The 288358-nt window shown below is 39.2% G+C and overlaps 2 protein-coding genes across 7 annotated transcripts; both read left to right on the top strand.

Annotated features, from left to right (window-relative positions):
• The first annotated feature begins 50938 nt into the window (after positions 1–50938).
• On the top strand, positions 50939–209933 carry PLEKHA5 (pleckstrin homology domain containing A5). 5 transcript variants are annotated; one of them, XM_083859606.1, is made up of 28 exons: positions 50939–51029; positions 51180–51256; positions 54060–54117; positions 143779–143862; positions 144799–144919; positions 151057–151161; positions 154624–154696; positions 158228–158328; positions 159248–159363; positions 164292–164759; positions 169538–169997; positions 174120–174203; positions 176855–176974; positions 188715–188777; positions 189355–189435; positions 189570–189719; positions 191091–191192; positions 192107–192218; positions 192478–192524; positions 193305–193493; positions 194021–194138; positions 196453–196568; positions 197825–198034; positions 200553–200711; positions 201904–202025; positions 202792–202937; positions 204062–204166; positions 207003–209933. In XM_083859606.1, exons 1-27 carry the CDS (start codon positions 50941–50943, stop codon positions 204154–204156), a joined length of 3666 nt encoding a protein of 1221 aa, XP_083715732.1. In that variant the 5' UTR covers positions 50939–50940; the 3' UTR covers positions 204157–204166; positions 207003–209933. The 5 variants fall into 5 exon arrangements, with proteins under 5 accessions (XP_083715732.1, XP_083715730.1, XP_083715728.1 ...); XM_083859604.1 differs by lacking the exons at positions 176855–176974; positions 193305–193493 and adding an exon at positions 177701–177754; XM_083859602.1 differs by lacking the exon at positions 193305–193493.
• A 14923-nt stretch (positions 209934–224856) lies between these two features.
• Positions 224857–267837, top strand: AEBP2 (AE binding protein 2; the record flags this gene model as incomplete). 2 transcript variants are annotated; one of them, XM_083859766.1, is made up of 9 exons in its annotated part: positions 224857–225518; positions 242729–242936; positions 245952–246059; positions 253880–254066; positions 258935–259059; positions 261712–261779; positions 263972–264085; positions 264343–264409; positions 265685–267837. In XM_083859766.1, 8 exons carry the CDS (start codon positions 224857–224859, stop codon positions 264395–264397), a joined length of 1527 nt encoding a protein of 508 aa, XP_083715892.1. In that variant the 3' UTR covers positions 264398–264409; positions 265685–267837. The 2 variants fall into 2 exon arrangements, with proteins under 2 accessions (XP_083715892.1, XP_083715893.1); XM_083859767.1 differs by lacking the exon at positions 264343–264409 and having other exon boundaries at positions 225369–225518.
• Positions 267838–288358: the final 20521 nt, after the last annotated feature.

Here is a 288358-nt window from a genome sequence, read left to right as displayed (position 1 = left end):
ATCACCCAGGAAATTCTCTGTTGTTTAACAATTAACCAAGCTCCAGCAATAAACATTTAGGACCTTTGAACTGATATTTGCCTCTGAGCTTTTAAAATTTTACATCTGTATAACAAATAAGTTAGCTACTACAAAATTCACACTTCTTGCAGATATCTAGGGGAAAAGTGAAAAAATTGCTTTCTTTCACAGGTGTTGCAAACCAACCAAGGTACTGCTTAGCCTTTAAGGACTTGCCACTCTAAATCTACTCTAAAAATGAAATAATGTTTTATTCAAAATGAAGGATTTATCAACAAACACATTGGAAATTTACTGAAAGCTTCCAACTGTGGCAACTTGGCAAAGCAACACATTTTGGCATTTTATTCTCTCTGTACATATGTTTCACTCACTTAAATGTCATTGAGAATTAGGATGCACATTCATCAAGAGAGTCTACCACTTTAGGACCAGATTTGTCATCCTTTATCTAACATGCAGTCTCCCTGAAGTTGGTGGGTGTAATCCTGATTCTGAAGTAGTTAAGAGCAGTCAGGAAGCACACATCTTCAGAAGGAGCTGTGGGCTTGTATCACACACTGCTTCCCAAGGAAAGTGTTGAAGGGCAGTAATCTGATCCTGTGGCTCCATCTTGATTTCTGGAGTTTATTTACCCAAATTCCTTGGGAGTTTCACTTGGACAGTCCTGTCTCTCTTTCCTTTGTTCCTTCAGCCTGAGGAGTTTATGCTGTAACCTCTGAGAACTCACTGATTTTTGGGGCTTATTTTCCATTATGAGAGGTAAAAAATTAAAACCACAGGCTTTTTTTGCCTTTTTTTATTTTTATTTTTTTTTCATTTCCTGAAAAATTTATAGCATTTTAATTAACCCTGAACCAGAAATCTTACAATTGTGCATGTGTTTTGCTCTCAAAAAACAAAAGCAATTTTGTCTTTGGCGTAAGAATTAAAACACTAAAATAATCATGGTATTTATCTGCTTAAGAAAGAATTTTGCTAACTTTTTTCATGACTAGGGATACTTCAGCTCTCCATATTTGAATAGGTGAGTTTGTTTTAAGGCAGGCAGTATAAAACAGGTTCTCCACTTGATGCCAGCTCTGTTAGCACACATTACCCAGCAGCACACAGACTTTGCTCTACCCAGTCCTTTAAGCCATATGAGACAGGGATACAGTGTGAGAGATCCTTTTAGGAACTATTTAAATAAAAAAATAGGATATTTTATTTCTTTTACTGGTGAAAAAAAAAATAAATCTGTGTATGACTCATATAGATATTGGGCCCTCTTCTTTGTTGCTGCCAATGAAGGGGAATGTAACATGCTGTTTAAAACTCTCTTAGAAAAACTTGGTATTCCAGCCAAAAAGCATCAGTTTTTATTTGACAGTCTCCTTTGCATCTTTATAATGAAAAGTTCTTATAAATCTATCCTAGCATTTTTTATTATGGCAGATAACTCAAGGGTATAAAACAGAGTTAACAAGATATTTTAGAGGCACACTTTTTAATGCGATGAAATACTCCAAATTTTTTTTCAGTGTGATCTATTCATTCGTTTTATTACAGACAGTTAATAAATGCTTTATTTTCCCTACTCTGTTGAAAAGAGATAATTGGAAATGATGTCACCTTTGGATCATCAAGAAGCAGGAAATTAACAGTTACTAATGCATGAAGCTGTCAGGGGAGGGTTAGGTTGGATATTGGGAAAAGGCTTTTCACCCAGAAGGTGGCTGGGCACTGGAACAGGCTCCACAGGGAAGTGGTCACAGCATCAAACCTGACAGAGCTCAAGAAGTGTTTGGACAACGCTCTCAGGCTCATGGTGAGATTCTTGGCATGTCCTGGATACAGCCAGGAGTTGGATACAATGATCTTTGTGCATCCATTCCAAGTGAGGATCTTCTGTGATTCTGTGATACTATAAATGAAATCATATTAAGTCAGTGGACCTGTAAGCTGACCTAGCTGCCAGAAAATATGGAGTGCCTTTTTTTATTTCTGGTACTTCCAGGGTAAGTAGGCATAGGAAACAAAGATGCTAGGAATCCAGCTGATTTTGATATTGCAATGTCCACATTGCATAAGGGTAGCCTGAACACTGGGATTTCACTTTGTTCCTTAACCCCAGAGTGAGGAAGTCTGGTAAGAACCAAGAGGAGGGACTCCAAATAGTGACTCCATGGGAGCTCAGCTTTCCACAAAAATGTGTGGAAAAATATTCCCACAGTGATAAATTGGTATATGTTGATTTCCAAAATGATAATGTTGAGGGAACTTTTTCTGAACTGGCAGAAACCACTCTGACTTTAAGCTCCTTGTCCTTCAGATGATACTGTAAGGTAGTATGTGACCTTTTAGGATATTTATGATGTGAACTGAACTGCCTTTAAAATTATAATCCTTCAACTGTCAGTACATCCTTGCAAAGTTCAATAGATTCATAAATAATGGAAGTTAATATTCTACTACAAGACTTATGTAAATTATAAAGGCAGATATATATCGGCTGGAAATAAAAACACAATACTTCTTTCCATTAGTATTACTTCAGGTTCAGATGGGAAAATATTCCAAGAGTCATAGTCAGAATAAAATTTGTACTCCTGATTCTAGTAGCTTATCTTTTTCTTTCAAGAGGGTTCATTCCTGCATTTTCCAGTGTGCTGATTTAGTCCTTTTGGCACTTACCCAAATTCAAAAGTAAAATAAAGCCTTGATGCTGCAGTAACATTTCCAGCCTCCTCTTTATCTCCATTGTATTGCAAATATTTATCCTTTGCTCTCATGCAGCCTCCCACTCAGAATAGTCTGCCGATCTTTTTAAAAGCTTAGGTCAGGAGATTCTTCTCAGCACACCAAAGCTTTCTTGGAAACATAGGAAAGGTCACAGAACAATAAGAGTAGCATCAACATTTTGGCTACAGGCCTTCATACCTAAATGGTTATGACTTCTACTGGCATAATCATTGGTTCAGTAATAAATGCTTATGATGAGGGCTGTAATTTAACTTTCCAAAACCAGCAGTGATTTTCCTAGGGGAGCATTGTCTTGCAACGGATGCAAATACTATTTTTACATGAATTAGGAAGCATTTTTTAACAGGCTGGTTTTATCCTTTCCAGAGCTAGGAGCTGAGGTCCACTAAGATTAAGAATCCCAGTTAAATATAAAGGACTTAAATAAAGGACTTGGTTATGCAGAAATAAAGCTCTGTAACTCCTAAGCACCTCACCTTCCTAAATTGTATTACACACACTAGTTGCCAGTGTGCAGCATGGAAAACATGAGGTATTTCATAATAGCATTTAGAACAACTAGCATGCAAAAAATCAGCAGCTTTTTGAAAACCAACGCATTTGAAAAGCCACAAGGTAGTTCCAGGCAGCAGGAAAACAGCACATCAGTCTGGCCCCTGGGAGGTGCTGGGAAATAGACTCCTGCTTTCAACAACTACCTTTTGTTGTAGGTTTTTTTGAAATATTGACTGAAGGGAAGGGGCAATTTCAGCCCACTTTTCATGGTCATACTTGGTGCATTTTCAAGGGAAGCTTCACCCCACAACGTCTCATCTGCAGCTCAAAGAAAGAGAGAGAAGAGGGAGGCAGTTTTCTCTGTCAGCAGATTCCTTCCTATGAGAGAAGACTAAGGCAGAGAGAAAACACTATTATCAGAGGTGTCTGGTGCACCTGGTGCAGCAAACACCTTCTTCCTTCAGCTTTGGTTCACGTTCTCTGCTGCAAGAGAACAGGGTGTTGACCAGGCAGAAGTGGACAAGTTGTGCTAATCCATCCCCAGCCTTGCCCACAACACCCACTCCTCCTTCCCTTTACTCAAGAGGGAGCAGGATTTATCTGGGATTTACCCTACACATGGGGGTTTTAGCTTTTCATCCTAAACCCCCCACCATTGATTTTTTTTTTTCCTAAGCATGGAGTATTCTGAGCATCATCCAAAAGCTTCTTATGCACAATGACTTCATTGCACTGCTACATCCCAGGCACTGCCTAAATCAGACAGTTGGAAAAAGCAATTATTTCCCATGCTAGACTCAACCAATTCAGAAACTTCTTTAGGCTTTAAATATTCAGTTTTATCCACAGTAAAAATCTCCTCTCCTTTTGACCACTCACACTACTGAGACAGAGGCAAGGTTTCCTGTTAGAAGATTTTCAGGAATCCCCAGAGCTTCTTACTCTCCAAAGTTTAACTAGTGAATAATAAACCTGGTTAATCCTGTAATATTTTACAATACAACAGCAAAACTATCGAGTTTGTGCTTTTCTGCAGGGGATATCCATCTCAGTCTCATGGCTCACATTTGAGAAGACTTATTATTCAAAGAAGTATATATTAAAAAAACCCTGTCATGTTAATTATATATCCATAAGGAACATAAGAAAAAAAAATGTGAGGAATACAAAATATTATGAATTTTTATTCCAAGTAGAACAGAATGCTTTCCTTTGTTATTAATAAAGTTTTTGCTTCTTCATTTAAATATCTTTCACTGCTTCAAATTTGCTCAGGGCAGCAAAGCAGAAAAGCTCTTTGGTGCAACCAAAATTTTAAAAATCTGTTGGCCTTCCATTAATGCAAAATTATTAGGTGTATTTCTTATTAGCACATTTTGTAAGAACTGTGCTTTCTCTTTTCCATCTTTTCTGTCTTCTAGCAATTCAGACAGAAACATCTATTTTCACTCCAATTTTTGAGTATTTCTGACACATTTCTTGCTCCCTCCCTCTGAAAATCCAGCCTTATGGACACGTCTGCATTGCTGTGGCTAATGCTCCAGAAATGCTGTCAAAGCCAAAATTGGTACCTGTCTAGAGGGGATGAGCAGCAAAGTACCCCCAGGGCTAGCTCTGGAGAGGTTTCCCTAAAATTATCAGGGAAAGCCTTGGCATATGGAGGACTCTTCAGCAATATCCAAAACAAAAAGCAGTCACATGCAGTGTGAAAGGGTTTGGGACCTCAGGCTGTCCCACCTACCCTCTGAACTCTGGTTTCTCTTTGTAAAAGAGCCCTAATGGCACCTGCCAAAAAGACAGATAAGATTCCTGAGTTCTGGGAAAGGCAAATTTCAAGGCAAGCCTCCCACAAATCACTTTGGATGAGTACAGACCCAGGCAATGTCACAAGTTCAAGCCATTCCACAATTCAGCCAGTGAATTCATGGCACAATTTTTCTGTACACTTTGTATAATGCTGGCAGCCTCCATTGAGTGTTGGGGGAGTTAATGATTGTAATGGTCTGGGGAGTTTTAGAAGCTTAAAAAGCTTTTGGGAAGGGAAGGGGAAAGTGAACTTTCTCTTCTCTTTGCAGAAGGAACTTTAAGTCTTCACTCCCTATTTGAAGGGTGTCTGGATGGATGCATCTCTTGAAGCAGATGTACTGGAACTAACACGTAATGACTGACTGACATTAAACCCATGACTCTTCAGTGTTAGTTAGCGTAGATTGCCTAAACCTTTGATTTCACCTAACTCCAGGCATAATTCCACTAATTCTGCAAGCTTTTGTTTTGCTTTTAACAATTATTAGTGATTTTTTATCTGTCCTTCCAATATATCCACAGAGTGCTGTATTTACAAGTTCATTGTATGACAGAAAGATTTATTAGTCTGTCTCATCTCAGAATTCCAGTGACCTCTTGATGTTTTTTGTTGGTTTTTTTTTTTCTTTTCAGCTTCATTGTTTCATTATCATAAATTTTTATATTTGGTTCACCCAACTCTTGGCACCTACAGCTTAAACTCAAGCAGAGACATTCTGGAAAGATCAGTAGTGTGAACAACTTAAAACATGTGAGCTTCTAAGGCGTTAAATCAAAATCTTACATACATTGTACTTATTTTTCAAACCTAAACAGCATGAGAATTTGTTAGTTTCTTAGGTTTTGGCTAGGATATCTTTAGGCATACATGAAGGACAAAAAATAACAAAATATTAAAAATAAGATTAAATGCACATGGAAAGTTTTCTCAATTTTTTGAACAATTCTATACTTGCTGGCAGCTGAAATAAGGCAGAGTGATTCCTACCATTTGGTGCTATGCTTTAGTACAAGAGGGAGAGCCCATTTCTTTTATTCTTCATTAAATTCATTCTGCATCAAACAGCAGAATTGCTGTCTTGAAGTGGCACTGAACACATCGTACACACAGACCCTGCCCTGCATGGCCCTAATGACTCCATGATAACTGACTTGTGTTTCATATATTTTTCTGTGAACTAATCCAAGGGGAGAAGATTTATATGGTCACTGTCCCAACCATTTCAGCTCCAGAATACATATCAGTTCATAGGTGGCAGTTATACAGGCTTAGATGCACAGCTTTTCATCTTTGCTATTTGTAATCCCACATGGCATATCAAAAACTTCTTTGCAAAGTGAAATATCAGGTTCAAAAGTTGCTTTGATGTGAAGACACAAAAGCCCTGATTCTTCTTTTGGACTAAAGTAAGTCTGTTGAAGACTGTGTTGGAATTCTAAAAAATAAACTCAGTTTTAATTTCACACCTTTTTTCTACCAATTTAGTTTTACTTAGTGTCACAGTTTAAAATACACTCTTAAACAAACAGTAGAAACAATCAAAGAAACAACTGCCACAGTACTTCCCTCAAGAAATTACTTCCGTCTAGAAATAACTCTATTAGTTTGCATTAATTTGCTTCAATTATTTAGCTTTAAACCTACATATTTAAATATAATTATCTGCTGAAAACTTGACAGACTAATCAACATTAGTCACCAAGAGCTGCTTTTTGCCTTTTTTTTTTTTTTTTTCCAATGAATAGGTTTACAGAAATTGTTATTTCAAGAGAAGGCAAAGATGACTAAATGAATTTCAATCACTTCACATTAGGGAGAAATTCTTCACCCTGCACAAACAAACGTAAAAAGGTAACTGTTTAGTTTCTCTGCAGGTTGGCAGAGAAAAAGAGTTGGAGGGAGGGTCTGTTCCTCCTGTTCTACATGGTCACGCAAGGCTGGAGTGCTGAATGGGCAAAGTGGTTTCACAGCAGTGCTCCCAGGCCTTGACCTGCTCATTGCTCCTCATTTCCCTGTCACCTCTGGAAGCAGCAGAGACTCTGCACCAGGGCCACCAGCCACCACTTCACAGGCACAGCTCCCACCTCAGGAGCCTTCAGTGACCGCCAAAGCAGCTCCAGGGCTGCCCTAATGCCTTTCCTTCAAAAAACAAGAGTTTTCTGTGCTTTACACTGTGAAGGTTCTGGCTTCTTTTTCTCTGCCAAGGTCAGGATTAATACACAGGAAACGTAGGTTTATGTTCGGAGTTGGATGTTTGTTATTTTTTACTCACAAGCCATGAGCTCTAACTAGTGAATTAGTGAAAATGAGGTAAAATGAAGTAGCTCTAACTCTTTCCAAGGTTATTTAAGTGATAATTACCCAATAAGGAGATGACACCCATATTATTTATATTTCTGACCCAATAATGACCACCCAAGGCCCACAATGCAGACCCTTTTCACCAATTGCAGAAAACCACTCAAACTCATGAAGAAGAAAGAAGAGGGAAAGAAGAGGGAAAGAAAGACAACACCTTAAGTCCTCCATATTCTTTCACATATACTACTATATACTAAAATCCCCAAATCTCAGTTTCCAGAATTCCAACACTAAATGGGCAAAGTGGTTTCACAGCAGTGCTCCCAGGCCTTGACCTGCCCATTGCTCCTCATTTCCCTGTCACCCCTGGAAGCAGCAGAGACTCTGCACCAGGGCCACCAGCCACCACTTCACAGGCACAGCTCCCACCTCAGGAGCCTTCAGTGACTGCCAAAACAGCTCCAGGGCTGCCCTAACACCCTTCCTTTTAAAAACAAGACTTTTCTGTGCTCTAAGCTGCCCTCGCTATGATTTTCCCGCTCAACACATTTGCCTCACTGCCTGATCCCCCCAAGTGACTCTCCCACCTAGAAGAAAATGTGGTTTTGCAATTAGAAGGAAACAAAATGATAGCAAGGAAAGAAAAGCAGGCAGAAACTCTAAAAAAAAAAAAAGTTATAGAAAGAAGCAGAACCCCTTTCATTAGAGTGTAAGAACCACGCATGCAAATTAAACTTCTCAGCACGTGTATATCCACAGGCACCATCTGGGGACACTGCCTTGCTAATAATTTGTAAATGAAAGGAGATAATTCTACACAAAGACTGGAGAATACACACTGGGGGTGGAGAGGGGTGTGGGAGTTATTGGTGAGTATGTAACCAATTCTTTCGGATCTTCCATTTGACTCAGAAAGACAGAGATCATTCAGGATACTCCTCCAGGGACCCATAGAGCTGAGAACCTGCTCTATAAAATTAGGGGATTTTCCAACTGCGCCCCTTTAAGCAAAACCAAAAAAGCAATAAAATTTATTTATTAGAAAGACAAGTTACAAGCATATGCAGAAGGAAACAAGCTGTTACAAAGCTTGAGCACCAGCTTTCTTCTTTGCTGACCAAGTACCACCCACATCCTGCGAACCACAGATATTCTGAATGACTGAAAACTCCAGTCAAAGCCAATCTGGGAGTCCTGTCTGGAGTGTGTTCAGAAATCCAAAGTTTCCTCTCAGGATGCCTATACATTTAAATGAATACAACGTTGTTATTTTCATTTCAAGTTGAAATTTGGTTTGGGGGTTTTTTTTGTGGTGTTTTGTTTTGCGTTGTTTTGTTATGTTATGGAGTTTTTTGTTGTTGTTTTTGGGTTTGGGGTTGTTTTTTCCTCTCCATTCCAAAACGGAATAGGACACTATTGTTTTTGTAAAATCATCAGCAAACCAGAATAGGCTGTGAAAAAAACCCAGAGAGAGTCTTCAATTTCAGTAATTTAGTACCATCCACATACATCATAAGATGTAACTGTTAAAGTTGCCGTGCAACGCGTCTTCAAACAAAGGGATGTTTTGGAGTAACTGAAAATGCTGTTTGCTTTTAGTTTAATAAAAACCAAAAGTAAGGGAGGGTAAGAGTTCTAACTGAAGTCTCAGCGTGTATTTCCCAAACTGTTAAGAAACAAAAGCAAATCTGAGCTCAAAATCACTGCTATTTACATGCCTATACACTCTAAAAACCAAAGAAAATACAGCAAATAAAAAAAATAATCATGATAGCTACAAGCAGCTCAAATTTAAACCCCAGTGTGCCACTGGCAGCACCTGGATTGTACAATAGGCTTATCTTGTTCAGCATTTCTATTTTTGCAATTGGGACCCAGCATCTTAACACCCACCTGTGCAAGAATGTTTGAGCCATGTATTTAAATGACACACTGCAAAGAGTGTTTGAAAACTGGAAGACAGATCATTAGCAGACCACAGCATAATCTAATTCTCGGTACCATTATCAACACCATCCTCCAAAATGTCTACACACAGTAAAAATTCCTGTATGACTGCTATGTGGAAAAGATGTTGTGGCTGTGAAAAATGAGTAAACATTTTTATGGATACCAGTAATGTTGCATCCCCAGTGTCTGGTACATGGTAAGCAGCAACCTGTCTTAGGAAATAACCATTATAAAGGGTCATTATGTAATTAAGGCTAAATTGAGATCAAATGGTTGGTAGCTTTTCACTTTTTTCTTTTTGCTGAGCTATATGAGAGCTTATAAATATTCAGTCTTGATAAAATACCTGAATGAAAGAGATAGCTCAGAGTGTGCTACCTCCTTGATAACAAAAAAGTCTCGTTATGACATGCCTGAACATTTTGTTTTGCTGACAACTCAGAGTATCTATTGCAAAATCCAGACAGAACAGGAATAAATTGCATGAATACTTACAATAAAATTAATTGAATTTTCTATGTGTCTCAGAAAACCACTCATTGTAGCTGTCAAGCTGAGCAGGACAGTGCATGGTTCCAGTGGCTAAGTAGCAAGACGTGTTTTTCTTTGACACAAAATAAAACTGGACTATTTTAAATGTCTGTATTTCTCTGAAGATAAGTACCTGAATTGCAGTCCAGCAGTGCTCTAGGAGAATAAACTGCAGTGTTTCACAAACAAGTTCAGCCTTCATTGACTAGCAATAGAGTTACATCAATAGGCAGGTTGCCCAGACTAGTTAGACTCGTTATGTTGACACAGCCTATTACTTTCTGCTGAGGGAAATTCACTCTTTCAGATGGCCAAGTAGACAATTTTCAGATGGCCAAGAAAACAATTTAGCACCAAGTCCATCAGCCTGAAATGTGACTTATTTTCTGGTCACAAAAAATGACAGTATATTTAACTGGAAAGCAAAAGAAGTTTTAGTGTAGGGAGCTTTTCCCACATCTGGACAGGTGTTTAAAAATGATGTAAGAGCCACCAGTAGCTCATGTTAGTACATCAGTTAACTTTATTACCTCCATCTTGCATTTGAGGCTTTCAGGGGAGAAGAAAGACTTGGTTATAATTCCTGGGCTGGAAAATTTACTGTGATTAAAGTTATTTTTTTTAATGATAAATCATCAAAATTCTGCCCACCCCCAATATTAATGTTTTGTTGGATGAAGTCCCTTGGTACTCCTATAATTTGACCACTGTATTTGACTTGACTAGAGAAGACCCTGCATTGAAAGGTCTATAATCTTGTGCTGTATCAAATTACTTTTATCTGCAAAATTAGTGTACAGGGAGATTTCAGCGTGTCTAGTGAATCGATCAGATTATTTTCTTCTGGATGCTATCTACAGTGAGTAGATATAAAAACTTCCTCTAAACTCTACTAAACATGCTCATCAGGCCTGTTTTTTTGCTCTCTGAAATGCCTAAGACATTTGCAATGCAGCCAGCCATCAAAGCTGTAGCCTTGTGAACAGCAGAAATAAAAAATGACAGGGGACATCATATGGGAAACTGCTTGATTCTGGAAAGAGTGAATGGAAAACAGAAGAGGGAAAATGTATTTAAACTTAATTAAAAATCATTTGCACTTCTAAGCCAAGAATTTGAAAGTCAATTCATCTGTCATTCACCTGCAAATCTTGGGGTTCTTTTTTCTTCTGAACTAGTAGATAACATTTTACTTTCAGAAAGCACTGAAAAATGGAGACATTAAAGCATAACCTGACAGAAATGAGTCAGTAGTTACACAATTACATTTGACCACCCGTGGCAATGTGACAGAAGTGAAATAAAAGAGAAAAAGAAATTACCTGGAGAAGCAGAACACTGTCTTTCAAAACATCTGAACATGTTAAAGGTTCTAAATTATACAGGGCTGTGCACCCTTAAAGCTCATGCCAGGCTTCAGTCTGGCACAAGGATGTCTCATGTCACATGTTTTCTTTGTAAAAATATTGCGGCACAGCCACAGCCACAGTCCCTGCAGTGATCCTGTGCCACCAGTGCTGCACGTACCAATAAACCAGATAAAAGGCCATGCCCAGGTGGGGGCAGGAAGCAGCCATGAGTTCAGCAAGCCAAAAAAAGAAAGGAGCTAAAGTTTTTCAGCTTTCCGTCTCCCGGGCTCCTCAGTAACATCCCTCGTGTGCCCCAATGATGTTGGCAGAGAGGAAACCTCTGCTCAGTACCCAGAGGGCTGCTGAGCCTTCTCCCAGGAGCTGCCAGGAATAGCCACGTTTACAGCAGAAGTTCAAACTCCAAAGATATTCCAGCAGGAAGGAAGCCTGTCAGGTTGGACAGTGTCTGGGTAGGGCTAGCAGAGATCCTGAAGCTCCAGTTTGAAAGGCTGCTGAGCCCCTCAGTTATTCTGGCTAACAGACACCGGGCAATCACAAAGGTATCAGGCTATCAAGAGAACCTGGGGCTGCACTTCTGCTTGCTCTGCTTGTTTACCTACTTTCAGCAGTCTGGATACCCTGGCATGAAATCTTGCTCAATAAATGCAAACGTGTGTGTTTGCAGGGTTGTGAGGGAGGAGTCACTCTGACCTACTACCTTTACCTCGTATTTTGAGTGCAAAGGGCAGTGAGGTGAAATGGGCAAACCCAGGTTGCTCCACCTCCATGAGGGAAGCAGATCCCAATAAAGCCAACTATGCAGAGACTTTTGAAGGCTCTGTGTTTGCAGAAATACCATAGACATGGAAGTATCTCTGCCAAAATGCTCAGGGCCAATGTGAGAGCTGGCACACACCAACATTGGGTGTTGGGGATATTTCCTCTCTAGCAAACAGAAGCTGCAGCAACAAGCAGAGGTGCTCCTTACTGCTCTGCCTTTGAGCAAGTCCAAACAAAACCCCCAATTCATCAAACAGAGTGAAGAAAGTGAAACCAAACCGTAGTTTGAAGCTTCTCCAGTGAAATACTTGTTATTTTCACCGTATTTTTGTTACATCATAGGAATCTAACTGATGTGTAACTCACATAAGCACAGGGACCAACAGCAGCTTCCCAGAGCTGTTTGCTGAGGGTTGGTGTCACAGTGTTGGACATGAACACCTGGGTGAGATCTCCAGTTTTCCAGGGAAGCAAGAGCTCATTAACCCTAATTAAAAGCCTGGGAGGGGCTAGATGCCAGTGGCAAAGCTGGTGACAGCCCCACGTGGGTTTATAGAAGCAGACTGCTCTATTTTGCACACAATGGTTCACTGTGCAGTGAGCTATGGGAACACAAGATGGGGTCAAAACAAGGAGGCCCAGCCAAGAGACAGAGTTTATTTTTTTCCTTAGTGGTATTTTACTTTTCAGCATCAGGCATGAGCAGCTGAGTGGTGCAAGGAGCTGTCAGAGCTCACCTGCAGCAGCCACAGCTGGGGATGTTGCACTTCTTTGTGGCCAACACTAACAATGGATAATGGAAAAAACGTTATCCATGAGGAAACAACAGCAGTAGAAGATGTTCCATGATTAAAATAAATGTCATGATAGTTTGAAGTGGACAGCTAGGAGATTAAGGAAAACGCAGAAATACCCAAAAGTGTCCAATAGGACTTGCAATTCGACTGCAAACTGTAAGAACAAGAATCCTTTGGCTTATTTACTAGGATAAAGTTTTCCAAATTGTTTTGGTGTTTGTTTTCCTATTCAGTGTGGAATAAGAGCCTTAAATTATAATAGTAAACCTTTTAAAGGCCTCAAAAGCACAGGGATTCCACAGTGCACCAAGGGCAAAATGCATCTGCCAAACTTTCTATTTTTACATATTTTAAGCTATTTTAATACTCCTTCACTTGGGAAAGAAAACAAAGTCCCTTTTACTGTTAATAATATACTATTCTGCTCTTTTGATCCTTATGATTTGCTTTCTAATTACTTAAATGTCATGCATGCCTAATAAATTGGATAAAGAGTATTGATTACGCCTCTGGTTTTTGTAGTTAAAGCATAGAGCCAATTAATCTGCATTGTATATTTAGGAAGATAATCAGTTATTAAAACTGAAAGGAGGCAGGCAAAATTAAGCTGAAGACTATTTCAGCAGATGAGTCCCTATCTAGTGTATATTCACAGGATATTCCCAGGGTTGTGTTTCACAATAGCGAGCACTGGAAATCATTGGAGACCTTGAGGATGTGCTGGGTTCACGTTTTACCTGATCTTGCAAATGGGGCTTGCTTTATCAAGCTTTGTAGGGATTTTACCAATTATTAAAAAAAAAAAAAAAATTAAAAAAAATAAACACCAAAAAAAACCAGACAAAAAAAACCCCATTGAACAAGCCCCAAAACAATGAAAAGACTCAACACTTGGAGCCATTGATATGAAAGTACATATATATAAGTAATTTTCTCTCAAACACAGTCTGAGATAGAACAAGGGAGAGATTAGGAAATGCTGTACCACAGCCTTTGGTCTCTAAATACCCCCTGACTGTGACAATGTGCAAAGAGAGGGGGTTGCCCCAGTGGGTTCAGCTGCTCCAGGGAGGGCAGAGGCCAGGGACAATGTCCCAGCCAGGTCTCCTCCTCACCCTGGGGCAAAGGTGCTGCTGGTGGTTGGAGAGCAGGGCTTGGAACCCTTCAGGATCTGGAGTTGATGCCTTATGTTTGAGCTTTCATGTATTTCAGATACTGGGCTGCCCTGGGGTGCAGTTCTGAGCCTCACAATTTCACTCAGCTCTCTTCACAGAATAGGGAGAAAAACAAATCCTTTTCCTGCTGAAAATCAAGGACAGCTTTCAGGCCCAAAAGCACAAACAAAGGTGGGGTGGAGAGTGGAACAAGAAGGATGGGACCTCACAACCTGAAGCTGGAATTGGACAATTAAACTCCAAGACCTCATGACTGGTCAGCCATTTTGTGACCATTTTGGGTCCACCTTGTGTGTAGCCCTGGTCAGGCCCTGTCCTGCCCAAGGTGTATCCTGGAGGCCTTTCAGTAAATCCCTACTTTATTCTCCAGCTCTGTCCAGTCTCTGTTTCAGGTCAGCCTTCCCAAGGCATCAGCCATGCTGCTGGAAGCTGGAGACAGAGGGAATTAGAAGGGAATGGGCCCAGGGTGCTCCTGCAAGGACAGAGCAGAGCCTGTGAACTCCGCACTGAACGAGGCCAATGCTTCCCTATCCCAGGGACGGGGGCAGCGAAGATAAACATATTAAAGATGCTCACTTACTGCAGCGCTGCCGGCTACAAAAGCCAGCGTTGGCTGCACAGATTAAAGTGCCAAAAAGCCCTTCAGCAATGATTAGTCTGTGGCTGCACCGACTGCTGCCTCAGCTGTGATCGCAGTCACCTCCCTCCAGCCGCGCACCGCCCCTCGCCGGCTCTTCAGCTGCTCCTCACATTCTGCTTTTGCTGTTGCTTTGGAGGGGTTTGACCGTGAGCTCTCCAGAGTGTTGGTACAGCAGACACCCAACAGGGCCCCCATCCCTGGCTCAGACCTCCAGGTGCTGGGAGAGAGCAAACCCCACCGGGGATTGCATCCTTGTTGGGGGTTCGAGCCTCTCGCTGGAGAAAATGTGATGGCAGGCAAAGAATGTGTCCTGGGTTGCAGTGTAGGATGTACACAAAGTATTTATTCTATCACCATCTTCATGAACTGTTAAACCAGGTGGGGCAGTGTTTTCCCAAGCCCCTCCTTTGGGCTCTTCTGCTCATGGCCCATCAATGCCTGGCCCATGAGTCACAGGTAACTCCCTCCAGGGGTTATCTCTGTTTAATGGGCCATCAAGGACCCACTTCACAACTCCTCATCCCATTGTGAGATGCTCTGCCCAGGGGAGGAGCCAAGCATTCCCACCTGGATATAATCTGGGATTTGGGACAGGACAAGCAGCACTTACCCACTGGATTCTCAGAGGAGCAGAGCTACCAGACCTTTCTACAGGATCACTGCTTCAGGAAGAGCACCTCATCTGGACTGCTTCCACCATCCTGCTCAGGTTGTATTCTGACTCTGTCAGTGATCCTTTGTGTTATTGCATTTGTTTTATTTTATTTTTACCTTTTTACCTTTCTTTTTATTAAATTATATCTCTGACTTGGAGCCTCTCATTCATTTTGCTTTCAAACCACAACAGAATGGCAAAGGATTGGGCATGTTTTCTGCTTCAGCTTTTTTTTTTTACTTTTCTTTTCTTTTTTTTTCTTTTTTCCTTTTTTTTCTTCCTTTTTTTTTCCTTTTTTTTTTTTTCACTTTTTTTTCCCCTTAATAGCAGCGTTTTGCTGCTTTGTCATTTGCACCGCTGCGTTTTTTGTTTTCTTCTCACTCCAGGGTTTCGTGATTCTCTAAGATATTTCTCTTTTTCTGAAGGAAAATCTTTAATCTTGATAAGAAAAAAAGTTATAATTTCAAGTATAATTTAAAGTGAGTATTCTGAGAGAGAAGTAGCGCTTTTAACTTTCAGCCTGGGTCAGTTAGGAGAACATGCAACAAAATATTTACATTTTTCTCATCTTTAATATATACAATGATTCTGAGAGAAATCATCCTTCTGGTCTTAAGGATTTCTAAAATGCTGTGAGGCACTAGAAAAGGATTTTTTTTCCTCCAGACTAGTTTAAAAACGGTAATATTTTTTCTCCAGTTAAGGGACTATGTCTAGAATCCTTTTAAATATTAGCAAATTTTACAGGCCAGAAGTATTGCATTTTCTAATTGAAAGCAAATGAAAAACAGCGGAAAAGGTCATTTTTTTTTCTTCCAGTTTTATTTAAGCAAATAGGTAAAAGGGAAAAGGGAAGCTGAAACTGTGAATTATTTTTTTTATCAAATTTACTTTTCAGTTTCCAGACTCAAACATCAGTGCAGAGCAAGTTCTGCACCCATTAATATGAAATGCTATGTGAGGGATTCAATTTCCCTCGGGAGGAACTAAATCCTGGGGAGAAGGGAATGGGGAAGGAAAGGGAAGATCCCAGCCACATTCATCCAAGAACTACTCTATCATTTATTTCTGGGCTTAGTCTTTTTCTAACTCGCCCAAAATAACTTGGGTTTAATCAGTGTTGCAGTCACATTTCCATTGTAAATATGAATGGGAATGCTGAAGGGTAGGAGTCAGAGAGGCCTGAAGGGTTGTGCCTCGGGCTTAGGCATCAGAACAGCTGGAGCCCATTCCTGCCTCTCCTGCCTGCTCTGTGTGTGGAGTACACCCAAGCTGTTTCATCTCCTCATGCTTTTTACCATCTCTTTTTCTCTAGAGCCTGAGTCTGCAAAAAAGCCATAGAGAAGACTGGTAAGATTGGCATCTTCATTGAAACCTCTCTCCAGGGGATATTTTCTCTCTCCATGGTTGTCCACACCTCCGACTTTACCATGAATGTCACTGAACTTCTCTCCCCTAAAATTAATACTTAAAGACAAAATTGAAGCGTTCAAAACTGATGCTTCAAAAACTCTGCTTCATTTCATTAATGCTCCCTGCGCCCCTTCTACTTCAATTAGGAATTTTGTCATATATGCTAAAGTTCATTAATTATCATATTTCAGGGTCTTGGCAGGCAGTTTAAAAATAATCCCATTGCCTTTGGAGCTTTGATTTCAGAGGATTCATTCAGTGTGCTCTGAGGCTGTTGTGTAACTACCATGCTTGTTTGTCTGACAACAACAAGTTTAGATCAGATTTTTTTTTCTTCGTTCTTTTTGCTTAAATGCATTTTCATTGTCACTCTGCTGTGAAGCCACACAGACATAGATAAAAACACTGCCAGTTGCAAAATCCAGATGTCATGGAAACTTAAGTAGCCATTTAAGTTGCTTTGTAACAAACACACAGACATTCAAATCAAGATACTGAAATTTATTATTCTGTTGTTCACCCAACTGATGTATTGAAGACATTTAGAAGGAAAAAAAATCATGCTTTCTACACACATAAGCACAATGAAAAAAAATTGGAGGAAAAGAAACATAGCAAATACAACAAAAGATGAATTTTACTCTTTTGAGAATAAACAATTACAGAAAATTCCAGATTTCTCCTAAAAAAACACAGCTGACATTCCTATAACAGTGTTATGTAGTGGATTACAGCTCCCATTACCAGTCTGGCTGGATTTTGACATTATTAATTTCTATCTATAGATCGCAGATAATACATTATAAGAAGGAAATCTAACAAAGGGGGTCATGATATATAGGATTATGAAGAGAAGGAGGAAAGCATAGGTAAAAGTAGGAGGTGAAAGCAAAACCAAATTGCAAAACTGCTTGTTGTTGTTGTTGCTGTTGTTGCTGTTGTTGCTGGGCTTTCTTTATGTTTGGTTTGGAGGTTGGTTTTTTGTTTGGTTGGTTGGTTTTGTTTTTGTTTTTGTTTAAAAATGGAATACAGATATTTTGTCCAAGTTCAGTACACAGAGATCCCCACGAGAACCGTTGTTGCTCTCCTGCCAGAATATCAGATATCTCTCTGCAGCTCTTCTTCCTCCTCCCCGTCAGCCCCTGTGATCTATGATTCATCCTCCAGGGACAAACTGTGGGAAGAGTAGAGCAAGTCTTGGTAACTAAACTGCACCAGAGAAGAGATGCCAAGTCAGCAATCCATCGAGGAAAAACACCTTCAGCTCACTCACACAGCCCTAAACAAAGAGTATTTCCAGAAGGTGGGGAGATACAGGAGGTGTTCTGCCTTCCAGCAAATCTCCAGGATACCTGGCAGGCAGAGAAGGAGCCCTGGCTTTTCAGAGCTTGTGACACAGCTCTGCCCTTGGCCTCTCTCTGCAAAGACTTAAGAGGATTTCTGAAAATTTTCCTTCCCATGTTCCTTATCAAAAAAGTCACAATCTGGCCATTAAATCAAAACTTAAGTCACACATTTCCTCCCATCAAGACTTCTAAGCTGTCTTTATTCCTCCATAGCCAAACAAGAGTGTGATGAATGGAGATACTGTGGCATGGGAATAGAGAGCCTGGAATCTGTCTGATGTTAGGCAGATATGAGAATCTAGTGTCCTTTTGGAAGTACCACCCTTGCTTATCCCACAGGATTAACAGAATCATCTGTGGGGGAAAGGGCTGCTCCACTTAATTCACTGAGGCTCTGGAATGCAAAACTTCACAAATAAAAAAAATCCCATAAACCAGGATGAATTCAATTATCGTGAACTCAGGAAAAGTCCATTTTGAAGAGCATGTCATAGGAGTATATTTAACCTACCACATCCTTATCTGGAACAGGTCTTGGGTTAATAGAAGTAGGCTGAGTGCCTGGCTCGTGATACTACATTACAGTGCATATTTCACTCCAAAGAATTGAAAATTACTTTACAAATGATACACACAGCCTGCCTAACCACTTTAGAGCAATTGCTGATAGGGACAAGCTCAACCAACAGAAAGAGCTGTCAGAGGACATGCAGCTGGTGGAAAACTGAAGTTGTGTCTGAAGTGACCAAGCTATGCCACTAAAAAATAATTATGACTGCATGGTGTGATCCACTAAACAATGTAGAGGTGACCAGAGAAAATTATGGTAGAAATTTTGTAAGTTCCTTCTGTATATAGCTAGGCAGGAGACATCTCTACCCCAAAATTACTACCAGTGCATTACTTGGTTTCCAAGGTCTCATCTGAGTAAGAGATTCACTATCTGTATTCCAGAATAGTGAAAGGCTCAGTGGATCTCACAAGACTGAAAGCATTTGGGCATTTAAACGTGATGCTTAAAAGACTAAACCACCTCTCTGGGAACTGAGTTAATGTTTCAATTCTCATTCACTTTAAAAACGTCTTACTGGCATGACAAGCTAGAGGCACGTTGCCAGAGCCTGAGGAAGGTGTTCCAAGGGTTTGTCAGGGGTGGATAATGCACTACACTGCTGGTTTTTCATGTTTCAGCGCCACAAGGAAGCACTCTGTTGTTCCAAAGCTGCTCCCAGAGCCACTGGAGACCAGAGAAGCAGTTCCCCAGCTCTCGGTGTGTGATGGATGCTCTGAGGTGGCTGGGAGGTGGCTGCAGTGAGATACAGGACCCCTGAGGCTGAGAAAAATGGAAAGTAAAGCTGAGGAATTCAGGAAACAGGATATCCATTCTGGAGCTGTAAAAGACTATGAAGGAGAAACTGCCTTGGATTAAATCAGCTACTGGTTTTCTGAAGGGGAAGAAACAACAGAGAGACTGAAGCACTGTTGTAATAGTAGAGATTTCTCTGAAATCCATCTGTTGCTGCTCAGGGGTAAAACCAGAGAATGCTGCATTCTCTGAGGGCAAACCAGGTTCTTTTCTGAGAGAAGGAGGAAAGGGGTGGCTGGATTTCAAAGGGGTGTTGGTTTTTTTTCCTACTGAACAAAATGTGTGATGGTTCTTGTGTCTCACCTACTCTTGCTGGCCAAAGGGGTTTGTTCCTCCAAATGAGGAGTGCAGGACTGGAACGTGGATATTGCTCTCCAATGCCTGCAGCCACCACACATTTTCTGAAAATACCAATTACAACTCCCTAGTTAAAATTAGATATATGCTAATTTGTCCTTTAAAAATTAGCAACTCCATGCAAATTGAAAACAGATGTCTGCGTCTTCAGTCAGTGCTAGTTAGTTTATGCACTTAGTCTTCACACAACCTGTTTTACCATCTCCCCAGAGCCACAACCTCCCTAAAGCACAGCTCCAGCACTGATCACAGGGCAGGAAGTCCTAGTGCCTTACACACACCTCTTCTCTACTAGACACCTCTGGAGCTTGCTAGTGATCATTTCTGGCATTTTATTATTGTTTTCTTTAGTGAGGTGCCAAATTCTGACGATTTGAAATTCTGGGCCTGAAGCCAATCCTCTGGGCTTTTTGAAATTTGCTTGTAACCAGTGTAAACCTCAGGCCACTACTATGGACAGGTGACAGATTCTCCCCCTTGGCTGGAAGCAGCTCTCAGTGTGTGTGTTGTTGGTTTACAGAGCATGCATGTAAATGGGGCTGCTGGCAGTGAGGATAAGCACTGGCACTGCTGAAAGATGCTTGATGGTGTGGGGTCAGTGATGCAGGCAGGGCCAACTTTTTCTGAGTTATTTTATCACTGAAAGTCCACAGCCCAAACACTTTTAATTCTTTTTTTTTTAAAGTGCTATATTGGTTTTAAGTAACACGTTTGAAATGGCTTAACAAAGATCCTTGCTGAACAGTATCCGCAGTGCTGCTTCATTACCATCCATAACACCCCAGTGAATCACAGTACCTGCAGAAAAATGACAACAATTCTCCTTTGTAGAGTGTCTACTGCAAAGGGGGAAAAATAAGCTTAGTGGAAATATAAATAATAGATTCTAATAGTCACAGCTGTTCATAAATAAGAAGATCTACACAAACACAGTCTAGTGGAACAGGCACATTTCTCTCCAAGAATGACTTGCTGCATGATTTTGAAGGAAACACTTTGTCACTTTTTGGCTCAGTTTCCAAATATGAAATATAAACTGATATGATTCCTACCACTCAATGTAAACAAAATGCTTTGAGAACATGAATACAAATCGATGTATAAATGTTAATATATTATTTTTCTAGCTAAATTCGTATTCTGCAAATGCAAACAGAGAATGAAGATGGATTTTTGGTTTTTTTTGCACATCTGTGCCACTAGTGGAAGTTTTGCAAGCCAGATTAGGTCCTTGGGGACATAAGTGCATTCCTACTGCTCACAGTGTGTTTGTACAGTTGCAAAGTGGCTTAAACTACTAAGAAATTCAGCTCATGGGTGTACAAAAAATAACAGCCGTCATCTTGCCCTGTTAGATGCACGGCTTCTTCAGAGCTAAGCAGAGGGAAAATTGCACCCAAAATACGAGAAATCAGGAGATAAATGATTCATAAAACACAGAAAGAGTTTACAGCCTTATAGGGATGGGGAGAGACCAGCTCTGCCTGGAGAAGCTATTGGCTTCCACCAGCAGGATATTTCTGCTAATTCTGCTTGTTAAGAAATTGCTCTCAAAATAGCAAGAGGCTTCACTTAATTAAATGTTAGCAGGTCCCTGCATAATTTATATTTCATTTTGGTCAAAAGTCATCTGAGAGCCCCAGAATCCTGTGGCAGGGCTTCATGCTAAATTCTCCCTTCATTGCTGTGGCTGCAGCTCCACTGAGGTCTACAGAATACCAGGTGATGATTAGGTCCTGTTAAATCCATTTAACATAGAAGATGAAACATTGGAAAGCTGAATACCTTGCCCAAGGTCGGTGACACAACGGGGACCTGAATTACCAGAAAATGACAAGTTCTATTTGCTTGCTGAATTCACTGGACTCATTGAAATTTTAATTTCTGCTCTGCTGACTCATGGTGGCCACATAGGTGTGGCTGCAGTACAGGGCATAAAAGTCTTTCTAGGGAACGCTGCTGAATCACAGCTTCTTGTCTGGGCCTATTCTGTGTGTAAATTCAAAAAGGATTGCCAGGTCTGGCCCTGCAGATAGCAGCTGTTCAAACTGAAATATGATGCTGCTCCTGCTGCCATCAAGCACTGCAGTTTTGCTATTAGTTAATAAACAGATATTCTCCTTCTAAGGTTAACCACAAAAATTTCTTTCACCTAAAGAACAATTCTTTTCAATAAAGACAGAAAAACAAAGTTAGAGGTGTATATTTACACACAATCTATTAAAACAAATAATTTGAAGGTTTAAATGCACTTTTTAATTTTGAAGTGTACAGCTTTTAAAATATTTTTAGAGTCTCTATGACTCAGGAGAAAAGTAACAGCATCTGTGTACTTTTTTTTTTTTTTTTTTTTTTTTTTTTTTTTTTTTTTTTTTTTTTTAATATTTCCTAGAATTCCCATCCAGCCTGGGGTCATTCTCCTGCCAAGAATTAGACAGCAAAGGACTTGGCATCAGCTCTCACTAAGACTTTTACACATGCCTATACCCAATGACTAATCCTATCAAAGCTAGCAGGAATTCTCATACTGTCAAAATTTAAGCATATGTTAAACCTCTAAAAGATCAGGAACTGCATCAGCCCTGGTTACTGCTGATTAAATACAGGAAAAACAAAAGTAGAAGTAGTAGTAGAAGTAATCAGGCAATTTAAAAACAACTTTGTGACAGAAATCAGATTATATTTTTGTAGTGCTGTATTCCCTTAGAAATACCTATTCCATCTATAAATGAGTGAAACATTTTGTCAATAAACAAAGGATCCATTCACACCCATGCTGATAAGAGATGTATAAGAATGTTACACCAGTTACATGATTTTCTATCTACACTTCAAAAATACTTGAGCTTTTTGTCACAGCACTGACATTAAATGTTCAAATTAAGACAAAGAGCTTTAAGACCTAATTTTCTTTTCCTTTAAAGAAAGCCTATTGGCAAACATTTTAGAAGGCTTATGGAAATTTCTTCCTTGAAATTTCTATTCAATCTTATCAGCATTTTGGATAGAGATTTCCTACTAAAGGTTTCGAATATGGGATAGACAACAGCTGAGTTGTACAGGTACAGCTGAGGCTGGACCTCTTTTTTCTGCAAGATAGATTTGATCAGATTAGAATGAATCTGTGCCCTCTGGGGAACTTCCGTAATTTTTACTTTTGGACTTATGCCTTTCAAACATAGTGCAGGGAAGTTGATGAGGTCAATATTGATGAGGCCAATATTGATGAGGTCAATATTGCAACCTCTGTGAAAACACGAGGGCATTTGGTTTGATACCACTACTTTAGAGAGCAATATGTCTCTGAAAAGGCCTGACTTGGGCCCCAAGAGGAGTCTTCACTAAAGGGGTTGCCACACTTTCTCCTAGGTATGATAATTTCCTGTAGAAAGGATCTGCTCATCCTGCAGAGGGAGGAAGAAGCGAGTGTCTGTTTTCAGGATTGCAGAGCAGCAGCCTTTCCCACATGAACCTCACCTCACTCAAGAGCAAAATGGCATTTCCTACAAACTCGCTAAAGGTCATTCTTTGCAAAGCTGCATTCTTTTCAAAGATGACCTAAACATGAAAAAAAAAAAAAATCAAAACACTTACTGAAAGGGTGAGCATCACAACAAAACTCAAATATGAAAATATACTTAAAGGGTTGGCAGTTTTAATTTTTTTTTTTCATTTCTGTGGTTACATAGCATTTTGGTAGCAAATGCAGTCATGAGAACAGAACAGCCCTTCACTAAATGTCAGAGTAAACACTTTTTGTAACCTCAAAGAAAAGTCTTTATACTAATAATACACTCACAAAATTCAACACTATCAGATTAAAAAAAAAATAAAACAAAACAAAAACCATAAGAACTTTCTATTTTTATATTTCATGAATCAGAAAGGTCACAAGCCCATTTTAAAAAAAAAACTGCCTTGCAGGCATGAAGGGTAAAATGTTGAAGATGAGATGTATTTTATCAGAAAATATTGTACACTGCATGTCACAGGAATGTATTCTTAACATAATAAAGCAAATCCAGGAGAGATTTACTACCTGTCCTTACCCTCTTACTTCACCATTGTATGTTCACTCATCCATTTCTTACTGGGCAATTTTAAAAGCATCTCTCTGTCACTCCCATGCTATTCTCCTGCTCTTCCATGCTGAGCTGATCCATTTACTGAACTTGAAGGAGCAGAACTGCCTCCCCTAAGTTACTGAGTACATGTACCAGTGCCAGCAGGAGACAGGCAGAGAGGAACAGTAGGATTTTAAAGACGGACGGGAAGAGGTCTGGAGGTAGTAAAGGGCTGAAAGGAGAATGTTTGACAAGCTTCTGACACCCACTAAATTTAAAAGAAAGTTAATAAATAGAGGGTAAAAAGGGAAAAAAGCATTTGTGGGTAGGGAAGATCATTGGGCAGACATTAAGGTTTGAACATGGTAGTGCCAAGTAGAAAAAGGAACTGGAGACAACAGGCATGAGTGGAGATCTAAGGAGAAATACAAAGAGTGAAGTTGAAGTATTAATAGCTGTGCCTTAAGGCCAAATCTTACAGACTATTTAGAGTTTGGTTTTTTAATTTATAATTGCTTAACATTGATGTAACTCTATTGACTTTACTATAGCAACTTTCATCATTTGACTGATTGTTTTTGGTGTGGTTTTTTTGTTTGGTTGGTTGGTTGGTTGGTTTTTTTTAATAAAGGAAATCATTCCTATTTCAAAATATCAGATTTACTGATACTCTGAATTCATGAACAGGAAGTCAGGAAGTGAAAAAGAGCATTTATTGGGAAAAAATATTTAGGACAAAAGGTATTGAATTTATTTATTTTGACTGCTCTGTCTACAGAGAGAGACAGAGAGAGAGATGGTTGAATCTCTTCATGTTTTCTTATAAGTTTCATACACTTTTCTCAACATTAGTGGGACAGGGATAGCTGAGGATATCAATTCCTGTTCATATGTGGACAGAGAAGGTAAGCTCTAACTCCCTCTTAATTATGATGACTGAGTTTCAGCAGAGTAAAATTTCAATGGCTCTACTGGATCAAGGAGGTGATCTGACTTCAGTTATTACAAAGCAGGAGATTGTAGCCTATCAAATATAAAAAAAGTGGAAAATTACCAGCCTAATAAGTAGCCAAGCAACAGAACCAGACATTATTGCTATGCAAACTTCAGCTTTAATAATCTCTGGCTTCTATTCTAAGTTTACAGAGCTAAGGTGACATTATCCCAGGCTTTTGACAGGAAAGGTCCTGCATCACTATCATCTTTTGTGACTTTGATGCCAGTCAGCAGCTTTCTCACCAGGGCTCCACCAGACCCCCTTAGTCTTTCCTTTCTTAGCCGCCTAACAAGAGCTGAGCTCATTTAACATCTGTCACAAACACCAGGCTTACACTCCTTAGTGCAGTGGAAACAGACCCAAGTTAGCTTCCTTACAGGGCAAATTATTCTGTGCAGATGCTGCTCCGGGCACCCCACCCGATCTGATAGAAGCATCTCGAGCATCTCAGCTTGGTACTGCACGGTGTGCTGGAGACACATTATCACTTGCTTAACAGCTTCTGCCACTTCCATTAGCCTAAAATGGGGTTGTTTTGCTTCCTTACAGGAGTGCTACAGGCATACAAAGTCAGGCAAACTACTGGAGTGCTCAGCGTGGGGAGGGGAGCCATGCAAAACTCCACCACATCCCTCTGTGGGTGGTGCAGGCTGAGGCAGCCTCTCCTGAGGGTTCCTCTGGCCTCCCCAAGCCCTGCCTGCCTTCCTCCCTTCCTTCCAAGCACCAGCCAAGCCCTGGATCCAGCACAGGGAACCAGAGGAAAACGGATTACTCCCCATCCCCAGCCAGATTAGCAGCCACTGGAGCATGGAGTTTTAGAGGAATATGTTAAGTGAGAAAAGAGAGAAGTTACAAGGTGGCAAGAGGGCAAGAATAGAGAAGAGCTTAATTAAATTAACTGAGGGAATATTTACACTTCCCGTTTCTGAGATTCGCAATTCTGTAGAATAATCTCCCAGAGGAAGTAATGAAAACCTCATCACTGAGGCATTTTAAATGAGTTGGAACAGCTCTACAGTGAACACTGTGGGGGCTATGGATTGGCTTATGGTTCCTCTCTCTCTCTTTATAACTAATGAAGCACACTCCCCTTGAATCTCCAAAGCATGAACTATGGAATAATCCATATTAACCCATGGATGTATTTAACTTTTAAAACCTGGATAGATACTTATCCAAATAAATTGATAAGATTACCAACAGGATTAAAGGACTGTTGTTTGTCATTCTTCTGTTTCTTGCAATCACACAATACCAATGGCAATTTAAAACTTACTCCTAAAAGTATTTCTGTGGATTCCCTGTGGCCACATGTATCTAATGTTTCCCTATAACTTCACAGAGTGCTAAATATTTCTTGCCTTGTCAAATCCTAGGACACTTCAGATAAAACAAGACCTTTATGGGTCAAGATGCTTTGTATTCTCTTATTGGGCATCCTAGCACAGGCATTTCTAGGTTAAGAACTGAATATTTTGGAGGATTTGAGTTGGCACTGCACAGCCCCAGGGACAGAGCCCATCCTGTGTGTATATACACCAAAGGCAGGCTCTGCAGAGGTAATGAGGACAGCCAATTCAGAGGTCAACATTTCCATTTAATAATTACCTAAATTGCCTCTAGTACTTGGTGCTGCTGCTGTGAAGTAGCTTTTTCAAGAGTTTGTTCTCCCATCTGTGGAGCAGCTGAGATGAGTAACAAGGTCTAAATACGTAGGCTTTGCTTAGTACACAAGCTTACTCACCTCAGACTAGTTAATTCTGCTGCTTCTGTGCAGAATTAATTCACTTCCCTTTATTCCTAAGTATATTGGTTCTTTAGCAGAAAAAGGATAAAAATTGGAATTAGAAAAAAAAGGTGTAAAAGATTTCACTACGAGCAAGACAGGAGTTACTGGACCCACTGAAGTTTTTTCTACTATTTCTATCAGAGACAATATTATGCCTCACTTTCTATTGGAAAATTATGTTTAAAGTTTCCATGAAAAACATCTGCTGCATTCCACCCCAGCACTGGCAGTCGTTCAGCAATAGATTAAATCACTTGTTCCATATATGCCAGTAAATTTAGTCTCCCTTCTGCTAAAGTTGTTATTGACCATGGGCTCATTTTGTAAAAGTCAATTTCTAACTTTTTTCAATTTGACTACTCTTTACAAGTAAATAGTTTGTTTTCTTTCTCTATCAATTGCACCTTGAATGTGAAGGCTGCTTTCAGAACTTTGGAAAATCAGGCCACAAGACTTTCCCAAACATAACATCTATTTTAATCTTGTGATGATGATGCAGACAGCATTGTTCAGAACTTTCTGTTTTATCACAAAGGTCTCATTATAATATGGGCAAAGGTAATCAGGATCCCAGCTGACTATATTTGTTTTATATTTTCTATTTTGAACTATAAGGACAGCCCATTAAATCAGGGTTTCGATACAACAGGCACCAGCCATTCCCCAAGCAATGTGGCACATTTGTGCAGGTCACAAAGCAGTGATGTTTCACATATTTGAATGCTTTGGATAAAAGTGACTTAGTTATCTTAAAATTAAATATTCATTTTGGAAGCAGGTTTCATTACTGCCCTGTTGCACTAAGAGAAACTGAGTGTTAAAGACCTCTGGCAAAGATGACATTGCTGAATGTCTTTAGAAACAGAACAACCCCCCCCCCCCCCCCCCGAGGTATGTGGTTTCCTTCCTCTAGCCACAAGAAAAGGGATTACAGGGGGAATTCAAGAAGTCAAGCACCTAAATCTTGATGGCGTTGTCTGCACTGTAGGGTACTTATGCTTCATGGCATGTTTCACACACCTGCTCCACCAGTGGCCTTGAGCTTTTCCAGTATTTAAAAGCACATTAAGTTCTTAAAGGAGAAATTAATTGATTCACTTCATGTTTTGATGGCGTCAGGATTCTGAATTTCCTACGATTTGTTGGTTTTCCTGCTGGCACATTTTGAACTTCCAAGACACACAGTAGCTTTTGAAAATGCTTCTAATGCCCACTTCTGCTCTGTGCAATAACTACCATTGTTGCACAAAGACCTGCCTTTATTTTAGTGTAGAAAAATCAGCTGCAGAACATTACATGGATCATAACTCACAAATTATTAGCATCTCTAGGCAAATTTTGCATTTGCCAATTTTTACACTGCAGAAATTGCCCCTTAGATGTACTTTACAGGCCTCCTACTGGTACTTAAAGATTCTCATGTTTGAGAAACAGAATGATTACTTCTTTCTTATGATAATTCATAGTTTTATAGATTTTTATACATAATAGAAATACTAATCTGTAAAGGTTGCAATCATTTTCTTGTATCCAATTTGAGCCGAGGACTGTGAAATAAAATATATATTTACAACCTTTATTACAGCAAAACCTTGTCTAAACTTCAAGAAATAGGCTATCTACATCTATTATAGATTGAAAAAAACAGTGTGAATGAGGCCAAATAGTGTCTTTCTAAAACTACTAGGAAGCTTCCTAAGACTCATCAACAAATGTGTCCTATGAATAATGTCATGGATGAAAAGAAAGTAACCAGACTTGGATATGCTATGGATGGAAAAGGGACCTGACTGAAAGTACAAACCTCATGCCTTTCTTTTGCTTCTGATGAAAACAGTAGCTGAGTAAAGTTTAAAAAAAAATTTTAAAAAAATCCCAAAAAACCCTCAAAAAAACCCAAAAAACAAACCAACAAAACAAGAAAAGAAAAAGTCTCATTAGAACCAAACTTCCTCAGCCCAGAGTCCAAGGGCTTTCAGTCCCCGAAAATGAAAGTAATGAAAATCAGGATGTGAACACTCACTGTGTCAGGCTTTGGGGAAATAATAGCTGTGTTTCAAATTAGTAGAGAGTGCACAGCAGCAGCCCACATAGCTCTGCCCTCATGATAGAGAATTCAAAACACAATTCCAGCAGCAGTGCTGTGTGCAGGCTTCACAAATATTTGATTCTATCTCCTCTAAGAGCCTAACAAAATCTAAATGAATATTTGGGAAGATGACTAATAGCTCGCCATGAATATTCCAAACAGGCTGTCCCAGGTATTTGTGTGTAAATGCACTCAGATGAACCTGCTCGTTTGTGTGTGTCTGTACATCCAGAGCAAGACATTTTCATCCCTTTGATTTGTTTCATAATGATCATACAGACCTGGGTGCAGGACAAACACAAATTAAAATTACTTGCTACATGAGAAGAAGCAATTAATTTACAGTATAGAGCATTAATACCTACTAGAACGTTATACTTTTAGAGTAATTTGTTCCCTTCAGATTTTTTTCAATTAGCTCTTTATCAAGATTAACCCATCACACTGGTTTTTCTACCATTTGCTTGAATTTAAGCTCACATTCCTCATTAAGCATCTGGCAGACAGTTTGAGGCCTTAGAACATGCCAGCCTTGGATATATCATTCTCTTCACCCCACGAGAGCAGAGGTAGCTGAAGGATCACAAAAACAGCTCCTGTGGAAAAAGCTTTTAAATTTTATTAACCAGGGCCCTGAACCAGGAATCGTTACTATAACAATGCAAAGTGGAGGTAAAATATCACCTCTTCAGGGTGACAGTATTTTACAACCATCTCATAGTCAGGCAAACGATTGCATATGTGAGAGGCAATAATGAATTAATGGACCAGCCACATTGTAGCATCAAGGCTAAAAATACAGATTCATTTAGGACTCACTAGAGTGCTAATGCAATATTTTGAACTACGCAGAGACTCTTTTCCCTGGAAAAGTTCTTCCTTGTATTCACATCACTCTTACAACTACCAATGAACTCGCATATGCCTTCAGATGGATGTGAAAAATGTTGTAATACACAAAATTTGTAGTTGCTACAAGGATGTATTAGTTGCTGGTGGGGTGAGAAGGCAAGACTCCAACGAGATGACAATCTTTCAAATAAAAGGTTAAATTACCATTCATTAGGCTGCAGAAAAGGTAGGGATTTGATGGGAATCTTTCCTGAGTGACTGCTAATCTTTTTGTTCCTCACGCAGATCCTCTGTTGCCTATTGTCATGGTAACAGGCAGCTCTACTCTGCTCCCTTCTGCCTTTTCCCAGCCTGTGGACACCCATGCGCTTCTCCCCAGGTGTAATCCCGTCATTCTTCCAGTCTCATCCTCAAAGTTCTGTACCTTGTCACTTGATAATCCACTCCTTTCTCAGGGAGGGACCTTTCTTTGTCCTCAGGGACAGGACACAGCGATGCAGGCTGGTTTTTATTGTCCTGCATTTATTGTGGAAGGCTCATGCCCCAGCTCTGTTCATGCTCCACCTCTCTGTCTGTACAGGTGCAATTGGATCACATTGCTTGGCTCCCAAAACTCAGGCCAGCACTGGAGGATGCTTCATGGGATGCAGGCATACACGTGCAAATCAACACGTTATTACAATGAAAAATATTTCTTTTAGCTGGAATAATAGTGTAGAGACCCAAGCACTTGTCCCAGGAACCAGCCTGATTGCAGCTGCCAGCTCCCCCGTGCTGTACCTTTTGCTGTTTGCCTGGCTTGGTACCTCAAAGGCCCCTCTTGTATTCAGACAAAAAAGACAATTTGCTGCTGCCTAGATGCGTAATTCTGCTAACTAGACAGACCTCTCAGAGTGAAATATTTATCCTGCTCATCATGCAAACACGCCACACGAGTGACAGCCTTTTCCAAACTATTACAAATCACCCAGGATCACCCCCACACTTGTCACACGTACTGCTCTCCACATGGAAACACACACTGGCAGCTCTTTCAAGCAGTTCAGTGAAGGGAAAGCAGACCACACCAAGCCCAAGGGCTGCTCTAACCCACCTCAGCTGGCAGTGCTCCCACAGGGAAAGTCCTCCAGCTGTGCAGAGGAGCATGTGGAGCTCCAGGAGCAAGCCCCAGACCTCCTCCTTTGGGAGCCAGGAGGGAAAACAGTGCAGGACACAGTGATGGAAATGCTGTGGCTGATGAAACCCACTACCCACAAAGACAATCATCACTTAGAGCCAGGTACTGTTTTAGCTCCCTTGGATGAGTTACACAGCATAAAGTCAAGGGTATCATAGAATAGTTTGGGCTGGAAGGGACCTTTAAGAGTCATCTTGTCTAACCCTGTGCAAAGAGCAGGGACCTCAACTCCATCAGGTTGTTGAGAGCCCCATTCCACCTGACCTTGAATGTTGCCAGGGATGGGGTATCCACCACCTCCTCTGGCAAAAAAAAACTTGAACATAACATCCGCTGAAAATCTTTGCCCTCAGTTCCAGACCTTTCTTTAAGGTCTTGCAATTTATTTCATTGGTCTGCCCGTGTAAAAAAGAATGTAAATTTCTGATGGTAGAAAGTACAGCAGAAAAAGAAACAAAACAAAACAAAAGTTATTTCAGACCCTCCTTGCTTTTCATTAAAGAATGAAAACTATTTGTTTTCCTTTTCTGGCCACCTTTGTAATGATCAGGCCAGTGCAGCCAAGAAATATCTCTTGGCTCATTCAGTTAGCATTATTAGAAAATTTAGCTTACCTTGGTTTTTTACCTAGGGCTAATCTGAATAAAATTTAGGTTAAAACCTGGATGGAGCCTCATGATTCTGGGTGCAAACAAATTGACTGAATGATTGCATGAATACATATTTAGTGCTACAGTCAGTATTTCTCATAGTTAATAATAGTGTTGTGCCTTTACTTAAAGCTGTTCCTTTTGAGGCTCCCAAAGGACTTAGTATTTGCAATAGTTCTACGGTGTTATTATTAATTATTATTGTGTTTACAGAAACAATTTGAGATAAATAACTGAACTTTTTCAAAGCCATGCAACACAATCTAAATCCGTCTATTTCCCCTCAAAAATATAAGGTCAGCAGTGACCTTGTTTTCACCTCTTCATGATCTTGACACTTTGGCCTTTCAGTTGTTATGGCCCATATAATTTGTCCATCATTACTAATAGCAGTAGGAATACAAAAGAGCAAGGGAGGCTCAAAGGACTTGTTGCCCATAGATAGATAAAAATAGAGAAGGCCACTGGTGCAGCAGAACATCAAAGTCCCAACCATGATAATCCTGCAGAGCAATTGTAAGTGACATTGGGCTTTAGATGCTGAATAGATAACACAGTACTAAAAAAAATTCTATGGACAGATTTTGCTTTGCTTATATTTTCTGCTATAATCTTCCCCTTCTCTCATTTTTGTAGTTTGTCTACCCATGTCCCTTATGTGCTTATGCACAGAGCCTTTCTCAACACACAAAGGATCTATTAAATCTTCTTTGAAGAAGGTAAACATGCATGAGAAAAGATGCTGGCATTATTCTGCACTGTCTCACCCAGTGCTCTGAATGCAAGTACAAAACACAAACAGCAGTGAATGACAGCTAGGGACTGCTTTTCCATATGAGACAGAGCCCATGTTTACCCCAAAGCATTTGTATCTCCAGCACAGCACAGTTTCTGTGTTTATTGCAGCAACTGGCTCATATATGAAAAGCCTGTTGGGGATACTGGAGATGCAGTGACAGCCAATGCCCCCAGAAGCAGGCAGACAGCACAGTCCTAAAATAAAAGACTGATAAGAAAACATCTTAGAATGTCAAGAGTGAGAAACCTAGACTGCTGAGGTAGTACAGAAGAAAAGAGAGGTGTATAGAAACAGAGAAGAAGAAATACCAATGCACTAGCCAACACAGAGTTTACTGGAAAAAAATATTCAGCAAGGTAAATAGAAAATGGGGAATTTCTCCCTTCCTAAATACAGCTGTATAGGAGAGAGGTCTGTGCCACACACCCCTCTTATTTTCACTGAGGATTCACAGAGAGTCACAAACAGGCAACCCTGTTATGTGTGATCTTTAATAAACTCACTCACATAAACATGTGCACTAAAGCAGAGGAATGATTGTAGCTTGTTCCCTGATAAAGCAGGAAGGTTTAGGACCCACAGTCTGCAGTCAATTTCCAGACTCTGCAAAGGTGAAGTGAGACCTGAATATTTTTTCTCATTCCTAAATTATTACTGGCTCAAATGTCCTGAATACAGATTAGAAGAATTACCTGATTGTATTAACCTAGGGAAAGAGTTGAATAAAAAACCATGATCATATTTCAATAAAATAGTCTCCATTAGAGAGCAAAATCTCTCTCCATCTCCCTCTCACTCCTGTATTTATATGCAGCATGCAATGCCTTTTATAACCCATTTTTGGGGTACTTGAATAAAACTGAATATTGTCTACTCAGTCTGAAAGATGATAAAGTCACCTAGGACTTGTCTCCTAGGACAGCAATAAACCAACCCTCCTGCCAGTCACAGACACATAACATGCCTGCATTTAATGTTTGCCTCGTTCCATTTGAAATGTTAATCATCCCTATGTAAATTCTGGCACACTGAAACTCAGTTCATATTAACTTCAGGTTACCTGATTTAGATACACTAAAGGACAACCATTTATCAGCTGCTTTTTAAAGATCAAAGAAGCCTGCCCCTAAAATATGCCCCATAACATGCAAATGAGTCTTAATGTCTCTAATTAGATTATAACTTGAGGGTGCTTTTGGCTGTTGAAATAAAGTGTTACTGTGTCACAGGCTTAATACACTCCAAGGATCTGATCTTCTCAGCAAGTCCCAGCCACATTTCTTACCCCAGTCTATGACGTGCCTCCCCTCACTGGTTTTGCCATAAAAAAAAAAATTCAAATCTGCTTTTTTGACACCTCCTCTTCAGCTCTGACAGTGATAGCATTGTGGAAACACTCAGACTCCCCCACGAGGGGTTTCTGTGGCTCCTCTGGGCAACGTGTTCAGCAGCAACTGTGCACAACAGGGTTTAGAGGCTCCACGTCCCTGCTGATGAGTAAGAAATTAATTCACACTTCAAGCTTATTCTCCACTGCTTTTACAGGGAGATAATTATGTCATGGTGCTTATCTGTCTTTAAAATCCCAGTGGTGGGAAACTCTTATACTTCCTCTGAGAGGTAGCAGAGGGAGGTCAGCACTACATCATCACTCAAAGTGACTCCACCTGCTATGCTGCACAGGAAAACAAGAATTTGCTGTCTCCACGAAGACTTAAAGTGGGAAAGCAAAAATACAGGGTAGTCATCACGTAGGAAAACACTCCGTTTAACTGGGAAAGAAAAGCTTTAGTCACCTGACATAAATATATGTATTTAAAAATAAAAGGTGTGGTTGGTGACTGGACCAGCACTTCCATTTCCAGAGGGAGTGCTGCAAACTCAAACAGAAGCTACTTGGTAAACAGGAGATGAGAACAGCAAATGTGAAGAGATGGCTGAATGTTTGTAACCTAGTGCAGCCCTTCCTCAGGCTCGTGAATCATTTCTTAACTGATCCTGATTTCTTTAAGTACACTTGTTGATATGCTACAGGCTATATCAGTGAAGCAACATTGCCAAGAAGCAAATATCATCATGAGTTATGTGCACAAGAAATGGAAAATCTGACCCATCTCTCTCTCTGCTGTCTTATTGTATCAAAATATTATACTGTGAGGTTGCTGGGGCTCTTGTCTGTATGTTTCTCTATTTTTGATAGTGGTTTTATAAATTGTGGTCTCTTAAATTATTCTCCTGTAAGAACTGGAGCTTTTATTTGGGCCTCTTTAAGTTAATATTAAAATCAATAAGAATGTTTTTCAGCTCATTTGCTCATTTGCTAGAATTAATTTAATCCATTTGGATTTTCTGGAAACAGAGAAGTTTATGCATAAGGCAACCTTTTTTTTTTTTTTTTTTTTTTTTTTTTTTTACAACTGGTTGGCACAAGAGCAGAGAGAAAGGTTTTGTGTAAGATAAGTGAATATATTTTCAAGAATATTTGACCCTTGTCCACAGGTACTTGGACAACAAACAGTGAGGCTGGACATATAATGAAATTAATGGGGAATTCCTGTTTTTCACCATGTTTAAAAATCAGTTGTTCATTAAAATAAAATAAGTGAAAATTCCAAGATCAGCTTTTATGCTCCAAGTGGTTGTTTCACTCTGTATTTTTCTAAAACCATTGTTCAGCACAGATTTCTAGGAGGGAAAAGATGCACCAAATGGCTTTGAGGACTTCTGCTGGCAGCCTGCAAGTTTCACACCCAAATCTGTGATGTGCAAATGCCAACATTCTTGAGTAATCACCGGAGCAACGTGAAACACAGATGTGTGGTGGAGGATTTGACCACTGGATTTTTGCAATGGTTTAATGAGATGAGTTAGTGGAGTTCAAAGGTGACAGGCCCAGGGCAGGGAGAAGGGTCCTCAGATGGGGCTCAGCTGGACACACTCAGTCTGTGGGGACAAGGACTGGGGCACTGATGAGCTTCAAGAACACTGTTCTGGAGAAGGTAATGAAAGGGGATGTCAGCAGAGTCCCTAAACAAAACAAAAGTTGCAAGTTTAGGAATTAGAGAGAAGCCAAAGGCTGTGGCTGAGGCTCCCTGGAGAAACTCTGAGCTTCCTTCAGGAGGAGCTGGCAGAGAATTAGAGAAGCTGAAGTCTTTCAGCAAAGGTGACCTCACATTTGAGCTGGACTGGTCAGAAGAATCTGGCTCATACCAGACCTAACAAAGCAGAGCTTCCCCAAAGGAAACTTTTTTTCCATATGAGTCACGCTTTTGCAAGAGCTGGGAACCTCACAGTGTCAAGGAATGGGAAAGCAGATGGATGAGGCTGTGCCTGAGCCCCACATACAGATATCTAAATTTAAAGAGAAACACCCCCTAAAAAAGTCACAAGCTTATGGTAATAACAATATGGATTTACATGTAAAAAATTCTAGGTCGTTCTTCTCCAAGAGCAAATCTCCCACTGAAGGAACTCTGCATGCTCCTCACCCCTAAATTACACTGAAAATGCAGTTGAGTCATGGCAGGTGCAGTCAGCATTACGGGATCTACAGGTCTAATCCACTTTCTTGCAACATGAGTGGCACTGCACTTACCCTGAGTACTGTAAGTTAGTGCAGGTGCATTTTAGACCAAGCATTTTAACTTCTGGTCCTCCTAAGCTTAGTCACACTCATGTCATGATGAAAAACTACAGTGGAAGAGGAGAGCTGAGCTTAATATATAAGAAAAATGGGACATAATAGGGGTTTTTCTGGGGTTTTTCTTTTTTTTTTTTTCTTTTGCTCTTCTACTGAAACAGATCTACTGTGTAATTTTGTTATGAATAACCTCCCATGACTCTATTTAACCAGCACAGTTTGCTCTAAAAAGCTACACATGTGCTTCTAACACTATGTTAAAACAATGTTGGATCAGATGTAGCTGAAACTGAAAAAAGTTGGTTTTTTTTGTTGGTTTTTTTTTTGTTTTGTTTTTTTTTTTTTTTTTCTGGCATGTCAGAACACAGAACACTGGGTTTTTTATTCTGAGGATAAATTGATTTTTGGTTCTAGTGGGGTAAATATTACGGAATTTATTTTTATCCTAGCAACATGCACAGTCTCTAATGATACTGGACACCCACTGATCCCAACATGGTTAGAATTTGGGTCCATTTATGGTGATACATGATAAAGCTGAAGCATTTGGGGTTTGTTTTCTAGATGTTCAGTAAGTCATTTCCAACTGCATTTGTTTGAGCTAAACAGAAAAGCGTATTTTCAACAGGAGTGAATTTATTAGCCACATTTTTTTCTCATTTATGTCTTGAAACATGAGTGTTTGTAGTCCACAGGAGCCTGAGGCTTTACTTGTGAATAAATTATTTGTAATATCCTGATTTATTGTGGTGTTTTGGGGCCATTTCTTTCTGCCTGAGTGGCACCAGTTAGGGTCAATAGCATCTGCCCAAGGTAGATTTCACTTCTGGTCACTTGGCCCTATAAAATACAACATGCAGCTCTGAAAATATCAGACAGACCTTTAATTTTAATTCTGAAGACAGACCTTTAATTTTATGCTTGCATCAAGCAGGAAACATTAGACATAATGCATGAATATCAGAATGCTATGCTTTTTTCCACAGAAAGCTGATCTAAATGAGTTTAAAGTCTCTTAAATTGTCCTGTGTTAGTCATCCAGAAACAGTGATTGAAAATTCATTACATTTTCCTGGGTTAGAAGATATTTATTTGGACACATAAGTGATTTGGCACAGTCTTAGAAAACTGACCTAAAATGTCAGGTGAAAAATCCCTGATGTAGACTCCACTTCGTCCAATTTGGTCACCAACAGGTGATTCGGGAGTTAGCAGCTTTCTCAGTGGAGACCTAGAGACCTGGAACTGAAAAGCAAAAAGAAATAAAATACATTCCAATTGGCTAAAGGCTCCATGTAATTTAGGGAAGTGGTTAGTCTGCTTTAGCTTTGATCTGCTTGTAATTGTTCTCTATCACACATGTGCTCCTGGGACCTTCTGGTTCCTGGCAAGCCTGAAAATCAGGCAATTTATTTTGGTAACTAGGTATGGACACAGGAGCCCAGCTTCAGATATCTATTTTCCTTGCTGATAAATCACTGCTGGGCAGCATCCTGCCAGCAGCACAAATGCCATACTGAAAATTAAGAGCTTTTAGCCAAATCAGGGCTTCACTAATATCATGTGTTGCAATATTGATTTCAATTTTTTTATGGATGAGATACTTTCAGCATTATTCCCTGCTTTGGATATTAAGAGAAGGAAAGAACTACAACATTTCCATTTCAGAAAAACAGCTTCGTGGCCTACTCATTGCTGAAATACTTTAAGAGACTCTGCAGGGTGGGAAAAGAGGTGTTTTTTTGTCTTTAGCTTGTATTTTACAGCTGTGTGACAGAGTCTGAGTCTCCTAAGTCTGTGTGGTCAAGGCCATCCACCTGGCTCCTGTATTTTGTCCTGTGTTTGTTTATACCTGCATCCCTTGTGGAAATCATAAAGCACTGACTGAGATTGTAAAAACATGCTGCTCTTTCAGGAACACTTGGCATGGCAAAGAGGAGGAGAACCAACCTGGCTGGGGCTCACTCCCCCAGCTCCACCCAGCTTTGTGCATGCTTCCAGCCGGCTTCTTCACCCTGCATCCCTGACCGCTGCCAGTCAGCCTGCTGGTGCTCACACTGCTGTGGCTGTAAGGTCAGCAAAGGCCTTGGGTTTTGTTTGCTGGGCTTTTTTTTTTTTTCCCATGATTTGAGCTCTTTCCTGTTGTGTTATTGCGTAACTGGAGCTCTGGACAAAACACGTGTCCCAGTGCCTGCGCTCCCCGGGAAGCGCTCGGCTCGGAAAAGTTGCCAAGTTGGAGTAACAGCATTCTAGTACTCTGGACAAAAATTTGTTTAATAATTTTGGATTCCACCCTGCCACTAAATGCATCAAGAGTCTTTTTTTTTTTCTTTTTTTTTCTTTTTTTTTCTTTTTTTTTTTTTTTTCCCCACGACAGAAACGAACCATACTGAATACTCAGCAAGCTGTTCAGAAGTTTGTGTCATCAGCAAGACTTTCATTTCCACTGGGACATAATGCTGGGTTGGGTTTGTTTGTGTGTTTGCAGTGCTTGAAATACGTGACAGGCTTCTGGTTTTCCTCTTCATTTGCTGTTACTTCTTAAACACAGTTGTTAAATGTTACAAAGACGCCCTGTTTTCTTCAGTTGCTGAGGCACACGGTGAATAGATCTTTTCGGTGAACAAATTATGCGTTACCTTCATTTGAGATTCCCCACAGATTTTGGCACAGAGAGACTGTTGCAAATAAACAAAACAAAAATGTTTAAAAAAACCAACTCTGCTTATAAGTTATACATCTCAAGGATTGACAGACTTCTCATTTCCTCTTCAGATTTTCTAGTTTTTGTGCTTCCAAGCAAGGCAAGGTTTTCTTGTTAGACCTACATGTGGTGCAGATTTTGTTCAGCTTTTTGTTCCCTGTCAGCTCCACCAGTTAGATATTATGCTGGTAGCCTGGTCCTCACAAGGCTGACTCTTTCTGAAGAAATATTTAAGGGATGTGACTGTAAACACCAGGGCTGTAGTCAGCACTGATGCTTTTGAGGAAGGCATTCGCCAGAAGTTTCTTGTGTCACTTTTTTTCTGATGGGTTTTGGCTTTGGGTAACAAATAACCTGACAGATAGATGACAGGATGAATGAAGCAAATGTCATTCCAAAAACATACCTGTGTTCTGTGATGCCTAAGGAAGGAGCTGGGTTTTTACTTAGGAAGTATTTATGCAGTATTTCCTTTCTTGGAAAGACTACAGTGCCTTGATAGTGAAAAGCAATGAAGAACTGTGACACCAAAGGAAGTGGAGAATTATCTCAATCTTATTTTGTTCCTTTTTTTCTAATCCTGGCTATACCTGTGAAATCCATTTATTTATAGATTCCCCTCTATCACCAGCGTAACCAAGCTCTCTTTCTACATCAAACTCTTTCATTTCTGGCAATCACAGTAAAAGTAGCTGATAATTTCTCATATTTTTCTTGGAACATTTTCCTTCCTTTCTCTAGTTTCCCTAGGAACTGGCTATAACCACTTACATATGCAGTATAGTAGTATAGCATATGTCCAAAACTTAATCAGGTCTCCTTCAGGTCTGCAACTGAATAGGCTTGGCTTGGGTTTTTTGGGCTGGTTTGGGGACTTTTTTGTTTGTTTTGAGGGTTGGGGGTTTTTATTATCTTTTTTTTTCTGTCATTGTTGGTTGGCTGGTAGTTTCTTGGGGTTTTTTTTTCTGCGACAACTGCTCCAAACCCAATTTTATATTTTTTCCACTTATATTTTTTTCTTCAGAATTGTGGTTTTAGCAGTTCCCTAGGAACTGCCAATCAGCATCTAGCATAGCTTTACTGGGTGAACACGGGTTTATATTTACTGAGTGAATAGTCTTTTCAGACATATAACAGACACATTTGCAACCTTTCGGAGCAACTGTTCCTTGCACAACCATTCCAGAACCAATATGAATTTTCACCCATTTAGACTTACCTTTACTGCAATATGGTGATGTCTATCCCATTATGTTGTCTCCTGTGGGAATGTGGAAGCATCTCCTGATCTCAGTCCCCTTTGGGTGGTTTCTAGGATTTTTAGCTTTTTTTTTTAGCTATTTTTTAGTATGTGTCTCCAATGTGGTTGCACACAGTTGCCTGCCTTTCTTGCTTTTCTTTCTTCCTTCCTTCCTTCCTTCCTTCCTTCCTTCCTTCCTTCCTTCCTTCCTTCCTTCCTTCCTTCCTTCCTTCCTTCCTTCCTTCCTTCCTTCCTTCCTTCCTTTCCTTCCTTCCTTCCTTCCTTTCCTTCCTTCCTTCCTTCCTTCCCTTCCTTCCTTCCTTCCTTCCTTCCTTCCTTCCTTCCTTCCTTCCTTCCTTCCTTCCTTCCTTCCTTCCTTCCTTCCTTCCTTCCTTCCTTCTCATTTGTGCTGGATGTAGCCTATAACCCCAGCCTCTTCTACAGTTCTTTGTTTCTTCTCTTTTATAAAGGTATTGTGCTGTGAGCATTTCTACTGCACTACAATTCCATTGGAAATCTGACTTTCTCATTTCTTTCGCTTTTATTTTTTACCTCATAGTGTTACTGGAAATGTTGCATCTTCTGCTGGTCATACAAAGAGCACTGCTGGTTTACATGATCTGTTCACTAGTGGTCAACAACATGGAAGAAATTGTTCCCTGGGATAGCTGGACTGGTAAAACATTTCCTTTCACAATCACATCAACAGCACTGAACAGCTCTTGTTAAAAAAAATCCTTTCTTTTGCTTGTTTTTCTGTTGCAACAGGCAGTCTTTGTCAGTGGTGCTAGACACAAACTCTGCCTATCACCAGGAAGAAATCAAGCACATCCTTTTCTCTGCAAACCTTCTCCTTTCCTCACACTAATGAAGGGACACCCCGATGGTAACGATTGCATTGTCCCATCTCCTACCACACACATTATGGGGCATTTATCTGATGAGTCCTGTGGCTCCCTTGCAGGCAGGTTAGCACACCCAGGAGGGTTTGCACAACTCCTCTGGCAGGGTGGCCTTGTGGCAGGGAGCTCCTCTGCTGCAGCTTGTCGTGAAGCACCAGCAGCCTTTGGGCCTCTGGCGTGCTGCTGCTCCAGTCCTGTTTCTGATTGAGCAGGGTTGCATCATTTGTCAGAGCTTTTGCAATCCCCTCTGCTGCTGTCTTTGTTACAGGCTCTGTTTAAAAGCCCTTCCCCCTGCTCTTGCTGAGGAATTCTGGTTTTCTTTTACTGTCCTTTCCAAAGATTCGGGATTACTTAATTTCTTTGTGTTTCAGAGTGCTCCTGGTTTTCTTTCAAGCTTTTCCCAGCAGCCTGATCTCACAGGGATTTTCTTATACTCATCCTAGTATGACAATAGTATCCTTTTAGTTTTGTTTCATGATGTTTTAAGAATAATGGCCAAGCTTGGAGAAGTTAACCTCTTCAACTTGCAAGTCTGACACATACCTCCTTGGCCTCTCTAAAACCTGAAAAATTAAAGAAGCCAAATGTTTAATGTTCTCAGTAGCTTGGTTGATGAAATTAACATGAGCATGCTGAAATGTCATGAAGAAAGCAACACCAACAGGGCTTATCTGGAGAAACAAAGCAGCTGATCTAGCAGAGGAGCACAGATTTCAGTGCAGAAAATGAAATCATCAGCTCTGGGAAGCAAAAATGAAAAGGCAGGAGCCAGGAGTTGTAACGGAAGGCTGAGTACAAGAGAGAGAAGAATGGTGTCACATGGACATTAAACATAGAAAATGAGTGGGCAGGGAGAAAAAAAAAAAAGAAGTGATAGTCAGAACAGACTGGAGGGAGGGAAGCCTCGTTATTCACAGCACGAATCTGGGTCCTCTGGAGACCAGCTGGAGGAGCAGAGATCTGCAGAAATTATCACAAGGGAGGACAGGTGCACAGCCAGCCTTGGAGAGAAGATGCAGCCTTTGGGGGAAGCCAGGCACAGGGGACAGGTCATTTTTACCAGCTGCTGTCCTCTGGAGAAGTAGCTGAAGTGTCAAGAGGGTGGCTGAGTCAAAGGGGAAAGGCAAAGACAATGAGGAGGAGTTAGGGCTCAAGGCAGAATGGGGAGCAGCCATTTCAGAGGAAGACAAAAAGGAAGTTGAGAAAGGAAGGCAAAGTGAGAAAGGAAAACCTGGTGGGAGCAGCAGAGCAAGGCAGAAAGAATCAGAAAATCATACAATTGTTTAGATTGGGAAAGACAAGATATTCTACAGATGCAGAAATCTGTATTAAAAAAAAAATTTGAGAAGAAAATTCCTCAATACAGAAAATGTACTTTCAGACAAATAAAAGTCTAAGGATAAAAGGGAACTACTACAAATCCAGCTGGCTTAACCTTTGCTACAAGCTGGGACAAATGGAAATAGCTGGGGAAAAAAAGAGATGCATTAACAGCAATATTTAACCAGGGAGTTACAGCCTCTGTGTGATGTGTGAACCACTAAGTGTTTAATGAAAGATAACCTTGTTTTCAGCTAATACAATCCTGCCACACAGGGCTCCTGCCTCCCTTGGAGAAGAGAAATCCACAAAAATAAAAATGAAGGTTGGAAACCATTTGAATGACAATAGGATATGAGAAAATAGGAAGGATGACAGAACTATACGAACATAAAACCAAGCACAGATGAGCAACTGAGATTATGGCAAGACAAATGACAGTTGGTTTCTGGCTATAACAAAGTGACCCATTGCCTTAGAGGCTGGAACACTCCCCAGTTCAGCAACTGCTGTCAGTGATACTCAGTGACAGAAACTGGCTCAGTGGAACATTTTTAGTTTCTCCTTCACAAATTCCTTCCCCTCTTGTATCTTTATTATTTCTCTCTATATAGGCATGTGCTCCTTTTTTTTTTGTATGAGAATGCCTTTTTTATCACTAATCTGGCATTTTCTTTGATGCAATTTAACATGCAGCAGAATACAAACAAAAGATGACATGGAGAAAAAAAAAAGACCAGAAGGACTGGTAAAGGGAGAACACTGTGGAGTCGAAACTAAAAAAGTTCAAAGCATATTAAATTCTCCTGAAATGGAGGATATGGTTGAAGTAGGTTCAATAAAATAACACAATTTTTCTTTAAAAAGGAGACAGGGCTGATGAAAAGAAAGATGAATTAAGGTAACTCTGAGTACTGCAGGACTAGAAGCACCAGATTGCAAATGAGAAATCCTGTGCTATAGAGATTTGAGAAAATACTGCGCTCTTGGAAAGACTGAAATATTTGAAACATGGCCACTATATAACTGAAACCAAGAGGAAATCTTTCCAGATATTTATCACGTTTGAAAGTACTGTTGATCGTGTAATTTTCAAAATCAATTCTGAGATGAGAATACTACAGGGACCAAGAGACCCTCAGAAAGAGGTTGCTAGAAGTACACAGTTTTAGCTTGCTAGACTCTGAGATGTGGCTGCAGAATAGAGGAGATAGATCTGTTTACAAGTTTTGAAAATGAAACCAGCTGATGGTACAGAGCCTATCACAAAATGAAGAAGCAGAACAGGTCTGAATAGTCAGAGGTGAAGTTTAGAAACTGCAACCAACCAGCGTGAAGTTTCATGAAGCAATGGAAGAAACTGACTGGAAGAAAATGCACAGTTAAATTCATAAGAATAAAAACATCTTGTAAAAGCTTCCCATGGGTGACTAGAGTTGTCTTTAAAAGAAATACTCTGTATGGGAGGTTCTTTGTGGGGACTGCCCAAATGGCAGCAGTTTCAGGTGGGATTTGTCTCCTCTGACTACAGCAGTTTACAATAAAGGTCTCTCATTGTAAAAGAAGGAATCCCACCACTGTTAACAGAGCCAGTGCAGCCAGAACAGCTCAAGGTGTGATTCAAGGGAGTGGATACAGATCCCTACATCAGAATAAGAACTGCTCTATAGTCTATATTAACTATATTGACTATATTGACCAGCCCACTGCTGCTGTAAAAAGAATCCTTGGAAAACACCTTTCTTCTGTCAGGAAAATCCAGCCCCAGTACCTGAAATACAATCAGTTTGAGCTGGACACAATTTTGCAAGCCAAGTTTCAGTGCCATATTTTTTTCAGTTAAATAACTATTCAGCACGAGTAGGTAAAACCCATGTCATGCAGTGAACAAAATATTCTTACTGTGAGTAAAATGTAAATCAGATGTAAAGGAAACAAATGTGAAAGAACAAAACTCTGGCTTACCTCCCATTGGGAGAGCTGAAACTTTGGAAGAACAGCAGCTCATGAAGATAAAATGAAAGAGATGTGCACAGAAAAGCTGAAGTACACAAAAAAATACAACAAAATAAGAGCAGAACTTCTAGTAAATAGATCAGGCCAGAAAGAACCTGCTGAGATGATAAAGGTGAGTGCTGTTAACAACAAAACAAGCCTTGAAACAGATACCAGCCCATATCTAAATATAGCCAAGGAAATTTTAGATCAACAAGTTAAGATATGGCTTGGATTTGCTTATGATGCAGGGAAAATTACAGGCTAAAAATAGATTACTTTTCTTGTTGTTCTGCTGTAGCACTATTAAAGAACATCACTGGTAATCTTATGTCTAGCCCATAAAGACTGACACACGTATTACACCAACTGTGGTAATTACAGAAAATGGCTCATGATTTGATTAAGATGTTAAATGGCTTGCAAAAATAGTATCACTTAAAGCACTTCATGGCCAAGGTGTCCACAACATAATGATTTTATGGAAAATGTCATCCAGATTGTAACAAGGGTGCCTACTTAAATCTCAGGGGTGAAACGCAGTAGTATTTCACTCTACTCTGCAGAAAGACTGCCAGTTGCTGAAAATTTAATGGGAAGAGCTTAAAATTTACTGTATAGTTGGTATTAAACATAAGCATACTGCAAATTCTTCCTAGCCCCACTGAAAAAAACAAAAACAAAAAACAAGGGAGGGGAAATGAATGCACATGAGGAAAGGTATGGGAAAAGACCACATAAAAGACCACATAAATAAAGCCCTTGCAGCCACGAGGCCCTGTGTATCTCACATAATGCAAACCACAGGTGAAGCTCTTCCAGATATTCCACACGAAGCTCATTCTTATTTGTTCAAGCAATTACCGAACAAACAAAGGCAATTCTCAGGAGAAACTCAGTTCATCTTCTGCTTCTTCCAGAACAGAGAAAGCTTCTTCATCTCCTACAGTTTGAAACAGAGCAAGTTTTTGTGCAACTGGACAGCAACAGTGAAGATAACTGTGTGAAGAAAAGCAGATGCTGAAGTCTACCAGACACTGAAGAGATCTGTGAGACAGAGAAGCCAGATGAGAGAGAGACAGGGAATTTATTTTTGATTTACTGTATATTATTTCCTTCTAGATGATTCAAATGAGAGGGTTAAATAACCTGGCTTAAGTTGAATGTAGCTGGCAATGGCCAGTGAGAGGAAAAGTAGGATATCAAGGTCACTCTGTTTCTCTCACAAATTCTTTCCTTCTTAACACTATTTTAAATTAATCCTGGCAATAAACATTTTAAAATGTCCTTTTTAATGCTGTGTGAAAGTCGCAGGCAACCATTGTTATGGTAGGCTCGAGGGCTTCCTAAGCAAGAAGGCTGTGAAATGCAGTGAAAAGGAAGAAAAGAAGGTTCCAGAAAAGCAGCTGTTCATCTTGAAAAGTAGCATCTTCAATCATTTTTGAGACACTGAATATCATAGGATGAGTAAAAGGAACCTGAAGGTCTCAGATATGGCATCCATAATTTCAGGCTGGAAGACTCATCCTGTAACCTCATCATGGGATCATACATGGCATGGACCATGCAGTGATTGAGTCTCTGAAAAGAGGCTTGCAACACAAAAAGTATTCTCTGTTCAAAATTGCACTGAATGGGCAAGATAATTCTGGCAAGATGATGCTAGTTCAGAGAATAATAAGCCCTTTTGCTTTTCTGGTGTTGTCTGCCAGCGAAAGACAAATCTCCCACTTTGGCTTTGGAGTTTGTTTTGTATTAGTCTGACTGGATGCTTCAAAGAAAATGGCCTCGTATTAGGATTCACTGCCATGAAGGAAACAAAAATTCTACACAGCACAACTAGACCTGGAAATCATTAATTGTAGATTTTAAAAAAAAATAGTTTTTTAATGAGAAGAACTGGTTTTCCTGTCAAGCAGAGATTGCAAAACTCATTAAGCTGTAAGATACCACTCTGTCTCTACTGCCTGAGTTTGCAGCACAGCCTTTGGCTGTGCATCTCAGTGTCTGAGGATATCTGGTGCTGATGGCAGGCAGGCTAATGACCCACAGCTTTTTCAGTCACATTGATGCTTTCTTTACATTAACACAGAAGAGGACTCCTGTGCCACTGGTACCAATGACCTCCAGGAAAACCCCCAGCCTCCAGAGCTACCAGACAGGAGCCCTGGACAGCAGTCAGGCTCTTTATTTGGAGCAAAGGAGAGGTTCCATTCTACCAACAGAGCAGAGGCTGTGCTCAACAGCTTTTTTTCCTCTCTCTTATTTCCTGTGACCTAGGCTAATTGCTTCTTTCATCTGCACAGAGATATCCTGACTCCAGAGAACATCAATTAGTGGATTTGTTGATTTTTTTCCCCCCTCCTCATCATTGAGGAATGTAGGCTAAAGGAGTGGTTCTTCTCTTCTCACCCCATGTGTTAGATCTAGTTATCAAGTGACCTCAGGACATGTTAGATCAGCTTATTGATCTGATAGGAAACTAATTATTTGAGAGGATTTGTGATTTATTTTCTATCAGATCAGCAAAATGATGCAATTCACCTTCATGGACTGAAGTATTGGTACAAAGGCTTGAAAAACTAATGTTTAGGGATTGGGTAAAAAGGAACCCACCCTTCAGAAGCAGCTCCCTCGTGAGAATGTGTAATATAAAACTGCACCTCCAGCAATGGTCTTTCCTCACATTTAAAGGATTATATTGTCTCACTAGTTAAACCACATAAAAAATGTAAAGTCACAGACTCCATGAAATAACCTCATCCAATCTGATTCATGTTGACAGAACATACAGATTCAATCATGATGAACACAACTCTGCAGAGAGGTTTGAGGTAACGTGTCTGCACCTGGGATGGGGCAGCCCTGGCTGTATGGACAGACTGGGGTCTGGAATGCTGGCGAGCAGGGCCATGGAAAGGGACCTGGGGGGTGCTGGTTGGGGGCAAGTTGGACATGAGGCAACACCTGGCAGCCAGGAGGGATATCCCTGTCCTGGGGACATCAGGCACAGCATCAGCTGGGCAAGGGAGGGGATTGTCCTGCTCTGCTCTGCTCTGGGGCAGCCTCACCTCCAGTGCTGGGGGCAGTTCTGGGTGCCACAACATAAAAAAGACATTAAGCTGCTAGAGTGTCCAAAGGAGGCCATGGGAATGGTGAAGGGTCTTGAGGGGAAGCTGTGTGAGGAGTGGCTGAGGGCACTGGGTCTGTTTAGCCTGGAGGAGACTGAGGGGAGACCTCACTGCAGTCAAAACATCCTTGTGAGGGGAAGAGAAGGGACAGGCATTAATCTCTTCACTCTCATGACCAGTGGCAGGACCCAAGGTTTAGGCTGGATATGAGGAAAAGGTGTTCCACCCTCCCAGAGGCTGGTTTGGGCACTGGAACAGGCTGCCCAGGGAAGTGGTCACAGCACCAAGCCTGACAGAGTTTAAGAAAGGTTTGGAAAACTCCCTCAGGCACATGCTGTGACTCTGCAGGGCCGGGAGTTGGACTTTGATGACCCTTGTGCGTCTCTTGCAGCTTAGGATGTTCTGTGATTCCCTGACTGCAGTCCACTCCCTGCTTCAGAGGCTTTGTTAGAATGCTCAGGTCTGACTTTATGCTCAGGGTCTGGCCCTTTTTACTCAGCTCATTACGTTTGCTGTCACCTCATACCTGTTGGGAGAGGTGTGGATGGAATTCTCTGAGTCTTATTCAATGAATGTTCTCTCAACTCAGTTTTTAATTAATCTCATTTAAAAGGGATTCACTGTTTTGTGGGCAGGGTTCCTTTGCCCCAGGAATTTTAAGCATTTTGATTATGAATACATTATTGAGCCAAAATTATTTTCTTAAAACATCAATAGTCTTACTTCTCCCTTAGTACTCCCTGGCCCTGAGGGAGTTGCTAGGAAAGGTTCTGTCATGTGGAGGTGGAAGAGCAAGGGAAGAAGCTTGGGTCAGTAGGGAGAAACACAGGAAAAATCTCAGTGGAGCTGGGTGTTTGCTTCATCCCAAGCTCCCAGTGGTGGGGGGCCAGTGTCTCACAGATGAACATCCTGCTCCACATCCTCTTCCCATCACTGACAGGAGCAGCAGATAAATAAGGTCATATATGCAAAGAGCAGAGAACAGCTGTGCCAATGGTGGTCACCACTCCAACAGTCTGCCTTCAACTCTTCTGGGAAGAAAAAAAAAAATGTAATAAATCATTGGCCAGATGGGAGCATTCTGATGGATTTCTCTGAGCTTTATAAATCATGCTGACCAGTTTCACATTTGGAATCATTAGTTCATTTTTATAGTAAAAAGAATGATGGGAAAGGTATGATATGTAGTGTCTTGAATTATGCATGCGGTTTTTATGGTGATATAAACTCCTTTCAAAGAAGAATTTTACTCCCCTTAATGATAAACCTTTTTTTTTCAAATGTTGTTCCTGAGTCCCTCTTTTGAGAGCATTCATGCACTTATCTGACTGTAGAAAATAGGTACCATTACTGAACCTTGCAAAAAACTCCATGTGAGATTTGTTTTGATCAAACTTTTAGACCAACTTTCAAGCAAAGTTTCAACTGTGGAACCTACAGCAGCCTTCAGAGAGAAAAACTGCCAGCACCAGCCTGCTCAAATGATGCAGATGTCGTTTCCCTCATACCTTTTGTTCCACAAAATGGTAAAACTTTGGGGCCTCAGAAATCACTGGGAGTTTAGGGTGCATAGCACCTGGCAGGATGAGCATCTGCAAATATTTTTTATTTGATGGCTACTTAACATAAAATACCTGAGTCCCTGCACCGAGTGTGCCTGGGTGAAGTAGAACCAAGGTCTTCCACCACTCCCTGGCTGAGCTTCCTATTCATGAGAGCAGCAAGTCATGCCACCACCCTATAGCCCAATAATTATATTTTCAAAATAATGTGAGGGGGAGGAGGAGCACCTTCAGTATCCTCATAGAATAGTCTCAGCTTCAGAGCAGCTTATAGCTTGGAGCAAAAGCATTTTCCTGGGAATGGAATGGCATGGTTTTGAATGTCCTACATCCTTGAGGCTGAACATGTTCCCTGTAGTGCTCATGGTGGTGACTCTGCTGCCAGCCTGTTTGCTGTGACTTATTCAGAAACAAAACTTGTAAATCTTTCTTAGGTGTGGCCTGAACATGGCCAATTTATCCAGCCTCTGTGGCATTTGGGGCAATAATGCCTTGCCTGAGAATTCAGCCAGGTTTGGGCATATTTTTATGGTTTTACCCAGATGGCAGCAATTCTAAGCACAAGCAAAGCAGAAAGAGGCTGCAAAGCAAGGGACTGGCAGAACTCAGTTGCCTAAGGATGCCACTTGGCAAAGCACATGCTGGGACTGGGCAGGATTTATGCACCTAAGTTCTACCTAAACACCTAATTTATGGATCTAGGCCAGTGTAAGTCTAGCTGTGCTGCCTGCACTTCTCTGCTAGGGAGAAGAATTGATTCTGCACAGTGGAAGGTATCCACTGCTCTGGGGATTAAGAGCACTTGCTCTATGCTTCACTTAGGCTGAGTGGGGAGATATTAGGACATGACCACTACCACCTCAGGAGCCCAAAATGTACGTGATTTCCCCCCTGCTGTTGCCAGGCAGCTTTCCATAGCCCTTCACCAGAAGAGCCATTACTCACTTTACTCATCATCTAAGGGCTCTTGCTCTTAGGAGCGAAGGGAACTGTTTATAGAATAACTTGTGTTTTCCCCAGAGCGTTGTTCCTCTGGTAGTCAATAAATCTCAGGTGCTGTCAGTGCTGAGTGGAAATGAAAGGTATTGCTGGACAGGGAGGAATTCTTATCTTGCATCCAGTTACTTAAAGATAACTCCAGACCTTCTCACATTCACTGCTCTTCGTGTCTGGAATATCTCGTGTGCGACAACAGGGATTTAAAGTTTTGACCACATGGCACGATGGGGACCAAACCACAGAACAGCTTGCCTGTCCGATTTTATTTTTCCTAAGGTATTCAGAATGGGAGAGGGGACAAAGCTTCCTGGGCAAAACACTGTGAGGCGTGAATTACAAATGTTTTGTGGATGCAGGAATGCTGCGAGACTTCCCAGCCTCGGTGCTTACTCAGAAAAGTGGCTTTGCAAGGCAAGGTTCGCTTAGAAATACCGTGGCCACGGCACAGCTTTAGTAATTTACATTTGTCATGTGTAACTTCAGCCGAAGGGGTGTATGGCTATGGATAAACGCACACGCAATGGGATTAAACAGGTGAATTATAGTACACACACTGGCACAGAGTCATCTCTGCAGCCTGGATCTTACCTGAATCACTGCCACCTCCCTGAGACACCGAGAACACCCGCCCTGCCACATCCCAGGGCCCTTTTGGAAGAGCGGCACAAAGCACAGACAGCACGATTTGCACGAAGTAAAAACATACCATCTCTTTACACTTTGGGGACTGAGCCTTTACGTAAGAAATTCCCAAAACGCCTGAGGCGGAGGGTGTGAGGAGAGCGCGTTCACCGGGGGAGGAAATGGGACAAAACTTTCAATTTCCTTTGTCCTTACGGACCCCACGTGGGGCTGCCGGCGGCGGGGCCGGGTCCCGAACGGGCCGGGCCCGGCGCTCTGGGCTGGGAGCCGCGGTCCGGCCGGGCGCCCTCCCTCACGCCGGCCGCGCCTCCCTCACTCCGCCCGCCCCGCCCGCCGCCGGCCCGCGCCTCCACAGCTCGGATCCCGCCCCGACTCCCCGCGGGCCGGCCCCGGCTCTCCCTCCATCCCCGCGGGTCCCTCCCCGCCCGCCGGAACCCGCCCCCGCCCGGCCTGCGCGCCCCCGCGGCCTGCGCGCCCCCGCGGCGGGCGGGGCGGGGCGGGCGCTGCTCCCTCCCCTCCCCTCCCCTCCCTCCCCTCCCTCCTCTCCCTCCCCAAGGTGTTGGCGGCGGCGGGGACGCGCTCGCTGCTCGTGCCCGCGCCGCCCCCCCTCCCCGCCCGCCCGCGCTCCCCTCGGCTCTCCCCGGCTGCGGCGGCTCGGCCATGGCGGAGCTGAGCGCGGAGCGGCTGCGGGCGCTGCCCGGCAGCTGGAGTTACGGGATCAGCCAGGGCGGCCGCGTCTTCTTCATCAAGTGAGCGCGGGGCCGGCCCGGAGGGGAGCGGGGCCGGGCCGGGAGGGGCGTGCGGGGAAGGGAAGGGAAGGGAAGGGGAGGAAAGGGGGGGGGAGCAGGGGGCGGCGGGGCTGCGCCTGCCTGACTCGGTCCGTGTGTCCGTCCCCGCAGCGAGGAGGCGAAGAGCACGACCTGGCTGCACCCGCTCACCGGCGAGGCCGTGATCACCGGGCACCGCCGCAGCGCAGGTAGGACCCTGCCCGGACCCTGCCCGCAGCCCCCGGCCCTGCCCTGCCCCGGCCGGGCTCAGCCCGGGCCCCCCGGGACAACTCCTGGTGCCGCTGTCCCCGCACTCGGCGCGGTTGTTCCCCCCGGGGGGAGCCCTGCGTGTCCAGCCCGCCCGCCAGTTTCCTCAGCGCCTTCCCCCTGCCCCAGAGCTGTGCCTGTGTAATGTATCTGTCTCTGCTCTCCCTGCCTCGCCTCGGCTCACCCCTGCCAGGCTGTATAGTTACCATTAGAGACCGCCTCGTTCCTCTCCCGCTCATTGCTACCCCGGTTATCCACCTGCACAGCATCCTTCTTCGGTTCAGCACAAAATCGCTTACGGTATTTCTATTTCCAGCGGTACTTAGATTTAACCACGACAGGGGTACTAGAAATGTAGAGGCTCATTTCGCTAGTGTCACCTAGAAACCCTTTTTCTCCCTGGCGCTTCCATCGAGGCTGAGAGTCTGTGTGGTTTCCAAGTGACTGAGAGAGGTGGAGTAGGTAGGAGGGAAAGGGACTTGAAACATTAGAAATAACTTGGAGGGAGGAGGGTGAAATCGAGTCCTTGCTCCTGCTGTTTGTTCCACTCTGGAGAAGTAGCAGCAGGAGGTGCTGGAGGAGGAGGATTTGCAGCAGACACTCTGGAGACCCGGAGCCAAACTCTTGACTGCTGGAATTGCACACAGGCTGCTTGTGCCGCTGGGAGGTGGTGGAGTGTAGTAATACGTGCAGTTGTTTCCATGTGTATCATCACTTGGATAATCGCGGGGAAATAATCTGCAAGGGAATTGCTCTGTGTCAGATTGTTTGCTTTTTGTGTTGGTTAATACTTGTGCATTAAGGAATCAGAATCAGCCTTTTAGAAAACTGTGGGCAGTCTTTTTTTTTTTTTTTTTTTTTTTTTTTTTTTTTTTTTTTTTTTTTTTTTTTTGTTGGGAATAGTTTAAAAACCACAGGTCTCTGGCTATTAGAACTCTGCAGTTTGATTTACAGGGAAGGTTCTGAAGGTTCTGTTGTTTGTAAGAAGTCATTTAATGCTGGGAAATGGAACTACTGATTGCTATGAGGCTGCTCTTGCTCCTGCTCTCAGTGCCCAGATTGAGAAAGTGGCCTTCATCCACAGCAATATGCATGGGGGCAGATGTGTGTGAAGTGCTTTTCTTCTCCAGCACTGGTATTAGCTGAGTATTAATTCTTTTTTTAAACTATTCCCACTGTCTCTCTTGACTGATGATTATTTCCCAGTAATTTTCCAAGTGTCTCATTTCTTTCTGCTGTTAAGTGCCTCCTAAAGGAAATGCAGTTTGCTTTTGAGTGTCTGGAGTATTGTGTGTAGCAGAGCAGAGTTATCATCAGGTAAATTAAACTTGTTTCTGGACACAAGACTGAGGCATGGCCTTGGATACATTGATCATAATTCATCAATCAGATACCAAAGTCTTTAAAAGCCAAATCTGATCCTGTAGTTTTCCTCATTCATGCATATGTTAATGAATCTCTTCATACACAGATATAGCCAGACAGAATTGGTCTGGGCTTTATCTCTTCTTTTCCTCTGACCATTATTTTGGAACGTAGTCAAAATATGTCTTCTCTTAAGGAACAGTTTTTGCGTGAATGGCACTTCTCTTGCAGATGTATATTATTGCAAAGCTCTCTGTTAAATAATTCTGAGAGGCATGTTCTAGATGGTGAGGAAAGCTTTGTCCTCCATTGTGAATTGAAGTGCTTTTTATTCTTTGAGCTATTCAGCACTGGAAGAGTATTTTTTGCAAAGTTCGTATAGCAGCCATAAATGCTTCTGCTGGAGAGACTTCCTGTTTGCTGTACTTTGCCCCGTGCTGTTATCAAAAGACACCTTGGTTTTTGTTCTGCAGAAGACAGGAGTGAAGGAAAAAGCAGCCAGAGCAAATAAGTAATGAGCGGGATAAAAACCACCACGCAACCCAGACTGATGTTTTTTTTTTTCCTTTAGGAAATGCATTCTTGCTTTTACAATTCAATGAGAGAGTGCTAGGTATCAGTCATTATTTTTATTGTCAGAGGTAATTTTTTAAGGGTAGCAGTGTATCTAGAGGTGCATGGAGGTGCCCAACATCTCCAGAGCTCTTCCATCACACCAGCAAACTGTTACTTGGGAAATTTTGACCATTAGTGGTATGGGGTTCTTTGTATCTGGACTCCTGACTCTTAAAGAGTGGTAACAGAAAGGAAGAGATGTACCCACATCCTCCACTAGATTTACATGGAAAATGGTTTTCATGTAAAATGCAGCAGAGTTGTAAACACTGCAGGAACACTTGTTAGTCACAACAGTGGTGGAATTATGCTAATACAATGCTAATGCTCTGTGGTGTAGTTGATACCGTGCCTCTTAAGGAGCTTGTGACTTGCATGTAGCTCAGTTAGATGGATTTTTGTTTAGGTCTCTGCCTGCCAGGTAATCTGATGCTGCTAAAGTTCAAGGCAGGGAGATCTGGAGATGACCCCAAGTTGCTGGGCAGAGGAAGGAACTCTGGAAAGGGCAACACTTAAACCATCCTTGTTATTATTTGAGAATGAGAAACCCCAATCAGCTTTTCAGGCATGTGGCTTCTCTTGGCTTTCAGAATTCACACTTAGGCAGTCTTGTGAGTCAATTCTGAAATACTTGTTTCTGGGACTAAAGGTTTCCACATGTGGGATCAGACACAGTGTTTTAACTACCTTAGTGTCAGGGAGTAGACCAGTATGGCTAGCATCATTTCAAAAGGTAATTGGAATGTTTTGCTGTTTGTTTTCCAGACTTACCCACAGGTTGGGAGGAAGCGTACACTTTTGAAGGTGCAAGATATTATGTAAAGTAAGTTGAATGTTTGTCACAATGCTATAATTTTCAATTAGTTTGTCTAAATGTCACTGTAATTTTGGATGCGTTTCAAACTGAGCTTAAATGTTGTGCTATAAATCCAGAAGGAGCATTTAAATTTGTCATAGGGTATGTAGTCCTTTGTTTACTGAATTCTGCACAGCTAGAACAATTTCTTGACTTTTTGTGTTTATTAAAGCTGTCTGAGGATGCAGATTCAAATGCAGTTTCTGCTGTGGATGTAACCATCCAGCCAAGAATACCTTGAATTTGTCTGTTTGCTTGACATTTGTGTGTGTACCCTCTTGTGCCATAAATGCTTTCACAAAAGCAAGATCTTATTTCATCACTGGGGGAAGAGCCTTGATTTCAGCCCTGTTCTCTAATGGTGTTGTTTAAAGCTGCACTGAAGGTTTAATTTGGCCCTTTGCTTTGCAGACCTCCTGCTTCTGCTTCTAGCATTGATTTCCTTTTTTTTTTTTTTTTTTGTTCTGGTTTTAGTATTTTTTGAGGAGCATGTTCACTGTGGTAGCCTTGCTGTGTGTATCGTCTTTTTGGATGAGAGACACAAAAGTCAAGCTCTTGTGTAGGAGTCCAGAGAGTGTATTGGTTGGATCTGTACAAACTTCTTGCAAGCTTTTCCTCTCTAGATAGTTAGACAGTCCTTATTCCTTTTCTGGAATTTTTTTATGTGGCACCTAGGTATATTTGGTTAGTGTGCTTCTTTTTCGTCTATTTAACAATTCACAGGCTTTTCACTGTTCATTCAGGAGATTTTGCTCACTGCACTGTGTGTTTGGTTTGCTGTCTTTAAATTAATCATGTCATTAGTGGGATAACATTCATGACTGAAGGTTACAGATAGAGTTTATAGGCTGCAGGTAGGTTTTTTCTGTGTTGTAGTGATGAGCACAAGGTTGCTGCTCTGTGTAAGATGCATTGTAGACAATGTGAGGTGGATGTTCTTTGTGTTTTTTGTGGTTCATTTTATACGAGTGCATTTGATTTGGTCCTAAGCAAAATTTAAAAACATACTGAAGCATAATGCTCCCAAAAATGTGATTAGAATAGGCACTGTGGTGTCCAGGAGGGCAGATTGTTTGTTGATAAAGCAACATGTTTGTTTTGCTGTTCTGTTCTGCCTTCTTGCAATTTACATTGCAGGAGTGTTGTGTAGCAAGTGACAAGAAATACACCAGACTGAGGACAGGGGCCCATTAAGAATTTCACCTTTGCAGTTCTGTGCAGATTGTCAAACGAAGACGAGTAAGAATTAAAGAAAGCTGTGTTTGTGTGTGTATACAATATGAAAAAAATTCTAGACTTTGAGATGGAACCTTTTCTTATAGAATAAACCTGTGAACAGTGGCCAGCTGTAGTAACTGGGAAATAGCAACTTGAGTTTTCCTGGAATAACCTAGTGTGTGAACAGCTATTGTAGAGCAACTGATGCTCTTCTGGACAGACTTACTGAGTGCCAGGTTGTTTGTGTACCCGTGTCCTTCCAAGATCTTGTGTTCAAGGTGTTACCCTAACTGTGAGGATGTACACGGAGCTGATTGTTTCGCTGATAGCCAACACAAAATAGCTCCGTTTGTTGTTTGAAAGTTGTGTGCTGGCTTTGAAAACGTGTTGCACAAACACTCCTCTGTGATTTGATAGATGTAGGAGGATGGCAGGGATGGTGCTGTCAGGCCTGCTGAAAGGTTCACGTGGTCTGACCAGTTTGGCATCCTGAGTTAAATGCTGGTTTGTTGTGTAGCGTCTCAGGCTGAATTTGAATTCCTGCCCAGTGATAGCTTCTCCTTTTAAAGCTGTCTCACATTCAGCCGTGCTGGTGCTAGAGAGGATGTGAGAGCTAACATAGACAGGGTGACAACGTTATAATCACTGTCTTCTAATCCTAGGCAGTGTAACTCCGGGTGATGTGTTGATTATAATAATTCTGGTTGTCTGAATTTTAACTACTGTGGGGTTTCTGCATGAGGGGCAAACAGCACGGGCTGTTGTGACCTTCTGCTATGCAAACACCCCCGCATGTAGATTTCTAACCATAACCTGCTCATTTGTGTGAATATTTGCTGAATATTAGTGTTTGTTATGTCAATTACAGCGTAATAGAACTAGTTAAAACTAAAAATATTGAAAGCTTGTTTGTGGTTAGGTCTGAAAGATATGTATTGTTTTATGTTCCATATGAGTTGCAAGGAAATGAATGTTCATGTCATGCTTTTGGTGCTTCAGCCACTGAAACCTGTCTGTTGGATTCCTGCAATGTGTCCAGTCAGAGTTAGACAAGGATAAGTCAAGTTTCCTGATCACATAAATAATTTGACCTAACTTCTGAGGCACAGCTTCAAATATGTGGGTTGAATAGAAATGTTTAACAACCTTCCTTTATGGTAAGATCTTATGCTAGACTGTGTTTGAAAATAAAAACCTTTTGAAAATTATTCTTCTGGTTCTTTAATAATAGGTCTTCAGTGTTCCAAGTGGGTGTGTTGCTGAATCTATTACTGTGCTTTTTTTGGCTTTGATGTAGTAAACACTGTATAATCAAATTGGGATAATGTCGAGGAGATAATCGTCAGCTAAATCGTAGCATTCCTTGGACTGGCATTTCAAACAAATGACTCAGGATACAGACTGCATTGAAATGTGATTATTTTTAAAGGACACTGTATGTTTCTTGGGACGTGTGCACTCAGTTTCAGAAAAAGTAAATACCAAACGGTGACTGTTTCACGCTTTTTTTCTCTCTTTCTCATGGCATTGAATTTGTTCTAGTTTTAAGCTGGAAAGATACACTAAAACAGGGACAGATAAGGAGTTGTTCTCTTTGCATACTGTGGTTTTCTTTTGGTGTAGAGTTGTCTTACTAAGTTGGTGCTAGCTAGGACTTTGACCTTTTTTGCATGTTATTTTTTGTGGGGTTTTTTTGAGTAGTAGAATATTTGCTAATGACAGAATCATTTCCCTCCTCACCTCTGATAAACCCAAATGACAAAAGGTGTAGTTTACTAACTGAAGTTGAAAAGTGTGCAGTGCCATGATACCTTGGATATGTTCTCAGCAGAGTGGTTAGATTGTTCAGGGGTTTTGTCTCTTTCAGAGTGAGAAAGTCTGGGTTTGTTTACTTTACCTTAGACCTGTGCACAGACATCCCTCATTGGCACTTGGTGTGAACTCTAGCAGTAAACTTTGCTGAAGTAATGCTTGGTTTGGTATTTATACACCTAAACTTTTACCCAGAATATGGAGCCTTTGAACTGATACATTAAGTTATAACAATTATTATTTTCAGTTAAGTATTGCATCTTCTGTATCATGAAGTAAAACTCCTGAGGCTTGAAAACTTTCTCCAGCAAACTGGATATTTTTTCTTTTGTGCTGCTTAGGGTCCTTCCCCAGGACTGGTTTACTTATGTGAGTGTTTTGTGCACTTGTGAGCTCTGAAAATTTAAGGGCTTTACCCCCAAAACACATGCAAGCTGGATGGTAGTATGGGAAGCTTAAGTTACTTATTTATAAATGCCTAAGGAAAAGGGCCCCACGGGCCAATCCCATATTTCTCAGTAGAGAAGATACACCTGGTCACTCAGGTGTCCCACCTGGTCAGATCATTGAGAATATCCAGCTTGATGTTTTTAGGACTTTGTGATGACTTCATAATCTTTAGGCACCAAAGCACCTATGGTTTGAGTACCATAAAATTCTATAAATGTGTGTGTATGTTTATGCAACTGCATGTGTTTAAGAAACCCTTATTGCTGGTTAAAATGACCCAGTGATCTCAACTCAGGCACTTGCGTGCTTTTCTTGCATTTTTGGTTCTCATTGCAGTAGTTCTGAACACATGTTCAATTTTTTTGTTCTTTTCAAAGAAGGGTTATATTATTTAAATTACTAAATTACCAAGCAAGGTTATTCTAAAGATGATATTTGTGGAATTTTGCATCAGTTGGCTTCTACAAAAGTGCTATGAGGTCAGCTGCTTGGATATTAAAATTTGGTTTTTCTTACCTTTGCTGTTGGGACTGACACTTTTTGGGCAGTACAAAAGCTGACTGCAAAAGTTCTTAAAAACTCAAAGAATTAAGAGGGTTGAATTTTCATTTTTAGGGTTTTCTCTTGAAGTTTACCTTTCTCTGTATTCATCAGAACAGTTTTTGCCTGTTGCTGGCTGAATCAAGGCATTTGCAAACCCTGGCCAAAGCCTAGGTGAGTTCACAGTTGCATCAAATAGAGGTTTTGTGTGCTTTTATAGAGACTTTTTGTCAGTGCAGGTTTGTTTATTGTAGACATGTAGCTGGAAAATTGGGAAGGCAAAGAAAATTTATTAAGTGATTAAAAGGGATAAGATCTCATTCAGCTCTGAGTTTCTATTTACTAAAATAAATCTGTGCTCATTGAGAATTCAGCTTTCGTTTGAACCTTTGTCTTTTATGTGCATTCTAAAGATCCTTCCCAATTCAGCTGAGACTTTCTCCAGAAAAATCAAAGAACAGCCCGCCGTGTTTGCAGAAAAGTCCTTTCTTGAAAGGAAAAAAATGGATTTTGAGAAAAATACAAGCAGGTCAAACTGTTTTTCTCCAACACTAAGAATTGCACTGTCCCTCCTGGAAATTTAGCTTTTCTCCTGTTACCTCTAACCTTTATTTTACTAAAATGAAGAATAAACTTGATTCTTTTTCTTACATGGTGAGACCTGTAGATAAAATAATGGTGTATAGGTGAATTGGGGCTTAGCTACAAGCTGTCCTGTGCCTCTTGTAATGAGCAAAGCTCTTCGGATAAGGAAAACTTTTTTTTGGGAATGCCTGCACATTTATTATCTGTTCTAACATTTGCTTCTTTCTTCCACTGAAATATTCCAAGAACCAAAAATACTGCAGAGCTGGAGCTGGGTGTGGAGGTGGAAGGATTCTAGGCACAGGAAGAAATGGGTGTGGGTCAGAGGAGAGGTGGGACTGCATCCAAAAAGCAGCTCCTTATGGGTTGGATGTGGAAGGACAAGGCAGTATGGAAGTGCTGTACTGCAGGAGAAGGCTGGAAAGGTGGGGGCAGTTGCAGAAGGGGAAGGAGTGGAGAGACAACCAGGCAGAAAGGAGCATAAACAAGTCAGGAAAAGTAGTGGGAGCTGCTTTCCTAGGAGCAAACTTAATGGGATTTCTCCCAGAGGGAAGGGTGGCAAAAGTTCACCCTGCAAAAACAAGTTGTCTGACTCGTGTGCAGGTCTGGAAAGGGCCCATTATCCCTGGCTTAGGAGTCTGTTTGAGAGTTAGTCTGGGAGGTGGAATATCAAATGTAAACGTCAGGAATTGCTGTGTTTCTAAAGGCTCCTTTTGCCTGTGACGTCTGTGGTTAATATTTTGAGCTGTCTCTTTCCTGAAGTGTGTTTCTAAATTGGGCAATACCTTAAATGCTTCAGTTTCACTGAGAAAGACTTGAAAGCATGAGGGAACTTACTGATTTTCTTCTTTTTTTAAAATCATTACCAAGTTTTTCAAGACTTGTAAGAATTAATGAATAATTATTTAAAAATTGAAAAATAGTTACATGAAATATTGAAGTCCATGAGAAGGATATTGAAGACACTCAAACTTTTTTGGCATTTGTTAACAAATTAGTAAATTGGATCCTTGTTTTTTTGAAGTGGAAAGGTCTTTTCCCTAGCTTTGCTCTTTTTTGGTGATTAAGAACTAATAGCAGAAAATGTGGATATACTCTACATTTACTACGGCAAAGTGAATTCTTACATGGTCTTTCATTTCTGGTATTCACCATGTGTAAGGATGGCAAAAAGCGAAAGAAATCACCAATCAAAACTTTCATGCAGGTGGTTGCTGTGATGTTTAATAAATACAGTGGTACTTCCCGCCCCCCCCCCCAAACCCTCCCCTCTTTGCAAAAAAAAGGTAATTGATGTGCCTTCTTAATAATGATTTTGGGGCACATACCTGTATTTCATCTTCCTGTTGAGTCTGGATGCTGCACAGGTTCTTTTTCTTTTCCCACCTTGGTGCCCATATCCTGCAGCACCTGGAACTGAGGGGCACTTCCCAAAACACCTCACCTGGCAGGCAGGTACCTGGTGAATTTTGCCAGCAGAGGAGCCTACTCATTGTAGCTCTACTTGGTAGAACTTTTACAGGTCCAAATTTTACCTTTAGTACCTTTTATGTTCTGCTTTTGCTTTATAGGAGTTGCACCCACTATTTTTTTTTTTTTTTTTTTTTTTTTTTTTCCTCCCTGTGGTCTGACAGAGTTTTGTTGTGCTGATCAAACCCGGTGTCTGTTGTGGTGCTGCGCCAAGCCTGTTTTTCCTGCACATGTTTATGTTACCCCAGCTCTTATTCTAATGAATTACACTTTCATTAAACCTGAGATACAGTGGGGCTGGCAGTGCAGAGCACTCCTCAGTTCTCTTCTGTGAGAGAAGGAGGAGGAGGAGAAGGCTCTTGTGGAGCTTCAGGCAAAGAAATCCTTGCTGGAAGTGAAGCTGCACAGCCCTGACTGCTGGGATTTCTGCCAGCGTGGTGCCTGGATGTGTGTTCTTTTCTGTGTTTCAGTAAGTAAATACCTAAATTTAAACTCTTTCCCCTTCTCTCTCTCTCTCTCTCCCCCTCCCTCCTCCCTTGCCTTCTTCCTTTGGAATGTGTGAGATAACCGTGCCTTTCAGTCCTCTCCTTTGCTCTGGCATTTGGTTGAAGGGAAGGTGATGTTGAGGAGGGAAGAAGCTGCATCAGTGGCCACCATCAGAAGTAGAAATTCAGGGATGGGAACTTGACACCAGAGACACTCCAGTAAAACTCTGCTTCCTTCTGGGTAGGACAGGAAGGTCTGGTTATATAGTTGGTTGTGAAGTTCCATCTTTCTACTCCAGACCTATGAAACTTGAATGCTTGTTTGAAATCTGTGAGGTGGAGGAAAAAAGGCTTTCAAGACAGTGTTTTAAATTCTTATGTGGCCCATGATTGTCTTGAAGGTTTATATAAACAATTAAAAAGACACTTGCATATTCACAAGGCTCCACAAACTTAGTTCTTCGTGGCTCTCTCCACTGTGATTTAGTAAGAACAATTACTTGTGAGGAAAGGTATATTGCCAAGCAACCTAACCTTTAAAATTGGCTCCCTGCTTTTTCTTCTCGCAGAATCTACTATAAATCATGTTTAACAGAAACAAGTGCTTTAAAAATGAATTTTGTGCTTTATTAACTGGAAATGTTTCAGTGTGTGAGAGCAGGCAAGAGAGGTCCTAGTAAGAAAAGGTGTTTGAAAACAAAATGCCTGGTGAGAGTTCCAATTTCAAATGCCATCTTGGCCATCTTTCCATTCCAGTATTTCCTGGAAGCTTTTATCATCTTCACTACTCACTGAGTAAGTAGGATACTGTAATTGCACAAATCCTGCAAAAATACAGCTTTGGATTTTATTCTGATCTGTACTACTAGCAAAATTCTGTCATTTTGGATTTTTTTTTTAATTCCTTATTTTTTATTAAATCCTGCAGATTATACAGCTGCTGACCAATGTCTGTGACATTTGTCATTTTTGAGAATCTATTTTTGAGATGAGTAAAAACATATGATGTATAATCTTTAATTTTTTTCAATGAACTTGGTTTATAAAAAGAACAGAAATCTTTGAAATAAAATTTTATGAGCAACAAGAATAAACACATGGTGCTCTGAAATGCTTACAGTGAAGAAGAAAACCTTTTAATCTGATTTATTTGAATGCCTAAAAGGGTAACTTGGTTTCTTCATGGCTAAGACTGTGAGGTGGAGGGTTTTGTTGTGGATTTTAGGTATTGTTCACACCATTTTGTAGGGTTTCTCTGTATTTTTTTGATGTACAAGGAAAATCCTCTAAATGAATATAAAACTTTTCGGTTGAAATGTTTTATGAGGTTTGATGCAAAGCTTGAAAAAGAAAGTTGCAAACAAAAATACATGTTTGAGCCATCAATGTCGTAACATCAAGTGTTTATTTTAATGATGAATTTTAATCAGAAGAATGTTGCAAGCTAAACTTCATTAGCTATTCATATCACCTGTTGTGATCTGAAATCTCTCTTGTGGTACAAACTCATCTTCTCTGCTTGATGTGGGTATCAGTTGCTTACCTGGTATGAAACACTGAACTATTTTCAGTTGTTAAAGTGAGCAAATGCTACTAATTTATTTTTTTTAAAAAATTTCAATTAATAACATATCAGCTTCTGCTGATTGATCCATCTTCTTTGCTGTATCAACAGAGTTAAAAATAATTTGACTTTTCATTCAGTACATTTTTAACTCGTTTAATTGAAACCTAAAAATATCCCTATTAAAGTGAATTTTGGAGGAGTAGGTCACTAAAGCTACCCTAGGTCGGAAAGGAAGTAATTATTAACATTGTCCTGCAGTGAATTGGAAGAGTTTGGGGGCCTAAATACTTACACTCATCAATGGGGAGTCTTGGGCCATCTGTTTGGGGTTTGTGATGTGTAAAAAGCACAAAGTGGGTTGGGGTTTTTTTTTACACATCCATACCTGGGGGCTGCAGCAGAATGTCCTGATCCCTGAGCCTCGGCTCCTCTGACAACCCCGCAATCAGCAAGAAAGTTCCAATTTCAGATGCCATCTTTGCCATCTTTCCATTCCAGTATTTCCTGAAAGCTTTTATCATCTTCACTACTCACAAAATAAGTAGGATACTGTAATTGCACAAATCCTGCAAAAACACAGCTTTGGATTTTGTTCTGATCTGTACTACTAGCAAAATTCTGTCATTTTGGATTTTTTTTTCATTCCCTATTTTTTTATTAAATCATGCAGATTATGCAGCTGCTGACCAATATCTGTGACATTTATGATTTTTAAGAATCTATTTTTGAGATGAGTAAAAGCATGTGATGTATAATCTTTAAAATTAAAATCAACCCTGCCTTGAACTCCAGTGGGGCTGAGGCTGGAAGGAAGCAGAGTGTGAATTGTGCTAACACTGTGCTGCAAAAGGTGTTTCGTTTCCTTTGTACTGAGCCTTGTATCTCTTTATCTGCAACTCCTGTCTGCCTGACAATTCAATAACTAAATGAAAGGGTTTTTCCCTGTAAACTGAATTTAAACACTTCCTAGGTTTAAACTTTCTCTGTAGTGATTGCCACAAGGTGAGGAGGGTTTAAGGAAAGATTTTTGTTTTTAAGAGCAGATAAACTGACAACAAAACCATTAAATTTGCCTACTTTTCTAGCTGAATATATTGCACAGTACATAGTAAACAGCATAAAAGGTGACATTTTAGAATTATTTAGATGAGTGATGCCTGCTAGTATGGTAAAGTGACTTCTATTTAAATGCAAATTTGATGAAAGGGTATCCTTTGGGTCTTCCTGTTAGCACTAGTGTTTATATCTTACATATATACACATACATCTACAGAACACATTGTTCTTTGTGCCTCTCCTACAGACCACCCACTCCCAAGTTTCTTACCTGGAACATTTGCATTTTGGTTCACTTTCAAAATATAACAAAAATCTGAACCTTTTCCTGAAGTGCTCTTTATTCTTGCATTCTGAGCTACACACTTTGCAGTGTGCTTCAGCATTGAGCTCTGTGGTTTTGATCCAGCTTCAGGTGAGAGTGCCAAACCTGTCTAACAAGAAATTCGGGATTTCTGGTGCCTCTGATTGCTCATTTTTTGCGGTTCAAAACAACAAAAAAGTGCTATCAAATTCAGCAATTCAAATGCCAGTGTTTTATCCTGTTCTTTGGAATCTTTTGTTTGGGTGCCTGCTGCCTCAAAACATTTCTGAGTTAAGATATGTAAGTTCCTTGAAAAATCTTGCTGTTTGGCTGCTGAAAAAGAACTGCAAGTGAGACATAAGAGGAAAACAGTCTGTTGATTCAAGTGGTGATGTCCTATTAGGCTCCAGTGTGTTTCACAGCCCTCCATGATTTAAACAAAGATTGCATCATCAAGCTGAAGAGTCGGAATTATCAGCATCCTGGTTTTAAATAAAAGGGGGAGGAACAGGGGAGGAAGGCTTTTGCTCAGTAATGGAGTTGTTTGTTCTTTCAGACTTTTAGTCATGCTGTTTTGAAGTCATTAGTGCAGTTGGAGACTTCTCAAACTTTTAACCAGGATTGAAGATACCATTACTTTTGTCAAGTATTGCAGTCATTAACTTAGACAAGAGCTCTTGCTTTTATTATTTTCCTTGAAAACTGCCTTGCGCAATTGGAAACAGGGTTTTAAAAGTTCTGGTAACTTAAGACTTTTATTTATTTTCTCAAGGAGGTGAAGAAATGAGTCTGGCACTGTTTCAGAACCTGTATATCTCTCACACTTTCACCAGGCCTAGTATATAGGAGATTGTGTTGCTGGCAGAGCAAATCTGTAAAGAACAAACAGATTTTTTCAGTTGTTTGGAGATGGTTTAAGCACCTCTAAGAAAGATGGGAGCAGAATTTGTGGAAAATTGGCTCTTGTATTCCTATTTCATTTCTTTGCAGCAGTAAGGACCTAAATTCTAATGAATGGAGGTGAATAGGTTTTGGATTTGATTTAACAGCTGAGTTCACCAAGTGTCTATTAGGAGTGTAGAGGGGATGGTCAAAAGCAAAGCTTGTGGAGGATTTTATGGTTTGAGGCTTTTTCTGTCCAAATTTGACATAAATATGCCAAGCACAACAAAAAATCAAACACAGTGCAGATAAAGCTGCAGTTGGCAGCTGTTAATTTGTTTTGATCAGAGGCAAATATTTCAAGTCTTCTGATTAGTTTATTTTCCTTGAGCTGAAGTAATTTGGTTTTTTAGTAGTCCAAAAGCCTCTCTGCACCACTGGTTTGGAAAGAAAAAATAAAATTAGGGATTTATTTATATCAGAAAAACAACTGTCTCCAAGTCTTTGTCTCTTCAGTTTTTCTCTTCTGCTGTTTGACCTTCTCTTTCTCTTCCTTTTTATTTTATTTCTGTATACGTGCCCTTATTGTTCACCCTACTATTTTCACTGTTGCTCTGCTTGCTTCTAGCACTGGTAGCTCAAGTAGTGTTAGACATGATCTTCCCCAGTTGGACTGCATGCCAGATTTTCCTAAGGGGAATGTAAATACTGCGAGGTCAGTGCAGTATCAAATGCCTGCAGCCTGAAATGAACCCAGCAGGATTTTCTGCTATTCAGTCAAAATTAAAACCTGCTCAGGATACACTGCTAAATGCTGAAAAGTCAAGGCTTTGAATTATATATTAAGCTTCACAGATATTATTTTTTCTTTAATTAAGCATACTTTTTTCCCCTAAAGTAAGAGTGTGCACTAGGGACTGCTCACTAGAATTGTGACAATTGACAGATGTGTTTAGAAACCTCTCTCTGTATACTGATGGGTAAGATTTCTTGATTTATTTCTAAAAATGAGGAAGAGGTGTATGTGTGTGCATGCTCACCTGCAACATTTAATACAGTGATACTTAAACATTCAACTAATGTTGAATGTCCTTCACTCCTCCCTTTCTCCCTGAGAGAGAATGGACAGGGGTAAACTCACATGGCAGAATAAAAACAAATTGCTCTTTGTGCCTTCCTCCTGTACTTCGAACAACCTGCTGGTCATTCCTTTGAGGGAGAATTGCTCCCTGTGATTCCTTTAGCTCAGCGATGCTCTTTAATTTGCCACAGGATGGTTGGAATTGTTTGCATCTGTGTGCTGTTAGGGACCGGTGCTTCTCGTTTTACAAGGAGTGGAAGTAGAGATTAACAATGGAACTCGAGGGGTTTTTGCTTTGTGGGGCTGCTGTCATTAGATTGACATTCTTTAGGTCTATTTGTCTTTCAGATCGTTGTCTGTGAAAGGCTGGCTGCTGCTAGTTTGGGGAAGAATCTGTCTAATTGATGAAAGTAGAAGAAAACAACCTCTGAATGTTAATAGACAAGCCAGGGATTGAGGTGTTCTTGGGTATTTTCTGTTGGCCATGCTATGGCAAGACCAATTCTTTCTCCATTTCTCTCCAGGTCTCTAAGATGCCATGGGAATGTCACTGTGAAATGAGCACAGAAAAATATGACTTGTGGTCAGGGAATTTTTGCTTTTTGGTTGTTTTTTTTTTCCAAATCAAAGTTGTTTTATTTTTGTGATGAGATAAATAGTGTTGTGGTCATTAGATAAGTCCCTACTGCTTCACAATGCTTTTGTTATGTTCCTGATAAAGTTTCATGGTTTTGTTTGAGAGACTTCATGATACTCAGATGAAAGAATGTTTGGTTATTGAATGCTACACTTCGATTTTCTCAGTGGATTAAAGTGGGTATTGAAAATAACTGTTAGAGGTATTGATGAAAAACGACAGTGCTGAACAGAGAATAAAACAGATTTTAAAATGAAAGGCATTAGTAGCTGTCATGTAAGCAAAGTAATGTTAAGTTCAAACGAATACATTATGAAATACTCATTCTGAAGCAAAGATGAATGTATTATGGAGTGTTAAACTATCTTTCAAAAATAGCACTCAAATACATTCCTTGAACAGCTTTATTAATGCTGAGTTTTGCGCCATTGGACAGCATGTTTTACTAGAAATAATTTACTTGGGAGAACAACATTTCATACCTTTCATCTCTAAAAATGAAATGCATAAACACCTGTGTGCTAGTAGGCCATTGCTTGAATATTCAAGTAAAAACTCGGGCTGTTGGCTGTGAAGGAGTAGGAGCAGCTCATCTATCAGTCCTGTTCCTTCTTTTAAAATAAAATGAAAAGCTATTTTTGTTACTTAATAAAACAATGTAAGAATGTATGTGTGGTTTTGTTGTTGTTGTTGATATAATAGTAATTCCCAGTCCATTTGAAAATGATGGGAATTTCATCAGGTTTACGAGGAGTCTGGCGTATGACTAGCTGGGATTTGTGAGGCTGACTTAATTTTTGTTTTTTACACCACTTTGCAGCAATGCTGTTGAATTTCTAAAGTCAGGGAATGAGGGTGTTGTAAACACCAATAAGTGCCTCAGTTCAGCATCTGGATTGGCTCTGGTTTGGGTTCTGGAGCTGCCTGAGTGCAGGACACGAGGTTTGCTCAGCTCATCATTGCATCCCTGGTTTGCCTGGTCTAATTCTGTCACCCCAGCATTTATTTTGGGAAAGATCCAATATTGTCAGCTGAGATGTCTACAAGGGAATGTAGGCTTTGTTTGTTTTTTTGTTTTTTTGTTTTTTTTTTTTTTTCCATCAAGTAGAACATTGGTCTTTTTTAGAAGCTGCTTTTGAAGTGTTCAATGATTGCACTCATGAGGAGGGGTGATTAAACGTAGCATCATGAAAACTTGAAAAAAAGTGGTGATGTTTGTTTTTCGTTGCAGTAGGAAAGGATGGTTGCCTTTGCTGTCTTTTGTACAGCTCTGTGCCCTGTAAGACATTGTTTCTTCCCATTGCTGAGTGAAAAACAACTGGTGAAGGCCTCTGAGAACAACAGTGAACACTTTGGGGTGTCACCTCTGCAGTGCTGCCTCTCTGCAAACCACTGGCAGCTCTGACATCTGTATTTAAGCAATTTATCTGCTCCCCTTTCCTGTGGATTAAGCTTTTCCTGGTCAGTGAGAATGGATTCTCAATTTTGGGAATAAGTTCTCATCCAGGAGAAGGAGGCTGCAACACCTCTGCTCCGGGTGCACTTATGAATTGCATCTGTCAGATTTTGTCATCTTAAATAATTGAATCCAAAAGTAGAGGAATTCTTTAGCATCCCTAAAATTATGTGAAGCTTATTGGCAAATACTCTTTCTTCATATACAGTTTTTTAATAACTACTATAAACCTAACTTTTTTTTTTTAGATAGGGGAGATGAAACTGAACACAGATAATTGTTTCAAATCCTGGTCGCACTGTAGACAGTAAAATCTTATATCTGAGCAACCACTGGAATATCATCATGTAAAAATTAAAGTTCCAGGAAATTATGTTGCTGTGGAAAAAATAATTTGCTTTATTCCCACAGGCACTAATTATCAGGGCTCTAAACTGAAACTTGTACTTTTCTGCAAAGGATCCTTGTAAGGAAAACATAATCAAGAGCCACTAAGAATCTCTGGTCTTATTTTTAGAGATAAATTGTGCTATTTCACTGGTTGTTTTCCAAGTTATGTATTGAAATGGTAAAACAAAAAAAAAATTGCTTGACTAAATTCCACATAATGGTACATTCTTAGCACTCAGCACTCAAATAAAGGAGGTGGGAATGGAGAAGAATGTAATTTCATAATACATTTCAGTAATTTAGCAACTTGTGTTTACTATGTTTTTAAATACTTGATTTTTTTTTTAATTTGCATACAAAATCACTGCTTGTGTTTGTTCACTTTTCAAAGCATCTCAGCTTTTCATACTCTTTAGACCATGTTTTGTACTGCACAAAGTACCACGGAAATGTTGGTTCTAGAGTTCTCTGGTGGCGTTGCTTTGAGCTATTTCTGATGGCTGTTCTGGTGATTCTTTGGCCACCAAGAATTATGTAAGACCATTGTTAATTTGTAAGCTATACCTGGATATTTAATAAGTTTATATATATATATTTACTTGCTCAAGGTGTAATAAAGAAGAGTATATAATATTGTGTGTGGAATGATCTTTGAAGCTGGGATTTTGTTTTCAGTAATTTGCTGTGCTCCTCTTCCAGTGTTCCTACTTTATGCTCATATGATTCACCTGCTGGTGTGGTAATGGCCAGGGTAATAATTTAGGGAAAACTGACTCGTGTAAAGCTGAGGAGGTGCCAGTCCCAGAAAAAGATAATGACATAGAATGAGAGCTGATGTGCATCAGTAGCTGTAGGGATGTAAATCTTTTGTGAGTTACAGCAGTAAACAGGGAGCACTCTGGCAAGAGGCAGCATCCCTCTGAAATGGACACATTTCTTCAAAATAAAACTTCTAATGGAGGAAAGACAATATCTACAAGGAAGATTGTTTCTCCAAACGCTTAGGAGCAGGACTGATGAGCAGTTCTGGCAGCTGAGGAGAGAGTGATGAACACCCTACATGAAATTAGGACAGGAATTTCCATACAGGAGCTGTTTGCTTTAAGCTGAGCAGAACAGCAATGTTTTCAAGATATGACCTGTCTTGGCAGTAGATGAACTGAATAGTGTGAATTCATCAAAAGTTTATGTATCTTTGTAACCTGTTTTGAGGCAGCTGAAGTGGTTCATGTTAAATATTTTACATGGCTCAGCTCTCCCTTTTAAAGGATTTTTTTTTTTTAAATCTAACCAGAATTAACCATCTGCTTGTCGGAGATGGTTTTGCCACAAAAACAGATTAAAGGTTTTCTTTGTGTTGTGAGATTAATACGTGGAAGAATATGAAGAATATGAAGAGGCCAACTGAAATATTTTCTTGGTTACCCTGTATAGTACACAGCATTAAAAAATATATATATTATTAGCTCTGTAAGGGCATTGTATAGAGAATTTATTCTTGGAAATGTTTTTTCCTCTTTATATACTTGCTCATTTTGACTACTGACTTGATTTTTTTTTTTCCCTCCCAGGGAGAGGGACTTTTTGAAATTAAAATAATAACCAAAAAAAGCACGTCTGTGTAGTGTTAATAATACTGGTTAAAGGCTTTTCTCTTTTTAGCTGAAATGTAGAATTCATTCTTTAGGTACTGACTCAAACATTGAAATCCCTTTCTTTGCAGATTTTGCCATTTTTTTTCTTTAGAGATTGAATTTAAAAAAATATAACAATCCGTTTCTTATTTTAGATAACTAGGAAGAAAACTGCCCTCTCACTTTAAATGTGTCAAGGTGAATACTGTATTCAGCAGTAACACCAAGTACAGAGGAGTATAAGCTCCATGTTCTTTCAGACTTTCAAAGGTTTTCAAATATATCCCAATTTGTGAATTGTGGTACAGATTTTTGTGAAGTGGGCACTAAAATGAAAATTTGAGTTAAATAACAGCTTGCCTCTTTTTTTTTTTTTTTTTTTTTTTTTGTTCCCTGATGCCATTTGAACCTCAGCAAAGGCAATCTGCAGATAATAGATGCTATTTTATCACTTCAGCTTATGGAGCCACCGGGTCCTAAATTTTAGTGATGACTTTCCAAACTCGGATAAAGTTGGTTGTTTGGGTTTTTTTGGGTTTTTCCCTATTTATGTCTCCTTTTGAGCCAGTATCTTAATTGAATCTTTTATTTTCACTTTGTTAAAGTAAACTTGGAGCAAATGTTGCTTCTCAAATGAATATTCTTTTGGTTTGAGCGAGGAAACTCTGTATGCATTTTAAAAAAACTTTACATGCATCTACATCAATTTGTTGCCTTATTGGTATTTCTAGTGCTTCGAGAGTCCTGAGCTGCGCAGGGGAGTGGGGCTTTTTTATAATTTGATTTAGAAAGTAAGAAGGATATAATTCTTTTTGATTCTTAGGTGTGCTCTTTTTTGTCACAATGCCACTGCTTTTCACTGACCTTTTCATGCAAGGATTTCTGGCTCTTTTAAAAAAGATTTCCTTCTCCTACTTGAAAGGCAGCACTACTTGCTCAAATTCGATTGATATCTTCATGATGCTAAGCTTATGAATTGACAGAATTGCATGCCCTCAGGATAGGGAAAAAATGTAATCTATTGCTATTTGGATTATATTTTATCACTTTCATTTAAGAGAAGCAGCAGAAGCTGTGGCCTTCACCCAGAGTGAAAACAGGCTTCTTAGACTCCAGCTGGAAAAGTCATGTGGCTGTAAAGGCCTGACATCTGAAATAATATTGTTCCAGTTCAGCATGTCTAGAAATACGAGCATAGTTTTATGCTAAAGTAGTACTGGTTTAACAGGAAAATGATATAATAGAACTGGAGACGCAGAGGAGCTTGACAAGGGTGATCAGAGTTGGAAGAGCTTCATTTGAGGAATGTGGAGAGTGCAAGTCTTCAAAGTTAGAAATGGTAGAAAGGCAAGTAAAGAATGTATTTGCTGTATATTCCAAAAAGAGAACTACCAGGAGGAATCACAAACCAAGAAGAGCTGGCCCTTGTGGCTGATGTTCCAAAGGTCTGGAAGAAACTCCTGTCATTCAGGAAAGTGGCTGAAAACATGTGGAAGGTGTAGCTTGGGATGGTGTGGGCTGGAGGTCTGCAGTCCTGGAATCCTGTGCTCACTCCTTGCCTTTGGTATCCCACTTCTGAATCTTGTCATGGCCAGGACAAGACATTCCTGTGCATCCCTGCTGTCCTGAGGGGCTGTCCCAGGTGTTTGCTGCTGATCCCAGCACTGCTGTGTGCACCTAACCCAGGGCAGCAACAGCATTATTCACCAGGGTATAAATATTAATTTACTAGGAGTAAATGAGAGGAATGTTGTTTTAATCATGGTGCTGCAGGTACTTCGGAATGGTCTTGCAGAGTATCTCTGGCTGGTATCTTATCACTGAAGCTTTGATGGGTGCTGTGTGTGCACAAAGCACGGCTGCATGGGAAGACTTAATAGTTTTGCTTGTAGTAATGTTTTGGCTCTGGCTTGTTTTGAAAATAAACTATGTAAACAGGAAAATCTTACTGATCCTCCTACTGAAGCTTTACTACACACAGAGATTTAATGAGAGAAACATAAAAGTTATGAAATCATTAGATACTGTCTGCTGGCTGAATATTGATTCAGACTGGTGTAATTGACTTTTTGCACAAAGGGGTTTGGGTGAGTGAGTTGGAGCCTGGCAAAGAGATTTTAAAGCTGAATTGTTTTTCAGATTATAAATGGATTTGGAGTATTAAACTTGTACCTGCTTTCAGAAATCCTATGAGATCATTTTAGAGGTAGTAGGAGATTAATTTAGATGATAAAGCTTGGGGAGGGTAGAGTATGATGCTTACAACAGTCTAAATGACGAAATATTTACTTACTTGAAAAGAAAACCTCTTTTTTCGTTCTCCCTTTCTTCCCAAAAGATCTGTTTTGTCCAAGCACATGGGCATTTGAAGAATGATTTTTCTTCAACTCTAGACCAGTACTTGGATTATTAGGAAGTAACTGGCTTTTCTGTGTTATTCTCTCAAGAAATAAATTCTTTGGGAAATTTAATAAGTGAGATACAAATGTGGTAGAGGTTTAATCATAATTTAGACATCTCAAAAGTCATTGATTTGGGTTTTCTTTTCCTTTTAACAAGTGAAACTATGAACTATTTGAGTAATGAATCTGGAAGCTTTCTATATACGGATCTCAGTGTTAGTCAACTTTGAAAATGAATTTCTGTTTTCCTAAGATAATAATGTCAGCATATGGAGTTGCATACTCATAAAATCTGAAAGCCAAATGCTTACCTTAGTACTGCTGATAGTAAATCACTGTGGGTTGTATGTACACAACTCCAAAAGGGTTTGGAGGACAAGAACCCTCTGTTGGAAGGTTCTGTGAAGGTGTGGAGTTTTAGGTTCAGTATTATCTCATGGCATAAAACAAACCTGTGGTGTTGTTCCTTTTTTAGATGTTCTAAGGAGTGAAATTACAGATTACTGGTCTGACACAAATGATGGGTTTTGCTGTTAAACTGCATTTATGGGGATAGACTTGTAAACTCTCTCAAAGGATGGGAGTCAGTTCCTAAATTTGCTGAATGTGCCACTGGAATATCTTTAAAATATGAAGAAAATGCTATAAAGAGAATTTAGCTGCTGAAAGCTGCTTAGTGTACCACCAGCTGGATTCCTGCTGTAGGATTTATGTGCTTTTAATGATTTCTCATTTGGGCTGGGAGGAGCAAGATTAGGAATAAGTATCTAATAGCCCTGGAAACCTGGGTTCTCATGTGATCCAGTAAACAAGAGAATACTGAGTAACAAGAATATAAATTTAAATCAAGTTTGTTTGTTTAAGTTGTTCATCACCAGAAATTAGGTTGTGAAGCTTCTAGCAACACTGCCTCATTTGGTGGCTTTTTTTTACATGGTTATCCATTTCTGAAGAGAGAATTAGAAAATAACAAGACTGAAGAATAGTCGAGTGAGTTTCCAAATGCTGATAAAGATCTTGCCATGCTTTCCCAATTTTCAGGCTCTTTAATTTGGACTGGTTTGTGACTAGTCCTTTACCCAAAAAGAAGTCAGTTTAAATCCTGAGGAACAATAGAAGAATTGTTTGGCAGAGAAGTCAGCAACCAGTATCTTGGCACTGCCTTCAGCATTTTAAGCCAGGTTGCTGACAGCCAAAGCACGAACAGAACTTTGAAAAAAAATTAAAAATCTCCAGTCTTCTGAAGCAAGTCTAAATGGAAAATGGAGTCCAGTCTAGAGAGACTACAGCTTTCTGTGCAGTTACTTTAAAATTCTTCTGCAGACAATAATGACGCTTGAAAACTATTTTTACCTAAAAACAGTTTTTGTTTTCTGTGCAAGCTTTTTAGCTCACATAATTACTTGCACCTAATCTAATGTGATGGTGTGTGCACATCAAAAATTATTGGGGTGCAGCTTTCTGATTTTTGTTCTCTACAACAAAACTCTTGGGACCTAATTCTTGCAGAACTCTTTGTAATAGCTGAAGAAATTGGAATACAGGGAGCAACACAAGGAATTTGATATAACTTAGAAGTTATGTCAAAGGCTTCATTTGTCAAAGCAGCATTTGCTCCTTGCCACTGTTTGATGTGTGATTTTTGAGCAGGTTTGAAGCAATGGTGGATTGAGGCTGCTTTAAGTGCTGACAGTATAAAATGTGTGATCAGGATAGGGGAAAGATCACAATGGATCTTCTTCAGGCTCTGTTGTATAATTATGTATTTTAGAGTGGCTTGGGTTGAGAGGGACCTTAAAGATGATAAGGGACACTTTGCTCTATCCCAGGTTGCTCAGAGCCCCATTCAGCCTGGCCTTGAACACTTCCAGGGATGGAGCAGCCACAGCTTCTCTGGACAACCTGTGCCAGGGCCTCACCACCCTCACAGTAAAGAATTTCTTCCCAATATCCAATCTAAGCCTACTCTCTGTCAGTTTGAAGCCATTTCCCTCTTGTCCTGTCCCTCCAGGCCCTTAGAAACAGTCCCTCTCCATCTATCCTGTAGGCTCCCTTCATATACTGGAAGGCCACACTGAGGTCACACCTCAGCCTTCTCTTTTCCAGGCTGAACAATCCCAACTGCAGTCAAAGAATTACACCGAGTGGACCTGGGTTTGCCAAACTCAAAGTTAATGACTCACTCCAAGGAGAAGAGTGTTCAGGGCTATTGTTTTTTTTATTTGCTCATATTTTCATTGTACCTTTGGAACGCTTTGCCAGGATTGGTTCATCTTGGCTTAAATTTCTTGGCTTGAAACTATAAAAGTTATCAGTGCCAGATTCCTTTTCCTGTGGTCATGAAGTCTTTCCTCTCTTACAATAATTCTTGCAATCTTGCAGCCATAGGACGAGTCTCACCAAACTGAAGATGTGTCAGTTGTAGGACTAGTTTACAGCGAGATATGAGCTGATGTGAACCTGTATCACTTTCTAGAGGAGTTGCTGCAAATACCAGCTCCTCAGAGCTCAGGCAGCTTCAGCTATTCAGGGAAAAAGACTTTCATGCTGGCATAAGCTCCATCTGCCTTAAGAGGGTTTGTTAATGCTGAAATGTTTCTCACTAAATATCAGGCTGCCTGATACTGCTGTATGGGGGCAAAAAACCCCTGACATGTAGATTTGCTTGTAGTTTTTATACAGTGTTTTTTTGCGCATACTTAAGTATTGCCAGCTCAGTATTTCCCTGCAGTTCACTTTTGTTTCTATTTATACTTACAGTTTTCTTTGATTAACTAAAACAGTAAGTAGGTGCTATTTCTAGCATAGAAGGCATATTGAAATAAAGATGTGAAGATATTCTTTGAAGTCTGCTTTTAGGGCTGCCTCCAAAATCAGCAGAAACTTTAGAACCCAGCAAAATTGATAATACTGTTTATTGAGTTGAACAACTTTGCCTGTCTTTTCACAGAAGTTTGAAAAGTAATGTTGTTGGGGATAGCTGAAATGGAAGATGAGTCAAATTAAAAAGTCACTGTACTGACAGGAATTAATCAGAACTGTCGAATTAACTGCTCTGGTTTAGCAGTGTGTGTTGAGATCTTAAATAAGTAGAACTCTCTGAAATGAGTGTAAAACCTGTGGATTACACTTGTAGGTTCAAGTCCAAACTCTTGGTAACTTGCAAAAATTACTTTGGGACTGGGGGAGAGCTGCTTCCCTTGCGTGTTGTCTCTTGACTGTCACACGTGTGCACTTGTGTTTGTATGCACATGAAACAAACCTGGATGTTTAGTCTCGTTTTCTGCCAGTTTCAATATCGAAAATTCCGGTCCTCTCTTGGACTTCCAGATCATAGCTGGAGACTTAACTATTGGAGTTAGCATAAGAAAATGAGTGCCCAGCCGACTGAGCAGGTAAAGATTTGTTTTTCAATTAAGGAGGGAAGCACCAAATATAAAATAATGGCAAAAGGAATGTTTACCTTGGCTACAGGTCCCTGGGGGAATTTGGATCTTTAGGTTGTCTTTGACCTATTACTGTAATTGGTTAAAACTAAACAAAACAAAAACCTCAAACAACAAAAGAAGTTGACTTCAGAAGTGATTCAGCAAGCCATTCATCACACTGATAAAATAGAAGACTATTCATTTAGCTGACTTGTTTGTAAGCACTGTTTCTTCTCCATGGATTATTTGATGTGACTGCTGCTTTTAAAGGCTGAGAACATATTCTGCATTTGATCCACCTGTTATCACAGCATAGCAGTAAATATATGGACCTCTATGCCTAGAAATAGAGGGAGTATTTCTGACTGAATGCCCAGAGTCTTGTCAGTTTTGGCGAGATGACTTCAGGAAATGGTTGTGCTTTGAAAAATCCTGTCAGAAACAGTTTGCAGTGCAGAAGCTCTGTTATTGGGAATTGACAGCTGCTGCTGCTGTTGCTGCTAACTCTTCCAGTGCTATTTGACATAGCAGTATCATTTTGTCAGCAATGGCAGGGGCTTTTGATGATAAGGAAATGTAATTATCCTTGAGAGGAGCATAATCTGTGACCTGCTTCATCTCAGCTCTTGACCAGAGAGGCCATGGGGTCTCTGTCTTTGAAGATGGTTGAAACTTGACTGCACAAGGTTCTAATTAACCTGAACTAGGTTTGGGGCTGGAACACGGGGTCAGAATAAATGAGCTCCAGAGGTGTCTCCCAGCCTAAATCATTGGGTGATGTTTTGTCAGTGAAGCAGTGGCTCTTCTGTAAGATGATAATGTGGCAGTATTTTTTTTCCCCATGCAGATCAGCTTGTGGCTGGGATATGGAAGGATGAGCACTGAGCGAAAATGTAACTGCAAACAGATCTCTGTTTGGATTTTTTGATGCTTCTGTGGTTGCCAATACAGCTGTAGGTTACAGAGAGTTGGAAATGTCTCTGAGATTGCAGTTTGTTCAGTAATGATGGAAACCGGGCACCTTTGTGGATCCCGGTACCAATAGGAGGTGATTTTCAGTTTAGTCCACCTGAACTAAAAAATCAAGACATACCCTGAATGCAGACTTTGAAATCTTGGCTGTGAGTATCTGGGAGGGAACCGAAGCTCAGACCGAGGTGATTGACTCAAAATGAGTTCAGAGCTGACTGACGTGATGCAGTCTGGGTTGGGATGGACACTGGAAGCAAGCACCATGCCCAGGCTTCTCACAGAAGCTGCACTTTGACTTTGTTTGCAGTGTTGGAATTTGCTGTGATGTTGCTTAAAGACCCCCCTCATATCCGAGTGGATATGATGAAAGTTCAATATTTGAAATACAGAATAAAAGTTAACGGAAGTGGGTTAAGGCACCAGCTTGTCCTGAATGTGGTGAACTGTGAAGGAGAAAGTTACGGTGCTTTTACTTTTTTAGTGGGTTTTATTATGTTTATGGATTTTTTAAAATTTTTCTTTTGTAGTAAGAATTATTTCTACTTCCTATTAGTTTGTATATTTTGTTTGGAAGTGCTGAGTGCTGCAGTAACTATTAAGGAAAATCTTCTCTATACTATATTGAATTTGAAATTTAGAACTTTTCAATTTATTAGAAAAAAAAAGTTGAAATAAGTCTTCGTAATCAAATTATCTCTTCTTTTAGGACACAGACCTGTCTAGGACAAGGCATTTTTCCTGGCCTTGTGCTTTACTGACATCTCAGGAATAAATAGAACAGTAGAGGGAACTTGGTAGTGTCTTTAAATTGTCTAAAAACAACAGCAGCCAAACAAAACAGTCCAACACTTGTATACCTTCCTGGGAGAGCTTTGTGGTGCATAAATATGCGGCGAGGCTACAGAGCAGTGTTGTAAATTCTCATTTCTGGTTTGATCCAGTAAAATATCAGTTTGTAAGAGAGAGGAAAATCTCTTGATTTTTTTTTTAAACGCTTTCAGTCCCATGGATGATGATGATATAGTGTTTCTCAGTCTGGTTAATACTTTTTTTCCTTGTGGATAGACAGCAGAAGAACTCAAATGTTAAATTTTTTTCTTTTATGCCTTTTTTTTTTTTAACTTGTAATGTGGTTTTGTGCTTTTATATGTGCTTCTCTATGAAGCATTGGATGCTAAATCATTTAAAATTAAATTGGAGGATAATTTGGTGCAACAGCTTTTTTGGGTGTTATCACCCAAAATAAGTTCGATTTGATAAAGCATAAATCAAATAAGTTGTTTGATTTTTTTATTGTTATTGTTGTTCTTGTTTGGTTGTTGTGTTTTCTTTTGAATTCAGTGGCAGTTGAATATTCTACTTATAATTTTATAGGCAAAATGCTTGACGTTTCTGGTTTGCTGTGTGTGTAAAATAAGTTGAATTAAGCAATGCTAATAAGAGCAGGGCTCCAAGCACTTTAACAGTGCAGACGTAAGCTACCATTATATATTTATTAGTTGAGTTGACTATTTGTTGATACAGTACACTCAAGCAAACTGTGTGTTATGAAGTCTCAGGTGTGTGTAAGTCTCTAGGTATTAAACATCTCTCTCCATTGCATGATTGTATTTTTTTATATATATATATTGATTTGATACATAGGTGCATTTTTTTCCCTTCTACTCTTTTGAAAAGACCTAGAAATCTAGAAACCAGTACAGTCTTATTTTTGCGTTTAGTTTTAATTGATATATAGTGTAGCTGTGACTATTACCTGTAAATATGGTAAAAAGAGGCAGAACTTCCATAAATTTGGAGAGCCTGTTGTTAGTACTTGCATCATTGAGGAGTTTTTGGTGGCTTGAGTCTGTTGCAGTGTATGTTCCAAGTAATCCTGGTTTAATTTGTGCTTCAAATCTAATTTAAAAATTTAACAGTTCTGTCTGTTAAGTGGGAATCCAAAATGGGAAGAGAGGAACATGGACTTTTGTAGAAAATGTGTGCTGATGGGCTCATCTTTATTTTTTTTTCATTCTAGAGCATGTTGTGGAAGTTTGATAACAAATGCACTTGTTTGGGGGAGTTTGGGGTTGGTTTTTTTTTTTTTTTTTTTTCATTTAAGCTTTTATAACTACTGCCTTTGTAACTACTGCCAGTACATGAATTTCCTGATCTTATTTCATAGGTACATGTTTCTAGAAGAAATAATTGCGGGGAGAAGCTTTGGGCTTGTGGCTGTGGTCACACACAGACTTGTAACTCAGTTGAGGTCACTTTTTTGGATTGACTGGGTTTATGCTCTCTATGGGAGCATCAATTAATGTAACTTTCCCGTGGCAGATGCAGATCACCTCAGAGAACAACAGCTTTGCCTCTTTACATGGGAGAAAAAGCAGCAAGCATGGGTACAGCTACCCTCATATCCCTTCATTGTCTGTTTTCCTTGTGCACGTTGTCTTGTGCCACTGTATTTAAAACCTCAGTTTGTCTTGTAGCTGTTGTCACCTGGGCAAGGTCACCTGTGTCAGCTTGAGAGCACCATTGAGGCTCTTACTGGAGAAATGTTGACTTAGGTGGTGGTGTCCTCAGCCTTGGTTTTCAGCCCAGGGGAAGCCAAGCTAACAGGCACAGAGCTCAAATGTGACCATGAGGAGATGAATTGCTACATGTTTATAATGGCATTTGTCTGCTCTAAGTAATTTCAAACATGCCTGGTGTGGTTTAGAGCTCAAACATGATTAATCCCTACAAGGTTTTGTGTAAACAGATAGAAGCGTTTATTCTGTGTGGGAAAAATATTATGGAGAACTTCAGAAATTAATTTCTGTGTGATACGCTAGAGAATCCACTACTTAATCAAGAAACCTTTCCTGAGTGAATTTTCCGGAGCACAAAAAGGCTTTCAGACTGTTTGTTTTTCATCTCTGGCATACTTCTGTGCTAGTTCCAGACCAAAGCAGCATTGCTGCATAGTTCTGTGTTCTGTACGAGTATTTCCAGTTTGGTCGCTGTTAGAGATTTCCACTTCCACATCTTTAACATGTCCTAAATTTCTTGACATTCCCTGGTAGAGCAGAGGGAAGGCTGCCTAGCCAGATGCCTTCCAAAGTGTGGTGCTTTCCAGCCTTCAGAAAATAGAGCAAGCATGAACTTTGGGCACCTCCTCGAGCGAATCTGTGTTGATGAGATCATCGCTGCAGTTAATTTTAGTTCATGTGTCTGGAAAAAAATTTGGAAGCAGAGATGGAGAAGTGGTACAGGGAGGAATAGACTGCAGGGAATTCTAACTTTTACAGTGCATGGGGTGCAGCTTTGCTGTTGGTGCAGGCAACCCGATCATGGCAGTAGCTGCTCTGGATAGTGTAGGGGGTAATAAGTTAAAAAAGACACTGGCAGGATTCTATTTGAGTGCCGTGGTTTCGTCTGGACAAGACAAAACTATTTGCAAGAGCAACAACGATACTGTAAGCAGCTCATTTATGGAGCAGGATATTGAGAACCTGTTGAGTCTGCAACTTCTTCACTTGGTCAAACCTGTTTCTTTCAGAAACAGAATGGATGTGAGTCATGGCTGCAGTTGTGTCACCTTATACGAGGAGCTTTGATCTTTTATCTAACTCATGCTAATTTCTTTGGCAGTGGTTTTTGAACTAAAATCAGTGTACATTTGTTGTGGAGTTTAGGGGTGGGTGTTTCTTGTGATGGGTTGTTTTTGAGTATTCAAGTGGTGCTCTTCTATTAGAAATGTTATTTAGGAAGAAAAGTGCAGGAGTTTAGCACAGGGCAAGGAGCCACTAATACTGTGCTTCAAGGCTGTAAATGATGCAGGGCTATTGAGACTTAAATGGGCTCAGGACCTTCCTTCCAGACACAGAGATTGTAAAATGAGATTGCACACACCTGCTCCTGGTGGGAATGCTGTCCCTGTACCAGGGGAGCGATCCAGTGCTGACTGTGTTGCTTTGGGTTTGCTTGCCTAGAGACTACTCTTAGCTCTGCAGCTTGACTGCTGAGGAGGGAGCTGATTGCCAGGAGAGGGGTGCAGAACTCTGAGCCAGAGTCATTTGGGAGTTTAGGACAATTTTGACTTGTAGAAGCAGAAGAGAAACAGAGGTCAGGCTTCTTGTTGAAGTGACCCCCCTGCTAAACTGCAGCCCTCACCTTTTCTCTCGTATGGCTGACACAGGTTAAAATGAAATGGAATAAACACTTGTATTCTAGACTAATAATATGCTTCAAAGCATAAAGCAAGACTTTTCATCTACAGGAGAAGGAGTCCTGTTATTATGTCTGTTGTGGCAAGATGTGAAAGTGCCTAATTTTTTTGAGCTTCAGAGAGCTACCTTGTAATATTGTCCGCTCTATATTTTTTTTTTTGTGGCATCTGGATGTTTAATCACTTTTCCAAATTAAGAAAAGATCCACCAAGTACTTTTCTTAGACGCCTCTCAAAAATGAGCAATCCTGTGTCCAAAACTTCAGTATCTTTCTCATATGGCATCATGAAATAGCAAGTGCCTGTAAAACTTCTTCTGTAAAAAGGTGCTCAGCATGTCTTTTGGTGTCTGTTTGCTCAAACATGAAAACCTCATCTTTGGGATCAAGAAAAGCAGTCAGTTGCTTTTGTGGGAGTCCTTTTACCAGAACCACACTGAATAATGGAGGACATTTATCAGCAAAGTTAATTTATTGCTTTAAGGCCCACAGTATCAGAAGTTACCCAATGAAGCTGTGCTGAACGTGGGCTTGAGTGAGATTTGTATTAAGTTTATTAAATGTGTTACACAACGTTGTCCATGTGATTGTAGCTCTCCTGGGTGGTGGTGCAGGTGATGAACTTGGAGTTTACAACAATTTACAAGCAGTTTAGGGCCTTGTCTTTCAAGTGTAGTTGAACAGGTAATAGCAATAAAATGCTGGCTTAGCCGTTTGTGTTGCTTTGATTTAAACACAGTGTCTCCTAAGCTTTTCACTGTTTTGTTCTACTTCTTGCTTAAAACATGAGTAATGCTGGGGTGGAGGAGCCTTGGCAATTAATTATCCTACCTTGATTATAAATGAACAAGGACTAGCACAGGAGGAAGAAGTAAACATCCTTTTTGTACACCACTGCTTAATTGGAGTGTGTTCTTCCATGCTAAACTATGAACTTTATGGTTGGTGTGGTCAACAAGAAAAACTTGTTTTAGGCCCCAGGGTCAGTACCTGATGACTGCTGTGAAGCTCTTGAGAGTTTTCTTTTCTTTTTTTATATATTTTTCCCTCCCTTTTAAAATCGTTTAGGATTACACAAACTTTAATGCTGGCGTTGACTTTTTTGCTTTGTTGAGAAATAGTGTGTTATGCCAGTGTGAAAGAGTGAAAACTGTTGGACTTCATAAACACAGCTTTGTATAACTGGGATTTATAATTTTCAGACCAAAATATTTAAATAAATTTGGCTTAGGGAGATTAAAGTTTAATCTTTTAGGAAGAAGATTCAACACTAAGATAAAACAAAAATCCCTCAAGGCAGGAAGTAGATTCATGAATGTGAGTGTTTATTTTTAACATGGAAAATGGTGTATCACATTGGTACCTACCAAAAAATAAGTGTAAGTTGGATTAATTGCATGACAGCTCATAAATTAAAATAAACGAAAACAGCAGCAACAAAACTAAGAAAAGGAAAGAGCAAGAGCAGAAGGAATGGCTCAATACAGTGCTAATAAAAGTTTTTCAGTATTAAGGATTTTGAGATTTTGGATTTCCTGCCTGGGCAAGGGGGCAGAGTCAAGCATCTTCCAAGACTTTTGGTGGTCAGGATTCACCAGTAGCAGTGATAGGAACACCAGAACTTCTGAAATAAAGAATCTGTGTGGCTGTCAAAAGTGGTGGGTAGTTCAGGACTATTTCAAGTCATTCTTCTGTGTGAGAAGGTGTTTAAAGTGGCAGATGCATCCTGAAACACTCAGTGCTTTTCTGAAGGGAGTCACCAACCTGAATATGGGAGAAAATGGACCACACTGTGTGTGTTACATAAATAAATGTTTAAAGAACCAATGTAGATGAATAATGATTGGAAACTTGCATGATATGGAAGCTAAGCTGATCCCGTAATGAGCTCCATATATATTTAAGCATTTTACAGTGGTTAAAGAGGTGTCCTTGCTTAGATGTTAAATTTAAGAGGCTGCTTTGCTTCTCCACTTTTACCAAAGGTCTTTTTGTGTCATTCTCTTAGGAGAGACAATACAGCAAGAGATGTTCCTGTTATTTATAGCACATCATAAAGAAAATCTATAGCTAACAGTTCACAAATTTGCATGCATTTTAATGTGTGTTAGTTCTTGAAATCCCAAAATGCGTCTCTGAGCTGTCAGGTTATCCATTTCTAGATATTCTGGGGGGAGAAGATGCATAGAAGTGTATTTGGGAGTCTTCTCCTAACCTCAAGTAACCTAATGTAACTAATACTTCCATTTTTTTCCAAAAGTAGACAGGCATTAATTGTGTATATAATATATGAGAGGATTTTGCTCATTTATATTTTATCTTTAGTAGATTATCAACTGGCATCTTAATCAATTAGTTACAGATCCTTATCAGCCCTTAATTCAAGTAGCTCTTACATGTGAAAATACTGAAGTGTCTCGCTTTTTCCTTCTGAGATGTGTTAGGAACATAATTTTGCTTCTGCAAGAATTTCAAGTGCTAAGAAATATAAAATCCTGGTAATTTTCAGACTGCTAGCTGCAATATGCATGCATGTTATGGATATGATTAACAGCCACCTTCTTATCTTCAAGAGAATCTCTTGGAAGTCTTCTGTCAGTCAAAAAGTAATTTATAAATGAAGCCAGAATACTGAAGGCTGCATTTGAATTTTAGTGCACCTTGGGGGCAAGAGGAAGAGCCCTTTTAATTTAAATCCACATCAAAGAGTTCTTTCACAAACTGTCCGGAGTGAGGATGGTCGCAGCTTGACATTCACACTTGCGACAATGAATAATTCTCTATCCTGATTTCTTATGGAATTAAAGAAAAGAGTAAGATTTAGCATCCTGTGGATTTTTAGCAGCTTTTAAAAGAGAAAAAAAAAAAATCTTGTAAACTTTTTTTTTTTTTTTTTTGATCGTGCAGTCATGGTTTCATCTTAAGAATCCCTTTTAATAAAGACGAGTTTTCAGATTATTGGAATCACTGTCAGCTGATTTGCAGCTTCTCTGACCACTGGGCTATAAAGATGCCCCCTCTGATGGTCTGTTCATGACATGTTATAGGCTTATTATCGTGTTAATAGGCCTGGTTTTAACCTATTAACCTGAAAATATTACATTTTTTTAAAAGCGATCATATTCAACTGAAATGTCTCAAAAACCCCTAAACATCTTGCCACTTGCTTGCCTTAAAACCTTCTGTTTGTTTGGGGGTTTTTTGGTTTTTGGTTTTTTAAATGAAATAATGCGACATTTCCCCAGTCTTCTATAGCCTGGCTGCTGGCCTGTTTAAATTCGGCTTCCTACAGAAGTGAGAATTGGTTATTCCGTGTGGTTGGTTTACCTCTGAGTTTTATTTCGAGAGCAGCAAGAGTGCCGTGCAGGTTTGGCCAGCTCCCTCTGTTGGAAACCGGGGAGATTTCTGTGCTGAGCATCTCTGAGCATCCTTTCTTCCACAGATCCTTCCTGCAGGAAATGTGGGCCATCGAGGCAGAAATAGTAGCTTAAATTTCCCTTTTCCTGTGCTCTTTTTCAGGTGATAACCAATGGAAGTAATTTGTAGCTCCTCAGGAGTATTTGAAAACAAACCCAAACCTGACTGAAATGTGTAGTGTCCTTTGGCACCAAAGGTTTTGTTTTTAAAGTTCTGTTCCTGTTTCTTCTACTTACTTCTGTAATCTATTACTGTAAAATGGGCATGTTGTGGTCTTTTAATTGCTCTCAGGGTTTTAAAGCAGGCTATTTCTTATTTATCAGCAGGAAATGGACAATAGTCAAAATAAGATAATCAGTTTCTGCTGTATTTCCATGCTTGTTTCCCCATCTGTTCAAAAGTTTCTGTGGATTGTGTCTGCTCAGGATTTTAAATGTTTTGTGGCGTGCCTTTTTTCAATTAGAGAATCTTTTAACTGACACTTCTTTCCTTTTACAAAAATCTGACAGTCTTTGGTCTGGTAAGAGTGTCTTCCATGATGTAATGGAAGACTTTGCTGCTGCTTCTTCCTCTTCAGAAATCCTGTTTGGAAATGTCAATTAGGGCAGCAAAGTAAAAATCCTTAATTTTTTAAACATTTACCTTGCAGACTATTAAAAAATGTCATGAAGGCCTACTTATTTTCTTTCTCCTGTTCTAGTGGATCCCAGGGTGCATTGCAGTTACTTAACGATTATATTAAACACTTAATAGCCTTACTTTTTACTTCACTTTACTTATAGTAATCTGTAAATTTTACGCAACCTCTAGCTAAATGTAGTTGCTTTATTTGTATGTGCTTCATTTGGATACTTCATGTAGGAATGGAAAAGCAATCCACTGTCTTTTATTTAAGTGCATAAAGACTGCCAACATTAGTTTTAACTGTAACTTTTGTAGCAAAAGTGACTATTGTGGCACAGTCAGCTGTAAAAATACAGAACATAAATATGAAATAGGCCATTTTTTTCTCATTTCATTATGAAGCAAATTACTGAAATATATAATGCTTCTATGTCCATAGTATAGTCCATGATATCTATGGACTGTTTTCACGAAGCAACCTAACTTTTCTTTAAAGAATTTTACTGCAAGCAAAGGAGTTGTATTTAAATAGAGATGCAAGCAAACTTTGGCTGCTCAGTTCCTTAAAAGGTTGTGATCTGAGCTCCAAGACAATGGCAGAAAGGGCTTGGCTGAGTTACTGGGTAGGAAAAGGGGTCCCTGCAGGTCTGAAATGGGCCCCTGGCACAAGGTACAGCTGTGCCACAGGCAGGTGTTGCTTTGAATTTGCAATGTCTGGATTCTGCTGTAGCAGAACCACTGAACTGAAATGATCTGGACCCTGGACAGAGACTCCCTGGCCAGTTACACATTGCTGGGGAGCTCTTAGGAGCAAGAGGAATACGCAGTTGTGCTTTGCAATGTGTTTCACAGTAGAAAATACTTACTTGAACCTTTTGATTTTGTAAATGAGAAAACTGTTCTGGTTTCAACTTTCTCAATACAGGAACTGGACTGAAGTAAATCCAGAAGGGAAAAAGGTCTACATTATAGACCAAATAATGTGTTTCCACCAGAAATATGCTTGTACTGTGTGCTCAGCAATTACTCCGTGTTTAAGTTTTCCCTGTAAATATTTGGATTCAGTAACTCTCTTCTGATAGGGGCAGTATTCTGATTTCATCAGAAGTCCAAAACATGTGGAAGGTTAAAAATAACAATTCTGCTACAGAAAAAAACCCATCTGTTTTGCTAATGATGTAATTAAGGTGCGTAATTATAAGAACTGAATCTAAGCTGCATTGGGGATATTTTTCTTTTTTTTTTTCTTCACAGGAATTAGAACAGGTCTGAAACTACTTAAATGTCGAGAGTTTGTTAAGAAAGGTACTAACTCATTCAGATCTCTTCTTGCCTAAAGTGTGCAGAAAACTGATCACTATGGATTCTGTAATATCTAAAAACTTGCAATTTTCCCTCTAAATAGGTCCCTTAGTTTATACTTCTGATCTTCAGATGTGTTGCATGTGCAGATTTTAACATTTTAGACTTGGAAAGTAGCTGTAAATGGAAATGTAAAGACAGTTTGCAACCACATGTAGAATGCTTTTTGTAGAATGCTTCTTTTTTTTTTTTTTTAATATTCCTGCCAGGTGTTCCTCTCTACTTTATATCCTCAGTTATCCTACTATGGTTTCCTATTCACATTCAAAGTATTTCTCACATTCCCTACCTCATGTGAGCACATTCACTTCCCTATGACCCACCATGTCTCCATATGAAAAGACTGGCAAAGCAGTAAGCAATTTCTGGGGGTTATCCCATCATCCCTTTCATTATTTCAGTATTTACTCTTGCCAGTAAAACCCTTCTTGTTAACTTATTTCTTGTTTTGTTTGTTGACTAATGGAGAATCACACGTGAAAATGTCATTGTTTGGAGGGCTGGGCTGTCAGTGTGTTTGGGTGTTAAACAACTCTGGTCTGTTATAAATGGAAATTCAAAAGAAGTGATCAACTTAAAATGCATAGCAACTTGTAGTTGCCATGGTGCTTCAACTTGAAGTAATTTTCCTCGATATTAAAATGCTTTTGGGGTATTGCCTTTGCTTTTAAGTAGTCACTATTTAAGAAGGAAATGGCTCCGGGGAGAAGTAATGAGGAATTACTTTGGAATGTTTAATGTGACAACCCGTGAAGAAGTGTCAAAAAAATTCCTCAGTGTTCTAGGACATTTGGGGTCTGGCTGTTTGGCAGTGGAGCCAACTTTTATGAACCAACTTCACAGCACTAAGACTGGTGGGTTAGTGCAGGCTGCCCACCCAGCTGGGGGGGGGCATGAGTCAATTCTTCAAGAAACAACTTGAAGTTGAGTTTGTCAAATTTTGAGTCAGGGATGCGATCAGTCCCCAGAGTGTCCTGTCCCTTTGTGTCAGTCAGTTCATGTGTGCTTGTTCTTCTCCTCCCTTTTATCCACAACCTTCACCTACCTGGAATTCTCACTTCTGCAATAATCAAAAAGGTTGTTGGTCTGGATGTACCACTTTGGAAAGACTTCAAACTTCTCCCAGGGCTGTGATGCCTTGCTTCAGTAATTTTTGGTGCCAGAGCTATTGAAGTGTTAGACTTGGGTCCCCCATGTGGACCTGAGCTGCACTACGGCTCCCTTCCTTCCCAGCCCAACTCCTGGATTTACTCTTGCTTTTTTTCCTGCCTCTCTTTGTTTCAAAGAGCACCTTCCATATGTTCTTCCTGCATGAGACCTTTGACTTTTTAACAAGATAAAAATAATGAAGAATTCTGTCAGTTACTAATCATTTTATCTTGTTCCTGCAAACAAGGAAGGCTTGCAAAAGCCTACAAAGTGGTGCATGACTTTGATACATAAGTAGTAATAATCCCAAACTGGCAGTGTAAAAGCTGTCTGTAAATGAATTTATATGGAATTTCATTTAAAGAGTTCTGATACTGAGCATTTCTCTCTGACTCTTTAGCTTCATTGCATATAAAAATCAGTAAAAGATGTCTCAGGAAATAACTGCAGGAAGCTGCTGGCTTTTCGTCTTTTTTTCCATAAAATACTTTCTATTTTAAAGGCATAGCATTTAATTTTTTTAAAAAAATAAGACTTAAAATCTGCTGTTTTGCTGTAGTCACACAAAGATTGCAGCTGGTGGGATCTTCCTGTACAGTGAACAGGCCAATTAATACAAGTTGCATAATATAAACTTCAGATTGCAGCACTGGCTTCTTTAAAGAGCTTGCATCATGTTTATTCAAATGATCAATTCTGTGTGAACCAAACATGTCAGTTAACTCAACAAGACCACGTTCAGAGTTAATTTGTGCCTCTGTATTTTGACTGCTGCTGTATAGCTCAGAAACTCAAGGTATCTGCAGAAAAACCCCACAGCTTGTAGGTTAGAAGTCTTTAGTTTGGGTTCACTCTGATTCTTAGGGAACCATCAGTAGAGAAGTAAAATAACTTGTTTTTCTAGGAGTAAAAAAAAGGTTGCCTTGGGTGCTTTTTGGATTATTTTGGGTTTTGGTTGGGGTTTTTTTTGGCTTGTAAGCAACAACCATCTTTCTTTTCTAGTCGCTGAAAACATAACAAGCTAAATATAAACAGAACAAACTAAATATAGCATGTAGATGTTTTGAATGCTTTTATTTCAGGCTGAGGCATAACAGGACAGTGATCTTCTTAACACTAAAATATGATCTGTTTAGAGCAGCATTCTGCAACTGTTCAAAGCTACCGAGTGGGCAAAGCTGAAATTCAGATGCAGCTTTATCCCTGCCAGGGCTGTAGGGCAATGGGTGGTTATTTACTCTTGCTAGAAAGCTCTGTGCTTTCCAGTGAGGTTTTGCACAATTTCCTCTCAAAAAAAACCAGGCAATAAACGTTTGCATATTTTACATCTCCATGTTGTGGTGGTTTTGTTTTTGTTTTTGTTTTTTTTTTAAGCTGGGAAATGATTTGGGAAGCAATGAGAAAAGCAGTAGTGAAAACTGCCTTCTAAAGAATGCCTTTGTGACCCTGTCACATCCCTGCAGCGGGTTGTGATGAGAACCAGAGTGTTTACGTTCTGCTTCTCAGCCTAATGCTCCACCAGCTCAGGAGCTCTGTCCTCATTTTTCGGAGTCAGGAATAAATCACATCACTTCAGACAGCAGGTCTCTTTTTGAGACGTGCCTTCAGATTAGTCTTTCTGTCTGTCAGCAGTCAGCACAACTTAAGTTGCTTTTTACTCAATTAAGGTGACGTAACCCAGCAGTGCTGTGGACGTAGCTGAGCACTGTGATAAGTCTGAGGTAATTTGCCTGCCAGCAAATCCTGCTGGAACCTCCACATCAACAACACTCAAGTTGTTATTGTAAATGGGATAGTGTTTTGGGTTAGAATTCCTAAGGGATTTAATCTTGTAGCTTCAGGCACCTCAGAAATTATTTCAAAAGGGATGCCTGTGTTGGCACACTGTGGTGTAGTGGTTCCTGGGCTGACTTTTTAAAGACTTTGCTTACACACCAACAGTGGTTAAACCAGAGAGAAATATAGAACTTGACATGTTTTTGAAACTTTCTTCCCAATGCCTCTGCTCTGCTCACACCTCAGAATTCCCTCTGCAGTTCCTCACTGGTAATTCCTATGTTTTTATAGTTTCAAGTGTGTTACCTCTATTGTGCATGATTTTAGGAAAGGGAATACAAGGCTCTTCTGTGCTGCTGCTGTTATGGTGACACTTAGTTGTAAGAACATATAGCAGCTCCTTCAGTACCAATCTGAAATTGTCCTGCTCAATTCTAAATGCTTCCCTGGCTTTTAGCAAGATTGCTTTGTGTTTTGCACAGTAGAACTGTGAATTAAATAATCTCATTCATGTAGCTCTTCTAGTCAAATACCAGACACTTCCAAAAGGTGCTGTTACTCAAGGAGCTGCTTACAATGAGAATTACTCAGTTTGTCTCTTGTTTCTCATCATCATAAGTGATGAGAAACATAACCTAAAACTGTGAGGCTTTGAGCTGCTACTAGACTGACACCACCTTAAAGCAGTAGATTTTACCTATAGAAATGTCAGCTAGAACATGAAATCCCTGAGTTCACAGTAGCTGCTGTCTGGAAACTGTGGATCTCCTTGTCCTAACAGCTGAGTGCGTAATACCCTCACAACTGGGTATTTTCTACCAAAACAATCTGCAGTGTTAGGTGCAGTGTGTGGTTGGTTGCTGCATTAAAAACATGCAGAACTTTTCAGTTCAGGAGGTGAGGTATCTCTTCACATCAGCACCAGAATCACCATCAACTCCAGGCTTCTGTTTTTGTCTGCTCTTTGGATCCCTGTGGTCCTCTTGTGTAACTTTGCATAGGCAAAAGCCTGTTTCCACATTTCCTAAAGTGTGTTCAGACTGGCTTTTGAAATAAAAATGATGCCTTGAGGAAGCTGCTACCAGTGCCCTTAGGCTGTCACCTTGGATTCGTTCCATATGAAGTCAGACCTTGTAACTGACTTGGGTTGGTTTTTGCTTGTTGTTTGTGTGTTTTTGAGGTCCCACTGAGAGAAGATGCCAGAGCCATCTTAATTTCCTTCTTAAAGGAAAGGGATGAGGGATGGTGTTTATGGGAGGACTTTTATTTCTCAAGTTGGTAGTAGTCATTATCTCTTAAGAAGTCTATGAGGAGTAACAGTCTTAATCTGTGTGAAATTAGAGGCAGTTTTGGGTGTACTCCAAGGAAGATGCTACCTTTAAAATAAAGTATTTCATTCTAATCTTTATTTCCTTTGCAAGGACCCTGTAGAGATTGTTCAGATTCTTATTTTTTGGTATTAGGGTGATGTCAAGAGGACTGAACCTGATCTGAAAAGAAGTGAAATAAGAAGAGGCAAGTTATTGCAAAATTTTGTCTGAGACAAAAAGGGATGTCCTAATTTTGAGAAGTTAAAGCAGTTGTAGAGACTGAAATGAAAAGTGAGAATTCAGCATATAAGAGAGACTGATGAAAACCAAAAGGGAAATGGGAATACATGTTATTTTGTTAAGGTGATCCTTACAGGATATATAACACAAATATTTAATATCTAATGTAGTATTGGTAGAGGAAAAGTGGACAAGGATGTCTCTGGGTCTGGGAAAGGTCATTGAAGAATAAAATAATTGGTTAGTTTGGCTAGGGTAGCCCCAAAGTGTTCTGACAGTCTAATGCAGTCTGAACTAATTGGTAGTTTATGAGCTTGATCTTTGTTCCATTTGAGAGGAAGGACTGGCATTGAGTGAATTGTCTTTGGTAAGGCTTTGAACTGCCTCTATAACTTGTTGGAGGTCTTCCCAGTTCCTCCATCTTATTTCTTTATAAATACTGGATCGTTTTTTCATACTTGATTTCCTCCTCTGAGGCTCTGTGCATTCTTGTTGTGAGATTTGGTGTCTCAACTTGGAATTAGTGGCAAGGCCAGGTTTGCCACTGGTGTAGTCTGGCACATAACCCATTCTCCTTTTGTGTATTCATTTTATTCTTCTCTTGTTCTCCCTGCCTGGCATGTGGCAGGAGAAGGGCAGTAAAGCTTTCAGATGCAATGGATTGTTTAAACTCCAGTAGGGCAGCACTGTTGTCCTTTTGGAAGACTTTTGAGTCTGCTTCCTTGCTGAAGCTGCTCCTCTGTCATTCTTTGAAGCATTCTAGAAATTGACTTCTCTGGTCAACCTTGGTTACTGTAGAAGCTCATATCCAGTCAACTGATGTTCAAGTCCCATTAAAACCAGTCCTATCTGAAGTGCTTTTGGCAGCAAAGACTCTTGAGTGCTGCAGGGCTTGGTTCTGAAGATTTCCATGTCTAACTTTGCCCTGTATTCTGGAATTATGAAGCACTCACATAAATATGCAAGTGTACATAGGTAAGCTGTAAAATATTGCAGTAAAGAGAAAAGAGCTCATAATTTTAAAAAATTGCATTATTACATTATTAATAGTTTATTCATTAATGTGTAAATTGATTCAGTATTATTACTCTATCCATGGGCAAACCGTTCTCTTCCCATTTGTTCCAAAATATTTTTTTTTTCAATACTGATGCACTGTTAAAATGGACAAGTTAGGTCAGTATCCCTGTTGCTTCTTTCCACAAATGCTGTGCTTATAAATTAATATTGGAAAAGCTTGATTTGTGTAGCACTTTTAGTCTGGGATTGACAGTAGTTATATGGAGGGAAATTATTTGGTATAAAATGTGTAATCAATGTAAGTTCTTATTAAAAAGATACACAGGATGAGTAAAGAAATAGATATAATTAGATACTCAATCCATTTGGTGTTTTTGATGCCCCAGTTATGAAGCAATGCTTCTGTATAGAAGTTGGAATCCCATTTGGGTGTGGACCATTCCCAGTCCGTCATGTCCACGAGGATCATGGGGTCTTGCTGGCAGTTCTCCTACTGGTGCATGTTTCTTCACTCTCAGAAAACAGCAAGGAAAGAGCCTCAAAGAACACTCACTGCATTTGCCTCCTTGACCGAAGAATTGGAGTTGTGATGTAAGTGGTGCAGATGAGGAGACTTTTGCATGTTCATGCAATGATTGTTGCTTTGGAAGGAAACTCTGCAGCAGATTTTGGGACTTGTAAGATAGAGTAAGCATTTTCTGTACAAAAGGGAAGTTTATTCCCAAGCTGTAAGCACTGTAGTGGCGTGTTTGCTTTGTTTAAAAGAAAGCATTGGTATTATTCTAAGATCAACATGAGAGTTCTCTGTAATACTCTGTCCAGTAAGATTTCCTTGTTGCAAGATCACTTTCAAGCTCATATGTAATTAACTGGCTTACAAAGGCATTTTGATTTCCCTGTCAGCAGTGCAGTAGTTCTATTATAAGAATTTGCTAATTCTTCTGTCCTTGCTGGAGGACAATCTTGTTCTTGTATTCTCTCTTGCCAGATTTGGTCATCCTGGGTAGAAAAGGTAACTGAATCTTCGAGGTTGTTCTACAATTGATGTGTTTTATTGTGGGAATGCTGCATAGGTGCATCCTCAGCCATGGAGATGAACTAAAAATACCCCAAATATTGAAGTTATGAAGTGTGCCTGTTGAGGATGAGCGGTGCTGGTGATTTCATCCCTACTAGGAATCTTGGATTGTGAAAGCCAGGTGTCCCCACTTCTGTTTGTTAGAGTGGAAACCTGATTAGGGTGAATGAGGCCCCTGTTAAAGGCAGTAATGGATTTCAGAATATGCACATTTCCACTTTCTTCAACAGTCACATCAAATGTACTGGAGAAAATAGTGAAAGGGTTGTAATTACATGGGTGCACCGTATTTAAGCAATAATCTGGTGAAATCACATCCACTTTGAGATACCAAAAACAGTACAAAGGAATCAGAGAATCAGGCAAACTCAGCCTGTAAAGGGAGATTATGCAGCCTGCAGAAGAAGAAGCTGGAAGGGAATGGAACTCCAGAAATACACTAAGAGCTACAGCAAAGTGAGAGAGTAATTGGTTTTCTATGTCTGGTAGCTGGGACAAGTACTAATGATCTGGAGCTGGGGAAAAAAAAAAAAACAAAAAAACAACAACTGTAAAGGGAGGAATGTTCCTCATAATTTCAAAAGCCTTGGTGGGACAGATAACAATTGCAGTCTGTGTTTGTAGTCATGGTGTTAACACCCATTCAGGTGGTTGTTTTGTTTATTAAACATGTGATAAAAGCCTTCAAATATCTAGCTATAGCCTAGATTTATTGGGTAAGAATGTGCTCTGCATGAGGAGTTTTGGTTTTATTTTGGGCATGTGTTAAACTTCCACATTGATTTTTGAATTGATGTTTATTCAGTCTTGGCATTTTTTACCCTTTTTTTTTTTTTTTTTTTTTTTTTTTTGATGCTGCACTCTGAAAGACTTTACAAATGCATATTACTTTCGGAATGGATTTGTTAGCTTTCCAGTAGGAATTCATCAGGTACAATCTGTTGCATATTGTCTGCATTTTTGGCCTGTTTTTCCCCCTCTCTGAATGTAAATCTCTTTGAAGTAAGAGGTTTTATTCTCTGCTTAGATGGACAATAAGGTACTAGTCCCTGACTAAGTTTTCTTGTATCACGTGTAGTGCACAAATCAAAATACCACTTGCTTTCTGGGCCAAGAAAGGAATTTCCTAAGTTAAACTGTGAGGCAGCTGATAGCCTGTAAGTGTTAGTAATGGGATCAGGTGTCAGAGCAGCTGTGTTATGTGGTACCTGTTCAGTGGTTATCAAAGGTTTGAAGCATATAATGGAACTTACTGTCTGTCATCTTTGAGAATCTGCCTTGCTTTGCATGCTAAACCAAGTGTTTTCTTTGGGGAGCAAAATTTTTTATTTTCCTTTGTTCATCTGCTTACCAAGATTTTACGAGTAAATGCTCCTGCAGGGAAATAATTTTTGTCTTTTGGGAGTTAATGCTGTGTTTCTTAAAAATACATGTGTAGCAATGGCTGAATAGACTGCCTGGGAGAGAAGTAAAGAGTCTTTTAGTGCTTTAGCACTCAAGAGTTGCTTTCTGTGATTGCTGGCAAAATTCTTGATGGAAGGCACAGTTCACCTGAGTTATAATGTTAACCTCGCTGTGATGTAATGTAGGGATAAAAGGGTTAGGTTTGAAATTTGGTTTGATGCCTGAAGTGCCATTAGTAATTAAATTTGTGATGGAGTGTGAAAATATTCTTGTTGGGAATAATAGATTTTTTTATTTGTTAATAAAGTAGTTAACTGGGAGTGCAGGTTCTATGCTCTGACATTAATATTGATTAAACATATTATTTTTTAATAAGTGGAGGGGAGAAAAGCCCCACAAGCATCAGTTTGTTCTCATAAAGGATTATATACTAGTTTCAAAACAATTCTAGTGCATTCCCTAAGTGCATATTCAGGGTAGGGTTTTATTGTAATCTTAAGTGTTCTATTTTATTATTACACTGATACCTATGTTCCTATGCAAAAAAATATTAAGGTTGCCTTTGGGATGTTTTGTCCAAGTGGTTGAATTTCATAGCTCAATTTTAATTGTCTAGTAAATGGAGTGTTGCTTTTTTTTTTGTTTTAATCAATGGTCATCCAGAGTATAACCTCAGAATAGTTGTACTAGGCAGACAGACCAAAGAAACCTGTGTGTGAGGAACGTTAGGACCTGTAGGGAAGAATATAATGAAACCAGGGTATCTATTGGGTGTGGGGGTGTAGGTAAATGCTGCACCAAAGCATGTGTGGTATTTTAGTACTTTTGTTCTGCATATGCATGTGGGGTTTTTTGGGCTTTTTTGGGTTGTTGTTTTTTGTTTTTGTTTTTTTTTTTTTTTTTTTCCTCTCTAGAATACTTTTTGAGAGATAAAGATTTTGTGCCATTTGTTTCTTTCAATGAACAAAACTTGCTTTCCAGTGAAGCCACTACTCCCATCACCGCTCCTTCCATTCCGAGGAATCATGAATGTTTCCTGTGCAGGAGGAATGTCCAGTGTCACTTCTCAGTATTGCTTGCCAGTTTGGTTTTCTGCTTGGGCTGCACCCTTTTCCCTGTGTGCCTGCTCCCTATTCTCTGAGCCTGAGCCCAGCAGGGCTGTGTTAGGCTGTCCCTGTTCCTCAGTGTCCCTGAAGGAGCACGCAGTGGGAGTAGGGGCACCAGGCTGGATGTCTCCTGGAGTTCTGTGGTGACAGGGCTGGCTGCTGTTTCAGCTTCACTAACAGGTTTGCCTTTTCACTGCCTCTGGGCTGATGATTTTGAAACCAGTGTAGGTCTCCAGCCCTTTCCTGAGAGGCAGCACCTAATCCAAGCCTGATCTCTGGCTGCACTTCTCTTTCCTGTAAGAATCCCTTTTCAATTAATGCACCCCCTTTCAATTGCTGTCTTTATCTCAGGCACAGGCTCTTGTGGGTTTTCTCAGCAGCCCTCTTCAATCAAATTTCCCTGTCCTGAATAATCTTTTATCAAGTGCAAGTTACTCCTATGCACTTCACTTGCTTTTTCAGAGAGTTTGTGAATATCTTGAGTATAATGGGTCTCATATTCTGCGTATTCCTACCTGTACATAGACAGGGCTTAGGTTTTGTTTTGTTACTATGAGGCTTTTTTTAGAGATCTGAATGAAAGACTTAAAAAAACCAAAACACTCAACAAAAAAAAAATCACATTTTTACAGATAACCATGTGGCTCTGATTAATATGATTCCATTACAATAAATGTGCAAGGTGAGGCTTTCCCCTACAGAGGTGATACTTATTTTTTTGCAGTATACTCTATACATGAAAATTTCTATTAATTATGTTCTTCTCTGAATACCAGATAATTAATAATGTATTAATTCTTCTTAATATTATGGAATGAAATAAAATTCTCAATAGATAATTTATTAAGTAAATAATAGAGATTAATACAGTAAAGTCACCCAATACAGAGGTTGAACTTGGAAAAAAGTGAAGTGAATAGCAGAAAGGATCAGTATTTGGTATCCACATTCTTCTGAGAAAAACATCAGCTTATATGTGAAGTGCAGCCATTACGTCATACTACTAATTTTTTCCTTCTTTCCTTATAATAATTAAATAAATACTAATTTAACCAGGTGGTTTTATTATAGTTCACTTACCAGTTCTCTGAAATAAAACTTCTGTAGTGGCATTTGGGACACTTTATAACTCTCTTGCCTATAAAGAAATGCTTCAGTGCTTCTGAGAGGAACTTGGTTTCTCCAGTGAGAGAAACATGGCTGGCAGTTTTGCTATGTCTTTGCCTGTCTTGAGTGCTCTTTCTGCCTCTTCAGATCAAACCTCTTCTTAAGATTCTAAGAGAATTTTGTCTGTTTGGAGCAGCCCGTGTTCGATTTCTGTGCCATATGCCAGAGGCGATTTTTCTTGGCCTGCTGAACTGTGGCTTTACATTTTTGCTTTCCATACTTGGAACCGGGTTTCACTTTTTGAAAGGTCTTTTTTTTTTTTTTTTTTTTTTTTTTTTTTTTTTTTTTTTTTTTTTTTTTTTGTGGATTTTATTTAGTGGCTTTTATGTTTTCATGATTACAACTGGATAAGAGTTGGCTGCTGTGTTTACCCAGCCTTGCTCTGCCTTTTCCCCAGCTCCCTGTTTTCTTACTGCCAGCTGAAATGGAAAACTCCAGACTTTCTGGTAGATGGCAGCATTTACTGCCTCTTCTCCTCCTCCTGCCCATTCCTTCTGGCTGGAGGAGATGGATTCACTTAATACGTGGGCAAACACGTTAAAGCCAAGAGGGAAGAGGGAGGGAGATTTTTGTCAGCTTTCTGCCAGACTTGGAGCAACAAGCACTGCCAAGGGCGCAGAACCTTTAGGAACGAGGCTTATGCTGAGCACCTTGGCTCAGGAGTGGTTTTTCTTTTTCAGATCTTGGTTGTGTGGAATTTCTCAGAGGAGATTGAGTAGCTCAACCTCTGAATAAGAGGTGATGCTTCTCTGTTACAAGTCTAAGTACTGGATGCAGTATGCACAGAGTACAAATCCAGTGTATATAAATAGCATGTGCTAAAGATTAATTAAACTGAATTTGAACATAAAGACTGGGATTATTCTATAAAGAAATCTGTCATTAATATTGCCTTGCTTTAATAGCAGAGATTATTCTGTTTAAGTAGGTGGTATTTTCAGTCTTTCTTTCAAGCTCTCAGCATTCCTTTCTCTTTGCAAACTTGCTACAAGAACACAATTGATGCTCAGTTTAACATTTCACTTTGGGATAAGCTTAAAGGTGGACATAGAGGACAAAAAAGTAGTGTTAGAGTAGGATGTGGAATAAAATGTAATGAGACACAAATGAGAATGGCGTGGGGAAAGTAGGTATGTCAGGGGTAAAGAGAATGCAATGTTTGGTGTTTTCTTCCTTCCTGTGGGGAAAAAAAAGGCATGCTTGGCTTCATTGGGTAACTGTGCTTTCAGCCAGTTAGCATATATATATATATATCTAAAGGGGAGGGAAGTGTCAAAATATTTTTAAGTGTTGCTTTTTATGTCCTTGAAATGATTGAATGTAGGGGAGGGAATGGAAATAGTTCATTGCATTATGGAAGTGTTGACTTTTGTGTCCAAACCAATTCAAGGAACATATTGAAAATGCAGTTAAAATCTGTTTATCGTGTTCTCTCTGTTAACAAAAACATTTGGATATTTTTTGCCAATCATATCAGGCACTTTAAAATCATCAGAGTATAGATGGAAAATCTCCTGAAGAATATGTAACTCACTGACTGGTTAAAGACATTAACCTTTATAGAAGAACTTCATAATACCTCTGCTGTGAATGTTAAATAATGTGGCACTTTTCTAAATGAAATCTCTGTCTCACTGCATTTTTGAGCTGTAAATCTGCTGGAACTGACCAAATCCTTATGTGTCTGGAAGGCACAGGTCACTGGTGGTTTACAGGTATATCAGTGTGACTAAATCAAATCATTGATTCAGAAGAAGAATGAATGACTTTGGTAATGATAAAAGATTTCAAAGGTAGATTATTTCTGTTATTGCTAGGAACAGAAATTTGTGACTGTTTAATCCATTCCTGCTCTATTTCCTTCTCCCTCTTTTCTGTCCCAGCTCTGAGTAGATAGCCCAGAGGAACAAAAGAAGTATTTTTCTCTAGGAAACTTATTATTTTTATTTTCCACGTTATGAAGGCGAATTCTGTTCTTTGTATAAAAATTTATGTAAAGGATTTAGGGGGATAAATCACAGCAGTCCTTTCTCAGCATCTTTGAAACTTGAGATGAAGCCTAAAACAAACAAACAAACATTCAAATGTGAGACTGTTTTGGGTGTGTTTTTTTTTTTTTCTTTTTTTTTTTTTTTTTTTTTTTTCTTTTTTTTTCTGAAGAAATTTACCTTGTGTCCCTTTTACTACTTAAGAGGCTTTTGCTTAGGGTAAGACCCATTTCTGTGCCAACCTTCCTGCTCTTGCTGTTTGAGCCTGGAAGAACATTTGAGGCTCATTTTAATAAATGTAGACTGTCTTATATTATCAGCTTCATTTTTTCAGGACAAGCCAAATACTTGGATGGGATTTAGTTTTTACTTGGTGGGGTATTGTTATTTTTTTTAAAGTTGCATTTATATATTAGCTTACGCTGCAGCTCAAGTTACTTCTTTCACATGGTTCTGTGAATAAGCTGTGTATGTTCCACATTAAAATATTAATGCAGGATATATTTGAGTCCTTGGCACAAGAATCAGATTTTCCAGGTGAAGTGACTTGAGGTTGCAGAAACCATGCCAAGTACTGCAGTGCCAAAGAGGACTAGTTTATGTGTAATTATTCTCAGATGTACTTCATAAAATTAATAATTACATTGTACTTACCATGAGGAATAAAATCTGGTTTTCCAACTGTTTAGATTATGCATATCTGAATCACTTCAATGTGGGTTGTTCTGAGATACTGGTAAGAATTCTGGGGAAGGAACTTGGCATCCAGGTAGAGTTTCTGAATGGTTTCAAGAGGGAAGAGGAATTTGGGAATGATTTTTAAAATGGACCTGTTGCCACACTAACCTGTGTCCATCCACAAACACAATAAACGTTCTGTACATAGTTCAGAAGCAGAAAGCTGCTGTGAGAGGATACATACCACTGTAGTGGTCAGTTCATCTTTCTAAAGTTGCTTCCAAACCTTAAAACTTGGATAAAATATTTCATTAATGCTACTTCTGAGTTAATTTGAGTTAATAAAATCAAAAGCTTTGGAGAAAATGCATGTTACAGGCAAGCATAAATGCTGACACTTCATTTTTGAGTGTCTCTTACCAAGGCTTAGAAGAGCAGAAATTCTAGATCTTGTCTTTAAAATAAAAATGTAGAGTTGAAAATTCATATCCAGAAGGAATAAATGTGATAATCATCAAAAGTAACTTCTGTCTTCATACTCAACTGGAAATTCAAATGCCTGTCAGTCAACTTGCACAAGTCATTTCTCAAGCACACAAAAATCAGAAATAGTTTGTCTAAAGAGAGTAAAAGAAAAGAAGAAAAGGTAATATGCCACAATGTAACGCTAAAGAATCAAAATACCCCTGTATGAAAGCAAAACAAGTCAGTTTTACATTCTTTTTGGTACATTTAGGACATTCTTTATCACATTTGAAATGTGAAGTGGTGGTGTAATTTTGATTGATCATACAGTAATGGCACTGAAATATCTGCATGTGTGCAGTTCAGATACCGGTATTTCTAACAAGCTTTTGGTAGCATTTTTTATCTGAATGTACTCTTGGGATGATTCTTACTTACATGGGTTTGCAGTGGAGTACTAGATTATTGCATGTGGAGAGTTTTTTGGGGTTTTTTTACTTCCCATTGTAAAGCCTAAAGGAAATTACAGTTCTAAATCTGGGAGCAGGTAAGTAAAAGATATCTCTGGATATTAATTTATTACAGGCTATTAAAAACTCAAAACCCCACCAAGCAAAACCAACACAGAAAACAAAGCAACAAAAAACCAGCACAAAGAAACCCTGCAATAAACCCTTGGTAATACACTGAGTAATACTAACCAGAACAAAAATTTACTTTCAGAACATAGTAGTGTTTTGCCTTAAATACATTTATTAGGAGCAGTTGTTTTAAAACTTACAGCAGAATTAACTTTTTAATGCTGCTCATAGATTATTTTGATTCTTTGGTGCAGTAAGAACACTGTGAGTGTCTTACTTAGGCTAATTTAATCTTAAAAAATTAACACAAGTCTGAACACACCTTGTATCAGAGAGAGGGATTAGAGCTTTAGCTCATTAATTGAGTCTTACTTTTCGGAAAAGCACTTTTTTCTTTGTCTATCAAACTTCTAGGTCTAAACAAATGACTGAATTTCAGACAGGAATTTCTTGACCGGGGAGTGTTTGAGTGTGGAGTTTTGAATAGGGGTTGTGTTTTCTTTGTTTAACACATGTTAATGAATTATTCAGAATAGGGGAAAGGCATCAATGAATCTTTGGGCACTGCTGTGCAGTCCTCTATATCCCAGTACATCCTGATGGGCTATGGTGTGACTTCCAGGAGCTGGAAGGTGCAGGAATATGACTCAAGAGCTACCCTGGTGTAGGTGGACAAATAAAAAATCCATTAACACTCAATTAATAATCCTCAGGTAATAGTTGGGGTTTAGTTCGCATTGCTGTCTCATTAACCCTTGCAAGTACAAGATCTGGCAGATGTCAACACCTGTAGGACACACTTTGCTAAGGAATTATAACAAATTCTTGGTTTTCTCTAGTGGCAGGAGGTTGCCAACCTATTTCAGTTCTGTTGGCATTGCTTTGCAATTGAGAGCGCAGTAATACATTTTGATAATACTGTAATATCTTAGCATTATAGTCTCAGCAGCTAAGGATTTACCAAGAAAGAGTATTAATCCATAATTAATGCTCTTTCATAATTACTCTACAATACTACATGTTTGTACACACAGTAAATTAGCTTATTGTTTCAAGGGTTTTCAGATATAATTTAATATGTTTGAAGTGTAGCACAGGATATTGCATGGGGATCTGTAGCTCTGCATAAATTGTTTAAAAGCACTTAAGGCAACAGAATTTTTTTGTTGTTGGTTTTTTTAATGGAGGAATTCATGTGATAAAAATGTTAAACTTTTGTTTGCCTGGAGATGCTTTCCTGAGAGTTTTGTGCCATAAAGATGGTCCAGGAGAGTTTGCTCTGTGCGTGGTTGAGTTCTGTAGGTCAAACAAACAACAATGACTTTTGTCTGCAAAATCATTGACTGTAAAACTGCACACTGCAGTTACAAACCTCTTTGGGTATAATCCACTCTGGTAGACAGCTGCTGTTGGGCAGGGAAATTTGTAGACAAGTTGGAATAAACACATTTTCACGTTTTGTCCGTTTATGCAGTTTGCACACTCCTGGTGTGCCTGAACTTGCACTGTACAAGCTTTGTTTTTCAGTTACTTTCAGTAATTCAGTCTTTTTATATAATTTTCTTCATTTTCAGTTGGGACCAAAACCAGTTTGTCATCTATTCTTATTTTATTTGAATTTATGCAATTGTTACGGGGTTTTTTTGTGAGTTTCAAGCAGTTTGCTTTGAAATCTTAGGTCACAAATGGCTTAAAAGGTGCAGAATCAGCAGCAGTTTTGAAACACGAGCAAATTTTGATTTGTTCTTCTCCTCTCCTCAGCAGAGGATTAAAGTAATCATGTTCTCATGTCATAATCAGTGAAAAATAAAGCATTTGATCTTTCTTTTATTTTTCTGGTTTTCAAGTAGGATGTCAAAACACTTTTTTAATTTTCACTTTCAATGCTGCTTTGTGACTGTTTGTATTTCAGTTTGTGTGTTTATATTTCTAAGTAATACCTTAGGCCTAAGAAAAACCCATCAGAGGCTCCTTGAAAAAAAAAAAAAGTAAAGCTGTGAATGAATTGCCTCTGGCTTGCATTGAAGGCTCACATATTGGCTGTCTTCTTGCTCATTAGTTTTTCTCTTTTCTTTTTGGACTATGGGTTTTTGTAGTTTGGTTTCAGAATGTAATATACCATACACTTTTACATCTCAAATTTCCTGTGATTTTTCTTTGTTTAAGTTCTTTGGATGATGATGAGCCTTTTACTTATAGGAAGTCAAAGCTCCAGTATTTACTTTCCTGTTGTTAAAGGTACTGTAAATACACATGACTGCATGTCAGTGTTAATAATTTTAAAGATGGGTATTCTAAGAAAATATAATGCAAAATATTGTTGGTGTATATACTACCTTAAAAAAATTTGGACTGAAGAATTCAAAACTGAAGAGACTTTTATTAGTCATGTAAATCTAATTGAATTGTTGATTTTCTTGTGGTTTTGTTTTTAGTTTATTTCCTGTGAATCATGTTTGAATGGTATGCTGAGAATAAATTGTGTACTTTTTGAAGGACGTGACATATTGGAGTGATAATGAAACTTTGTCCCTGGGCTGTTGTCCTGAAAACAAAAGTCAATTAAAAAAGCATTTCAAGTATTGCTCCTTCTAGTTTTTTATTGATGTATGTAGGCTGTTTCCTATTGAGGAGAGTATAAAGCTCATTATATCAGTTAAATCTATTTCAACAAAAGAGAAAGCCAGAATATGATGATTTTCCTCTGTGCTGGTTTTATTTGAACTGCCACTGTGATTAGATTTGCTTTCAGCAGCTTTAGGAGGTTGGTGTCTGACGTGGAGTTCTTGGGGAGGGCAATGCTGAGCTGGTGGCAGCTGGGACAGAAGGAAAGCCTTTGCTATTAGGGGCTAATCCACTCTGCTGGATCCCGTGGTTCAGCTGACAACAAAATTAAACAGCTACACACTGCCTGGTGAATTTTGTTGTCCAAGTATAATAAATAGTATCCCTGTTTCAGGCATCTGTCTGTGGAAACCCCCTAACAAGGACTGGTATCAAGTATCTGATGGAAATTTATAATTACAGACTTGTGTTGTGCAGGGAAGTTCAACTGCAAATTAGCTCTGGATCGTTCAGAGCTTAATTATCCTGTTCACTGGTTTCAAAATCCTTCAGTGTCTGTGGCTTGAGAATTTACTCTACTCTCCCTTCCCCAATTCATGCTGCCTCAGTTTCCAGGGAAATAGGGAACAGTGGGTAAAGCTCTGGCTTGCTGGAGGGAGATGTTCTTACTTGGCAAGCTTGTGACATTTGAAGTGAAAGTCAACTCTGTGCCACAAGTGGGTGGATCGTGCCTTACCTTGTTGGAAAGGTAGAGAAGCCAGGGGAATGGGAAAAACTGCTAGAAGTTAAAGTTTGAAAAGACAAACCCCTAGTTTTCTAATAAATTGCTGGTATATCATCGTTCCTGGTGGGCTTCACTTAGCTGAGAAAAGCAGCCAAATGTAGGAGAAATTATCTCCAGCAATTTGACGTGTGCTGTGTTCAAGGTTTTTTGAACAGTGTATTTGCTGGTTTTTGCAGCATTTGCCAGAAACAGAGGTTGCCAGAGGTGAGGATTTGTTTTGGAGGTTTGGAGGTTTTTTTGCGAACCTGCGCAAGAATTCCTGGCCAACAGCTGTCTGTGGTTCAGTGACTTCCAGAGTCAGAGCTCATATCCTTGTATTGAACTTCACCTAATGGGTTTCTAATTCATCCCTGACCCCACACCAACTCTCCACGAGTTGTTTCAAAAGCTGACCAAAGCTCTTTGTTGTTTCATACACACACACAAAAAACTTTGTTAATTCTCTGAAATGACCAGTCTATGAAATGCTGTGTGTTACAATGCTATGGTTTTATTCCATAGTCGAAGTGGTCATCTCAAAGCCCTCTGTTGAATATTATAGAATCATGGAATGCTTTGGATTGGAAGGGGCTTTAAAGGCCATCTTGTTCCCAAGCCCTGTGCCGTGGGCAGGGACACCTTCCACAAGACCAGGTTATTCAAAACCCCATCCAGCCTCCCCTTGAGCACTTCCAGGGATGGGATGTCCAAAGCTTCTCTTGGCTGACTTGTTCCAGTGTCTCACTACTCTCATAGCAAAGATTTTTTTTCCAATATTTAATGTAACTCTACGCTCTTCCAGTTGGCAGCCATTCCCTCTTGTCCTGTCGCTACATGCTCCTGTGTAAAATAGAGGGGTTTTTTGTTAGTATCATCTTACACTGCCACCATTAAATATCACCTGCTATTTTACTGCTTGTGCTCCTAATCTTGTGTTAGACCTCTGTGATCCTTCAGCTGGGCCCTTCTTGTCATCCTGAATGGCACCCTTGGTCCTGGGAATACTGGTAAAGTTTAAATTAACTTCTGTATTCACTCCCTCGTAGAAATCAGGGTGAAAAGTTTGTGAGCTCAGGTCCTTGTAGGTTTATTGATTTGTGCTCTTTCACTGTTGTGAACCTATGACCATCTTAACCTCTGGCACCTTAGTTTCTTCCAGCAGCTTTAACCAGTGACCTTGTAAGGTACTTTCAGGAAAACCAGATTCTCTCTGAGCTGAGAGGCCTGTTAGATTTGTTAATTTTTAAAAAAAAAAAAAAATTTGTGGGTTTTGCTTGTTTGTTCACTTGCTTGGTTTATGGGTTGGTTTTTTTTTGTTGTTGTTGTTGTTAGTTTGTTTTACCCAACAGTTCTTTGAGCTATGGCATTCATTTTAAAAAGCTGTTGTGAATGTTTTATTTATTTTTAATTTTTTTCCTGAAGTTTGAAAGGTGAGATGTGTTAGATTTGAGATACAGGCCTGTGTCTCCCCTTTTAACTCTCTACACATTTGCAAGTGATTCCTCAGAGCCTGCAATGTACTTATTTTTACAGTTTTCATTGAACTTTGCATTCCTTTTTCCATTTGATCACTTTGAGAATTTTTCTTTGTTTCATTACTTCTCTCACTTTGGTATTTAGTGATGCTGATCTGTATTTTAATTAATTTTGAGTGTTACTCACATTTACCATGCAATGTATTACATTTTTTCTAATGCAGAAGAGTTTTGCTGCCACTATTTCACCGCTGTTATTTCATCAGCCTAATTTTTTTACATATTGAGAGGCTTGAGAGATGAGGCACCAATCTTATCCTTGTTCAGATTTGTTCAGCCAGTGCTTGTGTTGTAATTCTGCACTGGCTACACAGTCAGCAAGTTGTCAGAATAGCATGTTCTTCTAAGTAGTTAATTTTAAATTCATTATATTTGTTTTTATAAACTGATAACTCCACAAAAGGATATTTTTACTACAGTTCCTGCCATTCATAGAAAGAAGCAGCTTAATGAGCACATGTGTAGCTGCAATTCAGAACGAGTTTAAGAATGCTGCAGAGAGCTTTGGCTGACTGGAAAGTTACTTTGAGAGGAGAACTGAGATACTTTCCAGATGGGATCACAGCAGTTTTAACTCTGGTTTTATCGGTTAATAAAAGGGATTTGCTCTTTGTGGCAGTTACTGAATAAGGATTTGAAAATGTCTATAGGTCTTGCAGCACAAAAGAGCTGCTGAGCTCCAATGTTTCTTGCAGAGAGACTTGAGTTGTTTCACTTCTGTGTTGCATCAAAAACTGAAAAATATTTTATACTGCTTTGGTTGGTGCCAGATAAAGTGGAAGGATGTGTTTGTTCTCAGCTGACCAGGTCAGTGGTGGTGCTGTCCTAAAAAATGTTCTTTGACTTGTACAATTCTTCCAGTATCAACATTTTGTAGAATAATTAATTGCATTGGGCATTAAGAAGCAGCGTTCAGATTGGATTCCTGAGGTCATCAGTCTTGCAGCAGAAGTAAACTTACTCATGTATGGAATCATTTACTAGATCTCTTTTACTGGCAATTCTAGGAATAAACATAAAATAAAAAGGACTGCCAGTAAGAGGGTGAAATTTAGAAACATTAAAAAGTTTACCTTAGCAAGTACAGTTCCTTTTTCAGGGACTGCTTGCCCATATAGAATGTGTTTCTAAATCTAATAACTATTTTTAAAAGTAAAGCAAATTTGTTAAGAGAATGGTGGGTGGAGGGGAATTGTCTCTACTCTGAGGATAAGGCAGAGGCTTGGCTGTGTAGTTAGAGCTTGTCTTTGGGATAGGCACATCTGTAGCTTGTGTTTAGTAAAAGGTGCTTGCTTCAGACCTGGTCTTAGTCTCAGACACCCTATAATATAAAAATATGTGTTTAAACTTGGGAAACAACACCAACAGTGCGGGCAGCAGTGGCAGTTTTATATGTTCTGGCACATTGTCTGATACAATTTTCCAGATGAATCATTATGGTCATATATTAAAGACCAACACGCAGCCTGCTTTTATAAGCTGTTAACAGCAGAGATAAACCTTATTTTTCCATTTTACTTAATTCAAGAGCGTGAGCACAAACTGTCATATCTTGAGCACAAACCTATATTTGGAAAGGAAATGACAACAGAAGTGGGAATGCTCAGTTGACAATTCAATCTAATTGTGAACATTTGAAGAGTGAAAGGCTATAAAGAATCAGACTTACCAGGAGATTGCAGTAATTTAAGGAATAAAATCCAAGGCATTTATCAGCTGAAGTACTAAATGTACATACACTTTGTGGGTCCTGTGGTTCTGTTTGCCCCATGAGAAGAGTTAACATCTATTTCATTTCTCTCAGTTGTTGAAGACATTGGGACATGGGTTAACAAGGAAAAAATGAGAAAAAGGTAAAGAGATCAAAAATGACATGGGATGGAAAGAAAAGCTGTAAACCACAACATTCTTTTCAAGTGAGGTGCAAAAATAATTAAAAATAACAGAAAAGAGAGAATATGTGTTACACAATAGAAACACTGAAAAAATGTAGCACAGTCAAAACTGTGAATAGAAACAAGAATGTAAATTATACTATAGAAATAGGAAAAAAATTACTCATCTTTTGAACTTTGCATACGTAATTTTCCCCCTTTGGTTGTCTAGACACAGATACATCCTTTCTCTCAGTTTTGTTCGAAAAATGTTCTTTCCACTTGAATAGGTCAGCTGATAGATAAGATATAATAACATAATGGCAAACAGATTTTAAATTGCTACACATTTCTGGAGACTGTAGCTTTATCTAGAAATGGAAGAATTTCTATATATCTGTGATGTAGTGTTTGAAAGAGGCATGTTCAGGTATTACTTGTAGTAACCAGAGTCAGGAAAGCTGCTTGAAAGGCTGAAAAAGCTCATGTGGAAGAGACATCCTTGTGGAATTCTTTCTAGGATGCCAGAAAGTCTTGTGAAACTCAGCTGTGTATAATTGATTGAAGAATTTATCACGTTTAGTTAAAAACATCAATTACATAAGTCAAGGCTCTTAATTAAATCCATATAAAGCCTAGTTATAACCCTAAAAGCACGTCATATTTCATTCTGAAAGAGCAGCAGGTTGGATACCGAGACTGAAAATTAACTGAAATGTACTGCTGAACACCCATCTTATTAAAATGAGCTGCTCTGCTCTCCAAACAGGTGATCAGGGCTGTTCATGTGTGAGCTGTTGAGAAGAAGCTGTTGGCAAGAAAAATGTTTAAAATATTTACCACCTGATTTCTTGTTAAATAGATTAAAAGACCAAAAACCAACCAAAAAAACACCCAAACAAACAAACAAACTCCAGCAAAAAACCAACAGCAGTACTTCAGTCATTAGATATTTTCTAACTTAGCTTCTGTCTGCAGAGGGTTGACTGAAATTAATTGTGTTCCTGCACCACTCTCTGAGGCTCATTGTCTTTATAACACAGTGCTCTGGCATGATTTTAGTGTTTTGTGTGTTAACGAAGACTTTGGTTTGGATTTCAGTGCAGAAACTCCAGAAAAATGTTTCAGCTTCCAGGGCTGTTTGATTTTAATCCCAGCTTTGTCATGTTCAGAGGAATCATTTCCTTAGAAGTCCTCTGTACAGGCTACATGTCCCTACTTATGTGTTAATTAAATTATTATTTTTTTTCTTTCAAGACATGTTTATTAGATGGCAAATTGGAAATTTACAGTCACTCACAGTATAACTTCCTTATCAAGATCTTGAAACTCAAATTTATGTCACTGTAAAGGAACCCTTTCAAGGTCAGCAAGAGCCTGCTTTGCAAGACTGCATTAGTTGTGGAATCAAAGTGTTTTGGCTTTATGTGCTGCTCATACCCCCCTTGCATTTCATTCTTGTGGCTACAGTTTATGGGTCATTAAAAGAATAAAATACAGATTCATCAACAGAAAAAACAAAACTATCCTAAAATTTCCTTATGCTTCTATGAAGTTGGACACTTGTCCAAGAAGTGCAGAAGGGTTGGGTTTTTTTCCATGAAAATTTGTCTTTTGGAGAGAAGACACCCACAGAAATTTAACTTCAGAGCAGACCTTTTGAACCTGTGAACTGTTGTCTAGCTCAAAGAAAATTCTTGTGATTTGTGCTCAGCTTGATGGGATTTTGGGAAGCAAAAGGGAATGAACTTGAAACAAGAGAACAGTGTTTACTTCCATTTAATGGGTTTTATTAGCAGCTTCTTTTTCTCCTTCCTCATCTTCTAAATGTAGAAACTGCAAACTACTGATTAGGTAGCTGTGGATTTGTACAAGTAAGCTTTCTTCAATAGCATTTATTTGTTTATTTTGTTTTCAGAGTGCAGCTTGAGCAAGGCTGTCTTGGATGAAAACATTTCTCACCCAGGAGGCAACTCCTATGTCCATGACAACCCCTTGCATTTTAAAAGTACATTTGGATTTACCCGTCTCAATTTACATGGAAGTTCAGAGAGCAATAACAAAGCAAATGATGAAAAGTTAGATGATGAAAGAATAAAAGCTTAGGTCAAAATGGGAAATGTGATTTAATACTTGATTTACTTGTTTCTTTAAAGTGCTCACTAGCTAGCAAAGAAATAGTGGAGTTCTTATTAAGAAGATGGCTTTTCATCACCTAATGGCAGACTGCAGAATTCATCTGAATTTTGCTATGTGGACATACGCCGTAGCAAGGATTCTTTTTGTAGGAAAATTAACTGCCAAGGTATTATGTGATTAAAAATCAAGTGAATGCAGTTTGTGTTACATGACTATAAATAAACTACTTTTTATAGTGTGGCTCTGGAAAATGGAATGGGATGTTTGAATGTGTTTACAAAATCAGGTTCAGCTGTGCCACAGCTCTGTTGTGCACCTTGACTTCTGGGTTTATGGCTGGGAGGAATTGCTGAAGTGAAAATGCTTCCTCTCATTTTGGGCGAATTCAAAGGAAAAGGGCAAGGATTAATGTTAAAATAATTATCTTAGTAAAGAGGATTTTTAAAGCATAGGAGTGCAGAGTGAAGGTCTTAGACTTCAAAACTCTGTGTCTGAAGTTGTAGTAAATATGAGCATTTTTGGCTAGATAGGAAAATGCCATTTTTAAGTTACTTGTAGACATGAGTGAAGCTTAAGAATACTATCTTGCTTCTCTACCAGCTATTATATTAACCAATATCTGCCATAGTAGGAGTAGAGGATTTGATAGCAGAGTTTATTCCAAACCTTTTTCTTTCTTCACCAGCTGTGGTACAGACCAGGAGGAGGGCTGTGCTGCTCTTTTATACAGCATCCTGTAAAATACAGCATTTCTAAAGTAGCCTGTCTGGCTCTGCTTTCAGCTTGAATGATAAGCAGGAAAGCATTTTAAAAAAACCAGAAGTGCCTGGGGCACAGCTTTTTTTCTCTTCACAAGAGCAGGATAACTTTGTGTATTCATTTGAAAAAATGAATATACAATAAATATGGAAAGAGGGCTGTGAGATAGAGAAAACCAAAACACGGAAGGCTTCTGTACCACTTGTCTGTGGGTGTATTAAAAGATGTTAATCTCCTGAGGGGAAGAGGTTTGAGCCTCTGGTTCACAGGATTTTTGCATGTGAATAACCTGACTTGTGATATTTGGATATATTGTTTCATTAAGAAGCTAAATGATTTCTTTATGTGTAAAGAGACTTTAAGTGGAGGTAATTTGGATGTGGCTCAGGAACATAAATCACTTACTAGACAGTTCTCAAGCCATCACTTGTTAGACAACTCTCAAGCATTTCCTCTTTTCCTCCCCCACCCTAAAAAAAAAAATAAAAATTAATAAATAATAAAAAAAACTGCCCAGAAATCAGCCCATAGGATAATTCCTAAATCAATATGGACACTGTGCAGCAGATCTGCTGCCTTTGTCTGATTTATGAATTGTGCTGCTGAGTGTTCAAATAATATCCTATCCTGAAAAGGTTTTCAATCTATTACAGCAGCATCATGTAATTACAGTGAAGCACATGATGATAGTGTTTAAGCCTCAGGATGCCCTTCAGGGAAGTAGTGCAAATAATTATCTGTTCATCAGCCTAGATTAAAAAAAAAAAAAAAAAAAAAAAAATAGGGAGGGGTGGTGTAAATCAATGCTGCTTGGTGGCTGAGTTTTGCCTATTCCAATTAACGATTTTTAGATTTGACTTAAAGTTCCGAAATTGTTTGGAAGTAGGCCATCTCCTGCTGAGATGAAGCATCAGGCCATTTTAAATTAGGCACTGAGCATGCTCTCTCAGGTCCCCACTGCTTGAGATTTTGCAGCGTGTGCCTGGGTTCCCTGTCAGGAGAGCTGTCACTCAAGTGGGCTGGAGGAGAGAGCGCAGCGTGCCCTTTTGTCATCCTCCCATCATCAGTGCACAAGTGATCCCTCTTGGAGCTGGCCAGGGGAGATGTGAGACCAGCCTCGCTGTTAGACTGCCAGGGCTTTTTTTGGTGAGTTGGTAATTCATCTCCTCTCCTTTCTGATGCCTTTAGATAGCTCAGATAAAACTCAGCTTCACACTTGTCTCTCTTCTCTAATAATGGTGACTGTTTGAAATGCCTCTGCTGTCCTTCACTTCAGTGAAATAATTCTGGGATGAGTGTGTTAATTTCTTTACAGGAGAAGAATTGATTTATTTTCTTTTAACAGGAATGCTGGGCCGGGCAGAAAAATGGGCATAATTTTTTTCCTTCTGACTTCAAATTAGCTAACTATTCTAAAAATAGCAACAGTTCTTCAACCATCACTTCTCAGCCATTTGTCATTATGTTCTTTAATTTTGCTTTAAAGTCTGGGTTATTTCATATCTCATATTTTAGTGGGAGCTTGAGTAGTCTTGCAGAAGAGAATTTTATTTAAGACAATGCTGAAAGATATTTACAGTACTTGGTTTCAAGACAAATTGCTAAACAGAGTAAGTTAGGTGGTAGTTTTGCTGCTGTGCATGTATTTCCTTCTTTAACCAACTAAGGAACAGAAAGAGGTATCTCCCAGTTCTTTGTTATGACTGAGATTTGACTCCTTGGTAAGAGATAGCAGGAATTTCTGAGCAAATTTATAGTCTTTGTAGTAGTTAAGGTGAATGCTTAATACAGCTTAGGATTTAATTAACTTCTAATTGACTGTGGGGAAGGCGGGATTTATGATTCAAAGTATTATCAAGGCTTAGTTCTTGGACTTGATTTAAAATCTTGTTTTCCTCCAAGAACACCTGCAAATTATAACTCCTAAATCCTTTAATGGAAGGCATTGAACTTGCAGCAAAAAATCAGCTGCCAATGTATTTTTAAAACCTCTAAACTGGGGTTGTAAAAAGCAGGGAGTGAATTGATAAACTGACACCACCCACTTCCATTCCAAAAAAAAAAAAAAAAAAAAAAAAAAAAAAAAAAAAAAAAAAGTTGTTTCCTTATTTCACTTACCTGTGGGTGAATAAAGATGATTTTATATCGTGACTGAACTTGATGTGTGCTTCAAGGTTTCAGTGTGACACAGTTCATCACTGGATTGGGATTGGAGCTCTTTAATACTAATGCATTCACAAATATCGTGGGGTTGGGAGGGGAGCTTGTTTTTACAAGTGGATAGCCTTTATCCTGTTGTGACTGTGGGTATATACTTCAGTCTTCTGGATAAAAGATTTGAATTACAGTGGGAAAAGCTGCTTGTCAGTGAATTTGCTGAGTCTGACAAAGGGATTCTTGCCAAACACAAGCTCTGTTATGATTCCAGCTGACCTGATTTATAGGAGCAGAATCAATAAGCCCTTAAGCTTCATCATCACCCTGGCACTCCTGGGTGGAAGAAGGATGGTGTCTGTGAACTTTGAGTACTTGAACATGAGTTTGCTTGACCCCCTAATGTGGGATTTCCGGGGAAAATTATCTAAAAGGGTGCAGGAGTTAAGATTTTTGTTAAAGCCTGAGGCTGATGTGTTTAATTGAGGCCCTGTGGTGGCAAAGGGCTGTCATTACCCATCAGAAAAGCTGCACTTGGGCTTCCAGAATGGGATTCTAGATATGCTGCTCTGACAAATGATGAAAGAGAGGCAGCCAGGGTAACTGCAGACCTGTGTTGAGCAAAATAAATCACTGCACTGCCTTGTTACCTTCAAAGCATTTTACTTCTAATGCTGAGTTTTCATTCATAACTGGAACATGTTGTTTCATAGTGGTGGCGCCTTCAGGTGCCATGAGCTCTGTCTCACAGAGGACTGGAGAATGATATGAACCATATTATAATATGAAGTTATTGACATTATATTCATATTTATATGAATATAATATGAATAACTTTATATTATAGTATGATAATTCATAATAATATGGTAGTTGTCCAGATTTACCATAGGACAATTTCTGGACAAACAGCAATCCTACAGAACTTCAAACCTCTCAGGAAGTTGTAATTCATAGATTTTGTAAAGGAACAGTTAGTCTAAAGGAAAGCAGAAATTTGCACATGTTAAATATCTCAAACTATTTTTATAACCTTGATTGTGTCTATTTTACTCTTTAGGATAATGTTTATTCTTTCCTTTGAAGTTTGTGCTGACTCTGTTTAGCTTTCCAAAAAGCTAAATTATTGTTACAAAGGTTAATTACTGAATTTTGGAGATAAGATACTGTCTCCTCTGCAGAGCTTCTCTTGTCTATACCCATTTTATTTAACATAGACCACTTTGGGTCGTGGGCAGCTTGTGGGGAAAAAATCTGCCTTATGTTTATGATCTTAATGGTGGTTGTGAATAAAGAGGTTATTTTGAGAACTTAAAAACTTGACAACAATATATATTGCCTTTTCTTTTGCTGCAGTTTTACTCTGTACTAGTTTTTTTGATTTCTTTATATTTCTAGATGTGTGTGTGCATATATATACACATATACATATATATATATACACACACAGAGAACATGCAGAGGGAGATGAATGTGTGTAAGGGCTGCTGGCTGAACAAGATTATTCAAAATGAATTTAAATTGCACTGAATCGAGGACTGAAATTGAATAAAATGATGATTTTCCATGTCAAGGAGTGTTATTATTCAGTCATTTTAGACATGGCAGCTGTCATTAGGATTTTCTTTTATTTTGTTGTGGATCAATATATGGTAACTTGCAATAAAATAGCAGAGTGTAAGGTTTAAGTTCCTAGGATTGGGCTGTGTAGATGTTCTAATTTTTAGAAACTGGAGGTCTGGAAGGAACTTGAGGAGCTCACTCATGTGACTGAAAATGTGTGAGGCATGTAATTGAACCTGTTGAGTTATTTCTGGAAGAGGATGAAAAAATTAATTTTGTTTTTTCACATGAATAAAAAGTCACTGACTTGTGTGGTACTTTTGTCACCAAGAGAGCCGTGAGAATGTGGTGGTGGCTTTAGTCCTTTTCAGGGAGAACCACTGCTGAAATAATGTTTAAATAAACTTTTTGCTTGAATTTTCATAAATCTAATTTTCTGTACATGGGAAAAAAAACAGTTAAGGATATAGGGTGAAGGGGAACATTTGTATATCTATCACTTCAGCTGCCTGCCAACTGTTTTTTTAATTATTAAAATCTTGTGGACAGTGAAGGCTCAGTCTTTTTCCATTCACATTGTGCTCTAAATCAGAGATTTTACTACTGCTGACAATTGCACATACTCAGTTGGTGTGCCAGATGGAGAGCCTGTGACAATTTTAGGCTGAAGGTTGTGTCTAAAATCCTCGTCAGCATTCTGCATCAGATCTTGACCTATTTTAGACAGTTTGCTACAATCTGATACTGCCATTTATTAGTTTCTTTTTTTTACAAAGTGGAGTGGAGCTGTTTCACAAGCATGAGATAAATTTACTTTTCCAACTGAAAAAGAAAATGTACACCAGGACTCATTTAAAATAATTGGCTCTAATGTCAGCCATGTTTAATTGAATCTGAGATTTTATGGAAAAGTAAAGAAGGCATTATTGGTTCTTTCTATGTGTGCCTAGTATAAGTAAAGAAATGGGATTGTTAAAGTGAAAACCTAAAACATTTGGGATTGTGTTATTTTTTTAAAAATTTGGCTTTTTTGTACCAAGAGAGTGGAAATAATGAGTTGGCTAAGTCCTTGCTGAATGAGCTAAAAATTGTCAGCTTTTTCAGTACACTGCATTTTAAAACGGGTATTAAATACAGTCCTGTGAATTTTGGCAGAATTTTGCCATGAATACACAGGACCATTGCCATTCAGTAGTGAATAGGTATTTGTTGGGAATATCTGTCAATAAAAAATTAGCAAATGATTTTGTATAAAGGGGTTGTTTGGAACTTCAAATTTCCTAAAAGATGACCAAGAATAAGTAAAATGTTTATTTTTGCAGATAGAATTTCCATCCCCCCCCAAGAACATAGGGAAGAGTAAAGAGGAAAAACAAAAAGAAAAAAAATACAGGAATGTTTCTCAAAATGATACATAAGCTTGAATTTTTCAATGTGTTTTCAGTACAACATCACTTTCCTTGTGTTTAGGCATGCTTCAATATTTTAAAATGTTTTCAGGATATTCAGTCTTACACACATTTCAGTGATGAGGAAACAATGGTTTGGTATTTAAGCTTGCCAATGGCTATAAGAAAACTGGAATTGCTTTGTGCATTCCTAAAGCTAATCTGAATTTAATGGAAGCATGTATCATACAGGGACTTAATTTTTTCCAAACCAGTCAAAACTTGATGCTCTTTCAAAGTATGACCATTGAGGAGAAAAGAAAGGAAATGTTAATTATTATTATGTACTTCAGTCTGCTTGAAGGAACTTGTGTGCAATTTGTATCTAGCCCAAAAACTTTAAATATCAAAATATATTTCCCTGTTTATATGGAAATTATTAACTTAATCAGCATTTCAGTATTTTCAGTGTTCAAAGTTTATTCACAAATTTGGCTCTCTTTATATTTCAGATGGTCCCTTTGCCTCTTTTGCCATAATATATATAATGATGTGTACAGGGATTTCTTCCAGGCAATTATATAGGTATCATAACATAACCATATTGGTAGAAAATCTGTCATTTACATGAACATTAGCATATGGGCAACTGAATAAAAAACTTCTAATCAGTGAAAACATTGTGTTTGGTGACAACACTGAGTAACATCTTTAGTGGAGGGACCTGCAGAGTTTTCATGGAACAGGATTTGCTGTGGAGTCTTGAGGTCCCTTTAAGTGTGATCCATATTAAAGTAAAAACAAAACCAGCAACTTGGCTTTATTGCATTATTTTAAATGGACAGTTCTTTTTGACAAGATGTGTTCAGGATATGATGGAGGTTTTGGAGGGGAAAAAATGCACTGGGAAACAAGAAATACAAGAAGGTTTTCTGAGCTGTCATTAAAACACAGAATATCAATACAGGTCTTAACAATTCTACTCAATGGTTTGTCTGATATGAGATGTTGTATCTTGGTATCTTGCCTGGGAAATCTGTGTTAGACTTTTTTAAACTGCTCTGAGAAATAGGATGACTTTTTTTTTTTTTTTCCCTCCTGGAGAAAATATCCCAAGCCATCAAGGTTGTCATAGCAGAGAAGGAAAGGCATGACTTAAACAAGGCCACTTTTGGTAATACCATCTGTTTCAGCCCACTCTGCCCAGTGCATTTGCTCTCCGGATGAGCAGAGACAAGACAGATATCCTTAGTAGCCCTCACACTGAGGCTGTCAAAATAAGTTCTTCAGTGCTGCCTCTGAAAGTGTCTCCAAGTACAGGGTGGTTCTGGCCAAGTTGTGCTTCCTGCAGGAGCAGCTGAATTTAATTTCTGACTGCCTGGATGATCAGAATAGAGTGAGGCTGTTCCCTGCAACCTTCCATTGCAGCATTGGTACTTCACAGCTGTATTTAGCTGTTTTAATGGGGAGTCTTTTATATCATGATAGTACAAATTGGGAGTGGAAGCAGAGTTTACTTAACCAGGATCGTAGGGGAAGCCTGTTGGAGCAGAAAGCGAAGCCGAAAGGCACATCCCTGATGCAATTAGCTTAATTTGACTGTCAGTCAAATACCTCAGGCACTGAAATGCATGTCACTGCAAAGCTCCACCTGGCCCCATAGGAGGAAAAGCCAAATAGCCCCAGAGAAACTTCTTGCTCATGAAGCTGGATTGGTTTCAATATCTTAGGTACCATTATTCCATATAGAAATTCCAGTGGACTCACAGTCCAGTCTGTTCTGAGATCTTACTGTGGCACTGCCCTGTAACACACTAAATTTAAGATACTAAATTCATCAGCTCAGGGCCCTGAGCACCAAGATGTTCTTATCTTCTTGTGTCCTGCAGTCTTTCACCTTCACAGGATAGAGTCAGATTGATAATTTCATCCACTGGATGCAGTTTTTTATTTCATTACCTTGTCTGTGTTGAAACCAAGTAAGAACGGTTTCAATTCTGTTAAGACAGGACTATTAAATGTATTAATCAGTGTGGAACCTCAACAGAATTAGATCTATTTAATTTCTTCATTTTATGTTACAGTGACATGTCTAGTAGAGCAGAAACGTGTCATTTTCTGACAACTGTGTTGAAGTGATATTGAGAGTCTCTGCATTCCCCTTCTCCATTTTCATGCAAAAATTTCCGAAGACTTCTGCTGCGCCTGTGTAAAGCTGGAACAAAGTCAGAACTGTGTGGAAAAGTAAAACCACAGCAGTAAAGAGAAGCTGAGCAATACCAGGGTCAGTGCAGTGTGAGTGCATGGGGTGTGTCCATACCTGCCTGTGTAAGTTTAGCCACTGCTTTACACTAACCACAACCATGGTGTAGTTTCTCTAACACTTCTGCACTTTCTGATCCAGAAAGCTCTTTAGCTTCCCAGGCTCCAGAGTTTTATATAAAAGATTAAATGAAAGCGGTGCAGCCATTTCCTTGAAAAATATTAGAAGATAAATACTTTTAATAGTTTTAGGATGTTTCCAGCTGGTTCCCTGCAAAGCTCTGATATCCCTGTGGCACTGAGGAAAAGTTTACAATTTGAACACTGGACACTTCTTCACTGAAAAGCATTTCAATGTCTGCAAATAGTCTACACTTTCTTTACTTTTAACTTGGGGACCTCATGCACACACCGGTAGCGTTCTTGCTGATAAAAAGATAGACACTGTGACTACTGAATAGACTTCCACTTCTCTGGAGCTTTCTCATATTGAGTGAAAATAGAAGAAGCCTTTTTAATTGAAGAATTACAGTAATAAGGAATAATAATCAGTAAGACCCTGCTGCTGTTTATCTAGGAAAGAAATTAGTTGATGATGTAGATTCCTTTGCTGAATCTGTTGACGTCACAGTCCTTGCTCTAGAGGCAGAAATTATAATTTACATGTTTAAAGTTACTGATAAATGACTTTGGCATGATATCTATGTTAGAAACAACTACCCCAATGTAGCTGAATATCACAGCTACCCCAGTGTGTAGATTAGAGAAGCTTATTACTTCTAACTAGATGTTTTTTCAAAGTGTATCAAGTCCTTTATGACACTGGAGATGGTTACCATAATTCTGTCAAAACATAAATTCATGTTTTCTGACAGGCAGTATCCAATAAATGTGGATCATCAGAATTCTGCAAAGAGCTGAACTGGTTATAATGTGAATCTTGTTAAAATTATTGGGGCAAATGTGTCTTCTCAAGCTCAAGTAGTGAATATTTGATATCCTGATTATTTTTGAGATATCAGAGTGACTGACCTAACTGGACTGGAATGTCAGAATGTAGAAACCATGCCAATGAAGCTAAGCAACTGCTGTGCACTGGTATGAACATATGCAAAATCATTAAAAGACAGTGGAGAAAAATCCTTAGAAAGCTGCTTGTCACGCTGTCATCTTTATCCTCAAGGAAAGTTTGCAAAATACATTTGAAAGACAAGCATGGAAATGAAATTCAGGAAGCTGTTAGATCTTAAAACTCGTGAACTTGGTGGTTTTAATCAATATAATTCTCTTGACCACTTCAGCCAATCCCACCAATTTAAGCACCTTTTTTTTTAGGGAGAGGAGGAAAGGCAGAATAACATAGAATGAAATGAGCAAGTCTTGCTCCCCTCTGATATATTCGACTCTAAAACTCTTTGTCTTCTCATTGGTGTGATGAACACACCTAATTTCAACTCAGCAGGATGGATTTCAGCTTTCCTGACTCAAAGAGCTGCGCTGCCTCTAAGTTTGAGCAGTAGCATGGACATTTCCAGCATTGTCCATGGATGTAATGAAAGATCCCTGTGGAAACCTTGCCTTGCTGGCTTCAGTGCAGCTTGTAGTAATGCTAATAATGACATTTGACATCATTACTCCATGTAGACAGCACTTATTTCACTGGCAGTGAGAGTTCATTGTTTTGTTCCTCAGGATAAATGAGGGAGGTGATGTCTGGCTGGAACCACTTTGTGACAGTCCAAGGGCTTTAAACTTAATAACTCTTAAAAAACCTGAAATATGCAAAAAGAATGCAGGCTGTTATTTCTCTGTTTTATAAGTAGTTCTTGGAAATGAGAGGGAAAACTCCAGCATAGAAGTTCTTTAGGTGCAGTTTAAACCATATTAACTGCAATATTATTTGTGGCTTCTCTAACGTATTAGATAGCTTTGACTTTGTGTAAACATTGCAAATTTAAATGTAGTTTAAAGCAGCACAGCCTATAGGTGATTTTCAGTACCTGTGTTGGAAAGCAGCCTTTTGGGCTGCATAAAACCTCAGGCAGATTGTAGAATTAAGCTTTTGGGTAACTTTATTAAGTTGTATTTGCGTGCAGTGGGTTCAGTTTGGACCGATGAGATTCAGTAACTGGTTTTCTTTACATATAGTGTTTAAAGTCTTGTGTTAACATTTTCGACTTTCAAATGTGGGTTCAGTGTCTCACCTCATTCAGTGCATGAAATAAAAAATAGCCCTGGGGTTCTTTTCTTATCATTCCTTACTGAAGGTCACTGGTAATTAATCACAGGTGCCCCTAATATAAGCCAAAAAATATTTCAAATAACGTCATTTTGCAGTCTGTCTTTGACTACAGAAAGAAGAATGTTTACTGTATGTAAGATGTATATCCTCAAATTACACTGTCAGAATTATTTTTTAAATACTAATTTGGTTCATCTTTAAGGAAATAGTGTTCTTATTATGGTCACTTTTTCAAAAAATTTTTGAAGCTTAAGAGAAGGAAAACATGAGAAGGCTGATAAGAGAAGGCAAGTGATGTCTATGTAGCAGCAGCTCTCTGGGACTTCTTTTAAAAAGAAAAGATTGCTACTAATACTTGTATCAAAAATAAATTTATTTTTAAAGGCTCTTTTTTCCTTTATCATAACCCAAGAAAGTTGCTGTCAGCTTTAGGATTATAGATTAATTTTAAATGTTTCCATTATCCACTACTTTCTATTTATCAATTCCAGAAAGTTTTTTTTCAGAAATCAAGATTAACGTTGATTTAGACTGTTGTTTAATTTTGGTAGAACAAAAACCCTTTGGATACTAAAAACTTAGGGTTTGAAGACCTCTGGGAACAGTGCTGTATGAGCATGTGATGCTGCTTCAGTGGCCTTCCTGTGGATTATATTTGGGGTTTTGCCACTGGGGGGAGCAGAAGACTGTCACAGGCTTCAGGGTATGAAATAAATGTCTGTCTTCCATCTCAGGAGATTCAGGCCTTAGTGATGAGTTGTGGGAGACTGTGGGTCCTTCGTGTCTGGCACATGCTTGAAAATCTGTATGGCAGTGAATAAAATCTCTATAGATAATCAATTTCGTGATTGCCCTTTTCTGGAGAGTTACATTCTGGATTAAACTCCAAGTGTGTGTTAGAAAAGCGAGGGAAGGAACTAAGGGGGCTTAGAAAAAGGAGGGAGAGGAACTGATACAGGCAGATAGTGACAGGGTAAGTGCAATGGTTTTAAATTGAAAAAGGCAGGTTTAGTTGGGTATTAGGAAGAAATTAATTGCTGTGAGGGTGGTGAGGCCCTGGCACAGGTTGCCCAGAGAAGCTGTGAATTCTTTATCCCTGAAAGTGCTTAAGGCCGAGCTGGACAGGGTTTGGAGCAACCTGGGATAGTGGAAGGTGTCCCTGCCCGTGGCAGGAGGTTGGAACGAGATGATCTTTAAAGTCCCTTCCAACCCAAACCATTCTGTGATTGAGTGAAGAGTAGGTTCTGACTGGTGTTGGCTTAAGCAGTGAGCTAAAATTCCTCAAAATATTTTGTTTCAGCTGTTCCACGGGAGTGCAGTTTGCTTTAATAAAAGATGCTGTAGCTGAGAAATGTATATATGTTTGTAAAATTAGTGAATTCTTCAACCAGATATTTGCTTTAATCCTCGTCTTCCAGCAGTGAATCTAAAAATGCTGTTCCCTTCCTCTGAAAGCATTGGGAAGGAGGAAACATTCACTTTGGTTCTTTTCATTTTCAATGCATAGCATCAAAGGCTGTATATAAACTACAAACATGTCATTCTGGAAAGACTACAACTACAAATGCTGACTGGTTATTCCCAGGCTCATTTAAGGTTCTCTGTCAGTGTCTATGTGTGTCACTGTAACTGGGAAAAAGTGCCCCATGGGCTGTTGAGCCCTTGCCTTCCCTGCCAGGGCTGCTGGACTGGTAATGTTCATACTGCATGCAGTTTCCATTATGTGTCTTTAAGTTCTTTGATGTTTGGGACAGGACAAGATATTCCAGTTGCAAGCCAAGGTTGGGCTTTCCCTTTGGGAAAACTTGCTCTGTCTGTACTGTCAACAGCAAGCAGTCAAAATTCCTGCTTTAAAATTCATGATCATTTTTGCTCATGGTGTATAGAGCTTAAACTAAGCAGAGCAAGCTCGAAGAAATGTTTGGGTAACACTTCAGTGCTCTCAGTCATAGATTTACAGCAGGGTTGTGGATACAGCAGAAATATCAGATGGCAGCTCCCAGTAGATCCTGGAGCATTCCAGCAACCTGGACCAGTGATGTGTTTCCTCTGGGGTCATTTGTTGTTCCACCTCTTCTTTTTTTGTTGTTTTGACAGATATAAGCTGCCTTAAGGCCTTTACCCCTCCTAGGTTGCTTTTTTGGTGGGTGGTTTGTTTGTTTGTTTGTTTGTTTGTTTTAATATGATATTCACTTTAAAATTATTTTTTGACTGATGCTTGAAACAGCCATGGATTCTTATTCTAGGAACATAAACATCTGAGGGTGCTGAGTGAGCTGACAGATGTCACCAGGAGAGTGATTTTTATCAACATGGATAACCCTGATGACTGGAAAGAGACAAACATTCCTGTGTTCAGGAGAAAGAAAAACAAGCAAGAGAATCCAGGGAACAGAACACTGGTCACCTTCACCTCTTTCCCTAAGAATATTAAAGAGCAAGTTCTCATTTAAACTGTTTCTAGGCATGTGAAAGACTAGAAGGTAATTGGAAACAGCCAGCATGGATGTATCAAGGAAAAAATCTTGCCTGACCAACTTGGCTACCTCCTACAGTGACTGCCTCTGCAACTGAGGGGAAAACAGTGGAAACCACTTAGATTCAGCGAGGCTTTTGATGTATCTTCCTGTGGTACCTTTGTGTCTGAGTGTGGGGCGTGGATTGGATGAATGGAGAAGAACTGATTGCACCACAAGCAATCAGTAGTTTGAAGTTCCAAATCAGTGGCTGTTTGCAGGGAATCTTCCCTGGAGTTGCTGCTGGGGTGAAGCTATTTTGATGCTCATCAGCAAGGCAGGTGGAAAGAACCATCAGCAAGTTTCTGGAGAACAGCACCCTTGGGAGGAGGGCTCAGAGTGCCAGAGGGCAGACCAGCCACCCACAGGGACCTCAGCAGGCTTGGAGGTGTGAGCAGGGTGGAACATGCAGAGTTCCATGGAGTTTCCATGGAGTTCAGCAAAGGTGAGTGGGCAGGGGCAGGAGCAGCAGGAAAGTGGCCTGAGGGTCCTGATGGGAGACAGGCAGGATGCTGTGATAGGGATGAAGGTTAACTGTCGAGCTGCCGTGGGGAGAATGGTGATTATTGCCATCCCATTCCCATTTGTTGCTTTGGAATGTCTCGTCTGGAATAATGTCTGGTTTTGGTCACATCAGTGTGAGAGAGAGAGGAGACAAACACGAGTGAGTCCAGCACTAGCAGGCTACAGGGCCAGGATATGTGATGTGCTAGAAGAGGCTGAAGGGGCTTTGTGTGTTCAGCCTGAAGAGGTGACAAAAGCAGGGACTTAACTGCAGCCTTTCATTAACTACATGGACTTTATAAATGAGCCAGGCTCGCCTCCAGAGCTGTATAAAGAGCAATGGTCAGAAACTGCAATAAAGCACGTTCTAACAGATTAAGATAATAGTAGTAAAAACCCCAAGCCTCTTGAGCAGAGAATAGGTCTGCTTCAAGATTTCCATGTCTTTCTTGAAGATTCTTGAAACTCAGCTGGACAAGGGCCTTTGCAATCTGATCTGGCATTGGATTTACCTCTGAGCATGAGGTTGAACTTGATGACCACCAAGAGACACGTTCATCTGGTGTTTTTGCATGAGCCTCATTCCTGTGTGACATCTTTTGGACCTAAGGTTTTTGTATAACATTTATACATAAGGCAGCTTATTGAACTAATCAGAAGCATGTTCCCTAAAAAGATCTTAGTAACTTAGATTGAACATAAACCCCTTAATTCTGTAGAAAATACAGGTGAGATTGCCATGTAATTATCTGTATGTATGCACCCAGGACAATTTTATTTTCCCCTGCTCCCTCAGCTCAGTTATGTTGTTTTGTCTTTGTATTGGTTTGGCTGAAAAAACCAAAATTTTTCTTCTTGAAAATAGCAAATTACATTAAGTGGAATAGTCCATGACTCTCTAGTTCAACAGTGACAAAATGTTCTTGTCCTGACAAAGTCCCATTGTCTTACTCTGATTTAGACTGTTAGGATTAGTCTTAGATGTCTTTTATTTTTAGGAAGTTAAGCTCTTTCTTGAAAATTATGGTGCTTCAGCGCTGACAGCAATCTCAGTGTGAAGACCTTCAGAAATAACTATTTTTTAAATGAAATCAAAAACTGGACAAAACCAGAAAGTTGGTGTAATTAAATATTAAGATTTTCTCTTTCAAAATCAACCCTTACATACTGGTTAGCTACTGTGTCTCAAGCCTGGCAGCTCTTTGCTCTTCCAGCTGCTTCGGTCTTTGTCTTCCAATGTCATGTGCTAATGCTTCATCAAATCTTAACACTGAGCTCAGGGCTGGAGGCTATTAATGAAATTTAGATTCTTCTGGAAATAGCACAGCTCTTACAGAGAGAGGCTTTCGTGCCACAGAACTACCAGGAGATTAATTGCTTTTATAAAACTTATCATAGGCTATCACAGAAAGGAGAAGATTGCTAACTTCATTTCAAGCAGTGGATCAGTTTTGTAAATTAAATGTGCCAAGCAAGAAAAGGAGGCATATTGACCACTAATACTGACAACTTAACACATGACTGATGGTAAAACTACATTTTCCAACTCATTTCTGCATTGTTAATATTTGGCTCAAGTTTCATATTCCATACTTTTTTGGAAAACAGCATTTCACAGGTTTTGCACTGCAGAATTTTGCTATTCTAAGCGTGACAGGTGAACTTGTTTTAAAATAGGTCACTTGCCTTTGGGGTTTAGCACTTGTGGATTTTGAAGGCAGCCCTCTTTCTGACACAGAAGGGTTTGATGATCTCACCCATTGGCTCTGACCAGGCTTGGGTTCTGGCAGGAGTGTCCTGGGCACTGGTTGAGCCCTGCCTTTGCACTTGGCTGCTTTTCTTTAACCAGTTTCTTCCTGGCCCCATGGCAGCTTGTACTGTGCATTTATTTGTAGATCATTCTGCCCTCCAGCTTCTGGTTTTGATGCTGTTCACACTGAAAATTGAGAAATAACTCAGGTTTCAATCCCCGTTTTAAGCCTTTTCTGCCACTTCTAGGCTATTTTCCCAGTCCTTATTCTTTCCTACCAGAAAAATGTTTTCTGTTGTTTTAACTTGAGTTGCCATTTCTTTACTTTGAAGGCCTCTGTGTTCCCACTAGTTACTTTATGCCTCTCTTAGAACTTTTCTCATCTTGCACATGCGGGATAATTTTTTAAAAAGCAGCGATTTATCTCATGAATTTGCATCTTTTTTTCTGCAAGACTTGTCTCTTTATATTGTCTCTCATCTCTTCATATTTTCACTAATAAATGTACAAAAATCCAGGCTTTCTCTGTGCAGAAAGGCTTGCACTGCCCTCAGTGTAGTTGACTAAAGGCGATGCCTGCCCACACAGTGCCCCCGTTGATTACTAACCAGCTCTAAATTAGGATGGTGTTGGCTCAGGACTGCTGGAAATCTGTGGGCTGTCATATTTAAAGATGTGTGTGACGCTAATTTGAAAATATTCATGAAGACAATCTTTGATGTTCAGGATTTTCATATGAAAGATCTCTGCGCTCTAGTCCAAAGTTTGGGATTTTGTAGAAGACCCCAGCCATGCCTTCAACTGCAGCTCTGCTTTTTACTCTTGCAAAAGTGAATTTTATGTGCCAGATAATTTATTCATGTTCTTCATCTCCTTCTTGCTTTATATTTTTAAAGTAGAATATTCATCCCTGGTTTTTCTTTCTTGTATAGAAATTTCCTTCAGTGCCTGTTGTGATAATTTCTCTCCTTTCTGTGGTGTTCTTCACAATGTTTGTGTTCTTCACATGCTGCATTAGTAGTTTGGCTGCGTCTGTTTCAGTCTTAAAAGTTCCTGATTTTAGCACACAGGCATTATGGTTTTTGCTCAAATTTTTTTTTTTGTCTTTTCATCCCCCCCCCAAAAAAAAAAAAAAAAAAAAAAAAAAAAAAAAAAAAAAAAAAAAAAAAGTTTCCCAGTAGAATTGGGCAAGTACTTCCTGAGGATTGAGCTTCCATTATGGGGCAAACAGTGGGGCAGAAAGAAGTCAAAAAAGGGAGAAAGGTGACCTGGCTGAGGGCCACCCTGCCAGGGCAAGAACTTCCCAGCTGAATTAGCTGGAGCTTTGCAGACAGATGCCCAGGGCTGTGGTGCCAGTCTTTGCTCTTCCCCTTCATCTCATGAAGCGTTTTCTGACTGTTGCTGCCAGAAAGAAAATCTTTGCAGGTTAGAGATAATTAGAGGAGCATATTTAGATAACATCTGGGGTCTTTTTTGTGTGTTTTTGGGGTGGGTTTTTTCCACTTTTTCTGACTGTAATAATTTGTTTAAGCTCAAGATATGCTATTAAAATCTGTACTCTTATCTCCTGTTGAAACCGAATCCTGTTGTTAAATGTTTTGTTTTCCATCATCTGGAGGATGAGATTTATTGCTAAGAGAGAGTCAATAATTTGGAGCTGCAGTAACATTTCAGGAATAAGTGACATCACTCTGGTGTCAGCTTTCTCAGAGTCTAGCAAGCCTGACAGCTAAGTTGCTTTTCCTCTGGGTCAGGGTTGTGCAGTCCTCATTGGGAAACAGCTTCCAAGAGAAAAGGATCGTCCCTCACATCCTTACATGTGTTTTCTTGTTTGTGTGTCGAGCTTGTGGTAAAGAATTGATGTCTCTGGAGACTGGTGAGTAATTCTTATACATTTTAATGACTGTTTTTCCTAAGACATAAAGCATTTCCTCCCACTTTGGAAAAAAATGTGCTTTTTTTAGATTTTTTTAATCCAGCATTCAATAACTCACAATACATGCAAAGCAGAATACAACTTTTTTAGCATTCAAATGAAGATTTTAAGTAGAAACCTAATTGTAGGTAGAAGTTGTGCTTATTATTTGCTGTAACTGTGTCTAACTTCCAAGATTTTTATTTAGACATGCTTGTCTGCTAAATTATGTCACAGAGATTGAATGTAGTAGAAATTTGAGCTTTTTTTAATTAGCTTGCAGTGCTGAATGAGAAGTACTTCCCAAATAGACACTTGTAAGGTACCTGATTTTAACACACAGCTCATATGGCAGTATTATTGGATGCCAGGTTTCAAATGTAATTTTGAGAGTTGTAAATGCTTGTGGAGGGCACAAAATGGAAAATCAGGTACATTTCCAGTCAGTGTAGATATCTATGTGTACATCACCTGTAAAGCTGGGTGTTTAATTCTGTAGGGATGTCGCATATTGAGCTGCAAAATCTGTCACCATAAAAATTATTTCAGAAAAAACCACCAACTAACCCACAAAGCAGTATCTGGTTGTAGCTTAGGATTTAAATAACTGAAAAACACTTCAGTTTCCACTTCATGGTAACTGTTTTCTCATCATAGGAGAAATGCAAAATACATGGTGTATTTTCTCCTCCCTGGCAGTTAAAAGTCTAATTGTAAAAGTGCTGCAGTCCTGTGACATTTGGAAATGTTGTCAGATTCCAGTTTTGAAAAGGTTTTTATCTTTTATAGCTAGGAAATTACAGCACACTTATCTACAGAGAGGTATTAGCAAGGGAAGCCCAGGGTTTTGCTGTGTCACTTTGGTTTTGGTTTCTCTTGGTGTTCCTTTAAAGATGACAAGTCTTGATGGATGAATACATGCAAAAATGTCTTATTCATCTGTTTGAAGATTCTAGGGAACAGTGCAGCTCATCTTGGTGAAAGTTAGGTATTGATTTTCATCAGGAAATAATTCCAGACTGAATTTGGATGCTCCGAATCAGAGCTGTGGGTGGCTACGTGGCTGTAATACATCAGCTTCCAGAGACCTGTGCTAAGGGTAATTTCATTAATGCATCAACTGGCAATTCCTGTGGTACAGTAGTGTGGTGCTGATACATTGCAGATGCAGAATTGATGTAATATTTATGATTTACGTGATTTGGAAGATGACTGTTAGCGTTGATGTTCCTTTGTAGCTCTGACTCTTCATGTAGGTGGTTTGGCTCCCAACCCAGAACTAAAAACAATGAGCTGTGGGAAATGCTTTTTAAATTCTGTTGTCGTGAATAGAAGAACTATTTTCTGTGTCATTATAGTTCCCAAATAAATTCTAATGTTGAATTTAGATAAATTTTAATGTTTCACTTTCATGAGATGTTTATCTTACCTACTTGGTGCCTTTTTTTTTTTTTCTTAAAGCTTGATAAGTTAAATTTTAATAAGAGTTTTATCACTGTTTTGTTTTCTTGGATTTTTTTAGTGTGATTTGGGCTTACCCATAATAGTTTTTTTTTTATAGGCAGTTATATCAAACTGTCTTCAAAGATGTTTAAGTGCACTGTGCTTTTTGGTATATTGAATGTACTATTAGATGGAAATAAATACAGAGGCTATGCACAAAAATGAAGTGCTGGTAACATTTTAGGTTTGGAATTGTATAGATTGAATGGCACAAATAGCTTGTTGTGCCGTTCTGTTGACAGGAATTTAGGATTGTGCATAAACTTCTAATTTGCTGTTTTTCTTTAGCAAAAAACGCCGTGCAGCTATACTTTCAATTTAATCAGTTAAGCACATAATAGTGTGCTTAAATTCTTTCCAGAAAAGAAAAGGGAATGGAAAGAGAGGCCTTTCTTAAGTATAGGTCTAGAAATGCTTACTGCATATGTTAGCTTGATCATGGTTGCTAATATGAAACTTTCTGGGTTCGTTGGTTAAATGAATGGAGCCATAGTTAGTGTGGTGATAGCTGGAATTTTCCAGTTACTTTTTCCAACCCATAGGAGTGACATTCTAGCTCATAAGTTTCCCATTTTCTTGCAGGATTCAGAGTTCTGCATTTTTTTTTTTTTTCTTTTTTAAAGGAGAAAAGGATACAGTTTAAATATGACCAAGTTTTTTTTTAAACCTTGAGGTATATCTTCATTTCATTGTGTGGCTACCTAATATAAGCTAGAAGAGGAATATATTGATGTATTTAAAGCTATGTGTCACTGAGCTCCAGCATTGAAAGTTCTGGCTTTGCTTCTAAACTGAGCCAGGTGTATTTGGCTGCCTGTTTTATTGGTGAAAGGGGGTTACCTGTGGTTCTTCTGTATTGAAATTCCTATTTTATCTAAATAATACGATCCCTACTGGAACACCAGGTGGGACCAATCAGTGGGATCTGAAGTTTCCCTTACCTAGACATAGGAGCAAATTTTTTGCAGAAAACAAGTGGAAGCTGTCATGCAGACAAAAATTTTCAAAAGCTTGAAGTGTGGTGTTTGTTCTGGGAGGTGGAGAGATGAAGGGACAAGTTTCTGATTTCACCTGAGCAGTGAAGTAGTTTAGAGCCATGATCACGGAACAAATTCTTTACCTCAAAATACCTTCTGCCTAATGAGGAAAAATATGAACAGCATTCATGGCAAGGCGCTATTGCTTGTTCATACTTGCTTTTGGGTATGAAAAGCTAATGAATTTATTACTTGACCTTAACATTTTATTTGCCTCATACATCAGTCTGTTTTCACTTTCTAGAATGTTCATTTTTGCAAAATGCTTATTTTGTGAATACTCTGTTTGCTTTTACAACATACATACTATGAAATCAAGCTTTCAGCTTGGCATTAAATCGTTAAAAACTTCAGTTATGGGGCAATGCCAGTCTATTCAGGGTTGGAGCTCTCCAAGCAAAAATGAAAATAAATTTTATCTGAAGTTGTTTGACCAATATGCATTTTGGCTTGTGCATTTTTTGTGCCTTTAAAATGCGTGAAATAGGCTGAATTGTTTGGTTTGGGTGGTTTGCCTTAATTATCTCCAGGAAAAGGGCATGAGGAGGGAGGAGGCCATGGCAAATGTTTTTTGCTGACTTGTCATTGGCAGAGCATCCTCAGAGTCCCTGCCTGAGGCAGTCATGGATCAGGAGTGTTGGGTGTTAGCGCACCATGTAGTCAGCAGGCATGGGGAAACCTCCCAGCCCAAGGCAGCAGTGGGGTCAAGCTCTCTAAATTCCTACTCCATGAAGGAGTTATTCAAGTGACAGTTTGTTTTCAACATGCAAAACTGACTTTAGTCCCCATTCTTCATGTGGAATGAGAAATTGCTGGTGAACTAATGGGGTTTTTTTTCCCCCTCCCAGCCTTCCACTGTTAAAATTCATTGTTTTAGGAGATCCAAATGGTGTAGGAGGAGAATAATATTTAAAAATACCGTCAAAGGCTCTGTGTTCAAGTGACTCTTTTATTGTGATGTCCACCACTAAAGAGTAACATTGTCCATACAGCTCTAGCCAATAGCCTATTCTAGAGATTTCATTGCCACCTTCAGAGCAGGATGCACAGAAACAGGCTGGAAATGAGTTAAACAGAGTCTGTTTAACTCCTGTTTAACGCAGCATGAGCTGCCTGGTGTCTGGAGCTTCAGTGGGCGCCAGGAATCCGGGTTTAAAGCAAAGAAACAAATAAATACTGTTGTTTTCAGACAGGAATGACCAGGGGTCCTGGTTTTTTTTACTTCGTTGTGTCAATTGTAAGGTATTTGCTACTCCAGACCTGCTGGCCATAACTACATCTCAAAACTTGCCATCCTGTGGAGTTAGGAAAGAGAGTTCACCCACATAGAGGCTGGATCCCCATAAAAAATGCAAGGAGATTTGACACACCAGAAGAAAACCATTTAGAAACAATTGGATGGCAGAAGGTACAAACCAAGTAGAACTGTGTTGAGTAGCTGGAGATCTGTAAAAATTCTGCAAAGCACTTTGTAAACCTGGAACATCTCTAAAGTTGCTGATTCTGCAAAGAGTCTTTAAGGTGAGAGATACTGTAAAAACGTATTTCTTTACAAATCCTCTGTTTTACAGTCTTGAAATGTAGCCTAAAATCTGCTTTCCTGATACAGTGTGTAATCCAGAAAGAAAAAAAGAAATGAGGGATGGAGTTTTCACTTCTGGGTTTCATATGAATATGCCTGCCTTGCAAATCTCTTCCTTATGTTCATGTTTTCTACTGGTAAGAGGAGAATTGAGTAATACTCCATATGGTAAACAGCAGTAAATTTGACTTCTTTGGATATGATTTTACTAGTTCTTTAAAAGTGTTTCCAAAGGCAGATTCAACATAAGAAAAACTTAAACAAGTTCCTAAAGAAGTCGATAAAAAATAATGTTCCCACCCAGTACATAGAGTGGTTTTCTCTGGGGTTTTCTTTGCTATTTTAAAATCACATTAAATGAATGACATTGAGTGTGATGTTTGCCATCCCAGTGTTCTTCTGTCCCTGACCCCTTGTCGCTGTTCACGACACACAAAGGATGAAGCAGGCAGCAGAAAGTCAGACAAGGAAAGCTCTGTCTTTATTTTCTGACTCCATCTTAAATACATTTTGGTCAGAGGGCAGAGGATTGGCTTCACAGGTTGCCACCCCTCTGACCTCATTGATGAACATCACCATCAATCATATTTCTCCTCTCAGAGAAGAAATATGTACGCACACAGATAAGTTCTAAAAATACCTATAGTTTACATCAAGCTGCATGAGAATCTTCACTGCAAAGATTCAAAGACTCAAAAGCAAGAAAATTCAGGGTGACACACAAATGAAATAAACTGATTTTCACTTCGCATAATGTTTCTCAATGAACTGAGTCTTCACCAGCATATTTTTCATTGCCATATAGTTAGACGCTTAGAAGCATCAGGTACAGATGAACTGCTCTCACATTAAAAACATCACTTTTGCCTGCTTGAGGCTGAAGATGTTCTTACACAATAGTCAGCTGTTGCCAGAAAAGCCAGTTCCATGTCACTTCACTGTACTCTGAGCTTGCAAAAAACACCTGAGAAAGAAAAACAGCTCCCAGATTCTGGCTCTGACTGAGGTATGAATTTAGTGGAAGAAAAGGCTGGCAAGGTCATTAGAAGCATCGGGTCTGTTCAAGAGGTGTTGTCCTGTAGTTTTCTCTGCTGCTGCAGTTTAACCTTAGAAGGAACGACCTGGTGTGCCCTTTGCTGGAGCAGCCTCTGTTGCTGGGTCAGCAAAAGTCTTTAATAAATATTAATTGTTACTTCCGTTGCTTTGTGAGATAAGGATACAGTTGTGAGAGTCAGGATGTAAAACTCGGGGACTACTGAATTATAATGGGTTTTTTGCTGGGTATTTTTCCTGCAGAGCTGTCAAATGTGCTGACAGTTCACTTTGTAAATAAACTGCAGTTGTTCCTCTGCTCTTACGAAGTAAAAGGATAATGCAGATCAATCTGTGTAGGTGTTGAAATCAGAGATGTGAAAATACAAGGGGAGAGAGCCAAGAAATACTTTTGTCAAATGGAAATTTCTGAACTTCTGGAGCCAACGGTTTGATTCTATGAGACCAAGAGGCATCAAAGTGATTGACAGTCTGCATATAAGCCGTGGGTGGCAGACGTAAACTCTTGATCAGATGGGGTTCTAAAATTTCATCTGGTAAATGGAATGATGTTATATCCTGCTACCTAAATGCTGTTTTTCTTGTGGTACTTATTTTGGCCAAGTCACCTTTTAAAACACCTGATCATATATACGAAGCACATTCTAAAAAGCAAATCTGGGGGTTATTTTAGTGTAGTATATTAATGATAATACTTACCCATTATACAGATTCTTTTTCTTCATTTAAAAAGGCCAAATTAGTTTAATTAGGGAGAAAATGTTACCCTTCATCTGCTCTGTTTCCTCACCTTATAGTGAGTATTGGTGTTGGTGGCTCTTCAGCCATCTGTCTAAATTGTGGTTTTCATTTATTTTATAGGAAACTTGGCATTGAGATGGGAAGAAATAAAACATTACTTAAAGAAATAGGATTTAATCTTTTAATGTATTCAGGTTGACTTGCTTCTTTTGATATTTGTTACATAGACTGGTTCTAAATATCAATTAATTTAATCAAAATAACCTTTATTGTGGATATTTTGTATATGGGAGTATCCTTTTAACTGCTTTTCTTTAGTATGGGTTTTTTGGGGTTTTTTTAAGTTGGTATTTTTGAGATAATTTGGGGGAAGATGTTTGAGTGATGTGAAGGAATTCTGCACAGATAGGAATCTTAAGTATTAGCACCATTTGATTAACACTACTATAATATAACTAACTTTTTCCTGTGTGTTCTGAATTATCAGAAAGAGGCTCTTGCCAGTTCTAATAATGCATATAATAACAGTCCAAGAGAAAGCAAACTAAAGATGGTTTGTTATTTGGGGTTTTTTGCATTTGTTGGTATGAATCTGACTTGCTGCCTAAACTTGGACATTTTTTTTAGGACCAGTGCATCTGGATTGTAGAACCATAAAACCACAGAATGGTTTGGGTTGGAAGGTCCTTAAAGATCATCTAATTCCAGCCCCATGCCATGGGCAGAGACAGCTTCCAGTTGACCAGGTTACCCAGAGCTCCATCAAATCTGGCTGTGGATGAGATGGGGCAGCCCACAGCTGCTCTGAGTTACCTGTGCCAGAGCCTCATCACCCTCACAAGGAAGAATTTCTTCCTAATATCCAATCTAAGCCCACTCTCTGTCATTTTGAGGCCATTCTCCCTTAACCCTGTCACTCCAGGCCCTTGGGAATGTCTGTGTCCATCTCACTCGTAGTTCCCTTCAGGCACTGAAGGAAAGGTGACCAACCTCAGTTGGGTCACCCAACGCCTTCCCTTCTCCAGGCTGAACAATCCCAATTCTCCCAGCCTTTCCTTATTGGAGATATTCCATCCCTCTGACCAGCTTGGTGGCAGAGCAGAGGGGCAGAATCACCTCCCTCAGCCTGCAGGCTGTGCTGCTTTGGATGCAGCACAGGATACTGTTGGGTAATTGCTCCATTTTGGGTCTGGTAACAGAGGGAGGGCACTACTCTCCAGTTTCAGGTGTAATTTGGTTCTGCTTGTGTCTGTGTCACATTTCTCAGCCCTTTTCTTGTTGCATAAAACTCTGGGTTTCCATTGCTCTTTGATCATACGCATCAAAGCAAGGAGTTGATGCTGTAGATTAATAGCATTAAGAGCATGGAATTGAGGGCTGCAAAGGGGTGGTTTTGCTAATTGCTGACAAGCATTAGCACCAACAATTAATGCAGACACTCACTTAACTCTGACAACCAGAGCTAAACTCCGCACAGCAGCAGTGAGCCATCACTGTAGATCGGGTGGATCCATCTGGGCTGACATTATCTTCCTGATAAGGACTTGTGTTGATGTTTTAATATGAAGTTGTGAGAGCACCATATCAAAGTATGATGCTCTTTGATATTTTGCTGTGGATAGTGAAAGGATGCTTTTCCTGAAAAGCAGTATTTGCTGAAGCTTTGAGACCTGCCTGCTTTTTATAAATACTTGAAGTTAACAAGATAAATAATAGGCAATGGTGAATTTAAAATGAAAGAAAAGAGGGGATATGTCACCTCTGCAGTTAGATTGCTTCTCAAAGTTTCCCCACAAGCCTGATTGATGTCCACAGCTATAAAATAAAATACATTATATCTCCACCAGGATTGTTAGTCTGATTCAGGAGCAAATGAACATTAGGTGTGGATGTTTCAAGAAAACAGTGTAGAGTCAGTTTTAAAGGATGTGAGAGTTCAGAGGAAATCCTGAGATAATTTCTGATCTACTTGTGATGTCAAACAAATCCCAAACCAACTTAATACATCGCTGATGTTCTAATCTTTTTGAAGACTTGTAGAACAATTTGCTGCTATTCTTCTAAGACAATAATTTATTGTTTTTTCTGAAATTATCAGCTCCTCAAGCTGCACCCAAATGAACTGAAAGAAAGGAGAGCTGAGCGAAGCTCAGCTGTGCCCTTGGACCTTGGAGATGACAAGTGACACGTTCAGTGTTCCAGTTCAGTGCCACACTTTGTACCCTCTGTGTCTCTGTGCTTGAACTTTACGTCACAGGCAATGAATATTTTTAATAGAGTTTGTACTCTTTTGTCTGAGATGAATGCAGGCCCACACATGGTGTAAGCTACAATTAATTATCCTCTTGGGTCTGCTGCACATATTTGCATATGCTCTATTGCTGGACCACCAAGATTATTCAATTAAATCCTCACAATGGCTTTAAGAAGGCCAGTGATTAAAGCCTTAGTCGTGACTGTTCATTTATAAAGTAATTATTTTTTATAAATTTCAGTCTTGGTGCTTATTTCTTGCAAAATAGGATCTATTGGGACAGACAGCTTGAGATGCAGGATGTGTCTGAATGGGTACCACAATTACAACTGGTAGATAAGTGGGTGCACCAACATTTCAGCTACTCCCTTCTGTCAGATTGTTAAAAGAAAGATTTCTAATCATTTCCCAGAGGACAGTGACTTAGCAGAAGTTTGCCAGACCATTTTTCTCTCTCAGCAGACTTATGAAGGGTCTAGTTATGACCTGATATGTATTCTGATACAAGTGCTTGATAAACATGGTTTTCTTTTAAAACTTCTGCTGAGTTACTAGTAGAAATGTGATTTATTTAATAAAGATGGCTGTTTACCAGAGGTGTGATTGTGTGGTGACTGTGCCAACTCCCAGGTACCTGAAGAGATCAAGAAATGGAAGTTGTGTAGATGTCTGGAGACAGTGTCATGTTGTTACACTTCTGTGTAACCTTGGCCAAGATGATTAAAGGATTGGTGTGATTTACACAATCTTAAGAAAACACCAAGTGCAAAAAAACAAAGCAACCCACCATTCATACAAAAAAAAAAAAAAAGAGGGGCAAACAAACCTGAGAAATGATAAATTGATAAATACTACCTGATTAGAGAAAGATAAAAATGTCAGCAAAGGTAGAAGACTGGAGATAAATAAGGTATTTAACTACTTCTGTTAATGAATATTGGTTTTTTGATCCCAGTGTGCTTAAAGAGATTTGCAAAGCAACACTGTGGTTTTACCAAATGTCTGTTGAAATTCTGCAGTTGAATTTGAGGTAGTAATTCACCGAAGTGATACATATTCTTCTATATTTATGTATCTATTGGATTTTTTTATTGTAACTCAATACATTCAGGAACTTTACTTTTTTGCAGTTCTGTAGGAGGAGTTTGCTGAACAAATGCACAACTGTTTTCACATTGCTAGGTATTAAACTGCTTAAATTGTCTGCATTCACTTTTCTTATAAGTATCTTCAGCATTTTTTTTCAAAATATAATTACTGAAAAACATGTTAAAATTGCTAAGAGGAATTGCTATTAAAGTTGCTTTCTTCTGTAAAATATCTCTAATTTTCATACAGTGAAATGTAAGCACAAGTCAGAACTGCCTTTTGAATTGCTACCTCTATTTCTAACCCTTGCTCAGGAGCACATCTCAGACTTCTAAGAAATCAGGAAGGCCAAGGCTTGCCTAACTGAGCTTAGTGGTGTGTGGTGGAGATAATTTTCCGTCTAGTGAGCTTTGAAAACAGTAAAAGTTGGTATGTAGCTTATAAAAGCATTTGCTAAAAGTTTTTACCAAATTCGATGCCTGTGGTTGTAGAGGAAGTGACTAAGAGAAAACTGAATTACCCCTAATTTACTTGGTGTGTTGAGTTTCATCTGGTAGTGTTCTACAGTTGTGCTCATGCAAAAAATGTTCATTTGTCTCTTGTAAAGTCAAGTTTATTTCTTGTTCTGGAAATCCCAAATATTGTATGTGTAAGAAAATACCAGTTAGTAGTTTTTTAATTAACCCATGTTAATGAAATGTCCCAGTTTATCAGTGTGCTAATCTGAGTGGTCTTAACTCCAGCAGCAAAGACAGCGTTTTCTTTGGAACATGGGGGTTTTTGTTTGGGGGAAAGTTTGTTTGTTTGGGAGGTTTGGGGTTTTTTTGGTAGGTTAGATTTTTTTTTTCCTTTTTTTTTTTTTTTTTTTTTTTTTTTTTTTTTCTTTTTAATTGAATATGGTTTTTTGTGGCCCTCTCTACAAGTTAGCTTTAACTAGTTCTACCCTCTCTACCTCTTCAGGAGAGGCTGCAAGTGTCCCTCCTGCAGCAGGGAAACAAGATTTTGGAGAATATGAGCTGGTCAGACATCTGCTGTCAGACTTCACAGGATGCCAGCCTGGATCAGCCTGGAAGGACCCACAGTGGTCATCTGGTCCCAGCTCCCACCTTGGGCAGAGTCATCCCAGGACACATGGCACAGGACTGTGTCCAGACAGTGCTGGAATATCTCCAGTGAGGGAGATTGCCCTCTCTGGGCATCTGTTCAGTGCTTGGTCTGCACAGTGCCCAGGGAGGAAGTTCTTCCTCATGGCCAGGTGGAACCTGGGCACCAGTTCCTGCCCGTTCTTCTTGTCCCACCATTGCTGAGTCCCTGCCCTGAGCCCTCCCTAGGACAGGGACAGGCAGGGATGGGGCCCCTTCTCAGGGCTGAACAGCCCCAGCTCCCTCAGCCTTTCCTCCTAAAGAGAGATGCTCCACCATCTCCGAAGCCTCACTGGATCCACTCCAGGAGCTCCCTGTCTCTTTTGTCCCAAGCAGCTCAGAACTGGGCATGGCACTCCAGGTGTGGCCTCAGCAGGGCTGAGCAGAGGAGGGTGACATTTGCTTCCTTCCAGTCCTCAGGTACCTCTCTATGACCTCTCAAAGATGATAATCAGTGGTCTGACCCACAGGAAGAGGCAGCAGCCAGTTTGGAGAATCCAATGGTGCTTCTGGTCCACAAACCACCTGCTGAATGATGCTGCTTCTGTTTCTCTTTAGAAACCACATTGTGGGGTTTCACTTCAGAATTGTCATGTTACCCTAGTTCTTGGAAAATCTCCAAGTAGTTAACCATTGAAGGGTCCTTGGATTTCAAGTCTGAGGCTTAAAGGCAGTTCTTGCCTTCTGACACCCACTTCACTGTTCTCCTAAACTTACCTCAGATAGCAGGCAGTGTGTTAGTCATTTTTACTGCAGAGCAATACTTAGAGAACTTAAAACATTCATCTGCAGTGCTACTATTAAAGTACTGTATTAGATTCTGTGCCCAGGGCTTAAAATGTAAAGAAATGTTACATGAATTGATGACACATGGCAAGTACATCTCACAAATTACCACAATGGCTTTGTGGCCCATACTGAGTCTCAGTATTTTACAAATTCCCATATGTCACCTACAGAATGAGAGACACCTCCCATAAAGTTCTGGGAACCCTGGAAACAATAACTTTTTCTGACAATGATTTGATTAGAAAGAGGAGTCCTGTACTAAAACCTTCTCATGCTATTTGAGCAAGTATTTCATCATAGCGTTTTGAAAGAGGTTTTTTTTTTAATGTTTGTCCTTGTTTACGTAAACTTAGTTTTACGTTGGAAATACGTCATGAAGGCATGTTAATCATATCTGCCCAAGTGAGAAAAGGCTTTTTTCATGTGAATATTTTCACTGAAATATGAATGTTAGTTTAGAATGGTCCCATTGAGAGGACCGTTTATAATTTTGGGGCAGCAGTGCTTAATCTTTTGGACAATAAAAATAAATGAAAAGCTGGAGTACAGTCATTTGTGCAGAAATGTCCAGATGCTTTTCACTACAGCAGCAGCAAAGATACCAAAGCTTCTATAGCTGTAACTGAGGAGGACTTAAAAGGAAAGTCTACAGAACTGGCAGATTGCCTGAAAAAAATAAACTCGGAGCAGCTCAGAGAATTGGTGGCAGCAGTAACTACGGTTTAGGTGTTACATTGTCTGCCAAGAAAATGAGTCGAATTTTGTCTGCACCTTCCCAGGCGTGTGCACACACAAAGGGTCAGAAACACTTTGTTCTTAGCGGCGTATGGGATGTGTTACAGGTCTGTCAGCACTTTGGGACTGGCTGTCTCCTTACCCCCTCCCCTTTTGCTGGGGCTCCCTGATGTTAAGTTACCATACTCAGATGTTTCCCTGTGGAGCCGGGCAGCCCCGTTTCCAAACTTGTTGTTTAAAAACCTTAATTGAAAAAAGGCTCGTAATTCTAGGGTATGACAGCGCTGGCAAAAAAGTGCTTGCATTTGCTGTTTGCTGTAAGATGTGGCATTACAGAGTTAGTAAAATAGAAGTGTCAGTATAGCCACAGACCACATCCTTGCTTGCAGTCGTGTAGGGACTGCATTTACTTAAACTTTTTTCCAAGTTCAGACAACTCTTCGTTAGGTAACTGTAACTGCATTTATTGCTATTGGAAATGAGACATTCTTTTGTTACAAAGCAAGCACACATGGTATAAATGGCTGATGTGATTCATCCCCCACCCCCCTGCCCAGGTGAAGAATGAAGGGATTCAAGGAACCAAACAAAATTGCCTAGACTTAGGTTTGTCTTAAGTTTGTTTCCAGTTGAACCTTACCTTTATACATCAGTGCAAAAATTCAGCATTAATGCAGAGAGAATGACTTTATTGCTCTGGTAATCTTGGTCTTCTTACCTTATTTGTCGTCTTTTAAAGTATTTTGTCATGATAAATTCATAAAACTGCTTCTCATAAGAAATATCTCTGAGTATATTTGTGATATACAGAAATCGTGGGTATCCATAATAGAGATTAGGTTACCAGTCTGTAGATCTTAAGACACAGAATAAATGTTAGGAAGCAGATATGTGGTGTAGGATTCTTCTGAAATGTGTTCTTCAGTGCTCATTTGTCAAAAGGAACAGCGTTTCTAAATTAAAAATGTGGAGGCCTCCAAAAAGTTGTGTCCTGGTTTGTGATCTTGTTTGTATTCAGCTTTTGCTTTGATGGCCACATTGACAATAAGCAAATGAGAAGGCCTTAGCACTGAGGAACACATAAATAAAGGCTACAAAGAAAGGGCATGAGAGAAGCTTTGAAGTGGCATCTAGCTTTAATTTGAGTGGGAGAAAACCAGATGTGTCTTTAGGAGTTCTGGCCCAGCTCCTTTTTTTTTAAGGGGACAGGGAGCTCAACCAAATCATTTAATGGAGAGACCCCAAACCAACTGTTTCCACCCTGGTACTTTGATCTTTGCTGCTTTTGAGTGAACTGCTCTGTTCCAGAGGAAAAAGAGCCTAACCCTTCATTTCAACTGTGTGCATCATCCTGTACGACTGAATTACATATCTCCTTTTCCACTCCAGCTGCAGTTATCTGAGTTAATTTCCTATGCAATATACTGACAAAGAGGATAGCGATTTCAAAATGGTAAAACTGATCTGAGTTTTGATTTGGCTGACTTCTGTAATGTATGTCAGAACAAAACATTGGTAATGCAGCATTTTAGGTCAGCAGTCCTGAAAACACAAGATAGAATGAAAACAAAGAAACCTGCTTGTGTAGGACTTCTGTTGGCAAGCTCTGCACCTGGAATGATATGCTTAGTTGCTGTTTACAAATAGAATAATGTCTCTGAATTATATATTTGAGGGCTTTTTTTTTCCTCGTAGTCTTTGGATCACATTAAACAAAACAAAAAATAAAATGCTGTTGACTGTACATTTAGTGAGTAGATTAAAACTACACAACAAGATTTTTTTTGAACATGTCTAGAAAATAAGTAAAATAATCCTACCTTCTAAAGAGATTAAAGAGTCTCAAAGGACAGAAAGGAGAAAGAGAATAGATAAGAAGGCAAATAACATGAGTCAGATTCAAGGTTGCTGTCATTTCTAACCTGAACAGGATAAATCCTTTTGCTCTGAGGGCTTGTCCATGTGCCAGAACTAAGCTACCTTATAAATTATGCCAAAGCTTGCAGTTTTCAGAGGAAAGGGTTGAACTGGAGAAGTTTGAAAATTCTGCAGAAAAGGGGTCAGTTTCAGTTGGTGCTGTTAGGTTGGTATCAGTCATCTTGCACTGAAATATCTAAAAATGGATCTTCCACCCATGTGAGGCTATTTTGGTGTGGTTAGGGTTGTGTATTTTCGTGCTTATTGTTGGTCTGGTTTGCCTTTGATTCTTTTATGGTAGGTATAAAACCACTACTGTTACCAAGCACAGAATATTATCTTGGTACATGCAAGAACTGTGCTTTATTTTGTATTAAAATGCTTCTTTCAAGTCATCTTAATGTAGATTTCTGGAGCCCAGCGTATTCCAGTAGCAACTATTAATGAGGAATAGTTTGTGCCACATACCAAGTCTGGAAAAATATGCTCTTGAATAGTAAAGAAATAAAAAGGGAATTTTTTTCTGGTCTTTGTCTCTAGTGTTTAATATGCTGTTAATATGGATCTTAAAATAGTAAGGGCCAGTTATGGCCTTTAGTATAAGTGCAGAAGACTTTGTGTATAGTAATCCTGTCTTCTGAAAACATGGGAAAAGCTGGAAGGAGAAGGAAGAGGCTGTATCTCTGCATAAGTAAAAAGCAACACGCTGGCTTCTAGCTGGCTGTGTCAAAATGAATCACTTTCTTACCACATATAAAAGTACAGATGCATAAATATGCAGAGTTGAACTCTGAATTACACATTGGACTTGGTATAAAATTAAAATCAGAGTTGTCAGTAAAAAAAAAAAACAACAGGGTTTTTGCTTTATTTCCCCTGAGATTTGTTGATGATGTATAGATTATTGTAATATAATAAATGAAATTCTAAGTGTACGTATGTACCCAGAAATTTATGGGTAACTGAACAACTGTCTAAATTGGATGTTGAAGACTGTGAATCTCAAACTGTAGCTTGGTTTGAATAAAACTCTTTGTGCTCTGCAAAGTGGAGTTTAAAACAAATGCCTTAACCTACTGTTATGTGGGAGGGTTATGACAATAATTATCAAGCTTCACTACACCTTGTGCAAGTATTTTGAGGTGCCTTGTCAAAATACCAGCTAAATTACTGCCAAAAAATGCCAGAATGAGATGAGTAATGAAAAAGTTTTCAAATGGAAGTATTTAAAATCTATTCATCCAGGTAGACATATTTACAGTCATCACTCTTAGTTGCACAAGCTGAATTTCCAGTGTTCACCCATGAGATTCCATTTGTTTCTGAGCTGAAGGGAAAGAAAAGCCTGTTTTCCCTTTGCCTTGTCCTTTTAGAAGGAAGTGACTCTGCAGGTCTAGAGGGCAGGCACTGTACAATCCACAGGAGCATGGTTCATGTCTGGGATATATTTTCTGCCTTTTTTATGTAATCTCAGCTACCTCCTTTACATCTCAACATCTCTGTGGCTAGTGAGGAAAACTGTGTTTTGTTCAAGGGTTTTTTTGGTGTTTTTTGGAATGCTAACTTGATATGTGACTCAAATGTGAAGCAAACTGTTCTCCAATGTTACTTCTCTGCTCTCCTCTCTCGCTTTTCCACCCTCTCCCTTCTTTCCCTCCTGGTTTTGTGTGGTTTCCCCACTGCAGTCCTTGAGTGGGGCCTCTTGCTGTATCACCAGTGAGGTGCACTCACCCAAAACACAGGATCTGCCTCCTCTCAGGTGGACCTGAGTATTTCTGGTCACTGAGCAGAAGTTCTGATCCACTTATTTCCACATTTATGGATGACAGATGACTGTGACCTGTCAAGGTTTAATGAGAGCAAGAAGGCAACATTTTGGAAAAGTATTTTGGCCAGCTCATCTCCATAGTTGGGTTTATTGGGTTATTTTTTCACTTTGGTGTGAGAGTTTTTGAAATGTCAGAGGGAAAAAAAAAAAGATTTTGGAAGGGAAGAAAAAGAGGACTCACAAAAGAAAAGAACTCCCCAACCAAAGAAACCTGGATGCTCTCTCAGGAATGTTTTGTATCTGAATTCTCTTTAATTTGGGCCACTTTCCTTGAGAGGCATTGTATGACCAGGGCAATTAGGAATGGCACAGACTGTCCTCAGAGTGTCTCTTCCCTGTCTCCTCATTGTAAGTGATACATTTCTGCAACAACAGCTTCTTCAGGGGCTAAACTTAGAAATCTGCTGAATTTAGTAGGAAGATAAAGCACTGGCAATTGCCAGCTCATCAGTTAAGCTCTGTAACATAGTCTCTCCATTTAGGCATTAGTAGGTTTCTAAAATCCGAGCTGAGGAAGTGTAAAGCATTGGGCTGTCTTTCTAATCTTGCACTCTAGGTTTTTGTGAAGGCTTATCCATTCATTCACCATGAGAGTAGTGTGGGTTTTTTATTAGGCTTTTTTTCGGAGGCAACTTTCAATCAATAATGCTCTATAATTGCAAACTGTTATGATCCAAAGAATTTTATTTTAAAAGTAGAGAATATTAAGACAGTCTTGTTAAATTGAGGTTGTTTTTATGAAGCAGGAAGGATGGAAAGTGTGACGTGTGAGATGAGCTGTGCTTCATAGTTTAGAAAGTTCAGATGGTTAAATGAATAGGCAGTAAAAGAAGGAGGTGTTGAGGATGAAGTGCCTCTGGAGGTTATCCAGTCCATCCCCTCTGCTAAGGCAGGCTCACCTAGAGCAGGTGACACAGGGGGGTGACCAGGCAGGTTTTGAATCTCTCCAGAGGAGGCTCCACAGCCTCTCTGGGCAGTTGCAGGGCTCAGTCACTCTCACAGAACTTTTCCCTCGTACTCAGTGGCACTGGCTGTGTTTGTGCCCCTTGCCCTGGTGCTGGGCACATTCACAGAGAGCCTGGCCCCTGCCCTTGGCCCCCACCTTTCAGATATCTGCGGGCATTGATAAGATCCCCTCTCAACCATCTTTTCTCCAGGATAAACAGGCCCAGCCTCCTCATCCTTTCCCCACAGGAGAGATGCTCCAGTCCCCTCATCAGCCCTGCACTGAACCTTCTCCAGCAGCTCCTTGTCTTTCCTGACCTGGGAAGCCCAGAACCAGCCCTCCCCTTCTCTTCCTTCCCTTCAGGGGCTGGAGGACTCAAGTCCAGACATTTCTTTCCTGTGTGGCAGCAGCTGATAGCTGAGGAATTTGGGCAATTTCTTCCAAGCCATGGGAGCCACTGCTATCTATCAGGACCTGCAGTTCAGAGGAATGAGATGATGCAAAGGGAGCATTTTTGTGCTGCTGGGGGTGAAGCTCAGCCCCTGGAAGGCATTTCTGAGCATTCTGAATTAAGAGTCACCTGCAAAAGTAGAACTGTGATTGCAACCCCTCACTCTTATTCCAGTCACTGAGTAATACTGGAAATTTCTGTAATATTGGAAATTTTAAACTAGTATCTTCGTGTCCTGAGGATTAGGACAATTGCTTTTACAATAGTGTTTTATCCTTACAGAGCAATTATATATTCATGTTCAACTCATGTTGAATATTCTCATGTTCAGCTTATCCCTGCCCAGCTGAAAACCTGTTTATGAATACATAACATCATAGCTGAAGTGAATTATCTATGAACAAAAATAATTTTTACTGGTTTTAAAATTCAGGATGGTTACCAACCCAGTGCCAGTGTTATCCATCTCTTTTCAGAGTATTAATGAAGATTCTTCAGTACTAGTTCTTATCCTTTTTCTTTGCGTGTATATATATATATATGTGCATTTGTGAATGTGTACACTTATGTTGTTATATGCCATAATGAAATATTCTTAATTGTTTTCACTGAACTGATACGTTTGATGTACAGGATTTACATAATTGAGCTGGAAAATAAAAACTTCTTGCCTAATACTTTTCTTTCTCTTTCTTTCACAGTCATAATGAACGAAAAGTAACCTGCAAACATCCAGTGACAGGACAGCCATCACAGGACAACTGTATTTTTGTAGTGAATGAGCAGTAAGTGCCTTCTGTTTCTCTCTATAAACACAGATTTCAAAGCCCATTAATAATGAACTCAGATTCAGTGATTACTAGTGGCAATATTTATTTTTTCCAAGTCAGATCTACATGTAGATAGTTCTTGTTTAAATTACTTGAAAGTAATGATAAATATTTTATATTTAAGACATAAACCATAGCTTGAATTAGTTTTATGATAGAAATGCATCACATTTATGCACTGTATGAATTTCCTCTTGTCACTTTAGTTATCCTGTAATTTTAGTAAACGACCTGGATATTTTGTAATAATCAAATAAACTTCCAGAATGGAATAAATTTTATAATCACTGAGGGACAATCACAAGCTGTTAATCTATAATGTTTTGCCTGATGGTTTCTCCTCAACTGATTATTTCCTTGGCCAGTTGGGACATTTTCAGAATCATTGGATAATAACTCAGATTTGCTGTCTTTGCATTAGTTTTGTAGGACACACAACAATGCAAGAAGGTCTGCATGGAACTCATACCTGACCTCAGTATTTTATTGGTGTCTGGGTTCTGGGTGTCCTGCTCACCACCATTGCTGCAATGAGTGAAAACCATCAGAACTAGACAAATTTCACCTGTTCTCACCCAAGTGAGGCAAAGGCAGATGGGGCCTTTGGAGCGCATTCCTTCCCATTTCCATCTCATGCTCATGCCTGTCTTTTTCCCTCCCACCAACACCTTGCACTAATGGAGAAATTCTATTTTTAAGTAACATCTTAAAATTCATCTATAATAGATTGGAGTTCAAAACACAGGGCAGGTAACTCTGCAATGAAGTGTGAATTGCTTTCAGATTGGAAAAGTAGGACACAGGCTGTACAAGGCTACATCTAGGGGTGCTTTTTTATTAGCAGTCTGCACACACAGCATGTTCTAGTGCTATTACATATTCTATTTTCAGGACTGCTGCAGCAATGTCATCTGAAGAAAAGAAGGAGCGACCAGTAAGCATGATATGTGAAGCAACTAACTATAATCTGACATCAGATTATGCTGCTCATCCAATGAGCCCTGTGGGCAGAGTAAGTCTTTATGTCCAAATAAATTAGAACTAAAATAATTCAGCTATTCCACGAGGTACTAGACAGTGTTATATGTTAGTGTTCCACTGAAAAAGAGAAACAAAGCTTATATATATTTTCAGGGCACTCGACTCCAGGTTTAATTTGGAAATGGAAGTGTCTCAAACAAATTATCACTGTGACTGTAATTTTTATCAGGTCTCTCAGATCTTATGACTTGCACATACTTAAATTGACCTTTCTGATCCATGTGATCACCAAAACCTTGAGTGACTGATGAGGCATCTGGGCCAACATTGTTGCAGAAATTGCTCCATCACAAACAATTGCCTAGATGTCTCCAGGTAAAACAGAGAGAGTTGGAATTATGTGCAAGAAGTAGTTGTGAGAGAGGTAGGAAGTGACCCTGTGCTAAACAGCAGATGACATTGGGCCAGAAGCAGAAGTCTTGAGTTCCTAGAACAATTCCTGGTAAATGTTTAAGAGAATCTTAGGGTCACCTTAATTTATATATTACTTCTCCATTCACCCAGTTTCTCAGGAGGTTAAGATAAATGCCCAGATGTTCTTAATAACTTTTAGGTTTATTAGATAAAGTTGATGAGCCTATTGTGTGCATTTTTTTTATTATTATTATTTACAGCTTTCCTGAGAGAGAAGTGCACTTGCTACAAAATTAGGAAGTGTCTTAAGTTTTCTAGGAGACCAAGAAAACAGCTTTGATCAGTGATGACAGACAAGAGCTGTCATCTCTTGTACCCAGTGGTTAACAGTTAAACAAGGGGGGGAAAACCCTATCAGCTAGTCATTGAAAATGTTAACCCTGAGAAGTGCTTTTTCAGCAGATTAATCCAGCCTGCAAGGGAAAAATAGACTTTGGAATGTGTTCCAACTGAGCACATTCCTTAATGTCAGAAACTTGGATTGAAATAATTGACTTAAGATGTGGTAAGAAACATCGCAAGGTTCCTTTAACTGCATTTTGGAAACTTTTTGTTGTTTTAAATATCTCATGAGACAGGCAGAATCCTTGACCTATGTTAGGAACTGTTATTTAATGAGAAAAGTGTCTTAATCTATTAATGTTGCTGGGGGGAAAAATAGAGAGTCACAGATGTATTGTGAACGGTAACAAAATCCATCTCAACTTCCATATGATCATGTTTAAGTCCATTCAGGAAAACCAGTTTAAATTACAACAAACTAGAGAACCCCCAAACAAAAACAGTAAAAAATAAACTCAAAACCAGCCAAGCCCTAAAACAACCAAGCAAGCAAAAAAACCCAAGGTAATTTCTTGTTAGAGTCATAACAGTGATGTAGAATACAATAATTACATAGCTAGGTCTCTGAAAATCCATTTTCTAGGAAGCAATCTCAGGTTAAATATGCAAAATTAATTACAATTTTAGGAGCATGTGTCTAAAATTTTTCACACTTCTCTTTCAAAAGAGAGATTGAAAATGCCCTTTAGCCTGGTATTTGTTTCATAGTCTTTGAGAAGGAAATCGAGATTTCTATGGCCCAGTTACTGTGATTTCTTTTACTTTCATTGATTAATGCCTCTTTAGTTTCCTGTGAAAATAATATTTTGAAAAAATAGACTGCTGTTCTATTTTTCATTCCTCCTGTTCCTGCTATTTAAATGCACTTAAAATACTAATATGATTATTGTGGCTGTGTGTGTAATTACTGTACAACAATTTTCAGATGTGAATTTGTCTGAATTAGTGCAACACCATTTAAAAAGGGTTGTTTATGGGGAGGTGAATGCTGGCAAAGTACAACTACAGCTAATAATCAGTCTGCTTTCTCTGGCACCTATTCAAGAATAATGAGTTGAATCCTTTCTAGAGATGACTGTATAGATATGGCCCATGGGTAATATATAGTATATATATATAGCCTGGTGTATTGTAGCATAATAAAACAGGAATAAAATGTTGGTCAGGGAAGTTCCAGAGAATTAATTACAGAGGAGAAGAATGCTTCGTGTAAACAATTTTTTAGGTAGTTTTTGTTTTAAGAGATAACTGATGACCACACCTGATATTGGAATGTAATGAGGAATGCAAAAAAAGTTTGGGGGACAACTAAAGTTTCAGACAGTTAAGGGATATAGGGAGAAAGTTCTTCCTTGCATTAATGTTAATTAATCCCAGATAGATCTGGAACTTGCAGAAGTTTCTGTTTTGTGTCAGAAAGACTCTCTGCAGTCTAATGCTGTTGCTGACCAGAGGCTAATATGAGGTGAGGCAAAAATCAGTCTCTGCCCACTGAAAGTCTTAATTCTAATCTTCCTTTCCCTCTGTATACATGAGGGGTCCAAATAACAAATTACAGCTCTGTTAAGTGCTGTTTATTTCCTGTTAGCTTGAAGTGTATTTCCAAACATGAAGCCACTAGCACAGGCCCCTGGCTGTGAAAACCCACAGGCTTCAGATTGCTACAGAAGTATTTGTTTTCATCTCTCTGTAGAATTTAGAAACTGTTTTTGTAGTTCTCTTTTTTTTTTTTTTTTTTTTCTTTTTTTTAAATCCTATTTTTCTTCCCACTGTTAAAATCACTACCTAGACTAACAGGATTGTATGTCATAAATTGCTTTTTAATGGGTAAACTCAGTCATATTGCCAGTCACCCTCTGTGGTTCAGATTTGCTGCTCTTCATTGCTGTCCTGATTATCAGCAGAATGAAGTGAACACTTTTCTCATGGAAAGTTGTGTGGAGTGTTAGCACAGGACAGCTGCTGAGGAGCTCCTGGTGAGCTGGGATGTTTCCCAGTGCTCATAAATATTAATCAGTTTGTTTATAGGCATTTCAGTCCAGTCCAGCTTTGAGTGGCTAGTGTAGGTGTAGCGATGCAGGTCTGCTCAGGATCCAAGTTAACTGGAAATTTTGGATTAATACTGCTGAGGTTCATTAGCAAACAGCACAGTGAACAGGAGGAGTGTGAAGGGCATTAGTGCTCAGAGCTGAATGTCTGTACTGTGTTTTCATTTTGGTGTATATCCAGACCAGTCCAGTAGTGCTCCTTGTGCATCTTGTATTTTAGTCCTGCTTAAATGGAATCCAGTTTGCTTTATTCTGCAAACCAAAGCACAGTAAGAGTGAATGATTGGGAGATATGCTTCAAGAGCAACCTCCTGGTCCAAACTAAAATGCTGAGGCAGAAACCCACTCAGCTCCAGGAAAACTGCAGCACTGGAAGGCAGCAAAATTGCCTACAGAATCCAGAAAGTAGCATCACGTTGTTTTGTGGTTTGGAAGATAATATAAGCCTTGAAGACTGGAAACCTATTTTTAAACAGAAGTTCAAAGTAACAGAGATGCAGATTTGTACTTTCTGAGTGTACATGCAGAAAATTTCCTTTTTAGCAAGGTTCTCAACCTATGTTTTTCCATTTTACTTGCAATAAATTTAGTATTAATTAATGACTTTTGTGCTAGTTCTGAAGCTGGGAATGAAGCCTCACATAAATCTGTATTTTTCTACCAGCTAAGCAGAGAGAAAAGCCACTTGCAGGGTGATGAAATGTGCAGCCCCAGATGCTGACTGCTCTGTTGGGCAGAGTTCAAAACCCTGCTGGGTGTTTGTTTTTTTCAGTTTTGGAAAACAGTGAATATCACTGGCTGGACATCCTGGCTTCTTTCTCAGTGCTGGATCTGTGCAGGGTTCTTCCCACAGGATCTGATTTTGGAGGCATCTGAGTTACTGGGACTGTGCCTTAGAATGACTCAGATGGTGCCAGGTGTGACTCTAAGTTTGCTTGCTCTGTTACCTTCTGCACCTTCCAGCAAGTGATTAGTGGTTGGATCATTATTTCACTCTCCTCTCTTTCTCTTTGCCTTCTCCAGAAACTGGAGCTGGGCAATGTCTCCTGTATATTTTTTTTTCTTTTTTTTTTTCCCTGACACAGTTTGAGATAATTAGTTATGCATGAGAGAGCACAGGCTGGCCAGGGATCCCAGGCACAACAAGAAGAGGAGGTGATCTGAAGTCTGAGAACTCATAATTAGTTTATATATGCACCCAAAGTGTTTCAATATCCCAAAATACTCATTGTCTTAAGGTTCAGAGTTTGTTGTGAAGTTGTTCTCTTTATGCAGTGTGCAGGCAAAATAATTACAAGTCATCTAAAGTGTTCTCTGTGTTACCTAAAGTTAGAAAGCACTTGTGATGCTGCATTTAATTGAAGGAAGTTTGTATTCACAGTTGGTAGGATGTAACTTGTTAAAACTCTGATGTTAGCTCAGTGAAATTAGTGTCAATATGGGGTTTTATCAGACCTACCTTAGAGAGAGCTGTCTAAATTATCTGAATTTGTTAGACTTGACATAAGTGGTTGGTTGTCTTCAGAAGCATCCTCAATGCATTAGCTATTTTTACAAGTATAGGAATTCTGGAGCACTCTTGAGGGGTTTTGAACCTTTAATACCTAATATCAGAGTAGGTGAGTGTTAGAAATTATTTCTGATCAGTGTTAGCACAGCTTCTGTGTGATAGGTTAACAGAGAGAGATGTAGTTCACTTCATAACTGGATTTTTATACGTTCCTTGTTATGTATTCCTTTTTCACAGCTGGCTGTCATAATTCTCTTGTCTTCTTACAAATATTTGTCCATTTTGCACTGATAGAATTTTTTTAAAGCAAATGTGGAAGGTTTTTTACTTTTATTCTTAACTAGATTTTCAGTTGCTTGCTCTGTCTTGTTTTTCAGAACTGAGTGAAATTTCTGTATCTCCAAGGGAAATTAAAAGCACTCTGTTTTTATATTGCCTTATGATTCTTGCAAAAAAAAGAAATATAAAATATATTTTGTGTGGTAGACTCTAGGCAAGCGCACATAGTTTTTCTAATGTTGTTAGTAATTTTTTTTGCCAAGCAGTGTTGTATTCTTCAGTTAATGGCATCATTGACAAAAGCTGCACATAATTTTAAATTAAGTTCTCAGTTTATGATTTTTAACCTACTGTGGATTCTCTCTGAAGCACATGTAAAACCCAGCTTAGTTCTGTGATGTGCATTGAGAGAATTTCTGTAGAGAAACCCCACACCCTCATTTGCAACAAAACCTCAGTGTTGGTTTAGATTCCTCCTTTTGGAATTCTGCATAACCTCATGATCAGTCTCATAGCAGAGATGGGGGAGCTGAAACACAGGATTATATTGTCTCAATCCAATTTGAAGCAGTTTGTTTGAAGCAGAGACGTGAATGCAGCTTTAAAAACTTACTTGAACTTTACTTCTGCACAGGAGTGTACTTTGCTCTTCACATCTCATGGTGTCTGAGGCACCACTTCTTACAGAATTTTAAACACAAGTAAATATTCAGCTCGTTTAGTTGCAGAACAAACTTTCTAAATGTAGGCTGAGAAGAATGAAGTGTGAATTGGCAAAGCACTGCAGGTTTCTTTGTGCCTTTTCCAGTTTCTTTTGGTTATTCAAGTAAAAGGATGAAATGTAAAATGCTTTGTTTTTCCTACTTCTCTTAATCTTATGTGATCATTGCAGAGTTGTAAAAAGTATAAGCAACAGCTGATATGAGCTCTGGAGTCTCATGGAAAGGTTTCTAAGTAGACTTCAGTGCAAGGAAATAAAATAATGAATATTCAACCAAAAGATCAGAACAAAGAAAGAATAATAAAAAATTAGTTTATTTTAGGAAAGGAGGAATTATATCTTGCTGAAATCTGAACAAGTTTTCTAGTGTTAGGTCAGTGTTGGAAGCAGTAAAGAGTGAAATTTCTTGCCCAGACGATGTCGTTTTTCATAATTAATAATAGTTCTGTGGGTTTACTTCTCTTCCTACAGCACAGTAGGCATTCTCCCTACCTTAGAAGAAGGTCAGATATGTATTAGGCTGGGTTTTTTCTTGTTTGAAAAAAAACCCCAAAACATCTTTTAGTACTTGTCTTGGGATTTATCTTTATATTCTCTGCAGAAGAAAAGAAAGAAATGCTGAAACCAGCAGAACCATTGCAATAATTATTTATCTAAAAAAAGAATAGAGTTTGTGTTCTGCAGTCCCCCAGAGGAACACATGTAAGAAAAAGATCTTAAAGAAAAGAAAAGCGTTTTGATTTTTCTACAGTGATTGATGCCATGGTTTCTTTAACGTGTTCAATTCAATTTAGACATCACGATCTTCAAAGAAGGTTCATAATTTTGGAAAGAGATCCAACTCCATAAAGAGAAATCCTAATGCACCAGTTGTCAGACGAGGCTGGCTCTACAAACAGGTACTCACACCCTCCTCACCCCCTTCTTTTTCTTTTCCCTCTAGTGTGTGGTACAAAATTCAACCACTTCTATAAAATGCAATGATAGAAACAGCAGAATGAAGCTATAAACTGTGGTCTACAATTAATTAACTCCTTGCTGGACATCAGAGAAGTAAAGAACATTGGTAGATTATATATACATGATTGTCTCTAAAAAATCTAATCAGATGTTAGTTGTACAGAGCTGATTTAATTTCAGGCGTGTTGAGATGATGGGACAAAGATGCATGACCCAGAATATTGGGGGGGGTTAAGTTTCTTTTGTTAGATTATATATAAATTTCTTTTTTCTAAAAGCAATATTTTCAATTAAAAAAAAAATTAAGTGGAGCCATTTCTTCATATATTTCACATAGGTATGTCTATTTCCTTAATTCAAAGGTAATCATCTTAAAACCAGAGATTATTTCAGGTTTTCCCATGGAGTGTAAACCAATCTGAAGTATGTGCTTTTTAGTGCTTTCTGGGACTGTTTTAGCCTGCTGTAGATTTGCTATTCTGCAATACCAGATTACACTTGTACTTTATTGGTCTGCAGGAATTCAGAGTAAAGCAGCTTGATCAGAAAAAAAAAATAAAAAATTAACAACAAAACCCATTAGGCCATATTAAGAATCTGTTTTTTAAATTTACCAAGAACCCTTAAGAAGTCATAATTTAAACTCAGCTGAGATAAATGTGTGTATGTGATTTTGATCTACATTGTCATTTACTGTGCCTACTCACATAGACTGGAATGACCCGCATACATTTCTGGGTGCTGGTGATGAGTCAGTTTTTAAAAACTACTCAGATAATAAGATCTAGAAGTGTCTTTTTTAGTGGAAGATTTTCCTAGGTTTAGACAATCCTGTGGCCTCTACGCTCCTTCAATGCTGAAAAATTCTCACAAAGGTGATTTTGTTGCTGTTTCCTGGGCACAGAATCACACAGTTGTCTTGGTTGGAAGGGACCTCATGATAATCTAGTACAACCTCCCCTGCCAGAGCAGGGTCATAGAATCATGGCATGTGCTGAGCTGGAAAGGAAACATCAGGATGATCAAGTCCAACCCCTGGTCCCACACAGGACACCCCCAAAATCACACCATGTGCTTGAGAGTCTTGGACAGGAGTTTGTCCAGATGGGCTTTGGATAGCCTCACATTCCTCACAGATGAAGCTATACCACAACCTCTCTGGCAACTTGTAACAGTATTTGACTGTTCTCACAGTAAAAAAAGTTCTACCTCTGCTCAGGTAGAATTTCATGTTTATTTGTGCCCATGGTTTCTTTTCTTGTCCTTGGCAAAAGTTGGGCTGCATGTTCTTTAGAGTCTTTTATCAGATATTTATAGTGATGCCTCCTGAGCTGCTCTCTCTCCAGCCTGAACAGTCCCAGCTCTCTCCCCCTGTTTTCATATGAAAGATGCTTCAGTCCCTCAGTCATCTCTGTGGCCCTTTGCTGGGCTCCCTCCAGTGTGTTCACGTTTCTCTTGTGCTGGTGAGCCCCGTGCTGGAGTAGCACAGCACCAGCCCTCTGTAGTGCTGAGCAGAGGGGAAGGGTGTCCTTCCTCCCTGCAGCTGTTGGCAGCACTGCTCATGCAGTCTGGGATGGTGCTGCCCTTCTTTGCCATGAAGGTGCATTCCTGGCTCATGATGGTGTGTGGGGCTATTCCTCTCCAGATGGAGGACTGAGCATTTCCCTCTGCTGATCCTTCTCTGCCCAGTTTCCCAGCCTGTCGGTCCCTCTGAATGACAGCACAAGCATCCTGGAGTATGAGGCACTCCTCATAACTTGTACTTTGTGCAGACTTGCTGAGGGGGAGCTCTGTGCCTGTGTGCTGCTCATTAATGGAGCTGTTAAATTGTCTTGGCCAACTGACCCGTGGGGCAAACCATGAGGGCCTGGGCACCCACTTTCCTGGGCCAGGCACTTCAGCCAGTCTTTATTCCACCTCAGAGTTGGAGATGGTTTTCATGGGAAACAGTTTAAATGCTGTGATGTTTGTCTGGTGTTTGTAAGAAGTGCTGCTGTATATTTCCCTGTTGTAGTGGTCATCGAGAGCCGATTCAGTCAAGAGTTTTATCAACAGATAAGATCTTCAGAAATGTACAGTGAGAGCATGTGCAGGTTTCTTTCTGATAATAAAATAACATTTATATGTAATCACAGAGAGTTTTTTTTTTTGTTTTTTTTTTGTTTAATTCAGGGTGTGCTGTCTCAATGCATGTAATGATCTTCTGTCGTTTTTCTGCTAATTTTTAAGTCTAGAGCCAAGAAAGTCCTTTTTTGGAAGATTTTTATCATGAACATACTTCTTCTGAATAATGTTTCCTAGCTAGTGCTTGGTTTATCCTTTCTTCTTCTTTCAGCTCATTTCCCCCACCCCATAAAGAGCAGAGCTTGAAATACAAGGCTGAAAATGATCCTGACTTTTCTTGGGCTGGGGAGCTACCCCAAAAACAAACCCACCTCACAGTTTTTCATTATAGAATTCCTTTTCTTCATTGTCACAAAACCTATTTACTACAAGAATATTGCTAATTCACACATACTTTTCTTCTTGGAACAAATTAACATATTTATGAAATCTGATTCTACCGAGATGTGTGTGCTGCAGTGCTCTGGCTTATTTACACTGCAGTAGTGGTGGCAGCCTTTCATTCTGAGCTGTGTGGTGTAAATTGGTTATAAGCATAAAAGAAAATTAAATTGCTGTAGGAATAAACTTTATTTGGGAAAGAAATTTGCTCTAGATATATGAATGGTTGTAGAAGACAAAGTTCAACAGAGAGTTTCTTTGGAAAACAAAGGAGGATGTACCTGAAGTGTTATCTTGGTCTTTGAGAGAAAAAAGTTTCTTTGTTGTTGTTTTAATTAGTTAAACTGTAGATTGTAATCTCTAGCAGGCCTGGAGAAAAGGAAGCTCAGAGCCTCCCTACTCTCTACAGCTGCCTAAGAGGAGATTGTACTGAAGTAGGGGCTGATCTCTTCTCCCAGGTGACAAGACAAAAGGAAATAGCCTCAACTTTTAGGTTGGATATTGGGGAAAAAAATTCTTCACCAGAAGGGCTGTCAGGCATTGGAACTGTCTGCCCAGGGAAGTGGTTGGGTCACCAGCCCTGAAGGTGTAATTAGATGTGTTAATGTGGCACTTGGGGACATGGTTTAGTGGTGGACTTGGCAGTGCAGGGTAACAGTTGGACTCAGTGACCTAAACTGCCTTTTCCAACCTAAACAGTTCTGTGATTCTCTGTTAAGTTCAGGCTCCCTGGGTCACAGACTTTGTTTGCAGTGACAGGTCAGGATGAGAAGTCAAACAGTTAAAATAGACAAGGAAATGAGCTCTCAGCACAGTTGTGCAGGGCCTGGTTTATGCTGTGAGCCACTGCTGTCACCAGGCTGAGTGTTGTGACTTGGTCCCTGTGATTCCTGCAGGACAGCACTGGGATGAAGCTGTGGAAGAAGCGCTGGTTTGTGCTCTCAGATCTCTGTCTCTTCTATTACAGAGGTAAGTTCAGCCCCTGAGGCCTTTGTTTGCTAATTTTGCTGGCAGCAGATAAATTTTTGACACACCATTCAAATGTAAGAACTAAGCTGTTGCTTAACTTAATGGATTAAAATAGTTGTATAGCTGTCAATATCCAGGCCTGCTACTCTTATCTTTTTTTTTTATTTCTTTCTTAATTACCAGTTTCACATAATTGCTTCCTGCCTGCCAGGCTGTTGTTCAGAGGGCAAATCCATTCACAGCCACCTCTGTTACTAAATTCTGGGTTGTAGTTTTCTCACAGCTTCTGTTGCTGGAAATTAAACTAAGTATGTCGGGTTAAATCTGATTTTTATGCAAATTAAGTAGCTGAAATGGGGATAGGGAAGGGATGTAGTGCAGGGGAGCTGAAGCTCTGCCTTTAGAATGATAAAGAGGATATATATGCCTTTGGGAACTGTAATCAGTGTTCATGAATACTTATAAAATGAAACGTTGTCCAATTCCATGAGTAGAAGTCTCTGCTGTATTTGGAACAAAAGAATCTGTTAGTAACCTCATGTAGCTAGAGCAGACTTACTTTACATGGAAAAAATTATCTGCTTCTCATTCTGGTCTGGAGTTAAGCGTGTCAGTGATCTCTTCACCATTGCAGATTATGAGCTGTAGTGCTCCTGAGGAGAAAAACAGATGGGACTTGGGCATAGGGAAACACAATCCTGAAATAAAGTGTACAGCCATTGTAGCTTGAAGCAGGCTGAGAGGGAAGAGGACTGTAAAGGATGGCAAAAGAGAGGAATGGTAACAGGGCCCTCTGCAGCCTTAACTGTGGGTGAAGGGAAGCCAAGGGTTTCAGTTTAGGATGAAACTTTGGAATTGGTAGAACTGGTACTGATGCTGGTGATGCTGAAAGCAGAGACTGATGAATTTAAAATGGTTTTCTCTGGAAGTACAGCACGGATCCAATCAAAAACAAATCAGGGCTGAAACATGAAAGCTCTGTTTGCAGCTGGTTTAGTTAACAAATTCTGAATTTTTCAAATCTGATCATTAGGCTTCGTTTCTCTGCCCCAAGGGGTACACAGAGTTGGATAAACCCTGCTGAGTCAAAATCAGACTAAAATTCCAGTTATAGAGGCATCAACTGACTGATGCAGTTACACTGGGGTTACCTAAGTGATCATTATATACTCTGTGTTTTTTACAGGTTTATTTTAAACATATCTTCAGGCATCCTCTTCAAAAGGTTATAAAGAGAGTGCTACATTATAGCTGTCTCAAGAACAGATTTAATTGAATTTAATCACTGCACAGGAAGTTTGTCAAAAAAAGCAATAAGCAAAACCAGCAACAAAATAAGTATAAACAGCTCTATAATCTTACTTTTTTATTTTCTAGATGTTATTCTGCCCAACACTCTGAAATAAAAGCAGAATAATATAAATTGTTTACGTGATAAATGTAGCTTTTATCTATCACTCATTAGAAAGTAGTTAAATCTGTTAAACTGGAATTAAATGTCTGCAGTGATAGTCCAAAATGAAGTGGTAAACAGTTTAAATGCTGTGATGTTTGTTTGGTGTTTGTAAGAAGAAGTGCTGCTCTATATTTCCATGTTGTAGTGGTCATTGAGAGCCAATTCAGTCAAGAGTTTTATCAACTGATATGATCTTCAGAAGTGTACAGTGAGAGCTTATGCAGGTTTCTTTCTGATAATAAAATAACGTTGATGTAATCACAGAGAGGGGCATGCACGTTCTCCCAGATCAAACCACAGACCCTGTTTGTGGTTGTGCAGTTGTGGTGCTTGGGTTTCTTTGGGTTTTTTTAGTAAATTTTACTGAGCTTCCAGAATTGTGTTATAATGTTAGCAGCTGAAGTACAGTTTATAGATGAAAAGAAAAATCATGTCATAGTATTTTCTTACAGGTTAGAAAATACTTTTTTCTGTTCCCTAGAGGCATGAAGGAAGGACTGTCCAGTTTTACATTGGAAGGTTGTTTTTGGCACAAATTAAAGTTCTTAGAACTGGACAGAAGATCTCCTCTTTTTCTTGTGTGCTGTTCATGCACAGCACACCAGTAAAGATGGATATGGGGCAGTGGGGTATGTAGATAAAAGCAAGTGTGATTTGAAACAGATTTTTAAAATCTGGAACTGGAATGTAGCAGTATGTCTTTAACAAAGAGCAAAGTCCTCCAGACATGCAGCTGTTCAGTGGAACAAAAATGCTTAATGCTGTTATACGGCACTAGTGAGAGATTTACTCAGTCATTAGTCAAAATGTGATCTTGGAAAAGAGAACTTTTCCCCCAAACAGAAGTCCAAATAAACTAAACCCCAATATCTGCCATGTGTTCGGGGACAGGGCACATTTTTGTGTGTGGCTAGCAAGGAGTTAATATTTGAAGGGAAGGTGGGATGGTTTCAGTCATATTTAAAGATGCTGTTGAGTTCCCAAAAGTAAATCCATTCCATTTCTTTTCTACCCTCTAATTGGAGTAAATTTATGCTCATCTCTGTAATTAAATTACTATCCCAGAAAGCATCATTTTTACATCCAATCTGTCATGTGATACTAAAATGGCCAGGCACAACTTTCCCCATATAAATAACTTAAATCAAGGCTCTGGCTTTTCAAAATCTAGGGTATAAATGAGAACCTGGAGAAGATTTTTAAGTCCACACATAAGCAATTGTCCTGTCATGCTGTTTAAGTGTATTTTAATTGTAACAGTGTTAATTTTTCATTGAAATTTTGCAATAGCTGTTTTCATCTTAATTTTTTTTTTATGTAAGATATATATATAGATAATTTTCTTCTTATCATTTCATAGATACAGTTATTTATTGTGGGCACTATCTTCATCTAAGAGAAGTGTTATGGGGACAGTGTCTAAGATATTGATTGTGAAGAGAAGTTCTGTACATGAAATACAGTTAAGACCAATTTTATGAATTGCACCAATTATTCCTTTATTAAAGTATAATTGGATTTAAAAGCTGGTTGTGGCTTTCAATTAAAATGTCAATTTTTTATTATGATATATTGATCTAAAATTTTATGTAAAACAAGGTTCTGGGAAAAAGGTGTTTGTTTTGTGGGAGGGCTTTTTTTACAAATTATCTGAAACTTGTGCATTCTTACAAATGGAATGTAATTGAGTGTAAACGCTTTGTGGGAATTACAATTATAATTCATAATGAAGTATTATGATGGGGATTATGTAACATAATATGCCTGAGATCAGAAGAAAAATGTACCCACTTTCTCCAAGGCCAACAGTCTTAAGCAGTGTTTTAAACTACTTATGTTGCTATAGGTGTTTTTACTGAGCAGGCAGTAGATACGTGGTGTTCTTGTTCTTGTCACTGAATTAGAGGCTTGACTTCCATCTGCTCTTCAGAGTAGGTTTCTGGTTCTTAATTCATTCTCCTCTGAGCTAAACTTCTCCTTAGTGCTCATGTGTGGCCGAAAGAGTTTCATGGAGTGTCAGAATGCAATTGTTGTGTGTCCAAAGGCATTTCTCTAATCCAAGTGTGCATTCCCAGATGAGAAAGAAGAAGGAATACTGGGGAGCATTCTTCTGCCTAGTTTTCAGATATCTGTGCTGTCTGCTGAGGACCACATTAACCGCAAATATGCCTTCAAGGTGAGGGAATCAGCTTTTCCATTTGATTTCCTATCTGAAAGCACAAGAGCCTGGTCACAAAAACTCACTTGACAGAGTTAGCAGGTAAAAAAGGATTGACAAACAGCTTCTGAGCCTGGTTTTTACATAATAGAGTAGCAAAAATTTCAAGTGCTTAGCCTGGTGTAAATGTAGACATAATTACTAGAATGGGGGAATGGAGGGATATCACTTAGTACTAGTATTTTCGTTTTTAGTTCTTGGATCTTAAATCCTGTGTGATGCTTTAGAATTATAAACCAGCATCTGCAGCTGAATTTGCCCCACTAATGAAAGTTCATTAGGTATCTTTACACATAAATAAAAATAAGAATTTATTATCACTTAAATCACACTCTTAGGAGTGTTTCATGACAATCTTAAATCATGATATAAATTACTTTACTAAGCATTTTGTCCTGACTTTTTTTATTGTTGTTTTATGAGCTCCTTTTGGCACTTCATTTGGTCTCCTAACCAAGACATCATTTATTTACTATGGTAAGTACAGATTAAAACTTACTGTGTCATTGACACTGCTATGCTAAAAAATCCATGCTAAAATCTTACTTATAACAGTTATATTCATCTACATTAATGAATGCTCATATCATTTTTAGTAGATTGAAGGATTTTAAGGGCTTTTTTTTTGTTTAATTTTTGTTTAATGTATTAATGAAAAAGCAGCTGTAATTAAAAATTACTGGCAGGTATTTTGAAAATACGAATGCAGTGACCAGACACGCTGCAGTGTTCCTTTTGATATTTTTTTTCTGATCATACTGTTTGCAGAAATCTTATTAGATAAAGCATTCGAGTGAATATGCAGTAACAATATTTGCCTCTCTTCTTTTACAGAAACTTACATTTTTATTGCAATGACCATGTCATTTCCAATCAGGCAGCTCATCCAAACATGAGGACCTATTATTTCTGCACAGATACAGGGAAGGAAATGGAGTTGTGGATGAAAGCCATGATAGATGCTGCACTTGTGCAAACAGAGCCTGTGAAAAGGTAGTGTGCATTGACAAAACAGTGGAACAGTGAATTGCTTTCTCTTGTTTAATTTGATTTATTTAATGAAGGAGTGGTCCTTAAAATAGAATGTAAGTTGGCTGAAGTGATTTCTCCTTATATTGAAGACTCCTTACTAACTGCACAGTGTCAGAAAAAAAATTGAAGTAGCAAAAATAATCTAAGTTCTGTTCTGAATATTGATTGTCAGGAGAGCTAGAAGAAAAAAATGAGCTATCCCTGTAGCCAGTGGCATCAGGAGGAGTGCAATGACAAATGCTGTGTGCAGGCATGTTTGACTTCCCTGCCCTCCTGACTGAATAGCAACAGCAGCTCAACTGGTGGTAGCCTTTGGCTTAAACCTGTCATAATCCTCAAATTCACAGCTGGAGTTTCTGGCTAAATTAACCACTTGTACCTGTGGGCAACCTGTGGGGAGCCATTCTTGTTCATCATTAAGCTGTCATCAAATTTCTGCTTACCTGATCTGGAGCCTTATCTTCCTGTGCCCGTGTAGTGACAATGAAAAGCAAATTATCACCGGAAGCTTTGTGTTCTCAGAGACTGAGCACTGTCTGCTGCTGCCTCTCCAGTGAGAGTCATTTTCTCTTGGAATGTGCTCCCTTGGGTCAGCTCCATGGCATCTGTAATGGAAACTTCATCAATTGGAAGTTTAAAAGCTCCTCGTTATTGACAGCAGAGAAGTTATTGCTGATGGCTGCTGTCACTTGATCTGTTCTCCACTCTGTTAGTTCCTGCTACCCTGGAGCTAAATAAATGTCAGCAATGCTGAGAAAACTCTGAGTTTAAAAAAGTAAGGAAAAAATCTCCTGGACACAGGTACCAGAGAAGTTTAGTAGTAATAAACTTTATCTGAAAAATCGGGTTTGTGTTGCAGATACAATGGTAATTTACATATGGAGAAATTATTAAACCAAATCAAACCAGTTTAACTTCAAACAAAAATCACATATCCATTGTATAAACACTTGCAAAGGAATAAAACTGAAGGGGATTGTTCTGAATCTTTTTCTGAACCAGTGACATGACCTTCATTTGAAATTTGCAATACTGTGAATATCTGAATATCACAGGCAGAACGGGCTTGCCAGCAGCCAAACACTTGTCAGAAAAGCAACTTGTACAACATCATCTTGTTGTTTTGATTGAGGCAAGAAACTTCAGAACAAAACAGAAGTAGATGTGACCTCTTTGAAAACTTTGTTGGTAGCCTTGAAATAATTACTTCCAGAGAAAATAGATTTCAAGAGCAAGTCTCAAAGACTTTTATATCTGTTAGCTATAATAAAGAAGAAAACCCTTCAGACATCTGTTTTCTAAAGAATCCATCTTTTTTGGCTGTTTCTTAAGTTCTTAAAAAGAAACATAGCAGGATATGATCTTATGCTGGAGAAATACTGGTCCTTCTCTGTAAAAATCTGTTAAGTATTAAGTGTCTTATTACCTCATCTCTAAGTAACCTAAAATTTGGCATATATGAGGCTTAAGAATAAATGGGTTTGTTTCAGTCAAATTTGGCAGTGCTTTAGTTTCTGAGTTCTATTTTTTAAAGGTTCTGACATTGCACTGAATACAGTTTTCCAACAGACTAGATACTTGCAATCCAATAAATGAATAATTAAGACTTGCTTCCTTAAAAATTCATGTAAACTGATGTTGGACCACTTTAAATTAGTAATTTAAAATGCCCGATGATAAATCAAGAGTATAATTCTTTAAACCTATGAATCAAGATACTTCACTGCTTATGGTACTCTGGAAATCAAATCCAACAGTCTGTTAAACCAAATCTTTTAAATTATTTTAGCACGTTTTTTGTGTCTGTTTTTCTGGAGATGTGAGTTCCTTGGAGAGGATAAAGAAAAAAGGAATATTTAAAACATTAAGTTGGTGGGAGGGGTGTTGCCAAGCTCTTTTCATAAACTACTCTTATTTTCCACACATAGTTAGCCACGTAAACCACACAAAAGATACTGAAGTGAGAGAATAAAAATGTACCCATTTCTCTTAGAACTCTAACAGCAGAAATATTCCCTTCTGATGTTTAGCTGCAGGGAAGGACAAATAGTATTTGGCCCTATTGACTTAATTGTAATTACTGCTTTCTAAACAGTTTTGATTTTACCTAGATAGTACATTGAAGTTTAATAATGTACTGAGAGACCTATTAAAATAATTAAACCAAATACTTCAGTCAGTGAGGATCTGTTGGGTCTTATGGGTCCACACAGGATCTCAGACACCCTCTCTGGGTACTTGCTTGTGTTTGTAGATGGTAGTGTCCACCAATACACTGATTTGCCATTTCACTCTAAATGCTGATTCTCTACTCTCCCAGGTCTGAGTGTCATTTTTCTGACCTTTCATTGTCAGCTTGTGTGCTGCAGCCTTTGTTTCTTCTCAGTGATGCAGCATGTACTAAGAAAAGATTGCTTTTTTCCCTCCTGGTGTAGTTACTTTCCCTGAGCAGCATAAGCCAGGCTGCCAAAAAAGCACTTGTTAGCATAGAGACATCCACAGTGGGGGCTTACTGACGTCAGTGTGCTTGGAAAAGATGGCTTTTCTTTTTCAAATGCCTCTGCCTTGCTTTGTTAAATCACAGTCCTCATGTCCATCAGATCATTAATCACATGCTCCCCCCTCTCCAGCCCTTTCAGCATTATTTCTTTATATAAACCAGCATAAAATAGTACTTTTCCTGTGTTACATATTGCATATTGTACATATGATTCCTGTTTGGTTGCAGAAATCTATAAATTGCATTCAGCATATGCTGAAAGACCCATGTTCAGTGCTCATTCTCTTCCTCCTCTCCCTATCCCGTCCTCAAATAGCCTGCAAGCTTTGTTGAGTGTGTCTTTGAGAGCTAGCTATAAATATGGAGCCAAATATACATATGGGTTTATGTTTCTTGCATTTGTTTCTGATACTTTTTTCCCATATGGATCCTTCACTGTGGAAAGGGATCCCTTGCTCACACAGAGTTGGCTGATTTGGTTCCACCAAGATAAGAGGGCCCAGCAGTCTGTTTGAATGTCAGTCCTTCAGCCTCTACACCATCCCAAAGATTGTAAAAATGTAAATGTTTGGCTCTGCTGTAGTAATGAGTGATGCAGCATGAGGCTGCATGGAAAAACAATTCTGTGGTTTGGGGAGTTGCTGATTTTTAATTAAAACACAGTGGAAATTATTATGAGAGTGTGAATTGAGCGCAGTGCCAAGGCTTGACTTGACCATATGTATGATGAGTGTCCTAGAGATGCCACTTTCTCTCTCCACCCTGGATTTTCCATCTTCTCCTCTGCTCTAAAGCCACCTGAGAAAGGTTTATAAAAAGTTTTATATTATATAACAGGGTGGGTGGTGGTATTGAGACATACTGCAAATATTAATGTACACATTCAGGATTATTTGCAAGATAGTTTTTATATTCATTTGTAAACTCCAGAGTGCTGGCTGAAAACTGAAATCTTAACACCCTTTTTTAGACTTGATAATTGTGGGAAATGGAGCTTTTCATTCATATTCTTGTTGGGAAATTCCTTTGATTTCTGGTAGAAGACTGAGTAGTACAGTTTTGAGATGGGAGTGAGGGGGTGATCCTTTTTTTTTTCCCATAACCTTGATAAATGGCACAAATGTTTGGTCTTGGGAACAATTTAAGGTCTTGGGGGGAAAAAAATAAATGGCCTTTTTTCACTACTGGGTAAGCAATATTGGTAAGTTGTGTGTGTGATGGCCTTTTTACAGACACTTAAACTGGACACTATTATAAAGATGAATAATGCATTTGCAAAAAAAAAATATGCAAAACAGAATGAAAAGTTAACTCAACATCATCTTAAAATAAAGTGTTGTTCTTATTTGGTTTTATACAGAGATGTAATCTTAAGGAATTTAATTTCCTCCCATACCAAAAAATGTAGAGCAAAACTTTTTAAAGTGGTGGTTTTTGGGGTTTTTTTTTCTAGTGAACTAAACCCAAAAGTCACTTTTTGAGCTGGAATTGAAATTCAGGTCCTCCCAGTATGGCAAAAGATAGAGCCTCTTGACATTTTGAAATTTTAAAAAGATCACTAATAGAACTGCAAACATTGAGTACTTGTGTAAATACTGTAAAGGAGTAGCAATTCCAAAAATATCATTATTTTTGTGGTACAGTTCCTTAAGTCAGCAGCTATTTTCCCCCTTAAAATTAGAAAAGCCACAGTTATTTTCCACAAAATGTATGCCAGCCAAAGTGATAACATACCAGAGCAACCTAATTGATACCATTGACCACGAAAAGTCATTTGCTTTCTTTAAAGGAGCTCATTATATGCTAAATTCAGCAGTATTGTGAATCACAAGCTGACTCTGAAAATCGTCTGAATTTCAGGCTGTTGACATTTGGAAGCCGTAGTCTTGGAGAGCCACTGAATATTTTTACCCTTTGAATTTTCAGCCTCCAGGAGCTGAACGTCCATTTTTTTCAGACTCTGGCTTTACTTCCTGTTGTGCACATTTTTTTCTAGGGGTTTAATTGACTGTTGAATTTTAAAAAAACTCTCATATTATAATTGTTTTTAAAACAACAAATAAAGAGAAAAGTGTAGAAGAAAACAATGCTCACACTTGCCAACCAGAAAAAGCCCAAATAAACCAACCAAAACACAAACCAATCAAGCACTACCACCAATCCTCAAACAAAAATTAAAACAAAAGAAAAAGAACACCAAAACAACAGCAATAAAAGCCCCCAACCTGTCCTTGATTATTGTGAAAATGTCCTGATTTTTTTCTCTCAAAGTGAAGATATTGTAGTAAAATATATGGACAGGGGTTCACTGAAATAACTTCCAATTTTTTATTACTCCTTGTAAGGAACATTTTTTTGGTATTACAGCTTTTCGTATATTCCCTTCCAGAATAGAGAAATTCACTGTTGAAAATACATCACCTCGAGAGGCAAATAATATTTCAAGCCATCGGGTGCTAATTAAGCCAGAGGCACAAAATAACCAGAAGAACAGAGAAGTGAACAAAAACGAGGAGAAGAAAGCTTTGGAAGCCGAAAAATACGGATTCCAGAAAGTCGGGCAAGATAAACCGCTAACGAAAATTAACAGCGTGAAGCTGAACCCTTTGGGATCCGAGTACAGGACTTTGCCCATAAGCACCATTCCAGGTGGACACTTCAGACCCGTGCACTTGAATGGATCTGAGAACAAACCCGTGGGCGTGGTGCTGGCGGATGCCAGCGATGGCGCCCACCACAACGCGGTGCCGGTGCACGCCGACTCCGAGCGCGTGATGCAGAGAACCAACTCCATGCTGCAGCTGGAGCAGTGGATTAAAATACAGAGGGGGAAAGGACAGGAGGAGGAAACAAGAGGGTAAGTACCGTGTAAATTTTTTTTTTTTACGCTTTCTGGTTTGTGCCCTGGTTAGTTTCTTTAGTTCTTGACGCATGTTGCGTAATTACGTTCTTTGTTTCTCTCTGTAAGAAATGTCTGGAAGACTTCTCAGGACAGATGTCTGAAAGTTTCTTTTACTAGCACTTGTATTTTTATTAATAGCATTTGAATGGTTATTAGTAGATTAAAGTATATTAATAACTCAGTTAAAGAAAATGGCCATAAACCCATTTTGGGTGTTGGAAATTTCCCTGTCCTAGCAGGGGAAAGGGTGTCATCAGTCATAAAAATTCTTTTTCCGCTCAAAAGCTGTTCTTGAAATTGCCTTCTCTTCTGCATTTTTTGTTTACAAATTCTTGTAATAATATTTTGAAATTCTAAATGAATTTTTGAATGAAATTCTTTAAAAAACATTCCCAAGAGCTTTTAAACTTTGAACCAGCTTTAAATTAAGAGAAAGAGAGAGGAGATTTATCTAGAAGTAAGAGACAGAAATGTAGCTTGATGCTTAAAGCTTCTCTTCTCATGAAATTAGCTATCACCCAGTTATAATATTGAGCCCTAGTGCTTATTCATGAAGCTTTAGAACTATGAGTGAATGATTGGCAATATTGAATGTCATGCCAATAGCAGTTTCTCTGTCTGACAGAAGTGTAGGGACTTTGCTTCCAGCCTGCCTTACAGACAAGTGGCTCTAGGAGGAAAATGTAAAAGGTTTTTAATATTACATTTGATAGGAAGTATGGAGGTGCTATCACAGGAGATACTTCGAAGAGCTGGAAATGAAGGATTTTGTGTATAGATAGATGGCAAAGCAGAGCTTAAGATAAACCAAGTTCAGAAAATGTGTGTCCCCCACAAATTTCAAGATGTGTAGCTGGTGGCTTCTCAGTTTTTGCAAAGTCTTGAAAATTTTCCATGAACTTGGCTTCCACTTCCAAGGTTGAACATTTCCTCACTGCTTTTAGCTCTTCATTACATATAATTAGGAATTGTTAATGTGTTGTTTCATAAAATGGTCATCATAAGTAGTTTGATCAAGTTTGAACTTGCAATACAGATGGATTTGCACACCCTGACTTTCATTTTATTATTTAAACTTGCATAATGAGAACTCAGAAGGCTCTTTGATGCAGTTGTTGTTTTTTTAATTGGACTTTAAAACTTAAAACCGAACAGAAGAAATTAGAATAGCTGTGCTATTTTTCAGCTATGAACAAGTATAAAAACCCTAAAACTGATTTCTTTGTGGGAATGAAATAAGGGAAGTGCTATTAACAATATGTTACTACTTAACAGTATTTTATTCTTGAGTATAGGGAACACTTGTTTGCCTAGATAAGGGTGGCACTGATAACATAAATGCTTTCAAATGCAGTTCTACATAAAAGTAGCAAACTGAAGGAGAATTGGCCATGAGCTGTCTTTTTTTGCTTTGCATGGAAATAGCCTTGAATAATGATCCAAATTTGTAGTGTATATAGTGATGTCTTTTAGATGGGGCTTCACTTAAATTTAAAATTTTATTTTTGTTCAGATTGCCAGTTTCTGGCTGGAGACAGAAATTTAAGTAGAATCAAAGTTGGTGAATGAGAGTAGAAAAAAGCTTTTGGTTTACGTTGAAGCTTAAGGTTGGGTTGAGAGGATCCTAAGGCTATTTAAGACCTGTAAAACTCATAACTTGAATTCTTGAAAAAAGTAGTCTTTGCTTAATGGGGAAAAGTTGCTGACTTTCCACCGAGCTGCTTTCCCGTGCATCTGTATTATTGTGTCTGCATTAGAGAAATCATGGAGGACCCAACTGAGTATCTCTGGTGTGTCAGGCTGCAAAAGAAAATTAGGACAAATGCTAAAATATTAACAAAGATATTCCATTAAATGACTATATATAAAAGAAAAGAGGAGCTCTTAGCTGTCCTCTATGTAGAATGAAAAAGGTTCACTATATAACTGCTAATTTTTTTAGAGGAACAGGCTGACCCCTATGTAGTTTTATTACCCAAAAAAGTAATGAGGATGGCAGCAATGTAGATTTTCATTCCCAAGGTGTTTTGTTGTTTCTATGGATCTAGACATCTAGTTTGGCAAAAGCCACATAAATAAACTGCTGCCTTTAGGAAGGCAAACTTCTTTTAAACCAAAAATGCACATGGTTTAAATGAAAAATAAGCACTTTCCACTTCAGTATAGTTTCATTGAATTTTGCAGAAGTCAGTTATGAATAGAAATGTTTTTCACAAAAGTGGTATACATAGAGTGGTCTTTCTCAAATGCGAAAAGATACAGAAGGAGTTTTTGTTACTAAGTCATGTTTGTTGTTGCTGCTAACTCAGGATGTGAGCCTCTCTCTGCCTTGCCTAGGTAAGATTCATCTGAAATACTAAATGCCTGCAATAAAACCTCAGGTTTGCATCTTCACTCTGCTGCCCTTTCTTGAGTCTTAGGTGGAAGTTCTGTATTTGGGGCCAGCTGGTATTTGTGCTCATTAGGATGAAGGGTTGTTTTGAGATTCCAGTCTGAGGATATTCATAATGTTGCAGAACTGAGCTCCTAAAGTCTCAGAAGCAAAGTTGCTTTCTCAGATAATCCAACTCAGACACCCGAACCACTATTGCTACCCAAGAGCAGCCCTAAAGACAACCTCTAAAGGTGCCTGCAAACACCTCTGGAAGACTCTTTCTCATATGGGAGCAATTATCAGGAGCTATTTATGATGACAGCTGCAGAAATATTTTGCAACCTCAGACCCAGCTGCAGCAGTCTCCCCTTGTGTCCAGGGCAGCTGGAAGCTGCAGTTCTGTCTGGAGTTGGGTTTTGGGTTTGATTGGAATGACATTTTTGCAAGTATCAAGAGTACCTTGATGAATCTATTTAGATTTTTTTTTTAATTTTTGATTTTATTTTACAAGGCTTAATAATGAGGTGATTGAGCTCTTTACTTAATATTGAGGTGATTGAGTTTTCATGGTTTACCAATTCAAGATGGATTATGCTATTTTTTTTTAATGTTCTAGAATATAAGTATTGCACACAATTTTAAATTGATGCCTTCGCACAGTAAGAACTTCAGGCAGCTTTTTTGCAAGTTCAGGATATTTAGAGGTGCCAACAGGATTACACTGCCCATTTAATTAATAAAATGTGTGAGGAGCTTCAGTGAGTGAGGTGTGTCTTGCTGCTAAATATATTAATGAAAATGTCAGGCCACACTGTAGCTGTTGTGGGGTATAGCTACAGTTCTGTTTTGAAAGTTAGAAATGGAGCTCAAAAGCATCTTGTTTGTTTGATTGTAAATGTGGAGACGGACAAAAGCCTTATCGTTAATGGTATGTTACTAAACAAATTTAGAGGCATTTAAGCAGATTTGGCAACAGAAGACTAGGACTTAGAATCCCTTTTCCCTCTTTAAAATTTCTTTGCAAGAATGGGAAGCTGTCCAATACGAAGTGGAGATAATTCTTCACTAATTCTTGAAAAGCTTTAGAAATTGTAGCAGATTTTGTACATAAAGCTCTTTATAGCAGTTTTCATCTTCAAAATGTTACAGGTGATTGTAAATACTCAGCTTAACTATTTTCAGTGAAAAGTGGTTTTACCATCATCAATTTCCCTGATAGTCATTCCTTAAGGATCTCACATGCATAAAGCTGGTTTACCTTGCCATTTGATCTACATAATTTCTTTAATGGTTTTTTGTGGTCCTGAAGTAACTCAAAACCATCTCCAGATTCTGGTGCTTCATGGTGCAGGGATTTTAGTTGGGATTACTGTGGGGTGTAGCTGGAAGCTGCTGCCCTCTCATGGCTAAATCAAGTCTAATTTGAGGCTGGTTTTGTTGTCTATAAGCAAAGCATCAATCATATGCAGGCTCTGTAGCAAAAGGCTTTAAGAGGTGCTCATTTGCATTTTAGATAAGGGATGAATAAATCAATGTTTATGACCTAGATTTTGTCCTCTAAAAAATTAACAAGAGGTGCTTTGTCATACTTAGGCATGCATCAATCCTTGGTATAGAAGATTTTGTATTTCAACTAATGCTGGAACTTGCTAAATGACTATAAAACTCCAGAATTTTAATGGGGCAAAAAATTAAAGAAATAAGCCTTTGAATTCATATCTGAGTTGAAAAGCAATAAAATATTATTATCAAACAAAGATGTGTATTGCTCTTTGTTTCACTTGAATGGCTGATATGGAATGGCTTGTCCTTGACAATTGAGAAATATAATTTCTTTAGACAATTGCTGCAGTTTTCCCATGGACTGCTGTTAAAAAAATTTTATTTTTTTTTTATGTCTGTAGTAATTGCTCAAGATTTTCTTAGGGAAACAACAGGATATTTTTTCACTTTTGAAAGAGCAAACATTTCAAATGGAGATATGGAAACCATATGGAAACAGTGTAGAACTTTAAAGCTTTAAAAACTTTCACCTATCCAGCATATAGACAAGTTGCAATATTTGATCAAAACTTGACAATACTAGACTGACAAACTGGTAAAAAGATGAAATATGGATTATATCAGCAGGAGCTAATCAGAGAGAAAGGATCCACTTTTGGCTGCTAACAGTGCATTCAGTCAGTATCATTGATTCTTGAGCTGTTGCCTTGATTTTCTTGAGTGTTTTTTAGATGGCATTCAGAGTATCATAAAAGGTGAGAGCTGGATAAACCCAACGCACAGTGGTTGAGAACAGAAAGAAATAACTTTCCAATACTGTAACATTAACGCTAATGAAAGGAAACCTGTGTTCCAGCATCATCTCCTACCAGACGCTGCCCAGGAACATGCCAAGCCATCGAGCTCAGGTGCTGCCCCGGTACCCAGAGGGATACAGGACACTGCCAAGGAACAGCAAGACACGTCCAGAGAGCCTCTGCAGCGTGGCCCCCTCGGCGTATGACAGGGCGGTCAGCGCCGAGGACAAGCGGCGCTCCATGCGCGACGACACGATGTGGCAGCTCTACGAGTGGCAGCAGCGCCAGTTCTACAACAAGCAGACCACCCTCAGCAGGCACAGCACCCTGAGCAGCCCGAAAACCATGATCAACATCTCTGATCAGACCATGCACTCCATCCCCACGTCCCCCTCACACGGCTCCATCGCCGGTTTCCAGGGGTACTCCCCGCAGCGGACGTACCGGTCGGAGGTGTCCTCGCCGGTGCAGAGGGGAGATGTGACCATCGACCGCAGGCACAGGACGCATCACACAAAGGTAAAAACACTCCATTTCATAGTTAAAACTCTAATTTGCAGGGCTCTTCAGTAGGAGGTGTCTGGTTACTGGAAAACTGGTGGTGCGCTGTAGTGTATTTTATTATAAATACACTTTTATTTTTACGTCACTGTTTTCATGGAGAAAGGTTGGATTTTAAAAAGTGCTGAAAAATCTAAAGGCAGTGAAAATGTATTTTTTTTTCAAGCACTATGTGATAAAAATGTGTCCTGATATTACTGTCTGTGATAATATGTCTCTCTAAAAAAAATAAGGAGTCAATAGGCAAATTATTCAGAATACCTTACGCATGTACAAAAATCTAACTCCTTTCTAACACCAAGAGGACTCAAAGTCCCAAGTTTCTTTCCACGTGCTGCAACAAGTTTGGCTGCCTTGGGTTCCAGCAGCAAATGAAGTGTATTTTTCCTTCATATGCCTTTGTGGTATTAGGGGGATCACTGAAGATCAGTCTAAATGTACACAACCTTAATGCTTGACCACTGAGAGGGAGACATGAAGAATTGTAAACTTGGGTGCCACATGTGCCACTCTGCTACATCCACCATGCTTTTGTTACCATGGCTTTTAATAGATTGGAAATAATTAAACAAAAATTACTCCTTTGGTTGGATATAAAATGCTCCTGAGCATTTTTTTAAAAGTTTGTCCTTGGTTGTCTTTTTTTTGATATAGAGGAAAAAAATCTCTATAACTACAACTTAAAGCAATTTAAACAACTTAGAGTTGATTATGAGGTGTTGGATTTTAATGTTTTTAGATCCCTATCACCAAAGGAGTGGTTTTGCTTTGACATCCTTTAACGTCTCAGCTGCTATAGAAATTTAGTAATCAGTGCTTCTCATTGATATCTGAGAAATACCACTGGGGTCAGTGCTGCAGAATGTGTATTATTTGTCCTGTCAGCCATGTTTTGCTTCCTGATGTTTTTGTTCCTTGTTGAACACTTTATGCTAGTACTTCATTTAGTGTTTAGTATCTTTTATACAAACCTCCTGTTTCCCTTGAGTTTTTCATGCTATTTGGTTTGTATTTAATTAGTTACACAACCAGCTTTTGCCATTAACTTAAAAACACCCCTGTCTTTAAGAGGTGGGTAATTAGAAGACTGATTATTTGAAATCAGTAGGGTAAATTGAGCATCTAAACCCCATCTACATAGAGATCTTAGGGTTTTTAGTGGCTTTCAGTGGTTGGCTTTCTATTTTTAGCTTCTCCAAATCCTCCTGAAACCCCTCTATGACAGCAATTGGAAAATGCCACGCTGTGTCTCTCCAGAGCTCAGTCCTATCTATGCCAATCAAGCACTATTCCAAGTTGAGAGGTTGGATGTATTTTCCTCTCCAAGGCTGTATAGTCTATATTTGTCATATACAGTGCTGCACTTCTGCATAGATGGCCATCCAAACAGAAAGTTCTAGAATTTATCCAGTATTCTATAATTCTTTTATCATGAGAAGTTAAAACAGTGTTCCTCATTCCCAGTCAGTTGTGTGCTGGAGCGTTTAACCCACAAGAAGATCAGGTTTTGTCACCAATATATTTTTCTCCATGTACTACAAGACTTAATCTTAGCATACCTGGCTGGACTTTCACATTTGCAGAATTTCTGTTAGCATTTGTTACCTTTGAAGCTATTACCTTTTTTTGAACTTGTTCACAAGTAATGAGTTAGAAGGAATATCTGGAGAAGGATATAAAACAACTCGAATACTCTTTATTATGTATGTATAAGACAGAAAGGAGACTAGTGCCCACTTAGCTAAAATCAAATGGTTAGACAGCAAGGCTGAACTTGCAAGAGCTGCCTCATGTGTTGGAACTGGAAAGATGAAAAAAGTCTTTTTAGTCATTAACTTAATAGCAACTTAATAGGACAGTGGACACTTACACACTTTGAACAAAAGGCTACTAAAGAAAGTTAAAGCTCCCCAGGAAGAGTGAGGGATGCTTCTGTGAGGGGTATTAGAGGTCTCTTCCAGCAGAGAGTCCAGGAGCCCAAGTCATATGTTCATTTCATGCTCAGGACAAACTCAGGTGTCTGCCTGAGTCAGGTCACTCTGGCAGGCAGAACTGAGCCACTTCCCAAGAGAAAAGGATCCAGAAAGAAGATTTGGGTTTTGTTGTGGCTTTTGGTTTAGTTCTGTTGATCCTTTCTCACCTCAAAGAGTGAGACGGGGTGGTATTGCAAGACTTGGCAAACACAAAACAATTGTCTTCATGTCCATATGTCCATTTGTATGAATCCCCTTGCATGTGACTGTTTCAGTTTAAGAAGTCAATGAAGACATGGTTTGAAAGTGTAGGAATGAGAACATGGTGAGCAGATGCCAAACATTTTTATTTTTTACAGCACGTGGTTCTGAATGGACTGCTTGTATATATTTAAATGGCATTGCCTACTCCAAAATAGTCACCCTTCAGCTTAAAAATTTTCTAATTTCTTTTCATGTCATCTAGTTATCTGTCCTGTGTTGTATCTTTTCTTCTTATTCCAAGACCTTCCCGATTATTCCTGAAATAGAAATTACATCTGCAGCCCCAAGAATGCTGCACTACACCCACAGAATTTACTTTATCTAGCAATCTGCCCCTAATATTTTGAGAATACATCAAGACAGAAAAAGATTACCTCCCCAAATTGCTGTTATTCAGCTGTCCTTAAATGAACTTTGTCATACAAGTTCCCTTTGCAACACTGGTGAATACAGTCCTCAGTGTTTTTTCTCACAAATCATTGTAAATGTACTTACCATGGCTGTAGACCTTTTCATGCTAGAACTGTCTGTTGTTTTCCAGGCTTCTTTTAAATTTGCTACAAAACATTTCATATTTATGAATATTTAATATTTTTCAAAGTTCTTAGCCAATGTCTACATTTTTTTAAGTGATAAACATCCACTGTGGGGAATATTACTGGTTATATTGCTTGTGCTTTGGAAGTAGAACTGTAGTGGCAGTCTCTTGGTGCATTGTCAAAAATAAATATGATTAAACATTAATAAACAATAAATGTGAATAGACCTTGCTCATGGCTGGGGATGGTGCATGAACTCTACCACTTCAGGGTGGTTTCCAGAAGTGACTTGACCTAGTCCCTGTGGGAGTCACAAATCCTCCCCTGAGTCCTCCTCGCTTGCACAATGTAATGGTTTTCTTCTGAACTGTATTAGCAGGAAAAGAATTGCCTCCCACACCCCTGGCACTAGCTGAAGCATGAAAATGTATGTTTTTGTGTGTGTAGGAAGGCATGTGCTTTTCATGCCTGCTCACTTCTAGGAGGGCATTTATATGAGACTGTGCCTGCTCATATCCCGAGTTCAGGCAACCCTGTGGTGTAGGCAAAATAAATCCCTGCAAAACCAGTGGAAGAGTAGACTCAGGATGTGCTTTCTCTGAAGATCTGAACTTATTAATATGATGAGAATGGGAAACTGCCCAGTCCAGCAAACCAAGTTTGATCCAAGATTCAAGACATGGGAAGATGTGAGATAGAACTGTGCTTGGCAAGGCCTGAATGTTAGTTCTGAGACCAACGTCTTAAGAATATTTTAAGCTTTGCGTGTGGAGGTCAGTCATGGCACACCACTTCCAAAGCAGGTAGCAGGCAGAAATCTGAGCTCAAAAAATGTGTTCAGGTGAAAGGATGGCTAAAATTGAAAGATGGACTGTTTGGGTCTCTGCCTGATGAATGTCACTGTGTAATGTAACTTTGAAACGTGAGGTGGAAAAGGGCAGGAAGAAGGAGAGGAAAAGGACATGAAAGATGAGGGGAAAACGGAGGGAAACATGAGCAGAAAAAAGGATGAGAAATGTAAGTGAAAAGCAAAAACTGTTGTTTATGCAGTCTGTCAGTAGGGCAACAATAATGAGGGAGAGCTGTTAATTAAATGAATTTTGAAATTTGGGGTGTTTCTAAAATTTAGAGCTAGACTGCTTGAGTGACCTAGGTAGTAGATCAGCAGGGAGCATGACTGGCAGAAATCATAGCGAATTTTCATGAGGGGGAAGTTGGCTTGACTTTTTGTTTTAGCATTTAAAGTTTTTGAGTCTTCAGGAATAACTGTGGATCACACTGTGCTATTTTTTTTTTTTGTACAGCATGTCTTTGTGCCTGACAGAAGGTCGATGCCAGCAGGTCTGAGCTTACAGCCTCTTACTCCTCAGAACCTCCAAGGCAAAACAGTGAGTTGGATTTTTATTTGGTACATCAGGGTTTTTTTAAGAATAATCCTTTAAGTATGAAGAGGCAGCATTGAAATTTTATTCTAGTTAAAGCCTGCTTTAAATTTATTTAGCCATTATTTAAATTACCAGGGAAAGAAGTACTCTGTGATTCCACAGAGTTCTGAGAATATCGTGTAGCTGCTGAGTCAAGGTTTTCTTTGGGAAATACAGATTTATTATTTTTTAATCATTGTTGATACATTGCTGTAATTCCTGGGAGAGGGTAGGCTACATCACAGAACACTTATTTCTCCATTAATTATTTAGAGAATCCTAGAAGTTAAGTTTGGCTTTTTTGGAAATGTAAAAAATACTGCAGGAGCGTTTTGTAAAATTATGTCCTTTCTGACACTGTGGTAGAGCTGAAATTCTCACTGAAGATACTTCATCAAAGTAATGCTGGTGAATACTGTCCACTTTCCTAGTTGAAGCATGACTCTCAGCCAAAAAATTGCCCTAAATTTATGTCACTTCTTTACTAGTTTTTTGTCTCCTTTTTTGTCATCTCTCTGTCCATCCAAAAATACTGATTGAGAGAGTTATGAATTAAGAAAATAGATGGGTTTGTTTTTGTTTTTTTTTTTTAATCATATTGTGGGCAGCCAGTCCTTCCCCTGCCTCGAGCCCTGTTTCCTGCACTTCCCAGCACAGATTTCTGGCACCTTCAGCGACTTTTGTGGGTTGGCCTTTGGCAGCTGGAGCCTTCCAGACATTTCTTGGGATTTGTGGCCCCTTCTGCTCTCCTGAGCTCTGCTCGTGGAGCTGGGCTGATCTCCAGAGGGACAAGCAGGTCCAGGAAACCAACCAGAAATCCTGCCCACAGCAGAACTTGGCAGAGGCCAGAGGAGGAAGCCTGTAGGTGGTTCTAAGAAAAATTTGGTGTTATGGTCATTGCAAGAGTCCCAAGACCTGCAAAAATGTACAGCACTCGCAGCAACATTCTGAATGTCTAGAGAGGAGTTCTGTTCTAAGGGCTCTTCTATGAAAAAAAAAAAGTTTGGGTTGGAGTGCCATTAAATAGTTTATTCCCAATGCACTAAAATCGGGCTTTTTCAGAATGTACCAAAAGGAGTTTTGATCTTGAAAAAGTGGATCGCTGCTCCTTTTGCTTGAAGATGCTACTTCTTGTTCTCATATTCCTAAAAATAAGATTTCTTGTGCTTTGAGTGGATGTTACTTTCCAGACTGAAAGCACTGTTGCCTATTTTTGGAGAGAACTGGAAAATACCTTGTATAGCAGTCTAGATTCTTATACTTTCTCTCTGAGAGTAAGCATTTTAAATCCAGGTGTTGAAGGAAAACTGCCATTAGGCAATTTGGGTTTGGTGTTGGTTTTCTTCTCTCAAAAGCAAATGGTTTTGCCAGCTGAAGCTATGTGGAAATCCCTTGCTCCCTCTTGTGGGCTCCTCCGTTCTGAACTCACAAAAGTGCCGGTGCCATGCTGCTTCTTAGGGATTTTTCTTCTTTCCTCTGAGAAACGGGTATTCACTTTCAGTGTTCTTAATGAGTGGTTCTCTGGAGCTGTTCTCTTTGCTTCCTTGCTTTGGGGAAGTTCTGTGGCTGTGGGAGAGAGCAAGCAAGGGTTTAGGAGGTTTTTGTGTTTGGGCTTTGTTTAACTCACAGGGCTTATGAGAAAATCAAAATGCTGGATGAATATTTAACCTTTTGTAAGGCTGACTTCTGGAGAAGTGTAAGAAACAGAAGCAAACAGGAACACAACAAAAATACTTGTGATGTTCAGTGATTTGTTTTCTTTGTTTTCTATTTTCTAATAGAAATGGTTCCCAGGAATGGCTCAGGTAGAGTTTCCCTAACTGATCTAAGCTGATCTGTGTTGGAATTACCTGACAAATACCCATTTGAGTTGGACTTTATTTCCATATTATATATAATCTTATTTTAAAATACTATTCTTCATCCCTTCCTAAGGCTGTACTCTACAGCTTATTCATAAAAGCAAAGCAATAAAATAACTGGCAGCCTCAGACCTGTGAAAGGTGGGATGGAAAATTATTTCTGTCATGCTCGTGCAGATATATTTTGTGAAAAGGGATTATTTCTGAGGTAGTTCAGTTAACATGGGTTTGTCATAATTTTTTCCTCTCAATTTTAACACATACATTTGAAGAATTATTTTAAAAACTACATTTTCTTGAGGGCAGGTTTTGATTCTTCCACCAAGCTCAAATGGCTGCCCATGTACAGGTAATGACATCCTAAGGGCTGGAATTGCCTCCCCCTGACTTAAGTCAATATCATCCATTTGATACGTGTGTCAGGAAAAGTTTGAGGTCTGCACAGATTTTGTCCTGCAAAATCCCCAATTATTTTTGTCCTCAATACAGGATGTTTGACTTTTATGGCATTTGCTGGTTTGAGCAGTCAAAAGCTAACCCTTCATTTTATATTTGGAAGTGTCCAGTTGGGAAAAACAGTGTCTCTTGTGTTGTATCACCACCAGAGTTTTTGTAAGGCGCTCAGAGGGTGCTGCCTCACTTTGCTCTAGAAGTAAACCTGTTATAAGGTGTGCCTTGTTTTACTGTAGTGTTGTCTGGGGTACCAATTAACCTTCTCTCTACTCTTTGGCTTCCCACACCTCACTCCTTCAGCCGGAGGAGCTGACGCTGCTGCTCATAAAGCTGAGACGGCAGCAGGCGGAGCTGAGTAGTATCCGGGAGCACACACTAGCACAGCTCATGCAGCTAAAGCTTGAGGCCAGCAGCCCAAAGGTCAGCTATCCAGCAATGTGTGTCATGCTCCATCCTCAACTAACCCCTAGTCATTCATTAATCAGAGTTTGCTTTGTGCAAAGTTTTCTGGCTCCTGCGCGAGTAGAATGGAGTGACATTAATCCCTCGTGTGTGTGTGTGTGTGTGGCGTTCTGCTATCAACCCTTTGAGGATTTACTTCTTGAAATAAGCCATGTCAAAGTTGCTAAAGCCAAGTTAAAGTTGCTAAAGCCAAGTCAAAATAGGAATATTTTTTTAAGTATGTTGTAGTTCATGTTTAAAATTAAGTGGTTTTAATCGATTGGTATAACAAACAAAATTAGTTGTGATAAATTGAGATTAATCTGTTGTTTATACGGCTTCCTATCAGATGCTGTCGTATTTGTGATATGTCCATGAAAAGCAGGACATGTTTAAAAGATGGATTTTTCAAAGGGTTCATAGTTGCCTGTGTAGTGGACATTTACATAAGCTTACTGTATTTTATATGTAAACCAAAATGTAATGTAGTAGTTCATGGTCTGACTTGTAGCAAACTTTCATCATTTCTGTTTCGGGCTCAAAACTTGTTAACAGTTCACCAAAAAAAGGCAGTTAAAACAGCATTGTATTCCTCCATAAAACAGTACTGCCTATCACTGTCTAGTTTACATCCTTTAAAGCTCTTTTCATGCATTCTGCACCTTCTGTCCCTTTTCTTTTCCCTCTCTGACTGCTGCCTGTTAGAATGAGATTCTTTCACATCACCTTCAAAGGAATGCCATATATTTGGATCACCAGGTGGGATTTGCAATTTACTTGTGCGTTTATATTTTTTTAATGCTTTTTGCCTGCTGCTATCAAAGCTGGAAATATTTGGGGAGAAGGATTTTCATTGCTTTTTTATGAAGTTGGATGATGCCCACAGCATAGAATCTCTTAATCGATCACAAATTCGAGCTGTTAGGGGAAAAAAAATTCCTTCAATTTCAAATTTGTCAGAGAACAGTAGACAGTCACCAGTTCATTGTTCTGTTTTAAATACGTTCCTAATTTCCTTTTCATGATAACACTAACTGTAGCATTTTACCTTCTTTAACCAGTCCTAATATGTTTCCAAGCTCATATGACACACATGCAATTTATAAAAAAAATCTGAGAATTTCAGTTTTTCAAATTAAGAAGGGTTAGATGTTTCTACAGGACATAAAATAAAGAGGAGGTCAACATGAAGAAATATTTTAAACAAATCATAACATGGCTCCTTTTTCTTATTTTTCTCAGTTCATTCTGAAGGATTTATATAAGAATAAGATTTTAATTCTTTCAATTTCTAGTATCTTATGGAGTGAGGGTACAGATCTGTCTTCACTAACTTAAGTGATTGCCAAGTGAAGAATTGCAATATCACATACCTCTCTTTATGGCATTGTTGCATGACCAAATGGGATTTCTGTACAAATGTGTTTGAGAATTTTTGAAGTGGATTTATTTTGTTGCTAGCAATTATAAAAGACAGTCATAAGTGCTTAGAACTAAAATAAGCAACTTCATGACCATTGTTTAAAAATATTTTAAAAATCACTTTTTGTAAGAATCTCTCTTTTATTGAAACTTTCGAGCCTTACACTTAAAACCAACTGTTAGAACTTTTATATTCTATATGTTCCTCTACTGGGATTTCAGTAAGTTATTAAAAACCCCAGCTGTGCACAGAGACACACAATATACACTCTCACATGGGCTTGGTTCACCCAGTGACTTTATTTTCCTATTACCTCTTGAAAACAGGGTGGAAATTGTGACCAATTCAGTTTGATGGCAACACATTTCTAAACATCTCTGTATTGTTTTATTTAAGGGGCTGCAGGAGGTCCAAAACAGCAGGGACATACTGCTTGCTAAATTAGACCAAAATATTTCATCCAACTCAAATATTTCCAGTCTATAATGTTTTGGAATAAGGGAGTGATTCTGTATTTGACAGTGTAATTCATTGTCAAGAAAGGATAACTGTCGGTGTGAAGTGTAAAAATGTTTTTATTGCTTGGTTAGCCAAGCTTGTGAGTATGATGGACAGGACTAAATGGGGGGAATTGTCTATGTACAAGATGCAAAATAGTAAAAATTATTTTCCTTGCACTTGCACCAGATAAAATTTAGAAATGTGATGTGGTCAGCATTAATTTAGGAAAGTGTGTAAGTCTTAGAGTTGTGCCATACCAGAGATGAAAGGAATCAGTACAATCTAGAAATCAAGTCTAAAATATATTGCCTTAATCACAAAATCATGGAAGAGCAGGTTGGAATACTCTTCTTTTATGATACTGTCATCTACCTGTAGGAAATAAATCCCCCTGAGAGTGTTTTTGCTTTGAGTACCACGGCTTCTAGGAGTGGTATCACATTTATAGCTTTTCATTACTTTGCCAAATATCAGTTTCCTTTTATGTTGGATAGCAAAGAAAAAAAAAAATCAAAATCTCTTTCAGTATATTTGAGGCCTTTCCTCCTTATTACCAGCATCTGTACCCAGTGTGCATAATCACTTACTCTCTCTGGATTTTAAATGTCCTGTGTACTTAAATTAGGTATTTCCACTTGTATTTAATCTCTGCAAATAGTCTCAAAACCTACTCTGTTTATAGCACATGGTGGGACTCCAGTCCCTGTATCTTCAGTTCTCACCTTGTTGGTCATAGAGTCCAGTACTGTACACAACAATAAATAGGAAGTTTGTCACAAGGTTGCACAGGTGACTTTTCAGGCAGACTAAAATTCATGTGTAGGGAAGGTAACATATTCTGTTACAATAAGCTGGCTGCTGATTGAGTGGTTTTCTTGTCAAGAATCAAGAGTATTCCATCCCCTTTTTGAAATCATGCTTTGTTTTTGTACTGCTGTTGCCTTTGGCGATGCTTAGAAATTCTCATGTTACACTTTCTGATGGTTTTGTATTACGCTTTCAGAATTTTTGTTGTTGTTGTTGGAGCTCAGAGAGAGAGAGGGGAGGGAAAAAGCCTGAAAAGACTTGTCACACAGATATACCCATATGATTTCTTTGATGTCTTGTGGCCAAATAAATGGTTGTCCAGCACCCTTTTCTTTTTAAACCACTCTGCTGGCTCAAGGTTTGCAGAGTTGGGAGAGAGATTCAGGTGCAATTTAGGAAACAGTTCTGGTCATAGTCAGCAGCCCTAGGCAAGGATGATTTGTTTGCCAGCATGTGACATTGAGTACACAGAGGATCTCAGTCTTCTGCATTATCAGATTTTAAATAATCACTTACTGTGTGCTACTAAATGCAAGCCAGCTGTTTCCTCTAATTTATTTGTACCTGGTAATTACAAAAAGAGTAAGCAAAACAAAACATAAGGTTGGGTTTTTTCCCCAAGTAAAAGCTAGACATGCTTTTTTTCTCCTTTGCAAAATAAAGCCATGATAGAAAGTCCTTCTTGAACTTTCTGTTATTATCAAGAATTCCAGCACACCCCTTCTGAATTTTATCTTGATAGTAAAACTTTCCTGTGGCTGAAAAACCCTTTACTATTGAGCTCATGTAATCTGTATAAAACTCCATACCCCGGGCCAGTTTGTCACAGTAGAAGCTTTACTAAATTTAATTTAATTTAGTCTTCTTTGGGGGATTTTTTCCAGGTTTTTGAAATAGCAATATTTATGTAAATAGTTTAGATGTTTAGGAGTTAAAATAATTTCTGTTGGAACTTTTTTTGTGCCTTTTCTAATTGGAGAGAATCTCTGAGTATAATACTTTCAGCGTTACGTGAAGGCTCTAAAATCTGTCCTTTATTGTACAATTTTTTTTTTCTTAAAAGAGTGAAAACCAAGGCTTGCCTCTATTATGAGCAAGCCAGTATTTTTCCTTGAGCCATTTATTCAATGTGAATAGTGTCCAGCTTCATTTGGGGAGTAGCCTTATGATAATTCTTGAACACCACAAAATAGGAATCCTTGTCATCTTTTAGAGCATGGGACCTGCCACTGTGTCCCAGGTAACTCTGATTTATTTGTGCACTTGTAGAAGGTTTGTGACACATAGCTGCTCCCTCAAGATCCTGACTCCTCAACACTTAAATGTCACTATGTTTGTGGAAACATTGATCCCAAAGGGAAAAAACACTTGCTGTATTTGACTGCTCCATAGGCTCTTTGATTGGCATTGCTTTGCCAGTTGCCTGCTTTTTGATATTTGTTCCATGAAGGCTTCAGGAACTTTCCTGGATATACCTGGCCTTACAGGGTTAGATGAGCGTGATGAAGCATCAGTAGTAGTAAAAATATTGGAAGAGCTCCTGTAAATCCAAGTTGGAGCTTCTAGAAGACAAAACAGTACTTCAAAACGTCTTTTGAGCAAATACATGTTCCTTGTTTTCTAATCTAGATTTAAACGAACTTTGAACAGTTCAACAGAAATTAATTCTGGCATTGTCGGATATTGGTCAGAAAAGAACAAAATGAAATATTGTAGAAGCTATTAGCTAGAGGGTATGAAGCAGTTGAAATTCTGATAATAAAAATGCATACAAACCTGTATGTTCCTAATAAAATATTTGGGCCTCAGAGAAATTTTTCTTTTATTAATTTATCAGTTGGCTGTAGTTTGATTGCTTGGCTTTGGGCCTTATTGTTGCCCTTCTTATTGAGATCTCTTTTAGTATCACCACTCTCTGGAATGCACCCACTCTCTGCACAAAATTTTAATGTAGAGGGAGAACAACCCCTTGTGTCAGTTCTGGTTTTCTGTTTATGTGTACTGGAGATGATGGAGTAAGTGCTAAGGGCTGCTTGTTTAGGGTTTTTTCCCTGCTTTGAACAAACAGAGCATCATAAGCTTCTTAAGGTACCTTTTATTGGCTGATTAACTGACCAGCTGATCAGACTTTGCAATGGATAAAAAACAACAACAACAACAACAAAAACATCCTCTAGAAAAATCTGCTTAGCATAAGGTAAAAAAATACTGCTCCAAATGTACAAGTCAGGTTTTTTCCTAAATAATTTGGGGCAAGAAAGACTAGAAAGTATCAAAACCTCATTCTGTTGCATTTCCATCTATGAAACAAAACCTTGCTATGCAAATTCATGGACAGGGCAAAGTGAAAGATCATAAATGCTCCTTCACACACTTCGTGTTACCATGCCTGAATCAAGTATTGCTAAAGTTTCCAACAAAAATAGGAGAATTCTGCATTAAGTGACTTTTCTGTTTTCTTTTGGAGAAGAAAACCACCTGTTTTCATAATTTCCCCCTTACTGTTAGGAAAATCTCCTTTTTAAATGCAAAGTCTTGTACTTTTTTCCTGTGTTGCACACTTTCCTGAAACCCTAAATACCTGATTTTGACATTTGCATGCTTAACAATAAATAGTAATCATTATAGAAAATGTCTGGTTCCAGAATAGTTTCACTCCTGTGTATGGGGCTGGATAAATGCAACAGGCAGTGATTCAAAGTTCCAAAGGATATAAATCAGTGCAGTATATAAAGGCATTTTGTGATACATGAGCATAAGTCTGTTCACAGGCTGGAAATGGTTATACTTTTTTAATGTACACTGAGTAATTAAACCTATAATTTAAAAGGTTTTCTGATAAGGTTTGAGTGTCCCTGCTGTAAAATCCAATAATCCTTTTCACTTCAATACCATGCAAAGCCAAACTTATTTTAAGCTTTTTTATTTTTAAAAAAGGGAGTGTGTTGGTGAATAAATACTACGTTGGTGTTGAGCGTTTACATTATTTTTGATATATTTGTTGATATTATTAAACTTTTCAGATGTTGATATTACTGAATGATGGAATATATAAAAAAGCATGGGTTAAAATGTAATCTACTGCATTATTAGAAAGAATTAAAGTAGAGGCTATATTTTACAGTGTCGTCTTTCAAATCTAGCCATGCTGTAAACTGATGTTTGCTGTATGCTCCTCCTGATTTGAAATAGATGAAAGAGAATGAACCTTTAATCACCATGGTTCACACTATGATTGAGAACTCGGCGCTAAGACCGCAACTGTACCATCAAGTAAGGTCTTGGATAGTGAATGAAATTGCTTTATCATCTGCGAAAATTTTCCTTAGTGACAGTTTTGGTTGTTCCTTCAGATTTATCCATGACATCGGTGTTTCTCTTCTTTGCTTTGGAAACCCACAAGTCATCCATGCTTCCTAAAACGCTGCAGTGTCGTTAGCATGGCTTTCGCTGCGTTTCTGTTGTTTAGTATTAAATGTACACTTTTGGAATAACTTTCTTTCTGTCTAGACGATTTAATTAGTTGGTGCTTTATGCAGGTGTCCAGTAAACTCATGAAACTCCCAATGAGCTTCCAACATTTGTCTTAGCATGATTCTCTGCAATTAGTGTTCAAAGGTGCTTCTTTCTTTTGACCACTACAAAAGCATGTGAGTGGCGTTTACCTGGTCATTTCTGGCAATTTTGTTTTGTTCTAGGAAGTGGATTTACAAGTTTTTGTTTGCACCTTCCAAGCCTTTAGCCACTGAAGAAAGAAAGGATCAAAATTACTTTGATCTGGGGCCTGTAAATCCAAAAGGCAGTGTCTTGTTCATAAAGTCACAGCAGACTTTACTGTGCACACTGACAGAGTATCTAGTGCTGGTTGGCAATGGTAAGATGGAAGAAGAATCAGAAATGTGAATGGAAATATTGTCTGTGAGTTGAGACCTGCACTAACTTATGAGCATGGCCAATCCCTCTGCGTTGACACTACAGTGTCTTAGGGGTGCTGGGGCTGAGCTGAATAGCCCCTGTCATGTCAGGGGATGTTTAACAAGTTTCTTGCCTCAACTACAATGAAGGTGTTGTTCTCACAAGAGAGTATCTGGCCAGTTCCCTTGCATTTACATCTGTGCCCTCGTGAGCCAAAATTACACATAAAGGTTGCATAGTTGAAGAAAAGGAGATGTTCTGCCATGTAAAACAGATGTTTATTATTGCCATGTTTCTAAAAAATGCTGCAGCTTAATCGCATGTTTTGGGGTTTTTTTGAAGTCAATTCCACATCGTAAGTTTGCTTCCGATGCAGAAATGTTGCCAAAAAAATCTCAGCTTTCCAAAGGAAGTTGGGTTGTGAGTGGCTGATTTCATAAATTGTGCTCCTACATGCAAAACAGGAACTTTAACATGGAACCTGGAAAATAACTATTTGGAGGGAAATGAGAGAAGTAAGGTGCCCTCGAGCCCTAAATGAAATTTTGGGGGTTTGTTGTAATTTTTTTAAGTAGCCTGACTGTTAGAATTTTTTTTAAAGCGAGTAAATTTTTTGTGATAGAGTATATAAGACAAATCAATCAATAGGTATATAATGAGCAGAGGTGTTTTAGATATGTCATGGGAAACAAGCTCGAGCTTCTAATATTAAATAGACATATTTGAGGTATAGCTGTGCCTGGGCTAATCTGCTCATGCCTTTGGGGATGCCAATAAATTCTCCAGTGCTGCCCTGATGAAGCTCTGCTGTCAGCTGCAGTATCTGCCTTCACCTTGCAGGCACATCTGCTGCTTCCTGTCTGACACTGAATAAACACCTTTTTTGACATTCTTGTCAGAGAAACAGTGACTCTAACAGCTCATGAGGGGTGAATAATAATAACCTGTTGCCACAAGAGATGTGATCTCTTCAGGTCAGAGTGTTTGTGACATGCTGAGAGGCTTCTGCAGAAGCTGCTTTAGCTGAAGAGGAGCAACATCCTCTGCTTTCATGGATAAAGTTTCCTGCATGAGATGTTGCATTAAGTGACTTTCAGGATTGGCTAAAAATACACTCAAAATTTCACTGCCTTAATAGTCTTCTAAACTTTTGTAATGCAAAACCAACCTGTTTAAAATTCTGGCAACTTATTTAAAGTCTAAACAGCGTATGATTTTTTTTTTTTTATTCAAGTAAAATAAATTGGTTTTACAGTCGTCTTTACTGCTGCAGTTTTAAAGACATGTAAATAATTGGGAGAAGTCTCTGTGCAAGTGACTGAAACTTGTTTTGTTGTCAGGATGCTGAAATAGTTTGTAATGACTGCAGACGTTCCTGTGGATGAAGAAAAGAATCTTTCTCAGCTTCAGTTTATTCAGTTCAGTTTTATGTCTGAGCTCATTTAGAGTTAAGCAAAGGAAAGCAAGAAAAGTTTGTATTTAATTTGTCTTGCTTCCTTTTTGTAATGATTAATGGCTCTCTAGTAAAACAGCAAAAACATCGACTCTTTCAAATGTGTTATTTATAAGGCACTTTTGTTTGTAATTTGTTACATCTTCAAAGTTATTTAAATCACTTGACTTACATCATTCTGCTCTGCAGACTGTGCTATAAATTCACAAGTACAAGCCAGAGAAATTATTCCATATGTACAGGCAAGAAAAAAAAAAAAGGATTCTTACAGACTAGACCCATTTCTACCTTGGTTTGGATTTTTTTTTGCTTCTTTCCAGTACTAGATGAGGAATGTTAATCTTGTTCTCTAGTCTTTTTCTCTAAGGAAGTACAGGCTGACTTTAAAAAGCAAAACTTTCCTCAATTCCTCTTATATGTGTGAGTTCCCTTAAGGAGGAAAAATTAAAATCTGACTGCGACAAGCAAACATCCAGGTCTTGCCATGGATAATTGTTCTTAATACATTAAAAACACAGAAAAATAGCCCCTTAAGGGTTTTGTTCCTGTAAGGATAGGGAGGTTTTGCTTATGGCTTATTATTATTGTTACAGGAGCTGCATACATTTAAACTGTTATGCGCGTTAGGTTTTGAGATGTTTCAGGTTTTGTTGTGAACACAAAGTGGTTGTGTTCAAGCTAAAAATCTGGTCTTTTCAATTTGTATTTGAAGTGTTTAATGTCACAGAATTGAAAATTATAGGAGAACCTTGCTTAATGGGGCTAAATGCCTGTTTGCCCTGTTTCCTGATAGCAATAGGTATTTTAAAAAGCAAGAAGTAAGCAAAAGAAGTCTTGATTTTAATCTCACGTTCAAAATGTCCTAGGTTGTCTTGTTTTAATTTCCTAAGTGCAGTATCCTATATAGAATGCTTTTGGGGTGTGAGGCATCCTCCTAGATATTTATTGAACCAAAATTTCAGTGGAATCTGAAAACAGCTTACAAAGTAATGAAATAATGCTGTCACTTAAATGTTTTTAATATCAACTACTTAAATAGCTTCAACCACTTGTGTCTCAGCAACATCTTAGGGTGCCCTTAGGAATCTCCCCCTTTCTGGGAATCCTCTGGTTCTGGTGTGTGACAGAGGTGGGCTCTGTACAGTTGCTGACAAATTATTTCTGTCCTCAGAGGGAGGTTCAGTTAAGGTCGTGTTATTTTTTCACATGCAAGATACACGTTTGGCCAAACTCTGCATGTGCAGTTTGCCTTTGAAAAATGGTAAATTCTGTTTGTAGGTCTCAGGATGCTGCTCCCTCGTGAATGGGAGGTTTTTGGTGCTTTTGCCCATGCTAAGAGTGGATTTGGTGTATTTAAACAGGCAGATGTCGAGGGGAAGGGCGGCCAGCAGCAGCTCCTGTCCCTGGTTCAGTAGATGGCACTCTTGCTCTGGAGTTACTGCCCTGGCAAAGGCTGTGCGGGAGCGATTTGGCAAGAGAGGCGTTTGTGGAACGTGACACAAAGTACATTTTGATAACTCGGTCGCTGGAGCTCTGTTAATGCGTTTTCCAGGGTTATGAGGCTGTTAACCTTGCCTGAAACGTGCAATTGCGTTTTGTCTGCTGCAGTTCCTCCTGTCACTCCAGCAGGACACGAGAGCTCCTCGCCCCCAGCACATTTATTGATGTGCATTTATTATTGTGGGAGAAGTGGACCTGCTGTTTTGTCCCAGATGGATTAAGTTATTCATATTATTTGGGGAGTTTTTATGCTCAGTCTGGGTGAAATGCTGTAGTGGAAATGCTCAAGTGAAGTGGATCTCCAGCAGTGCCTGTTGTGTGGAGCTGGTACTGCTGACCAAAGCAAGAAGTCAGTAGCAATTTGAAAAGTGTGATAGGATTTTAATAAGAAGAATTAGCACAGCTGTAGTGTTCTCTGAAAATCTGTTTCCCTTTTCTGAATAATTAATATGTATTCCTTTCAGGAGGTACAGAGGGGTAGGGATGCTGAATTGGCAAACTGTTTTAAACACAACTATAATTAAGGTCGAAATGACAAAAAAGAAAAAAAAAAAAGTCTCTCTTTTTTTAAAGGATAAAAAATACTGGCTTGAATAAGCAATATGTTATTCCAGCCAAGCCACGTAAAATGCTGAGCAGTGACTGACTTGGAAAGGCGTATTTATCTAATAGGGGATAATCTTCTTGCTGTAAAATCTTCCTGTTGTGAAATATAACCAGGTTTCCTTTGTAAGTTAAAGACATTTGGCCATGTTTATGAGTTTTATTTAAATATTTCCATTCCTCATTTTTCTCTCATTGTGATAAAATCAACAGTAAAACAACACAACTCTACAATAGTGGGAGTTTAAATGGATATCTTAATTTGTGTGACATTCATGAGGTGCAAAAGTGCTGTGGCTTTTTTTCATATTCCAGCATTCATTTCCATGAAATGTCCATTTCAAAGAAGGTTATTGTGTGTTTTTAATACACTATTCATACTTCTAAATTGTCACCAGGTACATTTGCATGAGGTATGTGGACATAATATCGTGAAATGAAACACTTTACTGAGTTGGAGATTTATTTTATGTTTGGAATGCTTGTCTCATGAACCCTTCCCTAGTCCTTTTATTTATGAGTTTTCCTTAACATGGAATTGTGTTTCAGTAGTCTTTCTTGTACTATTAAGTCACAATAACCTAATTATGACAGACACATGGAAGGAAAGCATCTCTGTTGGGATTCTGTACACCCAATGTTTTTAATTAAATAGAATATGAAGGTTGATAGTGTTATATCCTTATTGCTGTGTAGGATATTAAGTAGATAGTGTGTGTGACAGTTCACGCTAATATGGGGAACTGCCTTTTCTCCTGTAAAATATTTTAAAATCTTATTATTGGTCAGTAACAGATTGAAAAAGTTAAGAAGTTAATGTGAGGAGCTGTAAGAAAGCAGTTTGAGGTACTTTGCATCCTGACTCACACAAGGAGACAAGTTTGCCTAGGTCCAAAGATAAAGCAGAAGAGCTTCCGTTTGTGGCATTTCTGATAATGCTCTGTTGGAGGGGAAGAAATCCTATGAAAAGCAGGAAATCCATATGAAAAATCCATATGAAAAGTGGTGGCACTTATTGGACGTATCTCTGAGAAGATATTTATGTATGTTGTAAACTTAGGTCATTCTCCTCTGGTTTTGGCTTCACATCAGATCATCCTGCTTGTGAAACACCTGACCTTAATGGGCCTAGAATGGTTAATTCAGAGTGGAATGAGCCCCTGCATTTAGAATTCATATAACAAAAGTTAGACACAATGATGCATCATTATTTAGATGTTCTCTGGCAATTTCATCTTCCTACATAATCCATGTTTGATTGAGTTGTACATCTTTGAAACTCCAGTTTGCATTAGAAACAGCCTGTTAATTTAATGCAACTCTACTGACAGTCTGCTTGACATTCCATTTATTTACCCTCATTAATGTATATTGGCTAAATGTGTATTATTCAATGTGGCAGGTTTACCTTTCAACCAAAAGCTGATTTATGTGTTAAAACTCTTAAAGCTGAGCAGTAGTTTTCATTTTCACATTCCAACTAAGTATTTTTATGGCAATATTATTCTTCCTTATAGTTAACACAAGAAGAGTGTAGGGGTACACTGTACAAATATAGAACTGAAGAGCTGGACATTGATGTAAGTCATTTGTATTCCTTCTTCCTTGTAAATGTTGGTATTTGTCTCTTTATTTTGATGATAATCTTCCTCTTGGCTTTTGGATTTGAAACCCATTTCATACAGGTGATTGCCAGCAAAAATTGCATCATGATACAAAGAGATGTGTCTTTGCAATAAGCTTCTAACTTGCAGGAAATATTAGATTTTAGGCTGAAATTTTAACTATTTGATACAATCACCTGAAAAAAACTATAGGACAGACTGTAAATGTATAAAATCATCTTTGTAATACTCAGCAATATGTAAATTAAAATGGAATCTAATACCTATTATTAAGTTGTAAAGATTTAGCTGTAGAATCATAAATTACATGTTTTGAGCCATGCTGCTCCAAGTAATAATAGCACTTCATAGTTTTTTAAGAGGGTTTCTGAAGTAATTTGAAAATGCAACACTGATGCCAACACAGTTTTAGAATTCTTATTTTAATAACATTTTCTATAGATTGGTGTGATTATTTGATCAAACTGGATTTTGATTATTGAAGATGTAAATAACAAAATGCTAATTTGGGTTATTTTCTGTTCTATACTAGGCTAAGCTAAGCCGTTTATGTGAACAGGATAAAGTTGTGCAAGCACTGGAGGAGAAGCTTCAACAGCTACACAAGGAGAAAGTAGGACAATTGTATTTCTTACCTAAAGTGGATGTTATTTTACATGCTTATTATCAGAACATTGATAGCTGAAATAAAACGAAAATCAGCCCAATAATGCAGAACATTAAAAATAATTCTTTTTATTACAATAGTACACGCTTGAGCAAGCTTTGCTATCAGCAAGTCAGGAGATAGAAATGAATGCAGATAACCCAGCAGCCATACAAAATGTAGTCTTACAGAGAGATGACTTGCAGAATGGACTGCTCAGCACTTGCCGGGAAGTGTCCCGAGCCACCGCGGTAAGTACCACGTTCTTCCCAGCAAAACTTAATGAAGTATGAAATGATTATGTTCATATTCCTAATTGCATTGGCTTTGCTTATTTTTTATTTTTTTTTTACTGCATCCTAGCAAAAACTCCTTTGTCTGTTACTTGCTTGTGTTTTTGTCAAAGGTGGATGGAAAGTGATCTTTTCACTGCATTCATCGAGTGGTCTAATTTTGGGGTTTTTTGGTGGTTTTTTGCCACGAAAGGGTGTATACTGGCTTAATTGCTGTGGTGCTTATCATTTGAAATATGAGAATTCGATAACAGAAGAAGGAAATAATGCAAATAAGCTATTTCATGTGATGGCAAAATGTAGCATCAAGCACAAACTTTATTCCACCTATTTTAAGCAAAAGCAGCTGCAGGACTGCCGTGGTCTCTCTAATAGTGGGCCATTACATTTAAAAGATCTTTCAAATTATGCAATTCCAAAAGTCTTTTAAAAAAGGGGGATAAGAAGGAAATTGCTGTTAACTGTCTTTTTCCAGTTTGTGATGGTTTCTATGCTGAAATGACAAGGAATCATTTTTGCCTACTTACAGATATATCCATAAATGTGTCAAATTCCAGGGGGTAGCTGTGGTAAAAACTGATCTGATGTCAGCCTTGAAACCCTGGTTGTAGTCTGAGTGTTGGACTGTCTTGTAGAAGGAATTGGTTGGACACAAAAAGGGAATCAGGGGAAAGGAAATCCTCAAGATACACTTTCCCTCATTAACTTTTTAATTTGTTCTAAATGACTAAATTGCCTGATGTAGGCTGCAGGAGTGAGATGGTGGGGCTGACCTCAGAGAAGAATAATTTGGTTTGGGTTTTTTTTTTTCCCCCACCTTTTCCTTGTGGTGTTTGCAGTTGCCCATATGTAGAGCAGGGGTGTGTTGGCTGCCTGGGGCAGTCCCTGGCAGCCCTGCAGGCGGGGCTGGGTGAGTTACATTTCCCCTGCAGAATGCAGAATGCACTGCCTGTGCACACACATGCTGTGCACTCACACATGTGTATTCTGGGTGATAAAAGAGACAAATTTGCATCCGTTTTTTGTGGCTTTTCTGCCTGGCTGGAGAGACAGCTTAAGATCCACATGCCTGCTGACTGTAAAGGCGTTTTCTGAAGAATTTGCCCTTGCCTACCTTTTTTTGTTAGTGAAAAGACAAAATGCTATTTGTTTGAATTTCATTCAGTATCATTAGAAATCAAAAAGCTGATTAAACATTGCATTCTCTAAATTATGTATCTATTTGTTGCTGGTGTCTATTTATGTGTTACTTCCTGAAGTTTTATGCCACTGAAAAAAGAAAATTTTTTTTAATTGAATGTGCATCCCTAATTCTTTACATTTACTTAGGAACTGGAAAGAGCTTGGAGAGAATATGATAAATTGGAGTATGATGTAACTGTAACAAGGAACCACATGCAGGAGCAGCTTGATCGGCTTGGAGAAATTCAGGTGTGGCAAAGATCTTAAAGTACATTCAATTCACTTTGACTTTCTATGAGTTTTAAAACAAATGCAAAAAGGAGGACAAATGGTGAACTAACTTATAAACCTTTAATTTCTTTTTCTACCTTGTAAATTCAGAAGAAGTCTTCAGATTTTCTTTTTTCTTTTCTTCTTCCATTTTTTGTTTGTTTGTTTGTTTTTGTGTTTTTTTTTTTGTTTTGTTTTTTTTGTTTGTTTTTTGCTTTTTGTTTTTTGCTTTTTGTTTTTGTGGGGTTTTTTTTTGGTTTTTGGGGGTTTTTTGTGGTTTTTTTTTTTTTTTTGTTTTGTTTTTTTTTTTTTTTTTTTTGTGTGTGTGTGTGTGGTTTTTTTTACTTTATAACATTGGTATTCCTTTGTCTGGAAGCTTCCTTTGTTTCAGTGAGCAGGTTTGAAACAAGGTGCTTTTCTCAAACCTTAGTTGCTCTGACAGTCATAGTATATCTTCACAGAAATCCTTCCATTTAACTGAATATTTTAAAATTAAATCATTTTTCCAAAAGAAATTATTACAGAAAATGCTCTAGGTGTTGCTTCAGGCCTTTACAAACAAAGGGTCCTGCTGTGTGTTTTAGTCCTCACTGTGCAGGTCAGGGCAGTGATGGTGCTGAATTTCGTCCCTTCCCTTCCCTTCCCTTCCCTTCCCTTCCCTTCCCTTCCCTTCCCTTCCCTTCCCTTCCCTTCCCTTCCCTTCCCTTCCCTTCCCTTCCCTTCCCTTCCCTTCCCTTCCCTTCCCTTCCCTTCCCTTCCCTTCCCTTCCCTTCCCTTCCCTTCCCTTCCCTTCCCTTCCCTTCCCTTCCCTTCCCTTCCCTTCCCTTCCCTTCCCTTCCCTCTTGCAATGTATCCTAATGCACTGTCCATACATGCTGTTTATTTGCTGACAGACTGAATCAGCAGGGATACAGCGTGCTCAGATTCAGAAGGAACTGTGGAGAATTCAGGATGTCATGGAGGGTTTACTTAAACATAAACAGCAAAGAAGCTCTTCTGAGGCAGGTAAGCAATGGTTCTGTCACATAGGAAATGAAATTGCATCATAGAAATTTTTAAAGTATAAGCTCCATTGTTGCTTTTGTATGTTTGAAAAAATGGCACAATGACTAAGAAAAGAACAGAGCAAACACTGCTTGAAGTTGATGCTTGGTGATTTTGTTTGATAGCAACAGGTATAACCTGTTCATATTTTAAAAGCTGTTTATTGAAAACCATTTTTCTCTTCTTTTCTCCCTACACCTTCTCCCCTTCCCCCAAACAGGCATCATGCTATCGAGGACATTTTCTTCTATTAAATATAAAAATGAGGTATGGCTTTAGCATATTTTACTATTTTAGCATTATGGAAGTTGCAATATGGCTATTATAAAAACAAGTGAATATTTTGAGGATGTCTGAAGGATGTATTCAGTATGTTTTGGTAAAAACACTGCATTATGAACTAGTTTTAAAGACTGATACCTCCACTAGTAATTCTAACACTTATTTGAACTGTGTCTCTGTATTCTCACTGGTATGTTTCTCTTTTCCATTTCTTACCTTTCCTCTCCCTAGGCTCTTGCCATAGAAATACATACTCTGATTTATGGATATGTTTTCTACCCACCACACTTTTCATGGGAAGAAATACATTGCTTTATATGTTTATTCAGATATTGAGCCTGGTTCTCAGATGGCCAGAGCACCCACAAGAAGAGCTGAAAACTGTGGGAGCTCCTAAATGTTCAATTCCTCTGAAAATCTGGCTGGAAGTTACAATATTAAAGGGACATTGTCATGGTTATCTAAAGTGCATGCAATGTACATCTGGCTTACAGAACTTTCTATAAGTCTCGTTTATGTAAAAATCTTTCAAAAGAGAATGGATTTAATTTTTTTAAGTACAATTTAGAGAGTTTGTAAAAGTCCAACAGAAAGTCCAGGCATTAGAAGAACTTTTTTTGTTGTTGTTATTAAATGAGACATTGTCCCTTTAACTGCAAAATCTATAGCTGCTGTAGCCATGGTAATATATTTTTCTTTTTTAAGTTATAAATACTTGTACCAGGTGCACACGTCTAAATAAGGTGACTATTCTACAATCTTTAGGAAGAGGAAGTAGTCCCACCTCGTCCTCCACTCCCTCGGTCCTATGACTTTACAGAGCATCCTCCCATAATCCCCCCTCTGCCCAGTGATAGCAGCTCCTTGCTCTGTTATAGCAGGGGCCCAGTACATCTGACAGAAGAAAAGAAGATGTACCAAGTTCAAGGATATCAGAGAAATGGATCTTACTGTGTAAGTGGCTTAAACTGCCACGTTGTTCTTGAAGCATCCTCCCTCCTCTGCACAGTCACCGTTTTTGTTTATTCATCTGGCTACTTTTGTGTGATGGTTTCACTTTTATTTAGTTTTGTATGTAGCCGCATCATTTGCTCTTCACATTTTCCTGTCATGTGTTCTGTGCATATATCAAATGTCTTAAGACTTAAATTTCATAAACTTAGACTCTTCTTCTCACTAGTTCTTTAAAAACCTCTGGGCTCAGTTTTCAAAGCTTATACCAGTTTGTTTCCAGAAAATAATTTTAAAACCCCCACAACTCTGCCTTTTTAAGGCAGGTTTTTTCCTGTAATTTCTGATTGTCTGCAAATGTTGTCGCTCAAATTAACTACCAAAAAGTACTCCTGCCATCCCACTTGGACAATGAAATGATGTCTTCAGGTGTGAGCAGAGTTACCACAAAATAATTGGTTTGAGTCTTAAGACATAAATACTTGGACTAAAATGCCTGTTTATTTACCTGATGCCTTGATGTTCCTCAGGGTCCTGATTATAGGCTTTATAAGAGCGAACCCGAGTTAACTACAGTAGCAGAAGTGGATGAGTCAAATGGTGAAGAGAAAACAGAACCAATTTCAGAATCAGAATCTTCTGCTAAAGGTTTGTCCCCAGGCACAGTGTTTAACAACCTTTCCAGCCTTTTCACAAGGAATGCAGAGTTCAGCTGTGTTATAGAGAAGCTGCCTCGTGGTTTGTGTCATTGCAGCCTGTCCATTTCTCAGTTTGATGGAACAGCTTCAACAATAAAATAATGATTTAATTATATGACGAGAGAAATTTCAGTCAATTACACCGCAGAAAAATCAAACATTACACTCACCAACAACCCTGAAATCCTTATTGACACCATGTCTAATCACATCACTCACATTCCCCACACACCATTCCCTTGAACAATTACCCATTTTATGTTCTTGCCCTTGAACAATTACTCAGTTTTTGAATCAAGCTCCCGATGTTATGTCGCTGGAACGTCCAAAAAGGCAGCACCACAGAATTTTCAGGCTCTCATAAGGCAGGGAAACAATGTCTTTTTCTTTTTTTTAATCTTGTAATTGTTGAATTGCCTTCTGTCCTCTGATATAATAGGAATAATGATCATGACCTTGGAGTGTACAGACAATAAAGGTCTTTGCAATTGCTAAATGCTTTAGATTCTTCTCTTCTTCTAGCTCCCATAAAAGCCACTAATTGCTTAGTAGAGTCTTTTACCAGGAAGTGCTTCTCAATTCTGTTTGTTAAAACACACAGAATAGTTTGTTAAAGGTGACTTCAGGAAAATGCTCAGCTTTAGCACCTCCCAAAAACCATATTAAGAGCTTTGAGAAAAAGTACCTAAACCTAGCTATTTTTTACCCTAAGGATTGAGGTAGCCAGTGCCAGCAGGATCACTGCTTTCTGTTTCGGTGCTTTGACTAAGCATTTACAGAGCCGCCTGACACAATGATAACAGAATTTTACCAAGAATTATCGTTATACAAAGATACTGTTTTCATCAGAATGGTCATAAAGATTCTTAAAACTAAGGTTATACAATTTGAGTATAAACTGTTTAAATGGCCCTGTGATATAATTAAGCTTGCACTTACCACACAGTTTGTCAATTCAGATTCTCTGTTGTGTCTGCTGAGATACAATGTTAAGGCACATAATTAAATTTCTGTTAACTTGATGGCAAAAAATGGAGTATTTATCCTGATATTTGCTAATCATCAATGACCTAAATTAAGAACCTTGTCTTTCTGACAACATGCCTAGGCTTTATTGACCTGTGATGTTTCTGATTATTCACAGTAATTTATGTCAAGGGGGAAGTAATGATAAAGACAAAATAAGAAAATCTACACTGACTGTATAAAGCCGCTCAACACTTATTAAGCACCCTAGTCTGCTTTCTGTCTCAAAGACAGAAATTATTTTATTATGTCCATTTGTAGACAAAGAGTCCCCAGTCAGGGAAAGCAGCAGTGCAAATTCCTCTAAGAGAAATAATATTTAGAGGTGTGGAACAGAATAGCTGCAGTGGTAGCCAGCAGTGAGAGGCTTTGTGTATTCTAAAACTCCCTTCAGTCTGTTGTTTATCATAGCTGTGTTTTATCATTTGAGCATATTAATTTTCTAACAGACATTTCTTGTTCTGGGCATTCACTCTTAATAACAATCCCCATGCAGTAGAAAAATATAACAATTTTTGATTGTTTCAGTTCTGTTATGGTGTGTAAGCCATTACAGCTCTATGCTGCTGCAGGAAACATTTTTATGTCATTCTGTCTTAAGTTTTTAAGCTGATAAGGAAAGAAACTTAAAGGCAGCTCATCTGAGTTTTTTCTGTCTTGCTGTTGTAAGAAGTTGTACTTAAAGGCTGGCAGTTTCTTATTGAGGGTGGTTCTAAAAATAAATAATTTCAGAGGAAATTTTAAAAGGTTTTGCCCATTACTGTACTGAACACTTCCATTTCCCTCTCTTCCCAAACATCAGCAATTAAAGAGAAATGAGACCGTGTCAAATACGAGGCCAGAGGAATATTTGTGACCTCTGTGGTAAAGATGTATGTGAAGGTGACACAAAAAGAAAATGGAACTCTGCTGTGTTTTTATGTCTAAAGGAGACCCAAGGTGTTGCTTTATAGCAGAAATATATCCTCAGCTCCTGTTGCCACTCCCCAGCTGACCAGGCTAAGGGGTGATTTCATCCATACATAGACATGAACATAGCTGTGCACACACAAATGAGGCCATCCCAGAGCTGGCTGGACCTTCAGTATCTTCACCCATCAACTCTCAGTACCACTTCCTGAATCTGCCTTTTGAAGGAGAGTTACCAAGGCTGACAATGTGTCTTTTCTAGAAAACGAATGAACAGTTTTGGACAGTGTTTTGCACAGCACTCAGTATGTTGCTTTGCTGTTTTGCAGGCTCACATTTCCCTGTGGGAGTTGTACCACCCAGAACCAAATCCCCAACGCCAGAGTCCTCAACAATAGCATCCTATGTCACTTTGAGGAAGAATAAGAAGATAGATCTAAGAACGGTACTTCAAAATAACCTTTGAGCGTTGAACGTGTTCATTTTTAAGTTTTGGTAGTTACTCCAAAAGTTGAAGTTGTTTTCGTTCTCTGTACAAAAAAAAAAGAAATTAAAAGTTTAAAAAGTCACTATTATAAAAGCATTGTATACTAGATTAATGGAGGCAGCTTTAGAAGGAATGATAAAATTATAAATGCCATGTATGCTAAACTGCATGGAGACACTCAGACTGGGCAAGAATTAAATGGTAAATGATAAATCTACTGAAGTTCAGGCTTGAGTTGAAAGCACATGAAGCATCTTTCAAACAAGCAGCCCCTTTGTAACAAACACAGGCTTTTATTTATTTCAATGCTAAAAGGATTTGGGAAATAGCCAGAGCAGCCACAAAATAAGGATGTAGTGAACAAACCTGAAATTTCAGATTAGACAGTTCTGTAGTCTCTGGGTTAAAGACACACGTTTACAAGTAGCTCATGCAAAAGAAAGGGAAACTTTTGCCATAGTTACAGCCCAAATAGTGGAGGAGAAGTTGTGAGAAAACTGGGAGAGGAGAGAGAAACTCCCAGGATGTTGACTGGAGAAAGAATACCACTTCTGTTTACAGTTACTGTAAATGTACTGAATGCAGCTGATTAGCCTGAAGTCGATTTTTATCTATCATAAAAAGTACAAATCTGCCTGAAAACCAGTAAATTTCAAGGAAAGAGTAGGTAAATGGGTGTTATTTTGGGAAAAATATAACACTTAGAATTACAGATTTTTAAGTGGTAATAAATTCAGTTCGTTTCAGCCTGCGCTTGCAGTTCAATGATGCCCAGCTGTAGTTTTTCTTGAAATAAAAAGGCAGAAATTACTATTAGATCAACTGGTATAAATGTCCTGCATCATTAAATTTCAATTATGTTTCTGTCTCAGTCAAATATCTTGTGTTTGCCAGTTTTATAATGTCTGGTAAATTGTTTCAGCTTGAGAGGGTGGCTTTGAGAGAGCACCTACCCATTCTCCTAATGTTTATAGTTGGTGATGGTAATGTTTTGTTCAGAAGAGCAAATTATTCCTTCCTTTTATTCCAAATTTCAGTGTTCATTTATTGATAATTGAGTTTTTACTCTTTTTTTCATATACATAGGAGGTCTTTATTTGCCCACTATTTTTCTGCTCTTTAGTAAATCATTAGGTGATGTTTTCTGGTAAGTTACCAGTATGAAATCTTAGAGGTTTTTTTGATACACATATATATTTTCTCTTCCATTGAAGGAAAGACCAAGGAGTGCAGTGGAGCAGCTGTGCCTTGCAGAAGGCTCACGGCCTCGAATGACTGTGGAGGAGCAGATGGAAAGAATAAAGAGACACCAACAAGCTTGTCTGAGAGAGAAGAGGAAAGGACTCAATATTATTGGTGTTTCAGACCAGTCTCCTTCCCAGAGCTTGTCCCATGTCAGGGATAATCCATTCAAATTAGCACAGGTGGGTCTCACAGTGATGAAAATCCAAAAGAGTTTATTTGGGGCTAATTGTAGAGTCACAGACTCAAAAAACCTTCATGCTGACACCTAAAGCCACTTCTTTGCCTTCTAGGAAAACACATAGTGCAAATTGATTAGGCATTATGATGTTTGGTAACAGGGTGGGGTGTTTCGGTTAAATTTAGCCAACAATGTGCAAATTGCAAGGTTTGTGACTAAAAACGAGATCAGGGAGGATTGTGACTCCATTGATGTTGAAATGAAGTCAATGGTGATTTTTCTGCAATGTAATGTATTGAAACATCTGTAACTTTTTTAGGTAGGAATGTGTATTTATGATCAGAGCTCCTAAGTGGTGCTGTTCTGCTGTGGTGTTTGAGCCTATAAGTACATTAAAATAGAACCCACACTTCAGTTTTCACTCATTCTTAAACTTGTTTATTTGCCTATAAAGTTTATTAATGGGTAAAGGGTGGGGAGAGAAGAGGAAGATCTAACTGTTCGTCATCAACCAGGAAATATTATTCTGAATATATCTCTAAAAAAACCTCCAAACAAACAACCAAAACCCAAAAAGCCAAACCAAACCCAGATTTGGGATGGCAGATATTAGACAGCCAACTACTTTCTAAATATTTAAAATTAATTTTCTTTTCCAGTAGCTTCATGGAGTTAATTTTTGGTTGTTTTTTTGTTTCTTTGGGTTTTTAGTCTTCTGGAATACTTGTTTCTTCAGACCACACTATTTACTGACTTTTTTAAAATTATTTTTTTAATTATTTGCTTTTCTACTTGTACAGAAATGCCTTCCCTTTTTTGTTTTGTAGGCATTTAAACATCTGCTTTTCCAAAAGCGGGTTAACAATGTTGCAGTGTCAGGAAGGTATTTCCAAAGATGTTTTAGCTTTGCATTTTGGGTTGGCTTTTTCCCCCTCTCAGCATGACAAGCTGCTACAGAGCTATATAAAAGTTACTTTTTCTTCAAGAACTTTGCATCCCCAGAAGACTCCAAATTCCAGTTTAGCCTTTGCAATAGAGCATCTGCATTTGGGCTGACATCAGGAATGCTGCATGTGAAGGGAGTTGCTACAAATATTTCTGTGATTAACACAGAAGAGGTCGTGCCAAGCAAAGCTTTGCAGATGGTTCTTTGAGTAGTTTTTACCGAGGTGTTGAAGCTTTGCCTCTTCCCTGTGGTCTTGTTCCATCCCTCAGGGTGGGGGAGCTGCAGTCCTGTGTGTCACACCAGGATGGGCCAAATCTGTGCCAGAACTCAGAATTATTCTGTTCCTTGCACCATGTTCCTCAGTCTCTGTAAAATCAGGGCTCTGTGGATGATAAGGAATTTACAGAGTAACTGAAGAGATCTCTGAATTGAATATTTATCTAATAGCCCGTGTTACAAAGTCACTTTTTCTATCACAACTTTAATTCTTCCAGAATGCTATTTGGCTAAAAGCCCCAGGATGAGGTATTATGCTGAATAATAGCTTTTATTTCTAAAAGCATCGTTTTTATGTCTATTGATTTTTAGAAAAATGGTGCAGTGGCATTAACTGCTGGAAGTCTTTTCGACTGTGGTTTGGTTATTTAAGAATTGGAGGGGGAAGAGGATTTTATAAATGGCCTGCTGTGTAATTTTGAAGTGATTACCATAATACAAAAGGAAGTTGCTTCACAACTGTTGTTGGGACAAGCATATGATAAGGGGTTCATACTTTAATTTAGGAGAGCAGAGACACTGATTTATGAACTGACTTACGTGGAATTTCCTCTTAATAGAGTGCATGTGTTAGATCACAGAAATTCAGCTTTGAGATTTACTGCTTCCATGGCTCCTATTTTTCTCAGCTCCAGTTCTCAGATGAGCCTCCCTTTGGGTCTGCCAATATCGTGTTCACAGTTCACAGTCTTCAGTCACCTCTACCATCCTTCCTCAAAATTTTTATATCAACTTATTCTCTGCACAAGGGATTTTTTTCTTTTTGAGACATAATTAATATCCTCTGTCATTATCAGATACTGTGTTGTCCTCTATTAAATCAGTTCACACCACAGGCTTGGAGGATGCCCAAGATAATTGGAGGGAGTGCATGCAGGTGCACTGTGAATTTTGTGCTGAAAGCAGATTTTTATCAATTTTTTTCCTTAAAACCAGAAAAAGCCATTTTATAAAAAGAGCAGTGCTTATGAATGCAAGTAAGAATGCTGCTAAGCTGATTTGTGACTGAGCTAAATATGAATGAAATTTCAGAAGATAAGGGTGACATTGGAGAGGAAGAAAGTACAATAGTCTTACAGACAAAGTAATGTTAGACAGGCTGAACTGTTTTGAAAGGTACAAGAACGAGAAAATTCCGAGTCCTTAATGATTTCCATTTCCCTTATTGCAATCTATGCTTAAGGTTTTTTCCAAGTTTTATTTTTTTTTTATTCAGACAGAGGATGGCGCAAGGCTCAGAACTGAGACTGTGATAACTTTTGTAACAATATGTCCATGTACCAATTTTGTTCCACAGAATCGGAAAAAGGATGATACAGTATCTGGTAACATGAAGGAGTTCGAGAGCACCAGTAGAGAAAATAATTCCAAACAAAATAATGGACGTCCTGGAGAAGAAATAGCCCAGCTAAAAAATGATCGGGATCAAGAACATAATTCAAGTTTTACTGAAGAGGTACAAAAATATTCCTCATTAAACTGTTCATCAGTTTGTCTTGCAGTAACAAAGTATTTTGAGAGACACACACCAGAGTATGGGAAAGTGAGCCACTTCCTTTTGCTTGGAAAATTGTTGGATATGCAATATTCCATAGAGAATGACAAAATTATATTGGATTTGTCTGTGGCTGAGACATTGAATTTTCTTGTATATAGTCTTTCAATAATAATCATTGACATATTCATTACTTAGGCTACCCCAGTGTCATTTTTGACAGCCATTTAATGTCCCTGAATTTTTGTTTGGTTGGCTATAGTGCATCAAATCATTTATAGAAAGCAGAATAAAGCTGACATAACAAATTATACATGGAAGGAGGCAGAACCTGTACTTTTACATATTTGTCACTGCTTTGATTTCTGTCATGGAACAGTTATGTTTGGCAGGGAATTACCTTGGTGTTTCTGGTACTAAAGTGCCCTTAACACTCAGCAAAACCAGACTGACTGTGAAGAATGGATTACTAGAGTTGCTACATAATTATATCCTGTTTATAGTTTAATATTTTTTTAAGTATTGTGTAGAGTTTTTTTCTTCTTCTATATCCATATTCCTCAGTTAAACATTCTCTTGTTTAATAATCCTTTTGTTTTCCTATTTTATATTTAGTTTTTTTTAATATATATCTGATGGAAAATGGTATAAAATCCAATAACTAATTTATATTGTTATCCATTAGAAACACTTCCTTATTGAGAGGAATTATTTACTATTCCTTACTGTTGCTTTGTTAATAAATATGCAAATATTTCAAAAGGAAATTTAGGTAACACATTCAAATTATTTGTATGTAATCAGACTCTAAGAGCAGCATTCAGTCTTATCAACAAAATATTGCAGCATCTGGAATTTTTGTTGGCATCGTGAAGAGAGGAATAGCATGGAAAAACAGGCAGGCTGCAATCCAAAGAGTTCTGGAAGTTATTAAGTCAGACCCTGCCCATGGCCTCTGGTATAAGTTTGAGGATAACTCTATTAACCTGCATGGTATTGATAAAAATTTCTTAAGTTATGTAATTCTGAGTTACTAAGTATACATGATGGCAAAATTTGTCTGTTAATAAAACTGTTTCCTGGTACTGTATTTCTTATCTGCCACTTAGTGTGTGTTACAGCTTTGTGTTTCATGATTTTGATTTTTTTATAGCTGTCAAAAACTGATGATCTTTTATCAGATGCACATGTTGTATCTGACTCAAAAGAAGTGAATAATGAAGAGAAAGCAGAAAAGAAAAATAAATTTGAAGAAACACATGATGGTGATATAAGGTAAAAATCAAACAAGATGTTCAGAGGCTATTTTAAACTTGCATGTTGTATTTATTAGCTGAATGGACCAAGAAATTGCCATAAATACTGAAAAGGTTTATTTGTATGGTTTTGAGTGGTTGACATATAGGGAAATCTAGTGAGAGGCTTAACTGCTGCAGGGTTTCAGTCAGAGTTGATGAGTTGGTGGATGAAGCAATGTTTATTTTCAAGTGATGTCCCAGTTGTAAACAGAATGCACTCATAATCCTAGTTTTGGCCTCCAAAATGTGTTTAATAATGTCAGTTCAAGCTTTGTATCAGTTTATTATGAACACTTCAGGCAGTGCTTCCATCGCATGCTCTTTATTGCTGATACTTAGGGGCAAAATAAACATCTTATTCTACATCTCCTGCTTTAATTTTTACCTCACTACTTTGCAGCATTGTGGAATTAGAGGGATACTGTATCTTGGATATTCCTCCCTCACGATTCATAACTTCAGTGTAAGTTGCACTGCAGGTCCTGGGTGATTTCTCACATTAAGTCATAACTTCCTTCAGCAGGAGGAAACTGCAGGAGTGTGTAAAGGAAAGGAATTAAATTCCAGGTGCTTTTTAAAAAGTGTAACTAAACAAAGTAGAAGGGTTTCAAAATGCCTGCTTAATTTATGCTACCTGGACTTGCAAGTTGCAGGAGAAAATTAAATTATAGCTCCTATACTTAGTGGTTAACACCTGAAATTGAATTAGAGCGAGTTCTAAAGGCTGTGCTTTTTTTAAGCAGCTTGCAGAGTGTGACCACAGTTGCAAACCACAAACCCAAAACCAGCTCAGAAGAAAGTGAAGTACTTAGTGTTCAAGAACAAGGAGGGATTGTGTCTTCATTTGAATTAGCAGCACAGTCTTCAAAAGGAAATCAGGCAGCAGCAGGTACGGAAAAGAGTTTGACTGAAGCACAACTTAACCCAGTACATGTGTAAAACTTGATTTCATTTTGATTGTGTCATTTGATGCTCTGAAGCCCTTGTGAACTGAAAATGCTGAGCTAGCCTACATGTGAAGTGTACAGTTTTATCATGTACAGAAAAATAGTTTCCCAGGGGACAGCTACAGAAATTCCATTTTTCTGAGGTTTTAATATAGCTTTTATAGTTGCTAATTCAGGGATTTAAATAACTGTTGCCAGAAATTGAGTCATACTATAGTTGCTGGTTGGAGCAAGTCCTTCCTTTTTCATCTCAGTCCTGGACATGTGTAGACTTTTTACCATTACTTCCTGCTGCTGAGTGACCTTAGATATGCCCAAAATTGTGGATTTATTGAGAGCTTCCAGTATTTTAAACTAGCAAGTAAAAGACTCCAGTTTGACCATGTTTGGAGGAGTAATAAAGATGAAGAAAACAGAAAACACCACCTGACTGCTACAATGACTGGTGGTGGACTGTTTTGCAAGAAGAGAAGAGTGGAATAAAGCAAAACTGTATGCAAAGAAGGGGGAAAAGAGGGGAGTGAGTTGGGAAGGAGGAAGGGAGAAGATAGAATTCAAGACATTATAAGGATATTTACTGATGGGAATGGTTAAGGAAGCCAAATGGTTCAACTTAGGGATCTAAAAGGTGATCTGGAGCTTTGTAGTGCAGTCAGCAATCCTTTCTGTGACTTGATAATCAAATCCAGAGCTTGTATTTTGTTCTGCTCAGCAGAATGAAAAAGCTTAGTTAATCTGAGCTGGGATATGAAGGTGGATCTGGGCCTATCCCAACTATTTAAATTTTACTTTTTTTCCCTGCTCTCTTTCTTGGCAACATAAAACATCAGCATTCATGTGTTTGCTGTTCTACTAGTTATTTCTAAGCCTGATTAAGGATCAACTGTGCTCTCCCCTGAAGCTGTGCTTTTTGTGCTGATCAGATTATTTAAGTCTTTACTTGTGTAGCTTTCATTTGTTTCTGCTTATATTTGCTAATGGCTTGAAATGGTGATTTTTTTCAAGCTTTTCTTTGTTCTGGCTCCTGTAACTTTTATTCTTATTTATTTTGCTGTATGACTCGCAGTGAAAAGTTTACCCTCTTCACCAGAGTCGTCCTTGTCACCAGCTCCATCCACCCAGACACAGCTCACAGAAGGATCACATTTCATGTGTGTATAGTTACAGAGAAGTACGTTCTCTTTTTTTTTTTTTTTTTCCCCACCTCTCCTGTTCCTAACATTCTTCCAGGTATTTGTGTATTGTTATTTTTGGGAGAAACATCTGGAGCTGATACTCAGCAAGACAAGAGTTTTTCCTGCAGTGTTGAATACAAATTAACCAGGAGACAAACAAATCCCTGTATCGATTTGCTTGCAAGGAGTGCATTCTCCATGGAGCTACAAAGAGAAAGGGCTAATTGGTTCATCAGGCATGTTCTCCACAACTGGCAGGGTAAAAGCCCTGGAAATTACACAGGAGGCCTGAACTGTTCCATAACAGGGAGTTCAGGCATGAGTGTCACTGCACAGGTGCAGATGAGTCTCGCTGCTTCAGTTGTGGTCATGGGCAAAATGGGCAAGCAGAGCTCAGACTTAGTGCACAGGAGGGAACGGCCTGAAGAATTTATGGCTTAAGACATAAAAATCCTACTTTTGTAATTGTTGTTTCTTCTTTATTTCTTTCTTTCTATGGAGAAAGCCCTACACAGCTGCTCTTTCCTGACAGAGTGGGTGATGGCTTCTAGGAATCAAGTTAGAAAGCATGAGTTAGTCTAGATTTACATGTTTTCTACCTGTGGTGTTACCCACTTAATGAATAGAATACTGGAAATAGAAAGTGTTTAGGCAAGTGTTTAACAAAATTAGTAGGATATCAGTGTGAATTGGCAGGAAGGGTCTGTTTAAACAAGCTTTCTACTAAAAGAATGACTTTTGTTTTGATAGCAATGTTAAATGCCATAGCTAATGGACTTTAAGAAAGCTTTAAAATCAAGAAAAAATTAAAATTGAGACATTCTCAGTCATTTAGCACGAGGAGATCTGAAAATGCATTTTTAAAAATTTACTGTCCCAGTTTCAATTGTCAGGGTTTCATTTTAGCAAAATCAGATGTATTAGTCATCACAGAGACCTTTCTAATATGAACTAAGGGCAAGAAACTATTCTACTTAAAAAAAAAAAAAAAGAAAATTATTAAAAATATTTTCTTCTTTTGAGAAAGTGGAAAATGCCATCTTCACATTCATTCCTGACACTGTTCCTGCCTTCCTGATGGGTGCTGTTTGCCATGATTGGATTTAGCTTGAATTTTTGTATCTTTATTCAAAATGTTTATTACAGAACTATTTTTAAGAAATGAGTGGGACATTCCTTCTGGAAATACTGATTTGAGTTAATGCTTTGCAGGTTCTGTATAAACATACACTCATTTATCATGCATCTCCTTTTTAAATAGGACAAACAAAAAACATGAGTTTTGGGTCAGTAATGAAAGTGAAACTGCACTGCTGGATTCTGTCTGTAGGTACGGGGCACCTGGCAGAAAGAGGGGAGCAACCAGAAATCCATCACCAGTTTAATTGCATTAAGCTGCTTTCAGCTCAGATCAGCAAATTCATTTTCTTTAGAATTTATGCTGAATAAAGTAGAAATTAATAGGAAAAGGCTTGCCCCTCCTTGGTGAGGTGTATCCCCACAGTTTTGCAGATGGAGCATTTCTGTGTTCAGGACAGTTCTACCCTCTAAAGAGGCTTTAATTGCTTAGAACAGAATGGTCCACCTGGAATGGCACTTGTCAGTCTGATTCTCTGCTTGCACATGCCTCCATGATGGAGAAGGAATTCCAGAACTTCAAACACATCCTTGTGGCTGTTCACTGTTTGGATTTTGGAAAAAGCTCTTAACTATATGCATGTACATTCCACACGCCGTTGGTTGTTTCCTTGGAGATCCAAAACAAATTTGTGCCATGAACTGGGCTTAGCATACAGAGGAGATGGATGGAGCACAGTGCTTCCCTGCAGTATTTCCTGCCCTTTACCTTCTGGGGCTGTTGCTTCCAGTATTCCAGTGCTTTGCTGAGAGATTTTGGCACATCTTTTAACATACAGGAATTCAGCAGCCCTAATTTTCAAGAAGTCTCATGTGGCAAAGGGAACTTCCAAGCTGTAGGATCAGCCCTGATCATGTGCAACCAAATTTTTCAGGCAGCATCTGGAAAATGTAGCGTAGATTGCAGGGAATGAAGAGGTAATACCTCTATTTGGCTTTTACAGTCAATTAGAAAAATGATACTCTTGGCACCATGCCGGGGGAATTTGCCATAGGAAATTGGTGGCACAGGATATTGTAGGACTAAGGAGAGAGCCCTTAACACAAGGCTCCTTTTTTGTCATTATTTTGCAGAGACAAATCTCTGTGTGTACCACTAGCCCTGTTAGATTTTAAGCATTGCATTTGCACTGAGTACTGGGGGGATAATGAAATTTTATACAGCACCTGGATTCAAGGCTCAGGAACATTTTTACCGATGAACTGTTAAAAGCTATTTATAGAGGTCCTTGCAGCAATTACCAAAATACAGCAAGCTCTGGGTGGAGCACTTGAACTATGCTGCCAGTACAGTGTAGCAACTCAATAATTCTGCATCCCTCTTCAAAATGTGCCTGGCATTTCTGAGACTAGTTAGGATCTTTGCTGTTATTACTGGTTTTAGGTGAAGAGCATTTGGAGATGACCATGTGTAACGGGATAAAACTCTCAGAGTAAACACATTTTCATTCAAAGTGCTGTCAATTTGAAAAAAAATCTCAGTTTTGCTTCTTTCTGTCAAAATATCTTGACAGCAGTATTATTCATCAGGAAAACAGAATTTGGAAACAACTGATTTCTAAGATACTTTATTATGTTCTATACCTACATTGCTAGGATGAGGTCAGGAATTCTTTGCTGTGTTTAATCCCCTGAGTTCTTTAGACAATATCCTGTTGCTAAAATAGAGTAACTTAATCTGTGTCTGTCTTTCAGCACTAACGGCTTCTGTTGAAACAATTCATGCCTGAGATGTATGGACCTGACCTATGAAAATACAAGAAGATATTGTACAGTATATTTTAAAGTTATTAAATTCATAGTTCTGATGCTTTTGGCCACAGAGCATCGTTTTTTCACTTCCTGGAAAATGTTTATTCCAAGAGAGCTTTAAATGGCCCACATGTACACTCAACAACCTTCAGATTGTTCTCCTGATACCAGCTTGCTGCTACGATTTCTGTGCACATAAAATAAAGGCTCTTTTCAATGTGCAGCCTACAGTCAGAACTTTATTTGCTGTTCTTCAGAATTTAATGTTCTTTTAATGATGGATCATATAAGTTTACTTTTTTGGCTTCTTTTAGATGCATAACTCGGTTAATTTTACATATCACCACTAAAACCTTGTTTTACACTTTCTAAACATAACGATTTATTGTTTTAACAATTTATTTGTAAAATTTTTATATATATATACATATAGATATATTTAAAATGTGCCATTTTTTTTATTGCTTAGTAAAAGATGTCCTGTTTCTGCTGTAATGATTTCTTGGTCAGGTTGCAATGTCAGCAGTTACTGCCACACTTCTGTCAACATAGACATTAATGTTAGTGGTTACGTTTTCTTGACTAAAATAGAGTGAAGGTATTTTGAGGTACTGGGCTTTTCCTTCGTGGGGTTAGGGTGTGTACAGCAATAAGCAGGTTTTCAATCCAGTACTTAGTTTGTGTACAAATGTAATTATGTTCATTGTGTATATATTATACAATGAGCACATACGATGTAAGTATAAGAAGCCACTTATTATTGTTCAAATACGAATGTTCATATCCCATTTCTTTTATATCATATTAAAATTAAATAAATGTTGATGTTCTTAAGGACTTGTATGGTTAGTGTTTCTTCCAGCAAACAGAGATGTCACACACTGTGTTCCGCCTTTTGATGTGGGGAATGCAACAATTCCTGTCCCATTGGCAACATCACCTGTCAACCAGAGTAGCAGTGACAGACTCTTAAGAGATCCCAGTCTTCCTCTTCGGGAAAGAATTAAGGCTGCAACACAGAACAAAACAGACAACCTGAGACTGAGATGCAAGAAATACAGGTTCAGCTCCTGGCTCTCCCAGACTTGTGTTGTGATACTGGAATAATCACTTAGTCATTCTGTGCCTCCGTTCCCTGCCTGTTTACACGGGAGGTAATAGCCTGTCTTAGTGGGGTGTGGTGAGCACTAATTCAATATTTGCAAACGCTGATTGCCAAGTTCAGTGGGGTTAAGGAGAGAAGTGTGCTGATTCCTGGAGGCTTTGGCATCTGCATGGAAACTGAAAGAAAACCTGAAATAATAATCTGTCAAGGGTTGTCACACTACAGATGTTACCAGCTTTGCTGTTCTGTCTCACACAGCTGCCTGAATTTGCCTGAGACAAAAGAGGTTTAGAAAAGAATTAAGAGAAACTAAAATATTTCAGGGAAAGCTTTTGAATTTAGGATGTAAAGCTAACAAATCTTCTGCAGGTTCAGGCAACTGCTGTGTGCTTCATTGCATGTGTGTGCCATAAGTGGTAAGGCAAGTTTCACAGGAAGGCAGCTGCCAGCTGCTGTTGTGCTTCTTTTATCATATAAATCATATCCCGATCAAGTTAATGTTGCTTTTCTAGAAACTGTATAATTCATGGTGCTTTTCCATAGAGGAGTGCCTGATACTGTCACACAGTTGGAAATTACCATTGCCTCTCTCCCCAAATAGGAGTTGGTGTTTGTTGAATTCTCCTGGCAGTCCCAGCTCTGCTGCCAGTTCTTCCTGGTGCTCTTTGCCACAAAGATACAGAGTGTGTTGTCTGGCTACCTGTTGTTCTGCCATTTTCTCTGCAAAGTCAAAAAATAGGGGTCAGAATTCAGCAGCAGAGCCTGGAGGGGTCACAGTGAAAGAGGTGGCTGAAGGAAAGATGAACAATGATGCAGGCATACAGCATCAAGCTGAAAAGTTACCACATCACCCTCTGTTTTTGGAAACAGCAGCCTCAAGTTAGTGCATCCTTCCATCCAAAAGACAGAGCAAAGAACAGGAATGTGATTTTTATTGCTCAACCAACCCAGGCTTAAGTTCAGTGGCATCACTGGAACACCTGAGGCAAAGCAAACAGGACACACCCTGTTCTCTCCCTAACCCTGCTAGAGAGAGCTGCTTGCTGTCAAGTTTTGCAATCTCTTTCTGCCCTTGCTGCCAAGAAAAGAATTGGAACCAATAAAGGAAAGAATGACTAAGTGATTTTTGGACATTTGTAGATGTTGTCTGTGTCTAAAGCAGTTGTTGGTTTGGTATATCTGCAAGGAATGTGCAGTTTATACTGGAGCTGGGCAAGGAGGGGGGAGAATGAGCAAGTTTTGCTGATAGAAAATTTGTTGGCTTTGTTGGCAAAGACAGCAAAGGTGAATGATGCAGGAATGTAATAATGATGATCATAGACTGTAATTTCACCTCCTGTGGGCACTTGCTGCAAAGACTTGGAGTTTCATGGGGTGCTCTATTTTTTTGTCTTATGGAAAAAAAAATAATAAATGTATGGCTTTGTGTTATCACAGAGCATCTACTGTTTCTTACCTCATCAGAATAACTCATCCCAGTCATCATACTCCTGAGATATAGAAATATCAGAATACTGATATGGTCAGCCTTCAGACATCTATTTTAAGTTTGTATCTAGGATATTTTTATATTTCTGACTGATTGCTTTATTGGCTATTGCACTGACACTTGTATATATAGAACGTGCTTTTTTTTCAAAAGCAAGAGTCCTTAGGAATAATGCAACACATTCTCTACAGATGTTCATGCTTTTCAGAACCAATTACATCTATTTTTGTCTTTTGTTCACCGTTTGCATTGTTCCAAGGCTACTAGAGAATGTGATTCTTTTGAGTCCCTTAATAAAGTGACATTACTCAAAAAGTTATAGTTGGTGTCTTGGCAGTTTTTGTATGTTGTGGACTGGCTCAAAGGGAAAGACCTCACCAGGCAGCTGAGACCCAAACCTTATTTATGTTGTCACTGAGGTGGAAAAAGTAGTCTTCAGTTCACATTTCCTCAGAACTGTGTGTCAGAAAATGAATACAGTAAGGTTCTGTTTTCAGGAAATCAGAAAAAAAGAATTGCACATTTCAGTTGAAATCACATTAATTGGACAGTCTGTGACAGAATTCTTATCCACCCTATTGGATCCACTAGCTGAACCAGGAGTGCATACCTGAAAAACATTAATGAATTACACTGTCAGTAATAGATTTATTAAATTCTCTAGGACTTAGAGTAGTGTCTTAAGTTGTACCCTAAGTGAGCAAAGCAGCAGAATAGAAGACCTTTAATCAGTGGTGCTGTTGGATAAGTCTTAACTCAAACTTTTCATTATATTTTAAAGATAAGATGGAGGGGTTTTATTTTTCCTTTTCTAATAAACCATAAGTAGTACTCACTCATTCAGATCTCAGAAATGGCTCATCATGTCATTTCCACACAATACTGTTTTGTTCCTGGGACCCTGGATTGTGCTACAACTATTTTCACAAGTTATTGTAGGGTAGTTTAATCTTACTTCAGTTTGAATCCTAAGTTAAAATGTTATTTTCTGTCTTTTAGAAAGTTGACATTTAAACAGCCGATAAACAAATTGCCTGTACCTGGAATTAATAATCCATCTGAAACAACTTAATCTGACTTTTTTAAGGATGCACATGGAGATAACAAAGCAACATCTGGCCTTCATTTCTCCTAAAAGACATTATATATGCTTGCTGGTATATCCTAGGAGCTCTTTGCCATGTCCATATGGGAACACTGAAGAAGCTGCTACAAAATAAAATGGAATATACTGGTGGCTGCAAACGAATGCCTGACCCAAAATGAAGGCTAAAAGCAGCTGCTCTCTGAACTTGACACGCACAACTTGTTACCCAGCTGTTCCAGATGTGTCAGCATTCAAATGTTACTATGTTACTTGTGGAATGAAGATTTGGGTGGGGTTTTTTGTTGCTTTGTTTTGTTTTGTTTTTTTGAGGGGAGGGGAGGTGTCGGGTTTTTTTGGTTTGGTTTTTTGGGGTTTTTTTTGTGGGTTCTGTGGGGTTTTTTGGGGGGTTTCTTCATTCTGTGGCATGCCAAAGAAAATGTTTTTAAGGTCTGTCTAAATATGATCTGGCTACTGTGGTGAGACTGCAAGCAACTCTTAATTGCAGCTGTGGGTAAGTGACATCAGCACAGAGGTTGCTCATTGCCTCATGTGGCAGTCTGGTTTGGGATGTGTGTAAGAACACTTACTTAGGCTGGATTAGGTTCTGTTTGGGATAAAAGTAAAACTATAAGCAAACAGTGCTGTTTTCAGTGGGCTGCTATAGAGTATATCTGGACAAAACCAGATGTGGGATCATTAACTTCTTTATTATTGAAACCAAAACAAAAATAATGAATTTTATCTTTTTGTCAAATTCTATCCAGATCCCTGTTCTGTGGAATAGGAATACTTCAAAGTATTTCAGACTAAAAATGGAAACACTCTCTTGCTCTTTTGAAGGTGAAATCAGTGCTATTAAATAAATAAATAAAAGCAGACTGCATGTTTAACTTTCTATGTAGAACAAGGAAGATTTACTTAGGGCCTCGAAGTTTGGTCAATGAAAACTTTCAGGAAAATACTCTGTTGCTATCTGGTCTGTCACGGTGAAGTGACTGGTACTGTACTGGGCTCTCTTCTGCATCTTTGAATACATTACCGCCCAATGTGTAAAATATTCTGCATTCCTTATGTGAAGAAAAACTGTCTTATCCACAGCCCAGCTGTCTGTCCCCACATGAGCAGCTGAATCCAGGCAGTCAGCTTCTTGCTTGGAGTGGAGAAAATCTGCAGGTGCTTATTGTCCTCAAAGATTGAGTCAAAGCACATGATGAAAGACACCCAACACTTCCAAGTAACTTGCATGTGAAACTCCTTTATTTTCAGCAATGGATTCTATTTAGAAAACAAAACAAATATAAGTAATAGTCACCCTTACTAGAAATAAAATAATTAGTAGGTACAAACAAATTCATAAGAATTTATTTGAGAAAATTGCCATTAATTGACAGCACATTTCAAAGCATTGAAGGGGGAAAATTGAAGGGGGAAAAACATGCAAAATTCAGCAACTCAGCTCATAAATCACCTCTTTACAATATGGATTTCTGGTGAGTCTTGACACTGATTACATGTGTAGTTGAGTGCTTCACACTGTGCTACTTTCTTCTTGGTAAATTCCCAAGTCAGCAAGAACATGGAGGCTGTTTCAGATGTTTTAGCTTTAAAGAGGAATGATTTTTTTATTTGTTTTCTTTCTTTAGTATGTTCATCCACCAGTCTAGGAAACAGCTGTCAATGGCTGTTGAGTTTACTCTTTTTATACACTGAAATGGTCCCATCTAGACAGAGAGGGGGAGGAAAGACAGCTGAACTTTCTGATTAATGTTTCCTGATGCTATTTTGTGTTTGGTTTTTGGCTACCTGGAGAATATCTCAGAGTTTGCACATGCAAGGGCTGCTGCTGCAAGGAAGGCAGCTTGTAGGAGTCGGGTCTAGCTGAAGGTGTCATTTTGTGAGCAGGGAAATTGCCTGGAAACCAGAATCACCTTTGAATAACATTCCTGGCTGTATTCCTAGCCTGTGCCAACAGACTCATAATATTTTGGAACCACTGCTTCTAGTATATTGTGCCTACAAATAATAAATATTTTTAATAAAGACAAAGTGCCTGGATAATGTGTGATATCCTGATCACTATTTACAAGGCAGCAGATACAAATTAACCAAGCAGCCTCAGCCATTTAGGACATTGCCGTAGTGAAGAGGAATTGTTTAATACTCCCAGACTACAACACTGGGACAACCACACTTGCTTATTATATAAGCTGATTGGGGGGAATAACTGTTCTGACCTGACAGTTTTTTATTTTAAAACTTTTATTTCATGATCTTAAAGCTATTCCATTCTGTGTGATCAGCTAAATATAGCCCAGCTAAGCTCCACTTCATTTCCATCATCCAGATTTTAGGACAAGGGAGAGCAGAGGTCGTGACATTTTGATCATTTTTGCCTCATTAAAATCTCGTGGACCCCAAGGAGCACAGCTGGGTCATGTTTATATAAAAGGTGGGACTCTAAAGCCTTGCTTTGAGCCATGCCTGTTTCACAGAAGTGCTCCACACAGATTCCCATACATCCTCCCCTGGCTGGCTGTTTCCAGGCTGGAGCATTGCAGTTACTTCACCTGCAAACACAATCCCTGACTTTTACAGCATTTTCAGGCAGTAAATCATAGGCGATATGTGAATTCTAAGCTCTCTACAGCTGATGCCTCCAATCTGTTCCGAGATGACAGTGTACGGGAGGGAATCCTCGTTAAAGCTTTAGCACTGCAGACTCTCCAGGCAATTCCCAACCCCCTGGGTGCTGTAACTGCACCTTTGAATGCAGCAAACCGGATTTCTGGTCACTTGAACGGATGGCCGCCTCCATCAACTGCTGGAGGAGATTTGAAGGATGCCCAGCAAGCCGGATTGGTGTTCTGAAAAGTGCTGCTGGCGATCAGATCCCTGCCAGAGCAGGTTTTCCCTCCCCGGCCCCGCCGTTTTCCCTCCCTTTCTCCTGCAGCTGGCTGGGGCTGGAGAAACACCGCTGTTACCTGCTGGCCTTGATGCAGAGACAGCCAAGCTTCCTTCCAGTGCCTGCCCTGGGCAGATAAACTGTGCTGGGAGGGGAAGCGGGAGATGAAGGGCACGGATGTTACCAGTGCAAGTTCAAGTGCTCACCCTGGAGAACAAAGTTAGCCTGGCTGCAGCTGCTGCTGCTGCTGCTTTCCCACTGCAGCTTCCCTCCTTTTCCCCCTCTGCCCGGCCCTTTGTCCTCACGGCGTGGTTGCCATTGTATGGGAGTTTTAAGGGATGAAAGCGGGCGATCACTGATGGGTGACATGATAGTGCTTTAAATGGGAATGCAGATTGCTCCCAATACCACGCGATGGAGCAGCGCGGACAAAGCCAGCGGCGGCAGCACAATAGGCTTAGGGTGATGGCCATGGCCAGGAGTGACTGACAAAAGGAGCAAATACCAAGATGAGTTGGAAAAAAAAAAAAAAAAAAAAAAAAAAAAAAAAAAAAAAAAGTCCAGGACTGTCAAAGACCCCGTGGACTGAGAAACTCTGTAACTGTGCGAGCTGTCCAGATGTGGCGGGCTGCAGCTGAGCTGTCAGCCCAGTAATATTTAGTATCCCTTTCTCTCCCTCCTGGGAATCTGGGTGCTGAGCACGCGCAGGAAATCGGGGATTACAAACTTGTCTGAACTTTTCACTGCCAGCCATTAACATGCGGATGCAGCAGCCTGTATGTAAATGATGTTATCTGAGCTGTTTTATGCATGTGTTTCCAGGATAAGAAAGGAGATTATTTCATTGTGTGAACTAATTACCTGTGAAGAAAAAATTTAGAGCCTTTTTAATGTTAATGCCAGGCTGTATTTTTATTAACCTTCCTACTCAATGATGCAGTGTTGTGTGTTTATTGTGTATTTTCAAACGTTAAGGACTTGGTCCTTTAACCTAAATGAAAGAAGTTCTTGATAGGACTTTGCATAAACAGGTTTCTTTGCAAGGTTGCAGCCACGTCTCAGAGCCTTCCCTTGCCCATAAAATGGGGCTGCTTCACCAAATGGAAAGACAAAGTGACTTTTAAGTATCGTGATATTGCTGCTTAATGGCGCACAGCACCAATTAAAGATAAAAAGAGGGCAATCATATCACACTGGAACTGTAAGACAAATTACCGCAAAAAGGAGAAAATGCGTTCTTGGCCTAACCTGCAGTTGCACATATCCAGGGGAACAGAATTTGTGTTGATGCAGCAGATCCGAGCCCAGATGGGAACAGCCCCTTTGGTTTCAGGTGGACAGGCTGCATGATTTAAACACGCTCTACACTGCAAACATTATGATACAGGAGAGAATTTGTGTGAGAATCTGATCTCTTGTGGTTCCTACATCTCAGAGGAAATTCTGCATGTTGCTTATTAATAGTATAATTAGATAAGGGGGGAGGGGAGTAACTTTCAAGTGCTTCGTGTTTCAATATTTATATGGCTTTTAAACCAGCATTTATTTTGTCCTACTTTGTTAAACATGATGTAAACTCAGTTGTTGAGGTTTTACTGTAGAATATAAGCTGATGAGAATGTGCTGCATGTAATGGAAATTAATATACATGCAATATGCCAAAGGAGTTACCATAGAGCAGTGCAGGTGGTGGACTGAGGTCACTTACTGCAATATAAGAAAGTCCCAAAATCTGACTGTATTAATAGGCAAAAGACCTCCAAAATATGTACTGTTATAAAAAACCTGAAACACAAGTTGTTCAGGGACATTGGCCCAGCACTTTATTTCTGTTTTATTGAGGATGGTGAGCAGAATGTTTGGGGTTTTTTTCTGTAAAGTCCCATTTTAAATTGGCTGCTTTGCTTCCTCTCTACATGAAACTTGGGCTTGAGAAACTGGGATGTGAATGTGTCCGAGGCACTTTTGTGTAAGATCAGGTCCTCAAGATAGCAGGGAGAACAGAAACCATGGCCTGAAGTGGAGCCAAAGGATTTTCCTTGGAAGAAACAAGGCAGAAGTAGGTCATCTCTCTCTACAGAGCTGATATCTTCATGCTTTCAGTGCCTGAGTTACACTTCTATAATACATCCCTCTTTGTTGTACCTCTTATGCACTAGCACAACCTAAATCAAATAGCTTCCTCAATTTAAGAGACCCCAGCTTTATGTGAAGACATGTAGGCATGGACTGGAAGATTCACCACATTTAAAATCAGCTCTTTTTCACCTTGCTCTAAAAAGTTTCCTGTATTTCCCAGGCTTTAAAGAGGTGAATCCACTTTTCACTGAGATAAAACAAATGCTTAGCATTGCCAAACCCAGCCAGAAATTCAACTGCAAAGATGATGGTTCTGATAAATTATCCAGTTAAATGCAATTTAAAGCCAAACTGCTAGTGACAGTGTGCCTCTATTGCAACAGCTTTTCAAGAATATATAGTGCCCCTTTTCCTACTATAACTTCAGTATTATATGAGGTTGTTTTGGGGCACTGATCTGCCTAGAAAAAATATTGGATAGTATTTGTTTCTTGAACACAGTTTGCAGTTTTTGGTGACTCCAGTGAGCACAGGCAGCAGGCTGCCTAACTCAGTGTGAAAGACAATGCATTGGCTTGGCTTGGTGAGGACAAAGGTAACATTCCACCCCTTGTCAAGGGTATCACCCCAAGGAGCAGATCCTGCCCCAGAAATCCTCAGCCTCTTGCCCCAGAGCTACCAGGCAAACACCAGAGCATCCATCCTCACACTGAGGATGCAGGAATGGCACTTGTTACAGCCAAGGAGCTGGACTGCAGAATGGGCTGGTATTTGATTGGGGTTTTTTACAGGCTACTGCTGCCTTCAGCATGGCATTTTTGTGGCAAAAGGGTGTGGAAGAAGGCTGGGTGCTGCCCTTGTTAAACCAGAGAGAGAAAGAGAAGGTATGGGGAGTATTAAAAGGGAAGGAGCGGGGCAGGAGAGATCCATTTTTGCCAGATTGCAACTATATTCCAGCTTCAGAGGCCAGGAGTGGGGAAGTTTGCAGAGTAAAACCACAGAGGTTTGACAAGCAGGCATTCCCCTGGCTCTGTTGTCAGCATGCAGACAGGCAGCACAGTTCCTTTGGCACAGAATTGCTGCAGTGAGCTGATGAAGATCTTTTCAGTCCCTGAGCTTCCCAGTGCTGTCATGACAACAGCTACTTTCTCGGTCCTGCTGAAACCCCTTTTCACATTCAGTGAATGCCACGCACAGAAAAGTAGGTTGTTCTCATCAGTCTCCCTCTCTCTCTCTCTTAGATTTGATTGATTGAGAATAGGGAGGGGTGCTGTACTTCTACAAGCTTGGCTTATTTTCCATGAACATGATGGATCCTTCATCTCACAGGAAAGGTTTGAGGAGTTATGAATAGCAAACGGTGTTTTAATAGCTCAGATGACAAATACACTATCTGTAATAAACATTTGTCATTAGTGGCAGACGACAATGAAGTCATCCTGCTGGTTTTGTAATTGTTAAATTAGTTTTGATTAATTTGAGTACGACTTCTGTGTTCAGTGAATGCCCTAATAATGGCAATTCACATCTTTGGATGCACTTTTCTGAAATTTGTTTGTGCTCAAGCATACCAAATAATAAATTCTATTTAAATAAACTAATTTTGTCTATCTCTAGCTGTTTGATAAACTTGCCATGACCTGCATTTTTCTTGTAACATAAGCAGAGCAGTGGGGAGAGAAGATGAATTGTCCAGCTGCTAAGGTTTTGGGAAATCTGGACTTTGACACCTCCATGACAGTATCCTGCCCAAGGCTGGCCAGAGTGTGTGATAAATGCCTCTCTTAAGGATAACCTCTCTCCTTTAAGTCTCTAGCCTGCCAGGATCTGGCAATCATGGAAAACACGTAATCTCACTGGCTCGTCATCTCTAATCTCACGGGATGTAGCAGGACCCCAAATTTGTCATCTGTGCTATCGTGGGAATTCTGAATGGAGCCATCAGTCTTTCAGGCTGCATGCAAACCTGCCTGCAGGGACTCAGGGCTTGGTCTCAGTCACACAGCTCAACTCAGCTGTTGTGGCTCTCAACAGGACTCCCTTCCCAACTTTACAAGGCATGCTGCAAGGCAGGAGTGGTGTGAATATGAATTTCATCCTCATGTCAGGCTGGGGCAAAGCCAGGCTATCTGGTGATATTTGGGAACTCAGAAAAATGCTTCCTGGCTTTGCAGATTTAGCAAAGCCTGTGTCTCTGTGTAATATGGGAATAATATCTCAATTTTACAGAATCACAGAAAAGTTAAGGTTGGAAGGCACCCCAGGAGATCATGGAGTCCAAGCCCCCTGCTCCAAGAAGCAACAGCTGGAACAGGCTGCTCAGGACCATGTCCAGATGTGGTCTGAATAACTTCACAAACAGCAATGCCACATCTCTGGGCAATCTTTTCCACTGCTTGAAAGCGAAAAAGTTTCTTCTTATGTTTAAACAAGATTAATTTTCTGCGTCTCAGTTTGTGACCATTGACTCTTGCCCTTAGCAGATACCAGTAAGTCTGGCTCCATCTTCTTCACCTCCCCTTTCAGATATTTATACCTTGATAAGACCTCCCTGAGCCATCACTTTTTGAGGGTGAACAGTCCAGCTCTCTCAGCCTCTCCTCATCTGACATGTTCCATTCCCTTCATTATCTTCAGGGCCTCTTTTCAGGCACAGCCTGTCCTGGGAAGCTGAGAACTTTGTTTGGAAGGACATGTGTTCACAAGAACTTGATCTTAGAAGGACAGGAGATTCTTTCAAGAAAACAGAAAAAAAAAAAAAAAAAAAAAAGTGCACAAACTTTATAACTAAATTTATGCAAGGGGATTTTCATTTAAATTTTATGAAACATTAATTTAAAGAAATCTAAAACCATTTTATGGAAAACCCAAATTCTATTTGCCACCAGAAATTGAAGAAGGGGAGTTACCACAAGCTGAAGAAGGGGAATTTTAAAGTAATCCTAGAACACAGAAAAGCTGTTGTAAACTTGTACTCCTTCCAAGCTGTGATTTGTATTTAATTAGCATTCAATTAATTATGCATTTCTGTTTGGTTGTAATGGTTACACACCGGTTTTGCAACATGCAAGAGCTTGATTACTTTTACAGTTTTTGAAAAGAATTTCCATGTGCGCGAAAAGGCTTCTGCTCCTGACTTCACATATGTATTTTTAGGGAAAAACTAGGATTTACTGCCTCGTGTGCTTGTGCAGAACTGGCCCCTCAGCTGGGATGAGCTCCCCTGGTTTTACTGTGAGGTTCTGCAGCAAGGGACCCGCAGAAACTAAATGGACATACTGGTGACAACCCTCTGCATGTGGCTCAGGCACACACCTTCATTTAAAGCTGGAATCCAGCTCTGTTTTGCATAAGAATGCTGAGAAAACCAATTCCCCAAATTAGCAGCATGTAAAGACTCTATGATCTGGAAGCAAATATTTTAATTATCTCTGGCTAAAATAAATCTAAATTACAGCATTTAAGGATGTTGATTCTTCCAAGACTTAAGAATTTTGGCCACCTTTACTGAAAATGAGAAAACTGTGCCAAAAAGAAAATGTACACAAGGAGGTTTAGGATACTTTGGGAAGGAAAGAAAGTATTTCTAATAATTTATGTAGGTTTTTTAGTCATAAATAAAAATATTGACAATACTGAAGACAGAGAAGAAAAACCTCTATTTGCTTGTACAGTCCCACACATATTACTGTTTTACCTGTTCATATGATATTTGGCATCAGTCATTTAAATTTCCCAATGTGGCATTTGAAAAAACTTTTCCAATAGTTTCAAAGAAAAGCACAATGCATTTTTAGCACACACTCATGTAAGTCCTTGGAAGTCACAAAAATTGAGAGACATGGCAGGATTAATATTCAGCTATACCAGTGCCAGTGTACTGTGAGTAGCTTTTGTTTCTGAAGTAAATTCCGAGTTTGTTCTTAGTGGTATCTGTAATAACTAATAGGATATCACAGCTGAACAGCTGAATGAATACCTACTTGAAATTCTGTGCCTATATTTCAGGTTTTGCAGCAATCTGTAGAGCACATCAATGAACCATATTACAAGGCCTCCTAATGCCTTGAACTCACAGCTTTTGATCTTTCACTGACAAGACATTTTCAGGCTTTATTATTCTGCATTTCCTGTTTTCCTTCAATATAATTTGACAACAAATTAAGCATCAATTAGTGTGCATTTTAGAGGTTTCATCTATTAGTAAGGTATCTGATTCCTCTCAATTACATCAGGATATCTATGGAACATGGCCTTCCTCTCACTGTTTGTGTTTATAGATGGCTTAAATCAGAGATGCCCTCATCTCCATAGGGCTAGCACAAGTTTACTACAAATGCAAATAGAATTAATGTCAGGATGTGCTTTTGAATGAGCTCCAGAATGACAGAATGGTGTTGTCCATTCCTGAAGTAACCCCTGGTCCTTTGTGTCACCTTAGCAATTTTTTTAACATTTTTTATTCCTCTCTTCCCCCATCCCCAGAGCGTTACATTTGACTGAGCTGTCTGGAGCTTTCTGAAGCTTCATGACTTAACAGGAACAGAATGCCATTTTATTTTTTTTTCTTCCTAGTTACCACTAAAAGCAGTTCCCTGGTCTAGATCATGGCAGGAATTTCAAGGACAGCTGTGCTGGCACCAGAGAAGAGGGAGCAGATCAGCGTGACACAAAGCAGGGGCAGGGCAGAGGGGGAAGAACGTCCCAAGCAGTATCAGGAATTCATTTTGCTGCAAAGTGTTTTTCCAAGCCAGTTACATTCCCAGAGAGGGCTCAATACTCCAGGGGAGAGAAGAGGGACCCTTTCCCAATCTGCATTCCCTGCAGCCTTCTGCTTGGCCCAACCTAAGCATGGCTGGTTTCTTACAGTCATGGTTTCTAAGCAGACAGTACGGTCAGGACAAAGATTAAAGGCAGCTTTAAAAAGAAAAGAGCATGGAAGCTGAGTTTAAAGGGAGAATTAACTGGGCGCTGCAGGAGAGGGTGGGGTCAGAATTGCATCATGAGGCAGTTTCAGCCCAGTCTGAAGGGAAGGGTGAGAACCCAGCGCTGGTTGCTCACTTGAAGCAATGAGAGATGTCAGCCTCTTCCTCCAGACTTTGGATTTGGATGGGGAAGGGTGGGGCAGAAAGAAGGGAAGGGTGCAAGTTTCCAGAGGCTGCTGAGTAGGCAGAAACTCACCTGAGCAAGGTGAGTCATGAGGTGCAGGCAGCAGGAATTTCCTGCACTGTTTAACACATGCATGGGGAGGCAGGGGTTGGAGAAGGGAGTTCAGGGACCAAATGCTTGGCTTTACAGAATCTCTCCTGGTATCCAAGCCAGTGTGAGACTGGATGTCACCTTTCCTGTACCTCAGGCCTATTTAATTTTTTCTTTATAGGCCTTTCTTGCTGTTTTGAAATGCTTTGCTTGTATACTGTGTAGCATAGTACTATAATGCTGATCAAATTTAGAGAAAACCCTCAAGAAATCTGCCTTACACATAACTATTGGTGATCTCACCTAAGTGTCCTTCAAGAAAACCCCACAAAACAGCAAAATTGCTGTGAATCAAGAAAAGAAGAAACTACTTCTTTGGAGTGTGCTTGTTACTGATCGTGCTGTCAGTGTGAATGCCCTGCTGTTCTTAAGGTAAGAGAATAAAATCTTCACTTCTTCTCCCTGCTCTGCTGTGTCTACAAGTTGTTTGTCCTTGAACTAATGGCCCTGCTTGGAATCTTTGCCTTTGAACAGGCTTCTCCTGGTTTATCTACCAGCTTTTTAAAATTTTATTCTATTATTTTGTACTTTGCTGATTCCTCAACACAAAATATCTGAGCTTTAAAGCATCGTTGCAAGGTGATCATACCAAGCTAGACTGAGCATATCAGAAACTCTTTGTGTGGACGGCAGGGTAATATCCACCCGCAAAGCCCAAAGTGAATGATGTGTTTTTTCTCCAAAGGATTTCCTAACAGGAGTCGTCTCCTTTGAGCTTTTATCACGGCATTCAGATGTAAATGATTTAGATGCTTTTGCAAGTCGTAGATTCACCTGTTCCCTGTCAGATCTCTTTCAAGAGGTTTGAAAAGTTAAAAAACCTTAGAGAAAAAGGAAATCTAGTTTCGGTGAACTGTGTGGGTTTGTACAGAGAAAGCTCAGCAGCAATAATCATTGCTGCTTGCACTTGATTAGGACTTTATTACAGCACTCAAGGGCCGAGCCTGGACGCAGAATTTTGTCCGTTTGAAAACCTGAGAGCAGGACACCAAGAGATTATCACAGAGTTTTCCTGTGGTGACTGCCTGCTGCAGGAGTGACCCCGTTGGTACTGAGCGCTTGCTTAAATGCCAAGTGATTTCCATCAGGCAATAGGAAAGTCCTGAGGTTTCCTTCCCTGACCCTCTTTGAATACACAAATTACCTAATGAGCTGGCGTCTCTACCGCCCTGCTTAGGAGAGTGGAAAATGGGAGGTCGGATCACCCTGCTCGCTTTTCGTGCCAAACACAAGGAGCCTTTGCGTGCACACAACACCACCTCGAGAAACTCAGAGAGACCTGGGGAAAAAAAAAAAAAAAAAAAAAAAAAGACATTGATTGCCTTGAGCATACAGCGGTGCCGATCAGGACAATTTACATCAGGGTACACAGAGTTCTTTGTGGTAACTTTTCTCCCCTTTATCTAATATTCATCGCTTGTGAAAGGTCTTTTACCGAAGTCCTTTATATATTTTTGGTTTCTCATGATTCAATACCTCTCTGATTCTGTCCCTTGCTGCAGCACGGAACTGCAGAAGGGCATCAGTGACTACTAGAGACACAGGGATTATTTCAGCTACTGCCGTTTCTGGACTGAATCAAAGGGTAGGTTGTTTTTGAAACGTCACGCTTCGAGTTTGATTCGAGCAGTGACTGCAACACCCACCAGGGAGCCCCACGCCTCCCTCAGCGGAGAGCAAAGCACAGCACACACTGTGAGCAGGAGGAGAGGCAGAACAGGGCACAGAAACTCAGGGTTTGCTGACTGTTTTGGTGGAGTTAGCAGACCTGCAATAATATACGTCTTGCACAGATGAGAAACAGCATTGCAGCTGTTCTTGTCTTTCCACCTCCCTCCCTCTCTGCCCCAGATTTTTTTTTTTTTAAGCATTCTTAGCATGTCCACTTTCTAGCTAAGGCTGGCTTCTAGAAATCTGAGGAACTATCATCACTTTTTCACTGTTGTTGGTGTCCAAAATTTGCTGATGCTCCTCTGCAGGCTAAGTATGTTACTGGTTTGTTTTCAAAGATTAAACCGGTGTCGAATCCCCAGCCCCCTGTTGCCGTTCCGATGCTGTGGCTCTCTATTTTGATGCTGCTACACCACAGCTTGTTCTTGTTGCTGCTCACAGCTACATCTGTTGATGGGCTGGGAGCCATCTCCAGCTATGCAAACGCAGGTCTGCGGAGCTCCTTCTCCAGATTTCAATCCCACGCAGTTAACTTCTCCTGGAATCCAGGATCTCTGTGGACATGCCAGACCTGCCTGCTGTAACTTGAGTTGGTGATGTTCTTCCTCGTGTGCAGAAGGCACAGTGCTGGACTGAGTTGTGGTTCTGCGCTTTGTAGTTTGTCTATAAACTAAACTACCACAGCTTCATGATTTTTGTTTTAAATGTGGCAAGCTCTGTAAGCATTGGCTAAAGACTGACAGATGTAAGATATTTAAAATTCACATGCAATACCATTTTATTACCTTTATTTACCTTTGATTGAATAGCTTTCAATTACCCTTCTCATCTCTCCAATAATTTGTCAAACTACCTGATTTTATCTCTGTGTTCAGATTGTACCTTTGTGTTTTACTGCAAATCCCCATCTTGTGTACTTTATAGTAAATTTTATCCCATTTTCCATGATCATTAAATGACCTTAATTTTCAGACTCTGTTCTGAAGGCTTCTATGTGATTGACAGTCAGAGATTCCATTTCCATTGAGATTCCGTTGAGATTCCACTTTTCCCCTTTTATACATCCATAGGTTTAGATTGGGTATGAAAAAGAAGTTGTTCCCTGTTAGGGTGGTGAGGTCCTGGCACAGGCTGCCCAGAGAAGCTGTGGCTGCCCCATCCCTGGCAGTGTCCAAGGCCAGGCTGGATGAGGCCTGAGTAACCTGGGAGAGTGGAAGGTGTCCCTGCCCAGGGCAGGGGTTTGGAATGAGATGATCTTTAAGGTTCCTTCCAACCCAGGCCACTCTGTGATATTTCACAGTCCCCTTTGGTCACACAGCTTTCCCCCGAGAGCCGGGAAGCCTCTTCCTCGCCGATGGAGGTTTAAGGCCAGTTTGTTCGGGTTTATTCCCTCTCCTCACTGCACAGCGCGGCCACTCTTTTGCACCCCCTTTTGTGGCTCTGGAACCCTTTTTCCGTCTCTTTCCTGCCTGGGCCGAGCCGTGCTGTGGCATTCCTGCCGGGGTGGTCCCACAGCAGGGCCCGGGCCCTGCAGCTCTCCCGGGGATCCTCGGTTCTCCCTTTCCGTGCGGCCCGTGCCCCGCTCCCCCCAGTGCCCGTGAGGGGCCCGCGGCCCCGGCCCCGCTGCCCGCCCTCAGCCCCAGCCCCGGCGGGACCCTCCCTGCCCCGCTGTGGGACACGGCAGCCGCCGGGATCTGCCCTGCAGCCAGGCGGGGAAAGCGGGAGCGCTCCGCTGTCAGCTCCCGGCACTGCCCGCTATCCGCGGAGCCGGGGGCTGGCACCGCGCCATTCCAGCCGGGCGCCGGGATCCCCGCGGGATTCGAACCGGGATCCCCGGGTAATTCCAGCCGGGATCCCTGGAGATTCCAGCCGGGATCCCTGGGGTACTGACGGTGGGATTCCCGTCAGACTCAAGCCGGGATCCCGTCGCTCGCCCGCCGCCGCCGCTCCGCCCTCTCCCCGCGCGTTGTTTGTCCCCGGGCGCGCTCCGTAGCGCGTGCGGCGGCGGCGGCACGAGCCGGGCCCCGCCCCTCCCCGCCGGCGCGGGTGCGCGAGGAGGGCGAAGCGGGGGGGGGGGGACGGCGGGAGCGCGCGCTGGGGCAGCGCGAGCGCGCTCGGGGCCGCGCGCGCACGCCCCCGCCGCGCGCACGCCCGCCCGCCCGCCCGCGGCCGGCCCCGCGCGCGCGGCAGCGACTCGCAGGCGCCATGGCGGCCGCTCGCTGCAGCGACATGGCGGAGCCCCAGCGGCGCCTTCCCGGGCAGGCGGCGCCCGCAGAGGAGGAGGAGGAGGCGGAGGTGGCGGCGGCGGCGGAGGTGGTGACGGCCGCCGGCGGGGCCGGGTCCTCCTCGTCGTCGCCGCCGCCGCCTTCGTCCTCGGCCGCGGCGGAGCCGGAGCCGCTGCTGCTGCTGAACGGCGAGGCGGAGAGCATGTCGGAGCCCAGCCCGGAGAGCGCCAGCCAGGCCGGGGACGGGGAGGACGAGGACGAGGAGGAGGAAGAGGAGGAGGAGGAGGAGGAGGAGGAGGGCGGCGAGGAGGAGGAGAGCAGCCTGGTGGGCAGCAGCAGCGGCAGCACCAGCAGCGGCTGCTGCAGCGACGAGACCCGCTCGCCGAGCCCCGGCGGCGGCAGCGAGGCCGACGCCAAGGAGGAGCCCAAGGGCCCCCGGGGCGGCCAGGAGGACGGGCCGGGCCGCGGCGGCGGCGGCAGCAGCTCCAGCAGCGTGTCCAGCGGCGGCGACGAGGGGTACGGCACCGGCCCCGGCACGGGCGGCGGCAGCAGCTGCGGCAGCGCCACGTCGGGCGGGCGGCGGGGCAGCCTGGAGATGTCCTCGGACGGGGAGCCCCTCAGCCGCATGGACTCGGAGGACAGGTCAGTGTCCGGAGCCCTTTCCCCCGGGCGCCGCCCCGCTCCGCTCCGGCCGCGGGGGGGGCACGGCAGCCACAGGTTTCCCCGGCCAACTTGTGCCGGGCCCCCGCCCCTGCTCCCCGGGCCCGCAGCCCATCCCTGCCCGGGAGGAGGGGGAGCGCTCCCCGGCCATCGCCGATCCGGAGAGCCCGGGCGGCCCCGCCGGGCGCTGCCTCCTCCTCCTCCTGCGGGGCCTCTGTCCTCGGAAGCTGCGGATTTTTCTCAGGTGGTGCTTTCGGGGTTCTTCAGGGCTGTGTCTTGCGCCAGGTGGGGTGTTCTGAAGCCTCTGCATCTCTGGGTGCGGTTTTACCTGTGCCCGCAGCAGGGTCTCTGCTCTGGGGCGAGACAACCGAGTGAAAACCCTTTAAAACGTGACAGGAAAAAAAAAAATCGAGTTTGCTGGAATAAAAAGGAGGCCAACCTTTCCTGCATTACGTGTGCACGAGTTATAATCATGCCCAGTGTGAAGTGAAGCTCAGTGTTTGGAGGCTCAGAGTCATTTTTGGATGAGTTCTGTAATTGTGAATTAAAGAATCTATAAAGATGAGTTCTTGAGCTTTTATGTATGTTGAAGCTACACATTTCATTTTACCGAGATTCTAGCTCTATTCTGGTGAAAAGGCACAACCGAATTCTCACACATGGTTGAATTCTACCATTCAGGTCTGTTTCAGCCTACTGAGTCAAGCATTTCAAAGAACATGGCTCATGTAGTGGCTCTTTTGGATGTTGTATGCAACAGTTTACTGGAAAAACTGAAAATAGGATGGAAAAAGGATGTAAAAACAGTGTGAAAGTGCTGTGTGCCCCTTAGTAATTAGTCCTTTCAAATAGTTGAAGAAACTTTTACAATTTTTCTATATGTTTAGCAGAAAGAGTATCAGACTTCCCTGCTGGAGTTATAGTTAAGTAACAATGAGAATTTTACTTGTGTTTTCTTAAGTTAGTTTCACTGTTAAGTGTGGAGAATTACGTGGTTTGGTCCAGAAATGTACTGTAAATATGTGATAGATCAAAATCTTTGTAACTATACAAACACCCATATTTCAGAATGAAAATGGGGCATGACTAGACCTAACCTCGAGGATTAAAACCAGCCCAGCAAACCCCTCGTAAGTCAGTTCTCCAAAACCATGTAATTGGCCTAAAAGTCTTAAGAAGATCAAAAAATTTTCAGGTTTTGGGTTTCTATCAGACTTTTGAGACTCTGAGAAGTCACATTTTCTTTCTTCTAAACTTACTCGAGTAGAAGGGGGGTGTAGATGTTGGTGTTTGTTCGTAGGTTTTGTTTGGTTGTTTTTTTCAAAAGCTGAGATTTTATGTGAAATTGACTAAGTATGGGAGTAGACTTCTGGAAAAACACCAGGTACATAAAGGAGCTTTAAGCCAACAGTTTCTTCTTTCTCATAAAATGAAAGTCTAAATCTAATCCTGATCTTATCCCAGTGCGTGTCTGGGTTGAGGAAATAACAGAAATAACTCGCAGGGGTTTTCTGGAAGTATCGTCATGCCTTGCCTATGCACTCGGAGCTGTTGCTACTTTCTTTCTCTGTCATTGTTCTCGTGTCCTCTTGCTGTACACGGTTAAATCCCCGTGTGTGGGTCCTGCTCCTTCCCTGTACCACCAGCACAGGCTCTCTTCTCGCAGGAGTGGGGCTCTTTGTGTTTAGTGGTTTAAATAAAGACTGTGCCTTGGTTTTAATCTTTGCGAAGTTTTATCTTGACTTGCCAGGATGGAACCTTGGGGTGGTGAGAGTGCATTTTGTGCTGTAATTCCAAGGCCTGCTTGTTGAGTTGGTGGGAGAAGAGCAATGCTACCAAAAGTGCCATTTGTTATTCCTGGTGTTGGGAAATTTCCTTTGGTGTGCACTCTTTGCTGCAGCGTGTTAGAATGCTTTATCAGTTTTGTCACATGTAGCCCAGCAAGTTGCTGGCTTGACATTGTGATCCAAATCATTGCTGCTGCTTGGAAGGCAGCCACAACATAATCCTGTGCCTTTCAGATGGTCACACAGACAAACAGAGTGAGGCAAAAGGTAGGGGATGTGCTGAAGAGTTCGAGTGTGTAAATTGGAATGGTGAAATACCAAGGAAGAGCTGGAAACAGTTTAGACTTAAGGGTGGAGGTACAGGTATATACTAATATATTGAAATCCTGAAAGAATTAATCATTCATTGATTTGGTCACTTCTGAATTTAAATGTTAGTTCTGTGACTATTAGAGAACGATATTTTGTCTATTAAGTGTTGTTTTATATGGGATAGTTCATTGTACAGCACTTCATGACCTTTGCTGACTCCCTGTGTCTCCAAAGTCCTGAGGAGCTTGGTGTCTTTACTCTCAGTGTGTTGTAAAGTAAGATTCCCTGGAGAGGGAATAGAGAGAAAAGGGAAGAGATGGAACTAACAGGCTTGACTTTACAGACCCTGGGTTTAGCCAGAGGAAGCCGGTAGGAGAATGTACTTGGTAAAGACTCTCCTGCTGTCAGCAGGTTTGGTAACATTCAGATCATGCCCCTGGGCTTGGGATTTTTTTTTCTTGCTTCCTCTTTAGAAAATTTGAATGAATAAAAGGGTGTGGTAAGAGGGGCTGAATTCCATGACTGATCAAATTCCCATTTCCTTGTGCATGTTCTTTATCATTATCTCTGTTTTTCCCTTTAGTGATATCAAATAGAAATGAAGCAGATTAAGAGGAAAATTTTGCATATGGTCAAAGTACTGTTAAATTTACAGTTCAGCAACTTCTGTTTATAACATTTGAATGTATTTTGAGAGTATCTGCTCTATGTAGGAAATTTGTCAGTATTTATAATTACACAAGAAATCAATATATCAATGCCCTGAAATTTAGGGTGAATTTTAACCCTCCATTTCCATGCACACTGATAGGCTTTGTTACAACATGCTTATCTTCCCTCCCAAAAAAACCCAGAAAGGAACAAGCAAACCCCAGACTGATACCTGGGATAAATGAGGTGGCATTTTCAGCTCAGCAGGAGAGTTCAGTGCAGTGACTCAGGGACTGCCAAGTATCTCACTGATCTGTAGAAGTTCCATTTCTTCCCTGAGAATTGTGCTAAGTTCCCACTGCTATGCAGGAGTTTGTCTGTGACTTTGTGAGCAAGCTGAGATCAGCTGGCTGAGTAATAACAGTCTGCATTCAAGCCTGGTGATCCTCTGGATTTACAGTTGGAACAAAGACCATTATCAGCACGTGAATGCCGCTCATTTTCTTGTGCCTTTCCCTAACTTGAGACCTGTGCTGAAAGGATGGATGTGTTCCTCCAGAGTCCTCTGGAGCAGCTAGTCCTGCTGCAATGCTCAGAAACGTTTGACAGGACTTGAGAAGAACAAAATAATGGTTCAGTTAACTATAAACACTGAAGCTGGACCTAAGCAAATGCAGGGATTTGGGTGTAAACCAGCTGAGCTGAGTGTGATGGAGATGCATCTGCAGCTCCCTGGTGTTGTTAGTGCTGAATTATGATATTTTCTTACAAACACTTAGTTTACTGAAATAATTTAAATATTGTTTACTGGAACACTTATTATGGAAATATATTTAAATCTGAAGTAGTTTCATCATCAGATTTTGTTTGATTTAGAAAGCAGTGGTAGGTCTTGCAGTTTTGAGAAGTTGTTGAGCAGAAATTCGAGTAGTAAATCTCGATGAAGAGCTCTTTTGTTCTCCCGTGTGAATTTGTCTTGTGTTTTCAAACTGTCACCTAGAAGTTACCCCTGGTTTACTGTTCTTACATTATCTTTACCCCTCTTAGCAGTTTATCCTTTGCTCCCTTCTCCTCCTGGCTGGGCAAGGAGCATGGAAAAGGTGCATTTAAGCTGCAGGATCAGCTGTTCTGCTGAGTGACCTGTGAGTGCTGATGGATGTGCCAGTAGACCAAGTGTAACAACAGGTTGTCTTTGGACCTGTGGAGTAATCTTTCCCTTGGGCACAGCACTAAATAATGTCTATCTTTCTCACAGGCATTTTTCATGGAGCTTGTAAGGTTGGGGTGGTTTTTTTTGTTTGTTTGTTTGTTTTTTTTGTTTGTTTTTTTTGGGGGTTTTTTTTTGTGAGGTTTTGTTTGTTTGTTTTTGGGGGGGATAACTATCACATTCCACACCACTACAGATAACCTTTTCATGTTTTTTGTTATTCACCAACAAGGCGGTTATTGAGAGGCCCTGACTCAAGGAATTTACTCAGTAATACTCAGTGACAATTTGTGTTCTTCACCACATGCGACTTGCAAAATATTTCTAGAAATGTTACTAGTCTGTTCCTGTTAAATAAATGAGCAGTTTTGGAAACACATTTCAGATAAGTTTTTCAATAGTAAACTTCTTTGTGCTTCAGATTGTGAAGTTTTTTTCATTTTACTGAGTGAAATGACAGTGTGGAACTAATGGATTGAAAGATAAGAGACGTGAAAATTCCAGGCTCTAGTCTAAGTTTTTTAAAATCTCATGTAAAATGAAGGCCTTGTCAACCTTTAAGATGCATGCTGATTTAAAAATATTAATTTTAATTACAGTCTTTATTTTGTCTATCGTGTAAAATTTTAAAAGTAAAGAACTTTCAAGATTGATGAGGCAGTGGCACACAAGTTGTATGAGTGACTTTTCTGAAGGCAGAACAGTAAATTTGAAATATAATCCAGAGGACATGTGGTACTAATAGGTGTGTTTCATGGCTCCATGTGAGCAGATTAAAAAGTGCTTCAGGCCTCTCTTTGCTGCGTAGTCTCACTTGTTCCTATGCAGGAAGTGAAGAATCATTCATTAGCACTTACGGCAAGGTGCTTAAGTCGTTAATTTTTTTTTTTGGTGTGTGTTTAATATTACCATGTCACAGTGAGCTGTACTGAAGTTTACCCGAGTTTCAGAAATTCTGCTGAAAATTGGATTTGCAGTATTTCTAACTGCATTTATTGTTGCTGTAGTTATTTGCTTTCAAATTGCAAAATAAACCCCTTGTTTCTGTAATGGTTATGTTCAGGCCTTTCTGGCACGGGAGAAAATAGCTTTTGATGGGAAGACAAAACAGCCCAGATATTTTGTATGGTGAGTATCTTTATTACTAAAGCTGTTGGTTGGTATAATTGAGTGGTTAACATGAGGTCTTTTTGTGAACTAGATGAAAGAGCTCGGTATAATGAGCTGTTATAGTTATTGTAGTAAGATGTAAATATACTTTATAGAATTTGAGAAAAACATTTTCCTATTCAGTGTAAGACAGAAAGAGTTTTGCTTTTATGTAGGATTTGAACATTCACACCGGTCTGTGTGCATTTTGTGTTAAGTTTGTGACATCATCAGGTCTGGTAACTTCAAAATACAAGGTTTAATAGGTGGGTTTTTTCAGGGAATTTCCTAGGCAGTAATGGAAAAAAATCTGTCTTGGTTTTCCCTTTCCCCTCCCCCTCCTTTTTTTTTTCCTTTCCCTGTTTCACTTTGCAGTGAAGTTAAACAGGGTGTTGTTACATGCAGCCTGAACAGCCATTTGGCAGAGCTGTGACATCACATTTCTGGAGCTGGGCACAGATAAAACCAACTCTCTCGGATGGTGCAGTGGAAATGTTCTACCATACCACTCTTACTCAGATCTCTCCACAGCTTTCTAGTACCTTTCATATATTTACATATTAAAAAAAACCAAAACCCAACCCTGCCCAGCTGGAGAAGAACAGTGGGGGAATGAGCAGTGTGGAAATACACCTAGAACCCATTGCCTTGGGGGAGTTGTAGAGCACAGTCTGTTGTTGGCTGGGAAAGTGGTACATGGAAGAGGGATGAAAAACAGATGGAGCTTTCAAGACAGGAATAGAGGTTTCTGGCAAGGGGATGATGTGAGATACACACAGAACATTTCTGGGATGATAGGGAGTGAGATATGTCTAATAGCCTGAGGGGGAAAATGAGAACTTAACCCAAAGAAAGTGAAAAATTGGTATCTGCTGTAAAGTAGCCAAGTAATTTCAGGGAGTCCTTGAAACAGGTGGGAATGTAATCTCCAGTGAAGTTGTGCAGGGAGCAGAAGAGGGAAAGGAACTTCTTTGTATGAACAGTGAGTTTTATCCACTCTCCCAGTTGCTGTTAAAATAATACGATGGCGTGACTTGCAAAAATACAAAGTGGCAATTTTGTAAGATTCCCTGAGGTAGAGATTTCTTTGGTTATCAATCCATGTAACTGCTTCTTTTTTGTAACTTTATATGCTTTCTGTCTGGGGTTATTCATTTAAATATGAACACGTTCAAAATACTTATTTTAGAAAACGAAATATAAATATTCCATGTTGTGATTGCTGTTTATCATTGGTTTTGTGATCTGCAAAGATAGTGATTAAAGTTGTGATTTTGCAACATTCAAAGCCAGCAAAGAACTGGGGAAAAATTTTGAAGCCTTTTGAGATGCTGAAATACCTTTTTTCCCCCTTAACAATGGTAAAATGCAAAGCAAGAAAGACTTGGGATTTCTTTTCCCATATCTAATTTCCTTCTCTGCACTAGAATTTACATTCTTAAATAAATTTTGCTGAACTTCTGTTGCTAATGTTGAATGGATACTTACTTTCTTTGACAGAGGTTACTTAAGGTATATGCCAAGATATTTGATAGAGAAAAGCAAAAGATTTGTTATGATTTGGAAAGTCCTGTTGTCATCCTGGTGCACCATAGAGGAATGCTGTAATTCCAGCAGCTTGTGTAAGGACAGATGGAGAAACCTGCACCTTGGTGGTTTGAGTTGAGACTTGTAAAAAACTTACTGTTGGCTCATACAGTGGTATTATAATTTATTAAATGGGCCTAAATAAGAACCTAGCAAAAAGAATTTCCACTTACTATTAATGTCATTCCATGTAGCCTTTTTTATAAATTACTAGCTCCCCTGTAAAATTGCAGTAAAGTCCTTATTTTGATCATTTTAGTTTATTATGCTGTAGTAATGACTTGGATTCCAAATGAAACAAAAATCTTAAAAGTGCAAAGAAAATATTTTTGAAATATGCAAACAGAGAAATGTAAATATTTCTTTTTCTTTTGAAATAAAACTCCTTTTGGCATGACTTTAAGTAGATTTCTTTAGGTTGACTTGAATGCTAAGTTATAGCTTAGACAATTGGAACAAGTAGAAGTTAATTCAATGTCCCCCAGAACAGGAGTCAAACCTTAATTTATGACCTTTTTATTATGAATTAAGCCAGTTGGTGGAGTTGTACTTCACTGATTTTCTTGCTTTTGATGCCTGGTTAATTCTTGAAGGAGCAAGTGTTCACTGAGGTAGAAATAGGCAAGGCTGCTACTTTATACAGTGCTATCCTAGCTGTGTATTTTTTCCTGTATTAAGTTGAATTTAACATGATAACTGAAACTGGAAGGATTTTTTTAGATTCACTCTGTGAGTTTGGATCTTTCTTTGGTCATTTTATGTTCCACCTGTTTTCTGTGTTTGGTGTTCTGGGGTGGGGGGAGGTATCCTGAGGCTGGGAGAGTGGGAAGGTGAAATTCCCTTGACCCCACACCTGAAGGCTGTTCTCTTCCAGTGCTCATCAGACAGCTTCCTAGAGATGGTGGTTCTCAAAGTGGGAGGCACTCTTAAAACAATAAATTATTTCTGTTGGTTCTTTAGTGAGTGTCTTTCTTCTCTGCTTCTGCTAAGCTGTGCTAGTAAACACACTCCTTTATCAGTAAAGACTGAAAATTGTGAACCACTTGTTGCTGTTCTCTAACTTCCCAGGGAGATTATCAAGTTGAAGATAACGTGGTTCCCAGAAATGAAAGGCAGTGTTAGTTGTGTCTTTAAGGCAGAATCGAGTACAGTTTCTTGATTTGTGTAATCCTTTTGCAGAATGTCATCTTTGTGCTGTCATATCACAAGGCACATATGTTTAACCTGCTCTATTTTTGCGCTGCTCCTCGGATATTTTGGCATTCCAGGTTTCCTCATTGTGTTTCCAGTTGCTCTGTATGCTACAAGTCCTGCCATAACCTGGGTTTGTGTTATGCAAGTATTATGAACCCAAATATTCTAGGGCTGACAATCTAAATAATCAAATTAAGTGATCCAGGGGAGTGGAAACAGCTCTAGAGGTGGTGAATCATAACACACTTTCTCAGTCTTGTTTTGTTTCCTGTGCATGTTTGTTATTTTAAGTTCCTTCGATTTCTCTATCTCAAAGGAGCTTTCCTATCTTCCCTGGTTTTATATTATCAGGGTGAAGTGTTTCCAGTGTTGTTCCCTTTTCTAGATGGTTATACCTTATCTAGACATAGCTTTATTCTAAAATAAGCTGCTGCTTCCAAGAGAATTTAAAAACAAGTTTTTTATGTTGCCACTTGCCGTGCTGTATAAAATTCTCTCCCATGACTATTTTCTTTTCCACTGTGTTGTTTGCTTAGTAGTCGTATAACAATACATATATTTAATAAAGAATATTGAAGTCTTGTTTTTAAGATTGATTGATGAACACTTTCTGAGTCTGTTCATTTTGAGAAGCTTTTGTTAGAATAACGTTATCAGTGTAAAGTGTAGATTTTGATGGGTTTGATTTCCAGAAAAAATGCTTAGATGATTCAGAAGCAGAAATGCTTCCAGTCATGCAGTCGTGGAAATTATGGTGGTTTTTTCTTTATGTTGCTTTTATTTATTTTAGCCTGTCCTGCTTTGCCTCCCTTGCCTCTGAAGGGCTGTGCAGAGCTTTGTCTGTCTTTGTAGCTGTAACGTGCCAGAGCAGATGTGAGCAGAAGGTGCTGCTTTCCAAACACAGTGCTGGACTTTCACTTCATGTAGTCCTGGCTTATTTTTTTGATCCAGGTATTCTGATTTCTTGCTGCCCCATGAGTAATCTTGCTGTTTGGCAGCCATTTAGTGCTCTGCATTCTCTCTTTGCTCTGCATTTTTTTTAAATGGTGGTTTATCCACTTACACTATTTTATTCTTATGGTGATAGATTTTCCTGAGAAAATTATCATTATCAGTCATGAAATTATTTTGGATAGTTTCTATTTAAAAGTTTAAATTTAAATGGTTTTCTCAGCAAATCAGCCAAAAAACTCTTTAGATATGCAGGTAGCTGAAGTTGCTTTCTGTCTCCTTTGAAGATTCTCTCTGTGCTGGTTGCTGGTTCAATGAAAAGGAACTGTAAGGGCTCTAAAGCATAATGTTTTTTTCATGCCACAATCAAACTACATCCATCAAAGTAAGACAAACTGTTTTGCTTGTAAAACATAAATTTTTGGTTTAGAGAATTAAATTAATAAATTACTGAATTTAGTAGGACAAGTTTACTGTTACCAATCTAGATGCACCATAAAATACCAAATTTACCAAAGATGGGCAGAGGAACAAAGAAAGATCAGGCAAATCTCAAACTTTTCTGCTGTGTTGCTGGCTCATGGTGATTCCTCATGTTTTGTGAGCTCTGTTTTTCTTAGGACTGTTTTAATCTTACTTTTAAGTGGACATGATCATTTGGAGAACATAAAGTGAAAAGATGAACTGAAATCTCCTTGGCCACCTGTGTATAATTGTTTTGAGCCCTGCATTTTATTGCATACTGGTACCCCCATGCAGATGTTCTGATATTAACTTCAGAAAGAGGTTGGCATTAAAGTTTGCTTAATATACTCATGGAATGTCAGTAAAAATTAAATCTAATTAATTAATTAATTAATTTTGTACTAATTAGATTGAGTACAAAAACACAGGAATTTATTCTTCGTCTGCTTTTGTTTAGGGGCTAATAGAAAAATTACTGTTACTAATCTGTTGTATCCGTGGCTCAGATATTTGCAATTGATGGGAGATTTTTTAAAATAAAACAAGTGTAAGATCCTCCTCTCAGTGATGAGAACTGAGGGTTAATAATTTGATAATTTTGAAGTTTTGTGAGGATTTATCTTCTCTTGATCTTTGATTACATTAGGAAGTAAGCGAGTGCAAATTGCTTTGAATTTGGTGGTGTTTTAAAGCTATTGTTTCTGTGTCCCTTGGCCAGAGCTGAGCATGACAGTTTTCCACCTCTTATCTTGGAAGGTAATTGGAGTAGTGGAGAAAACTGTGAAGTTTTTGTTTTTGCTCTCGAGTTTTCTTAGCGAAGTGAAAATAATGAGGTGCTGGGGGATGTCACTAAGCATGTCATTATTATTTTCTTTCAATGTTTCTGTTTTGACTTGGTGTTTGTAATTGAATGATTACAGTTGGTGCTGTTTGTTTTCTTTTGGGATTAGTACCTAGTTGTGATTTAGTCTTCCAGGTGGTAAAAGCTTTTCTGTTGATTTCTGGGTTTTAACCCTTGAAGTTGCTGTGAGATGTGACTGACTTGTCATTCACAGTGTTCCCATTGTGCTGGGGTTTTATCTGACTGTAACAGTTCGGTTTTCTTTCTTAGGAAAGCTTCCCTCATGGATTAGACCAATGTAACTGCAGCTGTAAGGGGAAATGACAGAGTATTTCACTGACTAGTAAAAGGGAAAGAAACTAGCACGGTATTTATTTTCGTTCGGTTTATTTGTTTGTTTTTAAATCCTTAACTTGTTTACTTACTTCCAGTAAGGTTTGTAGCGTTTGGTTTCGGAGACAATCTGCTGATTTGATGGATGTTTTATGGCTGGATTATCACCGTGTATTTCAGAAGAAACTGTTCTCAAAACTTGCAGTAGTGCGGTGTGCAGCTCGATGGCTGCTCAGTAGTGTTGGTTTCAGCCACCCTGCGGCGTGTGCTCACTGAAATTCCTCTTCATTTTTCATTTGATGCTTTCCAAGATGAGGGTGGTTTTTTTTTTTTTTTTCCCCGTCTAGGATCTGTCAGGATGGTTTGGTGTCAGCTGAATCGGGCGGGCCCTTTGGTTCCCTCCTGCACTGAACATCTGGGCACTGGGAGCGGCGCTCGGGGTGGAGGAGCTGGGAGCCGCAGTGAGCTCCTGTTGATCAGACTGAAGGGCTGCTTGTTGACCCTCCAGGGCACGGAATAAGGCCCATCTGTTAGGGCTGGATTTTGCCTCAGGGAAGGTTACTTCAGTTAAGGTCTACAGGGACTATGTTTAGCAGACATTAAAAGTATAATAGCAAATTGATTGGGCTTTTGTGCATGTGTTCAGTGCCTGGCTCTGCTCCCTCTCTTCAAGTGGCCGCTTGCTAATGGGACTTGGTGGAAGCTAAAAATGACATTATTTTGCCGTTCTTTCAGGTTTTTTGGTGATATTCCTGCTCAACGCTTACTCTCTGTTGTTCTAAAAGATTAACAAAATCAGGGAAAGAATAAATTTTGGGCATTTCATTAATTAAATTTAATAGAAGGTATTACTTGTGGTAGTGAGGAGAACAATCTCCTTGGAGAGCCAAGTGTGTGTCAGCAGTAATGTGCAGTATACCATTTTATTTAGTGCATTAAATCATAGTTTCATTATAGTTTTAATCACGTTTAAATGTACACAAAAATTTGGGCCCAGCTGTATAATGTGTAGTTTAAAATTTGTACAATTTAAATTGTGAATAATTTGGATTTCGTTTTCTTCCTTATAGAAAATATCCTTATTTATGGAACTCCAACAGTGGCTTAATTTTGCTCAGATCCTTAAAGGAACTGAATAACCCAGAATTTAAAGTGCTTTAAATATGCTTTTTCTTTTCTATGAAATGAAAATGACTGGCAGCTTCTTGCAAGTTTTTAGGTATTATTTTTTATTTCAGGATTGTTCTTAAATAGAGTTTGAACTAAATTACCAGCTCGATGCATTTGATTGTGCAAGCACTAGCCTTTTAACATGAAAGTGCTGCTAAAAATACCTTAATGTTCTTGATAATGAAGATTGTCTTTTTTCTAGCCACAGGTAAAATAAGTACAGGTAAAAAAATAAGACCTGAAACAATGCCTTTGAGGTAATTATTCCTCTATTTAAGCTTGCATGTTTTTGCTTAATGAACACATTTTAAATGTCAGTATTGTTTCAAAGCTGTTGATCTCTTGGTAGAGGGAAAATTTGTAGGAGGAGAGAAAAATGTCTGACCCCTCTGAGAAGATTTTGTGTTTTCAGTTCTACCTTGCTGCATTTGGCAGACCCTGCCGGTGTTTGCAGACTTGGTGACATGAGGTGTGGGTTTAGTAAGGCATTTCAGAAATGCATCCAGTTCTTGCCTCTAAACCTGTGATTTTTTACGTCAAGTTGATTCAGGTGCTCGATTAGGTTGAAAATAGGGACAACAAACTCGAAGATCATGTTGTGCTTGCTGTAACAGTTCTAAATTTTAGTAATTAGTCAGTCTTTTGAATGGTGCTTCTTAAAAACTGCTATTGTGTATGCAGGCTCTCTCCAGCAGTGACTGTTTTTGATGCTCTATTGTTTGGGATGACCCCGGAGCTGAACTCTCTGAAACTCAAATGTCTAATGTTCTTCATCAGGCCATGCTCTATAGATCCATGACAATGGAGCTGGAGCCTGCCTCCAGCTTGGGAGCAAACCCAGCCCTGTCTGTCACTGGCAGGAGGGGAGTGCCACAAGCGCTTCAGTTCTGCTCGTGTCATTCTGCTTTGATAGTGGCAGCCAGGCTTTAAACAGATCTGCCTGCCAGAAAGGGACTTAGCAAAAGGCAGAAAAACTTGCTTTAACTTAGCTAGCTAAAAATCTCTTTCAGTGTTTCTGTTCTATTACCAGGATGTCTGTGTTTTTCTTACTTTTTCTCTTCTTATGCACATTATTACTTTCCCACTTGTAGGCTTTATGGATTTGTGGTGAGAAAGCAGAAGGATGTAATTTCCACCACTACCTTCCCTTTGTTAAGGAACCTTTCCCTCTGTCAGATCATCCCAAGTCATACTGGATTGAAAAGCTCTGTTCATAGACTGAAAGATCCACGCACCGTTTCTGTAGTTCTGAGCGTTTGTGCACGCGTCTTAACTTGCTTGTGTGTCCTGTCCTCACGCCCTGTCTGAAACTCTGAGAAACAAAAAAAGTGGGTGAATTGGCAGCTCTAACAGACACAGTGTTGCAGTTAAGTCTTCACAGACTTAGTAGCAGCCACAGCTCTGGCTGCAAAACTTATCTTTCTGCTTCATCTTGAAATGGGCAGGTCAAGAGACCGCCCAAGTCAGTGTCTTTGATGTTACATACACTGAAGACTATTCTCTGAAAAGCTTCCTGATGTTTTCTCAGGGTATGAAAGACAGAGAGAAAACTACACACACTTGAGCTGTGCGGGGCACTTTCACAGATTCTCTTTGCAGCCTTTACCTCTTTAGTGAAGGACAGAACTTGCTAAGTGAGACAGAAGCTAATTCCAGATTTCTTAGTACTGAGAGGCACCTGATCACCTGAAATACGCGGGTTCTGGAGGCACAGAAGAGGAAACAAAAAATGTATGTTACATTTTTATTTAACAGATTGTTACTAGAGAAGGAATGTGCCAGGGCAGTGAGTTTCTTGCATTAGAGTCTACCAAGAATCTATCAAGAAAGGCCATCCAAACCTAGTGATCTCTTGTGTGACTCCTGGTCATTTTGTTTTCTAGACAATTGAGTTATTTCTCTAGTAGATTCTGTTGCAGCAATATTTGTCTGTGCTCTTCAGTGTCATACTCAAAGTTCTTCAAACTCAAAAGAAGGAGGGCATTTAGGTTTAAATATTGAGCTGTTATTGCTCAACTGGATTTGAGCTATATTTTTTCCCATTTTTAGACAGGATTTTGAATAGCTTGTAGAATTATAGTCCAGTGTAGAAATTGAGAATGTATGTCATTCTCAATTTCCAAAATATATATGCTACTACTTGATTTAACTGCTATGGGCAGCCTTTCTTTATTCCAGTTTCTCTGATACAAAATTTTGATACTGTGTTAATCTGTTAGCCCTTAGCAAACACTTGGGCTATTAAACCCAGAACCAGCAAACATTTAAACAGTAATAGCTAAATTAGCTTGTTACTGTTTTTTTATGCCATTAGTAACCCTACTTGTCACGATAGCTTTTGCTGGGATCAGTTGACTTTTACATATTTCTCCAGAAGAAGGTAGGATAGCTTATAAAAAACCACAAAGCCTAAACATTTGCATTCCTTAGGCTGTAAAATTAGAGACCCGTGATTTTGTGTCAAGGTCTGTTGCACTGCACTGGCAATGTGACCTAAACTCTCATGCTTTGGGTTGACAATTTTCAGGGTTTTTTTTATCTTTTCTTAGAGGAATTAAGCAGATCTCATGCCTGTGGAACAGAGAAACCACATACACACCTCTGCATGAGGGTGCACTTCTCCCCTGCCCCAAAATGCTTTCACAGAACTTGCTCAGGGTTATGTTTTCTCATTGCTTTCCCACCTCAGACCAGACTGTAAACCCAGGGAACAGTGTTGAACTCATACTCTGCCCTGTGGCCACCAGCACTGCATATCCTCCCAGTCAGGACTCTGCTGGTTCTGTTTGTGGGCTGTGTGAGAACGGACACATCCTAATGCTGCCTGTGGGTGTAGAAACTCGTACTGACTGGAAATAGCTTTGAACTAACTCCTCATTGAAACTATTTGGGAAGCAGTTTCCTTTGGTACCTCTCAGCTGTGGGAAAGGCAGGGTTATTTATTGACCTGAGCTGGTGTGGGGCAGCTGTTGCACGAGCGCCGTGTGTGCAGTGCTTTGCCATCCTTGGCTAAGCAGCTTCCTGTCGGGACCACTGATCCGTGTAACAGCCCTGTCTGTGGCAGAAGTGCCTGGGCTTTGTGCCATTCTCTGTGTCCAAACCCACTTCCCAGGGCGATTTTGGGAAAGCTGTATTTGGATGGCTTAAACTGAGAGGGAGATGAGGTGGTGGCACAATTAGCTATAATTAATTATTCAATTTTTCGATCGTCTTGGGTAAATTTTGCTTTCACAGTGCAGTTTTACAGACTTTATTTTTGGAGATCATTTTTGGCCTAGGCATCAGTTGAGGTAGAAGATGTCAGTCCCGTAATTGCATCTATTGTGAGCCTGGCAGAGTGGAAAAATTAGGATTACTTGCAACAGGTTTTGCAGATAAAGCTTCTGACAATTTCCTACAGGGATCCTAAAATGCTTTTACAATACGTGTAGTTAGTGGCTGTTAATGCTGTAGGGGCTGGGAGCTTCAGCTCAGGGGCAGTGGAATATTTTTTTAATTGCTAGTGACAGATTGGGAGGTTGTATGTCATAAAAGGAATCAAGATTACTGGGGAGGGATCATGGAAAGCTCTGTGTATTCAGGGTGTAGAAAAGGGAAGAAAATAAAAAATAATGGACACATGGAAATTTGCTGTGTAGCAGCAAGTAGCCTGCATGATTTCAATGCATAGGAACTATGCCTTCTAAACTGTTAGACCTTGTTTGGAATTGGGAGGGGGGTGGAAGAAAGGCACGTGGTATTGGTGTAACATTTAGGAACTATGTATTTGATATACCTTCATTAAAGCAAAAAGGTGTTGAAAAGGTATCCAAAACTTCCTTTTTAACTTGGAAGACAAAGGCCTAAAAATAGTTGGTTAGTTTTATTGCAGGCAGATGGAGGCAGATGAGTTGGAAGATGATTTTTAAGGGTTCTGTGGTTGGGATAATTGTTATGTTGCTGGTATCTCTTGAGATAAGAGTTTGTTCATGAAACCAAATTACTCAGGGTCGTTAAAACTAAAGCTTATATCTGGGAGCATTGCTAAAGGGAATCTGTTATTTAGACTAAGGCAAGTAATTTATTGATAAATGCAGTGGAATCTACATGGTGGGTGAGAATGGGAAATCTAAATAAAGCAAATATCTGTGATTATTTCAAAATCTGTCTCAGAAAAAAACCTGCTAGCATAGTAGTGATTCAAAAAGGTCCAGATAATGTGTGAAATCATTGGCAGAGACTCTTAGAGCAGAAGAGCAAACATGCTAATGGTGTCTTCAGATTTTGACTAATGGTGTTTTTCTTTTCATTCATCTCAGTGTGTAATAGAACAATACTGAGCATGTAAACAGTGATGGGAAAAATAAGGAACAGCACCTGTACCTTAAAAGCAGAATGGTTTAACCTATCCCAGTTACACAGGTACTGGAGGGGATCTGGTGGAGACTCTCCAGGGTAGTTAAGGTGCTGAAGCAAATCCAGGACACGGAGAGGCTGAGTGCATGTGCTCCTTCCGTTTTGGGAGGAGGAGGGCAGGGTTTTTCTGTGTTCAGTGGTCTGATAGGGAGGTTTAACAATAGAGGAGGCAGAGTCATCTCAAGCCTGCAGCTGCCAGGGATGAGAGAAGAGACAGAAGTTGCAGCACTGGAAATTCTGATGAGATGTTGGGAAACTTCCTCCCTCCCCCACAACAAGGTTAGTCATCCATTGAGAAAATTGTTCAGAAAGGCAGCAGAAATCCCAGCCTTTAACACACCCATTAACAACAACCCCACTGGACAAGACCACAGGCGATCTGATACCACTCGTTCCTGTTTAAACAAATTTGACCACCTGGTCTTTGAGGTTCTGTCAAAGATGAGCTGTTCTGTCAGGCTGTGGCTTTGTGGAACATAAAAACTTAAAGGCCCTCATTGGCAACTGAGCAGATTAACAAGATAAGAAAAGGTATATCAGTAGCTAATTAATGAGGAAGAACATCCATCTACATACTTTTTGCTTAAATATGGGAAGAACATACTCTGCAAGTTTTTTTTTCTGATCCTTCTGATGCTTGTCTCTGTATCTGCCAAGGTACAGAGTAGAAAGGCTGATGAAAGTGACCCCTGCTGGCCACAGATTTCCTCTGCTGATTCTGCCTTCTCTGGAAACGTTTTGCAAAACCAAAACAAACAGCATTAGTTTAGACCATACGCACGATGGGCGCTGTGCTGGGGCCGTCTGGGAGCACCCTAAACCTTATGTGGAACTGAAGTGCTGTTTTCTTTTTAAGGCTCTAGTGTTGGCAGGGGATGCTAGGCTCAGTATTTTGAGGATTTTCCATTCCTCTCTTGTTTCTAGTGTCCAGAAGAAGTTACACTACTGAGTAAGAGTAGCTGTTTCCTAACTCTACGTTTATTAATGAAATGATGAACCACAATACATAATAAATTTGTGCAAGATTTTCTTTCAACCTGTCTAAAGATACCTGAAACAAAAGAGCTACAGTTTTGATTTGCTCTGTTAACATGCAACAAATACAAACTTTGATTTAGTTTTGTTTTTTGTTTTTTTTTTGCTCTTGCAGCATAAGCAGCACTATCATGGACGTAGACAGCACAATTTCCAGCGGGCGCTCCACGCCAGTCATGATGAACGGGCAGGGAGTTGCTGCCTCCTCTGCCAAGAGCATTGCCTACAACTGTTGTTGGGATCACTGCCACGCCTGCTTCAGCTCCAGCCCGGACCTGGCCGACCACATTCGCTCCATACACGTGGATGGGCAGCGAGGAGGGGTTCGTGTTACTTTTGGGTTTTCTTTCTTTGCCAGTGTTTTGCTCTTGAATGACAGTAGCAAATTCTCTGTTTCAAAATTCCGGTTCTGGAACTTGTGGCAGCAAAGTTAGTGGCCTAACTTAAAGAATGTAGTCAGTTCTTTTCAATAAATTATTTGAGACTACCAGGGTTTTGATGGTGTGTTGACTTCTCAACATCCTGAACTGCTAATGTGTCTTCAAGTGCTTACACTTGGAATTTGTTTTCTTAAAACTCTTAGTCTACATGTTCCTACTTGTGAATTCACATCTTAATTACTGTTACCAAAGGAGTCTCACTACAGGTAAAATCTATCCATAATGTAAATAGGGAAGATGTAAGGCTGACTCAAGAGTACAAAGTCTTAACAAAACAGCTCTGTCTGCAATACTCATGGCAAGTTTACCTTCTATATAATTGCATCTAATTTTTTTTTTTTTAAGTTGAGTTGCATAAATAAGCATGTAAATTCTAATCTAATCCCTGGACAAATGATAATTGGTCTCAATTTTAATGTTTAAAAACATCTTCTAGTGGAGTAATTTAAACTTTGTACTTAACTACCTCCCATCTTGAAGCTCCCAAATTACTTGTGCTGCCTGGAATATGTCATGTAAACTACCTTTTCATCCAGCACAAGCAATCTGCCTGCTTTAGGCACTGTGTCTTGCAGCTCTTCAATTTCTGGGAGAGATAATATCAGTTCTTGAAGTAGAATAGTTGTTATCTTTTGGCTTTTTGTCTTGTCTCTTCTTCAGAAGGAAAATGTTCAAGCTGTTGAACTTTATCTTCAGTGAATAAGAAACTTAAATAAAATGCTAATTTGCATTACTTTAAATAATTTAATATGTAAATGTGTCACTGAGACAGCTGTGACTCTGGATGTATTTAGCTAATATTTTTTTACATGATTGAACTTTTCAGCTTGATATTTGATGGCTTTTTTCAGTCCAATATCTAAGCAGAGCCATCCATCCAGTGTAGTGGCTTTTTAGCCACCCATGAGGTGATTTCTGAGTTCTGTCCACAGGTGTATAAAAGTGTCACATGAAACCTGGATGAAACAATGAAATTAATAAGGTGTGTTTAGATCTTTTTTATCCCATCCATGACTGCTTTACATTTCTTAAAAAGGAGCTAGAACATTTTGCAGATTTTGGTTTGGGTTTTTTTTTTTTTTTCTGTACTTTATTTCTTGTCACTTACATTTCATGTAACATGATTTCTGGATATTTTTATTTAGAAAACATTGGCCTGTATTTGTATATTTGAAAGAGGAGGCTGTTGGAAGCACAAAGGGTCTGATAACTGTTGCATTAGTTCACAGTTTCGAATCCCCCTTACTGGAGTTTGTTTTTTGAGGAATTCCATCGTGGTGCTGTGGAGGGAGGATGTGTCCTGGTGGGTTTGTTTCAGGGATTTGTCTGCCACCTGCCGGTGAGGTGTTCGAGTGTGTTGGGAATTGTGTTGTGCTTTTGATGGGATTTCAGATCTTACTTAACTGCAATGGCTCTAAATTTGAAGAAAAGTGGGGGTTAAAGTAGTTGCTCATTGAGAATGGAAAGGAATAGGATAAACATCTCTGCATGGTAAAATGTAGTTTTTTCAGCCAATACCGAGGTCATGGCTGCAGACCAAACCAGATACATCCATGAAGAGCCTGGGAAACTTTTCCACAAAACAGTTTTGCTTCCGAAAGATGTTATTTCAGAGATATTTGGGGTTCAGCTTTTTGTCAGGGACTCCCAAGAAGCCTTGTCTAGACTTCTGTTGTGTGTTTGCACACCCAAATCCTTGTATTTTCCCCATCTGTGACTTCCCAGTAACACACCTTTGCCAAGTGCCCTGCAGTCTGCAGTTGCTGATGGAAATGCTGGCACACTTAGGGAGCTGTTGCAGAGCCAGAAATCTCAGAAATTCCAATTCTGTGGCTTTGAGGGGATCTCAAAACTGAGGAGTGGCAGACCCCAAAGGTTTGGGGGCTTGGGCCTTGTGTCAGTAGGTCTGGATCAGTCACACAGACACTGAGGGGTTTCCAGCTTTGTCTGGGTTAAGCTGGGTTGTGTATCTATTATACAGCAAGAACGTAGAACTCCCGTGGCTGCTTTTTCATTTTGAAAATAAAATCTTTTGAAGGTTGAGGGGTTTTATTCTCCAAAAGAGAACAAGAAACTGAAATCCAATTAGTTTCCTGCATTTCTGAAAACCTGTGTTATGAACAGTGCTGTTCCTGGGAACTTTCTTTTGCTGTGACAAATTAGGGCTTTACCTCCCTTCACCCACAGACCTGTTGAGGAAATTCTAATGAAAGGCAAGTTCATTGAGCTTTTTTTATTCCTTCAGTTACAGATAAACACAATGAGAGGACAGAGAAAAGCAGCATGAGTAAGTTCTGCTCCCCTTAATGCACTATTGTGCATGGGATTGTTCTGTACACTGGAATCACAAAACACCCATAGATTTTGAATCCTATGAGAATTGGTAGCTTCCAGGAATTGAATGTAAGGCCCTAACTAGAGGTATCTGGTATCCCAGAATACAAAACTCCCGTATATAAACTTCATTACAATTAAGAGTTTTTACTTTTTCATGCTCAAGGAATAAAATTAATTGCTTATGAGTGTAAATTATTTTATTTCTATAATTACTACCCAGAAAGTGCAAATTTTTCATTTAAAAATGTTCAGCCTCCATATCTGGTGGATACAGATACTGAGTGCAAACACGAATGCAGCAGATCCTGTTGCTCTCGATTGTGTTTATCTGCAGGAGCATCTGTCTCTTGGTATTTTCTTCCAATGACCCGGTTTTATTGAATACTTGGGGTTGTAATTATTTTTTTCCTTGGTGAGATATGAGAAGTATGTTTCAAAATAAATGGTTATTGTTCAGAGTTCTTTGAAGTGTTGTAAAAACAGCCATCTTTGCTAATGTGGTTTTTTTTATTTGCTGTTCTCTCTGACTTGTGTAAACTTACCACGTTTTTACTCTATCAGGTGTTTGTTTGCTTGTGGAAAGGTTGCAAAGTATATAATACACCTTCAACAAGTCAAAGTTGGTTGCAGAGGCATATGCTGACACACAGTGGGGACAAACCTTTCAAGGTAAGGGTCGTTGTAACGTATATTGTCTCTTATTTTTTAAAAAAATTCTCTTTATTTTTCCTAATTTGTCAATTGAAAAATTCCGTCACTGGAGGATTTAAAAGTGAGCTGAGCCTTCTTCTTTGCAGTAATAGTGCCCAAAGCTCCTATTCTTTTGCAAACACAGGTGAAGAAACTGTTATTGCTTCTCTATCCCTGTTTCTTTTAATCTGTAAATGGCAGGGAGTGTGAAACTAAATAGTATTAAACTTCAGGGGTTTTGTGCATTTTACAGTCACGCTGCTTACGCTGTAACAGTGAGATATTTTCTCTCATGCTTTACACTTCCACATTGAATTTTGGATCATGGCTGATGGTGCATGTTCTGTGCTTGAGTAACAGCTGCTTTTGTTAAATTCAGTAGAAGTACTGGCAGTGGCTATTTGTGGTTCACTTCTCTGAAAAGAATAATGAAGTCAGGAATGCAGGACCATTGAGCTGACTGTATTTCCTGCACAGTATTTTCTAACTTTCTCTTTCTCTCTCCCCTTAATCTGTACCTGCAATTCTAGGTATAGTAGTGTTTATCATTCCCATATCCACCAATCCGTTATTAATGAGTTGCTTCATCCTCTTATGGATACAGTTGGGGCAGTTCATAGCTGTCAGTCCTGGATCACTTGATGGTAAGTCCCACCCACACTACTTCAGACTGAAGTTCTTCCATGTAGGGTATGAAAATGAAACAGGATTTGGGGTATTTATTGAGTTTAGGTACATTTTATTGCCTCCTTCTCCCCCAACCCCACCAAGTTTTAGTCCCTGTCTTCCCTCTCTTCTTTTTCTTCTCAGGTAATATCTTCCACTTTTAAAAAAATTTACTTTAAGGCAGCTTTATTACTAAAAAATACTTTTCTGTTACAGGGGTGTCTTTCCGTAGTTACATTTTCTATATATAGGTTTTAATAATAGTTATGACAGAAAACAAAACTAAATTTAACTCGAAACCAAGAGAGTAAAAATAGTGCATTGCATGTGAAGAAGATTTTTTAAAAATATAAACAGATTTTTTTTTCCATACTGAACTGTGTAGTTTAGACTGAAAATTTCTGACTCAGAAAGTAACCCCAGGAAAATGAGTTTTAAGGTTATCATACCCTGTGTTTGAAGGAATGAGTTTAGCATGCTCTTGGAAGGATAGCATAAGGATCATAGATCCCTGCAAGTTTGCAGATATGGTTGTTCCAGGATCTGATCTAATCTAAAATCCTGATCTCTGATTATTAATAATAATAATAGTAGTAGTAAAGAAAGCAACCACTGGTTACCAGAGTAAACTCGTACCTTAGGTTTTCTCTATTAGACAATTAAATATTTTGTCTACCTCAAAGTATAATGGCAAGCTTTGTTCTTGGATAAAAGTCTTTTAAATAGTTTAATCTGTGTTCTTATTTGGTCTAGATCAAAGAAACTCAGTTTTAGAGCAATTGGGTTGAAGAGGTGGGCATAGCCCGGAAACACCAGTAGTGCTTTGGAGTCTGTCGGGCTTACCTAGCAAAGGCAGTTTCAGTTGGTACCTTCATTTTTTTGGCTAGGCTGGGTACAGCTAGAGCCCTAAAATTGTCAACAATTGTTTCTGCTAATAATCATCTTGTGTTCAATACCTGTTGTTTCACCAGCTGATTTTCTGTTCTTTCTGGTCCTACTGAGAGAGAGAACAAAAAACATTTGAGGATTGTAGTAGTTAATCATCCTGCCTCAATGTGTGTCACTGCAGCATTTTTTCGTCCTGTTGTCTTGAGTCCCTCTGTTTGTTTTTTATCCCTGTATTTCTCAATCTGTTCCTGGGAGCTTTGAATGGAGGATAATTGTGGTCTGAGTAGAATTTTGTAACATCTTTTGTTCCCCTGTCATTTATGCTGAAATAGGCTTCAGGGCTCACATGAGGTAGCCAAGTATGAGTGTCTGTGATGGCAATCTATCATTTAACTGGCTCCTTTCCTTCATTTGCTGCTGCTTTTTTTTATGCTAACTTTAGAAATCTACTCTCTGAGACAAAAAAAACCACTTCAAGTGTTGGTAATTAGTCTTGACCAGTCCAAGAACGGCCTTTTATTAATTATTTTGTAGCAGTCAGTCAAAAATGGAGCCAATGTGTCCATTTTGTGGATTTAATTGCTCACCTTTCAGGGAAAGCCAGATTTTTTGGTGTCAGAGTTGGTTTAAAGACCTATTCTTCTTCATAATTACTGCAGACAAAATATCTCCCAAAACCTAAATTGCAAATGATGCTTCAGTTGCCTCATGACAATATACTTGAATCCTAACATAAAAGGGAGGAATCTGCCATTTTAGAAGACTTCCAGAAAATAGTTATTCAGTGTTTTAGTTAAAAAATAATGTTGGGATTTTTATGGAAGGCTGTAAGAAGTGATAATGGAAATAGTACAGCTCTATGCTGTTGTCTGAAGAACTGCTATTTAGGATGTTTTAAAGAAAAGCAAAGGATCTTAGCTAGGAAAATGACAACTAAAAGCATGAAATCTTACTTTTGTAGAGGTAAAAGAGCACTACAATCATACAGTGACCAGAAGAGAATAATAACACAGATAGATATATTCTTACATTTCTAGTGAAAATAAGAGAGAAATGTATTTTCTTAAATTGAAAAGCATTGGGGACTGTTTCAAACATAACTCTCTTTTGCATTGAAGGAGATATCCCTGTCCAGTTCCCCTTTTGCTTGCAAATGGACTCATTTTCTGTAGTTGCACATTTTGGGTTTAATTATCTCTTTTTGTGATACACATGGAGTTGTCCTTTGACTAAAAGCTCCATTCAGCTCTAAATGAGCTGTTCTGCTTTCCTATTGAAAGGTCTTTGTGGGGTTTACCTGCCCTTTCCATTCATTACTGTCAACCATGTGACTGTGCAGTTCATTTGTCACAGAAATGAACCCACTTCTACATTGCCAAGGCAAAATGGTTCATATTTTCTTAAGTTTATCCTATTTTTTTCCTGGTTGTGTGGCTTAGTGTGTCCCTCTCATCATGAATATTGCAGTACCTGTGTCACAGAAAAGATAAATTTCCATTTGGTACCTATTTTTGAGAGTGTTGTTATGCAAGCTCCTTTTTTTTTCTGTGGGGCAATATCTTGGTACATCCAGCTCCTCTCTGAGTCATTTCCTTTACAGTCTGAGTTTAGCCAGTTGTCTTTTTTTTTTTTTTTTTTTTTTTTTTTTTTGTCATTGTAGACATTCATTGAATATAGGTAATCTTTTCAAAGACATTTAGTATGTTCATCTTTGTGTGTGATTTTACAGAGTTGAGAGAGAAAATCCTCAACATTATTCTTTTTTAGATCTCTTATTTCATAGTTTTGCAGCTTCTTATACACCAGTGGAATACTGTAGAGTATAATCAGCATGCAGGGCTGGTCCTGTTGAGGGGTCAGCAATTTGGCTTTCAGACCTTCTAGACAGGATGTAGAGGAATAAACTGCTGAGGTAGAAAACATCCTGGTTTCAACAAACTCTCCTTGGGAAGTTGAAAAGAAGTGAATGAAAATATTCCATCTTTCTTGTCCTAAACTTGGCTGTTACAAGTAATAAGTATTGGAACAGTTAAAGGAGTTGTGTCAACCTGCGTTTTCCAGCATGGTTTCTGGTGTGCAGGGGCAAAAATAAATTAATCAAGTGTTACTTGGCACTAAAAGTTACTTGAAGACACATCAAATGAACTCTTAGATGTTGAGCACAATGAAAGGACAAATGGTAGATGAGCGCGAAATAGTGGGAGATTTTATGCAAAATAATTGCATAAAATAATAATAAAATAAAAATAGTAAAATAATAATTGCATACAGCATTAGGATTAGGGTTGATGATCTCAAAGGTCTCTTCCAACCTAAATGATTCTGTAAGGATGCATGTGGGAATGCCAGCAGCTGCTTTCACCCATGGGTTCCAGTGGATATGCTCTTCATGTTCAAGAGCAGTCATGCAAGGTTTGCTCCTGTGGGGTAAATGCTTTTAGTGACAACAAATGGTAGTGCACAGGTTTGTTGCAGGCTTCTCCTTAAAATGGGAGAATAAAGTAATATGAAAAATGAAGTTTGGTGCTCCCTGCACCTTCCAGAATTCATGAAGTGATGACTGCATTAGATACAACTCTCAGTAGAGTAATGCTTGGTGAAATGTAGAAAACACACAGCAATTTCAGTCTTCATTGGGAATTCATGTCTGTTACTCTCTTGGCAGAATATTTTCTATCCATTAGAGCATTGCAGATGTAAAATGTGAAGGCTCTCTGCCTGAACACTCAGAAGTTGAGACAGTAAGAAAGTTTATCCAGATGTTTAAACTATTACTGTTAGATTTAGTAGGAAAATTTAAATGCTAAATGACCCAAATAGGAGATTTGGTTATTTTGAATTTAGAACAAAAACCTGCATCTTTAGATACTTTCATATCCTGTTTGTTAAAATCACTGGTCATTACTGCCCATTAATAATGGTGGGTATGGGTACACTGGAGAAATTAAACTTCTTACATGTTTACTTACTTTCTCTTGAAGTAACATATCCACCAATCCGGACCCAATCTGTTATATTTTAAATTCAATGCAAAATTTTGAGATTTAGGTGTTGGGGGAAAAAGGAAAAGATTGGTTTAAAGTTATGCATAATAGTTGAGTTTGATTTATTAGAAGCCCTGTAGAGCTCTATAATTATCTGGTGGGAAGCTGATTTGGTGTGACTTACCGTCCAGAGATCCTGAAGTGACAGCCTGAACTGCTCCTTTATCTTTGGAGAGAAGAGACTTTACCCATTAGTAACGGATTGCTGGATATATTATTTTAGAGAAAAAAAAGAACAAACAGGTAAGATATTTTCATTCTCCTCTTCTGCTATTTCCTGTCTACCACAAAGGCATTCTCTGTCATTGTTGATCTATCAGCTGTTGATTATTTGAAGATATGATCAGGTAGTCACAAAATCCGAATGTAATAATTTCTGCAGGTACTTTGTACTGTGGCTGTAGACTATTAATACACTTTCTGGAAAAAACGTTTCTAGTTTCAAATTGCAGATGTTGAGGATCTAAGGATGTTGGTTTGGGGGTTTTGAAAATAAAACTTGGGTAGAGCAAGAAGAGTTAGTGGTAGCTTCTGTAGATAATCCATATAGAGTATTTGTGATTGTTTGCTCTCTATAGAATCAGAAAAAAGTTATGACATCATGAGTCAGGCTGCAGTTTGTCATAAAACAATGTTTCCTACCTGACAAGAAATGCAGTTATGGTTTGAAAAGTTTTAGAAAAGTGCCTGACACATAGTTTGTGCTTTTTTCCCAAAGGTATTGTCTTTTTGATACTATATTTAGCTTGAAATATGGTAATGCATGTGCTGTACCAAGGCTTTAGGTTAGTTTTGACCTCTAGGGGGCATTGGTAAAACTAAAATTTTAATTTCTCATTGTGACTGAATTTCAGGATATGGGCTTTTTTTGAGCTATGTATTTATTTTTTTCTGACAGTGTTTGTATGATCAGAAGAAGCGGGAATCTGAAGTCAGGAGCACATTAGTGAAATCGAATCCTAAATTTAGATTTCATGGCTTAGTTTCATGAAGATGCTTTTATGGGCAAGACAACTCTATCAAGAACAAAAAAAAAAAGGAGAACAAAAAAAGTTTAAACTAATGCATATATGCATTGTACACTTATCTGTTGATTGTGAATTAAATCATCTTTCATAAAAATAGGTGGTTTGGGTTCAAGGCCAGGTTGATAGGGTTTAGCAATCTAATTTAGTAGATGCTGGCCTTACCCACAGCAGGGGGCTTGGAACTGAATGACTTTTAAAGGACCCTTATAACCCAAACCATCCTGTGATTCTGTAAGTGTAAATTTTCATGTTCAGAATGAATTTAAAGTAAGGAAAATTGTGTTGGAGTTGCTGCAGTGTAAATGAGATCAGCATCCAGAGTGTGTTGGGATTTGCACGTGTGCTGGGATTTCTTCCATTGTAAGTCACTGCAGTCTAAGTAAACAATATTGCTGTTGTTTGAACGTGGGAAATTTTAGGCAAGGTAAAAAGGCATAGGGGAGATTTTGGTAGGAATTTTCACAATTCTTAAGGTGTTTATTAGTGGGGGAGACAGGGAGGAGCAAATACAGCGTGAAGGTTCCTTAAGTTTTTTTATCAGGGAATTTTCTGTTTGAGTTAGTTCAGTACTTAGAGAACTTTCTCTAACTTCTTCTAAGAATTCTTCCCTTTAAAAAACCGCAACACACACACACACACACACACACAAAAAGCAAAACATCCTTCCATTTTTAACCTTTTACTATCTTGAAATCTGTCTACATATTTTTAGTCCCATAGGAAGTATTAAGCTCTTGGGGACAGCACAGTTTTTTCTCTTTGTGGACACTGTATTTTACTACTGATCATGGAAAACCATTTGCTAAGTGTGAGGCAGAAATAGACTTTTCAGTTCTGCAACCTCGGTTAGAAAGCAGCACAGTTGGGGTTTAGGAGCAAAAAGTGGGACACCTGGAGTTCTAAAGTTATTTTCTTGTCTTCCAGTCAGATGTGCAGGTGTGGGGCAAGTTACTGTAAATTTGGCAGTTCATCCTTAGCCTTCAAAGGACCTTGCACTATGGACATAGTTACAGCAGCATTGCTTTTTCCCAAGCTCCTGTTGGAGCTGCCTCCTTAGTTTGGCTGTGAAGGGAAGTGTTAGGAAGAGAGGCAGGTGAAAGAGCTGAGAAACATGGGAAGGAAAGGAAGGAGCCAGGCAGATGTGGAAGGAGGAGAACTTGCCAATGGTTTAGACTGGTGATAGGTGTTTTGCTACTGGCTGATCCACTCATTTGTCCTAGTGCTATTGTTTGGATCCAAAGAAAAATCAATCATATGGATTCACAGCTAATTGCAACCAGTGATGAAGTGCATATTCTCAAATCATTTTTCTACTACCCATGTGAGCTCAGAGCACAACAGAAGAGGGTTGTGCATCCCTCTCCAACGATATAATTGAAATACTTATTTTGCAAATAAAATAATTGTAAATATGAACCAGATACTTATAAAAATACCAGTAATTTGTAGCCAGTACAGGCTTAGTTGCTGCTATCATTCAGTTTGTGTTTCTGCTAAATTGTTGTTGGATCTTATTTTTCTGTTGAGAGAGGACATTTCCTTTAAATAAGAGCTACCTTAAATGCTCATGAGGTAATAGCAGCATCCCAAAATGAATGTATAAATAATTGTTACTACAATTTTACTGAAGTTATTTTTAGACAGGACTGTAAGGTAGCTGCTCACTAACTTTTTATGTAGTTTACCAAGAGCATTAAGCTGTTTCAAATTTAATGTGGATAAGGATGTATTTGTTACTTCTGCCTTGTCACAAGAAAAGAGGTTGTTAGAGAATGTTACTATCAAATGCAGAGAAACAGTAACATTGCAGTAGTTTGAAAGGTGAGGGAACGCTGGAATGTTCGGAAGAGGGGAGTTCTTCAGAAGCCTGTTTTCTGTGGAAAGTTTGCCAATGCATTGAGATTAATTTTAGGGTTTAATTTTATGCTATACAATATAAAATACAGTATGGCATAAAAAATATTGTATCATGAAACAATTATTGAGAGTTAAAAATTCCAAACGAACGTAATTTAGAATACGTTTTTATTTTTCTTTTTAAGAATTGCATGGTCATTAAGAATTTAGTTTTGCTTTAGTGTGTTGGAAGTTGAGCCAGAAAAGTCAAATCAAGGTCTCTGAGGCTCCTGTGCCACACAGCCACTGACCCAGTTGCTCTGTTTTCTCTCACTAGTGTGTAGTTGGTGGGTGCAATGCCAGCTTTGCATCTCAGGGAGGACTTGCCCGTCATGTGCCCACACACTTCAGCCAGCAGAACTCTTCAAAAGTTGCCAGCCAGCCAAAGGCCAAAGAGGAATCTCCATCTAAAGCTGGAATGAATAAAAGAAGAAAATTGAAGAACAAGAGGCGACGATCACTACGTAAGTGTTTCACAGAAGTTCTTGAAGGGTTTGTCTTAGAGTCCCTCCTCACTCTGGTTGCTCTGCATATTTGAATCTGGTAGGGTTGGCATTCCTTGTGATGGGAAGAAAACAATTCCAGATTCTCCATGTGTTCCTTTCTGAGGTAAATCTGAGGTGTGTGTGTCAAGGAAAAAAGATGAATTTCCTGTGAGCAACAATTGGAGTTTCTGTGGAAAGAAGCTTTTCATTTCAGAGTTTTTTGTTTATTGACTGTATTACTGTTGGAAAGTGCTGTGTTTAGTGCTGATGAGATCTGAAGTTCAGACAGAGATTGCAGAATCATATAAATTAGAGATAAATGTGTGTTATATAAGCTCTTTTTTGAGTACAACATTTCATTATGTTAATGACAGTTTTATGAGCATACCCAAGATCTAATTTTGGGCAGAATTGGCTTGCTATGTTTCTCTAATCTGTCTCCACGTAGTTGATGTTCATTAATTTTATATGAACCACTGTGCTGTGTGGTGTGATTTTTCATTTAAAGCGAGAACTGTTTCCTCCAGCAAGAAATAATCATTTACCCAGTACCTCTTCTAGTCCATTTGCATCTAGTAGTTTGATTCCTGAGTTGTCCTAGCATTAGACTAATCAAACATCAAATTTCTACAGAGATTCTAACCTACAGGAATAGTTGGGAAAGATTAGGCAATTGTTAAAATATTTCACTTTGGGTTATAATTGCTTTGGATGCAACTCTCCAGTGCCAAACTGATCATTTGCTGGTATTAAAAGTGTTACTCTGACACCTGCATTTTAGAGGAGACTTGAAAAAAGCTGTTTGCATTTTTTTCTGCTGGTATGTCAACAGCTGAAGAAAAAACTGACAGGAATTTTTACTTGTGCAAAATTCATCTTACAGTATTGAAAAGTAGCACAAGATACCTTTTTTATGAACCACTGGATATTTTAAATCTCATACTGTCCACAGTTTTATTTTTCCAAAACTCCTCTGTAGCAAAACATGTAACTGTATCCATCTTTCTCTTCCTGTGAAGAAATACAGTTACCAGTTGTTCAAATGTTACTGCAACTATGGATTCACCTACTGGTGGTCTTAGGTGATTACTCTTTATCACACAATTGTGGTTTAGTCTGTATATCTCACCTGTGTCTTAAGGAACTTGATGGAAATTTATGAAGCAGTGGTCATGTTTCTACCTTGCATGTCCTGGGAAGTTATACTATCTGCTGGAATCCTGAAAAGTTTTCTGAGCGGCTGGGTGTGCCTGGGAGTTTTTAATATATATGTATGAGCAAATTGTATTGTGAAACACATCTTGAAAGTAGAGATTTCTAATTTCAATTAGATTTCCTCTAATTTTGATGCAGCATTTAAAGAAATTAGAAAACTGTTTCTGTCCTTTTCAGTATTTGATTTTCAAAGAGCTTTCCCTTTCTCTCTGGAAATCTGTATAAATGAGACGGGAAGGCTGTTCAGTGAAGGGTTGTGGGCTCACTTTGCAGCATCTTTTTGCATCACAGATGTAATGAAAGAGACATTTTGAGATAATTGCAGGTTCCTAAAGAATCATTGTGATTTGTTGACTGTGTTACTCAAAATATAAATGTCTAAGCCTGGTCACTTCAAAATTTTCATTTTCAGAGATTCCTGAGTTGCATATTAGCTTGCTTCTCCATATTGATTTTGTTAGGTGGCTGATTTAATGCATCTTAATTAACTTTCACCCCACTATATGCAGTAGTTTTTCAGGTTGGTGCTTTATTAGTAATTGATAAACATCTTATTATATTATTTGACTTACAAATTTCTAATCAAAGCTTCATAATTAAAACTTCAAATCAGCTGGTAAGATGCTGTAGTTGTAGTAAGAATTTACTGCAGAATTTATGAATGAATTTTTAGTAAAAAATGTAAATAATAAATATTGTGGGAAAGTTAAAGACCAGACTAGAGTATTTGAATGGTCTGCTGTCTTGATCAAGTGTTGCACAGGAAGAAAAGTGACAGCTGCTTGAGCAATTCCTTATCTTCTTGCCTCCTGAGACAAATGCAATGCTGGCTGTAGACTTTGCCTTAAGGCAGAAATCATCTCTAACTGAATTGGGAACTGACTGCTGTAATGTATTTCTCCAGAGGGTACATGACCCAGAAATGTATCCAAAGTTGATGGCATTTTCTGAAAATGCCAAGTATTGGCAGCTTTCCTTTCAAACTTTTTGTAGATTATTGTTGGTGAAGTGAATGTGACAAAGGGCTGATACAATTTTGCTTGTATTTCTGTTTCTCAGCTTAGTTTGAGGTAAAGAAAGAAGTGTAGAAGTTTATATGATTTGTCTTTACAAGAAGAATGGGAGGAGGCAAAACCCTTATCTAAGAAGCCAAAATAACACAATTAACATCATTAAGTATTTTCAGTCCAGAGTATATAAAGCTAAGAACCTGGATTTATAATTGGACATTTTTAAGTGCCCAGAAGGAGAGGTGTTTAACACATGTACCAGGTTCTCTGCAAGTAGAGTTACAAGGACTTAATGACATGGCTGTAAAACAAAATGCCACTTGATAGTGGACCAGCAGTTTAAATCACTTGCAGATAATAATTTGACAAAAGCTGTCAGTTTTTCAGCACAAAACAATTTGTTTCTGGAAAAAAAAATTCAGCACATTCATTCTACCTCATGGTTTTATTAGACCCTGGCTTTTTTAAAGGTGTAAGGGCATTACTAAATATTTATTGACAATTAATGGCCAATATAGGCTATTACTGAAGCACCCTCATGTATAAATTCTTAATAGTGTCAATACAGCAAATTTATACATTTGCTTCCTCTGTGTTATATCTGAAGGTAACACCCTTCTGTGAGAGAAGGTATAATGAAAAAGGAGACTATCCTGTGGGTATATGTGATGAGAATACAATCTTTTAACTTAGGCTATAAAGAGAATTTTTGCTGTTACTTAATTGGTTTTTTTACATCATGCCTGTAGACAAGGCATGTTCTTCTAAGTTTAAAAATCAGCCTTTTATCATAACGGCTTGTTTTAGTGGTGGCACCCTTTTAGCTGGTTACATTCACAGTGCTATAGAGATATTACTTATCTTAAAAATCTTGATGTAGGAAAATTCAGGATTAAAGTCCATGGTCTGCTTTCCATTTGGGATGGCCTTTTACATGTTCCTTCATTCATGCAGAGTGGCATTTAGAACCAAGTATATTGAAAGTGTGTACCTCTAAAATAGGTCACAGTATTGCTGTTCTGAAGCTACCTTGAATACCATATTGTCACTTGTTTTTTACATGGCAAAGATGATACTGTGGTTATTAACAAGCATGAGAAACAAGTTCACAGAAGGAATGTAAAAGACAAAAGGAAGCTTACTGTTCATGAAATTTAGAGTAAGACCCTGTTACTTGTGTAGGGCTTGGATTTTCATTTGCTGGGTTTCTGATGTGATGGTGTAATTTTAAGGAATTGTTGTGTACTTGAAACTTGTATTATTAAGCAGGAAGGAAAATACTTAAATTCCTCAAAATCATTTTCAGGGGAAAGATGATTAGAAAATACAACACTAACTCTTGAGAATAAATTAAAAAATTCCCACACTTTTAAAAAATTGCCTCCTTTCTTCTCAGTATACCGAATTCTCTCCACTGTAAATCCTGGAGAAACTTGCTGCATGAAACTGAAAGCAAAAATTTGGGGTTGTTTTTTTTTCCCCCCTTCTTTCCACCCTCCCTCCTTTCCTCCCTCATATTTATTTATCAAATATTTATATGCTTGCATCACTGACCACCTGCAGCACGAGCTGTGGTCCTGCATTGCCACTTAGAGTGAGAAAACATTGCAGTGAGATGATTGCCTAATTGGCAGTGTCCAACTGAGATGGAGCAGGGACAGAACAGAATGTACAGATGAATGCTTACCAACAATCAGCCCCAGGAGTGCTGCAAATGCTAGCTCCAAGTGGAATTTGTAGTTCATTTTGAAATAATGGATGCAGAAATATAGAAGCTGTTTCAAATAAAGACAGCAGAAGTTTGAATCGCTTTGTGTGGTTTTCATTTCAGTGTGTTATTTAATAAATTGCTACTCTCAAGTAAGGCTTAAAAATGTGAATGTTTTCGTTCAAAGTTTTTTGCTAATGTAGTGTTATTACAGTTTTATATGGTATATTTAAAAACTTTCCTGTGAAATATTTCTAATATGATGCAAATATGTTCTTAATAGTAATTATTTTATAGCTTAGGTATTTTTAGTGTAGAAGTGATGGACATTCTTTTACACATGGACTTTCTAAATCAAAATTCAATAATCTTCCCACTCTTCAAGAAAAGCACTTAACAATAAAATGCTTTTCTAAAAGGAAAAGGTCTTTATAATGCCTGCTGGCTTTGTACTGGTTGTAAAATCTCAGATGGGTGTTAGCTGTGCTTTACTCATTATAAATTGAAGGATAATATGAGATGCATGCAGTTGGTGCTTCTTGGGTAGAAAATGTTTACTAATAACCTCAGAACGTGGAATGACAACTTGTACATAGAAAGAAATGTGTGATAGTGTGGAGTTGATCACCTGGCTATTCAGCATTATTGAAAGTGAAATGAGTGGGTGTGGTTACTTTTTTGGAAATAGCTGATTCATCCACAGGGAGTGTGTTTTGACCAAACTTGAATTGTGCTTCTCTAGGAATAATTTCTCCTTCTCAGTGAAATTAATGTTTGCAGCTCTCTGACAAGGTGGTGCTACTGACATAATGATAAATGATTTACTAATGACACTTCAGACCTATTGACGTGCTTGAACGTGTTTGAATGCTTGAATGTGTTGAACACTAAGGATCCTTTTTCCTTTTTTCCAGCAAGACCTCATGACTTCTTTGATGCACAAACACTGGATGCTATAAGACATCGAGCCATCTGCTTTAATCTCTCAGCACATATAGAAAGTTTAGGAAAAGGCCACAGTGTTGTATTTCATAGTACTGTAAGTATATCTGTTTGTGTGTCTAAAAAAAATCTGATCTTTCTGATTTCTCTTTTCCTTTTTCTGCTGTAGATATTTAATCAGAAATAAGCAACAGTGGCTCTTTTATATAGTTGAGTTGTCCACTGCTATTAGTAAATGAATTTTTAGGAAGTATTGGTGGTGGTTGTTCTAGCTCACAGATTGAATGGATTGTAACATCTCCTATCTGATCCAGTTGGTTGCTGGTCTAACAGCGACCTTGTGTTGCAGAAGAAAATTGGTTCTATCTTCTAAATAAGAACACAGTTCAGATGGCATTTCCATGGTCATGAGGGAACAGTGCTAATTTATCACAAGAAATATTTTTGGTGTATAATAGAATATATAAAGATGCTGATCTGAAATGTGTGTGTATTCCCTTTTTTCCTCCCATTTAAAAGATATAATCCTGAATATTTTTATTCCTGTCTCCATTCTTTCTTTTAATAAACTTACCACCAAAATATTGGTGAATTGCTGGAAGGAGGCAAGAACCAAGTGGGGAACCTGTGTTTGGATAGGAAAGACATCAGTATTAATTTAGCAGAGTTCAAAGCATGGATAAAGTACTGAATTGGGGTAGAAGGATCAGAAGTTAAAGTTGAATAACCTCAGGTTTTCTTAAGCATGTTGGGAAATGAGAGCATGTACAAGGTGGACACTTGGCTGAAGAAGAGATGAGACAAAATGGGAAAGGATGGTTTTAAATAGGTAGAATAGTCCAAGCAAGGAGTGCTGGCTGACATGTCTTCAGCTACAGCTTAATCTTAGTATGGGATTCAGACTCTTGAACTCTCAGTCTCTTTCCATAAATAAAAGATGATTTTGTATGCTTGAAGCTTACTTCACCTGGTTCTGCAAGACTGATGATTGTTCTAAATACCTGTGGCCTGAATTGGAAATCTTTTCCAAATGGTTTCTGCAGAACTTTATTTACATTGTGCAAGTGAAGATTGCAGGTGGTTTAGCTGTTACTGTATTTAAATCTCATTCTAGTTTCCCTGGCCAGCGTGGATTTTACAATGCTGTGAGAAAAGTAGATTCTCTTCCAATTCACAGCTTGCTTTAATCTGGAAATCTACTCAGTTGTGGAAGAACAGCTCTGGCTATTGGAATAATTCATAAGGAGGTGGAATTAGAGGGAGGAATCTGCTCTAAAGCTGCTTCACATTAACTTGAAGGAAGTGGTGAAAATCCTTTTAGCTCATCAGTGCATGCGTCACTCGAGGTGGCAGGAGGCTGATTAGATCTGAAATGGCTTCAGAGCTCAGTTGTGGGAAGGGTTGTACCAGTGGGAGAACTGCTCTAGGATTGCGGCCCCATGCTGTACTTGGCTGCTGTATTTTGGTGTTCTGGCTTGTGCTGGACATCAGCCTAAAATCAGCTTTAAAAAGAAAAGGTAGGCTAGGAGCTGTGGACATGCACTGTTACACTGAGCTAAGGATACCTCAGATGCAAACACTCATTTTGCATCACTTCAAGGCATCAGGACATGGGATTTGAATGGTGGCTGGCTAAATGGTATAATAAGTTTGTGTGGTCCATCTTCAGGTGAAGAAAAAATGTGTAATTATCAGAGACCTTAATTTGAAAGGTGAAAAATAGGAAGATGAAATTGCCATGCTGTGTGAAAACAGACATTAATGATGTGGCTTTGTTTTAAAGAAGAATCTCAGCACAACACAGTGTATTTCAGGGCAGATATTCTAATATAAAGAATTTCTAAGCAATCACTGTAGATACCTTTCATGTTCTCTGAAAAGGCATATCCTTTAATTTATATATACTTTTTTAACACAATCTTTTCTTTGTAGATATGGAGAGATTTAGAATGCAATCAATAATAAAGCCTTTTTGAAGAAATGTGGTTGCCATCCAGAATATACTTTTGACTTGATTATGATTTTTTTTTTCTGCTTTCTTTTTTTATTGAGTCAAATTCTTCGTATATTAATTCTCTGAATTCTGAGGTGGAAAAAGCCAAGCATGTCTAGTTATATTAAGGAACAGATATTACACTGGTAAAAAAATGTAACCTATAGTCTACCCTGTCATGCCCCCAACATTTGAAGTGGCTTGAATCAGTTCTCTAAAACATTTGAACACTAAATTGTTCTCTGGTTTTAGCCTTTTCAGGTCTTTCAGTTCAGTGGCCACATGTATTTTAACAAGTTACATTGTTTCAATATATGGAAACCTTGCATTACAGTAAATGAATACAGTGAGATGCCTGCCAATTTACAGTGTGAAATTGTTTTCTTTTTCCAGAAGAGGTCAGCAAAGCTCCATGTCCGATTTGAGACAACTTTGATGCACGTTTCCTTTGAATTTCCATTTTGTTTCTGGGACAGTGCAGGAAAGGTAGAGAGAATAGTAAGAATATTTCCAAATAAAGCTGTATTAAGTGGGCATCTTCTGGCTGAATTGTGGTTTTCACTTAAAAACTTAAATGGACTTAAGTTCTTCGCAGAACAGTCTTAAGTCTTCAGAGCCTATTTATTGCAGACACACAACTTTCAAGGAGTATAACAGTTTGCTTTTTATGAGTGTCTAGTAAATCATGAAGAAAAACAACTTTTGAGTTAAAAAAGTGTAATTTGGTTTTAATTAAGATTTTTGTAATTATTATAGGTAATAGCTAAAAGAAAAGAAGATTCTGGCAAAATAAAGCTCTTGCTTCATTGGACACCAGAGGACATGTGAGTATATTGCTACTGATGTGTTTTAAATGGAGAAGGATTTACAGTGCAGTTAATGAACTGTTATTAAATTATTTTGTGGCTTTGAATATTGGAGTTAAAGTTAATATTTTAAAAATACTTTCCAAAAAGTAATTTAGAAGTTTAGAAATTAATAAGCAAGGAGTTTATTGATTTTTACTTTCACTTTCAAGTCTTTGGGCCCTAATACCACTTCAGTTAAATTTAATGTATTTTGTCGCAAGTTTCAATTCATCCTGAGAGAAAGTTAAATTTTTCTTATAAAATTGGCTTTTTTTTGATGCTTTTTAGGACAGATGGTAGTACTATGTCTAACAGCATTCGGAAATCATTCTTTTTAAAATGTTACAGATAAAGACAGTTAATTTTATTTTAAGATAAGCATTAAGAAGTATGCAACACTGGGAACATGAAAAATAAATAAAAGAGGGTTTTTTATACAAAGTCAAATGAGCTTTTTGTTCATGCAGATGAATTCAGTACTAGAATCTCTTCTTTGGAGAAGACTGCTTGTTCAGTAATGTTAAGCCATTCCCAATGGAATTTAGATATGGCTGGTCAGGTCAGAGGAATAATGTGTGTTACATTGTTGTTGGTTGCATCTTGGTTGGGTTAGAAAGGTTAGACAGAACATGTATTTCAGGCACTGAATAATGGGGCTTTGAATTCCTGAGTGTTCAGCTCATCCTGGTTATTCCATGTGAGCAGAGGAGATACTGAGGTGTCCTGGCACACACCATCGGTCTGTTTTACACTGGCAGAGAGTGAAATGCACTTGTGATGATTCCTTTCCACTCCACTGAGCTCTTCATCAGCCTTCCCCATGGAGCTGGGAATAATCATGTAGTTTCTACACTGAGTCCTCTTGAGGAGCTGTACAATTGTGTTCTCCAGGATATCCATATGTTTAAGGTTTTGGTCAGGAAAAGCAAACACAAACATTTAAGTCGTTTCCTCTACAAGAGGGAAATAACTTCTATTGGGCTGGGAGGGTGGGAGTTGTTTTGTTGGTTTTGGGTTTTTTTTAAGAGCAGGAATTTATTTTTGTGCCAGTAAATCAGCTTACTGAGTTGTTGCCTTTCTGTATATTTCAAATCTCTGCATGTGAAAAGTTTTCTTTTTTGCTGTTTGTATCTTGAGCATGCAGTTGCTACTGAAAATGTCTTCTCAATGTTGGTTGTCTAAAAACTGATTTTTGGCTTTGTTTTAAAAAGCTCTATGATGTTTTTCCACCTTTCATGATCCATGAGACTTAGTGAATAAATGGATTGCCTGCTGGGTTGTTCTCCCTCCCCTTCTGCCCAGTTGTTTTTTCTTTTTTTCTTCTTCCTTCATCTGAAAGGTTTAATTGGAGAAACTCTTCTTCCTGCTGGGTTAGAGGTTCTGGGTTTCATTTCATGTTTTGAATAACTTACCCAAAAAATTGAATTTGAGTTGCAGCTAACTTTCATGTAAAGTGAAATCTGCAAAATACAGATTCAGTGAAATAAGTTCCAAAAATCTGTGAAGTTTGAGGTTGCAGAGAAAGAGCCATTACATTTAGTTTTGAGTGTTGGGCTTCTCAATTTGGAACCTGTTTCAAAGACTTAGACACCTTAATTACAAACTCCTCCCCCAACCTGAAGTTAATCTTTGGCTTCTAAGACATGTAGAAAAATTTTAAAACCCCACCAAAAACCCAAAGAAGAGGATAAACAATTAACTTAGCAAAGTTGGAGCATTTTGTCTTTGAAACCTCTGAGCCTGGAGCAAGCAAATTAGTGTAACTCAAAGCTCAGTGCCTGCAGTGTATTCTCTCCTTTAATTGAAAAGAATCAAAGAATTTCTACTTAGTAAAAGAAATTATTTTCAAAGGTCTGGTTGTTTTTTCTGTTACCCATTTTCACATTAAATTGTTACAGTGGAGAATGTTGTGCCATTATCATTTTACACTTGGAATATACTTCTGGAATAATCTAAATTCTGTTCAGTGTCTTTTCAAACTGAGAACCTGGAAAGCTTCAAAGTATAATGTGTAAAGATTGGCTGCCTTTCCTCACACTGATGAAGATGGTTTTTAACCAGGGAAATGTGGAAATTGCTTCATATGTACTAGTTTACTACATAATTTTATGGTAAGAAAAACAGTTGATCTTTTTTGAATATTTTTTATTTTATTTATTTATTCATAGTCTGCCTGATGTGTGGGTAAATGAAAGTGAACGACATCAGTTAAAAACTAAAGTAGTTCATTTATCAAAACTACCAAAAGATACTGCCTTGCTTCTGGACCCAAACATTTACAGGTAACATCTTACTTTTGAAACTTTCTTTACTTGAATGTAATCTTAAGCCTCACTTAACTTTTTGACGTTGGAAAATCAGGATTGCTAATGTATTATACACCAGATCAGGGAGCCTTGGTACTGTAAACGTCCAGGAGTTAAGATCTGAGGTCTTAAGTTATTTCAGAATTACTTCTTGAACTAAACTCTAGTGACTGAGAAACGGGGAATGTGTGTATTTACCAAGTGTATTTTACTTTTTTGTGCTTGGTGTACAGAAATTCTAGTAAAGGAAGTACATACAGTGGAATCCTGAAAGATCACTTCTGTTAAGATCACATACTGGTTTGTATACCAATTTTTTTAAAGTCCAAATTTATCTTTCCATATTATATTCAGCTGTAATACATGCAGTATTACCTTGAAACTTGTACTTGTATTCAAGTACTGTTATTTTTTTATTACAAGATTCTTTATAAGGGACAAAAGGGAACAATCCATGTTACTTGTCTTTAAGCTACTTTCACATTTCTGTTTTTAGGCCCTCAGATTGGCTTCTAATCCATCTGGTTTCTAATAATTTCCTGATTCTCCCCCCCACCCTTTAATTACTGCTCTCCCATGATTGTCAGTACCCACAGTTCTGTGTGTACAGTTTTTAAAGGTAATCTGAAATGCTTAATTCATTCTGAAATTTTGAGCATCTGTAGAGACATTGATGTGATTAATTAAAAAAAATCCATGAAAATGGCTTGTGGAAAGAAAGTTTTTTGTAACAGAAGTTCAGTGTTCCGATGTTTCTTCCTTAACATCCAGTGACCAAGAGTCTCAAGGAGTAAATAAAACACTAATCTGAGGTCTTGCAATGCAATAAGCCTTTCAGTTCACCTTTAATATTCAGTGTATTTCACTAATCAAATTAATGAAAACTTGCTTTACGATATGAAAACCAATCCTACTGTATTTGCTATCTTTGTAAATGTGTTTTAAATACTTACCTTAGTTTATGAATCATTGCTGTTAATGGTAAAAACATAAAAATGTTATGGAGAGATTGGATTATGTGTTTTAAATTTGCTTAACACAGTGACTTTTATAATCCAATTGAGGTGGTAATAATTTTATATTGATTACCTTTGCTGAGCTTGATAGATTAGTCTGCTTTGAAAAGAAAAAAAATAACCTTTTAAAATAAAAATTTAATGATCTCTGGATTAAGCCCTTGGAGAAAAACTAGCAAAGCTTTCTATCTCTCCCAAATAAAATTAAGATCCCCACGTGTAATGTCGCACTCTATTTTTAGCAGTATGGATCAGTCTGTGATTGAAATGAGCTTTTGGGACCAGCTGAGGGAGCTTAATGATACAAATTTAAAAACCAAAACTTTACAAGAGGAAAACGTAGTTAAATAAATTGAATGGCAGCTCTTAATGTAATGCTTTATTAGAAAGTTTGAAATAATTATCTGAAATGTACACTTTTATGAGATCATCTGAAATGGCTTTTGGTTTTAATCAAATGAAAGTAGATTTTGTATAGTTGTGATTTCATAGTGCATTCAGCTGACTGATGTATACATCACAGGGTCTTAATGGAAAGCTGTACCATCTTCTTTTACAGAACAATGCCCCAGAAGAGGTTGAAGAGGTAAAAACCAAGCAAGTGGGGACACCTGCAGTCTTAGTCACTGACAATGGATTTAGAAATAAAGTTGCACATTAGTCAAATCCCATCTTTTTTTTTTTTTTTTTTCCTTTTTTTTTTCTTTTGTGTTTTTTTTTTCTTTTTTTTTTTTCTTTTTTTTGTTCGAGAAATATTTATGCTTAGTGTAAACATTCTGTGAATGAAGTTGATGCTTCTGTGGAATATATTAATATATTACTGTATATCCACATTTTCATGGAATGGTACAGTGGGAGACTGAGCAAACACTCTTCTGGCAACTTAGTGGAACAACTAAAAGGCTTTGCATGCTTGCTTCTTTAAGCTGCTTTTTTCTTTAGTGAATACAGTAGTCTATATTTGATGAAAAGAAAAAGTAACCATCACCATTTCCTCCCGATTCCCAGGAGAACTGTTAACAAGCTATTGGGCTTCCTGTCACTATTAACTAAATCTAACACATGCCAGACAATAGAACAGCTACCAAGGGATTATCCTGTTGCCCTTTGAGTATGGTGGATAGTAATCATTCGTCATTTGTAATCTTGTGTCCTTTTGCAGATCCCTAAAATAATGTTGGATTATGATGTTGAAACAAATGTTGATGGAATGCTTGTCTTTTCCAGTCAACTCTGAATACATATAGTACGGTTGCAAGATGTTCAGAGTGTTGCAGTCTGTCTGACCCCTTTGCAGGAGTAGTGTAGTGTGTTAATCAGATCTGCTTTGATGTGATCCGTATCAATGGACGGGTTTGGAAAACCTTGATGTAAGCAGTCAGTGTTACTGGTGATTTATTTTGCTTTTTTGACCCTCTAGGATCCCCATTCACTTGTAAAGTATACTTTATTTGGCCTAATGTTTTCTAGATGTAAAGAAAATGGTATTTTTTAAAAAAAAGTTAATCTAGAAATTCAATCCTTTATGCACCAAAGTTGGCTTTGAAAAGGAAAGTAAAATCATTTTCTTGCTTAATAAGCAAGGAGCCGTGGATTTTTTTTAACTGACAAATAGAGACGCGTCTAACCTGTTAGTCTTTGTATGGAGACAAAAATGTTGCATATAGATAATAGGACATTGCTTGTAAATATTTCAGCAGATTTGTAATATATTTTTATATTATGAAATGTACTGTAGATGTTTTTCTAGAGGCATGAAAGTTAAAATGTATATATTACGGTAGAAATAATATTGAAGGATATTGTAATTCACTAGTGCTGCCAGAAGAATTGTTTTAAAAAAGCACCTTCCTTAACAGTAAAAAAACCTTCTTTTACATACCTAAGGGACTATATACTACTGTTAGTATCTGTTATAAGAACAAAAATACATTGAACATCCTTCCCAGAAATCTTAGAGGGATGAATAGTACCCATAATTAATTCATGGCACTCCTTGCTAATAGTGAACACAGAATTAGTTTTTTCCTTACTGTCGGAAGGAACTAATATGTAAAATTTGTATGGATATATGCAGTCAAACTGCAGAGTTAGTCCTCCTTATTGGGGAGGAATTTACTACAGTGAAACTAATAACCAGCAGTTTTTACACTAAATTTTTATTAAATAGATTAAGACTTAAAGTAACCCTTTGGTTGCAGAAGTGAGCATATCCTGATGTAGTACAAATGCGTTCTGCATTGGTACTGACACGAGCCTTGCTTAGCTCCAGTGGGTTAAAAATGTTACTTATATACACAAAAAAAAATCTTATCAACGATATGAAGTGCAGATTAAAAGCACCACTAATATAAGATGTTCTGGAATGGTTGTTTAATAAGGGTATTATTCATAAAATCTGTAGTGACGTGACTTTATTTTTGGAAAAAATGCAGTGTTTTGGTTTTTTTATTTTTTTGCTTGAGCACTTCACCTACTGCTTTTTCTGTACCTATAAAGTAATCCGTAATCTTTGTTTCTTTTTTTTTGAATTTGTTATAAAATTGCCAAATAGAAGTGTTTCAGATATAGTTTGTATTTGTATTTTTTTAATTTTATTGCTTCATGAGTTTCTTGTAAGTCATTTATAATTGACAGATGATTGTAGACCTTGCCTGAGTATTTTTTCTAATAAAACAAAGCAAACAAACCTCATAAGCTTCAAAATTGTAAGATTTCAATGGAGTTTTCACAAGCAAATATAAAAACAACACTGTTACCTCTGTAAGTTGTAACACACACCTTTACAGAAGGGGGAATTCATGGATTCAAGTAATGTGGTGTTCATGTAAAATACGACTTTTCCTGGGTTTGAGAAAACTATTATCTGGTGTTCTCATGGCAGAGATTCTGCTTTGGAAGGAAAAATCAGTTTAAATAACAAACATCTGTGAAGAAATGGATATAGTGAAGTTAATTGAACTTTCCATAAAAGTCAGAGGGTAAGTGGACGTTTGGCTGGTTTTTGCCTTGTAGTTATCAAAGTCAATTGCTAAAACTACTTATGCTTGAAAGTTATTTGCATTCTACAAATTTTGGAGTTACTTGATGGTGTTTTGTTTCAAATGCCAGTTCTGTTCTCTAAAGCTCTGCCGCAGTTTTTGTGTGTGCCCCTGGGTGGATTTCACTTTTGTTGGAATACCAGGTACATGGAACTGCCACAGTGTCCTGGGGGCTGCTGATCACTTTGTTCTGAAAATTCTTATTCTTACTCTTGAAAAATGTTTCTGAAATAATTGGCCTCTCCCCTTTTAAATAATTCCAGGGGCTTTGTTTTGGGATGTTTGGGAAGCAACATTTAAAGATTTCTCCCTGTCTTTCTCAAGAACATTTTTTTAATGTTACGTTTTCCAGACATCTACAGATTGCAATCCCTCCCAGCTTGAATGTTTATTTTCTTTGTAGAGAAATGTCAGCTCCTTGAAAGTCACACTTTTCAGAAGTTGTAGTACACACAAATATGTGTTCAAAATCCCATTCATTTGGAATGTGTTGGCTTGAATTGTACAGTTTTCTAAAAAGGAATAATAGGATTTTTTGAGTGAGGGATTGTGTTTTGGGCTTGAAGACCAGACCTGCCTGTTGCTTGACTGGATGGAAATTGCTGACATTTGAGCATAGCACAAATGATCTTACTCTGTTTGCTAAAGCACCTTAATAGTCTGTTTATTAAAGACAGAGCAGAAACAAATTGGTATTTTTCATAGACTTACTTTGAATATAATTTTCTAAAATTACTGTGGGTCTTTCATATTTTGGCCAAAATGTGCAATAGGTTGCACTATATTTTTCATCTACAGTCTGTGAAGTAATTATATCAGTCATTCCAAATTGAATTGCACATTAATTCTGGACTAGCTTCATTTGGAACAAAGGAGTGAATTGTGTTCAAACTTGCATTGTTTTTAGTAATCGAAATTCAAGTGCTTGATGCCTGTTCCTTTCAGCTTTTCAGTACTTGGTATGAATTAATTAGTGCAGAAGACTGGTCTTATTTAATACTTCAATCTGAAATTAATGATTTATTCTCACTTAATGCTTTCTTGCCTTGACATTTTAAATTTGTGAGTAAACCTATCCTGAGTATTTCTCTTGTCATATTAGTGTATGACAAGTATAACAGAAGCAAATTGTGTAATAGGAAAGTTGGCTTTTAAATAAGCAGCTGAATCTATGGCTTGTTTCAGCCATTGGTGTTAAATTATTTCAAGCGAAGAAAAAATATTCTGGTAAACTTTGTTGAATCAACTTTTATTAAAAATTATGTATTATGTTTTGGGGAGGGGGAGATAAACACCACCTGCACTGCTGTTGTGAGCAACACAAAAACTTGGATTCCATCCTCAAAGTAGTTTGATCTGTAATTTCTGAAATTACTTAAAAATAGATGGCAGTTCTGATATATAGGAGCTTACTGCCCTTTCAGGGGTGATGGCAGAACTGGGAGTTACCTGCTGTTATTCACAAGGCTCCTGGTGCTGAGCTGAGCTCATGGAGTGATGCAGCCCAGGAGTCAATGTTCTCTTGGGTGCAGACTTGGATAAAGAAGAGAAGGAGAGGATGCTTGTGAGTTTGGTGGCTGTTGGAAGGTTGAGAGTTCATAATACTGTGCTCAGCTCCAGACTGGAAGGAATTGTGATCTAGAGTTCTGAGGCTCATCTCCCCTTCTCTCCCACATCATTCATGCACTTACCTTAACTTATGTAACTTAACTTACTTAACTCTTATCTGGAGTTAAAATCAGGACATGCCTGATGTCGTAATATAACTTACCATGGAGTAAGGAAATGTAGTTCTAAGAGTAAAGAGAATAAAATTGTGTTGATTACATACAAAAAGTGGGCTGTTGGTTGTCAGCCAGTTGTGGATGAATTCAAGTCCTGCAGTTTTTTGTGAAGATTAATGTGCTCTTTTAGATTGATGCTACATTATTTGTTTTTTCTTAATTCTAAAATTGGCCCTTTGAACTTTTGTAAATCCTCCTCGGTAGTAAAGCAACAAACACTAAGTAATATGATAAATCTGTTTATTTCTTCCCAAATGAGAGATAATTCCTGATAACATCCCCTTGGCTTGGCTTGTGTACAGGAGATTTGAGTCCTGTCTGTTGGATGCTGTTCAAAAGAATTGTCAGATTTTAATATCCTTTTGTCTTGGTGTTTTGCCTGTGTTTGTAGCCTCAGTGGAAGATGAGAGATCCCCACATTTACTGTGAAGAACTGTATGGGAAGATAGATGGAGATAGTGCTGAAGGTATTCTTGCCCCCAATATATTGCAGCTGTGTTAATTGCCAAAGAGTGGGAACAGCTTTCCCCTCACAGCTAAGGGTGTGATAAAGAGTGAGTGAGCTGTTAGAGGGTCAGTTGGAGTCTGCTGGCTGTGCTGTGAGTAGGAAGGGACAGGAGGTTGTGAGAGGGACAGACAGGGTTAGGTGGCTGTGCTGGGGACAGGAAGGAGCAAACTGGAACTGCAGAAGGAAGAGAGGAGAAAGGAGAGAAAGAGCCAGAGCTGCGTGGAGCTGCCCATGGGAGGATATGTAGAAAAGGTATGAGAGATTTTTAGATAACAAGGTGCTGATGTTTGAAGCCTTCTTGGGTTGTACCTTCCCTGTCAGAACTGCCTGATTTGAGACAGTCGGTAGCCCTTCTGACTAATCAAGGGCTACTGACTCAAAGAGTGAAGAAAGAGAAAAAGGAGAAAAAGATAAACTTGGAGACCTTGTAAAATGATAAAAGAATATCCCTTTGGTCAGTTGGGTCAGTTGCCCTGGTTCTGTCTTGGGCACCCCCAGGCTGCTCCCTGGCAGGGCAGCATGAGAAACTGACAAGTCCTTCACTGAGGGTAAGCTCTGCTCAGCAAAAGTAAAAGATCAGTGTGATACCAGCACATTTGTCATCCTAAATCCAAAAGCACTGTGCCAGCTACTAGGAAGAAAATGAACTTCATCCCAGCTGAAACTAGGACATAGTACTAGAAATTGAATGCCCCATCCAGACTCTTGAGATCTCTTTTTTCTCACTGTCATTGCTCAGTCATGTTTTTTGGTCTGTTTCATCCATGAAACATTGTGTCTAAGCTCGTGTGGCTCCGTGGGATTTGCACAGACACATGGAGTCTGACCAATGCCTCATTGACTTTAGGAGGACATCATTATGAATAGTTGACTTGTCTAGCTCTGTTCAAATCTCTTGTCTGAAACTCAGATTGTGAAATTGGGGGAATGGAACACGATGTTGCTCATGATTCACTTAAGCCAAAATGCTCAACATGAGCCACTTAAACGTGTCTAGGCACTGAAATATATATTCAGGTTTACATCATTTCATGGCCAAAAAATTAGTAAATGTATTGTTTTGGGAGCAAAGCCTTGGAATGTGAGATTCGAGACTGCTCCTAAGCAATAAAAGCATTTTAAACAGTTATAATTTTAAACAATTTGCAGGTTTTACTTTCTAGTGAATATGAGGCAGGGGCCTGGACCCTGCTTGCTTTTTTTTTTTCTTCATGTCATAAATATTCTCTCCTAGAGCATGGAAAATAAGTCAATTACACTTAAAACTGTTTAGGGCAGAGCAGATGTGTGCATACAGTTACTGTAGCTGAAGGCCCAAGTATTTAATTAGCAGTAGCCTGCAGCTGGATTCTTTCTTTTTAAACAAGTGAGGAGGTAGGAAAGCAGAAGAGGATGTCAGGAGACATTCTGCTGACAGTGAGCAAGTTCATGTGTAATTACTTATTAAAATTTTTCCTCTGCCTCCGTCCTCAGAGCCATCATGTGGTGTTGCTGCCTTTTCATAGTGCTGTGCAGTCATCCTTGAATTCTGTGTCCTTGCTGCCCAGACACCTGTGCTGCCTCAGTCAAGTAACATTTGATGGGGTTGTATGGCCTTAAGAAAGGAGGATCAGAGATCTGAAGGCTTTTTAATAATCCTGTGCTCATCTGTTAGTTTCGTTGTAGCTGTTCCCTCTGCAGTTGTGGAGAGTTTCCCATTGATTTGGAGACTGTAGATTTACATTACAGACTGAGCTCAGAGTATGGACTTTCCTTACAGGCAGAGCTGTATGGATTTGCTGCTGGAGGTGTAACCTAGGCTCTATAGGTCAAATCCATGGTGGTGGTAGTTCTTTTTGTGTTTTACATCTCATTGAGTAGTTACAAATAGGCAGATGCAGATAAATGTTGCATGTATGTTGTAAAAGTTTCAGAGAGTTGGTTTGGGGATAAAAGGTGGTCTCTGTCTTAAACTAAACTGCATTTCTTTTTGTTCAGAAGTGAATTGCTGTGGAGGAAAGGTGCAAACAAAAGCTTACCTTGGCTGATGCCTCATCTGGGTAATTACTACAAGCTGTACAAACTGCTCATAGTAGTTACTGATGTATTTATCTCCTTGGACCCCTTTTTTTTTTTTTTTTTTTTTTTTTTTCCCCTTGGCTAAAATATTCATTAATTTTAACCTTAGAAGGTATTTCATCATTTAGTAACTATTACATGCAGTCCAGTGGGAGCTGATTTCAGCAGTAGAGGATTCAAAGATATTTTAAGCTGGAAGACAGTAAATAAATACCAAGTAAATACCAAGACATGCAGCCACACACTGTGCAGGTTACAGAAAGCACAAATGATGTTCCTGTCCCACCCCACTGTTCTCCCAGGTGCTCAGATCCCACACGTCACAGTACATTTCCACTGTGCATGTATTTTAGGATCAAATCTAATTTCACAACAGTCTGTGACCAAAAGGTGGCAGCAGCCTACCACACTAAACTGTGCAGGAATTAATATATCACTTGGTGCTGAGACTGCTGGAGGTATTTAGTTGCTTTTCTAAACCAGCCTCCTTATGTGCAATTTGGTTTGTTGATACAGGATGCAGTTGTGTATTAATTACAGCTCTCCTCACTCTTTTTCTGGTTGGTCTGTGTCTCTCAGATGTTGCAGAGGAGAAGAGAAAGTGCTTTATCTTTTAAAAAAACTGACTCCTAAGACTGAAAATTCTTGAAAGAAGTTCTGTTATTACCCAAGTACTGAAAAGATTAAACATTATCACATTTTGTAAAGTGTGCCTGGGTACTTACGGTACTTGGGCACTTTCTTCTCTGATTACCTTTTCTTTGCCAGTGATGCCCAAGATTGCACCTTTGACCACCTGATCATTTTCATTTCCTGCATGGCAGGAATTTTGTATTTTTTTTTTTGTTCAAGTAGGTTGCATATAAAATATAATTGTTTAGGTAATCAGATTATTGGTGTTTGAGCTTTTTTCCCCTCCCAGAATGAAAAATTGGGCAGTTTCAGCATGAGCTAAAAACAAAAAGACCCAAACCTAACAACTTTTAAGTTCTTGTAAATTGCAAAGCTTTTCAGATTACTAGCCACTTCACAAAAAATGCTGCTGGAATTAGAACCATGGTTTTTCTTGTATCTGACTAACCCTTTCACAGGAAAATGAATTTTTTGTCTGTAAGGTGGGTAGCCATGTACCAGGTAGGATTAAAGCAAACTCACAGCTGCAGTTTTGGAAAAAGTGATATTACGTGGTTTGCCTTCTGCCCTATTTCTTCATTGGTCTGGGGTCTCTAATGGCTTTTATGCCCCAACACTTTGCTGTGCATTGCTCTGTAGCAATGACCTGCATAACCTTTATCCTTCAGTAAGTGAGAGATGGTGGGACGTGGTTCTGTTCCCAGTTAAGGAAGGGAACTGGTTTGCATCGCTGCACAAGTGGTGCAGGATAATGCAGTAAACACAGGGCTGTGACATTCCCAGGGAAGTGGATGAGTCACCATCCCTGGAAGTGTTCCAAAATCATGGATGTATTACGTGAGGACAGAGTGATGAACAAGGCATAGCTGGGTTAAAAGTTGGATCTTGGAGATCTTTTCCAACCCTGAGTATTCCATATTATGTGATGTGCAGTGTCTCTTGTCTGTGCTTAAAGCCTGAAATTCAAGCTGACACCTCAAAAATGGTCTTGCATGGCTTCATGATGAAGGACACAATAGTGGATAAGCTGTGCCCCACACCTCACCCAGGAATTTTATACCCTGAGCCTTCTCTCCTCCCAAACCCTTTGTTTGGTGCTCTCATTGCATCATTCAGCAGTTGCTTGGAAAGTTGCCAGTTTCTCGCCACCCTCTGTGGCTTTCTAGGGATTCCAGTAATGTCATTGCCAAGTTTCTGGTGCACTCGTGGTTAGTCTTGGGCTCTTTGCACTTTCAGGTAGAGCTCAGTACACTGTGTGCACTGGGATCATACTTTCCAGTTTCTAGACAACAATTAAGCTAAAAATAGGTGAGGTTAATGGCAGGTAAGTGTGATTCAAAGGTAACCCCTCAATCTAGACCTAAATCTTACATTGCTATAGCAAGGGGAAGGTAGTAAGAGGGAGATTTTTTGCACAGCCTCTTTTCTTTGCCTGCAGGTCCAGTTCTTGATTTGATGGGGAATGAACATGTGTTTGTTGGAGGGGTGAGGGGGAGGATTGGCAAACATCTCAGCTATGTAAGAATTTGTTGGGCCAAATTCAGTGTTGTGTTCAACTCAGTAGTCATCCAAAATGAGTGCAAAACACTGCCAAAGCAGAAGTATAGAATTTATTTACTTATTCTGCCATCATGTGAAAGGCAAGGGATGATTATGAATCTAGAAATAATGGGATTGGGGTAAATGAGTCACAGTTGAAAACTGGACTGAGATGTTCTGGGGGAGTTTTTGCAGTGATATAATTTTTTTTTCCACATTTGTGCAAAGTAAGTTGTTTTCAAATGATCCATGTGGTTTTGAGGGTTTTTGATATTGGCAAGATGTTTGTCAGAAGTTGCAGAAGAAATCAGATTGTCTTGTTTATATTCTATGTGCAAGTTGTTCTTTCTTTATTGACAAGCTTTCTAATCAGCATCTTTGTGTAAGTGGAAAGTACATTTACTATCCATGTGATTTTCTCCCTGCTCCCAAACAGCAGTGGTATCACCTAATAATCTTTAGGTTTTGAGTTCTATAACTTGGGTAGCTATTTTGGGTTCATCCTTGAAATACCTTCTGAATGTGAGTACACAAATGCTGAGTAACAAAGTCACAGATCGCCTGTGTACCACAGAGCCAAAGGTCAGCTCATGTAAAGGGTGATTTGAGTCATAATAATATGTATTCCATGGTCCTGTGTGTGTTTCATGGGATGCACTGTTGACTTTATCGTGAGATCTGTTGTTTTGTGGTTTGCACAGCCAAAAGGAGCGTGTTTTTCCTATTACTTTTTTCTTTTAACAAACAAATCCACTGGTTGATGTGTGCTGTACACATGACAGTAATCTGGCAAGTGGTGGGGAGTATGTCACTAGATTCTGGCTGCATACATAGGAAAGGTTCAGGCTTTCATGGAGCTTAGGAAACTCTTGAAATTACAAGTCAGTTATTGGTATATCTCTTTTGTGCATGGTCACCATTTGTTTTCAATTATGGATAACTTTTTCCAAAGCTGATTTCATTCCAAGCAGTGCCTAAGCATGAAGTCAGTGAGGAGAAATGATTTCTTGGGCAAGTTTTATCTTTCAGTGGTTAATTTATCACTTCTGTAAATAAAAGATAATCCGAACTCTGCATTCTTTTATATTTCATTGTTAAACTCGAGCCATGCCAAAGAGTAGCGACAGGCAAGATATTTTGCAGTCCTATAAAGAAAAAAATTGTCAAGTGATAATCCCATTTTTTATTCCAGATGAATGAGGTGATCCATTTCATATCCACCATAATTACAGTTTATGAAGCAGCCAACTCAATACACAAGCTGCCATCTGCACTTCATCAGTTTCTTTTATAACAAGGGACAAAGTTTTAGCTGTCAGTGGGACAGATGATGTGTGTTTTGAGCGATTGTATATTTTAAAAGTATAAATCCAAAAATCAACATATCCTTCTGTTCTTGTGTGCACTTTCTTCCTCTTTCCTCCTTTGAAGATCAATTGGTTTCAGTTTGGGGGCTTTTTTGTGGTCATACCACAGAAGAAGCTGTGCTGATTTGATTTTGGTTTAGGGCTTTTTTGCTGATTTGTTTGGGGTTTTTTTAACAGAAAAGGGGAAGGAAAGGAACAAAAGGTTCACGGGGAAGAAGCTTGGAAGGTGCTCTGACATTGCCACTTTGCTTTTCTTCTGACCTTTGTTAGATTTCCAGTGCTTAAACATCATCCCTATCTGGAGGCTTTCCAGGACAACTCTGGGGTGGTGGTAGAACAGAAGAATAATTTCATATGCATCCCTCTGTTGATGTCCAGCAATTTCTTCTTCGTGAGTTGACATGATTCAACATCTACTCCAAATTTTTCCATTTTTGCCCTGCAGCTGCAATCCTCTGTGTTTCCTTGACTCCCTTCCTCTGAGGCCAGCTGTGCTGTAACTTCCTAAGACACCAGTGAGCACATGGGGTTTGGAGGCAGAAGACCTGTGTTCTGTTACTGCATGGTTTAATGAACTTAATGGCAGTGGGTTTTTACCTTTTCCTGGGACACCTCACTACATGTTTGCCAAAATTGATACAATTTGATCCCTGAGATTAGCAGCACCAGGGTCCCTGCCACTTTTAAAAATTGTTACAAAAAAGTAACCACACTCACTCAACAGGTGTTAAAATGCTGCAGAGTGTGATATGGGGATTTATGTGAGTTGATGAACAATTGACTTCAAAAATCCATATAAAAAATGAACTGAGACCCAGTACTTTGATATTGTTCTGATGGTCTACATCTGATAAATTTTATTTCCATCGATCGATCAGCTTTTCCCCCCTCTATTTTCTAGAATGTCTTGAGGAAAGAAAATCCGTTTTGTCTTCAGTCTTCCACAAAGGAAAGGGTACTTTTTGTTTACTGTTTAAACAAGTTTTATCAAGAAGTAAGTAGAGAAATTTCTGTCTTTTTTCCAAGACAGAGATTTAAAGAGTATCTGCTGTGTACATGAGACCAACTATTGTAACTATTCAGGTTAACCTAATCCTATCTGAGAGAATGAATGTGTAATCATCTGAGTACTCTTTGGTGAATTTGTTGGAAAAGTAGTCTCCAAAGATGAACTTCTTTTGTCAGTTCATCTGGGTCTGAAAGAGTGAATTTTCCCAAGGTCTTACACTGATGCAAGATGTGAATTCCTCATAGTCAATTTTCTGCTTTGGCACCAGGACTTTTCCTCAACCAGGTGTATCTGAAAAAGGACATTGGAAAGTGGCTGGGATAAAAACAAAGGTCCTTTTGTGCTTGTTATGCAGACATGCTCTGTTTTTCTCAGTGTAAAGTCAGCTTGTATTTTAATGTGTTAGACCATACCATATTGGATGTCTCGTTTGGATGTGTGAATTCTTTTAAAATGAAAGAACACTTTTAGAGTTAAAGGAGGAAACAGTAAAGGTCTACAACCTAAAGAAATCTCTGATTACTTAATCACAGGAGAAATTCCCCCTCCCCATGACGAAGGGGCAAATGTACCCATAAACCACATTAAAAAGGGAACTTGTGCTGCTGTTAATGCCTCATTCTGCTTCTCATTTGTCCTACTAGTCAGGGGACTCTTGGTTACCTCTGCATGAACTTCTGGGTTCTGGCATGATGGCTGGTTTTGCTGCATTCCTGATCTGTTTAATACTGCTAGATAAACGACCCCAAATGACTCCAGTCTTCTGGACCTGTTCACTATTATTAGCAAGGTTCCATGAGAAACCCAGGGGCTGATGCATTAAGCAAGTCCTTCAGTAAACACAAGTTATCGGAAAGTCTTGTTTTAGCAGCAGAGAGTACAGCATGTCTAGGGCTGAGGCCTGAGTTAGCTGTACTAGTATTTCTAAATTAACAAAGTATTCACTGTGCTAAGCCTGTTTTATCAGGCAGCTGCCTTTGAGATGATTACGTGAAAGGAAAAATTTTGTAAGATTTTTTTTCAACTCGGGCTTTGTTTTCCAACCCTGAGATAGTGATAGATTAACTAGGCTTAGCCTGGAGTGTGTGTGTAAATGGGAGACAGCAGGCTCTCATGCATGAGTAAGAGTACATGTAGTCATGACCAGCAGGCTGCTCCTGGTTGTAACACAGCAATAAAATATGAGGCACTGGAAATTGCATCTGCCTGTAGTATAACAGCAAACCACAAGGTCAAATAAGGTTTGAAACCAGGCTGTGAAAAAGAAGCTACACTTCAGCATGCTGCTGTGTGAGAAATGTCTGTCCCTCCCTGTGAGTGATACTTGCCTTATTGATTGCACTGAAAGCACAGCACACAGAGCTTTTCTTTGTGTCTGGCTTCTTAAAAGGAGGCACAGGGTAAGTGTGTTTGGAGGATGCAGGCACAGTAATCCTGCTACAGGGAATTCGTGCGTCTAGCTCAAATTTTGTGCATGTCACCTTATGGCAAGCATCAAGCTCTGACAACTTCTTTTACTGTGGACAAAAATATGAGGACAGAATAGTACCTGAAAAGGACACAGTGTGAGACTGGATGCAGTTAGATGTCACATTGATGTCTTTGAAGTCAAGAGCTAAAGTGAGGAGAGTGTTTTAAGGCCGATGGGTTTCATCATCCCCCCAGTGAAGTGACATTATGTGTTGTTTAATTGAATATCAGATGTACTGTGTACTACTAGGATTTCCAAAACAGCCATAAATCCTTAACACTGCTAACAATTAAAGGTATGGGTCTGACAAAAACGTACCCACCACATGGGTCTCTTTAGTTTCACTGTGTAAGGGAATATGGTTGATGCAATTGAGAACAGGAAATTCTGTATTTATTTACATATAATACTAAATGTATATCCATTGTCTATACAGAGCACATATGCTGTGCTCATCAGTATCTTTTCAGCACTTTGATAGCAGCATCCTATGTATGTCATAATATGGACAAATTCAGAAAATCAATGAGAAATTAAAAAAAATATGGTTGAAACCTTCACACTGCAGGAGAGTCAGCTGTGCTTCAAAGGAAAACCAAATTTTGTATGTTTGACTTTTCGTAGTTCTTATTTATTAAAGGGCCGTGGGTTTGTTTTGGGGTTTTAGGCTTTTTTTGTTTTGTTTTGTTTTGTTTTGTTTTTCATTTATGGTTTTGGTTTGGAGTTTTTTTAAGGCTGTAGTTTAATGTAGACATTTTACATACTACTAGGTGCTATTGGAATGGGTCTATTCCTAAATATGATCAAATTAAAGGTAACAGTGTAACACAGCTTTTACACCATTGGTAGTCCACAGCTGCCTAATTTATTATGAAGCCTCTTGCCCTGAAAACCTCGTTTATTGGATTTTTCTTTTCTCCATCTGTCTGCTGAGTTGCTTTCAGAGAGCCACAAGCTGCAGTTGTGTGTCAGACTGCTCAACCCCAACCTAGGTGTATTCCTTACTGGTTAAAGTCCATGTTTTTCCTGATTTCTCTATTTTCCAAAGTGTAAAGCCATTGTTCTGTAAAAGGAGCAAGATTAATGCATTTAAATTAAGGAGATGGCATGATGTGATGTCTTGGATAGAAAGTACTTATTTTTGTGGTGAAGTACCGGAAGTTTGATTTTCATGAGGGTTTTTTTTTTTTTTTTTGTGCACCTTCATTAGTGATGTTATGTAAGCTTTTGAATGGTGTGATTTTATTAATTGCAGCTGATATGATTGTGTTTTTTTGGGAATTTGTATGGAGGAGAGGCTTTTTTCATAGGCACCTGAGACCTAATCTGAAATGAGGCCTTGGATAGGCCAGCACCTGTGGAACTGCAGGATCTTCACAGGATTGTGTGGATGTGGATGGCAGGGAAGTGAGATCTACCGGAGTTCTCCCTCTGATAGATGATAAGTTTAAGCAGCTGAAAGCAATTGTAATGACAAGTACACAAGGTTTATTCCAGACCAGGGATACAGCAGAAAAAGTGTAATTGGCAGGCTCATGGCATTTAGTCTCACATGAGTTAATGTGAGAGATAAGCTCTATGTAACCCTAAGGGCTGCTCTTATAAATCCAGCTTAATTTGCAAGTCAAAGTCTGAACATTAAATCTGTTCCTGTTTTATCTGAGTAACTTAATCCATCTTCTGCAATGCTCTGGGATTAGGTTTTGTTCTGTGATGTTACAGTTTTTAGCTGTGCACCATGGTAGTGGGAGGTGAGCCTCTAGCCCTGCAGTGATAAATGTGCTCCAGGGAGCTCTGTAAGTAGGCTTTAAAAGAAGGATGTTACCCATTTTGATCCTAAAGGAGTGTATGAGTCATTAATTTTTAAATATTTCACCAGTTGTATGTGAGACATCAGCAGAGAATTGAGTGTTTAGGACCTGCCTGTGTTCTAGGCTTTGTCAAGAGTGTGGTACAGATTCCAAAAAGAATTGCGTGGAGCCATAGGCAGAGTTCTCTAGGTGTGAATGTTCGTTCTTACGTGTCTTGGGGATGTTCAGATTTTGGGCTGTCCTGTTGCAGGTGTTGGTTATTCCAGGGAGAGCTACAAGCCCTTGTTCAAACAATGGTGATAATGAAATGTGGGAGCCCTGCCTGCAGCCTGAGCATGAGGATAAGCCTGAGGAGCAGGATCACTGCAGCCTTTGGCACCACCCCTCAGCAACAGCCATTTTTCTAGAATGTGTGTCAGGAAAGGAAAAATGGAAAGGAAATGTTTGTCTTTTCCAGAGTATGGCAGGTGTTTGATGCTTGCAAATCTGGAGTATTTGAGATCCTTTAGTGGGGACCAGGAGAATGTCCTGGCCAATATTATTGTAAGCTTGGATGTTTCAAAAAATAGAAGGGGGAAGTGCCAAAGAGAATCAAAATGCAGTGGGGTATGCCCTTTGCCCAAAGCAAGTTTAAATTTAAATGTCTTCTTTCATTCAGCTCCTTCGTTCTTGAGTGCTGCACTTGCTTTCACTCTTGCTCGTGTTGTATTTCTTTTTCCTATCTTTTTGGGAGCTATATCCAGTTTTCATGAGCATGATTTAGTGTTTTCTGCTGTCATAAAAATAAGGCTGGTTTACAAATTGGGCCACCCAAGTGTGGACTGTTATGTCAAATAAGATGGTGCGGGAGGTCTGGGCTTGCTGCTTTTATTTATTTATTTATAGCTTTGGAGGCAAGTGCAGTTCCCAGGAGATTGCCAGAGCTCTGTGGAATGGGAACTTTATTTCAATTTACCTCCAGTTATAGTGGATGCCCGCCCAAAAGCTTTGGTTGCTCTTGATCCAACTGTGACTCCAGTTGTTTTTCTTTCAGTCTAGGAATTATTTTTTTTTAAAGCAGCTCCATGACAATGATACCTCTGTTTCATTCAAACAGGACATGCCAATAATTCCATTCTTCAGATGCACGAAAGAGTCTTTTCAAGAAAAACAGTTATTCAATTAGTAATTAGTGTAGGTGTGCAGAAGCCCCAACTGCAGTAGTGTTGTATTGTGGTCTTCTGAATATTGATCTCCTTTGGAGTGCATTTGTCTCCCTGTGCTTCTGTTCAGGGTTTGTGACCTTTAGTTTTGACCCCCAGCACTCCTGACAGCAAGCTGGAGAGTCTCTCCTCTGCTGCTCTTTGTTTTTTCCTCAAACTTACGAAATTTTGTTTTGTTTTGTTTTCTTTTTAATTCCAAGTACTCCAGAGAAACAGGGGTACAGAGAGTGAGATACCAAGCAAACCACTACATTCATTATGCACCACCTCCCAGGGTAGCAAGAAGTTTGTACATTCATTCTCTGCTCCAAGAACAGGGTCATCTGTTCCTGTTTGTGCTGCTACAGTGTCTAGAGAAAAGGTAAATACTTGAAAAAAAGCTGTAAAAAAGGAATAATGACTCCAGCTATGGCTACAGAAGTCATCTGGGGAGCAACCACCTACCTAAATATTGCCATTTTCTAAGCAGTAGGATATTTGCATAAAGGTAGTGCAGATCCTGTAGGAGACTCTACTCCTTCTGTAAAATTGGCTGAAACCCACGTGGGTCATGCTATGATGTCTAGAATTTCATGGCACCTGAGGTTTGTCATCAAAAATAGTCCCCTGATAACATCTTAGAGTTACAGGGGAAGGGTTGTAAAGGAAGAAGGACAGTTGAGGATGGAGGAACACTCTTCTAGGAACAGAAGGAACCTTCTTCTAGGAGCCTTAGTGGTGTGATGGATGAGATGCTTCCCTTGTGGAATAACTTGAGGGCAGTGCTCACAGCATTGCCTCTGTGCTGCCAGGTGTTGGCTCCCAGGAGGATATGTAAATAAAATATTTTGTGTCTCACTTCCCAGTGGAGGAATGGCTGCTCATCCTTTCTTTCTCTTCTCCCTGCTTCCAGTGTGCTGTCCCTTGCCAAAGGCAGTGTGTTCAATGTGGGATGTATGAGAAGCCCATGCCAGAACTGATTTGGAAATATCTTCTCCTTCACATGGGAAGATGTAGTATTTTTACCTGACTACTCTGTTTTTCCATGCTCTGGAGGAGTCTGGTTCCTTTCTCTCTTTTTAATATTGTTTTCCTCAAAACTGGCTGTTTTTCTTTATTTCAGGGGGAGAGTCCACAGGAGGAGATTATAAACATACATGGATGTATATATTTATATTTATGCATGTGTACATCTCACTGAAGATACAGGTACAGGAGTGATTTCATGTCATATATCCTCAGGAGTGTTTTTTAACTCTGAGCTTCCAGGAAATGCATATATTTTACATTGACACAGCTAAGACTTACCAGAGAGCAAAAATATTATAACAAAGTGTCTGTCTGCATCTACAGGAGCAGGTGGTTGGCAGCAAATTGCAGTGTGAAACTAAGTGAGATGAGTTTGTTCTCACCTGCTTGTGTCCCAGGTGCTGTATCAGTTGAGAAGACAATTCTCTCACCTGTTACAGCTCCTTCTCTGTTCTTTCACCAGATATCTTCCTGAAATAAAACCAGTGTGTGGGGAGGAAATAATGCACACTCAGGCCTTGACTCTCCAAGAGTCAGTAGAAATTTGTCCATACCTGAGCAAAAGGACCCACCCTATTTAGCCCAAGGTTTAGAAATGTCCTCAGGAATCTGCAATGAGCTAATGTTTGTTCTATGGTGTGAGGGAATTGCACAATGGGAACTGGAAGAAAATCAGCTGACAATGGTTTATTCCCATCACAACCATTATCTAAAGTAGTGCTATCAGCTGTGACTGTAACAATCTGGTCTTTTCTTACTAACCCATCTGCTTTTCAGACTTCAGGATTTGTAAATAATAGTAGAGCTTGAATTTAGTCTGGTTATTCTCTTCCAAACTGTCTTGCTAATACAATGGTATGAGCACAATCTGGTGTTTCTTGTGGCACTAAATCATGCCACTGGATGTGACACCTCAGCACTGCTGATGTCCAAAATGGGGTTGGCTTTTGTGACCATAATGTGTTCCAGAACATTGTGGGGCACCAACTGGAAAGCTTTTGCACTGTTGAAGCTCTTGAGCACTTTTGTGGTCTTTTCTGTGACATAGCTGAAGTACAGCTCCTCAGCAAGTTCTGGTGTGCAGCCTCTGGAACCATGGACACTCTCACTGGACACTGTCCAAATATTTGGGGAACTTAGTGTTCTTGGTGGTTTGTGAAACTCTCCATCAGACTTGGCTGGTGTTCTTGGTGTCCTTCTGTGAAGGGCTGATACCAGATATGTAGAATGATACGTTGAGCATCTCTGTGGGATTAAACAACCTGTGCTGCTGGATCAGGATAATCCATCCACGTCATTGCATTTTCCATCTGCATTTACCTGTGCAAGGTTCCCCTGACTCTGAGGGATCTGTGGGGTCTGTGCCCCTTCTGTTCCACTGAAGGAGGAACAGGTTACCTTGTAGTAAATGGTGATGGTTTGAGAAGTTTCTGCCAAACCCCAGAACCTGCCTTTGCTTTGACACTTCCAAGCATAGTAAAGTTTAATAAAAGAAGAGTCAGGTTGCACCCTTGGTGCCTTTTGTGGGAGGAGGAGACAGAGCAGGGCATGTGTTTGCCACATGATGGATGAGAGTTTTCCACAGATTCTAGGCTTTTCCTACATGAGGGGCAAACACTGGTGGTGAGATCTGGCTGGCCCCTCAGTGTTATTGCTGGTAAGCTAAATGACCTTTATTTACTCTGCAAACACTTGGGGCATCGTGCATTTTGATTTCAGACTGCTGGAGTTCAGAGACAATACTATCTTTTATGGGGTCCACAGGATTTACTTACATTGTTGCAACTGGCCTGCAAAGCTGCTGTTACCCTGTTTCTCAGATATTTCTGGGATCACAGTCTTAGCTTTAAGCATAGTCACCAGCTGAGTCAGAAATTGGTAGCACCTGAGTACACAGAAGGCAGGGAAATGCTGAAATGGAAGAAAATGTCATGGGCCTGATCCCTCATAGTCTGGGATGAAAGCCAGTTCCAGTGGGGGTCTTGTTTGGCAGGTGAGGTGCTTGCAGGATCAAGTCCTGAGCTAAGAGCACGTGCAAAGCTCTCAAAGGTCACTGATTTAGGCTATTCTGTTCCAGAGTGGCAATGTATTGTGGGACACTGCTGCAAGCTTGGATGACAGGGGAAAATCTGCTTGCAGAACTATGTGCCAGTACCTGGACCTACAAGTTGTGAGGCACAGCAAACATCCCCTTTGTCCAAGCAAAACATGTCAACCAATTTGAACTTTTTTAATAAGCTATCCCTTTTCTTCATGGAATCTTGTGCAGAGGAACTCAGGGCAGCAGTATTGGCTGCAGACATTATGGCTACACAGTGGACAAGCCATAGCATAAAGCAGTGTGTTCACTGAAATTTGGGCAGCAATGGAGATAGTAAGTAGAAAGCTTTGTTAGGACAATCAGTCTAAACCCTGTGTTCCAGCCCCAGAATCTCTGGTAGATGCTCTGAGCTGGGTGGTGCTGTCAGCACCCTTTGCAGTCCTCAAGGTGCTGGCCATAGCCCTGGTAGCACAATGCTGCTTTCATCCTTCTGAGCTTGGCCCAGCTCTGTGTTGCTTGTTTTGGGTCTTTATGCAGGGCCCCAAGTACATAAGCCCTCTAAGGGTTCCATTTGTTAAGGCCCTGAGACCCTTAGTCTAATTCTGCTTTCTGATCTTTTGGCAACTGTAAAATAACTGGAAATTTTGAAGTAGAGCTGCTCTTCTCATGGCAAATAAGTGTGCAGACAGTTGAGTTTGATCAGTGTGATTTCCTCTGTTTTTCATGTTGGGGATTTAACCTCACTGTGCCAAGCTCAGGGCTCGACATGTCTCTTGTCTGTGTCTCATGGGAACTTGACAAGTGCCCCTGTCTTAGCAGGATCAAGCCTTTGCTTTTTGACTGGGATCGAGGGGAAAACAGGGTCCCACTTTACAGCAGTGGGGATGATAGTTGTTCATTATCATCTGCTTTATTTGAGTGGTCTCTCCTCTGGCTCAGACCCTCTTGGAGCCTGGATGAGAAGCACCTGCTGTGCTTGTAGGTGCCAAAAAGGACTCTTTGGACTCAAGTGAATTTCACCTTGGGCGAAGCTACATGATCTGTGTATTCTCTGGCAATCAATCCCCCAGTTAATCAGTCTTTTCCTCACCCTGTGGTTGCAGTGGGTGGATGTTTGGCAGCAGGCTGTGTTTTACACGCCCCTGAATTTCAGCCCTGACCCTGAAAGTTAATGGGAGCTGCAGCACTCTGGGATTGAGTTGTTATTGTCTAACTGGCCTTGTTGATTGGTTTTTCTTGGACTCTTAATCAGCTGCAGTGTTTGATGTGTAGATGACTTCAGTTTGCTTTGAAAAAATAGATGTTTTGAATTACCTATTATCTTGCACAAAGTGAAACTATTTGCCCAACCCTGGTTGCCTTAGAGACTTGCTCCAAACAACAGATAGAAGCATGAGCTTCATATGAGGAATGTCCAAAGGACAAGTATGTGAGTGTTGAAAACAGAAAAATGAAACAACATGATTGCAACATCTGTCAAAGGGTAGGAGACTTTGAAATATTTCAATTTTATTGTATACTTGTTATAGGCTTTTGGAACCTTAGGTCAGCACCTGGCATTTGTGTTTCTTCCTGAAGGCCTTTAAGTGTTTCAGTCAACATTTAATCCATCTCTTCCCCTCTGAGCCTTCAGACTGCTTTGTTTGAAGGCAGGACAAATCTGCTTGTTCCAGACAACATGGGGAAAAAAAATCATTCTTAGCATTTGGGAAATGGAAACCCAAACCCTGGAGTTCAGTCTTGGATTTCATTTGAAATCATGGTTTCTAAAACTGTCATAGTTTTAGTAGTTTTATTATTAGCATTTAAAAAATAAAGATCAGAGTTGCTGTTAAGCTTTCATTTAAAAAACAGTTAAAAGTGGTTATCCAGCATATCCTGCAAGTTTAGAGAAACACTGTTATATAGGCATGTAAGCCAATTATTAAAACATCTGTGAATCATTCGATACTACATGTTGCAAACAGAATATTAATGGGTACAGCAATAGTGTGTGGGCAGCTTAGAATCCCACTCCTTTAATAAACTTTGCCCAGATGGAACTTTTATGTTCATGCATTTCCCTCCATCTCAATTGCTTCTAGAGAATTCCCCAAAGAATCCAGGATCTGCTGGCAAAAATCTATTGAAGTGGAGCTTTAGGTGTTGGGGTTTTAAAAAGTTTTCTTTTAAAGATACCAGAAAGGAGGTGGGTGGGTTTTTTTCAGGGCCATAACATGGATAGTACATAACCTTCTGCTTATTTGTCTATGTGTACAAAAGTTGTATCTTTCTGCTGGGTTCCATGTTTAAAACAGTTGTAGCTGTTACTCTCCACCTAATGAGAATCTTGAGGTTTTCAATTCAAGTTAATTCTGCAGGCTCTTCCTCTTCTGTCCCCACTGATCTTGATGCCCTAGTTTCATGTAACATGCTTTGTTTTCCTGTCTTTCATTGCATTTTAAGTGTAGATTACGTTTCATGAATGTCAGGACAAAAAGTTTCTGGGCTACACTGGGGGAGGAAATTACTAGTTCGACTTGTATCTCAAAACAACTAATTGATACCTGTGGAATAATTTCAGAGATACTGATGAATAGTCTGAGTTTTGAGCTTTAAGGCTTTCCAAAGTAATTCACATGGTGAATAATTGGTGCCAAACAACAAAAATGAGATTTTTTTCTTCTAAGTAATTTTGTTTTTCTGTGTAGTAGGGGGAGTGATCTGGCTATTGTTATATGACATGCTAAACCTTCAAAACGAAATGAAGATTTGTTGTGTTGTCAAGATATCCAGGCAGTAGTTAGGAAAAGAGAGCAAATAAAATCAGGTTCTAGAGATAGGAAGTTTTTGTTACTGCAGAGGCCTATCATGCTTGAGGGTCTGTCCTTTGCAGAGCCAATTTGCTTTTTATTTCATCAATGTTGCTGAAAAATTCTGAAGCCCTATTGGCACACAAATTGTTCATGTTTTCAAACTAAATTTTGTCTGCCCTCTGTAAAGAATGGCTGTGTCCTTGCAGATGGGAACAGACAGGTCTGACTCTGCCTAGCTCTGATCCACTTGATTTCAAATGGGATTTCACAGAATGTGTGTTCTGGTACAACCATCATCAGGGCTTGGAATTGCTGCACTGCAGGGGCAACACTTCCAAATGTACTTGGGTTATAAATGGTCTAAAATGAGTAGAAGTCTGTGGAGTTACTTCACTGCAAGTGAAATTTCTTCACCTTTTGCTGTGTATGAAGCACTCCCCAGTCTGCCAGCATTCAGATTGTGTGGTTCTCTACCTCTTGTGCAAGGTTTCATACACAGTTTTGTTCAGAACTGCTCTCTGCAATCACTCAGCATTGTTTTCAACTGCCCCACAGTAATGCTCCTGATCAGTGATTTCTCACTGAATTATCTCTGGAGGAAATTGCCCAGAGACATCCTGTTGGAACGTCCTGTAGCCCTACAGTGTCATGTTTTATGTGCAGGATTTAGAATCATAGAATGGCTTGGGTTGGAAGGGACTTTAGACAGAATCCAGTTCCAGCCCCCTGCCAAGGGCAGGGACACCTTCCTCCAGCCCTCCAGCCCCATCCAACAGTGGATCACTGCTTTTATGAATACCATTCCATTCAGCCCTTCCCAGATAAAAAGTTAGAATTCAGAAAATTATTGTACGGATGCAGAGTTCTTGTTTTGAGAGTCAGAGTAATTTAGCCCAGTGCATGACTGCTGCACTGGAAAAAGAAGAAAAGGAGCAAACCAAACAGATGTCTGGTCTCTTCTGCTTC

The sequence above is a fragment of the Zosterops lateralis genome (genome assembly GCF_965231275.1).
Source record: "Zosterops lateralis genome assembly, chromosome: 4".
Classification (NCBI taxonomy): Eukaryota; Metazoa; Chordata; class Aves; order Passeriformes; family Zosteropidae; genus Zosterops; species Zosterops lateralis.
The sequence above is the reverse complement of the archived record's forward strand: the minus strand, read 5'-3'. Positions and strand labels throughout refer to the sequence as shown.

Bases quoted from the DNA above. Each gene is read 5' to 3' on its own strand.
- PLEKHA5 (XM_083859606.1), top strand. From the start codon at position 50,941: ATGGCGGAGCTGAGCGCGGAGCGGCTGCGGGCGCTGCCCGGCAGCTGG. The intron at 151,162-154,623 runs GTACTCACACCC...TGATTCCTGCAG, and splicing joins GAGGCTGGCTCTACAAACAG to GACAGCACTGGGATGAAGCT. The intron at 154,697-158,227 runs GTAAGTTCAGCC...GTGCATTCCCAG, and splicing joins CTGTCTCTTCTATTACAGAG to ATGAGAAAGAAGAAGGAATA.